At 40.1% G+C, this 288,358-nt stretch overlaps 4 protein-coding genes and 1 long non-coding RNA gene across 23 annotated transcripts; 2 read left to right on the top strand and 3 right to left on the bottom strand.

Moving 5' to 3' along the window:
* The first annotated feature begins 57,739 nt into the window (after window positions 1-57,739).
* On the top strand, window positions 57,740-58,177 carry LOC148779805 (uncharacterized). The gene has a single exon (XM_088850606.1). It carries the CDS (start codon window positions 57,740-57,742, stop codon window positions 58,175-58,177), a length of 438 nt encoding a protein of 145 aa, XP_088706732.1.
* A 61,402-nt stretch (window positions 58,178-119,579) lies between these two features.
* On the top strand, window positions 119,580-122,609 carry LOC148779804 (uncharacterized). The gene is made up of 2 exons (XR_016044246.1): window positions 119,580-121,134; window positions 122,330-122,609. It is a non-coding gene; the product is annotated as an uncharacterized LOC148779804 (long non-coding RNA).
* A 3,489-nt stretch (window positions 122,610-126,098) lies between these two features.
* On the bottom strand, window positions 126,099-238,141 carry LOC18446539 (inositol hexakisphosphate and diphosphoinositol-pentakisphosphate kinase VIP2). Of its 15 annotated transcripts, none has more exons than XR_016044244.1 (31): window positions 237,995-238,141; window positions 237,608-237,876; window positions 236,974-237,033; window positions 229,572-229,618; window positions 228,260-228,343; window positions 215,192-215,255; window positions 207,353-207,506; window positions 205,889-205,959; window positions 203,700-203,804; window positions 199,815-199,907; window positions 199,063-199,137; window positions 198,174-198,259; window positions 197,859-198,065; window positions 197,673-197,772; window positions 197,486-197,556; window positions 187,964-188,045; window positions 185,565-185,723; window positions 176,753-176,795; window positions 167,317-167,399; window positions 161,262-161,324; window positions 161,094-161,168; window positions 156,614-156,739; window positions 155,324-155,565; window positions 155,101-155,145; window positions 154,574-154,640; window positions 153,721-153,792; window positions 143,111-143,267; window positions 142,977-143,034; window positions 134,156-134,323; window positions 126,759-126,833; window positions 126,099-126,654 (listed from the first exon to the last, which is right to left on the bottom strand). XR_016044244.1 is itself a non-coding variant. In XM_020675005.2 (31 exons), exons 2-31 carry the CDS (start codon window positions 237,698-237,700, stop codon window positions 126,388-126,390), a joined length of 3,189 nt encoding a protein of 1,062 aa, XP_020530664.1. In that variant the 5' UTR covers window positions 237,701-237,876; window positions 237,995-238,141; the 3' UTR covers window positions 126,099-126,387. The 15 variants fall into 15 exon arrangements, 11 of the variants coding, with proteins under 11 accessions (XP_020530664.1, XP_011627923.1, XP_088707808.1 ...); XR_016044242.1 differs by having other exon boundaries at window positions 237,590-237,876; window positions 237,995-238,132; XM_020675005.2 differs by having other exon boundaries at window positions 143,111-143,364.
* A 6,827-nt stretch (window positions 238,142-244,968) lies between these two features.
* On the bottom strand, window positions 244,969-245,831 carry LOC148779803 (alcohol dehydrogenase 1-like). Its single transcript, XM_088850605.1, has 4 exons — window positions 245,807-245,831; window positions 245,607-245,768; window positions 245,424-245,485; window positions 244,969-245,223 (listed from the first exon to the last, which is right to left on the bottom strand). The coding sequence occupies exons 1-4, from the start codon at window positions 245,829-245,831 to the stop codon at window positions 244,996-244,998; spliced, it is 477 nt and encodes a 158-aa protein (XP_088706731.1). The 3' UTR covers window positions 244,969-244,995.
* On the bottom strand, window positions 244,969-248,013 carry LOC18446540 (alcohol dehydrogenase 1). 5 transcript variants are annotated; one of them, XM_020675021.2, is made up of 5 exons: window positions 247,678-248,013; window positions 247,349-247,565; window positions 247,130-247,176; window positions 245,893-246,217; window positions 244,969-245,768 (listed from the first exon to the last, which is right to left on the bottom strand). In XM_020675021.2, exons 2-4 carry the CDS (start codon window positions 247,415-247,417, stop codon window positions 245,896-245,898), a joined length of 438 nt encoding a protein of 145 aa, XP_020530680.1. In that variant the 5' UTR covers window positions 247,418-247,565; window positions 247,678-248,013; the 3' UTR covers window positions 244,969-245,768; window positions 245,893-245,895. The 5 variants fall into 5 exon arrangements, with proteins under 5 accessions (XP_020530680.1, XP_020530681.1, XP_020530682.1 ...); XM_020675022.2 differs by having other exon boundaries at window positions 247,349-247,558; XM_020675023.2 differs by having other exon boundaries at window positions 247,349-247,497.
* Window positions 248,014-288,358: the final 40,345 nt, after the last annotated feature.

The raw sequence follows: 288,358 nt of genomic DNA, 5'->3' as shown, positions 1-288,358 counted from the left end.
ATGCCAAGCCCTACAATAAAACAATCATCTTTCGATCAAAAGGGCCTCAAAGCAACCCCAGATCAGTCATAGAAGATCACGCAAGTTCTCAGGCAGCGATAGGGATTATTTTGGAATTCCATCTATTGTTAGGTAGGGCCAAAACAGTCTTTTTGCACCCATTTTTAGAATTTATTTTAATACAATTAAATTCTAATTATCATCAATTTAGGTAGTTTTTTGGCATACACTCATGTTTAGGCCCAATTCTACATAAACATGCTAAACCTAATTGTAAAAAAAATTTTGTTCATTCAATAAAGATTTGAATTCTTGCTTAAGTTCATGGGTGCGTCTTGGAGAGAGAGAGGAGAGAGAAGAAAAGGGTCGATACCCCTCGATAAGATAACTTTCTCTCTCCTCCTCTTTTCCCTCTCATCTCTATCTCTTTCTCTCTCTTCCTCCTCTGGTTTATCACTTTCCTCTTTCCCTGCACTTCTCTCTTTTCTCCATTCACACATGGCGGACTCATTGCTTGGTGCGACGTCTTCCTGCTTTTGAGACATGAACATTGAGTCGGGCCACAGCCTGAGTGGCTGGCCGGACCTCTGTTGAAATTCCCTCTTCTCTCTTTTGTCACAGATGGCGTTAACCTATCGTCGCCTGTGTTTTATCTCTTTCCTCTCTTCTGTCACAGCCGGTGGAAGCACATCGTCCCCTATGCTTTCCCTCTCTTTCCTCTCTTCTGCCACAGCCAAAGGAAGCACATCATCCCTTAGGCCTTCTCCATGCTATCACGACCGGTGGAAGCACATCACCGCCTGTGTCTTCTCTCACCTCATTTCTATCATAGCTGGCGAAAACCTATCGTTGCCTGCGTTCTCTCTCTCTTTTCTTCTGTCATAAATGGCGGAAGCCTATCACTGCCTGTGTTCTTTCTTTCTTCTGTCACAGACGGTGGAAGCCTATCGTCGCCTATGTTCTTTCAACTTCCTCTCTCTTCTATTACAGCTGGTGGAAGCTTATCGTCATCTGTGCTTTCTCTCCTGTCACAGACAGCAGAAGCTTATCACCGTCTGAGTTTCTCTCTCCCCATCTCATTATCATTTGTGTCTTCCTTCCTCTTCCTTCTCTCTCTTACTTCTTTTCCTTGGTTTTCCCTCTCTTCTTCCTCGTCGTCTTTCTTTTCCCTCTATCCTCTCTCATGATCTTCTTCTTCTTTCTTTCTCTTTTCCCCTTTCCTTCTATTCTTCTCTTCTTGTTCTCTCTCTGTTTGCTCTATCACCTCACTCTCTCCTTTCTTTTCCTTTGTTTTTTCTCTTCTCCATCTTCTCTTCTCTCTCTCTTTCTGTTCTCTTTTCTTTCTTTTACTCTTTCGTTTGATCAAGAGGAGTTGAGACTATCATTCCATGGTAATTTTGTCTTCTAGTAGTAACGTTGTTGTGCAGGTCAGAGTTACTGTGCCCGCTTTACTGTGACGATAGACTAGCTATTGTGTCAAGCTGGTCGGTATTGGTATTGTCGTCTAGTAGTAATTCTGTTGAGCTGGTTTGAGTTACTGAGCTTGTTTTACTACCACGCCGGGTCAATTACCTACTAGTCAAGTTACTGTGTCAGTCTTACTGCCTGGTAAAATTATTCTGATCCCAATCTTAATTCTCTCATTCTTCTCTTCTTCTTTTTGAAAGTGCACGCCTATGTACGTTCACTCAAAGGCAAGGTAGGGTCCCTTGACCCACTTGTCTTGTAACAATTTCCCTGTGTGTGTGATTGCAGAAACAAGAGAATACAAGCCAAGGGAGGTGATTTTGAACTAATTTTAGGATTGGGGGGCTATTTTCGTGATCTAAGAGGGCGCCCACGCAAGCCAGCTCGAGTAAGTCCCGAACCCACCTTAAATTCCCCTCTCATTAGTTGGTCTACCTGCCCTTGTTCTTGAGCAAGGTTTTCGAGAGAGCGATCTCAAGTCCTGGGTTCCCTTGAAACCCAAGATACATGCGACGGATCATCTTGATCAGGAGGATCAGATCGAGGCACCTAACCAGCTTGTCAACTCCACTGGGGACTTACTACCTCTTAGTCAGACCGTACTTGTTTGGCTAGTTTCTCCTTTTATTTTCTGTATTGCAAACTTATGGCTTCCAGGTTCTGTAACGTATTCATCCGGATCGGGGATTTTCTTATCCCCGCATTCGTGAGTGTCCCTAGGGAACAAGTTCCTCGGGCTTCTTTGCCAACCTTCCTTCGGGATCTAGCTCCCAAGTCTTAACTTGGATTGGCATGAGGAGGGACTTAAAAGTCCCTAACTCCCCATCTCCCCATCTCCTAGCTCTAGTGGAACTCCTGCCAAGGCCCTCTGCATTGGCAGCACATCTGTTGCTACACACAGCATGCACTCTACCACCGGTAACTCACTCGTTGGTCTTATTATCGAGGTATGCCGAAAGGCTGCCCAGTCCCTCTCTGCAAAAGGCAAGCAAGTTGTCGTTGCTTCAGTGGGTCGCCACAAGGCTACCCCCCACATTCTTGCACAACCACCAGTCTCTATCCATAGCGGCTCGACACATCGAGGTGGAGAACCTGGGGCATCCACCTCTCACACACACCATAAGGCTCATGGGTCATCCACTCGAGCCACACCTCGGGGCAACCCTTCTATTACATCGAGTCAGTGTCCAGGATCAAATCTCCTCTTGTCCTCCTACTCAACACACACTAGCGCACCCTGTAAGGGGCAGGCTTCTAATTGTTCTCTCACAGACACTTGCTCACAATTCTCGGCCTCCAAAGGTCAGACCACTTGCTCGAGCCCTGGCTGATCCCCAAGTCACCTGTGATCCTTCTTCAAGGGGTGCATACAAATCGCCATCATATACATCCCCACGCCCTGAACTCAGGTGTCCTCATGAGTCAACCCTGCTCTTGCCTGCTCCTCCTTCTTCAAGCAAGCACCTCCAGCCTTAGTACTTGAAGACCTTTCACAAGAGTACCATCTTGAACCAGCCCCGTCATCTCGATCATGTCTCTAGAGCTCATAAGAGAGCTTGAGGCAAAGACCTCATTGGAGATCAAGTCCTTCATCCTCCCCGGCCTAGGATGAGTCAAGTTCTTGGTCCACACCCATTGCTTCACTTAATGGAGATAGCTCTATCTTATGTAAGAAGATCTGATCAGCCGCAGTCCCTATCACAGTATGGGCATTAGGTTCACCAAAATCTCAAGGCCAAACGTGATAGAGGTCTGCAAATTCTGACCAACCAGCTCTGATGACCCTCTTCGCTTGAACCACTTTTACCCTCTTCAGATGACGAAGCTTGAAGAAGAAGTCCATGAGCCCTGCACTATGGTTAGTGTTGTAGAAGATGACGTAGTCACTTAGTAGCCACGGTCCCAAGACCGTTGTGAACCAGTCTTCACGCAATCAGCATACAAGACTCGAGTTCAGTCAAGGCATGTTGACCCCTTACCGATCGACTCGAGTCCAGTCAAGCTCGGAAGCCATCGGTTGCAACTGACGCTGACCTTCTTGGAGAAACAGTTAGCATAATGGTTGTGAGTGAGCTTGGTGACTCGTTGGTAGAGCACATGAATAAGTTCGAAGACACGGTGCTCCCAATGATGAATATTAATCGTATAGATGTCGCACGACAATTAGCTAACCTTGAGGTTGATTCCCATCACTTAGATGATGTACCTCCAAGGCAGCCCCTTCCCTCTTCCTCATAGGACAATTCCATCCCTAACCCCATCTCACAGGAAGACATTGATGTTATGGTGACCCATAGCTTAAAGAACAGACAAATTCTAGGGATACAGGGTGCAACACGTTATCAAAATCCGTACTCTTCATGCATTGACCAGTTATCGTTTCCCTCATATTACAAGAAAGGGAAGTTTCCCCTATTCAATGGAACCACATCCCCAAATCAGCATATGACCCACTTCCCAGCAACATATCAAGAAACAGCGGCTGATGGGAGACTCCTTCTTCATCAGTTTGTTAAAACCCTTGATGGCCCAGCTTTTCAGCGGTATGCTCGGCTTCCCCCAAATTCAGTACATAATTGGAAGGAAATGGAGAAATTGTTCCACCAGCGTTTCTATGACGTCAAGAGAGAGGTTCAAACTATCGTTCTCCTTACCCTGACCCAAGACCCTGATTAGCCTGTGGATCAATTCATATCAAGGTGGCGAAATTTGGCCGCTCGTTACACCAATCCTATGCCCGAGAGGGAAGCAGTTCAAACTTGTGTGCAAACATGTGAACCAATATTTCTCTACATGTTGAGGCCTCCAATCCGACTTCCATGTCAGAGCTGATCTCTAAATCAGTCTGTATAGAAAGCCTCTCATGCCACCATGACGGGTCATGACAATAATCTGCAAGCTCTGGGAACAATCGGAGCAATGGTAATGCTCGGATTAATGCCCGGGGCAGCCAATAAAAAGGAGTGATTAGTGCGGCCGTCACCGTAAGTGAGCCAAAGAAAGCTCCCTCCCAAAATTTGGACCTCTGCAAAGGCGTAAGCAGAGCAAAGACAGTGCTTCAGGCAAGCAAGCAACAACAGTCGTACAATCGAGTACCCCCACCGGCAAACCTTAATCAGGATGATTATTAGACCAGACATAGGAATAAAGTCTACCCCTTTGAGAAGGAATGGGTCTCAGCACTAGTCCGATTATTATTGAAAAAGAACATGATCCAGCTTCCAGAGGCCAAGTTCCCTGAGCAAGCTGGGCTCGATACTCAAGTGAATTACTATGCTTACCATCGAAGGATCAATCACCCCGCAGATGAATGCTACACGCTAAAAGACATTATTAAGGCTCTGATTCAGAAGGATCAACTAAAGCTTGAAGTGCTAAAGAAGGCATTCGTGGCAACAGAAGCCTCCCATGAAGTAACAGTCCAAGAGGAAGATGAAGTGCTTGGTCTCCTTCACGCCTTTTTTGTTATAATGCTTCAAGAAGGCCTAGTCACATCGAAACCGACAAGGCAGCCCCGACGCCTTGCTCAGAGGACTAAGGACCATTGGTGCCAATATCATGGGATATGGGGTCACGGCCTGTGTGAAGGCTCCAGTTTTCATGATAAAATCGCAAAGAAAATACAAGGATACCAAGACTCTCACAACGTTACAGTAAGTGATCCCCAAGCCACTGCTCCATTGGTACGAGAGGGCCATCCAACTCAAGACTCGGGTAATGATGGCTAAGACCCGGGTAATGATGCCTTCCCAATCATCGATAGTCCACCATGGGTGAAGCAGACTCAAGTCCTTAAGGCGAGAAGCAGTTTGCCAAGCTAGGGCAGTTCACAAGCCTAGCAACACAAATCAAGCACCACCACAAAAAACCAGAAGGAGACGAGCAACAAGGGCTACGCGTTAGAGAAACAAGACGACTCAACCGTCAGTCGAGCAGGGATTTCTCAGGACTCTTCCCCCACTACCAACCTTACTGGACTTCATCCTTGACACAATCCTCCTTCCTTCCTCATCCTATCAAGAGGATGTCCCCGAGCCATCTTCTTCTCAGAACACCTCTAATGAGGGTGACAACATTAAAAGCACCCCCCAACGATCTAAGTAAGGGAAAGACAAAAAAAAATCCCTGCACACGTCCAACCCTGGTGATGACATAAAAAGCTGCCCAGATCGGTCCTATGAGGGGAACGACCTTAAAAGTCCCTCACTTTCTGACCCTTCTCCTTCTTCTTCTTTTGCTTCTCATCCTTCTTCTCCTTTGTCTCCTGTAGGTACAACCTTGAAATGTCCTGACTTCGAGGCTCTTAACAGAGAATTCGAAATAACTAATATAAGCAGGTCACAACGGAGGCGTTTGAAAAAGATGTGGGCCCAAGCAGCAGGATTTCTAATAGTTGCTGACACCCTGGCGCCTCGAGCCAAATCAGAGCCATATTCTTCAAAGAAGCACAAGAAGTCAAAACCAAAGAAACCCCAGTGGCTCCCTGAGCCAAACTTTGAACAGAGACTAAGAGAATCAAGGGGCCAGAGATTTTATTCTCAAGAGACTTGTCATGTGGCACAAATCTCAGGAGCATCACCCAGCACGGCGTAAATAACCTTAAGATCGGGGAAAATGATGTAGCCTCCACCTCAGAAATCAAGCATCTTGAAGTTTGTTGGCTCACCACGTCTCCCTCACTCAAATACTTCAAGCAATCCACCCATCCTATGGCTCCCTGAGCTTCTTCCTCCCCCAAGGACCCTAGACAATCCACTTGTCCTCCAATTACCTGCGAGGCCACTAGCCCCATATACCCGGCTACCTCCTAAGCCTCAACCTCAAACCTCCATCACCCAAACCAAGCCTGTTGTGCAATCAAGTCAGCCAACAGGTCAAAGCAAACCACCTCCACCTAAACCTGCCCCTCAACCCAAACCAACGACAGGGCCAGGAACACAAAAGGTTGACGAGGAAATGGTGAAATATGGTGTGATGGGGCACTTAAGGAAACATTTGGGCCTTCTCAGCATCTACGATGATCACATGTTCTCAAGGGACAATCGTATGGCTCTGATCCAGAGGTATATGAGTCTGAAGTAGAACCCATTGAGGTGGATCCATCGATCTTGAGTGGATGTAGAAAAATTTCACAATCGCCCTCTCTCTGTGACTGACAAATTACATGCATACCCCATCAACCGAATTATATTGGATGGAGGGTTAGCGGTCAACCTTATTCCAAGGAGAATCTTCACTCAATTGGGGTTAGGCTTTGAGGATCTCAGCCCGGCACATATCATAGTCTAGGGATTCAACCAGTCATGAGAGAAGTAGGCTAACACTGTCCGCCTTTCTCAACATTAGTTAATTAAATGACTACGCTCAGTTTCATGTGATCGACATAGACACCTCCTACAACATCCTTCTCAGCCGTCGGTGGCTCCATGACCACGGGGTGGTTCCGTCCATGTTGCACCAATGCTTCAAGTATAGTTGAGATGGGAGACAACGTACGATCTATGCAGACAAAAGACTTTCCTGTAGCCAAAGCTCACTATGTTGATGCTAAATATTAATTCACAGATTTGGTGTCATCCCAAAAGTCAAATGATGGTGATTACAAGTCTGTAAGAAAGACAAAACCTTCGTCCCATGAAGATGTTGAGGACATCGGGCGAACACTAGTGGACATGTTCAACGAAGAGGAAAGACAAGGCAAAGTTCTCCCTTTGACTCCCCTTCATCCTAACATGCTATTTACTATCCCTGAAGAAGCTCCATCTTCGCTTAAGGGTGTTATTTACTATCCCTGAAGAAGTGGTGCGCTAACCACCGCAGAAGATTTTTCAAAATCCAGTTGCTATAAGTATAGAGGATGCTTCTCATCCCACAACAGGGCAAGTGCAGACCAGTGACAAGCCACGAGTTCTGCACTTCCCTGTTTGGCAGGAGGAGAGAAATTTACGAAAGGACAGTCTTCTTCCCCTCAAGAACAGGATCCCCTAGCAAAGTTAAGAAGTGAAGTTTGCGGTCTTTAAAGCCAATTGGAGGTTATGCGTATCGCTTCAAAACATCTCAAGGAGTTCATGCCTGAGATCAAAAGCTATGACGGGCTTGAAGCAAATGCACCACTAATGGAGGCCAAAGCCAGTTCTGATTGGACTATTTATAGTGAAAAGGCTCACCGAATGATGAGGAAAATGAATTATGAGCCCTTGGTCAATCAAACGTTTAGGGAGAAAAAGTAATTGCTCCCCATTTCGAAGTCATGGAGGCCACATCAGCTCGTCACGAGACTAAACAAGGCTTAGGGTATTAACCCCTTGAGACAATAAATATGTCGAGAGGTGGTCAAGCCCAAAAAGAGGATATGAGATCTGGCAAAAAAAAAAATGAAGAATGAAATCATGCAGCAAAGTTAGCCAAAAAAAAGAGAAGAAGCATTTTATTCATGAATTCAAACTTTTTACAAGTGCTGGCAAAGGAAGGACACTCTAAAAAACAATCAACGATCTTATTGAGCTCTGCTCTAGATGTGACAAAGGAAGCCTCAGCATGCTGGATACGCTCCTTCATCTCAACTACCATTTGAGTTTCCTGCTCCATGGAGGCGGTTTTTTATTCAATGGTGCGAGTGAGTTCTGATAGATCCTTAGCTAGAGAAGTATCCAAAGCCCTTCTCTGAATCATCTCCTTCTGAAAATCACTGAATTCTTCTCTTAACTTTCGCATCTCCTCCCTTATTTCAAGCATCCTGTTGAAACAAGTTCTCCCCTCTATCTTGAGGTCGAGCTGGCGAACAACCATAGTGGCCTTCTTTTGAGAGCAGACATTTATACCCTCGCGACGATGTGAAATTGACATCTCCAAGGAAGCCAGCATATTGTCTCAGCCTCAAGATGCAATCTCCAACTCTCCAACTCATCTAGCGTAGCATGAAAATGAGAGAGGACTTCTGATGCGTCCCCCAAAATGTCGGTTGCAACGGTAAATTCCCTGAGTTTGGTCAAAGCCTTTCCCAGCTCATTGAAAGGCAGTTCCTTAAAACCTTGAAGGTTTGCAGGAAGCATGCCTGCAGTTAGACCCAAAACATCGCTAAAAATGAGCTTAGATGAAGCTGTTGATTGCCACTACTGAAGAGAGCTTCAAGGACCAGACTTGTAGAAGTGATAGCCATAGCCACTGACTCTTCTAAAATGATGGCGAAGTCCAGAGCTTCATACACCTCTGACCCAGAGGCAGCCCCAGGCTCAACCTGCCTGGATTTTTCAATACCAACCTCGTCGCCTTGACCCTCGCCTATGAGGGCCACATTTCTGTCCCAGTATGCTCCAAAGAAGCCTACTCCCCTTGTTTCTCACCTTCCTGAACTGTCATGTCAGTATTGACAAGTTCAGGAGCTGCCTCTTCTCTTTGCCCTTCATTGATTACCGATTCAGCCTCAGCCATCGCCCCTTCTACCTGGTCTGCATCTTCAACAGCTAGAACCTCCACCACAAAAAGCTCACCCTTTCATCTTGACAATCGGTGCACTCTGGGGCAGCAGCCTCTAGATGTTCAGGAGCCTCATTAACCATAAGCCCTTCCTCTTGAATGATGCTTAGGCCTTCATCATCCATGATCATGGCACCTGCCTCCTTTGGGGCACTAACCTCTTGAAGGACATAGGCCACATTAGTATCAGATTCCCTTGCTAGATCCATAGCTGCAGTGCCTTCAGCCTCATTAGTCTCCATGGGAATTGTATCTAACCCAAGAACTACCCTTGGACTTAGGGGCGCCTTCCCATGTTTCGGAGTCATTTCCCAGTCAGAAGCAATAACAATGAGCTCAGAAGGGCCAGAGTCGTTTACCTCAATATCTGAAGAAGAAGAAAACAATTCAGGAGAGATAAAAGATGGTGGAGAAAGCATAAAAGGTGGGGGAGCTGCTAAAGAATCAGAGGAGGAAGAGCTACCTCCTGATTCCAAAATCACATGAAATTAGGCACCCCTACCTCTTTTAATACACCCACGAGCCTCAGCCCATCCACGAGTGTCGGTAGGGGTAAAGCTTTTCCTTTTATTTCCCCTTGCCGCAGGAGGAGCAATCGCTTTAGAACTCCCTCCTTGAGAAGGGCTTGCAGCAAGTCTACTGTGACGACCACTCCCGATCAGTGTGTTCAAGTCTTGAATGGGATGCCCCTCATGACCTGGGACCTTTCAGCCCTCACTCTGTTTAAAGACAGATCTGAGTTTATCAAAGAAGCTCCCAGTTCTCTTCTTCATGGCAAGAAATTACGGTGAGGTGTCATCGGCCACTATTGGTTAAGTGCCTCGATCTCACCCTTTGAATCCTTTGGGGATCGAGTAGCGCACGTCTCGTGTTTTAAGGGAAGACCCGAGAATTTTTTGAGATCACTCTCTCAGGAACCTCGTTCGAGAATGGGGGCAGGTGTTGCGAATCAATGAGAAAGGAATTGAAAGGTGGGTTCGGGACTTGCTCGGGCTGACTAGCGTGGGTGCCCTCTTAGATCACGAAGAAAGCCCCCGAGTAATAAAACTAGTTCAGAATCGCCTCCCTTGGCTTGTGTTCTTCTTATTTTTTTGCAATCACACACATATATGGTAAAGGTTATAAGACAGATGGGTCAGACCTCACCCTTTTCCTCTTTGATGAACATACACAAGCATGCGCATTCAAAACAAAGAAGAGAAGAAATATGGGGGAGAGAAGAATTCGACAAAGTGAGAGGATCAGAGCGGTGACTAGGCTGGTAGGTAATTGGCCTGACGTGGTAGCAAAAAAGGCTCGGTAATTAAGACAGGCTCACAGGATTACTACTAGACGTCTTTACTAATACCAAATAGCTGGGCACGATGATCAGTCTGCCGTGGCAATAAAGCGGGCCAAGTAATCGTGGAATGACAACATTATGGCTAGATGACAGGGCTATCATGAGAGGCTAACCTCAATCCCTCTTGGTCGAACGAAGGAGTGGCAGAATTAAGGCTATGAGGAAAGAACAAGAAGAGAAGAAGGGAAAGAAAGAAGAAGGGAGAAGAAAGGAAGAGAAGAGTATGAAAGACAAGAGGATGAAGGAGAGAGAGGGAAGGAAGGCACAGTCATGGCCATGGGACTTGAATCTTGGATGAATCTTGAAGACTTCGGATCGATTATGTGCTTGTTCATTGATGTTTCTTTATCATTTCTTCATTGAATCACATTGTGCATGTCGTCATGACCATGTTGTAGTGAATGTAGCTTGATTTCGTGTTCAGATGAAGGTTTTCTCGTCTTGAGTTTTTTGCCGAAATCTTGAAATCCGGCAGCCAAAATTTACAGTAGCTTTGACACCTTCATGGTTGAAATCCAACCGTTCATCATACGTGAGGTTCAAATCAAAAATAGCCTCAGATCTCACGCACCTAATGTAATTTCTTTCGCGTCGATCGGGTATACAAGCGTCGTGATCTCGCTGCTCGAATGAGAGGTGTTGAGCGACTTTCATTTAGTTTTTCTCGCTGCTCAGGAGTCATCACGGGACGTACCACATATCGAATTCTTCATCTTGATGAAATGAACACGCTTACCAAATTTGGGAGCAATCTATCTTGGAACGAGTGAGATATAGGCCTCGAAAGTGACTGCCTGTGATTATGAAAGCAACCACCTTTAATGGTGTCTTAGTGCAGGGTGGCCACATGGGAATAGTATGCGGCCTACCTCTTTTCGATATTTTACCTATGAATTTATCTTGGAGTGTCCGATTAAGTAAAAACTTGACCCATGCAGGTTTTTGACCATGCTAGATCTAATGGTGGTGGTCCCATAGCTGTTTGACTCACCAAATATATGGCTCTAGTAACAGGGTCCATTTCAGGGCGCTAAAGACCAATTTTGTAGAAATTGTTTCTTTATGTTCACTATCGACATGTCTGATTGTGATGAAACTCAGCAGGTGGTCTTTTGAATTGCTGATGGCAGTCTTGACCAATTATGGGGCCATTTTAAGACTGTTGGGAATTTCCACTATTTTGTAAACTTTATTGACCTGCTGCTACTAGGGACTAAGGTGCTAAAAAATACGTTCAAAAAGCTTGCCCCGTCGAAAGTTGTGCTTCAAGAGAAGAGAGAAGGATAATCATTCAGAAAATTTCTTTCGGCTTTTAAGTTTCTCTTCCTAGCCACAGGACCACATGAACGCTGAGGAGATTCACGTAATGGTGTCACTAGGCTACTCAGGCGTAGGGATGCATTGTCCGCGGGTCCATCCGTTGAGACTTTAGGGGGAGAAGAGACATTTGTGAGGTATCTTATAGAAGTCCTCACCTCGTGCGGACTGTTGGTGATTCCGAAGCTGAGAATTGTGTACGGACCTCGCCAGTCAGAATCAGGTCTATTCAGCAATTGAGTGCCATGTAGAAAGGCATCGTTCCCATTTGGTCTGGGTTCGTTGGTTTTCTTTGGTAGGCGTTGTTTGCTGCTATACCAGGTTTGATTTTGATGTTCAGAGTACCACTATGGGTCTCATCTATCGAGTCCAATTGGGGGCAGGTTCTATTAACTGATCCCGAAGATCAGGTTGTGCTGGCTTGACGAGATGACGTCTCTAGAAGGTTCTCCCCTGACTTTGTCAATTTCTTGTCTTTGAAGTATTTATTTTTAGAGTATGTTGGTGACCTTGTGGGAATAATGTTCTTTCTCATGAGACTTGTCTTGCCATCGTGGTGACTCTTCTGTCTTTCGAGCCCTTTTGCAGCTGGACTCAAGCGGTTGGAATCTTTTCCCAGAAGCTCATACTTTTTGAGTCCTGGCATTTATGACACTAGGGATTTTCTTCTTTTGAGTGAGGGCTGAAGTCACTTGTTAAGATGAGTGCAGCATCGACTTGTTTATTGGTCCAAGCGTCCTCTACATATTTTTTTTTGAACTTGGGAAGCGGCGTCGTAGAGACGGTTTTCACCAACTTCTTTTTATTTTGGTGTTGTTTTACCCATAACCTTTCGACTATGTCCATCCTTTTCATCCACTTTTACTCACGATGCCCTTTCGAGTTTTCATTGTGCCCAATTTTTATTCATGGAACTCTTTTACTCATGGTTTCATGACCAAGCGTGTCCGTCATTTTTACTCATAGTGTTCCCTTGTTAAGGTATATACCATGCCCGTTATTTTTAATTTTTTCTTTTTGCGAAGCCTTGTTTAAGGTCATGCTTTCGGGACCTTTGCGAAACAGTTTAACATCATGCGGCCTAGACGTGCACTATGGTTTAAGGTCATACAGCTGGATCGCGGTGGTGATGGATGACAGTTTATGGAGGCCATGGAGTGAGTATGGTGGTTGTTTGACTCACTTGGGGAAATGACATTCGGCTACCTATGAGAGATGGATGATATATGAAATGTGAGTGGATAATGGGGACCCAACGAGTATGGATGGTGAGATGGTTCGCCTTTTTATGAGCGCAAGTGAGACTCACTGGGGAATGAGGTATGGTGATGAAGTGAATGAACTCACTGAGGACGTAATGAAAGTGGCGCGTGCACACTAACGTGTAGGTTAGGGAAGGCGTGCGTGAAAAGTAGACATAAAAGGCGAGTGCGCATATGTGGGGGGGAGTTTATGGTCATGTTTCCTAGACTTATGCAAAGAAATTTATCGTCATGCGGCCAGGATGTGCACTATGGTTTAAGATCATACAGCTGGACCATGGTTATGCAGTTTAAAGTCATACCACTAGGACCGTGCAGTTTAAGGTTGTACAACTAGACGTCCGCTACAGTTTAGGGTCACATAGTTTTGACCATGGTGCTGAGCCTTTTAACATCATACGTCTAGGACTATAAATTAAAGTCATGTAGCTTGGATAGTGGTTTTGCTGTTTTAAGTCATACAACTAGGACCGTACAGTTTAAGGTCATGCAACTAGATCTCCTCTACAGTTTAGGGTCATATACTTTGGACCATGGTTGTGCAGTTTAGGATCGTGCAACAAGGACCGAGGCTGTGCAGTTTAGGGTCATACAGAACGGACCGAGGCTATGCAGTTTAGGGTCATGCAGCATGGACCGCCACTCCAATTTAAGGTCATATAGTTTAGACCAAAGCCAGTTAGTTTAGGGCCTTGCATCACGGATTGAGGCTATGCAGTTTAGGGTCATGAAGCACGGATCGAGACTGTGCATTTTAGGGTCATACAACACGGACCGAGGCTGTGCAGTTTAAGATCATACAATATAGACCGAGGCTGTGCAATTTAGGGTCATACAACATGGACCGAGGCTGTGCCACCAAGTAGGTGAAGCTCCATGAGGAATGGATTTGTGGATGACAATCCAACTCCATGGGTATAAAATGGTTCGCACCATTCATAAACTGAGGGCTCAGATGGAAATGGTGTCCTGATGAAAGATGGCTAAGAAAAGCAGACTTCACTAAGGCTTGGTGGGGGGTAAGCATAGTCTCTAGGGAAAGATGGCTTGGTGTGAAACAGACCCACCTAAAATTGAAGAGGTAAGAATGACTCTTACCCTAACTTCACTGGGGACAATGAGCTGCAGCATGGGTGTGACTCCTATGGGGATGAGGGACATCTTCTGACTCCATTAGGGATAATAGGTCACAGTTTTGGTGCAACAGACTTGGTGCAACTTCACTGGGGATGACAGGTCACAGCTTAGTTGCAACCCCACTAAGGACAAGTGGTAGGACGCATAAGACTTCAACCTGGAGTAGGTAACAATAGGCTGCATGAAGTACAACCGGTGCCATGTGTAGCGCTAGTGGTTCCTTGCGAGTAATAAACCGACGTTGAGTTCTAAAAAACACAACCGGTGCTGGGTTGTTAAAGACTCAGTTGATGCAGTAAAACTACCCGTGATATTGTTTGAAGACAACTGACGCTAAGTTAACCAGTGCTAGGGTCATTTAGAAACACACCAAGCTCAAAATCAACCAGTGCTAGGGTTGTTTTCAAACACACCCAGTGCCAAGTCAACTGACGTTAGGGTTGTTTTGAAAACACACCCAGCGTTAGGGTTGTTTTGAAAACCGACCCGACACTACGTCAATTGATGCTAGGGTTTTTTGAAGTTCACCCAGCACTGGGGATGGATCGATGAGAGTTACCTCAGACCTCTATTCAAAGCTCGACCCGGCTCATCATTGCTTGGCTTCCCTTGGACGCAGCTAGAATTCCCAATTTGTGAGGGACATTTGAGGGTACTGAGGTCTATATAAATGGGTAAAATCTCGTTTTCCCTCACTTTTTCACAAAGGATAAAAACACTTAAGTGAAAATTTTTCTAACGGTGAGGTGAGCGTGGTCAGGTGAAGTTCCAGCAAGCAGTGGGACTCCAACAAAGCTTTTGCAGGGAAGGTTCTCGGCCAACAGTGGGATTTCAGGCAGTTTTGCAAGGATGACCTTCAGTGTGCAGATTTTGCTAAGATTTTAGCGAAGTTGTAGGGAAAGGAGAGTTCTTTGGGAAACATAAGAGGTTCCGTCTCCAGCAGTATTTAATAGAAGAGGCTGGAAGTGAAACTGTGAGCATTTATGTGCATCTTAGGAGTTTTTTGGCGATTTTTAAGAAGTTTCCCCAGGATTGTGGTAACTTTCCAACATTGTTGGTGGTTTTTGTAGAGGTTCCCGGGGACTTAAGGGAGGTTTGCAGAAGTTTGCGATGAAGTTCTGGTGCTGTCCAGGTAAAAAACACGGACAGGAAGGTTTTTCAGTGGGTTTTTTAGCCATGTAGGAGAAGTTTCAACGGGAGACGAACGGTCATGGGAGGTGGACCATCATGGAAGGCATACATTTGCAGGAGGTCAACTATCATGGAGGTGAACCGTCGCAGGTCAGGTGTACGGTTACCTCTTCTGTATGTCAATTAAGGAGGTTCAAAAACTTAGGCTTTGAAAAAGAGGACTCTCGAGAAGCGAACAGTGGCGACAGGGCCGGCGCTAACAGAAGTGCAGCCGGCGCTGGGGCAACCGACGCTGATGGTTTGGAGTGCTGACATAACCAGTGTTAAGGGTTAGGAGCACAACCGGCGCTGGCCTTTGGAGGACACAGCCGTCGTTAGCTTTTCATGGTGCAGAGAGTGATGCTCGCTTATGACAGTAAGTTACATGTGGGACTTGCGGCGCTCGGCGACAAGCTACATACGGTGATGTTCATGTGCTGGAAAACAGTGGTGAATGATGATGGGGCGTGGCTTATGGTACTTGTTGGAAGCCAAATCCTCCATGTTGTTCTGTGGAAGGGCATATGTGAACAGCATATGCTTTCTGTCATAGGGCAGTTCCTTGCCAGGGCAGCCCACTTTGTATGTTTGATGCACACGTCAAATGAATCCTTCGTTGTATATTTGATATACACGTCAGATGAGATATCTGGCTTGTATGTTTAACATACACGTCGGATGGACTGAGGTCAACTTCTTGGAGTGGCTCTACTTTGTCTTCTTGCCGGTAACCATACTCTTACTCGTTAGATGAATTAAAGTTAATTTTCCAAGTGGTTTCACTTCTTCTTCATGACGAAGGCATTTCTTTGACCAGTAACCGTCCTCTTATCCTCAAATGCACGAGCGAACGTACAAGTTTTGCTTTGTAACTGTCCTCTGATCCTCAAATGCAAGAGACTTGTAACCTCCTTAGTAATGGGCTTCTTATAACTTGTAACTCATTTGTATTATAATAAAAGAGTTAGAATTTTGTGGCTATCTTGCCTATTTTCGAGTTGAGTCCCTTTCTTTTGAATACGCATTATGGGTAGTACTTCTTAAAGTATCATCCATTGATAAGGGGCATTTCTTACCCTTCTTCAGGATGTGTCAGTATATAGGCTTCGTTGGGCGAGACCTTTTTGACCATGAAGGGACCTTCCCACTTAGGCTCAAACTTCCCTTTACGCCGGTCGTGCATAACAATAGGCCTTTTGACAACTAAGACTAGATCACCGCGGGTGAATGAGCAGACTTTGACAGACTTGTCGAAAGCCCACTTCATTCTCCCTTGGTTGAGTTCAAGGCTCTGCTGAGCCTCTAACCTCTTTCTATCGAGTGCATCAAATTCTTGATACTGGAGCTTGATTCTCTCATCTACGGTTATTCCTTGGTGAATAGCGACTTACAGTGAAGGGATTTGTATTTTGAGAGGTAAAACTACTTCACCCCCATAAACTAAAGAATAAGGAGTGGAATCAGTAGCATTTCGCGTAATAGTGCGTTAAGCCCATAGGGCTTTAGGAAGCTTCTCATGCCAGTTCTTCCTTGTTTTTTATACTGACTTTCTTAAAACGTTGGACAGAGTTTATTGAAAGCCCCAGCTAATCCATTCGCCCAAGGGTGGTACATAGTCGACTACCTCCATTAGAAATCGAATTGGTTAACTAAGCGATCGATGTGATGACTCCTATATTGAGGACCATTGTCAGATATAATCCGGTCGGGCACCTCAATGTGATATGTGATATGATGTCGAACAAGGTAGGCCACCGCTGTCCCAAGAACCTGCTTAAGGGGGACCGCTTCATCCAACTTGGAGAAATAATATGTTGTAGCTAGGATAAAAACAAGGCCCATTGTGGAAGGAGGGTCAATAGCCCTACGATGTCCATACCCCATTGTGAGAAGGGCCATGATGCAACTATAGGGTGTAATGACTCTAGAGGCTAGTGAACCAGGCTGGAGTGTATTTGGCATACTTGGCACTTTTTAACATAGCTTAAAGAATCAACAATCATGGAAGGTCAATAGCGTCCCAACCTACGTATTCGTTCATAGAGCTTAGGATCAGACTGGTGTAGTCCACAAATGTCAAAGTGGACTTCTTCTAACACCTTATTTGCTTCTTGGATAGCGACGCATCTAAGAAGAATGTCGTCAAACGACCGTTTGAAGAGAGCATCTCCATCAAGGAGGGTATACTTGATAGATATTCAACATATGTTATTGCATTTGGTAGGATCTTCCAAGAGCCTGCCATGTTTTAGGAAACTGGTGATGGGCTCTCTCCAATCTTCTACCGGCTCAATTTCTGCACAAATTGGGTCAAAGAATTCTGGTTCTTGATTTCAACCCTTAGCTGCTTTACTCTGTTCTATTGCGTGATTACTTCTTTGGCTGACAAAAGTGCTCCAAATGGATAAGGAGCACACTCGGGGAAGATATTTCTCTCGTCATCTGCATCGACCTCAGTTCTTAGTTCGATGTTTCTCCATTGTGCCACCCAAACAAGCGTGGACCCTGATGAGGATAATTGAATTGTAGCACTGAGTTTCGCAAGTGCGTTAGCCTGCGAGTTTAGCCTCCTGGGATGTGACTCAAGGATAAGTCCACAAACTGAGCCATGTACGATTTTGCAGTATCGTGGTAAGGCTTGAGAGTGTCTTTTCTCACATCATAAATCCCTTTGAGCTGTCGGATAACCAACTCAGAGGCATCATAGATCTTGAGCTGCTCCAAATAGACTTTAAAGACTATCTCCAGTCTGATTATAAGGGCCAGATATTATGCCTCATTATGAGAACCAGCTTGAGCAAGAGAGAAATAAAGTGGCAATATTCCTCCTCTCGACTGTTTGAACGTATTTTTCAGCACCTTGGTCCCTAGTATGAATCAGGTCAATAAAGCCTACAAAACAGTGAAAATTCCCTATAGTCTCAAAATGATGAAAGAATTAGTCACGATCATCAACAAAACTCCAAAAGACCACCTGCCAAGTTTTGTCGCATTCTGACATGTCTAAGGCAATGAACACAATGGAACAGTTTTCGAAAAAATGGCCTCTAAGCACCCTGAAAAGGACCCTACAACTGAAACTACATTTTATGTTTCTCAAATCATTGTAGGACCACTTCCATTAGATCCGACATTGTCAAAAACCTTTATGGGCTAAATTTCGGCTTAATCGGACACTCTAAAACAAAGATATGAGTAAAGTATTGAAACAGGAGGGGTCGCACACTATTCCCGTGTGGCCTCACTGCACCGAAACACCATTAAAGGTGGTTGCTTTTACAGTCATGGGCAGTCATTTTCAGGATCCGTAACTCACTTGTTTTAGTAGGATCGCTTCGAAATTTGGTGAGCGTATTCGTCTCATCAAAATGAACAATTCAACATGTGGCACATCCCGAGACGATGTCCGAGCCGGGAGAAAAGCTATAGAGAAGTTGTGGATCCGTGAAGAACTTACATAAAATTCAATAGCGACATGCCTCCCTCGATAGACCAAATCACGATGCTCGTGCAACGGATCAATGCGAAACCAATTCCATTATGTGCATAAGGTCCAGGGCTATGTTGGGACTGAATCACGTATATGATGGACAGTCAGATTTCATGCACAAAGCCGACGAAGTAACCGCAATTCCGGTCGCCAGATTCTAGATTCTGGGAAAAGCTCAAAAGTTGTCAATTCTTCGTTCAGGCTTCAAATCACGTCGCACTTGTTGCCACGCAATGGTGACATCATTCTTAGTGCCCTATGACTAAAAAATTATAGAAAAACATCAAGGAATGAGCGCAATATCTATCCGAAGTTTCCAAGATTCAAACAAATTTCAAGTCTCGTGATCATGGCTCAAAAACATGATTCATGGCTCGAAGTTGATATCAAAATGATCGCCATGTCGAGCCCTACAAGAAAACAATAATCTTTCGATTAAATGGGCATCACAGCAACCCCAGATCAGCCACAGAAGATCACGCAAATTCTCGAGCAACAGCAAGGACTGTCCTGGAATTCCACACATTGCTAGGCAGGGGCAAAACAGTCCTTTTGCACCCATTTTGAGAATTTCTTTTAATTCAATTAAATCTTAAGTTTTAGCAATTAAGTCTAATTTTGATCAATCCACCCATGTTTGGGCAAAATTTCTATATAAATAGGCACTACCTCATTTTAAGAAAAAAGGGGAGGACCTCTCAGCCTTCAATTGATGTTTTGAAGATTGAATAAAAATTTTGATTCCTTGCTTGAGCCTATGAGTACATCTGGGAGAGAGAAGAAAAGGGCCGGTACCCTTCGATCAGATAACTTTCTCTATTCTTCCTCTCTCTCCTTCTTTTCTCTCTTTCTCTCTCTTCGTTCGTTTGTCTCTTCTCTCTCTTCTTTCTCTCTTTCTCTCTTCTCTCTTTCTATCTCTTCTCTCTTTCTCTCTCTCTTCTCTCTCTTCCTCTATCAGTCGGTGAGACCTAGCATTAATTAGGTTTCTCTCTCTTCCTCTCTCAGTCAGTGAAACCTAATACCGACCGATTTTCTCTCTCTTCTCTCTCTTCTCTCTCTTTCCCACTTTTCTCAGTCTCTTTCTCATCTTCTCTTCTCATCTCTTTCTCCATTTGTCCCCTTCTGATGCAACCGACGAGGCTTAGCATTAGTTGGTCTCTTCTCTCTCTATCAGTTGGCGAGACCTAACACAGACTGAGCCTTCTCTCTCTTCCTCTATCAGTCGGTGTTACCTAACGTCGATTGGGTTTCTCTCTCTTCCTCTGTCAATCAGTGAGACCTAGCACCGACTAGTTTTCTCTCTCTTTCTCTGTCAATCGGTGAGACCTAGCACCGACTGGTTTTCTCTCTCTCCTTCTTTCAATTGGTGAGACCTTACACCGACTGGTTTTCTCTCTCTTCTTCTATCAATCAGTGAGGCCTCACGCCAAATGGTTTTCTCTCTCCTCTTCTATCAGTTGGCAAAACGTAGCACCGATTGGGTTTCTCTCGTCCTCTATTAGTCGGTGAGACCTCCTGCTGACTTATTTTCTCTCTCTTCCTCTATTAGTCGGTGAGACCTAACATCGACTGGTTTTCTCTCTCTTCCTCTGTCAGTTGGTGAGACCTAACGTTGATTAGTTTTCTCTCTCTTCTTCTGTCAATAGGCGAGACCTAGCATTGATTAGTTTTCTCTCTCTTCCTCTATCAGTCGGCAAGACCTAGCACCTACTGGTTTCCTCTCTCTCTTTTTTTATCACTTGACGAGACTTAGCAGTGACAGCTTCCTCTCTACCTCATCTCCTGAAATAGTTGACAACCTCTAGCACTAACTGCATCTTCTCTCCCTTCTTCTCCCTCCTCTCTTCCTTTTTCTCTCTCCTTCTATCTATTCCCTTCTTCTCTTCAACCATTCCTCTGCTACTCTTGCGTTAAACCAAGAGGGCTTGAGGTTAGCATCTCATGGCAGGCTTGTCATCTACCCATAATGTTGTTGCGCCAAGATCACTTGGCTAGCTTTACTACCACGACAAACCAACCATCGTGCTTAGCTGGTTGACATTAGTAATAATGTCTAGTGGTGATGCCGTGAGATGGTCATCATTACCAAGCCCGTTTTGCTGCCACGTTAGGCCAATTATCAACCAGCCTAGTCATTGCTCTGATCCTCTCGCTTTGAAGAATTCTTCTCTCCCCCCATCTTTCTTTCTTCTTTTTGAATGTGCATGCTTGTGTACATTCATCAGAGAGGAAAAGGGAGAGGTATGACCCACCTGTCCCATAACCTTTGCTATATACGTGTGTGATTGCAAAAATGTTGAAAATAAGAAGAATACGAGCCAAGGGAGGCGATTCCAAACCAGTTTTATTACTGAGGGGCTTTCTTCATGATCTAAGAGGGCGCCCACGTGAGTCAGCCCGAGTAAGTCCTGAACCCACCTTCAAAATTCCTCTCTCACCGGTTGGTAACACTTGCCCTCGTTTTTTAACGAGATTCTCGAGAGCGATCTCATAAACGTCTCGAGTCTCCATCGAAACCTGAGACGCACGTCTCCCGATCCTCCAGGATCTGGAGGGCGAGATCAAGGCACCCAACCAGCTTGGCGACTCCCCTGGGGACTTACTAACCCTTAGTCGGATAGTTCTGGTTTAGCTAGTCTCTTCTTTTATTAACTGATTTTATTCTTTTTTCATATTCACTTATAGCTTCTAGGTTTTGTAACCTATTAATCTGGATCTGGGATTTTCTTATTCCCTTATTCGAGAGTGTCCCCAGGGAACCAGGTCCTTCGACTTCATTCCCGACCATCCTCTTGAGCAAAGACCTCTTGTCTAGCTCACAGGTCTTAACTTGGACCGGTGTGAGGAGGGACTTGAAGGTCCCTCACTCTCCATCACTTCGCTCGAGCGGAAACTCCACTAAAGCACCTTGCATGGGAAACACTTATGTTGCCCCACACAGCATACACCCAGCCACTGACGAGTCATTTGCCGATCAAGTTCCTGAGGTACGTCAGAAGGCTACCCATTCCCTTTCTGAAAAAGGCAAGCAAGTGGTGATTGTTCTTGTGGATCGCCATAAGGCTACCCCCCACATTTTTGCACCATTGGTCTCTATCCCTAGAGGCTCAACCCTTCGAGGCAGAAACGCCACGGTCTCCATCCCTCACACACACCACAAGGCTTGTGGGTCACCCACTCGAGCCACAACTCGTGGCAACCCTTCTGTTACCTTGAGTCCGTGTCCAAGATCGAACCTTCTAACGCCAAGTCCTATGTGTGCTATTCATATGCATCTCACTGCTCGGGGCAACGCCGTTATTACGCCAACCCAAGTACATAGGAGACGACCTCTTTGTCCTCTTATTATACACACACAAGCGCACCCTGTAAGGGGCAGGCCTGCGCCCGTTCTCTTACAGACACCTACTCGTAGTTCTCATCCTTCTAATGCTAGATCACCTGCACGAGCTCGGGTGGACCCCCAGGTCCCCCAAGATCCTTCTTCAAAGGGCGTACACGAGTCGACATCTCAAGAGTCCCCTCGCCCTCAACTCAAGTCTCCTCATGAGTCAACCTTGCTCCTGCCTACTCCTTCTTCATCAAGCAAGCACGTTCAGCCTTGGTACTTGAAGGTTTTCCCCAAGAGTACCTTCTTAAACCAGTCCTATCACTCAGGTAATGTCTCTAGAGCTCATAAGAGAGCTTAGGGCATAGACCTCATGGAAGATCAAGTCCTTCATCCTCCCCGGCCTAAGATGACTCCAGTTCCTGGCCCCCATCCATTGCCGCATCTGATGAAGACAACTCTCTCCTGTGTGAGAAGAGTTGACCTGCCGTGACCTAGATTGTAGTTTTGGTGCGAGGTCCATCAAAACCTCAAGGTTGAACGCGATGGAGGTATGCAATTTTCTACTAGGGAGGTGCTCAAGGTAGTCAAAACAGCCAATTTTGATGACCCTCGTCACGTGAATCCCTTCTATCCCCTTCAGACAATGAAGCCTGAAGAAGAGCTCCATGAGCCCTGTGCTATGGTTACTGTCGTAGACTAAGACCCAACCACGCAGCAGCCACGGTCCCAAGACCATCGAGAACCGGTCCAAACGCGATCCACGTACAAGAGCCGAGTTCAGTTGGGGCATGCTGACCCCTTATTAACTGACCTACCATGTATGATCCATCAAGCTCGCAAGCCTTCAGCTGCCATTAACGTTGACCTCCCTAGAGAAATGATTAGCGTAATGGTCGTAAGCGAGCCCGGTGATGCACAAGAGGATCATACGAACAAGTTTGATGACATGGTACATGCAATGATGGAGAAGATCAATCGTATTGACATGGCACGCCAGTCGGCTAACCATGAGGTCAATTCCCATCACTCTGATGGTGCACCTCCACGGCAGCCCCCTCCAATTACCTCCCAGGACATTTTTATTCCGCATCCGGTGTCTCAGTTAGATATTGATGTTATGGTCACCCATAGCCTAAAGAATATAAAATTTTGGGGATACAGGGTGCAACACCTTAAGTTAAGACCTTACCCATCCTATATTGATTAGTTTCCGTTCCCCTCAAACTATAAGAAGGGAAATTTTCCCTTATTTAGTGGAACCACCTCCCCGAACAAGCATATTGCCCACTTCAAGGCAACATGTCGAGAAACAGCGACTGATGGGAGACTTCTTCTCCGATAATTCGTTGAGACCTCGATGGACCGGCATTCCAATGGTATGCCCTACTTCCTCCAAACTAGGTGCATACATGGGAGGAGATGGAAAAACTATTCTATCAACGCTTCAATGAGGTCGAGAGAGAGGTTCAAACTATCGAACTTCTCACCCTGACTCAAGAACTAGATGAACCTGTGGATCAGTTCATATCAAGATGGAGAAACTTGGCTTCTCTCCATCCTAATTCTATGCTTGAGAAGGAAGCAGTCCAGACTTGCGTGCAGAACATGCGACCAGAAATCGCTCTACATGTCGAGGCCTCCAATCCGCACTCCATTTCAGAGTTGATCTCTAAATCAGTTTGCAAAGAAAGTTTGTCATGCCATCATGGTGGGACACGACAACCATCTACAAGTTCAGCAAACAACCGAGGAAATGGTAGCTCTCGGAATAACACACGGGGCAGCCAAAAACAGGGGGTAATCAGTGCAGCCGTCATGGTCACTGATTCAAAGAAGGCACCCTCCCAAACGACAACAATAACACCTCAGGTTGGCAAGCAACAACTGTCGTACAACTGGGTACCTCCACCCGCCAATCTTAATCAAGGTGATTATTTTGCCAGACATAAGAACAAGGTCTATCCCTTCAAGAGGGAATGGGTCCCTATGCTGTTTCGATTACTATTGGAGCAAAATATGATCCAACTTCCAGAAACCAAGTTCCCTGAGCAGTTTGGCCTTGACACTCAGGCAAATTATTGTGCCTACAATCGGAGGATCAATCATCCCACAGATGACTTCTACACGCTGAAGGATATCCTTGAGGCCCTCATTCTAAAAGGTCAGATTAAGCTTGAAGATTTGAAGAAGGCCTTCGAGGCAGCTGAGGCCTCCCATGCCGTAACCATTCAAGACGAAGATGAAATGCTTGATATCCTCCATGCTTTCTTCATTCTAATGCACCATGCCCGTTAATTCATCTTTTTTTTTTTTTATGAAGGCGTGTTTAAGGTCAAGCCTTCGAGACCTGTGCGAAATAGTTTAACGCCATGCGGCCAGGACAAAACTATGGTTTAAGGCCATACAAATGGACCGTGGTTATGCAGTTTAGAGTCATACAACTATGACCGTGCAGTTTAAGGTCGTGCAACTAGACCTCTATTACAGCTTAAGGTCATATAGTTTGGACCATAATGGAGATGAATGGAAGTCTGTAGAGGTCATGGAGTGATTATGATAGTGGTTCTAGCTCACTTTTGAGAAGATGGCATGAGGCTACCTACAAAAGATGGATGATGCATGAAAGGTGGTTGAAAAATGGTGACGCACTAGCTTACGATGAGTATAGGTGGCATGATAGGTCATCATTTTGTGAGCACGGGTGAGACTCACTGGGGAATGGGGTATGGTGATAAAATGAATGAACTCACAAAGGAGGAAGGAAAGGTGGCACACACACACTAACAGGTAGGTTAGGGAAGGCATGCGTGAAAGTGCACGTAAAGGCGTGAGCGAGTATGTACGGGCAAGTTTTAAAGGTCATACCTCCGGGACCTGTGCAAAAGAGTTTATCATCATGAGGTCAGGATGTGCACTATAGTTTTAAGGTCTTACAGCTGGACCACGGTTATGAAGTTTAAAGTCACAACTAGGACCGTGCAATTTAAGTCGTTCAACTAGACCCCCGCTATAATTTTAGGTCATATAGGTTGGACCATGATTATGTAGTTTAAAGTCATACAACTAGGACAGTGCAGTATTAGGGTCGTGCAACTAGACTAGGGATGTGCAATTTTAAGGTCATGCTGCACGGGCCGAAGGTGTGCTGTTTAGATTCATGCAGCTCTGACCAAGGTTGTGCAGTTTTAGGGTCGTTAAGCGCGAACCCAAGCTATGCAGTTTTAGGATCTTACAGTATGGACTAGTTTAGGGTCATTTAGCTTGGACCGAGGCTGTGCAGTTTAGGGTCATGTAGCTCAGACTGAGGCTGTGCAGTTTAGGGTCTTACAACACGGACCAAGGCAATGTAATTTTCGGTCGTGTAGCTCGGACAAAGACTGTGTAGTTTAGAGTCGTGCAGCTCGGATCGAACCATTGTAGTTTTAGGGTCATGTAGCTTGGACCGAGGCTGTGCAGTTAGGGTCGTGCAACTCGAACTGAGGCTATGCAATTTAGGGTCGTACAGCTTGGACCGAGGCTGTGCAGTGTACGGTCTTGTAGCATGGATCGAGGTTGTGCAGTTAAGGGTTACGTAGCACGGACCGAGGCTGTGCAGTTTATGGGCATGCAAAACGGACCAAGGTTGTGCAGTTTAGGAAATTGCAGCACAGACCGAGGTTGTGCAGTTTAGGGTCATGCAGCATGGACTGAGGCTTTAGAGTTTAGGGTCGTGCAACTCGGACCGAGGCTGTGCAGTTTAGGATCGTGCAGCTTGGACTGAGGCTGCGCAGTTTAGGGTCTTGCAACTCGGACCAAGGCTGTGCAGTTTAGCATCATGCAGCTTGGACCGAGGCTATTCAGTTTAGGATCGTACAACTTGGACCGAGGCTATGTAGTTTACGTGCAACTCAGATCGAGGCTGTATAGTTAGGGTAGTGCAACTCGGACCGAGGCTGTGCAGTTTAGGGTTGTGCTGCTTGGACTGAGGATGTGTAGTTTAGGGTCTTTCAGCACGGACTGAGGCTGTGCAGTTTAGGGCCGTGTAGCACGGACCGAGGCTATGCAGGTTAGGGTCCTACCGCACGGACTGAGATTGTGCAGTTTAGGGTCTTGTAGTGCGGACCGAGGTTGTGCAGTTTAGGGTCATGTAGCACGAACCGAGGCTATGCAGTTTAGGGTCATGCAGCACGGACCGAGGTTGTGCAGTTTAGGGTCTTGCAGCTTGGATTGAGGCTATGCAGTTTAGGGTCGCGCAGCACGGACCGAGGTTGGGTGGCCATGTAGGTGGAGCTCTATGGGGACTACGTCTGTGGATGGCAATCCAACTCTTTGGGGATAAAATGATTAAGACCATTCACAAATTGAGGGCTCGAATGGTAATGGTGACCTGATCTGTGATGGCCAACAGAAGGGGACTTCAATAGGGCTTAGGGGGGCAAGTTTGGCTCCTTGGGGTGAAAGATGAGACTCTACAGAGAATTGGCTTATGACAAGTAACCCAACTCCCTGAGGATAAGCTCGGTTGGTGTGAAACAGTCCCACCGAGAATTGAAGGGGTAAGAATAACCCTAACTCTATTGGGGATAATGAGCTATAGTATGGGTGTATTTCCTTCTGAGGGATGAGGGATAGTGGCCCGCTACAAACTCCAATGGGAATCATAGGTCACGACTTGAGTGCAACGTCCTGGGTACAATTCCACTGAGGATGACAGGACACACAAGGATGCAGCTAGAAATAAGCGACAATAGATGGCTTGAAATACAGCTAATGCAAGGTGTAGCAATAATTGCTTCTTACGAGTGTTCAATCGACGCTAAATTCTCAAAAATGCAACCGGCGCCAGGTTGATAAAACTTAGATGGCGTTGTGAACGACCCGTGACATTGTTTGAACACAACCAACGCTAAGCACTAAGTATGTCGGCACTAAGGTCATTTAAAATTCACCAGCTCCAGGGTCAGTTGAAACTCACCCGGCACCAAGTCAACTGGTGCTAGGGTTGTTTGGAATTCACTCGACACCAAGTCACTTCAACCGAGTAGCCAGGGACTGTAGTGATTTTTCAAAGATTTTGGTGACTTCTCAGCCATAAATGCAGGCGTGGGAAGTCTTTCAGTGGGGTTTTTCGGCCGTGTAGAGGAAGTTTTGGCAGGAAACCGAAGGGACAAAATGGTTGCAGGGAAGGTGAACAGTCATGGGAGGTGAATCGTCACAGGGAAAGTGTACGGTTACCTCTTTTGTGTGTCAGGCGGAGCAGTGAGACATGGTGACGGTTGGCATTCGCTCTTGTGTCAGGCGGCGCCAAAGGACGTGGAGACGGTTGCCAGTCGACACAGCTAAGTTTGAGGTGTCATGACTAGATTTCGTGACACATATGAGAGATCCAATCACAGCCGACGCTGGTATTTGGAGGACACAACCGGTGTTGGGTATTGGAAATCTCAACCGATGCTGAGTGTTGATAGACTCAACCGACGCTAGACAATGGTACGCAATCAGTGCTGGCCATCGATAGGCTCAACCGACATTGAGGGTTGGCAGACGCAGCCGATGCAAAGTATTAGGAAACATAACAGGCGCGAAGTGTTGTCAAACTCAACCAGCACTGGTCCAGTGTTTTAGCAACTTTTGGGAGTAAACCACTAAGCCATTTATAATGGCTAGTTCTTCTTGTCAATTCCTGATGTGAAGAGGCATCCAAGAGAGGGAGAAATCGGCACCTGTGACTTCATAGGGGAGGTTTTATCAAGGGGTGAGCCCATTTGGCTGACCCACCTACTATGTGGACCAGAGTGGCCCTTTAGTGCCACTTTCATTACTGACCCTAATTGTTTTGAAGCATGCGAGGGCCAGTAATGCCTCTTTGAACATGCGGAGGACCTATTTGGGAATGCCTCTTTGAACATGAGATGGGTCCACTTCTCGGTCGAGAGCTTCACCGACCGTGCTTTCATTGATGAGTTATGGAAAGAGCCAAACGGCGCTCCAACAACCATTAAGGAGCTCATGTTCATCCTAAGAATCAGAGGGGGAGTTCTACCTTATCGAACTCTACACAGTGCCAGGTTAGGGGGGTATTTCCCCCACCGCTTCGCCCGTCAGCACTGGATTGATCATGGTTGCCCCTTCTCTGTGTTTTTCGAAAAGCACAGGAGTAAAGTGGAAAAGGGGAAGACGGAAGAGTGGAACTTTCCATGAGTGTTGGCTGCCAGAGAATATACGGACCGCTTGGTCTATGTGTTTAGAGATGACAGAAACCAGCAAATATGTATTACATCATTTTGGGAGGACGGTTCGAACGGCCAAGGCCTATGTGAATTGGTCAGCAAGGGATATTGGGATAAAGATCACCCTTGGAAATGGGTGAACGGTAACTGATGCCAAGATACCAAGAAAAGGAGACTGGCGGATGCTCCTGCTCCTGATGAGGTAGTTGTCTTAGATTATCCCTCTAACTGATGAGCTTTAAGGATTCCACGCGAGATAGCAGCTGAAGAGGCCTCGACAGAATTTCTTGTAATGAAGATGAGGACTGGGAGTGTCTTTGATAATCTTAGTTCCATCTTCTTGTGGGATGAGGGGCGACAAGTCCGTGGTTGTGAAAAGCGTCACCCACAGGACTTGAGCCCCCTAATCTGGAGTGGTCCCCATAGTAAATTGGCTGTAGGGCCTTCTCAGGGAGGTGAATCTAAAGCGACCACTCCTACTCCGGCCGGGGGGAAGAAAAGAAAGCGCTCGACCTTTGCCAATACTTGCACACCGTCTTCAGTTAGTGGATGTACTCAAAGGCACAAGAGTGCTAACCTTCGTATGATGTCAAAACCAGGAGGTAGCTCTTCCTCTTCTGATCTTTTAGGAACTCCCTCAATATCACCCTTTGTGCTCTTTGGACCACCTTTTTCTTCTCTTGAATTCTCTTCTTTTTCTTCAGAAACTAAGGCAGAGGACTCTAGCCGTTCTGAGCCTATTTTCATTGCTTTGGATTGAGAGGTGACTTCGGATCTTGTGGCGGTAAATACAGGGGCAGTCCCTAAGTCGGAGGTAGCTAGGACAAGTACTGATGAGGCTGCAGGTACCGAAGAAACTGCTCCAAGAAGGGAATATGATGTTGACATGGTCTCTATGCATCAATAGCTCAATGCCCCAACCGAGGCAAGGACTATGACTCAAGAAGCAGAGCCCGTAGTTGATGATGCACCCGGGCACCAAGAGGTTGTTGCCTCCATGGTCTCAGGTCATGAAGATGACGGGACTGAGCTCTTCGTGGCCAAGGTTCTAGCCGTTGAAGGTGCAGGCCAAACGGAAGAAGTCGTGGCTAGAGCGGAATTGGCTAGACAGGAGGTGATTCTTGAACTTGCTAATGCTGAAGTGGTTGTTCAGGAAGATGAATAGCAAGGGGAACATCATTCTTCAGAACCTGCTGCGGCAAAAGTAGAGGTCCCTATGGGAGGAGCTCAAGGTAGGGAGGCTGGCATTGAAGAACCTGAGCAGGTTGAGGCTTCTTCAAAAGTAATAACCTCAGGAACACCATCTAGGCCCATTTTTAGCGGGGTTTCTAACATGATTGCAGGCATGCTTCGAGCAACCCTTCAGGGCTTAAGGGAGTTGCCTTTCAACTAGCTAGGCAAAGCTTTAGCAAGACTGAAGGAGTTTGCTGCTACCACTGCAATTGGGAGTGCACCAGAAGTGCTTTCCCATTTTAATGCAACTCTAAACGCGTTGGAGAGCTTACTATTGGGGGTGCTACATCATGAGGAAGAAACTAGCATGCTAGCCTTCTTAGAAGAGTCGATCTTGCACCGTCGTAAGGAGATAGATGCTTGCATCGAGAAGAAGGCCACGATAACTGATCGTCAGCAGGATCTCAAGAGGGAGGCTCAAGGAAGCTTCAAGCGAATGATCAAAATAAAAGAAGAGATATGAATATTGAGACAAGAATTCCTGGGCCTTAAGACGGAGATGGTTCAGAGGAGGGCCATGGAGGCCTCATTGGTTGAAGATTTTTTTGAACTCAATAGCACAATTGAGTCAAAAACTATGGCGATGGCAGAGGAGACTCAAACGGTTGCAGAATTGAAGGAGCGTGTCCAGGGCACCAAGACCTTTCCTACAGTGTGTAGCGCAAAGATCAATAAGATGATCGATAGTTTATGAACATGTCATTTCCTCTTGCCAGTACTTTGTAAATCTTTTGAACTGATGAATAAAGTGCTTCTCTATTTTGATTGACTTAACTGCATGATTTCATTCTCTTCTTACTTTTGATGCATCTCATGTGATTTCTTTTTTTTTGAATGCCCCTCGACAATTTTATTGCCCCAAGAGGCTAATACCCTAAGCCTTGTTTAGACCCATTGTGGGCTGTCGCGGCTTGGATAGCTTCAAAATGGGGAGTCGTTGCTTTTTCTCCTCTCAATACCAGATTGCCCAAGGGCTCATAGTTCATTTTCCTCATGATTTGTTGAGCCTGGTTGCTATAGATTGTCCAGTTAGGAGGGGCTTCGGCCTCCATTAGTGGCGCATTTACTTCAAGTTTATCATAGCTTTTAGTCTCTGACACAAACTCCTTGAGATATTTTGAAGTGATATGCATTACCTCAAACTGACTCTGGAGACTGCGAACTTCGATTCTCAAGTTTGCTAGGGGATCCTATCCTTGAGGGGAAGAAAGTTGCTCTATAGAACTACTCTCCTCTTGAGAGGTTGGGGAAGAGTAGAACTTTCAGCTGGTTATCAGTCCGAGGAGCATCCTTTATACTTATAGCCACTGGATTTTGAAAAATATTTCGCGGTGGTTGTCGTGCCACTTCAGCTTTCAAGAGCGCAATGGGAATATGCAGGACCTTCTGCTGGTCTGGTGTATAGGCGATTCTTGGAGCCAGGAATTGTATCCCCATGGCTTGCTCAACCTCAGGAATGAGCTCTGGTTCATCTTCCGGCCAAGGTGGCTCAGAGCTAAAGGCAGAGAGCGAAGACTCCTTTTCAAGAGAAGGAGTTTCTTGAGGGATGATGGGTGGGATGTTAGAATGAAGGGTGGTTAGGGGTAAAACTCTGCCCTGCCTTTCTTTGTCTTTAAAAATGTTCTCCCAACATCCTCAACATCTTCATGAGACAAAGGCGTTGTCTTGACTGTAGACTTGTGACCATCATCGTTTGGCTTCTAGGGTGACGCCACATCTGTGAAGTAATATCTAGCATTGGCATAGTGAGTTTCGGTCACAGGGAATGCTCTTTCGTCAGCATAGACCGTATGTTGTCTCCCATCTCAGTTATACTTGAAACATTGGTGTAATGTTGATGGAACCACCTGCTAGTCATGGAGCCATGGCTGATCGAGGAGGACTTTGTAGGAAGTGTCGGTATCGATTACATGAAACTGGGTGTAATCATTTAACTCACTGATCTTAAAACGAAGGTGTATCGTACCAAATGGTTGCTCTCTTGATTAGTTGAGCCCTTGAATTGTGACGTGGGTCGGGGTAAGATGTTCGGACCCCAACCCTAATCGAGTAAGGATCCTCCTTGGAATATGGTTGACTGCCTACCCTCCATCTAACATAATTTAGTTGATGGGGCATGTATGTAATTCATCAGAAACAAAGAGAGGGCGATTATGAAATTTTTCCGCTAACTACAGATCGTCCTCTGAAATGGTGATTGACATACATCCTTCTAAAATTACTGGGTTGACCTCAATAGGTTAAAGAGAGCTTGAACCAGAGCCATTCGGTACTTTTTCGAGAGCATGAGGGCGTCGTAGATATTGATAAGAGTCGGGAGTTTTCGTAGATGCCCTATCACATCATATTTCACCTTTTCTTTATCAAGGCCTTGTGCTCCTAGTCCTACCACTGATTTGGGTGGTATGTTGGGTTGAGGAGAAGGTTTGGGTAGAAAAGGTTTGTTTTCGCCGACTGCCTGACTTGATTGCACAACGGGCTTGGGTTGAGTGACGAAAGTTTGAGGTTTTGGAAGAGACTAAGTATATGGGGTCAAAGTTGTCCCAGGGAAGTGGAGAATAGGTGGATTGATTGAAGTATTGGGATTAGGAAGGAGCCCAGGGAGCTATAAGATAGGCAGACTAGTCTCTGGATTAGGGGGCAGTGGCGGGCTGGGGAACTTTAAGGTGCCCGACTTCTACGGTGGCGGTTGCAGCGTCCTCCCTGATCTGAGATTTATCTACCCCGTGGTGGGTATTGCTCTTGAAATTTGCACCATGTGGCAAGCTTCCTGAGAATAGGAGCTCTGCCCATTCTATTCTCTCGGTCTCTGCTCAAAGTCAGGCTCAGGGGGGCATTGGGGATTCTTTGGCTTCGACTTGTTGTGTTTCTTTGAAGAAGGTGGTCTACCTTGGCTTTAGCTGCCAGGGCATCAGCAACTGTTAAGAATCCTGCCACCTGTGCCAGGGTCTTTCTCAATCGTTTTTACTGCGTCCTTTTTATATTGATTCCTTCGAATTCTCAATCGAGAGCCTCAAAGTCCGGGCATATCAAGGTTGTACCTATAGAGGACGTAGAAGAGGGAGAATGAGAATCAGGAGATGAAGAAGGAGAAGGGTTAGAAGGTGGGGGACATTTAAGATCAATCCCCTCATCAAATCGATCTGCGCAACTTTTTACGTCTTCACCAGGGTTGGACGAGTGCAGGGGGTCTTTTAGGTCTTTCCCTTGCTTAGACCGTTGGGGAGTGCTTTTGACGTCGTCATGCTCATTGGGCGTGTGCTGAGTAGACGATGACACAAGAACGTCTTCTAGACAGGATGAAGAAGGAAGAGGGATCTTGCCAAGGATAAAGTCTAGTAAAATTGATAGTGGAGGAAGGGGCTCTAGAAATTCCTGCTCGATTGTGGGTTGAGTGGTCTTGTTTATTCTGCAAGTAGCCCTTGGTGCCCGTCTCTTTCAGGTTTTCTGAGGTGATATTTGATTCATCTCGCTGGGCTTTTGTACAGCTCTAGCTTGGCGAACTGCTTCTCACCTTATGGATTTGAGTCTGCTTCAACCATGGTAGACTATCCATGGCTAGGAAGTCAAGGATTCGATGGAGTCCAAGTCATTGATAGGAAGGTCCTACTTTGGGAGGTCTTCTTGCCCCGATAAAGGCATGATCACGTACGGGGAGACTGTAAAACTCCTGACACTCCCGCATTTTCTTTGCGAATATATCAAGGAAGCTTGTGCATTCCGTCAGGTAATGGCCTCTTATCTGATGGTACGGGCAACAACGATCTTCAGTCCCCTTAGCACGACGACGGGGTTGCCTTGCCTGCTTTAGTGAGATTATGCCTTCCTGAAGCATTATAATGAAGAATGCATAAAGGATATCAGGCATTTCATCTTCCTCTTGGATGGTTACGACATGGGAGGCCTAGGCTGCCCCAAAGGCCTTTTTTTAATCTTCAAGCTTTATATAACCCTTCTGAATCGGGGCCTCGAGAACATCTTTTAGCGTGTAGATGATTGATCCTCCAATGGTGGGCACAATAATTCGCCTCAGGGTCAAGACTAGGTTGCTCAGGGAACTTGGCTTTTGGAAGATGGATCACATTTTATTCCAATAATAACCACAACAGCATGGGTACCCATTCCTTCTCGAAGGGATAGACCTTGATCCTTTGCTTGGGGAAATAATCACCCCGATCAAGGTTGGCTGGTGGGGGTACCCGATTATATGACTGTTGTTGCTTGCCAGCCTGGGGTGTTACCTTTGCCGTACTTACCCCTTTAGCGAGGTCCAAAGTTTGGGAGGGAGCCTTTTGCGAATCAGTGACCATGACAGCTGCACTGATTACCCCTTTCTATTGGCTGCCCCGTGTGTTATTTCTAGAGCTACCATTGCCCCAATTCTTTGCTGAGCTTGTAGATGGTTGTCGTGTCCCACCATGGTGGCGTGATAAACCTTATATGCGAACTGATTTAGATATTAACTCTGACATGGAGGTCGGATTAGGGGCCTCGGCATGTCGAGCGATCTCGGGTTGCATGTTTCGCACGCAAGTTTGGACTGCTTCCTTCTCGGGCATAGGATTATGATGAAGGGCGGCCAAATTTCTCCATCTTGATATGAACTGATCCACGGGCTTTTCGGGGTCTTAAGTCAGGGTGAGAAGTTTGATGGTTTGAACCTCTCTCTCAACCTCATAGAAGTGCTGATAGAACAATTTCTCCATCTCCACCCATGTATGCACTGAGTTTGGAGGAAGTTGGGCATACCATTGAAATGCTGGGCCATCGAGGGTCTCAACGAACTGCTGGAGAAGAAGTCTCCCGTCAGCCATTGTTTCTCGACGTGCTGCCTAGAAATGGATAATATGCTGGTTTGGGGACGTGGTTCCTTTGAATAAAGGAAACTTCCCTTTCTTATAATCTGATGGAAACGGGACCTCATCAATATATGAGGGGTATGGCCTTTGATAAGGCGTCACAGCCTATATCCCCGAGATTTATCTGTTCTTTAGGCTATGGGTGACCATGGCGTCAATGTCTGTCTGAGAGACGGAATGATGGACAGAATTGTCCTGTGCGGGTAGAACGAGGGGGCTTCTGTGGAGCTGCACCATCAAAGTGATGGGAATTTACCTCATGAATATCCAACTGGTATGCGGCATTGATACGATCGATCTTTTCCATTATCGCGTGCACCATATCCTCAAATGTGTTCATGCGCTCTTCCTACGCATCACTGTGCTTGCTTATAACCATTAGACTGACCATTTCTCTATGGAGGTCAATGTTTGTGGCAACTGAGGGCTTGCGAACTTGATGGGTCGTACATGGTAGGTCAGTCAGCAAGGGGCCAGCATGCCTTGACTGAACTCAACTCTTGTATGCAGATCGCGTTTGGATCGATTCTCAATGGTCTTGGGACTGTGGCTGCTGAGTGACTGGGTCTTCTTCTACGACAGTAACTACATCACAGAGCTCATGAAGCTCTTCTTCAGGCTTCATCGTCTGAAGGGGGTAGAAGCGATTCTGGTGAAGAGGGTTGTCAGAATTGGTTGTTTTGACTGCCTCGGCCACCTCCCTAGTCAAAATTTGAAGACCTCTATCACGTTTAGCCTTGCGGTTTGATGGACCTCGTGCTAAGACTGTGATTTAGGTCGCGGTTGGTCAGCTCTTCTTGCACAAGAGAGAGTTGTCTCCATCAAGTGAGACAATGGATGAGGGCCCGGAACTAGAGTCATCTTGGGCCGGGCGAGATGAGGGACTCGATCTTCCATCAGGTCAATACCCTGAGCTCTCTTATGAGCTCCAGAGACACAACCAAAGTGATAGGGCTGGTTCAGGATGGTACTCTTGGGGAAAACCTTCTAGTGCCATGGCTGAAGGTGCTTGCTCGATGAAGGAGGAGTGGGCCGGAGCAGGATTGAGTCATGAGAAGGCTCAAGTCTAGAGTGAGGGGATGTCTATGATGGCGACGCGTGTGCGACCCTTGAAGAAGGATCACGGGAGACTTGGGGGTCAGCATGGGCTTCTGCAAGTGATTTGAACTTAAGAGGCTAAGAACTATGAGCAGGTTTCTGTAAGAGAACAGATGTAGGCCTGCCCCTTACAGAGTGCACTTGTGTGAGCTGAATAAGAAGAAGAGGAGGTCGTCTCTTGTGTAATCGGGTTGGGGTAACGACAGGGTTACCCCGAGCAGTGAGCTGCATTTGATCAGCATGTGTAGGACTTGACCTTAGAAAATCTGATCCTGGATCCTGACTGGGGGTAGCACAAGGATTGCCCCAAAATGTGGCCCAAGTGGGTGACCCACAAGCCTTGTGGTGTGTGTGAGGGGTGGAGACCGTGGGGTTTTCGCCTCGCTATGTTGAGCCTCTAGGGAAAGAGACCAATGGTGCGTAAATGTGGGGGGTAGCCTTATGGGCGACCCATAGAAGCAATGGCTACTTGTTTGCCTTACGCAAAAAGGGACTGGGCTGCCTTCCGACATACCTCAGGAACATGATAGGCAAGTGACTTACCGGTGGCTCCGCGCATACTTTGTGGGGCCACAAAAGTGTCGTCGATGCAGAGCACCTTGGTGGAGTTTCCACCAGAGCGAGGAAATGGGGAGTGAGGGACCTTTAAGTCCCACCTCACACCAGTCCAAGTTAAGACCTGGAAGCTAGACAAGGGTCTTTGCTCCAAAGGATGGATGGGAACGAAGTCGAAGGAACTTGTTCCCTAGGGTCACTCTCGAATGCGGGGATAGATAAATGGGTTACAGAACCTGCAAGGCATAAATAAAATGTGAAAAGATAATGAAAGTAGATAATAAAAGAAGAAACTACCAAACAAGAATGATCCGACTAAGGGGTAGTAAGTCCCCAATGGATTGGCCAAACTGGTTAGCTGCCTCGATCTCGCCCTCCAGATCCTTTGAGGATCGGGCGGCACACGTCTAGAGTTTCGAGGGAAGACCCGAGATGTTTTTGAGATGGCTCTCTCGAGAACCTTATTCGAAAACGAGGGCAGGTGTTACCAACCTGTGAAAGAGGAATTTAAGGTGGGTTCGGGACTTACTCGGGCTGGCTCGCGTGGGTGCCCTCTTAGGTGTAGTCGGTGCTAGGCTTTACCGACTGTGACAAAAGAGAGGAAAATCGAGCCGGCACTAGGCTTTGCCAACTGTTATAGAAGAGAGAGAGAAAAATTGAGTTAGCATTAAGATTCACCGACTGTGACAGAAAAGGAGTGAGAGAAATCCCACTGGCACTAGGCTTCGGCGACTACAACAGAAGAGAAGGACAGAGAGAAATCCAGCAGGCACTAGGCTTTGTTGACTGCAATAGGAGAGAAGGAGAGTGACAAATCTAGTCGGCGCTAGGCTTCATCGACTGTATTAGAAGAGAAGGAGATTGACAAATTTAGTCGGGGCTAAGCGTCGCCGACTACAACAGAAGAGAAGGGGAGAGAAATCCAATCGATGCTAGGCTTCACCGATTACAACAATCGAAGAACGGACGAAGATATAGATAAGAAGAAGAGAGAGAAAGAGATAGAGACGAGAAAGAAGAGAGAGAAAGAGATAGAGAGGAGAAAGAGGAGTGAAAAAGTGATAAAGATGAGAAGAAGAGAGAGAAAGAGATAGAGAGGAGATGAAGAGAGAAAAAGATAGATGAGAAAGAAGAGAGAGAAAGAGATAGAGATGAGAAGAAGAGAAAGAAAGAGATAGAGACGAGAAAGAGGGAAGGAGAGAGAAATTTACCTGCTTGAAGGGTATGGGCCCTTTTTCTTCTCTCTCCTCTCTCTCTCTCCAAGACGTACCCAAGAACTTAAGCAGGAACAAAAATTTTATTGATTAATCCAAGAATGAATCCCTCCTTTGTATAGTGAGGCATTACATGTTTATATAGAATTGAGCTAAAACGTGGGTGTATGCCTAAAAACTATCTAGAATTGAACATAATTACAAATTAATTGAATTAAAATAAATTCTAAAAATGGGTGCAAAATGACGATTTTACCCCTGCATAACAACGTCTAGTATTCCAGAACAATCCCTGCTGCTGTTCGAGAACTTGCGTGATCTTCCATGGCTGACCTAAGGTCATTCTAATGCCTGTTTGATCGAAATATTATTGTTTTCTTGTAGGGCTCGGCATGGCGCTCATTTTGATACCAACTTCTAACCACGAATCATGTTTTTGAACCATGATCATACGACTTGAATTTTGGATGAATCTTGAAAACTTCAAATCGATTGTGTTCGCCTTCCAAGATGTTTCTACATGACTTCTTCATTGAATCACACTTTACATGCCACCATGATCACGTTGCAACAAATGTAGCTTGATTTCGTGTCCGGATGAAGATTTTGTCGTCATGAGTTTTTAACCAGAATCTTGAAATCCGATGACCAAAATTTACAGTAGATTTGATACCTTTGTGGATGAAACCCAATCGTTCATCGTACGTGAGGTTCGAACCAGAGATAGCCTCGAATCTCACACACATAATGCAATTGGTTTCATGTCAATCGAGAATGCGAGCATCATGATCTGGCTGCTCGAACAAGGTGTGCTGCTACTGATTGTTTTGCAACTTCCTTCACGGATCGGCTACTTTCATTTAGTTTTTCTCTTTGCTTGGCGTCGTCACGGGGTGTACCACATATCGAATTGCTCGTCTTTTTGGGAGCGATATAGGCCACGAAAGTAACTTCCCGTGAGCAGTGAAGCCACACGGGAATAGTGTGCAGCCTACCCCTTTTTGGTATTTCACCCATAACTTTGTCTTGAAGTGCCCGATTAATTCGAAACATGACCCATAGGGATTTTCGACCATGCCAAATCCTATGAAGGTGGTCCCACAGCTGTTTGACACACAAAAAGTATGGCTCTAGTTACAGGGTCCATTTCAGGGTGTTAGAGACCGACTTCACTGAAATTGCTTCTTTGTGTTCACTATCTTAGACATGTCTAATCGTGATGAAACTTGGCAGGTGGTTTTTTGAAGTGCTGATGAAGATCTTGACCAAATCTGGGGCCATTTTGAGACAGTCGAGAATTTCCATTGTTTTGTAGGCTTTATTCACCTACTTCCTATCAAGGACCAAGGTGCTGAAAAATACGTTCAAACACACCTCTCTCCTGAATTAACCACCAGATCGTCAACATAACATTCTACCTCCTTATGCAAAATTTCATTGACGATGGTAGTTATGACTCACTAGTATATGGCACCCGCGTTCTTCTACCCGAATGACATCATCGTGTAATAGAAACTCCCTTAAGCATCAAGAAAGCAGTAGCCTCCTCATCTTCAAGTGCCATTCTTATATGGTTGTATCTTGAATACCCATCCATGAGGGAGAAGGCCTGACAATGAGATGTGGAATCAATGAGCATCTCAGTGAAGGGATGTGGAAAGTCATCTTTCGAACATGCAGCATTCAAATCACGATAGTCGATGCAAACCCTGATTTTCCCATTCTTCTTGTTGACCATTACAACATTGGCCAACCACTTCGGTTATTTGACCTCTCGAAAGAAACCTGCTCCCCTGAGCCTACTTACTTCTGCATCAATCTGAATTTATATGTCAGATCGAAACCTCCTTGATTTCTGCTTCACGGGTTTGAAGGATGAGTTAATATCAAGCTAATGGACTGCGACGTGAGGGTTAAGACCGGGCATCTCATGATAGTTCCATGCGAAGATGCCTCGATTTTCTCACAGAAAGATGGAATACTCCTCTTTTTCTTCTGGTGACATGATGGCTGAACTGACAGTCGTCCTTGGGTTAACCTCATCAGCTGTGGCTGTGGCCCGTCCACCATCTTCCAACACTTCAAGGGCTTCCTCAACCTCTGCTTCATTGGTAGTCAGACAGCTAGAGGATTCCTCTTCAACCTCAAATGCCTTCACTTCCAGGCTAAGAGTTACTAATTCTCTTGCCATCTCTACTTCAACTGGGATTTCAATGACAGGAGACATAGAAGCTACCTCAGTTTTTTGCACAACCTGGGAAGGGTTGATATCAAGGAGAGAGGGGTTAGAAGCCAGGAAGGGTGAATTTTGGGGATTTTGGATGGGTTGATGAGAATCAGGCTCAGAGGGAGGAAGTTTAGAAGAAAAAAGGGAAGAGTTTTGAGGATCTCAAGTCACTTGAGGAGGCTTAGTTTGAGAAAGGGGAGGTTCATAAGGTGAGGAGGATGGCTCATAGTCGAGAGTAACAAGTCAAAAGAGATTTTCATGCTAACTGCATGTCAAATCTCAAATTGTTGGGGAGGCAGGTGGTGGACCTTAGCATACCCAATCCCTTCTCTTGTGTCATGCCGAACAACAGCCACTTCAATAGCTTCAAATGGAGAAATCATTCCCTTACCATCTTTCAAACCTTTATTAGTCGTGGGCTCATAATCCATCTTCCTTATGATTTGATGGGCTTGATGGCTATAGAGATCCCATTCTTGAAGTACCTTGACATCTTTGTAAGGTGGACTTTTGGTGGCTGCAAGTCTGTCAAGACTTATGGTATCAAAGACAAACCCCAATAATGGTTTCAAAGTTGCAAACCTCGAGGAAGTCTCTTCTATCTTAGCCTTTTTTTTTCTAATGACCTCCAGTTGATCGATGGTAATATGGAATTTGAAGAAGGTGGGTTCTCGGGGTATCAAATCTTTTTTAAAGGAGATGGATGAACTTGTTGTCCTTGCTAAGAAGATCATGGATTTAAAAGACTTGGTCAAACCACAGGATCCATCAATATTGCTTGAAGAATTAGCGAAGAGATGATAGGTTCTAGCGAGGAATGGCTTTTGAAGGCTTCTCTTGCTTTCGCATTTGGACTGTTTCTCTTGATTATGTCTTTGTAATGATTGCTTGAAGGGTTTATTTTATCTATACAAAAGAGTTATTTCTTCAATTTGATCTCTAGAGCATCTGAATTTGTGTATGCACTTGCATTTTCTTGCTTTGATCAATCGATAGGAGTGCCCTTAGGAATACATGTGTAGTTGTCTCTGAGGATTTGCCCATCTTTTTGGAATGCTTTTTGCTCGTTGTGTAGGTGACATTTGCCTGAACTAGGTTTGGCGATATTGGGAATGCGTTTGGTGTTATTCCCTATGGCACCCCTATGTGGCTAAGGGTATTTTGATCATTTGACCTTTGTTGCGCTCGAGGGGAATCATACTTTTGTCAGATTGAATGGCCTCCTCTACAGACCCTTGGGGCTTGTGATGATGGGACTTATGATTGCTCTTTGCGCCATTAGTAATGGCATGCCGGTGCCATTTAGTCACGACATATATTAGGGTCCCTATATAAGGCGACCCTTGAGATTTGAGAGGTTATTTGCAAGTTATAATACTGCCCCATGCGATTTTACCATCTCCTTTTTTTTTTTTAATGTCTGGCCGTTGTGTTACCAGGTCCTAAACAAGGAGGTCTGTGGTTCGTCATAATCCTGGTGAGATCATAACCATAGTTGATGATGTGGAGGAGCGCACTCCTCTTGTTCCATACCTGGGGCAATGATGTTATGATCATGTTCTCCTTCCCTTTCCTGTTCAAATCTAGGGGTTGTCCTTCTTGACCTCAAACATTCGAAGTATGGAGACTGGGGAGGACCTTTTGAAGGCTATCTACCGATTTGTGGGTCAGGCCTCCCTCCACGAGCTAAGCACGCTTTCTCTTCCTTTAGGGAATGTCATGGAAGAACTTGTTTCTTTTGGCATTCCTAGTGCCAAATTTCTTCAAGAAGATGTGTCCTGGTTGTCTTGTAAGGCCTGAAAGATCGTGGCATTGAGGGAGTGGTCATTGAAAGAGAAGACCCCATCGATAGGCCCATTACTTCAATCCTTTTTTTATTAACCTTCCATTGTTTCTTTTGTAGTGATGGCATTATAGATGTTTGGTTCTGCTCTCGCATTGTGCAATCAGGCGGCTTTTCAAAGGTTTGATAGCAGGGTTGCCTCTCTCTCGCCGATCATTGGAGGGACAAGTATCTTGCAAGATCAAGCTCGAGAGGAAATGAAGAATCCCTCCTCCCCTTCATTGGAACTTGGCGAGTATCCTCCGTTGGTCAGGCACGCTGGCATGTTAAAGGTCATTGAACTTCATGAGGACATGATGGGGCGGCAACAATCATGCATTGAGATTGGCGCCTAAGAGCGTCCCTTAGTTTTGTTTGAAAAATTGAGCAACTTGTCTCGATTTTCTTCACTTTGTGATCTTTTTGCTTCTTAGCATGAGTCATCATGATCTTTAGTTATGGAATGGAACTTTGTTACGGAAAAACGGGTTAGCCCATCTCTTGTTTTCCTTTTCTTTGCTTCGAGGCTCATTTCGGAGATTTGTAGTTGGGAAGGGTGATGGCGCCATTTTCAATGGCACTAGACCTCTGTCGCATGATTCTGGCGTCGTTCTGAGACTCCGACAGTGGATGGGTAATATGCGGTTCTCTTGACTGACTTTCCCCTCCCTCTCTCTTGTTTTTTTTGGACTATTAATAATCATCATGTCTTTGAATTTTCTTGTTTAAATGATCCTCAAATTTTGCTAGTCATATGATATGCCCATTGATTGGTTATGTATTTGCATGTTTTGTATGTAGATGGATTGATTAAGACCAACCAGGTGCACACACTGACAAATGGATATCTTCCTTTTCGGCTTGTGTAAGTCATTTATTTCATATGGTGAATACACATAAGATGGAAAACGAGTCGACCCTTTAATTGCCTTAGAAACAAGGGCGAGAGAGAGGCCTCCTTTTGCACTGGTTAGACTCGTCATAGGCGGGAAACACCATTACCATCAAATGGTCGTGCAACTATGGACTATACATCCTATTTTGAAAGATTTTTTAAAATAATTTAGAGTGAGTGAAAGCGGGTTTTCATAAAATCATTTTAAAATAGAAGTGGGTCTTATAGTTTAGACACTTATTGCCCCTTGGTGTGAATGAAATTAAGCATATTTTTAGGGGTTTAATTAATCTAGAAACTAATTTAAGACTCTAACTTTGCAAATGAATTTTTGCCCCAAGAGTGGATTCTTATGAATCAAAAGGATCCATCTTCTAAAAGTGATCTATTTTTGAAAAGGGAGTTTAAATTTTTAGAAGGCCTGGTCAGAGCTAGGTCAGTTACGTCTTAGACCAAAAGGACATGGAAATCTCAAGTATTTTTTGTGTCGAGCACCTGCCTCTTATCTTGCACATCAAAAGATCTTCTTTGGTTTCTCTTCAAGTTATCATCTTAGAGGCCAAAAGAGTGCCTCCCTTGGTTCCTCGGACTTATCATCTTAGAGGCCAAAGGAGTGCCTCCCTTGGTTCCTCGGACTTCGCTAGAATATCTTGAGAATTATGGAAGGTTTGTGACCCTTGAATTTACTATAGGCCTCCCTTGATAAATCTGAGCCATGAATGCCCATTTTAGGGTTTTCATTCATGTCATGGGGTAGCGTCCTTTTCGGATTTTCACTATTCTTGGATTTTTTTTTTCGAATTTTTTCCTAGAGTATTTCTACTGTCTGTGTCGTTTCGTTTTTACCCATGGCGTCCTTTTGGGTTTTCATCACATCTAATTATTTCAGCATTTTTACCCATGGGCCAGGTTTTGGGTTTTCACAATGTCCACCCACCTCTTTTTTTTTCTTCTCTTTTTTATTTTTATTTTATATATATATATATATATATATATATATATATATATATATATATATATATATATATATATATATATATATATATATATATATATATATATATATATATATATTCTGTTTCCCCCATTTTTTTGTGTCTATGCCCACTATGGGTAATATTTCTTAAGGAATAATATGTTGATAAGATCAGGTATTTCTAACCCATCGTTGTTTCTTAACTAGTACGAGTTGCCAGGATGTAGCTAGTTACTACGAATGGTCCTTCCCAATTAGGTTTGAATTTTCCCAATGGGTGTGGGTTGGTGGATGAGGGGAATATCCGTTTCAGTACCATGTTGCCAACTTGGAATTTTCTTGGAATGACCTTCCTTAGGTAGGCTTGTTCGATCACTTGTGATAACTTTGCATAGTATTGTAAGCTCAGAGTCGCCTCATCTGGAGTGAGACTCACCGTGCTTCATGTATTCCATCGTCATCTAAAGAATGATGAACAAGTATCCTGAGGGAGGGGATATTAACTGCCTCCATACTGTAGACTAGCAAATATGGGGTCATACCAGTTTTGATCTTTGTGTTGGTCCAGTATGCCCACAAGGCATCTTGTAGTTTTTCATGACAGTCTTTCCCATTCTCTATGGTTCTATCAATGACTTATAGAAGGGCTTTGTTGGTGGCCTCAGCTTGGCCATTTCCTTGAGGGTAATAGGAGGTTGGAAATTTCTGGGTTATGCCAAATATCTTGGATACCCTTGTGACTGTATCAATTTTGAAGTTCGTCCCATTGTCAGTGATGGTTGCTTCTGGGACCTCGAATTGATGAATGATGTTTTTTTTTAGGAATCGTGCCACATGACGTCCTTGGATTTTTGAGAAGCAAGTAGCTTCGACCTACTTGGTGAAGTATTCAGTGGCTGTTAGGATGAACATGTGCCCATTTGATGCTTTAGGTGATATCATTCCTATTATATCAGGGGCCCACCATCCAAAGGGCCATACTGGTGCTGTTGAATTCAAAAGCATGGATGGCACATGAATAAGGTCCCCATATATTTGACATTTAGGACAACTCTTCGCATGCTTCCAACAGTCCTTGGCCTGGTAGTCCAATCATATTCTTGACGCCTAATTTTTTGGGCGAGGGCAGCAGCCCCAGGATGTCCTCCTTCATTGTGTGCTTCAGTGAGGATTTTATTGATTTCTCGATGATCGATGCATCTTAGAAGAACTCCATCAATGGATTTCTTGTAAACTTGGTTGCCCCAGACAACAAAGTTGACGAAAGGTCTTATTAGGGCTTCCTTGCTTTTTGCACTTGCCCCTTTTGGATATTGATTGCTTTTTAGAAGGGTATGTGACTGTACCATGGTCTATCATCTACTTGTCCTTGTCCATTTATGACGAAGGTGCCTCCCATTTCTTCTTCATTTTCATCAATCTCTTCAATTTTACTTGTTTTTGGGAGAGAGGAACTATGTTTGTTCCTGACGTAGAAGGGTTTAACATCTACCCCTGAAGGGGACACTAACCATGGAGGTTAGGGTGACAAGGGTATCTGCAAATTGGTTGTTGACCTTGCCACATGTTGGAAGCTAATTTCTTTGAAATTTCTAATTAAGTTCCTTATAGTTTCATGATAAGGAACCAATCTTTCTTCTCGTACCTTCCACGCCCCTTGGATTTGACTTATCACAAGGGGTGAGTAGCTCTAACCCATAATCTTTCGATTCGGAGCTCAACAACACTTTCAAGCCCCATTATTAAGGACTCTTTCCGATGAGCATATAATGATGCCCCCTCTTGCCCCATATTCATTTTTGCACCATCAAAGTGTAGCTCCCAAGTCTAATCCTCTATGTTAAAGACGTTTACATTGGGTAAATCTGTGTTGATTGATGTATCACCAGAGAGCGCATGTTCCATTAATTGGTTAGCTTTCGCTTGTCCCTTGATTGACTTTTGAGTAACATAGTCAATTTCAAACTCACTTAGGAGCATACACCATTTCATCTGATGTCTGTTAAGAATTGGCGTTTGAATGAGGCACTTTAGAGGGTCCATCTTTGAGATGAATTTTACAGTATGTGATAAAACATAATGTCACCCAAACTAAAGTGAGACAAGCTTTCCAAGATCTGTGTACCTAGTTTTTTAGTCAACCAAAGTCTTACTTAGAAAATTAATGGTTTGTTCCTTCCCTAGGTCGTCATATTGCCTCATCATAGCCTCCATGGTCTTATTCTTCACAAAAAGGTATAAGAACCCCGGGTTTGTTGGGAACAGGATGGCTTAACAGCAATGGATTGGTTAATGTTTTATTTGTTCAAAATCTTCTTGACACTTTTCATCCCATTCCAACGTCGTCTGCTAAATTGTGATATGAAATGCCTTATGGCTTGTATTATTCCTTGCAGGCCTCGTATTTCCCTTAGTTGACGGGTACACTTTGATGCCCCTTTGATTGATTATGAAGCCTAGAAATTTTCCAAAAGCGACTCCGAAAGTACATTTTTGAGGGTTGAGTTTGAGTTGATATTTGCGGAGTCGCTGGAATATCGATTTTAAGTCAGCTTGGTGATCACCCCTAGTCTTAGATTTTACTAGGATCGCATCCACAAAGTTTTCCATGTTTATAGGCATCATATCATGGAATATAGCGGTCATTTCCCTTTGGTAGGTTGCTCCAACGTTCTTTATACCGATGGGCAAGACTTGATAGTAGTAAGTTCCCCATGGCGTAATGTAGTATGTTTTTATTTGGTATTCCTTAGCCATACAGATTTTATTGTATCCCCAGAGACCATCCATAAATGACACTAACTAGAGTTCAACAATATTGTCTATTAGGGCATCTATGTTTGGCAAAGGAAAATCATATTTTCGACATGCCTTGTTTAGATCCCTAAAGTTGACACACATTTGGATTCAATTGTCCTTCTTGGGAGTGATGACGATATTGGCCAACCAATCGGGATAATCGACGGGCATGATGAAGTTTACTGTTAAGAATTTTTGTATTTCCTCCTTGGTTTTAAGTTCCTGGTGGGTCTTTATTTCCCAGGCCTTTTTTTTATAGGATTCACCTCATCCCATACATTGAGATGGTGCTCAACTAGGGCGGGACCCAATCCAGGCATGTCACTGTATGACTAGGCAAAGACATCCCAATATTCTTTGAGGAAGGTTACCATTTTATCTCACTTTTTGAGTGACAAGGAACTCTCAACCTTGGTTATTTTCAGGTCATCCTCGGAACCTAGATTGACTTCCAATGTCTCCTCGACGATGGCCGTCAGATTACCATCGAATTTCTGCTTGAATTGTTTGATGTGGAATCTGAGCTCTTTTGGCTCAGAATCACTGTTGGTTTCCACATTTGTTTGATCGAAGATAGAGGGGTCTGGTTCATCATCAGGAATTGTTTTTTTCATTATAGAATTCTCGGATTGGTTTTAGATTTTCATATTTTTAAAAGCATTTTCTTTAAGAAAATTTGGACTTTCATTAGATTTGTTAAGATCTTCATCATTTTTAGAATTAACGTCCCGTATGGAATTGGATGAGGTAACAGGAAAAGACGAGGGCGCGAGGAATTCCTGGGAATACCCCACGCTTACCTGGTTTTTGGCACTCGTATTTGTTGGTGACATCGAAAGCTTTCCAACATATTAGCGGCATTCTACTATCATTGGGTATTTTTGGACATTTATATCGCTGATGCGAATAAAGAGGAAGCCGATTGCGACCTAAGCTTGCGGGTACCCAAATTCCTACAGACTACGAAAGCATTATTCAAATAAGCCCTAATCTGGAGCGAATTTTTTAGGGGAATTAGATTGGTCCCAAAAATCATGTGAGGGTAGAATTTGACTCCCTCAGAACACCTGCCAAGTTTCGTTGTGATCCGAGGAAGTTAAGGTAGATCAAACGCAAAACCAGTTTTTAAATTTCGCCCCTAACATGCTAAAAAAGCATCTAATAACTCTACATCTTATCATCGGAGCCTCAAATGAACACCAGACCACTTCCTTTGGATTCAAAAATTTTGAAAACCCCCAGATATCAAATTTTAGCTTATTCAGACGCTTTTGGACCATTCTGCGACCAACTTACCCAAAAGGGGTAATTACACACTATTATGGTGCACCCTCGGTGAATAGAAACTATCTTACGATTTCAGGATCACCTTCAAAAGGCCATAAATTCTTCATCTTAAGTCAAATGGAGCCCAAATTTTAGGATGTTCTTTGTCTCGTCGATGCGCTTGTTTTCATATATGGCACAGCCCGAGACGAAAGAAATCCTAGAGAGAATTTGTTCATGAAAAGTCATGTATTGCAGATTTTGTAAGAAGGAGATGCCTTCAATCAAACAGTCATATCATGAAGGCCTGACGTCGGATCAACTTGAAATTGGATATGTTGTGAACGTGACATCGAGGGCTTCCCTCCAAAGTGAACATCACATGTGATAAACGACCTTAAAGGCTATTTTTTAAGGTTGTAAAAATAGGTATGTTCCGGCGATCGAAATCCATATTTCGGCAACTTCCCCAATTCAGAAAAAGGTGGTCTAGTCACTAAATCGAGCCATTCTTGTCACAAAACGATCATGACAGCTTTCTTGTCGTTCTACGATAGAAAGATCGAACCAAAACGTCAAGGAATAGACAAGATCTATGATCTCAAGCTTCCCATCTTTTGCCGAATTTTGTCAAGAGCTCAACACTTTGATTGATTTTGTCAAGAGCTCAACACTTTGATTCGAGGATCAAGTAAATTGGCAAGATGATCCCCTCGCCAAAACTATCACTTTTGCAGCATTCTTTTCTCTGAAAGGTTGTTGAAAGGGCTCGAAACGAGCTCCGAATGACCACCATAGCCCATGGCTCCTTTTTGGGGACCAACTTGCCATTTCTATGCTTTTAAATAGGGGTAAAATGGTCATTTTTCCTAAAAAACGGATTTATATATAAATTAAGAAAAATGTAATTTTTAACAATTAGGGTTAGTTTTGAGCATCCACCCTTGTTCCAAGGGGGTGCTATATAAGAATTGCATGATCATTTGTAAAAGTTCTTCCCCATAAGTTCAAAACTTAATGAAATTGGCTTGAGTTTTCCCTTGGTTTTCATTATTTTTGTCGCTACCCCTTCCCTAAAAGAGAGCAGAGAGAAAACTTTTCCCCACCAGTCACTACCCCAAGAACTCCACACTTCTTACTTGCAACTTCCCCTCTCAACCTAGTCTCCTGGTCTGGGTCAAGGGCCACACTAGGTAACCCTTCATTCTTTCTCTCTCCTCCCCCTCTTTTCTTTCTCTCTTCCTCTCCCTTTCTCTCTTTTTCCCTCTCTCTCACCCAATCGAGTCGATAGCTTACATCCTCCTCTCTCTTCCCTCTTTCTATGTATCTTCTCCTTCCCTTCTCTCCCCCTCTCCCTATCTCTCTCTCCGTTCTCCCTCTCCATCTCTCTCTCTGTCTCGCTCGGGCTAGTGGCAAAGTCATCGACCCCCCTCTCTCCGTCTCTCTCCTTTTTCCTTATTCTCTCTCTCTCCCTCTCCTTCTTTCTCTTGCCCAACCGGGCTGATGACCTGCCTCCCTTTCCCTCTCTATTTATCTCCTTTTTTATTCTCCTTCTCTCTCCCCCTCTCTCCTTCTCTCTCTCCTCCTCTCTCCTTCTCTTTCTCGCCCAATCGGGCTGGTTGATCCCTCTCTTTCTCTCTCCCTTTTCCTTCTCCTTCTCTTTGTCTCTCTCCCTGTGCTTTCTCTCTTCCTTTCTCTCTTCCTCTCCCTCTCTCTCTGTCTCTCTGTCTCTCTCTCTCGCCCAATCGAGCCAACGTTTAAGCTATAGGCCCGCGTCCCTCTCCCTCTCTTTCTCGATCCCTTTTCTTCTCTCTCTCCCTCTCCCTCTCTCTCTCTCACCCAACCGAGCCGGCGGCTTCCCTCTGTCTCTCTCTCGACCGAGCCACCGGCTAAGCTGTTGGCCCCTCCGCTTTTCTTCTTTCTTCCCTCTCCTCTTTCTCTCACTTTTCTCCCTCTCTCTCTCTCTCTCCCTCTAGACCGGGCCAACAGCTAAGCCATCGACCCCTCCCCTTATCTTCTTTCTTCCCTCTCTTTCCCTTGATTGAGCTGACAGCTACTCCCTCTTTGCCTTTCTCCTCTCACTCCCTCTCTCTCTCTCGCACACGAGTTTTCTCTCATGCGTGTGTGCCCCCCTCTCTCCTTCTCTTCTACCTCACTCTTTCTTCTCTCTCCCTCTCTCTTCTCTCTCTCTCACTTGCTCTCTCTTTATCTCTCTGTTTCTCTCTCTCACTTGCTCTCTCTTCTCTCTCCCTTACGTTTTCTCCCCCTCTTTCCTCCCCCACTTCCACGCTCCCCTCTCTTCCTCACTCTCTCTCTCTCTCTCTTTTCGTCTCTCTTTCTCTTCTCTTTCTTCCTCTATATTCTCTCTTCCTCAATCTCTCTCTTGCTCTCTCCCTTTCTCTCTCTCACTCACTCTCTTTTCTCTGTCATTCATTCACTCTTTTCCGTCTCATACATACTCTCTCTCCCTCTCCTCCTCGTTCTCTCTCCCTCCCTCTCTTTCTCTCACCTTGTCTCTCTTCCTCACTCTCTGACGTTCCTCCTCTCGTTCTCTCTCTTTCTTCCTCACTTTCTCTCTCTCCCTCCTCTCTTATTCTCTCCTTCTCTCTCCTCTCTCTCTCATTCTCTTTTCTCTCTCTCTTTCTTCTTATACTCTTTCTTTCATTTATTCTAAAGTCCTTTCTCCTTCTCCCTCGACTCTCTACTTCCATGACTTTTTATCTACCATTATGTTACTCTCCTCTTGACCACATGAATCGTCTTCTAGAACTTTTTCATTTATTTAGTTTTATATTTATTTATATGCAACTATTTGTCAAAATGGCACCGAAACGTTGTCAAATTAACAAATAGTCGCTTGTCATCCCCACACTTCCTACTTTCTTATTATTACCCATCTAACAACAACTCAGGGTCTTCTGACCCACTTGTCTGGTCTTCTTTTGCATGTGTGTTCGTGAAGCGTAGAGTGTGAGCAAGCTCCCCAGCCTCAGTCTAGGGGGCTTTCTGTCACGATCTAAGAGGGTGTCTCCTCATGCTTGAGTATGTCACGAACCCATCGTGAGGTAGGTCCCACTTTACACCCCACAATTCTATCTCATTAATCGATACTTTCCTCAATGTGCACCTTACACAATGCGGTTTTTGAGAGAGCGATCTATAGCCGAACTTTCATATCTAGGTCGCCGCATGGTCTTACGACCCAACGAGATTAAGGCCTAACCCGCTTGCCGACTCTACTGAAGGTTTTCGAGTACCAAGGCTGGAGGTGCTTGCTAGCAGAAGGAAGAGCAGGGTTGACTCGTAAGGATGCCTGAGTAGAGGACGATGGGATGTCTGTGACGGCAGCACGTGTGCACCCCTTGAAGAAGGATCACGGGATACGTGGGGGTCAGCACAGGCTCGAGCAAATGGTCTGGCCTTAGGAGGTCGAGAACTAGGAGAAAGTGTCTATAAGAGAACAGGTGGAGGCCTGCCCCTTATAGTGTGCGCTTGTGTGTATTGAGTAGGAGGACGAGAAGATCATCTCCTGTGTACTTGAGTTGGCGCAATGACGGCGTTACCCGAGCAGTGGGATGCATATGAGCAGCGTGTGTAGGATCTAGCCTTAGGAGGTCTGATCTTGGACGCTGACTTGAGGTAACATAAGGGTTCCCCCAAGGTGTGGCTCGAGTGGATGACCCACGAGCCTTGTGGTGTGTGAGAGAGGTGGAGGCCGCAGGGTCTCCAACTTGATGTGTCGAGCCTCTAAGGATAGAGACTCGTGGTGGTGCAAGAAAGTGGGGAGTAGTCGTGGGACAACCCACAAAAGCAATGACAACTTGCTTGCCTTTTCCAGAAAGGGGTTGGGTTGCCCCCAGTGTACCTCAGCAATACAATCAACAAGTGACTTGCCGGTGGCTGGGAACATGATGTGTGTAGCAACAGATGTGCGGCCAATGCAGGGTGCCTTGGTGGACGTTCCACTAGAGGGAGGAGATGGGGAGTGAGGGACCATTAAGTCCCACCTCACACCGATCCAGGTTAAGACCTTGGAGCTAGACACGGGGTCTTTGCTCAATAAGAAGGTTGGGAACGAAGTTGGAGGAACATGTTCCCTGGGGACACTTGCGAATGCGGGGATGAGAAAGTCCCCGATCCGAATAAATGAGTTACAGAACCCGCAAGTCATAAATGATGTGTGAAAACAGAAAAATAGAAAGCAAAAATTGGTCAAACAAGTACGATCCGACTAAGGGGTACTAAATCCCCAGTGGAGTCGCCAAGCTGGTTAGGTGCCTCGATCTTGCCTCCTGATCAGGATGATTGGGCAACACGTGTCTCGGGTTTCAGGGAGACCAGGGACTTTGAGTTCGCTCTCTCGAGAACCTTGCTCAAGAACAAGGGCAGGTAGACCAATCGATGAGAGAGGAATTTAAGGTGGGTTCGGGACTTACTCAAGCTGGCTCATGTGGGTGCCCTCTTAGATCATGAAGAAAGCCCCCTAGTTGTAAAACTGGTTCTGAATCGCCTCCCTTGACCTGTATTATCCTGTTTTCTACAATCACACACATGTGGCAAATGTTATAAGACAGGTGGGTCAACAGACCTCACCTTTCCTATGGGTAAACATACACAAGGGTGCACATTCAAAAAGAAGAAGAGAAGAATCATAGAAAAAAGATGGAGGAGAGAAGATTTTGACCAAGCGGGGAGATCAACACAGTGACTAAGCTGGTAGGTGATTGGCCTGATGTGGTAGTAAAACAAGCTCAGTAACTCAGATTGGCTCAACATAATTACTATTAGACGCGAATACCGATACTGACTAGCTAGACACGATGCTTAGTTTGTCATAGTAATAAAGCAGGCACAGTAATTCTGGCACAACAACATTACAGCTAAAAGACAGGACTACCATGGAAGGCTAATCTCGACCCCTCTTAATCAAATGAAAGAATAACAGAAAGAATAGAGATCATAGAGAAAGAATAAGAAGTAAGATAAGAGAAGAAGAAGAGAATAGAGAGAAGGAGACGAAGAGAAAGAAAGGAGGAGAAGAGTGTGAGAGAAGAGAGAATGAAGGGGCTAAGACAAACACAAACGATAATAGGAGGAGAAGAAAGAAAACTTAATCGACGATGTATCCCCACCGGCTTTGACAAGTAGGGAGAAGAAGGAAAAGGCGCCGACGGTAATGTGCTTCCGTCGACAGTGGCGGAAGGAAGGAGAGAAGAGACACAGGCAGTGCTAAGCCTTCACCAACTGTTGTGGGAGAAGAGGCATGAGAAGACACAGGTGACGCTAAGACTTCGCCGACTGCGTTAGACAAAGAAGAGAGAGAGGACACAGGCTGCATTAAGCATCGCCGACTGTGTTAGAAGGAGAGATAGGACACAGGCGACTCTAAGCATCGTCCGTTGTGTTATAAGAAGAGGAGGGATAGGACACAGGCGACACTCAGCATTCTCGACAGTGTTAGAAGAAGAGGATAGGATAGGACACAAGCGGCGCTCAGCATCAACGACCATGTTAAGAAAAGAGGAGAGAGAAAGAAAGATAGAGACAAAAAGAAAATAAAGAAATAGAAAGATAGAGATGAGAAAAAAGGGAGAAAGAGAGATAGAGATAAGAAGAAGAGAGAGAAAGAGAGATAGAGATGAGAAGAAGAGAGAGAAAGAGAGATAGAGATGAGAAGAAGAGAGAAAAGAGAGATAGAGATGAAGAGAGAGAAAGGGAGATAAAGATGAGAAGAAGAGAGAGAAAGAGAGATAGAGATGAGAAGAAGAGAGAAAAAGAGAGATAAAGATGAGAAGAAGAGAGACATAGAGATGAGAAAGAGAGGAGGAGAGAAAGTCACTTTACAGAGGGGCACCGACCCTTTTCTTCTCTCTCCTCTCTCTCTCTCCTAGATGCACCCAAGAACTTAAGCAAGAATTGAAATTTTATTCAATCGTCGAAGGTTGAACCAAAGGTCCTTTACAATTTGGATTTGCATGTTTATATAGAATTGAGCCTAAACATGGATGGACTGTGACGACCCAAACACTTCCCGGCCAGTTAAAATGCATGGCGGGTCAAGGAGAAAGAGGCCAACACTGGTTGCCCAATGTCGGTTGGGTTGTCTAGCACTAGCTGTGAAGGAGAAGGAGGCCAACGCCGGTTGGGTTGTCTAGCGCCGGCTATGAAGGAGAAAGAGGGTAGTGTCGGCTGGGTTGTCTAGCGTCAGCTGTGAAGGAGAAAGAGGTCAGCACCGGTTGGGTTGTCTAGAGCCGGCTATGAAGGAGAAGGAGGTCAGTGCCAGTTGAGTTGCCCAACGCCGATTGGATGTGAGCAGCGCCGGCTATGAAGAGGAAGAGCTCAGTGCCAATTGGGAAGGGCCAATGTTAGATGTGTCTCTGACATGCATGAGTTAGAGGTGACATTTATTTGATGCATGCTGATGTTAGTGCCACTTGTCCAGATTTTTTAGCCTCCATGGTGACACTTGGCCAGCCACCCCAAACCCATGAGAATTTAAGCCTCTTCTCTCACCCATGCCCCTCATTTTTCTCTCTCTCTAAGACACAAAGTGGAAGAAGTGACTTTGTGAGCAGCCATTGTTGGGCGGATGAGAGCTGTGAGCAAAGGTTGGAGAAGGCCCCATTGTTAATTAGGTAAGTGGATCCATTACCCTTATATTGTAGTCATCGCAATTCATGGAAAATTAAGCATATTAATGAGCAATAGAAGTGTATGCAATATATAAATATGATGAGCATTAGAAGTGTATGCAATGTAGAAAAACCTTACGCCTTTTTCAATAGAAAGTTGGGGTCTTTGTTCTATGATGATGATGAGTGTAAGAATGGAATTGTGATTCTTAGATTATGCATGTTATATGTATTCACATTGTGAGAGAATGAATGTTATCGTGTCCTTCAATATAAAATGATGGTTATGGAAGGCATTCTTCACACCTGTTAAATGAAACCATGAAGTTCTAAGAATATGTGCATTCCTGAATAAGACTATTGAATGGATAAATGGAGTCCGATTGACCTAAAAATACCGTAGTTTGAAAGATACACGAGCCTAGTAAAATGTTTTTATTTACCCACTGTTGGAATTCTTTACAAAAATGAAGTTATGTTTCGAAATGAAATGGTATGTCATTGTGGACAGTTTTCCTGGATTTGTCATCAGTAACCACTATGTTTATCAATTTTAACCAAACAAAAGAAGTCCATTTTTGGCCAAACCATAGCTATTTCAAATATCTTTGATTGGGTTAAAAGTTTCATGAAGAAAATATTTCGATATTCTCTTTAGATTGAAAGTTATGCTTCGTTTTATGAAGGTATGTCGCTGTGGACAGTTTTAGCAAAAGCGCATATTTAATGCCTCTGATGTCACTAAATTTGACTGACTAAAAGTATCCATTTTATCCCAAACCATGGCCTTTGGAACAGGCTATGAGTCTTCTTTAATTCACAAGCTGAGCACTTTTTGAGTTTCCTTCTTGATTTTGAAACATGGGCGGAATTTCAAAGACATGTCACTGTCTTCACTACACATCAGATTTCAGACTAAGTGTCTTTGTTCTTGGGTTCTTTTGAGGGGACAAATAAAGTCCAATTGCACTCAAACCACCCCTAAAATTTATTTTAGAACCATCTTCAAATTCCAAATGAGCTGAAAGCTATAGCCTTGTTATGAATCGGATGTCACTGTCTGAATTTTTAGAAAGCGCGACATCAATACTCTGATTCTGTTATATGAACACTGATTCTGGTGTAGGAACTCTGATTATATTATAAGAGCTCTGATTCTGTTATAAGAACTCTGATTATGATATAAGAACTATGATTATGTTATATGAACTCAGATTCTGTTATAAGTACCCAGATTATGTTATAAGAATTCTGATTTTTTTATAAGAACTCTGATTCTGATATAAGAACTCTGATTTTGTTATAAGAACTTTGATTTTATTATTAGAACTCATATTCTGTTATAAGAACTCTGATTCTAATATAAGAACTCTGATTCTGATATAAGGACTTTGATTCTGTTATATGAACTATGATTCTATTATATGAGCTCTAACTTTGTTATATGGACTCTGTTTTGTCCGCTATACAATGGATCCCCTATTGGTACTGAGCCCTTTGATTTTGTATGTGTGAGCATGGACTTGCTGCATAATGATATATATGTGATATTCTGTCCGACTCTGTAAGTGTGAGCACGGACTTGCCACATGATCGATCCCTGGCTAGGAAGGAAGCTAGGCTCTGAGTATACTTGGGAGGGTCGCACCCGCAAGATTTCTAAGCACTATCCATTGGGACCCCTTTGGTAGCGTAATGTCCTCTAGTGTGGAGAAAGTAAGAGGCCAGTGTGTTGCAAGGCCTCAGCCTATAGAAAACCCCAAAGCACATTGGGGATGTGTGCGTGAGTGAGGACACTACGAAGTAGGGCTCCTTCTTTTCATTGTCGTCCCTCCTGAATGAGGTTAGAAGTCCCATGCTCAGGATTGGCTTAGCCTGATCACTATGGCTTCTACTTCGGGAGTTAACTACTCTGTTATGCTTGTCTGAATTCTGTATTCTATAAGATTACCTGACTATAACTGTGATATGCAAGTGATGCTCCATTAATTGATTTTAATTCTTTTATATGGCCTTCATGTGCTCTATGATATGTGACCTTACTCTGTAAGACAAAATACGATTTCTGATGAATTATGAACATGTTAACATGTATATACTGATAGTCACGAATGCAAGGGTAGTGATCTACTTACTGTGATTTTAGCTCATTCCATCTTAATTTCATAACTGTAGAGTGAAGGATGGTGTCAGTTGTGCTTAAGGTGGGTGGTTGCAGTTTTTGAGGGCCTGAAATCAAGAAGTTTGAAAAGCCGTCTTTCGAAGACCTCTGCAATATGTTTTGGTGATTTCAGTAATATGATGTCTCCCTCATTTTGTGTATCTTTTGGGCCAATAGTGCCTTAACAATCTTGTAAAGACTTTGATTTGGGAAGAAATGAATTGGTTGTACTTTTTGGATTGATAATTGTTGGATTTATTTTAGTTTTCTTTCGTGGTTTGCTCTCGATTTCGTGTTTCATGCGTTGTGCCACTCCCACTTGAGTTACATTGGCGACCTCCAGTCGTGATCCCGTGCTCTATCGCCCTCCGGCAAGGGTCAGGGAGCAGGGTCGTGACAGTTATGGTATCAGAGTAGCCAGGATAAGATTCTTGGCCTAGGGAGCTTAAAAGTGTCTTTAGAATAGTTTAGGTAGAATAACAACTGAATATTTGTGTCTTAGGTTGAAGATGCCAAGGATGAGGGCCAACAATGTCAGCTCCTGTAATAGAAATACTGATGCCCTCGGAGAGTTGGTCAAGGCCTTGGGGGCCATGACACATATGATGACAGAAGCTGTGCCAGCCCCATCAACCCTTGCCCCCGACTTGAATGATAGTGGTTAATTAGAAAAAATTAGGAAGTTGGCTCCTCCGACCTTCTTGGGGCTTGGGGGAGTAGAAAAGGATGAGAGATGGAGGAGACAGATAGCGAAGATATTCAAATATTTAAATTGCACAGATGAATAGAAAGTAAGACTAGGTACTTCCATGCTTAAAGGGGATGCTTAACACTGGTGGGGCTCAATAGAACAATCTTGGGAAAGATCAGGGATTGAGATGACCTGGGAGAATTTCTTAGGAGACTTCAATGAAAAGTACTTTCCTGATTCTGTGAGGGAAAGGAAAGAAGTGGAGTTTATTGAGCTGCAACAAGGGAATATAACTGTGAAGCAGTACGTAGCTAAATTTGTTGAGTTTTCAAAGTATGCGCTACACATCATTAATACTGAGGCATGGAAGGTTAGAAACTTCGAAAGAGGCCTCAGGCCAAAAATAAGGAAGGGGGTGGTATCAGCCAATTTAAAGACCTTTTCCCCTCTAGTGGATCTGGCTATGAGGATAGAAAGGGAAGATGAAGAATTCTGGGTTGGAGGAAACTGAAAGATGAGACCAGCCCAGTATGGAACTTGAGGAGGAAAGCTCAACCACAGCTGAAGAGGAACTTTTGGCGAAGAGAAAATCAGAGAGGCATGAAGATTCTGAGAACGTTGCCTAGCGATGTAAGAGAAAATCAGCGCCCGATATGCCCACACTGTGGGAAGGACAACCACTCGACGGCTGATTGATGAAGGAAGATGGGGGTGTGCTTCAGATTTGGCAAGCCGAGCCACCAGATTAGAGATTGCCCAGTAAGGGGGCCTGAGGACCAACCAAAGACTCAAGGTCGGGTGTTTGCTCTTATCGAGTACAAAGCTAAGGCATCAACTTCCATCATCTGAGGTATTCTTTCCGTTTGTGGCATTGAAGAAAAAATCTTGATTGATCCTGGATCTACACGCTCTTTTGTTGCACCTCACTTTGCATGCCACATAAATGTTGGACCTTCTTTGCTTGACTGGATATTGGTAGTATGCACACCTATGGGAGGATCTATAGGAACTAATATTGTTTATAAACATTGTGGGATTTTACTTGAAGGGTGTGAGCTGCATATAAATTTGATATTGTTAGATATCCAAGACTTTGATGTTATTTTAGGCATGGACTGGCTATCCACACATCATGCTACTGTAAATTGTCGTGACAAGACTGTAACCCTTAGACGCCCAAACCAACCTGAGTTGAACTTTATTGGCATCATGGATGTTTCTCCTCTGCATTTTATTTCAGCTATTCGGGCTTTCCGTTTGTTGACTAAAAATTGTGTTGGGTACCTGGCTTACATAGTGGAAAATCGAGATGACCAGTCTAAGTTAAAAGAGCTACCGGTGGTGAGAGAATATCCGGAGGACTTTCTCAAGGAGTTAACCTCTATGCCCCCAATCAGAGAAATAGAATCTGAGATAACTGTGATTCTTGATACTATCCCTATCTCTAAATCCCCTTATAGAATGGCCCCAGCAGAATTAAAGGAGTTAAAAGAAGAATTACAAGAGTTACTGGAGAAGGGTTTTATTCGACCTAGTGTGTCACCTTGAGGTACGCCTATCTTATTTGTTAGAAAGAAGGATGGGTCTTTGAGGCGATGTATAGATTATCGGCAGTTAAACCAAATCACTATGAAAAACAAGTACCCCTTGCCTAAAATTGATGAGCTTTTCAATCAACTCCAAGGGGCCCAAGTATTCTCCAAGATCGACCTTCGGTCGGGTTACCATCAGCTGCGAGTCAAGGAAGAAGATGTGTCTAAGACTGCATTCAGGACTCATTATGGTCACTACGAGTTCTTAGCAATTCCCTTTGGGCTGACTAATGCCCTAGCCATTTTTATGGATTTGATGAATAGAGTGTTTAGACCCTTTTTGGATGAGTTTGTGGTGGTTTTTATAGATGACATTCTAGTGTATTCCAGGAATCCGGAAGAGCATGAACAACATTTGAGGATTGTCGTCCAAACTCTAAAAACGGAGAAGTTATATGTTAAACTGGGGAAAAGCGAGTCTTGGCTCTCAAGTGTGGCCTTCCTTGGGAATGTTATTTTTAAGGATGGGTCACAGTTGACCCTTGTAAGGTTGAAGCCGTGCTTAAATGGGGAAGGTCGACAAATGTGACAAAAGTCTGCAGTTTTCTGGGTCTAGCAGGATGTTACAGACGTTTTGTAGAAGGTTTTCAAAGATAGCACTTCCCCTGACTCGCTTGACCCAAAAAGGGGTAAAATTTATATGAACAGATGATTATGAGAAGAGTTTCAAAGAATTTAAGAAGTGACTAACTACGGCCCCGATACTAACTCTGCCCGAGGGAAATGAAGGTTTTGTAATCTACACTGATGCTTCCCATAAGGGTTTGGGGTGTATATTAATGCAGCACGAGAATGTTATAGCTGATGCCTCCAGACAATTAAAGTCGCACGAGCAAAATTACCCAATTCATGACTTAGAGCTCGCGGCTGTGGTTTTTGCCTTGAAATTTTGGGACATTATCTCTATGGAGCCCATTTCAAGATATTTATAGATCATAAGAGCCTCAAGTATCTATTTTCTCAGAAGGAATTGAATATGATACAAAGGAGATGGATGGATCTACCGGATGATTATGATTGCACCATCAATTACCAACCAGGAAAGACAAATGTAGTCACTGATGCTTTGAGTCCGAAACCCTCAATATCAATGGCACACTTGATGGTCCGAGAAATGAAACTGATAGAGGATGCAGTGGAGTGGCACTCGACTTTACCCTCTAGTTCCAAGGAAGGAATAACTGCATGTTTAAGGGTGGACCCTCAACTCTTTCAACAGATCAAGGTAACCCAAACGGCAGACCCTCAGCTGAGTAAAATTCTGGGAGACGTAAGACAAGAAGGAGAAGGAGATTTTTTTGTCGGTAGTGATGATTTGTTAAGATTTAGAGAACGGGTGTGCATCCCAAGTGATGAGAATATAACAAGAGTTATTCCAGAGGAAGCGCACCACTCCCTTTATATTGTGCACCAGGAAGCACAAAAATGTACCAAGATTTAATGAAGACCTAGTGAAATAACATGAAGAAAAATGGGGCACAATTTGTTTCTAAATTTGTGACCTATCAACAAGTGAAGGCTGAGCACCAAAGATCAGCTAGATTGTTGCAACCCTTACCTGTGCCTGAATGGAAGTGGGAACACATCACCATGGGCTTTGTGTCCAGTTTACAAAGATCAGGATTGGGTCATGACAGTGTTTGGGTTATTGCTGACCGATTGACTAAGGCTGCACATTTCTTACCAGTCTGCACTACTTATACCCTTGATAAATTGGCTCTGCTGTATGTCAAGGAGATAGTAAGGCTGCATGGAGTACTAATCAGCATTGTGTCCAACAGAGACTCTAGATTTACTTCAAGGTTTTGGGGTAGTCTATAATCAGGTTTGGGGACAAGATTTACTTTCAGTACTGCTTTTCACCCCCAGACCGATGGATAGTCAAAGAGGACCGTTCAGATCTTAGAAGATATGTTGAGAGCCTATGTTATTGACTTCAAAGGAAATTGGGACGATCACCTACCCTTAGTAGAATTTGCATACAACAACAGTTTCCAGGCCAGTATCCAGATGGCACATTTTGAAGTTTTATATGGAATAAAGGGCAAATCACCAGTGTGTTGGAATGAAGTCAGCGAAAGGAGACTCTTAGGGCCGGAAATTGTTCAAGTAACATTAGAGAAAATCGCCCTAAGTCGAGAAAGGCTTAAAACTTATCAGAGTCGGTAGAAGAGTTATGCTGATAATCACCGAAGGGTCCTTAAATTTGAAGTAGGGGATCGGGTATTCTTGAAAGTGTCACCAACGAAGGGAATTATGATATTTGGTAAGAAAGGGAAGCTAAGTTCGTGATTCATTAGAAAATTTGAAATATTAGAAAGAATCGGAGTCGCGACATACCAACTAGCCTCACCGCCTGAGTTGGCCAACATTCAGCCTGATCCATCCCACATCTTGAAGTATGAGCCAATCCCTTTCAAGAAAGATTTAACTTATGTGGAGAGGCCAATTGAGATTCTGGACATAAGGTTTCAGTTTTACACAATAAAGATATTCCTCTAGTCTAGGTTTTATGGCAGTATCATTCAAGAGAAGAATCAACATGGGAGCGAGTTGATGAAATTAGGGCACTGTACCCCCATTTATTCGATTAACGATTTTGAGGATAGAATAGTTTTAAGGGGGTGATGATGTGATGACCCAAACTCTTCCCGGCCAGTTACAATGTATGATGGGTCAAGGAGAAAGAGGCTAGCACCGATTGCCCAGCATCGGTTGGGTTGTCTAGCATCGGTTCTAAAGAAGAAGGAGGCCAGTGTTGGTTGGGTTGTCTAACGCCACACCGGTTGCCCAGCTCCGGTTGGGTTGTCTAGCACCTGCTGTGAAGGAGAAAGAGGACAACGTCGGTAGCCCAGCGCCGGCTGTCCAGCACTGGTTGGGTTGTCTAGTACCAGCTGTGAAGGAGGAGGCCAGCGTCGGTTGAGTTGCCCAGTGCCAGTTGGATGTGATCAGTGCCGGATGTGAAGAGGAAGAGCCCAGAGCCGGTTTTCCAGTGCCAATTGGGAAGGGCCAGTGCCAGTTGTGTCTCTGACATTCATGGGTTGGAGGTGACACTAGTTTGATGCATGCTGATCTGAGTGCCACTTGTCCAGATTTTTGAGCCTCCATGGTGACACTTGGCCGGCCACCCCAAACCCATGAGTATTTAAGCCTCTTCTCTCTCCCACGCCCCTCATTACCCTTGTATTGTAGTCATCGGAATCCATGGAAACTTAGGCATATGAATGAGCAATAAAGTGTACACCTTTTTCAATAAAAATTTGGGGTTTTTGTTCTATGATGATGATGAGTGAACGAATGGAGTTTTGATTCTTAGATTATGTAATAAATGTATGTTATGTGTATTCACATTGTGAGGGAATGAATGTTATCGTGTTCATTCTTGACACCAGTTAAATGAAACCATGAAATTCCAGGAATATGTGCATTTTTTAATGAGGCTTTTGAACGACCAAATGGCGTTTGACCTCAAACTGCCACTGTTGGAAAGAAACACGAGCCTAGTAAAATATTTATTTTTACCCACTATTGGAATTATTTACAAAAATGCAGTTATCTTTCGAAATGAGTGGGTATGTCTCTGTGGACTGTTTTCCTGGATTTTTCATCAGTAACCACTGTGTTCATCGATTTAACTAACCAAATGAAGTCCATTTTCGGCCAAAACATAGCCATTTGAAATATCTTTGAATGGGTTAAATGTTGAGTGATTCTTTATAGATTGAAAGTTACGCTTAGTTTTATGAAGGTATGTACATCTGGACAGTTTTAGCAAAAGCACAGATTTAATCCCTCTGATGTCAATGAATTTGACTGAATAAAAATTGTCCATTTTAGCCCAAACCATAGACATTGGAACAAGTTATGCGTCATATTTAATTCACATGTTGAGCACTTTTCGAGGTTCCTTCTTGATTTTGAAACATGGGCAGAATTTCAAAGACATGTCACTGTCTTCACTGTACAACAGATTTCAGACTAAGTGTCTTTGTTCTTTGGGGTCTTTTGAGGGGTCAAATAACGTCCAATTGCACTCAAACCACCTTTAATTGAAATATAGTTGTGTCTAACATAAAATTGATTTTGGAACTATCTTCAAAATCCAAATGAACTGAAAGCAATAGCCTTGTTTTGACTCGGATGTCACTGCCAGAATTTTTAGAAAGCTTGACATCGATACCTTGATTTTGTTATATGAACTATGATTCTGTTATAAGAACTCTAATTCTGATATAAGAACCCCGATTCTATTATATGAACTCTGATTCTGTTATAAGCACTCTGATTCAGTTATAAGAACTCTGATTCTATTATACGAACTCTGATTCTGTTATACGAACTCTGATTCTATTATAAGAACTCTAATACTGTTATAGGAACTCTGATTCTATTATAGAAACTCTGATTCTGTTATAAGAACTCTGATTCTGTCATATGAACTCTAATTCTGATATAAGAAATCTGATTCTCATATAAGAACTATGATTCTGTTATATGAAATCTAATTCTGTTATATGACTTCTGACTCTGTTATATGGACTCTGATTCTGACCACTACACAATGGATCCTCCATTGGTAGTGAGCCCTCTGATTTTGTACGTGTGAGCATGGACTTGCCTCACAATGATATAGATATTATATTCTGTCAGACTGTAAGTGTGAGCATGGACTTGCCACATGATCCTTCCCTAACTCCTGATGATAGGAAGGGAGCTAGGCTTTGATTATACTTGGGATGGTCGCACCACCCAAGATTTCTAGGCACTATCCATCGGAACCCCTTTGGTTGTGTAATGTCCTTTAGTGGTGAGAAAGTTAGAGCACAGTGTCTTGCAAGGCCTTAGCCTATCGAAAACCTCAAAGCATGATGGGGATGTGTGCGTGAGTGAGGACATTACGAAGTAGGGCTCTTACTTGTCATTGTCCTCCCTCTTGAATGAGGGTAGAAGTCCTAAGCTCAGGATTGGATTAGCCTAATCACCATAGCTTCTACTTCGGGAGTTAACTACTCTATTATGCTCGTCTGAATTCTGTATTCTATAAGATTACATTACTGTAACTGCGATATGCAAGTGATGCTCCGTTAACTGATTTTAATTCTTTTATATGGCCTCATGTGCACTCTGATATGTGACCTTACTCTGTAAGACAAAATACAATTTTTGATGAATTATGAGCATGTTAACATGTATATACTGATAGTCAGGAATGCAAGGATAGTGATCTACTTATTGGGCTTTTAGCTCATTCCATCTTAATTTCATAAATGTAGAGTTAAGGGTGCTGGCAGCTGTGCTTAAGTTGGGTGGCAGTTTTTTAGGGTCTGGAGCCTGAAATCAAGAAGTTTGAGAAGCCGTCTTTTGAAGACCTCCGTAGTATGTTTTTGTGATTTCAGTAATATGATGCATTCCTCATTTTGCATATCTTTTGGGCCAATAGTGCCTTAACGATCTTGTGCGATTTGGGAAGAAATGAATTGGCTGTACTTTTGGGATTCATAATTGTTGGATTTATATTAGTTTTCTTTCGTGGTTTGCTCTCGATTTCGTGTTTCATACGTTGAGCCACTCCCACTTGAGTGACATTCGCGACCTCCAGTCGTAATCCCGCGCTTTGTCGCCCTCCGACAGGGGTCAGGGAGCGGGGTCATGATATGGGCCCCAAAAACTACCTAAAATTAAAGATAATTACAATTTAATTGAATTAAAAGAAATTCTAAAAATGGGTGCACAAGGGTAGTTTTGCCCCTGCCTATGGGGAATTCCAGAACAGTCCCTACAGCTGCCCGAGAATTTGTACTAATCTGACGTTTCTCTGATGCCGGTTTGATCAAAAGATGAGTTGTTTTCTTGTATGGCTCATCATGACGATCGATTTGATACAAAATTCGAGCCATGAATAACGCGTTTAAGCCATGATCATGAGACTTGAATTTTGGATGAATCTTGAAAAATTCGGATCGATAGTGTGCTCATTCCTTGATGATTCTCTTCATTTTTTTCACTAAATCACACTGAGCATGCCATCACGATCACGTTGCAACAAAACGCGGAACTTTGGTCGGAATCTTGAAATTCGGCAACCAGAATTTACAAACGCTTTGACGTCTTCATGTGTGAAATCAAACCGTTCATCATATGTGTGCTTCATATCAAGAATGGCCTCAGACCTTACGCACATAATGCAATTGGTTTCGTGTCGATCGGGTGTGCGAGCGTCATGATTTGGCCACCGGAGTGAGGCGTGCTGCTGCTGAATTTTCTATAACTTTCTTCACAGATCAGCAACTTCTCTCTTATTTTTCTCCCTGCTTGGGCATCGTCACGAGACATACCACATATCAAAGCGCTCGTCTTGATGAGACGAACATGCTCACAAAATTTGGGTAAGATTCGACTCGGATCGAGTGAGATATAAGCCCTAAAATTCACTACCCATGACTGTTAAAGCAGTCACCTTTATTGGTGTTCTGGTGCAAGGTGGCCACACGGGAATAGTGTCCAGCCTATCCCTTTTCAGTATTTTACCCATAAATTTGTTCTGGAGTGCTCGATTAAGTCGAAACATGACCTATAGGGGTTTTCGACTGTGCTGGATCTAATGGAGGTGGTCCCACAGTAGTTTGACCTACCAAAAATATAGTTCTAGTTATGGGGGTCCATTTCAGGGTGCAAGAGGCTAATTTTTTTGAAATTGTTTCTTTATTTTCACTGCCTTAGACCTTTCTGATCGTGATAAAACTTGGCAAGTGGGCGTTTTGAGTGATTATGAAGATGCTGACCATTTCAAGGGCAATTATGAGACTGTCGAAATATCCACTTTTTTTATTGACTTGCTTCCTCTTTATTCTGCATCGGGGATCAAGGTGCTGAAAAATGCATTCAAACAGAAAGTCCTTGAAAAGGTATTCCAGTGACTACGTCTTCATCAACTTAAAATGAACCCGCTGAAATGTGCTTTTGACCTGCATTCGGGAAAATTCCTGGGGTTCATTGTTAGACATCGAGGGCTTGAAGTTGAGCCAGTCAAGATTAAGGCGATCCCAGAAATGTCGTCACCAACTGCACTACAAGAACTGCGCTCTCTTTAAGGGCAGTTAGTGTACATCTGCAGGTTCATCCCAAACCTGTCAGGTCGCTGTAAACCCTTTACGCACCTATTAAAAAAGGATACTCCATTCATCAGAGATGAAGCATGTCAAGCTGCCCTTGATGACTTCAAACAATATTTACTCAACCGTCCAGTGCTCTCTACACCAGTGTTGGGAAAACCTCCCATTCTATACGTGACCACTCTAGACGAGTCACTTGGGGCATTATTGGCACAAAACAATGACGAAGGAAAAGAGATTGCACTATATTATCTCAGCCGCAGGATGCAAGAGGCCGAGAAGAATTATTGCCCTATAGAGAAGATGTGCTTGTCCCTGATCTTTGCAGTACAAAAGCTCCGCCACTACTTACTTGGTCCTGAAGTGAGACTTCTATCAAAATTAGATCCTGTAAGGTTTCTCATGACATGCCCATGCTTGTCAGGACGCCTTGCTAAGTGGGCATTATTACTGATGGAATTTGACATCACGTATGTCCCACAAAAGACCATCAAGGGTCAAGCCTTGGCTGATTTTCTCGTAGCACACCCTGTACTGGCGGAATCTCTGTTATCAAGCGACCTCCTTGATGAAGAAGTATTACGTGCAGAGCTTACTCATGCGTGGGAAATGTACTTCGATAAAGCATTTCAATCTAACTGAGGAGGAGCCTAAGTGGTATTCCTGACCCCGAAAGGAGGAATATTGCCACTTTCTTTCTCTCTCGCCAAGTCTGGTTGTCCTAATGAGGTAGAATATGAGGCCCTTATAATCGGGTTAGAGATATCTTTCGATCTAGACTTGGAGCAGCTCAAGATCGATGATGACTCTAAGTTGGTTATCCGGCAGCTCAAAGGGACCTATGACGTGAGAAAAGATTCTTTGAAGCCCTGTCACGATACTGCAAAATCGTATATGGCCCAGTTTCAGGACGTATCCTTGAGTCACATCCCCAAGAGGCTAAATTCGTAAGCTGATGCACTTGAAAAACTCGGGGCTACAATTCAATTGTCCTCATCAGGACCCACGGAGATACATTGAACAAAGAACCCAGGTCGATGCAGATGATGAGAGAAATATCTTCCTTGAGTTCCCTCCTTATCCATTCAGAGTGCTTCTATCAGCTAAAGAAGTAATTAAGATTAAACAAGAAATGGCACGGATTCAAGGAGCTCAGGTTCGAAACCAAGAACCAGAATTCTTTGACCCAATGTGCACGAAAATTGAGCAGGTAGAAGATTGGAGAGAGCCCAACACTAGTTTCCTAAAACATGGCAAGCTCCCGGAATATCATGTCAAATGCATCAGCATACGTCGAATGCCTAACAAGTATACCCTCCTAGAAGGAGATGCTCTCTTTAGACGGTCATTTGATAGTATTCTTCTTAAATGTGTGGATGTGCAAGAGGAAAATAAGGTATTAGAAGAAGTACACTTAGGCATTTGTGGACTCCACCAATCCGGTCCTAAGCTCTATGAACGGATACAAAGATTGGGGTATTATTGGCCTTCCATGACTGCTAATTCCTTAAACTATGCTAAAAAGTGCCAGGTATGCTAAATACATTCAAGCCTTGTTCATCAACCTCTAGAGCCCTTACACCCTATAGTGGCGTCATGGCCCTTCTCACAACGGGGTATGCACATTGTAAGGCCTATTGACCCTCCTTCGACAATGGTTCATGTCTTTATTCTAGCTGCAACAGAGTACTTCTCCAAGTGGGTTGAAGCAATCCCCCTTAAGCAAGTCCCTAGGACAACAGTGGCTAACTTCATGTGACATCACATTATAGACCGATTTGGGGTGCCTAACTGGATTATCTTGGATAATGGCCCTAAATTTTGAAGTCATCATATTGATCGTCTGGTCAACCAGTTTGGTTTTGAGCAGAAGTACTTGACTATATACCGCCCTCGAGTGAACGGATTAGTTGAGGCCTTCAATAAGACTCTGTGCAATTTTTTAATGAAATTAGTATCGAAGACGAAGAAGAACTGACATGAGAAGCTTCTTGAAGAACTACGAGCTTACCATACTACTACACCAAATGCTACCAATTCCACTCCTTATTCTTTGGTCTATAGGAGTGAAGCAGTTTTACCACTCGAAATTCAAATCCCTTCACTGCGAGTCGCTATACATCAAGGACTAACAAAAGATGAGAGAGTCAAAATTTGATATCAAGAATTGGATGCACTCGACAAAAAGAGGCTAGAGGCTCAACAGAACCTCAAACTCAACCAAGGGAGAATGAAAAGGGCTTTTGATAAGTCCGTCAAGGTCCGCTCATTCACTGGTGGCGATATAGTTCTAGCCGTCAAGAGGCTTATTGTTATGCATGGCCAACAAAAAGGGAAATTTGAACCCAAATGGGAGGGTCCCTTTATAGTCCAAAAGGTCTCACAAAATGGAGTATGGCACATCCTGATGGAGAGGAGGCAATGACCCTTATCAATGGGCGATACCTAAAGAAATACTACCCATGATGCATACTCAAAAATACTTGATGTGTGACGAAAAAAGAGTTAAAAAGGAGGGTAAAAAAAAAAAGAACATGACAGTCCAAACAAAGTTTAACTCTTTTATTGCAGTAAATATGAGTTAAAAGTTACTAAGCCCATTGTTAGGGAGGTTACAATTCTCTTATATCAAAGGAAAAGAAAACAGTTGACACCAAAAATGCTGCTCTTGCATTTGAGGATAAGAGGACGGTTACAAACTAAAACTTGCGGTGTTGCTCTTGCATCTGAGGATAAGAGGACGGTTACAGGCCAAAAGAAGTCCTCTCCTCTTAAAGAAGAAGCAAACCCACAAAAGAAATTCTCTCCTCATGAATAAGAAGCAAAACCACTTGAATAGTCAGCTTCAATTCATCTGACGAGTGCCACCAAATAGGATGGTTACATGCCAAAGGAAGAAGCCAACCATTTCTGAGTCAGCTTTAATTCATCTGACGTGTATATCAAACATACAAGGCAGACTTCTCTGGCAAGGAAATGGCCTATGATGGAGAGAATACCATGTTCACAGTGGATGGCCTTCCACAAAACAACATGGACTTCACTTTTGTGCTAGAGGACTTGGCTTCCAATGGGTATCACAAGCTAGGTCTTATCACCAGCCACCACCCTTTGCCAACCCCAGTTAGTGTCATACATGAACATCGCCGTACATGGCTCATCGCCGCGCGCGACAATTTTGTCGCATGCAAGCCACACCATGCATGTCATGACGCCGACCATGCAAGCGTCATCTAAAGGTAGCACGGGCTGTGACTTCCAAGGGCTACCGCCGGCTATGTTACTGAATCGCAGAGCCGGCTATGTCTTTCGAAGGCTAAGTGCTAGTTGTGCTTTTAATCCCCAACACCGACTGCCTTTTTTGTTAAAGGTCAGCACCGACAGTGTATTCTAAGTCAACGTCGGTTGTGCTGCGATTGCCCACCTCCCAATGACTCTTCGTTTCCATGCGTCTCCTCGATTCCCAAGACCCCTCATTTTTAGGGCCAAAGAAGCTTTGTCTCCCTGACGGTTGCACAATTTCCAAACACAGCCGTCCACCTACAGCGACGGTTCGCCTCCCCCTGACCCTTCAGATTCCTGCCGAAAACTCCTTTCGTTGCTGAAAAATCCTCTCCAAACCTTCCCCAAAGTTACAGGGAAACCACGTGCACCTATCAGAAAACTGCTAAAGTTAGCGGAAAGCCCTGCATAGCCCACTGCTGCGACTCCCGCTTCCTCCTCCCTTCGCCGTAACCCTTAAAAGCCACGGCCAGAGTTCCTCGCTGAACTCCCTTTACCTTGCAACTCTGGCAAATCCTGGCCTTCCTTGGGGGCTTGTTCTTTCCCTTAGCTGCAACTTTCCCTTCGCACCGGCGAACTCCTGTTAACTCTTCTGGAATCTCCTATGTGCTCAACGAGGCCCTCACCGAAAAAACCTCCCTCTCACTATTTAAACTTTTTACTTAAAATTTTTTACCTTTGGTGAGAAGCAGTGAAATGGAGTTTTACCTCCTTTATATAGCCAATGCTTTCCCCAAATGCCCCTCACAAATTGAGAATCCTAGCCACATTCAGGAAGACCAAGCATCAATGGGCCAGACCGGGTCGGGCTCAAACCCAAAGCTTGAGCAAATTTTACTGCCACCCATGAAAACCCATGCGACAAAGGCAAGGACAGGGTCAAACTCGAGTTGGAGCCCAAATACTGACCCCAACCCAACGCCGCTATGTTATCAAAAAGACTCAGCGCCACTTGTGTTGTTGGTGACTTCAGCACCGTCTGTGTTGTTGGTGACCTCAGCATCGCCTGTGTTGTTAGTGACTTGAACACTGATTGTGTGCTCAAAGACTTAGCATCCTCAGTGTTGTTGGTGACCTCAGCATCGTCTGTGTTGTTAGTGACTTCACCGCCGATTGTGGGCTCAAAGACTTAGCACTGTCTGTGTTGTTGGTGACTTCAACGCCAGCTCAGTGTCGACTGTGTTTAAGAGATAGCATAGGTTATCCTCAGCGTCGGCTACATTGTCAAGAACCCAGCGCCGGCTGATTGTTCAAAAAATAATGGTCGTTGCACCTGGCGCCGGTTGTGTTTCAAAAAGTTCATTGTCGCATACTCCATGCCGAAGCCATGTGTGTCCTATTACTGTTATACCCAATGAACTTACACCTTGACTGTGACCTTTTATCTCCAGCAAAGTGGAACCCAAGTCGTTCAAACTTAGGTCATGACTTCTCATCCCCAGTAGGAGAGTCATACTCATACTACAGCTTATTATCTCCAGTGGAGTTAGGGTCATTTTTACTGCTGTAAACCCAGTGGCCTGCCTCACACCTAGTTATTATGTCCTCAAGAATATAAAAGACCCACATATGTCCCCTTTTCCCCAATGAAGTCGGATTTCCTATCTAAACCCCTTTCCGGTCTTACTTATTTTATCCCCAAGGAGTCAGATTGTTGTCCACAGACATATCCCCCATGGAGTCTCACCTACATGGCAACCCAAGCCTCGATCCGCGCTGCATGACCTTAAACTGCACAGCTTCAGTCCACGCTGCATGACCTTAAACTGCTTAACTTCGATCCGCGCTACATGACCTTCAACTGTACAGCTTCGGTTCGCTCTCATTACCTTAAAATGCACAGCCTCTGTCCGCATTGCATGATCATAAACTACACAGCCTTGGTTCGCGCTGCATGACCATAAACTGCACAACCTTGGTCCGTGCTGCATGACCTTAAACTGCACAGCTTTAGTCTAGGTGCACGACCCTAAAACTGCACAGTCCAAATAATACGATGATAAACTGTAAGCAAGGTCTAGCTGCACGACCCTAAACAGCATGGTCCAAACTAAATGACTTTAAACTATAGTGCACATCCTGGCTGCATGACGATAAAAGGCTTAGCACCACGGTCCAAACTATATGACCTTAAACTGTGGTGGAGGTCTAGTTGCACAACCTTAAAATGCATGGTCCAAGTTGCATGACTTTAAACTGCATAATCATGGTCTAGTGTTGTACGACCTTAAACCATAGTGCACGTCCTAGCTGCATGATGATAAACTGCTCTGCACAGGTCCCAGAGGTATGACCATAAACTTGCCCCCACATACGTGCAGATGCCTTTTACATGCCTCTTCACTCACATCATCCCTAACCGAACCATTCATGTGTGAACAGTACCTTCACTACCTCCCCAGTGAGTCCATTCATTTCATCATCCTCCATCATTCCTTAGTGAATCTCACCCGCGCTCACAAAACGGTGAACCATCCAACCACCTATACTTGTCGTAAGCTAGTGGGTCACCATTTTTCACCCACCTTTCATACATCATCCATCTTTCATAAGTAGCCTCGTTTCCTCTATAGACTGCCATCCATCTCAACCACGGTCCAAGTATATGACCTTAAATTGTAGTTCACATCCTTGCCGCATGATGTTAAAAGGCTTCACATAGGTCCTGAAGGCATGACCCTAAACACGCCTCCACAAAAAATAACGGGCATAGTGTATACCTTAATGAGGGAACGCCATGAGTAAAAATGACGGACGAGAATGGTCATGAAACCATGAGTAAAAGAATTTCGTGAATAAAAACCGGGCATGGTAAAAACCTAAAGGGCCATCATGACTGAAAACGGAACAATAAAGGTAGACATGGCAAAAAGGTCATGGGTAAAGGAGCCCCAAATAAAAGGAAGTTGGTGAAAGCCGTCTCTACGATGCCACTTCCCAAGATCAAGTGAAAATCCGTAAAAGACGCTTGGACCAATAAACAGGTTGATGCAGCACTCGCCGCAACAAGTGGCTTTAGCCCTCACTCAAAAAGAAAAATCCCTAGTGTCACAATATCAGGGCCCCAAAAATGTGAGCTTCAACGAAAAGATTCTGACAGCCTGAGCCCAGTTGTAAAAAGGACTTGAAGGACAGAAGATTTGCTAAGAAAGCGAGACAAATCTCATGAAGAAGAGCATCATTCCCAAGAGGTCACGAAACGCACTCCAAGATGCTGGAGACGTCTTGAGAAGGCTAAGTCAGCCATGACTTTGGATCTGCTATGTAACGACCTGCTAGCAGTGAGTAGGGGTTATACTCAAAGCTGGTCACCTCGATAAATTGAGATAGCCTACTCGCCAAGGAATAACTGGTGCACGACCCAGATGAGCATCGACAAAAGGCTCTTCAGCAAATGATCCAGATCAAATAAACAAGGAAAACATTTCGACAAACCAAAAGATGCCTCAAGAAGGCTAAGTCAGCCATGACTTTGGACCTGCTATGTAACGACCTGCTAGCAGTGGATAGGGGTTGTTTCCAAAGCTAATCACCTCGAAAAACTGAGGTACCCTACTCGTCAAGGAACAACTGATGCACAACACAGACGAGCACCGACTAAAGGATATTTTATTGTCTATGCAAGACAAATAAACCCAGACCAAATGGGAACAATGCCCTTCAACACGGTGCACAATTTCCAGGCGTGTCTGATTCTACTTGACGAGGTCTGTACAAAATCCTCAACTTCAAAAGCACAAACGGTCCATACGAGGGTGAGGACTTCAATAGATCTGTCAAAAAGTCTCTTCTCCCTCTAAAGTCTCCACAGACAGACTTGCGAGCAATGCATCCCTATGTCTAAGCATCCTAGTTGCACCATTGCGTGAATCTGCTCGGCGTTCACGTGGTCCTCTAGCTAGAAAGAAAAAAAGTAATAAAGTTAAAGGAAACTGTGCAAATGTTGTCCTTCTCGCTTCTATCGAAGCACAACATTCGGCGAGGCAAGCTATTTGAATGTATTTTTCATCACCTTGGTCCCTGATGCGGAAAAAAGACGACGCAGGTCAATAAAGCCTACAAAACAGTGGAAATTTTGGCAGTCTCAAAATAGCCCTAGAATTGATCAAGATCTTCATCAGCACTCCATAAGGCCACTTGCCAACTTTCATCACAATCAGCCATGTTTAAGGCAGTGAATACAAAGAAATAATTTCAGAAAATTGGTCTCTAGCACCCTAAAATAGACCCTGAAACTATAACTATATTTTTGGTGAGTTAAATGGTTGTGGGACCACCCCCATTGGATTCAACATGATTGAAAATCCTTATGATTCAAGTTTCAGCTTAATCGAGCACTTCAAAATAAAGTTATGGGTAAAATACTAAAAAGGGGTAGGTCACACACTATTCCTGTGTGGCCACCTTTGCACCAAAACACTAAAGGTGGTTGTTTTCACAGTCATGGGCAGTGAATTTTGGGGCCCATATCTCACTCATTCCAAGTTGTATCGCACTCAAATTTTGTGAGAATGTTCGTCTCTTCAAGACGAGCATTTCGATATGTGGTATGCCTCGTGATGAAGCCCGAGCAGGGAAAAAAACTAGAGAGAAATTGCCAATCCGTGAAGAAAGTTGCAGAAAATTTAACAGCAGCACACCTCACTCCAGCGGCTAAAACACAACGCTCGTATACTCGATCGACAAGAAAACAACTGCACTATGTGCGTAAGATCCAAGGCTATCTCTGGTACGAACCCCGAGTATGATGAATCGTTGGATTTCACACACGAAGGTGTTGAAGCTGCTATAAATTCTGACCGTCGGATTTCAAGATTCTGGCAAAAAACTTAAGATGACGAAATCTTCATCCGGACATGAAATCGAGCTGTGTTTGTTGCAACATGATCGTGACGTCATGCTTAGTGTGATTCAGCGAAGAAACTGAAGAAAAATTTCAATGAACGAGTACACTATTGATCCAAAGTTTTTAAGATTTAAGCAAATTTCAAGTTTCATTATCATGGCTTAAAAACATGATTCATGGCTCGAAGTTGGTATCAAATTGATCACCATGCCGAGCCTTAAAAGAAAACAATTATCTTTTAAATCAAACAGGCATCAGAACAACCACGGATCAGTCATGGAAGATCACGCAAGGTCTCAGACAACAGGAAGGACTGTTCTTCAATTCCACACATTGTTAAGCAGGGGCAAAAGAGTCATTTTGCACCCACTTTTAGAATTTCTTTTAATTCAATTAAATTGTAATTATCTTCAATTTTAGGTAATTTTTGAGCATCTACCCATATTTGGGCCCAATTTTATATAAACGTGCAAAGCCAAATTATAAAGGACCCTCGGTTCAACCTTCGACCATTGAATAAAATGTCAATTTCCTTCTTGAGTTAGTGGGTATCTTGGAAAGAGAGAGGAGAGAGAAGAAAAGGCTCGTTATCCCTCGATAAGGTAACTTTGTCTCTCCTCCCCTCTTTCTCTCCACTCTTTCTCTCTTCTCCATTTTTCTCTCTCATCTCCCTCTTTCTCTCTCCTGTCTCTCTTTCTCTCTTCTTCTCTATCTCTCTTTCTCTCTCTTCTTCTCATCTATTTCTCTCTCTTCTTCTCATCTCTATCTCTCTTTATCTCTTCTTGTCATAGTTTTCTCTCTTCTTCTCATCTCTATCTCTCTTCTTCTCATCTCTATCTCTCTTTCTCTCTCTCTTCTTGTCTCTATCTCTCTTTGTCTTTCCTCATTTCCTAACATAGCTGACGATGCTTAGTGCCACCTGTGTCTTATCTCTCCTCTCCTTATAACACAGCCAGTGATGTGGAGCGTCGCCTATGTCCTATCCCTCCGTTTCTTCTAAAACAATCGACGATGCTCAACGCCTTCCAGATTTAGGTGATCTGGTGTCACGTATCTCAGGTTTTGGTGAACCTAGGATTTGAGATCACTCTCTCAGAACCTTACTCGAGGGCAAGGACAAGTATATCAACCGATGAGAGAGTAATTTTAGGTGGGTTCAGGACTTACTTAAGCTGGCTCGCGTGGGCACCCTCTTAGATCACGAAGAAAGCCCCCCAGCTGCTTTAACTGGTTCATAATCGCCTCCCTTGACCTGCAATCCTCTTATTTTTCTGCACAACACTTTTATGGTTAATTTGTAAGAGACGTGGGTCAAAAGGACCCACCCTTGGTCTTAGGATAATGCACGATCATATGAGAGGGCAATGAAGTGCAAGGTTCAATGAAAGATAGAAAAAGAAGAGAACTCAACAAAGGGGAGAGACTAGTATGACGACGGGAAGTTATCGACTCGGAGTGGTAACAAGAAGGGCATGGCTCACAAGACCAACACGGCAGCAATACTACTCGAAACTGAAGTCGATATGGCGGTGCTAGGCTAAGCCTACCCTCAGTCAAGTGAGAAGAGAAAGGGAGGAAGAGAAAAGAGCAAGATAGTAGAGAGCAGAGAAATTCAGACATCAATAGTCATCGTCGTTGGCAACACGATAGGCGTGGGATGCAGGGAGAATGGCGATGAGCACCGGACATGCGGAGGAATCTCGTGGATGACGATGGGTGTTGTCGGGGCCTCTTACGGACGGTGATACGTTTTGCCTTCTACACTAAACACACAACAGGGGAAGACCCTGTAGGCAGTATTGAGTTTTGCTGCCTGGGTTCTTCGTTAAGAGGTCGAAGCTATGTCTGTGGGTGGCGATGAACAGTGTCGTCTACAGGGCTCACTGGAAGAAAGACACAAATGAACAGAAGAGGAAGGAGACTTGCACATGGCGCTGCCATCACCATGCGCGACCTATGAGACCAAGGGAGAGGCATGCACGACAATGCCACTGCCATGCATGACCTCTGCGAGGAACTCAGATGAAGAAGAGGGAGAAGAGAGGAGAGAAGAAGAAAAGAAAAAGAAGAGAGAGAAGGTTTACCTCGAACCTAGGGGTACCGGTCAGAAGTTTCTCTCAACTCACCCTCTCTCAAGTGTGACACAACAGTGGGAAGAAAGAGAAATTGTATTCGTAAAAATGCTTTCTTTTACAAGGATATGGATCCTTTGTGTGCGTTTTTGTGTTTACAAAATTAGTACATATATATATAATTTGCCTCAAACATGGGTGGATGATCAAAAGTAACCCTAATTGCTTGAAAGTAATAGTAACTTGAATTAAAAGAAATTAGAAAATAGGGTACAAAATGATAGATTTGCCCCTTCCTAACAAATTATGGAATTCCATAATAGTCCTTGTGTTGCCCTAGAACTTATGTGATCTTTCATGGATGATCCGAGGTCGTTCTGATGCCCAGTTTATCGTAAGATGATTATTTTCTTGTAGCGATCAGTATGGTGATCGATTTGATACCAACTTCAAGCCATGGATCATGCTTTTTGTGCACGATCATGTGACTTGAAATTTGAATGGATCTTAAAACTTCGGATCAATAGTGCACTCATTCATCAATGTTTTTCTGTGTTTTCTTAACTAAATTACACTGAGAATGCTGCTACGATCATGGGGCAACAAATGTAGCTCGATCTTGTGCCTGAACGAAGATTTTGTAAATTTGCAATTTTAGCCGGAATTTGGAATTTTGGCGTCCGAGTTTACAGTTTGTTCGTCGCCTTGGTGTGTAGAATCTGACCATTCATCATTTATGCGGTTTGGGTCAGTGGACGCCCGAGAGCTTACGCCCGCAATAAAATTTGTCTCGCATCGATCGGGCTCACGAGGGACATGATTTGGCTGCCAGAGCAAGGCATGACGTTACTGAATTTCCTGCAATTTCTTCACGGATCAGCAAATTTTCTCTAGCTTTTCTTCGCGCTTAGGTGTCACCAAGGAACGTGGCACATATCGAATCACTCGTCATGACTAGACGAGCATGACCACCAAATATGAGTGCGATTCGACTTGGGACGACTAAGTTATGAGCATCGCAAATCATTGTTTGTGACTATCCCTTCAATGGTGTGGAGTTGCAGCATGGCTGCACGGGAATAGCGTTCGGCTCCTCCTATTTCCCTCCTTCACCTATAACATCTTCCTAGTGTGTCCATTTGAGCTGAAATTTGACCCCTAGAGGTTTTCATCTGTGCCGACATCAATGGTGTTAGTCCCACAGCAAATTGGGACACCAAAAATATACTTCGAGTATGGTCAGTTACGGGGTGTTAGAGGCCGATTTTTCCAAAACTGGTTCTCCGTCTGCACTACCTTAGACATGTCGGAATGCAAAAAAACATGGCAAGATACTTTTGAAATACCTCATGACAATCTTGGTCAGTTCTGGGGCTATTTTGAGATTGTCAGAATTTTCACTGTTTGCTAGGCTTTTCTTGAGCGAGCACCCCATGTTGATGAAAAATATCTTCCAACACCAAGCCTCGCCGAATAATGCTCTTCGAGAGAATCGAGAAGTGAAATCATTCGAGAAGTTTGAGGATCTTGTTTAAGTCCTCACCCTCAATGGACTATTTGTGATTCTGAAGCGTGAGGCTTTGTAGGGACCTCCTCAGACAAAACCATGATTCTGAAGTGTGAAGCCTTTGTAGGTACCTCCTCAGACAGAACCAAGCCTTTTCTAAAGGCCAAATTCTACGAACCTTTGATCGGCATTGTTCACTGCTACACCAAGTTTAGTTTTGATGCTCCAGGTATCTCCTGTAGGTCCCGTCTACAGTCGGGGGCTTCAGACCCAACCTGAAAGTCTGGTCCCATGTAGGCTAGGGGGTTTGGCGAAGACTACCCTGAAGCTTGTGGCAAGTTAGACCCTAGCTTCGTCATTTTCTTGCCTTCGTAATGGCTCTTAGCATTTTCGAAGGGATCTTTTGGTCATCGTCCTCACCCTCAAGGGACTATTTGTGATTCTGAAGTGTGAGGCTTTTGTAGGGACCTCCTCTAACAGAACCGTGATTCTGAAGTGTAAGGCCTTTGTAGGGACCTCCTCAGACAGAGTCAGGAATTTTTTGAAGGTTAAATTCTATGAACCTTCGATCGGCATTGTTCGCTGCTACACCAGGTTTGCTTTAGATGCTCAAGGTATCTCCTGTAGGTCCCGTCTAGCGGGGTCCAGTCAGGGGCTTCTGACCGAACCCGAAAGTTTGGTCTCATGTAGGCTAGGGAGTTTGGTGAAGACTACCCTAAGCCTGTGGCAGGTTAGACCCTGGCTTCGTCAATTTCGTTCCTTCGTGATGGCTCTTAGCATTTATGAAGGGATCTTTTGGTCATTGTCCTCACCCTCAAGGACTCTTGTTGTTGTTGAACTGGGGAGATCATATGCGGCTCTCACTCCCTGATGAGCCATGTTGTTGAAACTGGGGAGATCTTATGCGGTTCTTACCCCCTAATGAGCCATCTGGTATGATGATTGAGTGTCGGTTGTTGAGGGTTTTAGGCAGACCTCATTAGCATTATGACTGTTTGGAAATTGAATGTCGGCTGAGGCGATGGTCGTGCGTCAGCCTGTCTTGTCAGTCCAAGAGCCCTTGTGCGGGTTTTCATTTGAGTAAGGGAAGTGGCACCATGAAGACGGTTTTCACCAACTTATATTATTCCTCGGATTTTTTTTTTTTACCCACAACCTTACGGTCATGTCCACCCTTTTCATCTGTTTTTGCTCATGGTGCCCTTTTGGGATCTTCACCGTGCCTGGATTTTTTTTTTCCATGGAACTCTCTTACTCATGGTTTCGTGACCATGTCAGTTCGTCATTTTTACTCATGATGGTCCCTTGTCCAGGTATACACCATGCCCATTTTTTTTGTTTTTGTGAGAAGTCGTGTTTAGGGTCATGCCTTCAAGACCTGTGGGAAGCCTTTTATCGTCATGCGGTCAGAACGTGCACTATATTTTAAGGTCATACAACTGGACCGTAGTAGTAATGAATGGTAATCGGTAGAGGCCATGGAGTGAGCTTGGTGATGACTTTAACTCACTTGGAAAGATGGCACTAGGTTTCCTGTGATGAGTTGATGGTGTATTAACAGTGGGTGAACAATGGTGACCCATTAGCTGACTGCGAGTATGGGTGACGAGACAGTTTGTCGTTTTGTGAATATGGGTGAAACTTATTGGGAAATGGTGAAAAATGGTAATGATGAAAGGACTCACTAAGGAGGTAATGAAGGTGGTGGGCGCACACGAATGGGCCGACTAAGAAAAGTGTGCACGAAGATGCATGTAAAGAGTGTGTGCACGTATGTGGGGGTGTCTTTAAGGTCATGCCTTCCGAACCTGAGCAAAGCAGTTTAGTGTCATGCAGTCAAGATGTACACCATGGTTTAAGGTCATATAGCTTGGACCCTAGTTATGCAGTTTAAAGTCATGCAACTAGGATCGTGCAGTTTAAGGTCGTGCAATGAGACCTCCACTATAGTTTAAGGTCATATAGTTTGGACCATGGCTAGGAAGTTTAGGGTCATGTAGTTAGGACCATGGTTGTGCAGTTTAGGGTTATGCAGTTTAAGGTCGTGAAACTAGACCTCCGCTACAGTTTAAGGTCATATAGCTTGGATCACAGTTCTAAGCCTTTAACATCATGCGGCTAGGACGTGTACTATGGTTTAAGGTCGCACAGCTGGGCCATGGTTGTACAATTTTGAGTCATGAGACAAGGACTATGCAATTTAAGGTCGTGCAACTAGACCAGTGCTGCAGTTTAAGGTCATATAGTTGGACCATGGCTATGCAGTTTAAGGTCATGCAGCACGGACCGTGTTCATATAGTTTTGAGTCGTGAGACAAGGACTATGCAGTTTAAGGTCGTGCAATTAAACCAGCGCAACAATTTAAGGTCATATAGTCTGGACGACGCAGTTTAGAGTTATGCATCTGGACCATGGCGTGGTGAGGGAATGCGACTCCTTGGGGAACTAGGCCATCACCGGAGGCTGGACTCCTTGAGGAGTGAGGCTATGATATCAGGAATGAACTTCTTGAGAGTACATGAAGATGGCCCAAGATGGGAGTGTCATAACACTTCAACGAGGTGTGCGACGACAGCCGCCTGACGAAGCACTCGGTGATAGTCTTGACGAGGTGTGTGGCGATAGTCCCTAAAATGAAGCGAGTGGCGATAACCCCTTTGGGTCTAGGGCTTGGCCCACCCTGGCCTGGTCTTCTTATCATCAAGGACTGGGGATTGGAGTATCATTTCATGCTTGCTGGGGGCAGTTTTCAGCACTGCTGGATATAATTAGGGGAGAAACCCCATTTACTGTTTTACCGGAGGGTAAACCAATGGAGGAGTTTTAGAGAGAGAGAGTGAGAGCCTTTGACAAGGGATTTTTTGACGAGAACTTTCTGGCCAAAAATTGCAGAGACGGGCCCTTAGGCTTTTTTCTGACGAGCTTCAGGAGGTGCAAAGCTTCGCATGGTGATTGCGAACACTTTTCGACAAGTGCCGAAGCTTTCTAAGCAATGAAGAGGGTTTCTCAAGGCCTTAATAGGATTTGCAAAAGGTACCCTGCCGAGGTTTTAGTTCTCCTTCGATCGTTCTGCTGCTGAAGGGGAAGTCGCAGAGAATTCAGAGAACTCTTGTCGATCCTCTGATTATTGGAGTCCTCCAGTAGTTATTGTTTTTCTACAGAAATCTCTTACTCATGGTTTCACGACCATGCCCGTCCGTCACTTTAACTCATGACGTTCCCTTGTCCAGGTGTACACCATGCCCTTTTCTTTTCTTTTTTTGTGAGAAGGCGTGTTTAAGGTCGTGCTTTCGAGACTTGTACGAAGCCTTTTATCATCATGCGGACAGGACATGCATTATAGTTTAAGGTCATACAGCTGGACCATTGTAGTAATGAATTGCAATCTGTAAAGGACATGGAGTGAACTGGGTGATGACTTTGACTCACTTGGCCTGTGATGAGTTGATGGTGTATGAACGGTGAGTGAACAATGGTGACCCATTAGCTGACGACAAGTATGGGTGATGAAATGGTTTGCCGTTTTGTAAGCATGGGTGAAACTTACTTGGGAATGGTGAAAAATGGTAATGGTGAAAGGACTCACTAAGGAGGTAATGAAGGTGGTGTGCGCACACGAATGGGTCTGCTAGGGAAAGCATGCTCGAAGATACACGTATAGGGCATGTGAGCGTATGTGGTGGCATCTTTAAGGTCATGCCTCCTGGACCTGAGCAAAGCAGTTTAATGTTATGCGGCCAAGATGTGCACTATGGGTTAAGGTCATATAGCTTGGACCCTGGTTATGTAGTTGAAATTTATGCAATTAGGACCATGCAGTTTAAGGTCGTGCAATGAGACCTCCGCTACAGTTTAAGGTCATATAGTTTGGACCATTGCTGGGCAATTTAAGGTTATGCAGTTAGAACCATGCAGTTTAAGGTTGTGCAACTAGACCTTCACTACAGTTGAAGGTTGTATAGTTTGGACCACAGTGCTAAGCCTTTTAATGTCATGCAGCCAGGATGTGTACTATGGTTTAAGGTCACACAGTTAGACCACATTCATATAGTTATGAGTCATGAAACAAGGTCTATGCAATTTAAGGCCGTGCAACTTGACCAGCGCTACAGTTTAAGGTCATATAGTTTAGACCATGGCCATGCAGTTTAAGATCATGCAGAACAGACCGTGGCCATATAGTTTTGAGTCGTGAGACAAGGACAATGCATTTTAAGGTCGTGCAACTAGACCCGCGCTACAGTTTAAGGTCATATAGTTTGGACCATGCAGTTTAGGGTCGTGTATCTGGACCATGGCATGGTGATAGAATGCGACCCCTTGAGGCACAAAGCCGTCACCAGAGGCTGAACTCCCTAAGGAGTGAGGTTGTAATACTGGGAATGAACTTCCTGAGAGTATAGGAAGATGGCCCAAGATGGGAGTGCCATGACACGCACGTAACACCAAGTGTTGGATGGCGCACACAGCATTAGGCCTGGATGACGTGCATGGCATTAGGTCCCTTGATGAAGCGTGTGACAGTAGCCCTTAGCAAAATGCACGGTGATAACTCTTTGACAAGGTGCGCGGCGATAGCCTCCTGACAAAGCACTCGACGATAGTCTTGATGAGGTGCATGGCGATAGTCCCTAGAATGAAACGAGCAGAGACAGCCCCTTTAGGTCTCGAGCTTGGCCCGTCCCAGCCTGGTCTTCTTGTTGTCAAGGACTGGGGACTGGAGTGTCATTTCGTGCTTGCTGGGGCTAGCTTTCGGCATTGATGGATATAAATAGGGGAGAAACGCCATTTATTGTTTTATCGAAGAGTAAAACGGTGGAGGAGTTTTAGAGAGAGAGTCAAAGACTTTGGCAAGGGATTTTTTGGTGAGAACTTTCCGGCCAAAACTTGTAGAGATGGGCCCTTAGGCGTTTTTCTGGTAAGATTCAGGGGGTGCGAAGCTTTGCAGGGTGATTGCAAACACTTTTCGATAAGTGTCGAAGCTTTCTGAGCAAGGAAGAGGGTTTCTCAGGGCCTTAGCATGATTTGCAAAGGTGGCCTACAGGGGTTCGAGTGCTCCTCTGGCCATTCTACTACTGAAGGGGAAGTTGTAGAGAGTTCAGAGTACTCTTGTCGTTCCTCTGGTTATTGGAGGAGAAGGAGAAGGCGCTGCATTGAGCTCACGAGAAACATAGTGAAATTCCAATGAGCTTTGGTGAACTGCTGAAGTGGAAAAACCAGAGCGGAGGGAAGACCTGTAAGGATGCAGGGAAGTCTTCTGGGAACTTCCGGTGGTTTTCGCTAACTCAGGTAACCAGTAGAAGGTGGGGAAGGGTTTCGGTGGTTTCCGTGATATTTTCAGCAGTCGAAGAAAGGGGGAAAAAAGGGTTAAATGGGGATTCCTGCCGAACTAAGAAGTGCTTCTGAAGGGGAGAAACCATGCCATTAGGGGAAAGAACAGGGCCAGGTGAAGATTCCCAGCAGCCGGAGGTGTGTTTTTGGCGAAACTCGAAGGTTTGCGAGGGAGGCGAAGGGTCGTGAGAAGGTGGACCGTCGACGAGGGGCGACAGTTGGGGGAATCGAAGAGGCATGGGAGTCAATGCCCCCTAAAAATTGGGAACAGTGGGAACCAAGGCACTTCAATGTCATGCATGCCATTAAATCACATGTGGTGCCATCTTCACATGTCTAGGCCACACATGGTGATAGCCATGCTTGAGGGCATGAGGCTCGCGATGGTAGCCCCGTGCAGCGTTAGCCTGCACATGGTGATGATAGGACGTGGCAATGTGTTGCACACGACAATAGTTGTGCATGGTGTTGGGTTGTGTGCAGTGATGACCATGGACGTCGATGTCTTGCGGGGGTCAAGAGTGATGGCAAAGGAGGTCTTGCCGTTGCGGTTTATTGAAAGCCAAGTCCTCCAACGCAACCGTGAAGTCCGTGTTGTTTTGTGGAAGGGCATCCATTGTCAACAGGGTATGCTCTCCATCATTGGCCAGTTCCTTGTCAAAGATGTCTGCCTTGCATGTTTAATATACACGTCAAATGAATTGAAGCTGACTTGGAAATGGTTAGCTTCTCTTTTGACCTGTAACCATCCTCCTTTGTGGGGGACCGAGGCTAACTTCTCAAAGTGGCTTCTCTTCCTCTTCATGAGGCAAGCATTTCTTTTGGCCTTTAACCGTCCTCTTACCCTCATATGCAAGAGCAATGCCATAGGTTTTGGTTTGTAACCGTCCTCTTATCCTCAGATGCACTAGCTTTGTAACTTCCCTGATAATGGGCTTTTGATTGTAACTTGTAACTTTTTCTAGTGCAATAAAAGAGATGACCTTCCTTTGAGTTGGCATAATGTTTCTCATCTTCATTTCTTTCTCTTTACTGCACGCACTGCATTTTAGGGATATATCAGGGATAGTACTTCTTTAAATACCATCCATTTATAGGGGGCATCGCCTCTTCTCCATCTGAGTTTGCCAATAGGTAGGCCCCATTCGGCGTAGCCTTCTTGACTATGAATGGGCCTTCTCACTTAGGTTCGAACTTTCCTTTGCGACGCTCATACATGACATCGGTCTCTTGACTGCTAAGACGAGATCCCCACGAGCGAATGAGCGAACCTTGATAGACTTGTCAAAGGCTCTCTTCATTCTTCCTTGATTGAGCTCGAGGTTCTGCTGGGCCTCTAGTCTCTTTTCATCAAGGGCATCCAACTCTTGATAACAGAGTTTGACCCTCTCATCTTCAGTTAGTCCCTGATGTATAGCGACACGGAGTGAGGGTATTTGAACTTCGAGGGGTAAGACCACCTCACCTCCATAGACCAGGGAGTAAGGAGTATAGTTCGTAGCGTTAGGAGTGGTGGTGTTATAGGCCCACAGAGCCTCAGGCAGCCTCTCGTGCAAATTTTTCTTTGACTTTGAAACTGACTTTCGGAGTACCCTGCATAGCATTTTATTGAACGCCTCGGCTAACTCGTTGGCTTGAGGGTAGTACACAGTCGAGTACTTCCACTCGAAACTGAACTGGTTGACTAGGCGATCAACATGATGGCTTCTAAACTGGGGGCCATTATCAGAGATTATTCGGTCTGGAACCCCGAATCGATATATGATGTGGTGCCGCACAAAGTTAGCCATGGCAGTCCCTGGAATCTGTTTGAGCGGGATTGCCTCAGCCCACTTGAAGAAGTAGTATGTCACCGCCATAATGAAGGCATGACCCAAGGCAGAAGGAGGGTCGATAGGCCCTACAATGTCCATGCCCCACTGACAAAAGGCATGATGTCACTGTAGGACGGAGAGGCTCTGGGAGCTGATGAATTTGTCACACCTGGCATCTTTTAGCATAGTTTTGAGCATCAGCAACCATGGAAGGCCAGTAATAGTCGAGCCTGCATATGCACTCGTAGAGCTTAGGGCCAAACTGATGCAGCCCACAGATGCCCGAGTGCACCTCTTTGAGTACTTTTCTTGCCTCTTTTGTATCAACACATCTAAGGAGAATTCCATCAAATGACCGAAGAAAGAGAACATCTCCATCGAGAAGGGTGTATTTGGTGGACTATCGTTGTATGCTATTGCATTCCGCCCTATCTTGAGGTCTTCTACTTGTTCAACCTCTGCACACATCGGGTCAAAGAATTCAGGTTCCTGCTCTTTAGCCTTGGATTCTTTTCCTTGGGACATTTCCTGATATGCCTTGATGATGTCTCTATCCACGAGGAGTGACCCTAATGGGTAAGGCAGGCATTCAGGGAAGACATCCCTCTCATCATCTGCGTCAACTTCGGCTCTCAAGTCGAAATATTTCCATTCGGTTACCCAGACTGAAGTGGGCCCCGATGAAGACAATTGGATGGTGGCATCGAGCTTTGAGAGAGCATCAGCCTGTGAATTTAGGTTTCCAGGGATATGACTCAGGAAGAAGTCAACGAACAGGGCCATGTAAGTTTTGTCCATGTCATGATAAGGCTTGAGAGTATCCTTCCTTACGTCATAAATCCCCTTAAGCTGCCGGATGACTAGCTCAAAATTGCCAAAGATGTTTAGCTACTCTAGGTCTAGCTCTTGGGCGATCTTCAGTCCGATTATGAGGACTTGATACTCCGCCTCATTATGAGAAAACCCTCTGCAAGTGAGAAGGATAGGGGAATCATACCACTATTGGGAGTCAGAAACACAACTCCGGCTCCCCCTCTATCAGACTGGAATGCTCCGTCGAAGTACATCTCCCATGGCTGAATTAGCACCGCGCAGAAAACTTCTACGTCCTAGAGATCACTTCAGAGGGGAGATTCTGAAGGAACTGGGTGAGCCGCGAGGAAATCTGCTAGGGCTTGACCTTTGACTGCTTTCTATGGTACATACATGATGTCGAACTCCATCAACAATAATGCCCACTCGGCCAAATGTCCTGACAAGCATGGCCAGTTCATAATGAACATGACCGGGTCCGCCTTGGAGATTAACTTGACCTCATGGCCGAGCAAGTAATGGTGGAGCTTCTATACTGCAAAGATCAAGGCTAGACACATCATTTCTATGGGAGGGTAGTTCTTCTCGGCCCCTTGCATTCTGTGGTTGAGATAATAGAGTGTTATCTCTTTCCCTGCATCATTGTTATGCGTCAGGACTGCCCCGAGTGACTCATCCAGGGGGGTCACATACAGGATAAGAGGCCTTCCTAACACTGGAGTGGAGAGTACCGATGGATTCAACAAGTATTAGTTGATGTCCTCGAGTGCAGCTTGGCATGCCTCATCTCATATGAAAGGAGTATCCCTCTTCAGGTGGTGTGAAAAGGGTCTGCATTTCCCTGAAAGGTTTGAGATGAACCTTCGAATGTAGGCGAGCTATCCTTGGAGAGACTGCAGTTCATGGAGGGTTGGGCGGCGGCATGTCCTGAATTGCACTGATTTTGACTGGCTCGATATCCAGTCCACGGTACCTCACGATGAACCCTAAGAATTTTTCCGAGCGTACGTTGAAGGCCCATTTTAAGGGGCTCATCTTGAGTTGGTGGCACCGGAACCGCTTAGACACATTTTTAAGGTCTTGTACGTGAGTGGCTTTTATTTCAGAATTTACCACCAAGTCATCCACATAGCACTCAGCCTCCTTGTGAATCATGTCCTTAAGATGATCGTCATGGCTCACTGGTACATGGCACCAGCATTCTTTAACCCGAAAGGCATCACAGTGTAGCAAAAGACGCCTTTTGGGGTCAGAAATGCAGCGACCTCTTCATCTTCTGACGCCATCCTGATTTGATTGTAACCAAAATACCCACCATAAAGGAAAAGATCTGGCAATGGGCCGTGGAGTCAACAAGCATCTCAATGAATAGCAAGGGGAAATCGTCTTTAGGGCAAGTAGTGTTCAGACCATGAAAGTCGATACAGACCCTGATTTGGCCATTCTTCTTCTTAACTAGGACAACATTTACTAGCCACTTTGGGTATTTAACTGCGCGTATGAATCCAGCTTGTCTGAGCTTGTTCACCTCAACATCGATCTGCATCTTGAGGTCAAGTCTAAACCTTCTTGATTTTTGCTCCATGGATTTGATGGTTGGATCAATACCAAGGCGATAGACAGCAATCTGAGGGTCTAGGCCGGGCATCTCATGATAATGTCAGATGAAGACGTCCCGATTGACTTGGAGGAGGGAGATATAGCTTTCTTTCTCTTTTGGGGACATCTTAGCTGAGATGAAGGTTGGCCTTAGGTCAGTCTCATCCCCTAACATGACCTCTTCAAGCTCGTCAGCCATGGCTTGGCCACCTTCTTCTCACTCTTTTAGAGCTTCCTGAAGTTCCTCCTCAGGGGACTCACAAGGATTTTCTTTGATCGCGAGTGTAGAAAGCCACGATCCTGACATCTCGGGTTCTAGAAGGGGCACAGTGTGAGAGAGGACTGGTCTCTAGCTGATCCAAGTGACAGACCTCGTGGTTGGGATCACTTGGTGCTTGCCCCAGGCTAGGTGACGCCTCATGGACTTGGATCATGTGGCAGGCTTCGTGGGAGTAGGAGCCCGGAGATGGCTCGATTTTAGCTTGTGTTGATAGGGCATCGACGGCTGTCGAGAATCTTGTCGCTTGGGCCAGCATTCCTCTGAGGTGCTCTTGCTGCGACTTGGTGAGGCTGGTTTCTCTGAACTCTTTGTTTAAAGTGTCGAAGTCTGAGCACTGTCGAGTTGCACCTGTAAAGAGAATAGAGGAGGAGGTAGGAGAAGAAAAGTTAGACGGTTACGGGCAGCTTGTTACGTCGTCGCTGGAATTAGACGTTTGCAGGAGGGGGTATTTAAGGTCTTGCCCTGAATTTGACTTTCATGGGGTGCTTTTAGCATCGTCACCGATATTGGAGGAATCCCGAGCCACTGGTGACTCGGGGATGTCCGCCTAATTGGACAAAAAGGCAAGGCGAGTTGCGCTTGGGATGAAGTAGTGCAAAGTCGGCAATGGGGGTAGAGGCCTGAGGAATTCTTCCTTGACTTGTGGCTAAGGAGGTTGATTCCTTCAGCGGGCTGACCTGGGTGCTTGCTGCCTCCTTCAGGATCCCTGAGGGCGTATTTGGACTACCCTATTGGGCTAGTGAGAAGCCCTAGCTTGGTAGACTGCCTCATGTTTCAGGGATTTGAGCCTACTCCGCCCATGGTAGACTTCCCAGGGCTGAGAAGTCGAGCGCTCTAAAGAGTCCAGCGCATGCTCATGAGGAGCTTGTAGTGTGGCTTCCTCTTGAACAGGAGCGAGGGCTTATACATGTTCTGAGAGAACTGCACAAACAATGCGGCGTTGCTTGACTTTCTCTGCAACTTCAGCCTCGAACCAAGAGCACTTGTTGAGTTCATGGCCCCATACTTGGTGATATGGGCACCAAAGTTTTCCCGTGCCTTGGGAAAGACGCCTCGGCTACTTGGCGGGCTTGAGAGTGCCAAGACCTTGTTGGAGCATTACCTCGAAGAGGGCCTGCAGAGGGTCTTGCTCAATATTTTGCTGGGCTTGAGTCGAGAGGCCTTCTTGCACAGGTGGAAGTGAGACTTGAGGGTATCTTCCTGGGTTGCCTTGAACTTCCTGACACTGCTGCATCTTCTCAGTTAAGAGTTTATGGAAGTCGGTGCACTCGCTAACGTCGTGGCCTCGTATCTGGTGATACGTGCACCAAAGGTTCTCAGCCCCTGGAGGTAGGAACTTAGGCTGCCTTATCAGCCTAGGAGTGATGAGTTCTTCTTTGAGCATTATGGAGAAGAATGCTTGAATCATAGCAGGTGCCCCGTCATCCTCTTGGATGCTTATTATGTTAGAAGCCCCCGTTGCCCCGAATGCCTTCTTCAACTCTTCGAGCTTATATCTTACCCTTGTTAATAAGGGCTTCGATAGTGTCGTTGCGTTTATAGTAATCAAAAGTGGGGTGGCCTACTCTCCTGTGGTAGGCGCAATACTTCTCATTCGTCTCCTACCTCGACGGCTCTATAGTGGTGACCTCTTGCAGTTGGATCATGTTCTGTTCTAACAACAGTTGGAGCAGTCCAGGAGTCCACTCCTTGTTGAAGGGGTAAACCTTATTCTGGTGCTGAATCCAGAAGTCGTTTCGCCTATTATTTTTAGGAAGTGGGACCCAATTGTAGAATTGCTGCTTGCCCCCGGCCTAAGGGGTCTATGCCTTAAAGAGGTCTAGAGTTTGGGGAGTTGCGCTCTTAGTGTCAGCCATGGTGATGGTCACACTGATAACCGCTTTTTGGTTGCCCCGACTGTTGGAGACAGTGTTTGAGCTGACAGGTTGCTGATGAGGGCTGCCATGGTGCTTGAACAATCCCTCAATACGAACTACCTTAGAGATGAGCTCTGACATGGAGGGTAGATTGGATGCCTTGACATGTAGGCGATCTCGAGAAGCATGCTCCTTATACAAGTTCGGACCGCTTCCTTTTCAGTCATGGGAGTGGCATGAAAGATTATCAGCTCTCTCCATTGGGTGATGAACTTGTCAATCGGCTCACCAAGGTCCTGCATTAGAGTAAGGAGCTCAATGGTTTCCATGTTCCTTTGGACCTTGTAGAAGCATTGGTAGAACAACTGCTCCATTTCTTGTCACATGTGCACCAAGTTTGGAGGAAACTGAGCATACCATTGCAAGGCTGCCCCATCAAGAGTCTCGACGAACTGACGGAAGAGGAGTCATCCATCAGTCACCATCTCCCAGCAGGCTGCTTGGAAGTGGGCAGTATGCTGGTGAGGGGACGTAGTACCGTTGAATAGGGAGAGTTTCCCTTTTTTGTAGTTCGAGGGAAATGACACCTGGTCAATGTATAAAGGGTACGGCTTCTGGTAGAGCGGCTCCCCCGGCATGCCTGGGACCTTATTCTTGACGCTATGGACCACCATAGCATCTATGTCTTTTTGGGACACCCCAGCAGTAGGCAAAACAATCTTAGGAGGCCGGCGGGGGAGTTTTCTTGGGAACTGTGTCCTCATGAGCTAGGGAATCGATCCAAGGATGGCTTGCATCATTTCCTCAAACTTGTTCATCCGCTTCTCCCGGGCGTTGTCCGGGACATTGATTACCATGACACTGACCATCTCTTCTAGAGGGTCAGAGCCTGGTGGCACAGTGGACTGTCATGGTTGACGAGTCATGAGTGGCAAGTTAGTCTAGAGGGGTTCAGCCTGCCCCAACTAAACTCGAGCCTTGTATGCTGATCTTGTGAGGACCGGTTCTCGACGGTCTTGAGACCATGGTTTCTGGGCAATGATGACTGAGCAATACTCTTGGACCTGCACAGGGTCTGGAGTTCGGAGAGGGAAAAAGGGATTACGAGGCAAAAGGTCGCCAAGAGTGGTGACCTCAGCTGCCTTACAAGCTTCCATGATCAAGATCTGCAAACCACTTTTCTGCTTAATTCTGAGACGGTTATGGACCTCACTCTAGAACCGAGCCTGGGACCCGGATTGTCCCATTTTCTTTGAAAAGGCGAGGGCCACATCTATGAGCTGAAGTAGGGAGTGGGGCCCAAGGATGGAGGGAAGCTTTGGTTCTTGCCTTGGAGGCTGGAGGCCTCTATCTGACATTAGGCCATTACCCCGTATTCATTTGTGGGGGCCAAGTGCACGGCTGACCCGAGGCTGGCTCAAGATGGTACTCTTAGGGAAGGCCTTTGCGTACCAGGGCTCGAGGTGCTTGCCTGACGTCGGAAGAGCGGCAGGGAAAGGAGCTGGTTCATGACCCCGTCTGTGTCTGGATCCAAGAGGGACTTGTACAGATGGTGCGTTTGCACCTTTGAGGTTAGCTGTCCGGATGACTTGGGGGTCGACCCGGGCTCGATAAGTGGGTTCGACCTGAAGAGGCCGAGACCCATGAGCTTGTGTATGTGAGGGACGAGGCAGAAGCCCATCTCTCACGGGGTGAAGCTGTGTGTGCTAGGAGGGAAAACGGAACGGTCGACCCTCCTGTGCTCGAGGTGGCATAGTGCTAGTGCTGCCTGGAGCTGTGGAAAGTGAATGCATGGTACATGTAGGGTTCGGCCCACGAAAGCCTAGCCCTGGGTGTGAGCTCAAGGCAACGTGAGGGTTGCCTCGAGGTGTGGCTCGAGTGGATGGGTCACGAGCCCTTGGATGTGTGCGAGGGGTGAAAACCTTAAGACCTCCGCCCCTGTGTACCGTCCCTCTAGGTGTTGAGGCTCGGAGTGGTGGAGGACCATAATGGGTTGCCTCACATCAAACCTCAAGAGTGACGACAATTCGCTTGCCTTTCGCGGGAATGGACGGGGCATCCTTTCGGAGTACCTCAATAACATGACTGACAGGAGATTTACCAGTAGCAGGGTGCGTGGCAGCAGAAGTGCTACCCATGCAAGGCACCTTGGTGGAGTGTCCACCACGGCGAGCAAGAGGGGACACAGGGACCTTTAAGTCCCCTCTCACACCGATCCAGGTGAGAGCTTGGGAGCCGGATCATGAGTCCTAACTCAAAAGGAAGGTAGGGAAGGAAGCTTGAGCGCTCGCTTCCCTGGAACAGCCACGACTGTAGGGATAAGGAAGTCCCCGACCCAAATGAATGGGTTGAATAACCCAAATGCCATAGCAATTGATGTAGAAAGTAAAATAGGATACTGATCAAACAAGAGTGAACCGACTAAGGGGTAGTAAGTCCCTAATGGAGTCGCCAAGCTGGTTAGCTGCCTTGATCTCGCCTTTCGAGTACATGTGATCTGGTGGAACGTATCTCGGGTTTTGGTGAACCCAGGATTTGAGATCGCTCTCTCAACCTTACTCGAGGGCAAGGGCAGTATACCAACCGATGAGAGAGGATTTTTAGAGGCGTTCGGGACTTACTCGAGCTGGCTCGCATGGGTGACCTCTTAGATCACGAAGAGAGCTGGTTCGGAATTGCCTCCTTTGAACTGCAATCCTCTAGTTTTTCTATAAAACACTTTTATGGTTAATTTGTAAGACAAGTGAGTCGAAAGGACCCACCTTGGCTTAGGGCAATGCAAATTCATATGAGAGGGAAATGAAGTGCAAGGTTCAATGAAAGATAGAAAAAGAAGAGAACTCAATGGAGGGCCGAGACTAGCATGACAATCGGAAGTTATCGACTCGGAGTGGGTGGTAGCAAGACGAGCATGGTTCATAGGATTAGCACGACAGCAATACTACTCGAAACTGATGTTGATATGGCAGTGCGAGGCTAAGTCTACCCTCAGTCAAGTGAGAAGAGAAAGGGATGAAGAGAAAAGAGGGAGACGGCAGAGGGGAGAAATCCGGACGTCAATAGGAATCATCGTTGCCAACGAGAGGAGACAACACATGCCTTGCGAACAGCGCTAATTCCTGACGGGGTGCACCGCGATAGTTTCTCCTAGGTTGCACGACAATAAGCATGGGACACAGGGAGAATGACGATGAGCACCGGACATGCGAAGGAAGCTCACGGACGGTGATGAGTGTTGTCGGGGCCTCTAGCGGCAGCGATAGGTATGCGCAATAGGGGAAGACCCCTGCAGGCGGCAACGAGTTTCGCCGCCTAGGTTCTTCACTGAGACAGGGAAGCTATGCCTGTTGGCGACGATGGGCAGCTGTCTACAGGCCTCACTGGAAGAAAGAGACAGACGAGCAAAAGTGGAAGGAGACTCGTGCATGACACTGCCATCACCTTGCACGACTTGTGAGACCAAGGGAGAGGCATGCACGGCACTACCACTGCCATGCATGACCTTTGCGAGGAACTCAGACGAAGAAGAGGGAGAAGAGAGGAGAGAAGAGAGAGAGAAGAAGAAAACAAAAAGAAGAGAGAGAATGTTTACCTCGAACCTCAAGGTACCGATCAGAAGTTTCTCTCACCTCACCCTCTCTCTCAATCATGAAACAACAGTGGGAAGAAAGAGAAACTATATTCAGTAAAAAGTCTCTCTTTTGCAAGGAGATGGATCATGTGTGTGTGTTTTTGTGCGTACAATGCTGGTACGTATATATAGAATTTTCCCCAAACATGGGCGGATGGTTAAAAGTAACCCTAATTGCTGAAAAATAAGATTAAATTGAATTAAAAGAAATTATAAAATAGGGTGTAAACTGATAGATTTGGCCCTTCCTAACAAATTGTGAAATTCTAGAACAGTCCCTGTGTTGCCCTAGAACTTGCATGATCTTGCATGGATGATCCGGGGTCGTTCTGATGCCCGGTTGATTGTAAGATGATTATTTTCTTGTGAGGATCGGCATGGCGATCGATTTGATACCAACTTTGAGCCATGGATCATGTTTATGGTGCATGATCATGTGACTCTAAATTTGAATGGATCCTGAAACTTCGGATCGATAGTATACTTGTTCCTTGATGTTTCTCTGTGTTTTCTTCGTTGAATTACACTGAGCATGCTGCTACAATTGTGGGGCAACAAATGGAGCTTGATTCTGTGCCCGAACAAAGATTTGGCAACTTTGGAATTTTGACCGAAACTAGAATTTCGGCAATCGAGTCTGTTCGTCGGCTTCGTGTGCAGAATCCGCCCGTTCATCATGTATGGGGTTCGCGTCAGTGATTGCCCGAGACCTTATGCTCATAATGGAGTTAGTCCTGCATCAATCAGGTGGTGAGTGACATGATTTGCCGCTCGAGCGAGGCATGGTGCAGCTGAATTTCCTATACTTTCTTCACGGATCAGCAACTTCTCTCTAGTTTTTCTTCACGCTCGGGTTTCGTCACAGGGCGTGCCACAAATCAAATCGCTCGTCTTGACCAAAAGAACATGCTCGCCAAATTTGAGCACGATCCGACTTGGGATAGCCGAGATATGAGTGACGCAAGTCACTGTTCATGATTGTCCCTTCAATGGCGCGGAGTTGCAAGGTGGCCTCTTTCATCTATAACTTCTTCTTGGAGTGTCCGTTCGAGCTGAAATTTGATCCGTAGAGGTTTTCAATAGTGTCAGATCCAATGGTGGTAGTCCCACAGCAAATTGAGACACCAAAAATATAGCTCTAGTTATAGGGACCACTTCAGGGTTCTAGAGGCTGATTTTGTCGAAACTGTTTCGCAGTCTACACTGCCTTAGACATGTCAAAATGTGACAAAACTTGGCAGGAGCCTTTTGAGAGACCTCATGAAGATCTTGGCAAGTTCTGGGGCTATTCTGAGACTATCGAAATTTCCACTATTTGCTAGGTCTTTATTGAGCGGGGGGCCCATGTTGATGAAAACTATTTTTCAACAGCCGCCTGTGTCCTTTCCCTTCTCTCCTTCTAACACAGCCAGTGATGCTTAGCGCCGCCTCTGTCCTCTCTTTCTTCTTTGTTTAACACAGTCAGCGAAGCACCGCCTGTGTCTTCTCGTGTCTCTTCTCCTGCCACAGTCGATGCAGGCCTAGCGCCACCTGTGTCTCCTCTCTCCTTCCTTCCACCACAGTTGGTGGAAACACATCGCCGCCTGTGCATTTTCCTTCTTCTCCCTACTTGTCATAGCCGGCGGGGATACATCACAGATTAAGTTTTCTTTCTCCTCCTCTTATTGTCATCTGTGTCTGTCTTTGCCCCTTCCTTCTCTCTTCTCTCACACTCTTCTCCTCCTTTCTTTCTCTTCCTCTCCTTCTTTCTATTATCTTCTTCTTCTCTTATCTTACTTCTTATTCTTTCTCTATGATTTCTATTCTTTATGTCATTCTTTCGTCTGATTAAGAGGGGTCGAGATTAGCCTTCCATGGTAGTCCTGTCGTATAGTCGCAATGTTGTTGTGCCAGAATTACTGTACGAGCTTTATTGCCACGATAAACTAATCATCATGTCTAGCTAGTCAGTATCAGTATTGACGTCTAGTAGTAATACTGTTGAGCCGTCTAAGTTACCGAGCCCGTTTTACTGCCACGTCAAGCCAATTACCTATCAGCTGTGTCACTATGTTGATCTCCCTGCCTGGTCAAATTTTTCTCTACCCGATCTTACTTCTCTCAATCTTCTCTTCTTTTTAAATGTGTACGCTTGTGTAAGTTCACCCAAAGGCAAGGTGAGGTCTGTTGACCCACCTGTCTTATAACATTTGTCGTATGTGTGTGATTGCAAAAAAAATGAGAATGCAAGTCAAGGGAGGCGATTCCGAACCAGTTTTACTACTGAGGGGCTTTCTTCGTAATCTAAGATGGTGCCTACGTGAGCCAGCCTGAGTAAGTCCTAAACCCACCTTAAATTCCTCTCTCATCGGTTGGTCCACCTGCCCTTGTTCTTGAGCAAGGTTTTCGAGAGAGCGATCTCAAGTCCCGGGTCTCCCTGAAACCCGAGACGAGTGCGGCCCGATCATTCTGATCAAGAAAGCGAGATCGAGGCACCTAACCAGTGACTTCATACCATTTTGCCTGATAGGGCCTTTCTCCATCTGGCTCCCATTTCCCCCAGCTGAAATACACCATTCGTAGCTCTTTTAAGCCTCCATCACGCATCTTAACTGCCCATGACCCCACTTCTTATCATGCACGCCCCTACCTCTACAACAGTCTAAAGTGAGTGAAGACCTTAATTTCCCCCAACACGTCCAACAAAGGTGAGGAATTTTTAAAGGCACCCCTTGACAGTCTGTTCAGGGCAAAAGACCTTAACAAGCATTTCCCCATGAGGCGGGGTTGGTTGGGGCAGTAGCTCCTAAGCCTGAGCTCGAGGTCCTTTGCAAGTCGCCTCTCGCACTTGCTCTCGCACGCACATCCACTAAACCGCCGTGCGTGTTCCACTAAACCGTTGTGCGTGTTCCACTCAATCGCCGCGAGTGTCAACCGTCGTAGATGTCTTCACCACCATGAGTTTCCACAATTGCGAGTGCAAACCGTCGACCGTCGTGCGTGTTCTTCACCGTCGCGCTGGTCCTCCACGCTTTGCTCGTGCTCTTCTGCTTAGCTCCCACGCATGTTGCCCTACTTTGACCGTCACGAGTTAACCAGTGAAGCCTCATCCTTCACCCAAGGAGTCACACACACCCCCTAATCCTCAGTGAAGTCCACTTTCGTTTGCCATCCCTTGTCGGGCCACCATCTCCATTTGAGGCATCTGCTTGTGTATGGCCTTAACCATTTTATCCCCAGGGAGTTGAATTGTTATCCACAGACCTATTCTCCATGGAGCTTCACCTACATGGCGACCCACGCAGTGGTCTAGTTGCATGACCTTAAACTGCATGGTCCAAACTATACGACCTTAAACTGTAGTGGTGGTCTAGTTGCACGACCTTAAACTACATGGTCCAAACTATATGACCTTAAATTGTAGCGGTGGTTTAGTTGCACGACCTTAAATTGCATGGTCTAAACTATATGACCATAAACTGTAGCGAAGGTCTAGTTGCACGACCTTAAACTGCACGGTCCAAACTATATGACCTTAAACTGTGGTGGAGGTCTAATTGCATGACCTTAAACTGTATAGTCCTAGCCGCATGACTTTAAACTGCATAGTCATGGTCCAAGCTATATGACCTTAAACTATCGTGAACGTCTTGGCCACATGACGTTAAACTGCTTTGCCCGCCCCTACACATGTGCACATGCCCTTTACATGCCTTCATGCACGCCTTCCCTAACCGACCCATCCGTATGTGCGCGCCTCCTACATTACCTCCCCAATGAGTCCATTTCCATCATCGTCGTCCACAATCCCCCAATGAGTCTTGCCCACGCTCACAAACGGGAAGCCATCCCGTCATCCATTCTCATCCTCAGTTAGTATACCACACTATCCACCTTCTATACCAGCACCATCCATCCTTTGTAGGCAGCCTCGTGCCATCTCCCCAAATTGAGTCAAACCACCATCATACTCACTCCATGGCCTCCACAGACTGTCATCCATCTTTACCACGGTCCAGCTGTATGACCTTAAACTATAGTACACGTCTTGGTTGCATGACGTTAAAAGGCTTCGTATAGGTCCTAGAGGCATGACTATAAACGTGCCTTCACCAAAAAATAATAATAATAATAATAAGAGAGAATAACGAGCATGGTGTAAACCTAAACGCCATGAGTAAAAATGACAAACGGACATGGTCACGAAACCATGAGTAAGAGAGTTCCATGAAAATCAAAACCCGGACACGGTGAAAACCCAAAAAGACACCGTGAGTTAAAATGGAACGAAAAGGGTGGACATGACCGTAAGGTTATGAGTAAAAGAGCCCCGAATAAAAAGACGATGAAAACCGTCTCTACGGTGCCACTTCCCCAATCCAAGTGAAAATGCGCAAAGGGTGTAAGCAGGTTGATGCAGCACCTACCTCATAGGCGACTTCAGCTGGCATTCAAAAAAAAAATCGTTGGTGTCCGAATGCTCTGATATTAGGACCCAAAAATACAAGCTTCAAGGAAGAATTCCACAGTCTAAGTCTATTCATAAAAAGGACCCAGAGGTCAGAAGAATCGCAAAGAAGACAGACAAATTCAATGCAGAGAGTACCATTCTCAGGAAGTCACTACGGTGAACCAGATGACAGAAAAACTAGCCTTCATGAAAACAAGAAAGCCACGACGACATGCCAAAGACGCTCTCAAAGGCAAGAAACTGTCAAACCATGTCAACACCTGGCCACAACAAACAAGGTAGAGCCCTTTCAAGGCCGCCTCGCAAAAATCCCTCCGTGACCGGACCAGACATTCGGGACAGGACAACAAAAAGGCCCCGACTGAACTCTGCAGGATGGGGCCCACAGAGGTACCCGGTTTGTCCAAAGCAAACCTGGTGTAGCAGCAAACAATGCCCACCAAGGGCTCCTTGGCCATCTATCCAAAGAAAAGCTTCTGAAGTGGATGATGGGCATTCTATGAGATGTCCCCCACCAGCAACCACCCACCAGCAGCCAAGCAAGCTCCCGACTTGGATGATGGGCATTCCATGAGATGTCCCCCATCGGCAACAAAAACAAAAGCCCCTGACGTGGATGATGGGCATTCCATGAGATGTCCCCCACCAGCAGACACAAGAACCCTGACTGATTGGGAAGAAAGCCCTTAAAGCAAGGCACCCGATTGCCAGACAAGCTTGGATTCTGACCAACTAGGTCTGTGAGCTCTTAAGCAAGGGCCCCTGCTGTTATAACCCAAGAAGAGCTCCTGATGTGGATGATGGGCATTCCATGAGATGTCCCCCACCAGTAGCAATTCATCCGACATGGTGAGGACTTAAGATACTAATCCCTCCAAATCACAAATAGTCCATTGAGGGTGAGGACTTCGACAGGATCCCTAAAAGGTCTCTTCTTCCCCAAAGTATCCATGAATGGACCTATGACAAATGCATCCAAACGTATATGCATCCTAGTTACAGCATTGTGTGGATATCTCCTCGGCATTCACGTGGTCTTGTGGCTAGGAAGAGAAAAGTAATACAGCCGAAAGAAATTTTCTGAATGTTGTCATTCTCACTTCTCTAGAAGCACAATATTCGGTGGGGCAAGTTGTTGAAGAAATTTTTCAACACCTTGGGTCCCCGATGCAGAATAAAAGAAAAGTCGGTCAATAAAGCCCTGACTTACAGTGAAATTCTCAGCATCCTCATAATTCCCCCAGAACGAATGAAAATGTTTCTAAGGACTTCAAAAGGCCATCGGCCAAGTTTCGTCTCAATCCAACATGTCTAAGGCAGTGCAAACAAATAAACAGTTTCGAAAAAATCAGTCTCTAACACCTTAAAAAAGAACTTATAACTGGAACCCAATTAACGGAGTGTCAAATGGCTATGGGACCACTGCCATTGGATCCGGCACGGTCAAAACCCTTGGGGGTCTAATTTCGACTTAAACATACGTTCCAAGACAAAGTTATGGACAAAAGATTGAAAAAAGATTGGCCACATGCTATTCCAGTGCGCCCTCCCTACACCAGTCTCCATTAAAAGGGACTGGTTTTCACAATCATGAGCAGCAACTTTGAAGACTTATATCTCCCTCGTTATGAGTGAGGTTGCACCCAAATTTTACGAGTGTGTTCGTTTTGATATGTAGCACGTCTCTTGACGATGTCCGAGCCTGGAGAAAAGCTAGAGAGAAGATGAAGATTCGAGAACAAGAGTTTCAGAAAATCAGCAGTAGCGTGTCTCACTCAAGCGGCCATATCACGGCGCTCACGTACCCTATCAATGCGAAACAAGTTGCATTGTGTGCTTAAGGTCCAGGGCTATGTTTGATTCCGAACGCCGCGTGTGATGAACGGTTAGATTTGACATACAAAGGCATTAAAGTTGCTACAAAATTCTGGCCGCTGAAATCCAAATTTCGATAAAAAATCTAATATGGTAAAATCTTCGTTCGGGTACGAAATCGAGTTGAGTTTGTTGCAACGCGATCGTGACAGCATATTAAGTGCAATGCAATAAAGAAATTAAGGAAATACATCAAGCAGCAAGCGCACTATCGATCGAAAGTTTTCAAGTTTTTTCAAAATTCGAGTTGCATGATTGTAGCTTAAAAACACGGTTTGTGGTTCTAAGTTGGTACCAAATTGATCGTCATACCGAGCCCAACGAGCAAACGATCATCTTTTGGTCAAATCAATGCTGGAGCAACCTCGAATCGGCCTCAAAAAATCGCACACGTTCTATGGGTGCAGTAAATACTGTTTTGGAATTTTATATATTGTTGGATTTTTCTTTAATTCAAATAAATTATATTTTTTAACAATTAGGGTTAATTTTGATCAATCGACCCATATTTGAGCAAAAATCTATATATACCAGGTGATATCATTGTACAAAGGACCCACTTTGCTTAATAAAATTTTCATCTTTTTTTATTGTTGGGTCACGTTTTTAGAGAGAGAAGAATAAGAGAGAATTTTTTTGGCGGTACCCCTAGGCTTAATGTAACTCTCTTTCTCTCTCTTCTCTCTCATTTTTCTTTCCTACCTTGTAATCCCTCATGACCACCCTTCCCTTCTCTCTCCTTATGCTCTTTGCACGTCGACCTTTTCGCTGTGGACTCCACCTTCTCCTTTTCTTGTTAATAGTCCCTCATGTCCACCCATCTACCCTTTTTCTTTGCTGTGTTTCCTCACATCACCCCCGTTTTGCACGCTTGTGTTTTTTTTTTTTTCATGATCCCTAGGGACCACCATTCTCCAAACCTTTTTTCCCAGTATCGTGTGTGCACCCAACCGCTAACCCGTGCGTGACTTCCATCCCAACTCCGTGTGTGACTCCCATCTCACCATCGTTCATGACCACCAACCCACCGCCGTGCGCTCCTCCCCCACCTTGCCAGGAACCCCCTTTTCCTTCGCAGCCGAGCACCCCTAACTTCGCTGCCGAGTGCCACCACTCACGACCCTCTCTTAACCTCACGCAGCAACCTCTTACTCTTACCCTTCATCCATTCCAACCAGCAGCCGCACTTTTCTTGGCCACTTCTTTCATGGCAGCCACCACTTACAAACTCCCTGCTACTACCACTCACCAACCACCTCACCTTCTTCTTCCCGTCACCCTGCCCTTCACCATATCTCCCCATCTCCACCTCTCTTTTCTGCCCCCAACCATCTCGTCTCAGCCCCCTCCCTTTGCTGCTTCACCCTCCGACGCCATCTTCTTTTCCACCACCTATCCATACCTACCTGCTCTTCACGCAGCCCCTTTCCCTGCTCTAAGCCATCCTTACCATCTCTATTCTCTCTCTGCTACTGTTTCCCTCTCTCTTTAACTCTTCGCAGCCAAGCAGCAGCCTCTGTTGCCGACCTCTTTCTTCACCCCATCTTTCTCCACCTACAATCGCAGCAAACCAACCAACTTCCACCTCCTGAGAACAACATACCTCCTTGCCCTCTGCTTTCTGCTGCAATCCACCTTGCTGCCCTCTCACTCAACCTGTCTCGCTCACCTCTCCTTGCCCTTAACCTGCAACCAACCGTCTCCGCTTCTTTGTCCACCTCCGCTGCCCTCGTCTCAGTCGTCTCTGTTTCTCCGCTATCTCTGCTGCTGTCCATTACGCAGCCACCTTCGCCACCAATTTCCGCCCCTCTCAATCACATCCCGTTCCCTGCTCTCAGCTTCTCTTCCTCGCCATCATCTCCCTCTTCACGATCCTCTGCAACTCCACCATTCCCTCGCTGCACTTTCTCTCACTAGAACCAACAAACGAGCAACCTCTTTCCCCTGTTTCTTTTCTTTTGTTTCGTCCTCCTTTCAATGCTTCGTTTTCTTTCAATGTTTCGTTTCGTTTGCACCCTTCACCACCATTGCGTTCAAACCCCCTCTCTCTTAACCAAGTTGTTTTTTTTATGATACTTCACCTTCTTACATAACCCAATACTCAACCCTCTCTCCTTAGCTAAAACGTTACTTTTCTTTGAACTTTACTTCCGTCAACCCAAATAAACGAACTCTCTCTCTACATTAAATTAAAAAAAAGAGACATTAATTGACGTTCTCTCCCAACTAAAGTTTTCTTTTCCTTTATTTTATTAAATCATCCTATTTTACTTTTTTCATCGGATCCCTTTTTATTCTATTCCATTTTATTCCTACCTTTTCATTTCTTTTCATTTACTTCAATTTAGTTTCCTTTATTCCATTTATTTTTCTTCACTCATTTTATCCCACCATACTTTACTCTATTCCATCCATTTATTTTATTTTAATCATGTCATCTTATTTTATATTCTTCCATCCCTTTATTTTATTTTACTCCATCCATTTTATCTATGTTACTTCACTTCATTCCATTTTAATCTTGATTCTATTTTCTAAATTTATTTTAATTCATCTTTTTCATTTTCATTTCACTTCATTTTCCATCATTCTTATTTCTTCATCACTATTTCACCTTCGTCTCTTTGGAAGACCTAACGAGAGTCAAGCTAGTCTTCACCTCCCTTCTTTCTCTTCTTTGCATGTTTGAACAGAGGGCAGGCTGAGCCTTGTGCTTCTGTGCCAGTCTTGTCGTTCAGCAGTTTAGCCGTTGTGCCGGATTGAGTAATTGTGCCCGTCTAGCTGCCATGTCAGACTAGTTGTTGCGCCAGGCTGGTTGGTGTTGGTTTTTTTCGTTGAGAGGTTAAGCTGTCGCGCCGGTCTGAGGTACCGTATCTGTCTTGCTACCACATCAAATCAATCGCCGTACTGGTTTAGCCTCTATGCCATCCTAGCCGCTTGTTCTCTCACTTTAACTTCTCTTATCTCTTTTCTTCTCTTCTCTTCTCTCATTCCTTTTCGTCTCTTTTGGAAGACCTAGCGAGAGTCGAGCTAGTCTTCACTTCCTCTCTTTCTCTCCATCGCTTCTTTGACTAGAAGGCAGGCTGAGCCTTGTGCTCGTGCAAGTCTTGACGTCGAGCAGTATTAACGTCGCCCTGGTCAGAGTTACCGTGCACATCTTGCTTCCACGTCAGAATTGGTCGGTGTTGATTTTGACGTCGAGTAGTTAAGCCGTTGTATTGGTCTAAGTTACTGTGCCCGTCTTGCTACCACGTTAAGTTAATTACTGAACCACCCTCATTTCTCTTATCTCTTTGCTTCTCTCATTCTTTATTGTAAAATATGTACTAAGAGTCCCTTGATAAGAAAACGTCGTGAGGCTGTCAAATTGACACAGATCCTCCTGTGTTATTTTTCCATTTCTTCTTTGAGTACAGATACATGTGTGCACTCACCCTATGACAATGTGGGGACCTATGCCCCACTTATCTGTACTTTTAACGTGTGTGTATTTACAGGAAAAGAGAACCAGGTCAAGGGAGGCGATTCCAAACAGCCACAGGCCAGGGGAGCATTCTAACGTGATCTAACAGGGCGCCCACGCGAACCAGCCCGAGCATGTCACGGACCTACATGAGGTAAGTCCCACCTCACGACCCTAATTCCTCTCACACCGGTTAGTACTCCTGTCCACTTCTTCTTTACGTGTTTCCGAGTGAGTGATCTTAGGTCTTGGGTCCATCTCGAACCTGGAACCATGTCACCAGGTCAACCTAACCCGGAGGACGAGATCGAGGCATCTAACCACTCGCCACGGGCGACGTCTGCGGCTGTCGACACGAAGAGGCTAGTGATGATCCTTATCTCCAAGTCTATTTGCTTCAGGCGCCGAGAGTTGCCGGCTAGAGCCCCCTGAAGATGTTGTCAATGCCCCTTTAGGGTGTCGGCACAGGTTTGCAACCTTGCGATCTTGTCTTCAATCCTCTTAATGCACTCAAGGCCAGGGGATACAAAACCTTTAAGCTGCTTCATATAGATCTATTCCATCTAGTCACCATTTAGAAAAACAGTCTTTACATCCATTTGGAAGAGTTTCAGGTCCAGATGTGTAACGATTGCTAGGATTAGGCGAATTGAGGTCATTCTCACCACAGGGGAGAATGTCTCATCGTAGTCCACTCGCTCAACTTGAGTGGACCCTTTCACCACTAAACGGGCTTTATACTTATCCATAGTTTCATCTGCCTTCCTCTTGATTTTCAAGACCCACTTGTTTCCAATTGATCTTCTATTAAGCGGCAGATCCACAAGTTCTCATACTTGATTCTACTCCATAAAACTAAGCTCATCTTTCATAGCAAACATCCACTGGTCTACAGCAGGAGAATTCAAGGCCTCTTGGAATGAGCTAGGCTCATCAGCATCAAGTGAAATGCACGTGAGACCGTTTACTTTGAAGTGTTTATGAGGAACTTTCGCACGTTGACTTTTTCGAAGTTCAACCTGCGATCCACTCTCAATAGGTGTCTCTAGCATGGTCGGTGACTCAATATGAGTCATATGCTAAATCTCAACCAGTGGCTCACTCCCACTATCATTGACAATCCCACTATTACCCTCCAGTGAGTGAACTGTCTCAACGTCTGTTTGAGATTTAGGCCCTTCAAAGAGCTCTTTAGACATACGAGACTGCTTCATGTTAGGGAATTTAGTCTCTATAAAATCTACATCGAGAGATTTTATTACATTCATCCCACCACCATCATGTTCTTGACATAACTTATATCCCTTCGAGTGCTCAAAATATCTGATAAAAATGCATTCGAGAGACCGTCTGTCTAGTTTCCTTATTAATTGAAAAGGGAAGTGAATATGTGCAGCTCACCCCTAAGGATGTAAATGAGAAAAATCTGGCTTTCTACCTGTCCATAACTCATAAGGGGTATTGGGAACGAATTTTAATGACACTCTGTTTAAGATATATATCGCAGTGAGGACATATGTTCAACAGAGTACGATTCCTTCTTTCTGTAACACCATTTTGTTGTGGAGTATAGGACATCGTCTCTTGTCTTCAGATTCTCTTATCCTCACCAAGCATCTTAAATTGATCCGATAAGTATTCTCGCCCTCGATCAGTATGAATAACCCCAATTATTCTGTTCAACTAATTTTCAACCTCTAGCATAAAACAGTGAAAGCAATCTATTTCTTATGATTTATGCGAGATTAGGTATACATATCCATATCGAGAGTAATTCAATAAATGTGATAAAATAATGAGAACCGTCACAGGCCATCTCATTAAATGGACCACAAATGTCAGAATGTATTATATCTAGAAGACTGATTGCTCTTATTGCTTTAGGAAATGACTTTCTAATTGATTTTCCAGCTATACATGAGTCACAGATAGGTAGGTCTATTTTAGATAAAGGCAACAATCCTTCTTTAGCTAACCGGATCATCCTATCATTTCCTATATGAGCAAGCCTAGCATGCCACATTATGGATTTGTATGTAATAGAAGAGGTGGAAAATGATGACGATGTCATAGAAGTAGAAGGAAGGGAAAAATTACTATCATTATTATCCAAAATAAATAAGTCATTAAAAATCTAGCCATAATAGTGAAAACCATCTGAAAATGTAAAGGTAACATAATTAAGCATGAAACTGATTAAGCAACCGTCTCTAACTAGACATAGAACTAAAAACAAACTTTTTCTCATTCCGAGAGCATAGAGGATGTCATGGAGAAGATGGGTCCGTCCACTTTGGAATCGGAGTTGGTAAGTTCCAACCCCTAGCACATCCTCTGATGCGCAATTCCCCATGAAGATCTTCTGACTTCCAACCAACAAAGTTTGGAGCTCAACGAACCCTTCTCGATCCCTTATTATATGCCTTATCGCTCTTGAATCCACAATCCACCTAGTAAATTGTGAATGAGCAACAAGCACCTGAGTGCAAACATTTGTATAACCAAGGAAATTAGTTTGTACTTTTCTAGGTTCGGGACATTCACGTTCACAGTAGCCCTTCTTCTCACAATCGTAGCAAGTTATTTTGGATTTGTCCTTTATGCGTTTCCCCCATCTATGCCTGGCCTTTTTCTTTTTCTCAGCTTATTTCTTAGGTTGCTCCTTCCTTTGAGGTGCCCCATTTATAAACTTACTTCGAGGTTTATGGCCTCAAGGCCTGCTGGATTGGGCAATTAGAACGGTTTTAGCTCCAGAATATGAGCGGAACTCAACCTCTATCTCAAGGTGATGAGAAAGTTGGAAAAAAGTTGTTACAGCTTCATTATGCAGCATCAATGATTTTGTATTTTCTAAAGATTCTGGAAGAGACCTAAGCAATCCAAGCATCTGTTGCTCGTGACTGAGTTTGTTTCCAACTGCCTCTAGGTCATGTATCATTCTGACATGGTTTGCCATCGAAACATTTGGAGGCATTTTGTATGTCTCAAAAGCTATAGATAAGGCTCGTAACCGAGCAGTGGAAGTGCCAGCATACTTTTGCTGAAGCGCATCCCACATGGCTTTTGCCACGGTGAATCCCTCGAATTCATGAATGATGTCATCAACCATAACACTTAGCAAGGTAAAGAGAGTGCTACAGTCACCATTGTCCCATGCCTCATATTCACGGACAAGTTCTTCAGCAGCACCTTGTTCAAGTTTTTGCTTAATGGTAGTTAGGTATTCAAGTGTACATTGTTCATTTAGAAAGTATTGCATTTTCATATGCCACATAGGAAAATTGCTACCATGCAACTTTTCACCTTTAGTGAGATCCGTAATCACATTTTTAGAAGTCATTCTAAGTCAAAACAACAAAATTGCACTAATTAATACGGATGTCATATAGTTTATTTCATACATGATGGCACCTAGATTATCATTTTTATGCTTGCTAATTGTCTAGCTATTTGAAAGAACTTGACCTTTAAAAGTCTTGATAAGAAAATTTCTCGTGGCCACATTGAACTCTTGCTTGTAATCAATACCAAGTTTCTTTCTTCGATCTAGTATCTCAAATATCTCACAATTTGCAAGCGGTACACGTTTCTAGATGCACTCCCACAAAAAAAAAAGCCCTTTTCATGCAGCCTTGACATACCAAAAAAAGAGTAAAGCCCACCATGCATGGCTTAGGATATGAGGCGTATCAAGATTAGTTAGCCATGATCCTCATGGTCTAGGATGTCTCAACTTGCATAACTCATGCATAAGGCCAATACTACTATGAAGATTATATAATGCACATGCTTATGGTTTTAATATAACCATTATATGCACTTTGCAGCATCATAGGTCAACCACAACCATGCCTTCACAAATAAGGCAGGAATGATTATGCGAGCACAATCGGGAACCTGGCTTCACGATGGCTCTGATACCAATGCTGGAAAAAATACGGTCCAACGGCCGAAGTGGAAGAAATATAAAATAACTGAAATCAAGTATCATACCTGAGTGCTCGCACAACAATTTTGGTGAACAAATGTGGAGAGGAATGATCAACTCATGTAGGCACGTTCGACAACTACTAGAGTTGTCGAGATCAATTCCACACCGTAAATCTCGAGCGAAGTGGAAACTTACGAACACACCAACAGATGCGATAGGAGCAGTCCAAACTCGACTCTCACACACAACTCTTTATCACTTAAGGCCGGATCTCTACTTAGATATCAAATAGGAGGGAGATTGTACTCTCTCACACACTTTTTCTCTATTTTTCAAGAGGTGCTCTCACACCTTTCTTGTGTGTATTTATAGACCTCCACCCCTCCCCTTTTTATAATGAGAGAAAGTGCCCTCTCATAAAGAGGTGTAACCTCATGAAGAGGTATAAGCCCCTCATGAAGAGGTGTAACATGATGAAGAGATGTAACCTTATAAAGATGTGTAACCCCCTCATGAAGAGGTGTAACCTTTTTCCACCTCCTTTTATGTTGTAAGTCAAACATGAAGGGAGTGTGGTCCACTTGGGTGTTTCCTCACACTAGGGATGCACCCTCATGTGTACATGAAGAAAACAATTACGAGAGGAAATGCATTTTAGGACAAAAAATGCGATCCAAATGCTAGAAATGTGCCATTTCCACTGAAACACATTTTCGAAAATGTATTTCTTGGTATCCAAATGGCCCCTTAGTGTTTTGGTGAAATCAGGGAGTCTCATTTGAGAGCCAAAGGCTGCAAAACTACCATCAACCACAAACTATTAACTGTATTTCCTAGTATCCAAATGGCCCTTTAGAGTTTTGGTGAAATCAGTGAGTCCAAGGCAATATCATTGTCCTAATGACAACATGATTAATAAAGGAGGGAGGGAACCAAAAACGTAGGGAATATCTTAATAAAGGTAGGAGCTCTAGCCCTTTAGATTGAGTTAGGGCAAGCGACCCTCTATCGCCTCCTCGTAACGAGCCAGAGAGATGACCACCTCCACAAAGGCCTTGAGGTTTTTATCAGAGGACCCTCCACCCTCCACAACATCTCTAGCTACCTCCTTCAATTTCATGGCATTCTATCAAATCCTAGACGCACTTGGCTGCCCTGTTATCTCTTCTATTCACATGCAAACCTCCTCTCTTTGAACAAAGCCTTCACTACCGTGCTTGAGCTGAACCCTGATGCTATAGACGATGATAGAAATTTGTTGTGACAAGAATTCTAAAATATAGAATAAAAATAAACAAAATTTCAACTATTGCATTTAACATAGTAATCAAAACAGAAGTACAATCAAATAATATGGTCTTTAGGACCATACACTCATTTTTGAGGTTCTGCGTACCTCTTTTGCCTATCACTTCAGTGATTCCTTATTTTTCTCTTTGTGGGCTGGTCTTACATATGCTTATTTATAGGCCTCGTTTTTTTAACCGCCAATGCATCGTCACATAACAACCACCTTTCATTGCCGCCTTCTACATGCTACCTGTCATTGTCCCTTTCTACACACCATCTTAATATTCTAGTGAGAGGTAGAGAAGAGAGAGTGGTAGAACAATGTGGAAGTGTTTTAGGCGGTGGAGAGAATTTTCTCTCTTGAAGAGAGAGAATGATGTGAAAGAGGACAAATTAATTAATATTTTAACATCCCCCCATAATTTGTCAATCTTATTCCAAATAGCATGCTTAGGTGACCAAATATTTCAGTCTTTAGTGGCTCTACAACTTGTTCTTCTGATATGCAAAATACCGCTCAACTTCATTATTCTTCACATGCTCTCGAATAGAATGAAATCTTATATATATGTGCTTTCTCCTTCCATAAAATACTGAATGCTTGGCCAATGCTATTATTGATTTGTTGTCGCCCTTGATCGTTGTAGGGCCTTCTTGCGGTACCTGCAACTTCTTTAACACATTTCGCAGTCAGGTACCTGCAAATTCTTTAGCACATTTTGCAGTTAGGTAGCATGATAGACACATGATGATGCTGTCACATATTCGCCTTCACATGTGGATAATGTAACAATTTGTTGCTTCTTTGAGTTTTATTAGGAGGTTCCATATACTGACTTATTAAGCCCATTACATACAATATATCGGGTCGAGTACATATTAAGTAACGTAAAATTCCAACTTGGCTTTTAAAATAAGTGGCTGGTAAGTGATTAGGGTGGCTAGCTCGTCGGGGCTAGCAAGATTGAGGCGGGCCATGAATGAGTCGAGGTCTCGTTCCTCATCGACAGCAAGGCCATCAGAGAAGGTCAGGAAGTGGTGTCGGCGTCTTGCATCTGCTTGCCACTGGCCTCATTGGTGAAGAAGCTCACACAAAGACGGTTCTCGAAGGTGAGATGATGGGCGAAGGGGATGGCTGGCTCAATGTGGTGTTGTCTTATAGTGAGGAAAGCAATTGATATGAACAATTACATTTCATCCACGTCCATGTAGGGTCGGCAATGGACCTAGATCCAATCCACACCCACCGAGTATACCCGGCATGGGTCCAGGTATTTGTTCAATTTTTGGACCCATGGGTAGGGTCCGAGTCTAATAAATGATACCCAGATTGTCTCGGGTTTGGATACGGGTCATGCTATACCTAACCTGACGGGTACCCAAACCTGAATTTTTAGTTTACCCAAAGGCCAAAGCCCCAACCTTAAAATCGTTTCAATACTTTTCTTCCCCTAGTTCCCCAAATGGCCAAACCCTGTCCCCATCTCCCCTCTTTGCAATTCTCCCTCTCTTAGTTTCTCAAAGGCATAGCTCTCTCTATGGATCACAGATGTCTCTCTCTTTCTAATCGCCCACCCCTCAAACATTAGTTCTTTGCTGTTCACCATAGTAGGCTACAAAAGAAGAAGCTCATAAATGAGGGTGACAATGTACCCGACCAGACTCGAGACCGACAAGTACAGTTATGGGTCCAACTTTTGGACTCAACAGGTCGCGTCCGGGTCCAAAACTTAGACCCGAATACATTCGGGTCTGGGTCTGGGTCCAGCCGGACCTAACCCATTGCAACCCCTACATCCGTGCTAATGCTTGTGTAGGGACCGAGGCGGGATTAAATGCCAGCGAACACCACCGCGAGGGCATCCTCCCACAAGAACATAATCTTTGTTGCATAAAGCATGACTTCTTTTGTGCATATGCAAATATAGAATTATTCCACTATTACTCAAACAATATATTAGTAAAAGAATATGTTTTTTTCAGATTAGGGTTGGGGTCATGGTAGTAGCACCACTTGTGCTCCAGCTAAGGTCGAGGTTTCCATTTTCACTTAAAGCATTAAAAAACCACTAAAGAATTCCAAAAAAAAAAGGAGTAGGGAATCGTCATCCCCACTGAATTATCAAAAAGTAAAAAGTAACAAAACATGGAAAAAATAAAAAACAACATGGTCCATGTGGATTTAATAGAACACCCTTATACGATGGTTGGTTTTTGGAAGAGGTGCCATGCGTCGTAATAATTAGTTTTAAAAGGGTACCATAATTTATACCTTTTCAAAGGGGCTACTTTGACATTTACTATTGAAAACTACTATTGAAAAGGCAGGGGTATTTTGATAGTTTCTATTGAACCGTTTATTTAAGGGGAATGCTTTCTATGCTTCCCCTATAGTGTAGAAGTTCTATCCTCCCCCATGTTTTTAACCGTTGATTTAAAATGAAGGGTTGAGATTAATTCACTTAAGTTATCACAAAAGGGGCCACGGGCTCAACCGGTAGCCCTATCTAAATAGCTCGTAAAAGAGAGAGATAAGGAGTAACCCATTTCCCATGTTAGAGAGAGAGAGAGAGCGTTGGAGAAAAGGGGAAGCCGAGAGAGAGAGAGAGAGAGAGAGAGAGAGAGAGAGAGAGAGCACTGGAGAAAAGGGGAAGCCGAGAGAGAGAGAGAAAGCGTGGGAGAAGAAGGGGAAACCATTGACCAAGAAAAAAAGTGCTAACCAGCAAACTAGAGAAGAAGGTGGAGTCTATAAGAGATAGATTCTAAGCTCTCCTCAAATTGTATACCCATTCAAGGCCTCTGAGGAAAGGGGATTTTGTTGACAAATATCAGGTAGGTTTTGGGATTGTATTCTTTTCATAGAAAGTTGTATTGAGTTTCTTTTTTTTTTTTTTTTTTCAATGCATAAAAAATATATTTTTGAGAATATTTTTGCATTGGGCCTAAAGACCTCATGATCATTACCCAAGCTTCTCTCTTAGGTCAGCTCCTTTCTGGTTTTTGTTAGCGATTGGACCCTAAAATTTTTATGTTTGTATTGTAGATTGCTCGTTGTTCAATGCTGGTTCTCTTTATTGTTGTCTGTTATTCCTTTATTCTACTTAAAATTTGGTAATGGTATTTTGGTTTCTACAGTTTGAGCAGAAGAACTCTCATCCTGATAACATGAAATGGGTGTCTTCTAAATTTGATTGATTTGGTGTGGTAGTTTAAATTATTTTCTTCTTGTTACAATCAGTTTTTTTTTTTTTTTCTTGAGTACCCAGTTTTGGTTTGATTTTGTGATATTTGTAGTAAGAGTTTTTATTTAGCTTAAGATAGATGATGAGTGGTTAGTTTAGTTTTTATGATATGTGGTCTAGTATTGTAGTTTTGATATTGTGATATCTATTATAGGTTAAGTTTTGATTTTGGTACATCTTTTCAAGTAATTGGTTATTACTTATTTTGATTGATGCACTCTAAGTTTAAAATGTGCTCGTCATGCTATGAAAATTATAATTTAATATTGTAATAGCCACACTTGTCCAACTTTTAGAACTCAAGAGTAAAATTATAATTATGCTTACAATTATATTTTAATATTGTTATAGTTTAATATTTTCTTGTGAATTTGAAATAATGCATCATCTAATCACTATTTTGCAACTTATTTCCGACATGGGAATTCCCACAATGGAGCTTGAAGCTGAGCAAAATAATATGTAGACTTCTCCTTGAGTTCTAAAAGTTGGACAAGTACGCTTATAAGAATATTGAATTATAATTTTCACAGCATGAGGGGCACATTTTAAACTTAGAAAAAACTCCAACCTCAGTTCCTTCAAAAACCTTTTGACCCCAGTGCCACCTTCCTTTTTATCCCGGGCCTTAGTGTCGCCTTCCTATTTTCGACACCGAAGGCTTAGTGCTCTGATGTCACCCTTTTATCCCGGGCCTCAGTGCCATGTCCTTATTTTCGGCACCAGAGCCTTAGTGCTCTGGTGCAACCCTTTTATCCCAGACCTTAGTGCCGCCTTCTTATTTTCGGCACCAGAGCCTTAGTGCTCCGGTGCAACCCTTTTATCTCGAGCCTTAGTGACGTCACAAAAAAATAATAAAAATCCTCTCCTCCTTTTTTCTTCCATCAAGCTCTTGCAGCCAGGGTGAAGTCCCCTGAAATGGGACCGCCTCAGAGGCCATCCTCCTATCAAGCCTGAACAATCGGGACGCACCGAGAAACCCCCAACCAGGGCAGTAGGGCGTAAGCCGGAGAGGTACCTTGCCTGCCGTTCTTCTCATCAAACTCCGTCCAAGGTGAAGTCCCCTAAAATGGGACCGCCTCAGAGGCCATCCTCCTAACAAGCCTAGACAATCGAGACGCGTCGAGAAACCTTCAGCCAGCCCAGTAGGGCATAAGCCAAAGAGGTACCTTGCCTGCCTTTTCTTCCTCCACCAACCTTCAAGCATCCAGGGTGAAGTCCCCTAAAATGGGACCGCCTCAAAGGCCATCCTCCTTTCATGTATGGGTAATTCGGGAGACCCCCAATTAGACCTATAGGACTCAAGCCAAGAGCTACCTTGTTTGCTCCTGGCTTTTCTGTTTGGATAGGGATAAAGCTCACAAGAAGGGCCCCAGACAACTAGAACGTCAAGACCTCCCTGGCTAGAATGGGATAAATCTCACAAGAAGGGCCCCCACTTGCTGGAAAACTAGGAGTTTGTGCTGAGAAGTCGTAAGCCCGCCGACGGCAAAATATCAGCGTGATCTCCCGAAAAGAAAATTGGATTCTAGCAGGACCCGGAGAAAGCCCCTCAACAAGGCACCGGACCACTGAAAACTACTTTGGTCGCCCCTTGGTCAAGGGAAAAGCTCAGCAAGGTCTACCCCTCGAGGATTGCGTTGTTCCAGTAATCAAGAAAAAAATTATGAACGAGAGACAATAAACACATCTTGGTAACTTTTTCTAAATGTTGAACTTCTCTCTTCTCTCGAAGAGCAACATCTGGTGGGGTAAGTTGTTGTATGTCATTTTTTATGTACCTCCATGAACCCATGCGAATAAAGAGAGAGCCGACAAACAAAGTTCACAAAACTGGCCGAACTTTCACCTCACAGAAGAAGGCCACCACAACACGATTAAAGGGCATGAAAATGCTCGCAATCGAAAGAAGAATGAAGATATGTTTCTGAAAAAGTCGAACAGTTGCCACAAGTTATAGGACCAGCTTTCAAGGTCTTCCCATAGTGGAGCAGCCTGCATGCAGGGATGGCCTCGTCATTCGGGCAAAAGATCGCAGGGACATTTTGGTCATTTATGTCTTATTTTGGATTTGTTTTCAATTTATTTGATTGTAATTAAGCTTGGCTTTTGATCGTTCACCCCTGAGACTGGGAAGAATCGAGGCTAGTTTATTCTTGTCTTGTCTCATTTTGTGAGCCCCTAGTCCATTCGACAGAGAAGAGAGGAAGAGAGAGAAAACCTTGAGAAGGAGGGTACCTCTGAGTGCGCAGTCCCACAGACATCCCAGTCGTGCGGGTCATCCCATTTCTCTCGAGCCAAGTCATTCCTTCTCTCTCTCTCTCTCTCTCTCTCTCTCTCTCTCTCTCTCTCTCTCTCTCTCTCCTTTCACTTCAACACACGTGAACCTGTTCATGTGGAAGATCACGCCCGTCCATGAGCCCGCTGACGTGCACTAACTTGCGGGCCTCTGCCCTCAACTTCTACCCACACCCCCTTTAGCGGCCAGCAAATCCTTTCGAAAGGGCATCCAGGGAGGAGGGACATCAGGATCTTATCCCGATAGCATGGAGAGAGTGAAAGGAGAAGAGAGATTGAGAACTTGAGGAGGGCTCCCGCCCAAACCATGCTGACGAGCAACCGGAGGAGTCCGTAATTGCTCTAAGAGGGCCATCCACTCGGGCACGTCCCCGAACCCCTAAGTGGCGTAGGAGCGATTCGCACTCAAGTCTCAAAAATCTATTTCATCGTCGGCTTCCTATCCGCAAGCAAGAGGACTAGCGCATCCACCGTGCATATCGGACCTCCGCTGTTGTTCCAGAGAGGGTTTCCTCACACTCGTGCAGAAGGAAACCAGGAGCTCACCGACATCACAGAAGTTTGCAAAGTTTGAGGAACAGGGTCGTTGGTCTCTAGGCATATGGTGGCGCAATTAGCTTGCTCGAAGGAAACAAGTGAGATTTCTCCATACTCGATTCCCACGGTTAGCTTTTTGTTATCTATACTAGAGTTTGGAAGAGAAGAAAGTTCAGCGCATACCTTAGCAATGTCGTTCTTGGTTGGAAATTTAGGGCAACCTTCCATGTTGAATGAGGGTTTTATGTCCAAGACATAAACTTTTATCACTTGGACCACAGGGCAAATCTTGAAAGTGAGAGGCAATATGCCTTCAGTTTATCTTTTGGTCCCATCGTATGCAGTGATATTGAGCTGACACGGCTCGAAGTCGTCCAAGCTGCTTCACCATTTTCATAGGACATATGTTTAAGGATGCCCCATTATCAATGAGTACCCTCCGTATCTCATACCCTTGCATGAAAATGGTGATATGCAATGGTTGGGTGTGAAAGCGGTTGAAGCTGGTCGAGACGTCGTCGTTCGTGAACACGATTAGCATTGGTGCCACCAGTTGGTTGATCATTCTGCATAACTCATCCGGTTGTGTGTTGCTCGGGATGTGCATCTTGGCAAGGACTTTCTCAATCTGGGCCCTATGCGTCGGTGAGTTATTAAGCAGCTCTAAGATGGAGATCTGAGCTTGGATCTTCTCGAGGTGAGCTAATAGATTGTAGGTGGTTACGGATCTTTGGGATTCTTTGTGGGGTTCATGATTCATGGTATTCGTTGGCTGCTTAGGCTCAGAGGTTCCTCCTATTCTCTCCTTGAGGGTATCGGTCATCAATCGGATGAGGTTGAAAACTTGACCTCTTCGGTCAAGGAGTCTACTTCACCTGTTAGAATTTCGATAGGGTCCACCCTTGCGAGAGTAATGGGGAACTTTGGGACGTTGGCCCCTTGAATGGAAGATAATCCCTTCTCATTGATATGACCACATCAATTTTTAATATATCATCCTCATCATATTGGTTCCAATTAGGTGGGTTGTCGAAGCTTTGAGGTGAAGGGGTTCCTTTTAGAAGATCCAATAGGTCCTCTTGGGGTTCTTGGAGGTGGTGACCACAAGGGAATAAGAATTGAGCCGAGTCTTCTTCTTCATCTCCATTTTCGATCATGGGAATGACAACGCCCCCTTTCGGGTTGTCGTGTGCTACCATCCTTATGGTCGTTGTGACCGTATTTTTAGGAAAAGGATTTGTGAAGATACCCATCTTTCGATTAGGCTCTTCAACAGGCTGATTTTTCGATGGGACAATGATGTCCCCACTATCGATCAACCCTTTAATAACCCATTTCAAATGATAGTAATTTTAGGTGTCGTGTGCATGATTTTGATGCAATTTGCACCATTTGCTCTTATCCGTGACTTGGAATGGTGGATCGGATGGTGCTGGGAGGTAAACCATATATTTGGATAGGAGTAATTTAAGCATTTTTTCTAATGGGTCTTTGAGGGGACTGAAATTATCATCCCCCCTTTGGTTGTTATTTTGAGCGTTGGCTTTAGGCCAACCCCTCTGGATTTGGTTCTGATAGTTTTGCTGAATAGCTGAACCTCGAGCCAGCCCATTAATGACAATTTCATTAACATGATTAGAAGTATTCCCCTTGTTGTTGTTATTATTCTTGTTTGTCTTGTTTAGGGGAATGGTTATAGATTTGTTCTCAGGTCCAGTGCTGAGAGGTGTTTCTCTGGCCCTTTCGTGGTGTGTCACTTGCTCAATCATGGAGTGGAAAGAGTAGGGGATAAAACCTTGGCTGAAGAAGGTCTTGTATTAGGAAGCGGCATTTTCTAAGGCCATAGAGATCTTGGCCGGGTCTGTGAGTGGACATTCAATGACCCGTATCGCCACCTCGCGGAATCGATTGATGAAGTCTTCGAAGGATTCTCCTGGATTTTGCTTTGTTGCACTTAGTTGCCGAGGGAGAGAGGTCTTGGTGTCGATCCACGGTAGTGAGAGACGAATAGATTGAACATTTTATCTGGAGTGATGTGCGGTTGTGTACACATCATTCTTCAATGCCAGTTTAGAGCCTTGTCGGACAATGTTTGAGAAAATATGGCCTTTCTTGCAAAGTTTGATCGAAGAGGAGGTATGTGTTAACATGGGTATCTAGATCGCTCTTCCCATTGAACTTGTTTCGAAATTCTGGGATGATGAATTCGAAGGGAGGTCCTCCATGCCTTCGAGGGTCTCATGAATATAAGCCTTTGGGTCGTGAATGCCTATTCTTACAAGCATGTCTTACATTGCTTTCATGGTACCTTCATATTGGGCATTCGGAGTGACGGTAGGCCTGCCAGTTGGTGGGTTCCCAAGTGTAAACTGATAAGTCAAGGCTTGGGGTATGTATTGGCCTTTATGGACCTGAAGTTGATGAGCTTCAGTCACCGGGGTGGTTTGGTATACTTGGGTCTGAGGGACGTATTGTCCCATAGGTGTTACCACAGGCTGCAAAAATTGCACGGTCTGTTGGACCCGATGGATTACTGGGACCGATTGAGGAATCGATTGACTCAGTTGTCCTATGGGTTGTTCTATATTACTGAGTTGGTTTGGTACTGACATATGTGCTAGGGCATGAACAGTGGAGCCTTGGTCAACTAAACTGAAGAGCAACTTAGACAACTACATCACCTAGGGGTCGATTCAAATCAATATCTTTGTTTCGCATGACATTTAAGTTATCATGAGCTATGTTATAGACCCTTGAGGACAGGTCAAATCCCCTAGACCTAGGTGGGTCTTGGTTTCGAGACCGTCGTGCCTCGGGGTTATCATGGTTCGAGTTATGGAAATGAGGATTTGACACTACGTAAACTTCTTCCCTCACTCGACTCCTACTTTAGTTACCTAAGAGCCCTTGCAGGATAACCTCAGGTCGAACCCCTTAACTATTCAAAGTCTTTCGGGCGGAGCTAGCTTTTCGAGCCACATAGATCTCAGGATTAGGAGCTAATCCTTGAGACTCTAACTCTAATTGAAGACTTATGCGCCAAAAAATGGACAGACCTGGGTTCTGGCTATAATCCCATGGGATTGTCGCATATTGGTCTCTAGGTTTCGGAAGATTAGGTTTGGAGTCGGCAGTGGAATAATCATCATGGTCACCTTGGGTAACCGACATGGTGACTCTCTTTGACGCAGTTCTTGAATCTAGACTTAGGGTGAGATCTAAACTCGATGACTGAGGATAGAACCTCGTCTGGTTCTAGAGGTGAAACCCTAAACTAAGACCTAGGCTAGGATTAGATTAGGCACAGATATCTAAAAACATTATCACATGAGTGTGGGAAGGTCTCATAGGATCATTACTTATATATATATATATATATATATATATATATATATATATATATATATATATATATATATATATATATATATATATTTATTTTTAATGAAACAGGGTTAAACTAAGCATGATAAAGCAGGGAAATCATGATTTCTAACAAAATTAATTAAAATAAAATGCAATTCAGAAAGCATAGATTATAAAGACCTACCTCAAGAAAAATATTTTTTTTGTATTTTTAAAAATTTTATTTTAACCTCAAAATTGGTGAGCAGTAAGAGAACAGGTTCTGACACAGGGTTGTGGGGTCTCAGGATTTTTACGGGACCTCTAATTCTGGGCGACACAGGGAGCGTTGCCCAAGACAGATAGGGTTTTGCAGCCACAGAAACCCTAGGTTCTAGTTACAGCTGAACCTGGGATTATTTTGGACAAAAAAGAGTGAAAAACAGTAAACAAAAACACATATTTTGAGCTTTGGATTAAGCTCGAACTACCCCATGGTGGGCGCCAAACTGTTTACGGTGCAATTCGGAGATATTTTCAGAGGAAGACCCCTCAGATCTGAACACCACAAATTGATTTAAAAATATGTGATAGAGAGTGGGACAATCAAATTCTGATCTAAGGTCAGATCAACTCAGAAATAAGCAGATCTGCTCTCAGATTAGTGGCAGAGCTGGTATCGATCTGAAATACGAAATACTATGTAAAAAGCAATGAAACTAATTTAATTATATTAAAATAAATAAAATAAGAAGAAAAATAAGAAAGAGTAAAAATGTACCAGACCGCGCCAACTGGCGCGGGACTTCCGAGGCTTCAAGGCCTCGCCCGTATCAGGATCGATTGTTTACGTCGTATGTTCTCTTTGTTTTTCTTCAGGTTTTGACCAAGACTTGGCTTGGTTTGATGGATTTCTTTGATCTAAGGCTTGAAAGTGGTCTAAAACTAGGGTTTTCTTAAGTTTAGGTTCTTCTCAGGTTTTCTCTCTGGTTTCTTGGCCTATGGGTTGACAAAGTCTAAAGGGTCTTAGAGTCTAAGAGGCTCAATAGTCTTCAGAGTCTAAAGGGTCTCTCTAGGGTCTAAAAGTTTTGAAATGACATTTTATAAGGTAAAAATTGTCTGGAATGGGTAACATACCCTAATCAAAAGATTTCCCAGCCTAGACTGCCATTTTAGTGGTCTAAGGCTTGGGCGATACTGGGAGCGTCGCCACACCAAAATGGTCCAGGTCCATTGAACCTGCCCAAAAATGATCAGGGAGGTGTTGGCATGTGGAAACTGCCAATTTGGGCAGTCGGGTCTGGGCGACACTCCCAAATCTGCTCAAAATCGACAGATTCCAGTATGTGGTGATTTTGGGATCATCGAGATGATGCCTACCAAAAATCAACTCATTTGGATCAATCTGACCTAGGCAACACTGGTATTGTCGCCCAGACCAAAACTGCCCAAAATGACAAATTTTCAATTCTAGGGGTATCTGCAGGCTCGTATGATGCTGCCTGCCAAAATTTGGATCAAAACGAAGTCTTTTACTATTTTTAATGATGTTTTTACTAAAACAAGGCATTTTGCAAGATTCTGGCTTACAGGGTAGGCAATATGGACTATGGTGGTCTATGATCTAAGGGTTTACCAGGATAGTGTGGTCCTAGGGTTAAAGAATATCACAGAATTTGTCAGTTTTAAAATGGGGTGTCTACACTTGTCCCATAGTAAAACCACCATAAAGAGCAAATAGTGTAAAACGAAATCCCCACCCCACAAGGTGGGGAGTATGTTATGGGGGATCTATTACTCATGTGGACCTGAAAAAATATTTCATTTGAGTTTACAGCAAAGGGGCTAAAACCACATAAATAAAAATTTCTCTCTTCCATCTACCATCTGTCTCTCTCTCTCTTCCATCCATTATCCCTCTTTATTCCGGAGTTGGTTTCTTAAGAGAGCGGGTTTTTAGATAGACAATAAAAGATTGGAATTCTAGAGAAAATGAGTTTTTAGAGAGAGAAAGAGATATTGGGTTTTTAGAGAGCATGGGACTGTAGAAATAGAAAAAGAGATTGGTTTCTAAAGAGAGAATGAATTTTAGAGAGACAAAGAGATATGGGTTTCTAGAGAGAATGTGTTTTTGGAGAGGGAAAGAGAGATTGAGTTTTTAGAGAGATAATGGATTTTAGAGGGAGAAAGAAAGATTTAATTTTAGAGAGAGAAAGAGAGATTGAGTTTCTAGAGAGATGATGGACTTTTAAAAGGAGAGAGAGAGATTAGTTTATAAAATGATTTTTTAGAGAGAGAAAGAGAGATTTGGTTTCTATGGAGAGAAAATGAGATTTCAGAGAGAAAGAGAAATTGAATTTCTAGAGAGAGAAAATAGGTTTTAGAAAGAGAAAAAGAGATTAGAATTCTAGAGAGAGAAAATGGGTCTCTAGATAGAGACAAAGAGATTGGGTTTCTATAAAGAGAATAGGTTTTAGAGAGAGATTAGATACTTAGAGAGAGGAAATATGTTTTTATTTTAAAGAGAATGGGTTTTAGGGGGAGAGAGAGATTGAGTTTTTAGAGAGAGAAAATAGGTTTCTAGAGACAAAAAAAGAGTTTGGGTTTCTAGAAAGAGAAAGTATTTTTAGAGAGAGAAAGAGGGATTGGTTTTTAGAGAGAAAGAGAGATTGGATTTCTAGAGAGAAAAAAATAATGGGTTTCTACAGAGAGAAACGGAGATTGGAAGATAGTTTACCAATGAGTTACAAACATAAAAAGCTAGATACACATGAATTCCAAGTGTGTTGAACAAAACATGGGAAAAAAATAGGATTGAAAAACTATTGCACAAGAACTGTTTACTTATGAAAATTGTTTTACATATGCAAACTGATACACATGAACCAAACAAACCCTTAAAAAATAGCTTTATGGGTAAATGAAAGCTATTATTTAAGAATGCTTTACAACATAAAACAACCCTCTGAAACATGTGCTTTTACGTTGCTACCACTGGCTTTGCCCAGTGCATCAACCCCAACTATAGATAAGGATGCCCATTGCTACCCATTATGTCATTGCAACTCCTGGAAAGCACCAATGAGACCTTAAAGGAGATACTGCAACTCTTGTAGTCGCTCTCGGATCAGAATATTACGTGTTTCTCCAGGGACACAAGTTCAACTTGCTCTTCAAAAGGGCTGGAGTATCCAAATTAGTTTGGATATAATGGATGTAGCCATCTGGTTGCTCTTCCGCGAGTGGCAATAGCCTCGCACATGTGCTATGCTCTAGAGAAGCATACTGTACACTTACTCTCACTGGTGAATGAGCTACTTGGAAGGATATTTTATTGTTTGCAATTTTGGGATCTGCTTAATAATCATCGGAGGATTATCTTAAAACAACATTGGATTTTGAGTTTTTCAACACTCAAATCTAACTCTCTCAAAATTGGACAGTTTTTGTTCTATCTTTTTTCTTGCTTTTATTTTTTTTGACAAGAGTGCTTTATATTATTAGATCAAAAGCGGGATTACATTTGCCATTACATAGTTAGATCAAAGAGGGATTACATTTGCCATTACATAGTTAAAGCGGAGACGAAGAACCAATGAATCTAACAGAACTCCTTTCATTGCTGTGTCACCCACAATGGAGTTGGCCTCTCTGAACCATGGCTGAAACTAACAATGCCAACCGATGATAGGTCCAAAACTTACAGCCAAAAAGACCTAAGGAATCCTGGAAATCTGGCAAATCCATTACACTAATTGATAATATTGGATGGATCTTCTTCTATAATCAAAGAACTTCCCAGACTTTTATCCTTCCAAATGCTTAACCCTAGAAGTAGTACTGCCAATTTAGCATGATTAGCAGTAACCTGACCACAAAGGACAAAATAACAGAATACAACATTCCCCTATCATCATGACAAACACCTCCCACTGCTGCCGTACCAGGATTCCCATAAGATGGTCCATCAAAATTGATTTTGAAACATCCCCTAACTGCCGCTACCCATACAATCCTTGGTCTTGCTTTAATAAATCATGAAGCCCCATGTGAACCCTAAGTTGTCTTTACAAAACCCACTCTCACAATGCTGCCCTCTGCAAGCTCTATAGAGAAGAATACCTCATGCGGCCAGAGAAGAAAACCACTTTCATAACTGCTGCCCTCTGCAAACCCTAGAGAAGAATACCTCAGAGAAAAATACCTCAAAGAAGAATACCCTCGTAGAAGAATACCTCACAAAAAAATACCCTCACAAAATAATTACCACACAGAAGAATACCCTCATAGAAGAATACCCTCACAGAAGAATACCTCAGAGAAGAATACCCCAAATCAGTGAGTTTTTATATTTATTTTATGATATTTTATGATGCTAAACCTCAAATGATTGTAGTAATGTCATTTTTTTTCCTGCTATTTTTAATAATAAACCCCAAATCAGTGATGTATTTTTTTTTTTTGCTACAATTTTCCGACTTCTAAATATCTATTTATCAAATAAATGATATATGTTTGTTCTTGAGAATAAATGATAAATATCCTTTAGAATTTCAATCGTGCTTGGTGTGGTTTTGCTCATGATCAAATTGCAGCAAAATTGATTCAAGTTTCTTCATTAAAATGTGGGTCAAATATATTCAAAGATCACATATCTATTCTTAGTTTTCCTTTATTGCTATTGTCATTTTCATTTGATATTTGAAGCTTCATTTTTTATGTGAATAGAAAAACGTCTTTGCATGAGAATTTTATAGATTTTTGACATGCATGGGTGGTCAAAATAAATCGCACTTAGAAAGTTGTTATTTTTAGGTCGCATATTGTAGTCTACGAGGAACAGCTCGAAGTAAATTTGATTTGGCCATAATTCTGATATAAAAAATGCTAATATTTTTTATTTAGGTATGAATTGTGTTAATATGTTTCTATAAAAAATTCATGAATTTTGGAGACATATAAAATAGTCCAGATAAATCCCCGTCCCACTTTATGCTATTTGTGGTAGATTTGTTTTACACCCATGTTAGAGACCACCAATGAAGCTCAAATTTTGTGTATAGACCTTAGGTATTGGGAGATTAAAATAACAATTGCATGAATTTTGGACAATTTTAAACTATAAAACAAAATGTTCTTCATTCTCATGTAGTTTTATGCTGCAGAAAATAACTAGGAAAATAGGCTCCGGCTTGAGGAATTATTCAAGGAAAAAATGGTTCTATCTTGAAGTAAAAATTTATGAAAGTCGAGGATTGTGTTAATAATCTTTGATTTAAATTTCATAGTTTCTGGACAATGGGAAGCATGACATTAGATTAATATTCACTCTCTGGTAGACTGCAGTATCCTCTATAGCATACTTGTGTCAGCCTCACGGCATATTCTTAGCATAACTGTCTTTTGATGATTTTTTGTGATCATAAGCTTCAAGTTACTAATAGCATCTTCTAGAATAATCTTATTGGTGTATGATTTTAAAAGGATTTTGACTAAAATATGGCCATACAATCCCTAAACTTGAATGCAAAAGGTAGATTACCCTTAGTTGCCACATATGGCCCTCTCTTGGCATCTTGAAGGTGGACGGGCGAAGGACTTTTATACATTGGATATGTGTAAATTGCCTCATGCGTTTCATATGAAATATCGCTGATGCATGTGTTTTCTCATGAGAGGGAAGCATTGTTTACCTCATTAAGTGGACGGTGAAGTTATCAAATGAAATATTTTTATGTAATATGTGGGCGTTGAGAGAGAGAACATTAGATGGGGATAGACTTGATGAGAATATTCTTCAATATTTATATAAATATTGGTATTTATTGAATCTATTTACATTTTTGGTAGTATGTTGGATGAATAGAAGAAACATATTTAATTACAAAATATTTTTTAGAACTGCATTTTGCACATCGTATCAATGAAATACATAATAAATAGTATTACAAGCAGTTCTAGCTTTCCTAATGCCAAACAGGTGAAATTACCAGCACCACAGGTTATCAAATAGGGTTTCCACCCTACCAATTTTCACTTGCATTCCAAAATTTAAGAAAGTCGGCAGCAATGGTCATTCTCAGGGACACTGCAGTGAAAGTTATCAAATGCTACCTAAGTAATAACTTCTTTTAGCGTTTTAGTGTATTCAATAGACTAGAAGCTAAGGATGCGGATGGGCATGCCACCTCCATTCGTGTCCTCCAAAAGTGAGAAAAGTTTCTTCCTGTTTTCATTTCGCTTGCATATTTCTGACGTATACTTTTCAAACGACAGGGGTCTTCTGAAGGGGTTTCTTGGGGAAATTTACTCAGTTTGTTATCCGCTTGTTAATATCTACCTAACTAATGTGAAAAGATTTAACTCTCCAAGAATTTATTTTTTTCCCTTGATCAAAACTCAAGCTCAGAATATTTTTCGGATCCAACTCAAAATTCAAATTTTTTTCTTAAAAATAGTAATCTACTAAAATTTCTGATGTTGTACAAGATGCTCCTACATGATCATGCTATACTCGCTTATTACTAATTGATATATGTTTTGCACTTGTTTAGAAGGTGAACCCTAAAACAAAAACTGCTCAACAGGAATCTGGGGTATGTTGTCAAAGAAAATTTTCAAATTTCATTAGAAAATTCGAAAAGATTCGAGGAGAGGAACAAAACACTCCAACTATCATGTTCTTCTAACGGTGATGCTCGTAAGGCTGGAGGCATAATGAATGCACACCCTTAAGTTCCGTTTGACTCACAGTAAATGGGTAGCCAAGGGAGAGGCCTCTCCTAGAGTTGGTGTCTCCTGGAATTGACATCTCCTGGAGTATAGTGCTACATTCTGGATAGCATCTGATAAGAGACTTAAGAGATGCTTGTCAACTATTTGGATAATAATATTATTATTATATTATAGTAATATTATACGTATATAGTATAATGCTATAATATTATAATATATAATATTATATTATAAATAATATATAATTAATATATTTTAATATTATTTAACTATTACAATATGTATTAGTTATTGGGATTGTCCACAAAGAGTCCATTTATCTTTATATCAAAGAAGGATGTCAGTAAGATTTTGTAGTACGTATTATTCAGTCAGGTAAGGATCCAATCATTACGGTCATGGTTTGAATCTCTAAAATGGCACCTTCATACTGTGTAAGAAGTTCATGGATACAACAACTTATGTAGCCCTCTTGTTATTGCATGGGTCACCCATAGCTATTACATCCGATCAAGATGCGAAGTTTGGTAGCTCATTTTGGAGAACCTTATGGAAGAGATTGCTAACAAAATTAACCCAAAACGATGGCTAAATTAGCATGTAAAAGCATAGGAAACTTGCTGCATTGTATAGATGGGATATCTCGGTGGGACTTAGCATTACCAAAAGCTGAATTTGTGTACAATTTTAAAAAGTTCACCCGTAAATTTCCTTTTGAGATTGCACATGGTCGTGCTCTAATATACAATAACAAAACAAATGGTGATCTCATTGCTTTCGCTATGCAACTTCGCCACATTAAAGGGCAAGTGAGGAAGGAGATTCAAGAAAACAATATAAATTATTAGGCGACTGGTCAATGAACTCTGAAAATATAAAGCCCTGTTGTTGTGGTTTTCCTTCGAAAGGAAATGGTTCCCATAGGACATGCAATGAACTAATGAAGTTTGGTCCTTGTCACATCATGGGGAAGATCAAGCATGATGCATATGAGATAGAACTGCCTAGTGACTTCAATATTTCCTCAATATTCAATATTTCTGATTTGTTCGAGTTTTATGGAGATCAGCCCTAGGATCTAATAGAAGAGCTCACTGCTTTTCCGGGAAAAGGTTGAAGGAAGGAAGACACAGCAAATTTTGAAGATGGACATTAGATCTCATAGGGGTTCACATCACCAAACTTTAGACAACATGGATTTCCTAAGAAGATATCAACAAGCCAGATGCTTGGGTGACATTGTGATTGGGGTCATAAACCATCCATTTAGAATGGACGGTTGTAGAGGAAGCATAAAATGTTTGCCGGGTCAAATTAATGCTTTTTTTATGAGTCGAGTAACCCAATCTCTTTATCGTGCAATCCAATCTCTTTATCATGCAATCCAATCTCTTTATTGTTACATTTTGATCGTGTATAGTATCGTATTTTTATTTTTTTTCTGGTTTGCTAACTCAATGGTAAGAATACTCGGCTTTTAAATGCAACTATGATCATTTACACATTGAGATAAAGCAAGGGATTCATCCATACCAATGGTAGCATTTGTTAGACCAAGATCCTAAAAGGGAATGAATGGAAAAAAGAGCATGTCGTATCTATGGATAACTATGAATCTTCATTCTTATTTATTCATACCGAATCTGAACAAAATCTTCTTTTTGTTATTGGAACAAAACCAAATCAATTTACTCGAGTGAAGAAATGGATAGAGCTATATGGTTTCAATTAATAATTAATTATATTATAGGGAAACAAAAAGGAATGAACTTAGGTTTTTAATTTGAACACGTACCTGATCTAATTAAACGTTAAAAATGCACAATTCTGACCTCATTTTACCAAAGTTATGATCTCATAGTATACATTTTCATAAAAATCTGTTTTCTCACTTGTTTTGGGCAGCTTAGAAGAAAAACGGGAGATTTCACTTTGGGAAGCCAAGATGTTGGGGAACACACTTGGGAGAGACGAAATTATAATTAGAAAAAAGATGGGCAAAAGAGTCAGTTTGTATAATTCTTTTTCAATTCAATTGGAAAGTAGAGGGATCTTTGGAGAACAAAAAGGTAGATTGGAGCCGTACAGTGCTTACAATGGTCATAAGGCACGATTTGGCCCCTTGTGTGAGGAGCTAGACCATGTAATTTATTCTATGGAATCATCCGCCCTGCCAGCACCTTGTTCTTTTTCATGAGTTTTTTTTATTTAGGTAAGTAAAAAGTTTTTTTGGAAATTAAAAAAATTATGTCAGTGGGGATTTGAGCCCCTTTAGTGAGCTCCTTGCCAGCACCTTGTTCTTTTTCATGAGTTTTTTTTATTTGGGCAAGTAAAAAGTTTTTTTGGAAAGTAAAAAAATTATGTCAGTGGGGATTTGAGCCCCTTTAGTGAGAATGGTGTCGGATACCACCATGAGGCTCGCCAATATGACTGCCAAGTCCCCAAACCATTCTCATTAAAATACGTTTTTGTCTTCTGAAGTTATGTTGGTTAATCCTATCTTCTACGTAAGAACATTTATGGTCATTCTCTAGAAAGGATAGCAACCTAGGACAAGACAAAGCATATTAGGTACAAACAACAAACTGCTATTAAGTAGACATTGCCTGCGAATGGATCCTTATAGTTTCCATTTCCATGTTATGTACAAACTAGAAAAGCTATTGAACTTGAGCATCTCTTCTAAAGAGATGGGCGCATGAGAGAATCATGCTGAAAGCCTGCAGGAGCCATTCGATCCACAATGATACGAGGCAAAAGTCCATGCCGATCATCACCACTGCTTCTTGGAGTAAACTGCCTGCCCCAGATGATTGAAACACAGAGAGGCAGAGAGATAATCAAGAGGGTGGCATCTCATTTGGTGTTGGCATTTGAGTGCTTGTGGAAGGGCCACCAGAGGCTGGCAAGGCGTTCAAGAACACTACCACTTTTCGAAAAGTAACCGGGGAATCCCTGAGGCGTTGTTGGTGGTGGGAAGTCTTCGGCAGGCATTGCAAATGGTCGGATCATCTTTTCGAGCCTGTCCAATGTAAGATATGACCCTACTTCTTGAAGCCTCTCTGGCCCCATGATTGGCAGGGTATGTTCTTGATGAAGAGATGCCGCCTCACCATCATTGTACTGCATGTTACCCAATAAAAAAGTCCACGCAAACCCATTGAAGATAAGTAGATATAAGATTGAAGAAAGAACTATCATGACTTGGATAGGAATGGTATGAATACCTCCAACGGACTAAGATCAGCACCACGGCTGAATGTCATTTCAATACGAAACTTCTTGGGATCCTCAAGAGGAACCTGCATCACAGTATTTTTGTAGCATGATTTTATGGCTCTCTTATTTTTAAAAGTGAAATACAATGGAAGTTTTGTGCAACATTCAAGGACTAGGTCACCAATGGAGAAAAGCAGTGAGAGATATATTTCTCCAAGCATAACCATGTAACTGAATGCTCTTAGAGTTTTTTCTACTAGTACCATTCACAATCGTGGAAGCTACATGCTCATGCAAATATCATGGTGTCCATCTCACATTTCAGATAAATAACGAATCCAGTCGGCCAATCATCAGATGTTATCCTTTCAAAAGTCCTATTGTAAAGGATTTGCACTATTTCCCCAAATTTCATATAATCTTATTTCAGCTCAATGAATTAAGCCATGACTCCAGCCAATATCCACAACAACAAGAACGTAACACCAAAGTCAGGCAACGATATATAGACCTATGAAAGATTGCTAGCGAAGTACTTTCGGGTTCGGTAAAATATTTGAAGTTTAAATAGGATCAAGAATTGAGGAAACTTATGAGCCACACTATAAACCATGAGCAACGTAAGACAGGAAATGAGTGTCTCAAAAAATCAATTCGGATTTATGCCAGGGAGGTCAACTATTGAGGCTATTTTTCCTACTTAAAGAGAGGTTGATAAAGAGAAAAGAAACCTTCACATGGTCTTTATTGATTTAGATGAAGCATACTAAAAGGTACCCAACCCAGATGAGAAAGGAGAGTTGTATTAGGTTGACAGCCAGTGGAAAACTTTTGCGACATTTCTATTATAAACCCTAATCCAACATTACATGCTTATGCTAGGGCATTCACTCTAAATGACATGTGCTACCATCCCAGTGCAATGCGAAATGAACAAGGGTTAGCTAAACTGCTCCTTAGAAGTGACACATCACAATGATGCCTGGCTGCAGCGATAAGTAGGCAAGGAATCATGTGCCAGTTTGGATGAGTGCGAATAAATAAACTAGCCCAAGAGAATAAGATTCGTCTGGGCACATCGAATGTAGAAAGTCTATCAGGTAAGGTGTGGAAATAGTAGATGCAATGCGATGAAGAATTAACACAAGTTATTTACACAAAATCAAGTGGAAAGGGGCAAAAGCTAAGGAAATTGATGAATAGAAACTTTGATATACAGAAAAGGATAATAATAGAAATGGCATAGGTATAATGGTAGACAAAGATTTAAAGCATGAATATATTTGGAAGAATTTAAGTGTGGCACCAAGAGGCAATAAGATGAGAGAAAGTACACCTAAGTAGGCTGGCTATTTGTGGCACAAACCCAGTACAACACCTACTAGGAGGTCCGAGTTAGTTCAGTGAGAGAAAGTACACCTAGGTGGGCTGTCCATGTGTGGCGCAAACCCAATACAACACCTACTAGGAGGTGCTAGTTAGTTTAAGTGGAAGGTTAAAAAATGGCAAGGGGTACGCCCAAAAGGATATAGTTAGAAGCAATGGGACAAGATATATAGCCTCACTAAGGTCTTAATACAACAAAACGACATATCAAGATTCGTGTAGCCAACCCCAATTAGTTGAGAAAAGGCTCTGACGATGATGACATTGAAAGGATCAAGTAATAGATGTTAAGATTATAGGTGATGGGCTCTTATAAATTAAAATTGTATTTGAATGAGATATAATTAATGTAACTAGTATCTATGCACCACAGTTAGTATTAGAGGATATAATTAAAGCACAATTCTAGGAGGACATGGATGGACTAGTCCAGAAATGCCAAATAGGGAGAGGACATTTGTAGGACAGGACTTAAATTGTTATATAGGAAAAGATATAAAGGATAAGAAAAGGTACATGAAGGAAATGGATTTAGGGAAAGAAATGAGATGGGTGGTTTTATTCTTGATTTAACTGTGACATACGATCTAACAATAACAAATACCTACTTCAAAAAGGGAAATGATCGTTTAATAACTTACAAAAGTAGATCATGTCAAAGCCAAATAGATTTTTTTTTCTAGTTAAGAAGACCAAGAATGATCCTCATGTAAGCTATAAAGTTATACCAAGAGAGAGTTTGACCATGCAACATAGGCTTTACATTAGGAAGTGGAAGAGGCTTGACATTAACAGGTGCCGAAGATATATGTGGTGGAACCAGCGTTTTAAAAAAAGCCGCGGAAATCGTGAAAAAGGACCGGATCGCCCAAAAAATCGAAAATCGTCCGGTTCTCTCTAGAACCGGACGATTCTGTACAGTGAATCGCCGATTCACTGTACGGAATCGGCGAGTCCGAAAAGTGAATCGGCGATTCAGTACGGTTTTTTTTTTTTTTTTTTTTTTTTTGTAATCCATGATAGATTTTTTTGTAATACTTGATCGATTTTTTTGTAATCCATGATCGAATTGTTTTTGTTTTTTTATAATCCATGATCGAATTTTTTGGTTTTTTGTAACCCATAATAGAATTTTTTGTAATCCATGATCGAAATGTTTGTTTTCTTTTCTTGTAATCCATGATCGATTTTTTTGTTTTTTTTTTTTGTTTTTGTAACCCATGATAGAATTTTTTGTAATCCATGATCGAATGTTTTGTAATACATGATCGAAATGTTTGTTTTTTTTTGTAATCCATGATCGAAATGATTGTTTTTTTTTTTGTAATCCATGATTGAATTTTTTGTTTTTTGCTTTTTTTGTAACCCATGATAGAGTTTTTTGTAATTCATGATTGAATTTTTTGTAATCCATGATCGAACTATTTTTTTCTTTTTTTGTAATCCACGATTGAATTTTTTGTTTTTTTTTGTTTGTTTTTTTTGTTTGTTTTTTTTTGTAATCCATGATCAAATTTTATGTAATCCATGATCGAATTTTATGTAATCCATGATCGAATTTTATGTAATCCATGATTGAATTTTTTGAAAATTTGTGATTTTTTTTGTTTAATCCATGATCGAATTTTTTTTTGTAATCCATGATAAAATTTTTTGAAAATTTGTGATTTTTTTTTAAATCCATGATCGATTTTTTTGAAAATTTGTTTTTTTTTTTTTTTAATCCATATTAGTCAAAGAGAAAACGAGAGAGATGATGATTCTGAGGCCACCCTATCCCAGCCATATTATTCACATATCGAGTCCCAAGAGCAACAGTGTAGGGATGAACATGAAATACTGTAAATTAAATGCTGAATGGCGGTTCATGCAGGGAAAGAACATATCAATATTCGCATATTCATTTAAAAACATGAAAATTCTTAATGGAATACCCTCATTTTTTATTGAATTCCTAAAAAACAATATTTATAATGAATTTTAATAATTTTTTCGAATTTTTTTTAAGCTTTATTCTGACTGATTCACCCGATTCCCGATCCGGATCGCCGATTCGCCGATCCGGATCGGTTTTTTGGAAGCCCGATCCGGGTCACGGATCCGTTTTTTAAACCATTGGGTGAAACTCAATAAGGGACAAATGGTTGAAAGTAGAATTAGGTTATTTGGTCACACGCAGCATCGATCTAGAATAACACCAATTAGGAGGGGCGATTTGGTTCAAGTGGAAGGTTTTAAAAAGGAAAGGAGAAGGCCCCAAAGGACATTGATTGAAAAAGTGAGAAAAGATATGGTAACCTATGATATGATAGAAGATATGGTTGTTCATAAAGCAGAACAACTAAACAGGACTAGTGTGGCGGACCCCAAATAGCTAGGGAGGCTCGTATGTTGATGACGATGAACTAGAATCTTGAGTTGACTTGTGTTCGAATCATTCAAATCAATGTTTTAGATCTCAAACTCACTAGGCGTCTCAGCAACTGCTTAGGGCATTGGCTCGGCAAGTCCAGAGTTGACTTGCTAAGTTTAGCCTTAATCTAAGAAAAAAAGGGTGTAAAAATCCCAAAAAATAGGCAAATGAGGAAAAATAAATCATATAAAAATTTGGAATATACAGAATGAAAAATGAAGAAAAGTTAACATTTATAGTTAATTTGATCCAATGCACTCCAAGTTTTTGGCCAAAATCCTATTTTGATATTCCAAATCACGCAAATCCAAGAATTTAACTGTTTTTTTGTGTTGAATCTAAGCTTTGACTCGATAGAAAACACAAAAAAGCCCTTGGGGCAAATGTTAAGGGTGAAAAAGAGCAAGGTTTCGAAAAAACAAGCAAAAGAGGGGTGGATGTCTACCAAACCCTATTTCGAAACCCCTCACAAATCCAAGATTTTCAAAGTCTTTGTTTTTCTTTACTGAATCTTTGTGTTGGAAATCATTAGAGAATACATAAACATGGTTAGGGATGAAAGATCAGAGTGATTTGAACTCCAAGCTTTGTATTCAATGAACAAGAACGAAAGGGGGAACATATTTTGATGCAACCCTATTACTGCTCTCAAGTGTCAAGATAAGAGAGGCAAGCTTAAAGTTTAAATGAGAAACCATAGAAGGGGAAAATAGTCATTGAACATGCCCTTTTATGTTTTTTATTTATTTTTTAGCACATTTCATTCACTTAGGATCATGAGTAGCAATTTTTAGAGTCTTTTATGTCTTTCTATTCACTTTAAGTCTTTTATAATGAATGACCATGATTAGATTAGACACAGGTTGAAGATCAAGTCTTATTTAGGGTTTTCTTATATAAGGGATGTACTCAAATATAATGAAGCATCTTGTTGTGGACTTTATCAAATCCTAAAGCAGCTGGTACTCCTTTTATCTATGGTTTTTGCATCTTTCTCTAATTTTGGAACTTCCCTATATTCTTTTAGCTAAACTCTAGCTCCAAGCTACTAGGTCTGTGCCATATTTCCATACCCCTTCCCCCTTCCATATATGAAAGACTTTTGAACTTGGTGAGCCCTTTGGGATACGCCCATTTACAACAAAAGATCGAGCAAGTCATTGTTAAGACTCTGGCAGTTTAGTCTACAATAAGGCTGGCGATGAGTTGAGTACCCTCCAGAATTAGCACACTTCTGGTTCCCAATAACTCACTTGTGTCCATGTTGGACTCAGCAGTCTCAAACCATTGATTCAAATGCCTATGATAATAACTAAAACTATTTCCATTTATTCTTAAACCAGAAGAAATCTTACTGGTAGTGGAAATGTTGTAATTCTTTTGCAAGAGAAATCTAAAGTAATTGTTCCCCTAATGGCCAACCAAATTAAATGATTGAGATAGGTCACATAAATAGCAACAAACTATTGGTCATTTTTGGTGGCTTTTCTTAAATATTAAGAGAACAAGGAATTCATAAGCAAATTTGCCGGGGTACCAACTTAAAGAAATAGACCCAATTGATCAGGGGAAGTATGATTTGATAATATAGATGCATTGCTATTCTGCTTGACTTCCACATGATGAGTTAGTTCTCATGACATAGGACATTTTAGGAGGCCCCCAAAAAAAGTTGTTATGGGTTCCAGCACTAAGTTTTTCCAGACATTTAGGCACACCAGTCACGGGTAAGGAAAATTTTGGTTCCAAAAGTTATGGGAGTTAGGGGCTATGTAGACACCCCTCAGACATAAGGGAATTCCTAAAAACCTCAAATTCTGAGTCTTAAGGAGCATACTAAGCCTAGTGAATCATAATGAACTTAGACCCCTTAGTTTTTGTCTCAAAGACACAAAACCTAGCCTAAGCTGTACTAGATCTCGAGAGCTTTACAAGGGTTCAAGAATCATCAAAATCCAACTTACCATTGAGAAGATAAGGCTAGAGGAAGAGTGTTCAGGAAAATACCAAAAAGGTCCCCGGCTCGCAAGCCACGGCAGGTCGCATGTGGGCCACACGATATGCAGCCTGTTCCACAATCCACACGACGGCTCGTGCAGGGTTATGGGTCCAGAGGCGGTTGCACAGCCTTTGAGAAGCCTCTCGATGAGTCCTTTTGAGGCAATACTTGGATAGAATAACTCCAAAGATTGACGATTTTGCTGTTATCCTAGTTCGATTGTGACTCAAACTTTAATTCCTAAACATCAACCTTGGCCCCGGCAAAACCTATATAAACCCGTCTAGAAAATCCATAAAACTTACACAAAAAATATATAGAAAATCTTAGGAAATACCCAAAAAAGCCCAGAAAATCCAGGAAATTAGGACAAATCCCTAGAAAATTAGGGAAAATTCCAAAAAAATCCAAAAAAATCCCAAAAAATCTAGGAATCCTAAAGCTTTTAGAAGCCTTAAAACTGAAAATTAAGGTATTCTAACAAATTTTCAGAAACAAAAAGCATTCAAGCAAAGAAGATGGTGGCGAACGAAGGCCTGATCCAAGCTAGAAACTTCAGGTTTCGGGTCCCTTGAGGTAGGTACTCTATTTCTTTCTATTTTTTAATTCATTATTATCTTAGTTCTAGCTTATTTTGATAATTTAGGAATTTAGTTTAGAATTTAGATTCTTAACGATCTAGTAGAGGTGGATTTATAGCTGGTGCTGCTAGTAGACCAAGGAAGGATTAGATTTGTCAGATTTGCATCGGTTGACTCAAATTCTCTATCGATTCATAAAATTTTAATTAGTTTTGTAGGAATTTGAGTTGATCTCACATCAGAGATTGACACATTCGAGCATAAACAAGATATGTTTTGGGGGGTTTTATTTTGGGACGCTTTATAGGTTTCCAAGAATCTTCTCGTATTGAGGTTTTGGACTTCTATTTTGAATATAATTGGGTGCTTAAGTTTTAAGACATGACTAGTAGGGCATTGGAAATAATTATTTTGTAGAATTGGAAGGGGGGCTTTGATTTCACTTATTATTTCTCTCTTATGTGGAGAAATTTGAAGCTTGCGATGCTTCTTTTAGAATTCAAATTCCTTCTCTACTATTTGTATCGAAGGAATTAAAGATGCAGTGTATCTCCATGGAGGCATTTCAGTTTTAACTAATCTACTTCATGCCTAATACTTTCGCAGCATTTATTTATTATTGATTCAAAATATATACAATGCAAAAGCACCCTCTACCTAAATGAGTGGATTACATATGATGCACAAAAGAATGGTATGTGATTAAGATACCCACCAAATACAAACATCTTCATAACTAATAGAATCTAGCATCATCAAAATGGTCCAATATATCTAAAGAACTAAATCCATCATTTCAGGGAATAGACCGATGTGTTGGTTAAATCCCAACATATGTGCATCTTTTTGACTCAATAAAACAATCTGGCAGAAGTTACCACAATTATAAGTTTGTTCTGAGAAAAAAGATGACAGTCAACCACAATGATAAGGTTATCACAACATAGATTAAGCCTGCAAGAGGAACATTAACAAAAATAAATAAATAATCAAAATAACATAGCATGAGACAGATGGGGTAGTTACCTCTATATTTTCAAACATTCGCAAGACAATGTAACTCATATAATCAAGCTCTCTGGTTTTGAATAGACGGTCTAGAGCACTTCTGCACACAAGGCTCTCCTCCCCTTGTAGAGACTCATCCAAGTTACAATAGCGAAGAACATTCATCAGAGAATGTATATGTGACTCCTGTCACTCAAACATTAAAAAAAAAAACTCAAAGCACACAAACAGAAATAAATATTGTAAGGAAAATAATAATTGTTTTACAATATATTTGATATTTGAGTATACATAATCATTCTATGGATTGCAATAGCGCAAATAATACAGTTAAAAAATAACATAAAAATGAAAAAACCATCTCAGATTTCTTACAACAGGTTATACACATCTAACAGATTACACTCACGACCGAAGGAAAACAGATTACGCTCACTACTGAAGAAAAACACAGACCATAACGGTAAATGATGAAGAGATAACAAGAGCCATTTTACTCAAGGAGAATAGAAAGATTGAGGAAGATATCGTGCACATAATAATATCTTGGGTCGATAATCCAGGAGAATAGAGAGATTGAGGAAGATATCGCAAATAAATTACAGCTGGGTGGGTGAAGTGGAGATGTGCAACCGGAGTTTTATGATCATCGTATACCAATAAAGCCAAAGGGCATGTTCTATAGGACAACTGTGAGACTAGCTTTTGCTTTATAGGGCGGAATGTTGGACGATCAAGAAATGATACACCCATGAATGAGTGTAGCTAAGATGAGGATGTTGAGATGGATGAGTGGCAACACAAGAAGCGATAGAATTTAGAATGAATGCATTCAAGAGAATTTAGGTGTGCTACCAATAGGTGATAAGATGAGAGAAAGTAAACTTAGGTGGGCTAGCCATGTGCTGCACATACCTAGTATATCACTTGTTAGGATGTGCGAATTAGTTCAAGCCGAAGGCTAAAAAAGTACAAGGGGTAGGGTCAAGAGGGCATGGTTAGTAGTAGTGAGAAAAGATATGGGAACTTATGGCCTAACTAAGGGTATGACCTTTAATAGAGCAGAATGGTAGACCACAAGTCATGTAGCCAACCCCAAATAGTTGGGAAAAGGCTCTGACGATGATGATGATGACGATGAAAACAGTCCTTAGGTCACAAACTGGTGGAGAGGACAATCCAAGCTGCCAGATAAATAATACACATCATAGTCATCATTTTCATATTACACGACTATATTTACCCCTTAACAACCACTACACTTTTACTTCTTTATAACTCCATCAAGTGTTCAATATAGCCTTGTAGAGAAATATACATCAGATAATCATCAATCCCTTCAATAGCTTAATCAAGGCCAATCTATTTTGAGAGCTTAGAAATCTTCCACATTGCCTATTGCAGACATGATAAAAGAGATGCCTTGCAGTAGGACGAATGTTACTTGATTGAGAGGACAAGGAATTGTTACATCTATGAAACCATAAGCAAGAGACAAATCTAACACTTGAAAGTGTAACTCATAGTACGAGACAAGAGGTAACCAGTTGAAAAACTTGTCAATTCTATCCAAATGGTCTGCCTTTAGCTACTAACAAGATTTCAACAGCTAAACTATTTCACAAAAAACGAATCGCCACACAATCTTAGATGGAGACTGCAATTGACCAAAGAAAATAGAAAAATCAAATTAAATCAGACTTTACTCTCCAGATGCAGCCAAGCCATAAGTCTAGTGGTGGTATTCAACCTTCAAAATAAAAGAGCCAGTTTATTCAGATTGATTTGGCAAAATAGGACTACATGACGACCTTCATGAGAAGCAAACACACAACGAGCAGAAATCTTTACCATAGCACGAAAGATACTATAGCATATGCTGATGCCCAACTGGGTGATGCAGACAGATGATAGAACACCAAATACAACTAGCTAGAATGGAGAAACTTAATAATCTAAAATGACAATAACAAAACAATAACTTAAAGTCAAGGGTGTGGCCCTTTTAGATGCTAAAAAGTACATAGTATGCCTCTTATTGAAATGTATTGTGATGTCAGGAATAACTTGGATCAGATTTTTCTTCATTCAAGCTCTGTTGTTCATGTCAAATGAAAGAGATTAAGGATGCCTAGTCGATGTAGGAAAATTGATAGAAAAAAAAATCAGCAATAATTCAGGCCCACACACACACAACTAGCAAACTAAACCTAGGGATTCTTCCTGAAACCCTACCTAGGGTTTGAATGACTTGGAGTTTTTCATTCTTTTTCTTTGAAACAAATCACGTAAATCTCCATACAGAGATTCATGCACCTCTTTTTCATTAAATACTTTAATTACAAAGTCAATAATTGCCCTAACCAAACTAAAGTATTAAAATAGTCCTAACTTAAAATAAATTTTGTAATGATAATTTTACACCTGATGAAGCAAAATATTTTGTAAACACTATAACTATTTTTCTAGTCAAATCATACAAAACCTAAAAATAAAGAAAACACCCTAGAATTCCTAAAAAGCTTAAAAACCCTAAAACTAAATCGTAAAATTTATTCAAATATGCATCCTTTGAAATTGACTAAAATTTCAAATAAGAATAACTTTGTCCTGCATCAATCTCCTCTGGTGAAGAAAACTCGTCCTCATAGAGGCTAAGATGAGCCCACCATCAAAGCCAACTTCTTCTTCTTTGTTTTCTCAAAGATTATTCGTGGTACAAGGAAGAGATCCTCAAAAGACAGATCTAGTATTTATAGTACAAAATTGACACAAACTTACCAAAGTTGGCTATTCTAGCAATTGCTTTGAAAATTGAGTAGGAAACTTCAAACCCAATTTTTTGGCCTTTAGAGGATTTCTTGACATCCATTTCATTACTCTTTGAATCCAGATTACGACTTACGAGTCGACCACCGTCCCCTGCACTACTCTAATTCTAATTCCCTAAATCTCTTGAATGCTCTACCTCTTTGATATTTTTAAATCTTCAAAGGTCATGATTTTTAGCAATCTCCCTGTTGCCTTCGCTCCATATTCTTCATGAGCAACATCCTCTTCCAAAGCATCTTTGTCGTTATCTTGATCCTTGTCATAGAATAACTCCCCTAAGAGATCGTATTGCTCATCTGAGCATGTATCAAAGATTGGTGGCAAAACCCAATCTACAGCCGACTGATTTTCAATACAAGTTGCCCCAAAAATAAAAATGTCCTCTTTCAAATCAAAAACCCAGAGTGATGTCCCTCATATCTAGGTCTCCTGTCACTTTATTTTTCACTCAATTCTTCATGCAGAGCACGATAATAAAAAAGATTAAATTTGACATCTGTGTGAGAGGAAAGATCACCCTCTTTCCCAAGAGTAAAGTCTGCGAGCTGCTGTGTAAGTTGCTGAATTGTCTTCTGATGTCTTCAGTCGTCTCATCTCTTGGATTAAAGTGGGTCTACAAAAGTCGTTCCACAACTCTTCACTACTATGGGTTCACAACAATTCACCAAAATCACAAACTCTAGGTAGAGAATCAACAAAACGTCGTTGAAATCAACAAGATCTAGGCTGAATTAGGTAAACCATAGCGAAGAAGCAAATCATATGAATCTCCCCATAGGGATCCACAAACCTCTCTTTATTCAATACTTATAATTGCAAAGTCAATAATTCTCCTAACCAAAAGTGAAATTACTAAAATAGTCCTAACTTAAAATAAAATTCATAATAACAATCTTACCCTAATAAAATAAAATACTCCATAAACACTCTAACTATTTCTCTAACTATAAAAATCCTAAAAATTAAACCTAAAGTTAACATTAAAATATACATTCTTTGTAATTGAATAAAACTTTAAAATAAGAATAATTTTGTTCTGCATCATTAGTATTTCATTTTATCAGAGAATGAAAACTATTAAATCAATTAGCCAATAACTATGATTCAAAAGGATATAATTAAGGAGTCATGGGCCACAAAAATCAGTAGTTTTGTATACGGATAGTATCCTATGAGACAATCACTTTTAGCCATTGGATATGTAATCCAAAAGATGAAAGTTTCAAAACATTCGAGAAATCTTAATGAGGAATTTGCGCCCAAACAATGACACTTCCTCAACCACCTGATTTAATGTCCAACAGTCAATGATGAATGTGACCTTATATAAAAAGTAAATGGTATTATCGTTATACATTTTCTTATGTATAACAATGTTGACCAAGTAAATGTATTTTTCTCATATTTGTTGAAAGTAGGAGTGAGACCAGGGATTGTCGGTAGGAAGAATCTCTTACACAAATATATAAAAACTATATAAATTACGAAATAAATGAGCCACAAAAATCGTATAAATATATTTTGATACAAGATAAATACTCAACGTTTATTCAATGTACTTACTAATAACTTTTTTCAACTAAATTTTTAACTCATATTTATTTATATCCAGTCTTATCATATAGAGTCATGCATAGTAACATACAAAAGTTTATGTTAACAGGTGCAGATCCAAATAGGTTTTACCCTTTCTTCCCCAACCCCTTAGCTAACAAACATAGAGAGATATAAAGAGAGAAAAATCATCAAAAGTTCTAAACTTGAACACACCATCCCTCTTTTAATGTGATTATCAAACACTTACATCTAAAACTACTTTTTTTTAATTGATTTGGATATAAGCATCTTTTCCTGATAAAATAATTTATTATACAAGAATTTGCATCAACATTTCTTTCTTTTTGGTTGAGATGCATTAAAGACTTTCTTTCTAATATAGATATGGATTAAAACATCTCTTTTCCCTTTGAAAAGTGTATAAAACATGATTTTGCAGTATAATTACTTTTTATTTTTCATTGATATGCATTTGAGACTTTTTTCATCACAAAAGATCTGTCTAACAAGGGTTTTCGGATTGTGTTCCCCCATATGGGAGCGGGATCGACCTAAGATCCCACTCCAGGAGTGTGGAATTGCCTAGATCGCCATCAAGTTGAGAGATCTTGATGACTAAGATTTTTCTTGCATAAATTAAGAATCTCAAACTAAGCTCATCAAGGATGGCATCCATTTGATAAGAAAGTTGGCTCCTGAGAATCAGAGGTGATGGGCAGTCTAGGAGAACAAGGATCCCACCTTGGAGAAAGCTACATCAAACTTATGGATCGGCAATTGTTAAACAAGCTTTCACTAAACAGCACAGCTAGTTAGAATGGCAATCATAGACCCATGTCTGATGGAGGCTAAAGCTATTCTGCTTTTAATATTTGTTCAATTTCAAAAAATGTATCTTTTTATTTTACTCTAAGGTTTTTTTTAGGATTTTTAAGTTCTTTTAAGGGAGTCTAAGATATTTTATATTTTTTAGGATTTTAGGAGATGTTTAGAAAAGTGCTATGAAATTTTGTTTTATCAAGGGTAAAAGTGTCACTACGAATTTTCTTTTAAGTGAAGGGACTTATGGGGTATTTTTATTATGTTTTAACTCAAGTTGAGTAGTTTTGGTGTTTTTCTATTATAATATAATAAAAGGGCCTAGAGTGTTAGGATTTCTAACACTTTTGAAGCTTGAGCAGTAAAAACAGACTATGAATAGTACTAACAAGCCCTATCTAGGTTTTGGGGCCACTTGTTTGTGCAAGGAAAGCCAGATCTTTAATGGTTATTGAACTGTTCTTGCCTCTTTTATATATTTCTGCATCAAATTGGTATCAAAACTTAGGTATTCTTCAATAACCAAGCTGGGAATCTACAACCAAGTCTAGGGTTGGCTGATTTTAAGCTAAGTTTTGCCAAATCAGTCAAGGATTTGCTGCTTTCGCCTAAGTTTTGTTGGTTCTCTTCCTAGGGTTTATGATTTCGATGAACCTATAGCAACAAGAAGAGGTCAAGGAAGGGATATTCATATGGATCTTCCCCATAATGAGCAGGATCAAGAGATAGAATATTTGAGCCAACAAGTTCAATAACTTACATGGCCGCATGCAGGCATCAATCGTGGGCGAGATGAAGTTTTGTTTGTCCAATATGATGTTGAGTACAATCCTTTTCACTATCATACTCCATGGGATGAGTCGAGTGACGAGGAATATGATCGGAGGTATGGGCGGCACTCAAAATCCACAGATCTAAAAGTAGACATTCCTTATTTTGAAAGAAAATCATAGCCCAATGATTTTACAGACTAATTAAACATGGTAGAGAGGGTCTTTTATTACAAATATGTGCCAGAGAATAAAACGGTTAAATAAATTTCCCTTAGAATGAAGAAAGGTGCTTCGGTATAGACAGAACAGTTGAACGGAAAGCGAGAGAATTGGAAAGCCCAAAATTAATACTTAGGAGGAGAAAAGAGTGTAGAGGGGTATAATGATGTGGTCAAAAAGTTGGAATAGCCTTTTGTTCGCTATGTTGGTGGGTTGAGAACATCTATATAAGATGTGGTGGTTTTGTGTGTTACTACACATTAGACAAGGCTTACGAACTAGCAAAGGCATCCATCATTAATAGAGGGTCCATCCCAAGGCAATAAAAGTGCCCATGGAAGCAAATTTAAGGGGAAAGGTGGGAATTCGGAAAGGTGGGAATTCGGTGGCTGGACAGTCCTCACGACCTACTAGACGTCCAAACAACCGGATATAGTGGGTGTTGGGATCAGTTCTAGTATCCCAAATTGCCCAAACAGCAGCATCATTATGTTCTTTAAGTGTTTAGGAGTCAAACATGTGTCCTCTCAATGCCTAAATGGAAAATTTATGAACTTTGTAGAGAAGTTCCTTGAAGAGGACAACAAAATGAAGACCCTGTTTGGGATGAGGAACCTAAACTAGAAGAGCCAGAAGTTACATTTAGCAACCACAGGGAGGCTTTGGTGATCCAGCAGAACATGATTATAACCCGAGTAGTAGACGAGGATGATTGGCTAAACCCAAAGGATTATTTATCAAATTGCTTCCAAAATCAACAACTCATTGATTGGAACTTTCCACGGGTCTTTGATGAGTGTTCAGATAAAGAAGATACGGATCCAATTTTTAACCAAGAACTGGGTGAAAACAAGGAAGGGAACAATAGTCAAGATAAAGATGAAGAAGTTGTGGATGAGTAAGTTGCTAATTTGGTTAGTGAACAACGGGTTGGAGATGATCATCTCAAAGATGCTCCTTGGTTGATTCTAAGGCTGAATTCAGGCAATTTCAGCAGGGTCTAATGGCTGTACCAGTGTAATTTCAGTTGAACCGAGGGTACATATCAAGGCTATTCCATCGATATAAAATGACCTTTTTCTCGAGGGTTCTCAAAAGTGTTTATGAATATATCAATGATTGCAAAGACTCAATTTCAATGCATAGCCATTGGGTTTTGACTAGTGGAATAACCCACAAGTCACAAGATTGCATTTACAACATTCGGGATGAAGAAGGTTGTAAGACTAATGCATAATCCATTTTAACACACTTCAAAGATCAAGGACAAGTTTTCTCCAACCAAGAAATAATGGTGGAGGGAAAAGTTATTCTTAGTTTTAATATTTGTTTAATTTCAGAGGATGTATCTTTTTATTTTAGTCTTAGGTTTTATTTTTTAGGGCTTTTAGTTCTTTTTAGGGAGTCTAAGATTTTTATATTTTTTAGGATTTTAGGAGATGTTTAGAGAAGTGGTTAGGATACTTATGGAATTACTTGTTTTTATTAGGGGTCAAAGTGCCATTACAAAAACAAATTTACTCGAAGGGACTTATGAGGTATTTGTATGATGTTTTAACTTAACTGGGGGTAGTTTTGGTCTTTTTCTATTATAATGTAATATAAGGGCCTGAAGTATTAGAGTCTCTAAAACTTTTGAGGCCTGAACAATAAAAACGGATTGTGAATTGTGCCCGCAAGCCCTATCTAGGATTTTGGGGTCACCTTTTTGTGCAAGGAAAACCATATCCACTCAAATCTGACCTATCTAGATGGCTATTAAATAGTTATTAAGCAAAACGTGTATTTGTCTGCTCCAAGTGTGCCACCTACAAAAGCATGTTGAGATTAAAGTATAAACAGTATTATTAGGCTACAAGAGTGAGAGGCAGGCAATTAATAAATGTGTGTTAATCCAAACCATACTGCAAACAAAAGATAATACCAGCAAAATCAATGTCGTATGTGAAAAAACAGGTATCTACCATAGCGAGATACGTTCTAGCAAGAGTTATTATTGTGCATCAATGTTGCTTAATTAAACAAATTTTTTTGCATATGAACGTGATGGATGAGAAAAAAAAATGTGTCTCTTGTTTTATGTATTATACAAGTATAACAACTTGTATAACAAAGATTCCATGCAAGTAAATTGTCGAAGTGGTTTTGTAAATTCCTAGGAAATGAATTACCTATGAAAGGATTTCTTACTTCACATCAGAAAAAGTTAAGATTAATGCGTGTCTTGTTTTATGTATTATACAAGTACAACAACTTGTACAACAAAGCTTCCATGCAAGTAAATTGTCAAAGTGATTTTGTAAATTCCTAGGAAATGAATTACCTATGAAAGGATTTCTTACTTCACATCAGAAAAAGCTAGGATTCAAGTAAAATCATGTTTAAGTACGACGAGTCTTTCTTCTTCTTTTTTTCCTCCTGACAAAATAAATTTGACATGTGCAAAATAAGTTTTTTCAAATGTTTATAGCAAATAATACTGACGCAGGTAAATTCCAACATGAATATAATGTTGCATTAGCATGAATAGCATGGCACCCAAAACATTCCCATTAACAATAATAATGCATACTAAAAACCTAAAGGATGAGAATCGGCAACTCAGTGAAAATAAAGTAAAGAGAGAGGAAACTTCATACCGATGTAAAATAAAGACGTGTACGAACATGACGCTCTGGTGTCTTGACGTTGGCATATCTGACAAAAGCCAATAACGAGCTCAATGTTTCAACCTTATTTGCACATGGAGAAAATAAAACTATATAAATCATACTTAGGATCCAGGCGGTATTTAGTCTCTTTATCATCGTCATCATCTTGATCCAAAGACTTTTCACTTGTGGAACTAGATCGCCTCGCATCATCAGTCTTATTCTGAATTTTGGTTAGGAAATCATTGTCTTCCTGTCTAGCCTTGCAACTTGTCAACCCTTGAACATGATCATTTTTTGGTTCAGCAACACTAATAGCCTCTTCACGAGTATTACGTAGATCAATCAAAATTTTTCCTAATAGACGACGAGCAATCTAAAACAAAAGTAGAAGAAGTCAAATAAGCTAATATGTAGGGCACACAACAGCTATCTGAAACAAGCTCAGATGATGAGAACTGCAACGTACCATGAGTACGACAAACGTTCAACTCAAACATCATAAAGAAAGCCATGAATAATAAAACAATTACCATGGCTCAACAATAGTATACTTCACGATTTTGTTATACAAGAAACTAGAATAGATAGAAGAGCTTGAGAACAATGACAATTTCCTCTAAGATTCATGATAATGCAAGATACTAAGAAAAGATAAATATTACATAAGTAAAAGGAACATATACCATTCAGTGTAGTTTGTTATCCTTGATAACAGGTTACTCAAAGCAGCCATGAATGTAAGGCATGGGTTTCTTTATGATCATATTAGAAATCCAAATACGAATTGATTTGCTGAAATTCTACAAAATGGTTTTACAGTATATGTATTGATATCACAAATTTTCTGCTGCATCAAAGACTGTGTCCACTGATTTTCCTAAGAGATATAGTTGTGGAAATCGTGTGTCACATGTGCTTGAAGAAAGAGTGCGCATTTCCTACGCTTCAAAAATCATGTAGATGCAATATATGATAAACATTGTGATGCAATAATTTATGAAATGACATCGTTTTTTATGATAATTAGAGAAAAACGAGTAGCCACGAGTATCTTCTTTGGGAGAAACAGATTCCTCCTATTCTCGCTCGTATTGAGGATGAAAACCCTAGGTGCCTTCGAGGAAGAACAAGAAGAGCAAGACATACTTCGAATTGTTTTTTTTTGTTATTTTTTCAGATGTTTTTTATATTTATTTCACTACTGGACCAGTTAAAGACTTTTTAGACATTTTATTTAAATTTAGGGAGTTTAATTTCCAGTCATGCTTAAATTAGGACGTTATGGTCAATAGTTGTATAGACAAATATTCTCCAAAACAAGAAATTTTTTATACAAAGAAGGCGTGCGGATGGGCTTGAGGAGGCATTCACGTCTTCGTTTTTTTTAGAAAAATGATTGTCTTGAAAAAAAGAAGCCCAAGGCTTGAGCCCTAGGTGGGAGGAAACTTAGGGTTTCTCCAAAATTGCATGTATTTGGCTGCCTCAAGTACTTTGCATCAGTTTTTAATGCCTTTTTTTCAGAAAAAGACTGTCTTGGAAAAAGAAGCCCAAGGCTTGAGCCCTAGGTGGGAGGAAACCATAGGGTTTCTCCAAAATTGCATGTGTAGCTGCCTCGAGTTCTCTGCATTAGTTGTGAACCCAAATAACCTTGTGAGAAAGAATGTATCAATATTTTGTGTAATATGCCATATCACTGCAATAGGTAGACATCAATTTTCCATATATGTAAATGTGGTGGCATGAGACAGCAGGCATATGGAACATAAATTCAACAAAAGCTATAGGATTTTTTATGTAGAGCAGAAAAGAGAGAGAGAGAGAGAAATAACTCACAAACAAGTAAAAGTTGGCTGAAGCAAACAAAACCTAGCTTCAATGGGTTGTTTAAATTGCTGATGTGAAATTCCAAATAAAGACATTCACATGTGTGGTGTGTGGCACGCAAATGTCCAACGTGTGCCACATGTGGGACTCACTGGACTGCCACATTGTTTCCATGCAACGATGACATGGACAATACAGGGTTTTGGGTGCATATGCCTTGTTTGGTTTTGGACATAACTTTGTTTAGTGTAAGTTCGTGGCACATGTGTGGTAGCATGTTTGTGTATACACATGCGAGTGTAGGATTTTAAATTTTCAAAATATTTAATATAGAGTGTTTGTGATTTGTGGGCCAATGGATTCTTATGAATAAAAGCATGTGATTGTTGGTGAAAGGATAAGGAGACACCTCATGACATATGATGATGTAATGTCCCTTTTTGAAAGTGCCACTACATTAGATGAAGTGGAGTACAAGTATATGCCTTAAAGAGAGAGAGAGACAGAAGGTGGCATGCCCCCCTTATGTGAAGGATGCATTTTGAAACTCGAAATTGATGGTGGTGATCAAGTGATTTCAAAATCAATGGCTGAGATATGCTTAAATTCAAAATTAGGTTTGAAGGACAGTTGTGTAACTATGGGAAATTTGGAGGTGACAGATAGGCATACGGATAAAGATGTATTTGATCATCATCATTTATATGATAGCAACCAATGTTGATTAATAAGGCTAGGGTTTTAGCCTTTCTCAACCCTTGGATCACTCATTGGATGACCAAGATCTAATCTAGTTTCATAGTTTCAAAAAGCGTTAGGTGGCACTCAGGCGACCATGGTGTTCCAGACAGCAAGACTCCTAGACAGCTGCCTAGGCGGATGCCTAGAACCTGGGCGGCCCAATTGGAAAGAAAAAAAACAGATAGTCTGATTCTGATAATCCATAAGAATTTTGATAATCCATAAGTATTAATTCATAAGAAATTTGATAATCCATAAGACCATATTCCCAGTTAAAAGAAAAAAAAGATACGAGAAGAGAATTTTGATAATCCATAAGACCATAATTCATATTTTCATACAATGCTAAAACAGTAAAACCATACAAGCATGCACTAATAGTTTGATACACTGTAGATTGTACACACAAAAGTTAGATAGTAGAACTAGTAGAACTAAAAATAAGAAAAAAATATATACAGAAATTCAAAAAATATACAGTCTAGGACACAATAGTCAACACTCAACACTCAACACCAAGAGTCTACAGTCATCATCATCATCATTATCTTCAAAAGGAATAAGGTAAGCCTCATCATATGCATCAGATTCGAGGTCATCATCATCAGAGTCATCTCCCTCTTCAATATAACGCTCATGTTCCTTTGTTTCTTCTGAATCTGTATCTTCCTCCTCCTCTTCTTCTACCTCCCTCTTATTAGTATGTCCAGGTGAGGCCCTAAGAGTCTTGGCTGCTCTACCCTTTTCTATCTTTTTGTGCTTCCCTGAACTCAAATATTGTATAATCTCCTCCCTGGTAGCCTCAGGAACATTTTTACAAGGGGCAACATTCCCCTTAATACCAGCAAGGTATTTTTTAAATCGGTAAATGACCTCATTTGTATCTTTTCCACAATAATTACATTTAATATGATTTTTGTCATTCGCATTCGAGTTATAACCATACTTCCAACTCGGATCACCACTTTTAGAAGAACCTGGAGAAGATATTTCTATAGAACAAGGCTCATTTTCATCATTTGCTGGTTCTTTTAAATTCAGAAATTGTCTATTCTCATCTTGAATAGCTTCAGGAACCATTTTACAAGAAACAACATTCGCTTTAATACCAGCAAGGTGTTTCTTGAATCGGTTAATACCCCCATTGGTATCTTTTTCACAAAAATTACACCTTATACAATTTTTATCGTTTGGTTTTGGATCATAACCATACTTCCAACTCGAATCACTTCTTTTAAAAGAAGCATAAATAGATTTATTCAAATGACAAGGATTTTGTTCATGTTTTTGTTTCCAATAACTATATATTGCTTAATCTTCTCTCTGATAGCTTCAGGAACATTTTTACAAGGGGCAACATCCCCTTAATACCGGCAAGATGTTTTTTAAACCGGTTTATGCTCCCCTTTTGTATATTTTTCAAAATAATTATATCTAATACAATTTATGTCATTTGGATTCGGATTATATCCATATTCCCAACCCAAATCTCCACTTTGACTAGATCCTGAAGAAGACATCACAAAATAAAGCAAGCAAGCAATCTAAAAAATAACGTTTTGCACTCACTTTGATTGCTCAAACACCAAACTCCTACCTCTGATATGTTTTTAGGTGCTAAAATAATAAAAAACACCCTGTAATATGATTACAAAACTTCAAAACTAAATCTAATCTACCTAGATGTTGTTTTGATCCATTTTTCGTAACTTTGAGAAACACTTTGATCCAATGAAAATAACAAAATTTAGTGTGTTTGACATTTCTTTATCTCTAAAATGGGTTCTTAAAAGCCTTTATGTTTCACAAAAAAGCAATAGAACAAAACAAAGAAAACAATTTTGCCCCAAGGCTGGGCGCAGGACCTTGGCAGCCACTCAGGGCTGGGCGTTGGGCGGGCGGCCAGGGACTGCCGCCCAATTTGACCACCTAGGCTTGGACGTTGCGCCCAAGCCTTCTAGACCGCCTAGGCGACTGCTTAGGCACTAGGCAGTCCACTTTTTTTAACACTGTCTAGGTTAAAGCCGACACTCAGAACCTCTATAAATAGGATCTATCCCACCTCATTATTCACTTTTTTATCTCTCAACTTCTTCACTTGTGAGCCTCCGTTAGATGGGCTACACCCCACTCCATCCTTCTCTCCATTTGTTCCATGAGCCTTAAAGTTCTCCTTGAACTTTAGTGTGTATAGTCTTCACTTGTTGATGGAGGGATAGCTCCAAGATTGGCCACACACCTAGCCATGCACTCACTTTGTCAATTGAATTTGAAGGAGCTGCTGTAAATAACGATAACAGTAACTCACTTACTTTATCCTTTCTCCTTTGAAGCTCATTGATTGTTGCATTTAAAAAGGTCTCCATGGTATGCATCTAGGGGTGTAGTTTTGAGCATAATTCCTCCAAACTGTTAGGGACTTTATGTTGCTGGAAATTTGAGCACTTTCATCCGTAACAGTGAACTCTAGCTGTGATTTTGAATTTTCGTCTGTGCCCCCTTGATCCCATCTTGTGTTACGATGTCCCTTGCATTGGTGGTTGATATGGCATGCATTTTGGTGTAGTTTTGGAACGTGTTTTTTGAGATTTGTTGAGAGCCTATCCCTTGCTGTAAAATTGATTGTCTCAAGCCATAACAGTGAGTTATAGATGTTGTTTTAGGCCTTAAGTTGCACTCACTCATGCCCCTCTGCAGGTCGAAGGCCATAGCACACCCTTGTGAGGGAAACTACACCATTTGTGTCTGATTTTTAGCTGGTTTTCTCCCACCTTATACTCTCATTGTCTTGTATCCCACGTGAGGTTCATTTGGCCCATATTTGATGTGTGAGTACATGTTAGTGTGGTATTTTGTTTATGCTTCCCATGATTAGATCTAAGACATTCGTCTTGCACTATCGGTTAAGAGTGATAACAAAGGTTGTACTGAAATCGTTGCATTAGTTGCGCGGTGATTGAGAATTAAATCAGCTTTCCAAGGCCATGTCAAACGCGTGCACATTTGGTTCTATTTGTCTTTTATTTTTCTAAGTATATTATAAGATGAATAGTGTTGTAATAGAGCAAGGCTCATCATTGTGAAATTATTTTTGAAAGTTATTAGTGGAAGACAAGTGTACTCGCAATTTTCTTACTTTTGTATTAATTGTGGGGATTCTCCCAAGGTTTTGTAAGCAATTTGGTAAGTGAATTAAAGATATTTTTATTTTGTAGAACTTGAGTGGAGTCCCTGGTACCATTTCAGAAGAGACCCACTGGCACCTCTTTCTACTACTTCCTTTCTCTAGGATTGACCCTCAAAGACTGGGATGACCCCTGAATGGGTCGACCAACTCTTTACCTCCTCCCTGCCATATCCCAAGATTGGGATCTTCATTTGGAGAGCTTCAATTGTGGCAATTCTTTGAACCATTTGGATTATGGCTATCTTAGAAGCCACACGCAACTTCAGTATTTTATGGGTGTCCAACTTCAAATCTTAAAAAGCATATTAGCATAGCAGACTTCTTCTCACCTTGAGAAAAATAATCAAGTATAAATATCCCTAGCCCACTCACACCTCCTGGTGGGCCCCATCATGCCAAGGCTCTATAAAGGTAAACTGCAATCGTTAATCTCTCATAAACCTGGGACATTGTAGTTTTGGCTACACTTTAGAGAACGTGACAACAAAACCAGTTTTTCCTTTTCTGGATTCCTTGGTTAAAGTAATCCCACCCAAGAAGAGGCTAGTGCGTTACACGAAGGCCTCACAAGGTTGACCCTGGTTGGGGAGATAACCTTATAGTGAAAAGAGACAATGCCAACATAGCGAAGAGAGGAGTCACGTGTCCTTGGCATCTCAATTGTGTTTTTTACCATATGTTTTAACTATGCAAGAAACTTTGAGTAGGGTTTTGTCATATTGGTACGAGGCTCATGAAGAGGCCGACGCTTTAGCCACGGCAAGCACTGCCATCTTGGGGCCATCTCCAACCATACGATTTTATTTTTTCTTTTGGTTTTCTCCTCAATCTTTCATCATTACTCTCTCTCTTCACTCCCCACCTCTTTTTCTCTATATCTTACCCCTCTATTCTTATGTCTCTTCCTTTTTCTCTATTTCTTCTTTTCTTTTCACTATTGTGCCCTCGCAATTTCCTCCCCCCTACCAAGGCTTTTTCTCGGTCACTTTTATTCTCTTTAAGCACCCAACATGTAGTTGCCCCTCTCACCCCCACTAAGCTTCACTTCTTTCTCTCCCTCTCTCTAGCTCTGCACCTCAGTTATTTTTCTGCGTATTATAAGTTATTTCAGGTTTTGGACCATCTCTAGCTTACCCTTGCCTCAAATGACTAAGCACTTGACTTATGGGTGGCCTACACTTGATTTTGTGGTCACTGCTCTCCAAATACTCAATGGCTGAGCACTCTACTTGTTGCTCACCTCTACTTATTTTTCGGTATCTTGCACTCCTTTGGCAAGTGCTTTCCTTTCTTCTCTGTTAGCTTTATTTTCTTGTACATTTGTTATAGCCCACCTGTGCAAGTGGCCCATCCGTCTTTATTTTAACTACTCCCTTACCCCTTTCTTAGTCGATCATCTGCTTCTCTTTCTGTGCTTTATTATGCATCTTCTCATCTTCTTTTTTCTCCTTCTCTTTACTATTTTGGTGGAATCCCTATCTATATTGAAGTTTTCTATCCACTCTGAAAACTTCCCCATTTCCTTCTGTACAGCCCCTACTCTCCCTCTTACTATTCCGCCCTCCCCCCTCTTTTCCTTTCGCCCTTTTTTGCCTCACCCTTGACATATAACTATACAAGCGTGTAACCACTTATTCCTTCAATATTTTTCTTTCTATTTATTCCTTACTCTTTTGTATTCGAGCAGCTAGCTTGTGGGCTGCCATATCCTCACCTCTTGTAAGTACTCTAGAATTATTAGCAACTTTAATAATTACACACAGATGCGCACACACCGACACACATATATATATATAACACACATATGGGATCGTACAATGTAAGACCATTTATCTTTGTTACAAGGTCACAAATATTCCTACACATAAGATGTCAAATTCGATGGCTTGGGGTGTGTCACAAAAATTGAGAAGTTTCTTTTTTTGGGAACTTTGAGTCAAGTCAATGGTACTCTTACAATGACCTGATTTGAAATCTGATAGACATGAGTAATTGTAACCTCTTTGTCACCATTTTCAAAATAATCTATGCATTGAGGTGAATCAGGAATAATTGTTCAATTTTTGATAAATTTGAACAAGTAATTAGATAATCCCAACATTGCAGAAACAGGAAATGACTAAAAGGTAAATGCCAGTGGCTTAAGAACCATATGACATGGAATTTGGATTTGATGTAGGAGAACATGAAGAAACATCGTAAAATCAGCAAGAAGCACCTTGACATAAGTAATTGTGGAGAAACCCTAAAGTTTTCTCCCACCAAGAGCTCAAGCCTTAGGCTTTTTTTACAAGACATAGTCTTTCTTTTCTCAAAAAAAAATACATGAATGATTCTCCAGCCCGTTTATACTCTTATATATAATCGAAAATTATTGTTTTGGACAATATTTGTCCATACAATTAACTTTTGACTAAAAGGTCCTAACACAAATATAACTTGAAACTAAACTCCCAAACTTTAATTAAAATATCAAAAAAATCCCTAAAATTCCTAGAAACCCTAGAATTAAACCCTCAAACTAAAATCAAAATATGCATCCTTTAAAATTGAACAGATACTAAAAATATAATTTTTCCCTCCATCATTCTCCCCTTGTTGGAGAAAACTCATCGTCAAGTTTTGAAGTGTTCTACGATGAATTCAGCATCAAAACCACCTTCTTTAACCTTCTTTTTCTTTGCCGGCTCAAATATTACTTGAGGTAAAAAAATTCCTCAAAAAATGGGTCCTGATATGCATTCCATGCAAATTTCTCAAATTTAGTTATTCGTGAACGCCCATTGGAAATCATGTAAGATACTCCAAACTCAATCTTCTGAAAGTCCTAACTTAAGTATAACTTAAAACTAAACTCCCTAACTTTAATTAAAATATCTAAGAAGTCCCTAGAATTCCTACAAACAAAAAAACCCTAGAATTAAACCCTAAAACTAAAATCAAAATATACATCCTTTACAGTTGAGTAGAAATTAAAAATATGTATAATTTTTCCCTCCATCAGGATTCCAAGATAAAGTGGCACTGAAGGAGAGTAAGGAGGAGGAAATCCATCTAAAAAGCTTGCTCATATAACATTAAAGGCTGCTTGAATAGCATGTCCATTATTTCCTTAGCCACCACAAAACAAAAGTAAGCTTTTGCTAATAAGATAATCGCAGGAAACAAGCTTATGCTAATAAGATAAATGCAGGAGCCTGTGATTTGAAAATACCAAAAGTTTGAATAACTCTATAACCACGCAACCTGTGCCTTTGTGAAATGTTTAGGCTTCCCATCCATAATAAATGTGTTATGGTTTATGGCGTCAAAATATATGAGCTTTGTAATAGTGTTCCAAATATGACATGAGGTAAATGGGTCAGTTCGTATCAAAGATAGGACATAAATGCCACATTCACAAGCTAGTACATGCCAATAAGGGAGATTGAGAAAGTTTATTTATTCTATCTAAATAATGTGCTCCTAGTTGGATAAGAAGGATATCAAATCTACTCATTCAGTCTTGTTTTAGTTTTTAAAAAATTAATTCAATTTAATGATGTAACCAATAATGTTGTGTTGGTTCATGCCACAAAACAAAAACAATAATAAGGTAGAAAAATATGCAGGATTCTCTTACTTCAAATTTGACGAACATGAGTAACAACACCCGCATGCATCTACTTATAAATTTGGTTATGCTTTCATATCTATTTCTCAAACTGTAGTAACTTGTTCAACAAATGCAATCAATCAAATGAAAAATAAAAAGAACTCTTTTTATAGGATCGTACATTGAGGAAGATAATTGTACATAATTCGTGCAAACCCAAAGGGCACATTTAGTAATTGGAACTTCCAGCTCCCAAAGCTGAGAGTTTTAGTTTACTTTAACAATTCCTTCTTTGTTAATAAGACGTGCTATAGGAAAAGCTTAAGGAATTCCAGGTTCTCAAAAAATGAGAACATGCAGCGTCAATCTCCCAATGGCAGTTTGTTTATCCAGTTTTGTACGAAGTTTGCCTCTGGCCTTTTTGTGTTTCCAGTGACCTCTCTCTTTTTCTCTCTCTCTCTCTCTCTCTCTCTAAACATGTCCTTTCTCTTTTTAAATCACCTCTAACTATGTCATTTCTCTCCCTAACTCCTCTCTCTAATTGTCTTGTCACTCTCTAATCCTTTCCCTCTCTAAATATATCCTATCTCTCTACCACATTTCTCTCTCTAATTTTCTCTCTATAAAACCACGTTTCTCTCTAACTCTCTCCAACCCTATCCATTGTCTCTCCAGCAATGCCCTTTCTCCCTCTAAACGCTCTCTCTTACCATGCCTTTTCTCTAACTCTTTGAATCCTCTCTCTCTAACCATTCCCTTTCTTTCTCTAACCATTCCCTTTCTTTCTCTAACTCCTCTCCCTAAAGGTGCCCTTCCTCTCTCTAGTGTCCCTTTAACTCCTTTCTCTAACATGGCCTTTCGCTCTCTCACTAAGTTCTTGCTCCCTTCTCTCTCTAAGTAACCCCTTAGTCTCTCTAAATGTGCCCTTTCTTTGGCTGTCCTTTTTCACTCTTGTCCTTTCTTTCTCTCTCTAAGCCCTCTCCCCAACCTCTACCCCCACCTCTCTCTCTCTCTCTCTCTCTCTCTCTCTCTCTCTCTTTTCGTGAAGTAGTGAAGGCAAGAGCCAATCCCTGTGAAGCTTTGATAGATCACTCTGAAGCCTAATCTCAATATACAAGAACTTCCAGATAGATTACAAAACAAATACTCTAAAACTTATAGAATCAACAGTTTCAGCTTCTAGAAAACTAGAATTTCTAAGTTCCAACGAACCGGGCTATATTACTAAAAAAGCCCAAAAAGATAAAATCCAAACTGACGAACTGAAATATTATTTTCAATAGTAAGATGTCATCAGACTAAAAGCAGAATAGAACATTTCATTTGTTTCCATATGCAATATGATACGAAGTTTCTGCAATATAATGTGATGCAATATGTACCTTCGAACCGATTTTTAGCTTATGCTTTGGGTTAATTCCATACTCATTGGGAATGACACCATCTGCAAGCATCTGAAAAATGAATATGAAAATAGCCCTTGATTAGCAATTGGAAATGTTAAATTTCACATTATCGCCTTTTTGTGCAAGGCAATCACATCAGAGATATCATAGGCCCCTGAGTTCTTGGTTGTATAGGGTTAGGGTTTCAACCAAATTAAAAAAAAAAAAAAACAAAAAATGGAATCAACAAAAATAATAACTAAAGGAATTACATGCAATGAGACCATTTACCTTTGATACAAGGAGATCACAATTAGTTATAACCATCCGACGTGAAATCTGATAGCTTGAAAGTGCTACAAACTTCAAAAAAAATTCTTTTGAACTTTGAGCTTTCATTAATAAAATAAATGCAGCCACCCAATTTCACATCCAATGGTCAAGATTACTTGTGACCACCTTGTACTACAAATAAACGATGTGAAAAATAAAATGGAAAAAAAAGAGAGAGAGAGAGAGAGAGAGACAGGGACAGGGTGACTTAGATGGCCCCATAAAAGAGTGGAGACCCGAAGCCAGCAGTAACATTGGAAAGCAACTTAAGACCTCATGGTTCTACCAGAATTCTGACAGGCCTATGACCTGGTGTGAACAGTTCCCAAAGATTTCCTATCCAACCATTGGTTAACATTGACATGGACTTCTTAATATTCGAATACATAAGAATATCTAAAACATCAACCCGATATTTGTAATCACAACTTTGGGCACGACAAGATTTAATACATAGAAGCCTTCATAACATTTCGTTATCGTAACCACAGAACTAAGATGCATAGAGGATAAACACCTGTGCAACTTTGAAGAGTTCATCCAATCCCTCAAGATTTAGATGTGCGTTGTGTAGTAGGTCATATCTGCATAACAAAGAACAAGTTATCTAGATCAACCAGATACCCAAATGATTTCAATGGAGTATAATCAAGAATCAAATAGGGATAAAAAATCCAGATTCCAATGAATATAAATAAGATAATTTGACAAGCTATAATGGAACATTAGCCCCAAGCACTCCTTCATGCTAGTGAATAAATACAATAATTAACAGTTTGCTATTATGTCACACATGCTTTGAAGTCATTAAGTCAACAGCATTGTTGGGGAGAGTTTTCGGCGGCAGATGATTCAATGTGAAACAAAATCCAGATGGGAAGATCAGAAGAAACAAGCAAATCGGTATATATGATTAAAAGATATTATCGACTTATACAGACATCTATGGAACATTGTCTACAGGACAACTTTGGTATTAGGCTTAGTATGCTCGTAAGTATGTTATTACAATAATCAACAAGGAACAATGAAAGGACAACTTACTTGCAGGAATCATAGACATCCGGAATTTGCGTTATATCAAACCGACTGGAAAACCACAACTCATTAAGTCATAGTGGATTCTCATGAAAGTAAGAGATAGTGAAATTCTACTCTTACAGTTGATGTTCTAAATAATGACAAGAAAATCACTGGATGTGCTTCCACATAGTGCCAAAAGACAACAATTTAATTTGCAAACTACGTTCCAGAGGTTGACACATACTCTTTTCGCTCATTATACAAATCTTTCTCAAGCTTCTTCCAGCGAGCAAACATCAAGAGAAAACCTTCACTTCCGCATGGCAATCCAGCAGCAATACGTGCAACATCAATGTTTGTCTTACCAAGGGCTTTGGCTTGGTCATAAGGCGGAAGAACAGAAAAAGAGTTCGTCATGGCAAGTTTCTCATCTTCATCTTGTGCAAGAAGTTTAACTTGAGCGGTGATTTTCTTTATCAGCTTGACCTACACATTAAAATTCGCACATCAAGAATCCACACAATAGAAAATATTATACATGCAAGCCTTTCCGGCTATAATAAGGTTGGAATTTCGAAAACACATCTGAAGCAGCAAAATTAGACCAGAGGTAATTAAAAGAACTACCCTTCTTTATCATTCAACCCAGAGCACTCGTTTTCATTTCTACAAACAAACAATCCAAATCATGAATTTTATCAGTCTTCAAATGCCTTTCATATTTTTTAACAAATGTACAGGAAACAGCAAATATTGTGCAGTGTTCTGCTACCTTCTGATGTACATATAAATATGGAAAATTGTATCAATTGGGTATTTCTTAAGTGTTAGATAACACAGCTTCTTCTTTAGGAATTCTGCTAAAAGCCTAAAAGTTGCTCAAATATAGCTACATTTGATAAATGCAATAAAATCTCTCCACAAATATTTGTCATGTTCTGGTTCCTGCAGAGCAAATGCCTGGGAGCAACGGTAACCACAGAAAACCATATGGGTCCCCACTTTTCTGACCACACTGAATTAGATTTTCAGAACTGACTCAGAGAGGATTAGTGTCTTAGTAAGAAGGATATTCCAGATTGAATATAATTTTTGGATTAATGGTAGTGGCAGCTGCCCATTAAAAGATATGCAACAGATACAAGCATGCGCGGTGATAGAGCAGAAAGATATCAGCAAGCCGTACAGCTGATCAACCTTTGTAGTTCTCATTTCTTGATGCTGACCTCTAGGAAACAACATATTTTTAAAATCAACTTCCCTTCGTAGAAAGTATCACAAGCAACCCAATGAACAACATTACTTTTCCTATAGCTTTTGTTTATTGTTTGGTATATTTTCTATAGGGAAAACTTACTACAATAAAATATTTCGAACATTTTAGGAATTGGGAACCCTTATTGGGTGTGTACATGTTAATCTCAATGAACATTTGTCTGTGGGTGTTTATGCTCATGTGCATGTAACTGTAACAATAACATAAATGAAAAGACGAGTTCATAACTACTATGGTTTGAAAAGGAAGCAAGCCAACCATTCTTGGTAGAAGCTCTAAGGCATTTGGAGGAAGTCCAGCACCATCAATCATCCAAGGACATTCACTATACCCGTTTTGATTAACAGCTCTTGCTTCTGAGGTTACGATCTCATGCAATCGAGCCTTCAAACACAAATATCAACCGTCAATTTGTGGATTCAATAGGAATTTTAAGGAAAAGCCATGAGAAAGAAATACTACAACTAAGAGTATAGTGCAATAAAAAATTTCCATGAACATGAACAATGTAATAAGAGGACATTAATGGGATAAGAATATGTATGGACTCTTTGAGAAAGGTAGTAAGGGGAATTCACTCTATGTCATCATAGGGAGGATTATCACTTGAAAAGGGCACAGTTACAAAAGCTACATAATGAAAATACTGAAAGAGAAATACTTAAAACATTTAAGTAGTTATGAAAGTAGCTATGGAAATGATCAATAGGTTCAATAAATCAAATTTAGAGTTGGGGTTTGTCGCCTTTAAAGTCCTAGAGAGGATATAAATAAAATTATTCATAGTGGATTGTGCACTTCAGTGGGAGTGTATTTATGGCTGACTGACCTAGGTTGGGAAATCTATGGCCTGGGTCATGTCCAAATCCTTGCCTTTGGGCATATGGCACTACCGTTGAGGGTTTATTGAGGGACATCTCTTTATTGAGGTCAGAGAGATTTCCAAGGACGTTGTTTGTAGACCATGAGAGTTGTGTAATCTCCTAGATATGAAAGAAAGGGTTAATGAGAGCAAGGGTCATATCCTCAAAAAAACTTTCGCATAGTACGTACATATGACAGCCGCATTTTTTGGAAGCAACCCTATATAAAGGGACACGTGTACATGTGCATAGAGAGAGTGCCCCCCTTTTCAATTACGTGTGCATTTTGACTTGCTCTTAGGGGACAGATTTTGTAATTTACTTAGTGGGATTGTGGTTCGACTATTTATTGGCTAACTTTGATGGGCCAATCATTAGCCCCGTCACTTGACTATGAGTCATGGGTCCCTATTGTGGTAGTTTCAAACGACAATAGTGGATCGCGAATCTTGGCACGGGTTGAGTGCCTTATTATTCACATTTTCTTACACATAAGGTACCGATCCACTGCTAAGTTGTATTTCTATATATTTTGGATTTTTATGGAACTTCAGAAATAATGTTTTCAACTAAAAATTTGTTATCGTGTTTTTGGAGAATTTTTCAAAATTTTAAAAACGAAAATTTTAATGTGTAAAACCCTAAAAAAGTGTTTCTTGAATATTAAAATTACAACGACATTTTTGAAATTTTGTATTTTCTTTGTGGGACCTATGTGGGAGGGGCTACGGGCCCAACCCCACATGTGCGGCCAACATAAGGGCACCATGTGGAGCCCATTTTGGCCCACACATCCCATTAAGTGGGACAGTCACTTTTATGTGCCACTTTTTTTAAATAAAGAAAAGATTTATTTTTAGTTATAAAATATTTTCTTAGTTGAAATATTTTGGTTTGTTTTAAGACTTAGTGATTTTCTTAGTTACTGCAATATTTGACCAAGTCATATTTTTTATTAGAAGTACTAATTATCTCTAAGGGCCTATTTAATAACTGGAAGCAAGTTCATGAACTGTAACTTGGAAGTTCCTGAAGAACTGTAAATTAGAAGTTACTTAAGAAGTTCATGGTTTCTGTGTTTGATAACCTTCATAGTTTCTGTGTTTGATAACTCCTGAGATATATGGTAAATATCTTATATTTATATTTATATTGATAATAATTTAAATATAAATATATAATATTTATAACATACTATAATATATGATATACTGTATTTTATATTTATTTTTAATATATATATATGAAAATATCATATATTACATAAACATATAATATATAAATGTATATTATATAATAAAATATATTAGATTACATAAATTTATAAAATATATATTATAATAATGTACTTTTTATTTATTTTATTATTATATATTTACATAAAATAATATAATATATAATATTATAAATATTTATTATATTTTATAATATTTATAACATACTATAATATATAATATACTGTATTTTATATTTATTATATAATATATATTTATATAAAATTATATAGTATATTATACATTGTATTTTATATTTATTCTATTAATATATTTTTTATTATATAATATTACAATAAAATATATACATATATTATGTATAACGTCATGTAAAATATAATATAGTGTATTTTATATTTATTTTATTGATATATATTTGTATTATATAAGATATATTATATAATGAATTATTTTATTAATGTTTATTTTTATTATATAATATACATAAAATAATGTTATGTAATACATAAATATATATATATGTATAACATAATATTGTAATTTTTATTTATTTTATTATAAAATATATATATATATATATTTATATAAAATAATATAATATATAATACATTGTATATATTTTTATTATATAATATTATAAATATCTATTATATAAATAAAATAATATACTAAAATATATTATATATTATACAATAAATTATATTGTATATTATACAATAAAATATATACATTTTATATATGGTGGGGTGTTCATAAAAAAAAGTTCAAAGTTTAAGTTCCAACCCTTGGGTTGGAACGTTTTTTTTAAACCAAGATTGGAACTTGAACAGTTCCTTGAAGTTTTGTTTGAAGTTCAATTTTTTTATCAAACACGAAACTTGAACAGTATTAAGAAGTTCTAAGCTTCCAGGAAGACACTTCCTGTTATCAAACACGCCCTTTGTGAGAGAATAGGACTCCTAGTTATCTTGGATTGTTCAAAGATAAAATTTGACTAGTCAAAGTTCTAGATGAATTAAAAGTCGATATGCATCAACTCAAGGGATATGGTTTTTAAATATCCTCTCTAAATCATGATGGCTGATCTCAGAGATGGACAGCTCAGATTATTTTTCTCTCATCTCACAGATCACCTAAATAATACTAGATCAAGTTAAACTCCTAATTTGACTGGGACATCCTACGCCCTAGTGGTCTACAATTAAGAAGGTTCTCCCCTTCATTCTAACACATGTAATCTCTTTCCCATCTCTATTTCTCTTCACGCCTCTCTCTCTCTCTCTCTCTCTCTCTCTCTCTCTCTCTCTCCTCTCTCTCTCTAAGATAGGCTTAGCATCATCGCTAAGTGTCTAGGGTGGCACACCTAGCAAAAGAGGGAGAAAAATAGAGGGGCAAGCCCAATGCTAGGCTTAAGTTTTTGTGCCTCAGTTTCCTGCCCAAGTTTTTTAGATGGCCTTCTTAGTAAACCGTAATTGTGCTTGTTACTCTCTTCCACCTCCAAAATTCAGCAAGGGTGTCCCAAAGAAGTTTCTCAGTTCAGACTAGTGAGTTTAGTAGGATCCGCAATTGGTCAAGTGATTGGGTGAGGGGTGTTGTAAGCCCTAGAGGGGTAACTCTAGGCAAAAGCCAGCAAGTTTTCCCTTATTTAGTTTTTATTTTCTGTTGTTTTTGTCTTTATTTTTTCTATCTTATAGTCCCAATATTGTATTTAGTTAAATAAAGTTTATTTTGGAACTAAGTGTATAAAGATCCTAGATTGTAGTAGGCCAAATTTATTGTATTTGTGGCACCTATAAGTAGAATTTCTAACAATTAATAAACGATAAAGGAAGAAATTTTTGAATTTATAGCCTGAAATTCCATATAACCACTTTTCATTTAGGACGTTATTCTTTCAGTTACATATAGCATGGATATGAAATATTCCTTTTTGAGGTTTGTCACTCAGTTGAGGAGGTTACATCCCCAAAATATGGGTACCTACAAATGCTCCTAGATAGGGTTTCATGCGAGGGAATGAAGGTACAATAAGCTCCTTTAACATAAGATTTTTCAAAATAAAATATTTTCAGGGCAACCCTGGAAGCTGTTCATAAATTTGAGTTCCAATATTAAAGTTCAACTGAATCTCTATTTTCAGTATTTCACCAAAACGAGAGGAGGATTTTGACTTAAGAATTTTTCAAAGGTTCAACCTCTAGAATAGATGATTATATCCCCCTTAAGTTTTCTCCTTCAGATAATCTTTGAACTATTTTACCAAATCTTTTGAAATAGATTAATTATGAGAAGATTATTTTGTTTCTCTTATACTTGCTGAGATTTTATTTATTGACTTGTACGTTCATGACATCACAATCATCCTAATCTCAAGTTGAACTAAGTCAATCCTGCAAGATTTTGATGTTGTACGCAACCCATACAAGGATTTCCCTTTCCCACACAACACACCTCAGCACTACCAACCTAACAAGATCTCAATGCTTAAATATTGTGAGCATGTATGCACAAACATACATGCAGACAAATAAGTATATGCATATATGTGACTTCTAGAACACATGAGTAACTAGAACAAGAGACCTCCCAAAGATTCACATATGGAAGCATAACTCAGTAAGATTCAAGATCCATACCAACCTTTGCTTCGTCCATCTCGATACTAGCATTATCAAGGCCATCTAACATAGAAGAATCTTTACTAACAAGTGAAACCTGCAACAGCCGGTGAAAATCTTTTAAATACTAACCAAACACACATTGCCGAAACAATATCGAGTTGGAAGGGAAATGAATGTCAAAGCAGACCAGAATCGGGGTTAATTGTCCTTCCAAATCAAGGAGACCTTTAGCAAAAGCGGCAGCAGACATCTGTCAGAATCCACCAATGCACATGATATTCCTTAAAACTAGCATATTTTAGGATGTAATAATGCTTGAAATATAGACCGTCACCAGAGATTGATTCATGAAAACGAGAGGCAAAATTAGAACAACATCAAAGATAATGTACTTACATCATTATACATAACAAACATTCTCATGCATGCACACATATGGACAAAGGACGTAAGGACATGTATTTACACACATTTATGTTTCTGTATCGATGAAGGAGAAATGGTGAAAGCTCAATGTTTCGTTATAACTGCACTCGACATCAAAGCACTAACTTTTTCCAAAATCCCCATATTATAATTTCCCTTAAGAAGACGAGTAACACTTTTACTTTTGGTAATTCACACTATTTATTATAAAATATGACAGCCACCAAAATTCCATTGCAGCTGCATAGTTAGAACGCAAATGCTTAGTTGCAACAACATAAAATATAAAAACTAATGTTGAGAGCTAACCTCCATTTCATCCATAGCAAAGCGATAGCAGGCAATAAATCGTCTTGGAGAGAATTTAACAGAACCCCTTCTTAATGTTACGCGTGCAGATTAAGTGAGACATGCAGAACGTCCATTGGTGCAGGACAAAGTAGAGAAGGCTATAATTATTGTAACGGACTTGTGAAAATTGGAGGATTCAACTCTCACTCTTGGCAGGCCAGCTCTTTTAACTGATGAACCAACATAAGCGAGTACCTCAAGCCTAGAATGAACTTCAGTGGGAGGAGAGGCTCGAGTAACGTGGGTGCGTGAGGATTTGCATCCAAGCACAAGTGAGCTAGAGGCATGGACCCATGGTGCTAGACCATGGGCAAGCTGGTGAGGAAGGATGGCTAAGATCACGAGCCTTGGTGGACCACCAAAACCAATATGCAGAGCCATAGTTGTTGACCATGGTCAGCACAAATGCGACATAGGCATGATGCATAGGCAGGAGGCGTGGCTAAGAATAAACCTAGGATTGGTATGTGTGTTGACCAATAACAGTCAAGTGTCCTATTCAAATTGTCCAAGACAAGGACTTATGTAATGATCAAGTCATGTAAGAGAGGGTGAGTGCACCTGTAATGGGCCTGTGGGGAAAGAATTGCATGCATGTTTGAGTTAGTATGTGTGGGATAGTATTGACACATGGAATGGGTTGACCAAACTATTAACCTCCTTTAACGAGCTATGATAAGCAGGCCATTACTGCTGGGGCCATGGGGTTGTAACTACTAAACCAGGTGATGAGCATATGGTGGTATAAGTCTTAATGACCATGCAACCGATGGGTGACTGTTTCGATGCATACCAGAGGCTAAACATACCCCATGCCAGACCCTTGAGGGACATCTACGAATTTACAAAAGAGTGGAATGAAGGTGGACATGATCCATACCTCTTATGTATGCTTGTGGAAGGCTAGGGCTAGTTGTGCCTTAGTTGGCACACAACTTGAGGAGCACTTGGAGCAAGTCATGAAAGAGGAACCCAAGACAGTGGGCAGGGATAGTGCATTGATGGCTAAAGGGGTAGGATTAGTGTCTTGGAGACAAACATGCAGGGAAGATGTGATACCTATTATTCATTTAAGGGAAGGCTTATGGGCAACCTCAAAACCTTCATGGAGTCCATGGTACATGTACAACATCATGGAAGGCTAGAACACTGGGAGCATTTAAGTGCCAAAACATAGTTAAAGGACAATAGCAAATAATGAAAGGAGGAGAAAAACAATAGATGAAGATATAAAGTGCTTAGTGAGAGAAAAATGAGGAATAGGATGTTAACAGTTTGGCCATACTAACCTCCAACACCTTTCATATATTTATTTTTTTTTGGGTAATCCAGTGGGGAAGACAGGCCCCTACCCCCTACCCGTTTTCTTCGATAGATTAGGGAGTTACATTTTGAAAGTGTTAATTGGGGGTATCTGCAGTAGGAATGGATACCACGATGTGGTAACTGGGTGTGGCGAAGCTACCACTTCTACCCCAGCCCCTTTCCTAAAAAGTAGTATGTCAATGGGGATTTGGGTCCCTACCCTTTGATGAGAATGAAGTCAGAGACCTCACCACAACAATGTCCTTTGTGGAAAAAAGGAAAAAAAAAAAAGTACTTAGAGACTTAAATACAATATATTGCGGAATAAGTCTTCAGTAATCACTCTCATAACATTGCCCCTAGAGATGGTGCATAGATATTAAGCATGCTTAAGATAATCATTGTTTATGATGAAAGTGAATAACGTGAACTAGCACAGCTTATGTAGTTTAAAATTTTTCGTTTTCCAAACCGACTAGGACACTAACATAAATTCAAAGATTAAAAAATAAACTCAAATAAACAAATAAGAACACAAATTTGGATTCTCACTTGCTGCCACTTTAAAACTTTTATTGCTTCAAAATTACAATATTACATATACCCATTAACTTGGGAACAAGAAACATAGACTGCAGTAAAGAAAAAGAAGATGCCAAAAGATTACCTCAATTGGACTTGATGCACCCCTCTCCGGGTCTCCTCCACTGTTGGCGCACAGGATCAAAGTCTTTTCTTAGATCTCACAAACTTTAGGAAGCTAAGGCTAAAACCCTACAATGGATAAGAGCATGTGGAACAATGGGCTGCACATTTCTCTTCTTTCCTCTATGTAGGGCGTGTTCCCCTCTAGGTATTCTAACAAAGCGAGGGGTGTGCCCCTTTGGGTACCTTAGAGATCGAGAGAGCTTCAAAGACAGAGAAAGAAAGATAAAGGGAGATGAGAGAGAGGGTAGCATACCACCTTGAGGAGAGATAGAGAGAGAGAGAGAGGTGTCATGTGGTGTAAAGAAAAGAAACCCCCAAAGAGATTTTTTATAGACTTGCGGTTAGAGTTAGGATTTCTAGGGTTTATCCATCTTTATAGAGATTTGATCAAGACTATTCATCCCGAAAGACCTATGGGGTGAGAGATCTTAGTCATACAATCTATAAATCAGCCATCATGATCTGTTAGAAGGTGCTAAAACCTTATCCCTCAGCTTCCTTAACCTAATCCCACAGTGTTTTAAAATACGACCGCATCGCCGCATATGCGGTCGCATCATGTAGGATGCGCTCACATCCGCATAAGAAACAAGCGCATATGCGCTTTTGACAGATGCGGCGGCATATGCGCCGCATCGTAGCTGCATCCCGCAAAGGCTGCATCGCACCGCATCCCACTGCTACAGTGTCCGCCCAATTTTTTTTATGTTTTGCTCCTCGGGGAGGGGCAAAATGATCTTTTTGACCATCCAAATGTTAAGGAAACTGTTTGGGGGAGTATTAGAGGCCCTAAACGAAGATTTTCAGCCACTTTTGTGGCTCTTTTTTTGCATCAAATCGAGGTAAAAAAAATTTAGGCGGAATTGTTTTTTCATCGAAATCTTCGATTTGGCAGTTGTTTGATACTTGGATGTTCATTGGATGCCTTTGATTGTTGATTTGGAGATGTTAGGGTGAATTGTGTGAAAACAAATTGGGGGTTTCAGAGGTCGTGAAGAAATCGAGCAGTACTTCACAGAGTCGGTAAATTTTTTGTCCTTCTTGTACAATATTACTATTATACATATTTTTGGGGCAATGTCTTCTTCCCAATCTTCTAGCTATAAGGATCCGGCTTGCAAATATGCTAAACTAAAAAATCCAAAAGATAGAAATTGTGTGATATACTTGCTCTGTGGAAATACTTATATGGGTGAATAACTGGATACCGAATCTCCGACAGCCAATAGTTTTGAAGTTAATCATTAAACAAAAATATCTACTATCACATATATCACCTTCATATTTTTTTCTATGCATTAACTTATTTTTAAAAAAAATTTAGAACTTTTTTACATTTATTGACCGCATCATGGCGATGTACCCGCATCCGGGCCGCATCGGCCCCCCACCGTATCAGAGCCGCATCCCCCATTTTAAAACACTGTAATCCCATCAAATATGTGTAATGTAGAGAAAACATAATACACATGCCTTTTATTTTTAATTAAATCTCTACACATGCTTTTTATGAAAAGTCAATTAGCCTTATTACAAAACCATCCTATTTTATTTCAATCAAATATGTGGCCGTTCATGCAAGCCAATTAAAATATAAGGATAATGAAGGAGGTGGGGCATGCCACCCATGGGGCACTTGTGGGCCCCACGCACTCCCCAAAATTGCTAGATAGGTGGGGCCCATAAAGTATAATGGGCCCCCATATGTTTTAATAATTTTAAAAACAATAAATGATTTTTAGAAAACAACAAGTAATTTTACTCTCTCTGAATATTTAACTACTGGAAAATGCAGTTTAAGCCTATTTAAAATATATATTTTGATAAAATAAAATATCCAGAGACTTGTAAAATTTATTTTAATAATCTAAATATTATATATAACCAAGTTAATTATTTTTAAATTAATTTGATGGAATCGGGTCCAACTTTGTTAAGGAAATTGGGAAAATACTGAGGCACTCCATCTCTACTAAAGACTATGTCCCGCACTCACTTTCTCAAACTGACCTACTAGTTTTCATAACCATAGTCCATCACAAATAATCATGACTAAGCTACCAAACTCAGCCAATAGATGATGAAAATACAATCCTAGTCTATGAACTACAGGTTCTCCCAAGGGACAAGCCTAGGTCACACAGAGCTGTGCACACACATCGTAATTGGGGCATGGGGGCTATCTCTCACATATGTACATGCAACACCCTCAATGGTGTTCTCTTCCCCGTACAGCTACTATATGTACATGTCGTGGTATGGTCTATGATAAGGGTTTGGCCCTTGTCCCTTCAAGACTACCAATCACACACAAGGGTCACACAGTCCTTTGGCTAACTACCCTAGGCATCTCAGACTTCATCAAGAGTTAACCCTGCTAAGCATCCACAGTTGTGTTATATACCCAGGTATCATAGGGTGTTTAGAACTCAACAGGGCCTAGCTCGTCAAGTCTAGTGAGTCTTGGCATCAGTATTGCTAACTTTGGCCCCTCTGAACTATAACCTTCTGGTCCCTCTAGACCATACTCCCATTGGAGTTATCACATCACTACAGTCATAGTTTTACATACTCTCATAAGGATTTTAAATGGCCACATACCCCAACAAGGTTAGATTTAAAATTAGCACAAGTCAAAACTTAATATAGTAATACAGTAGGTCCATGTGACTGTACTCTTATTTAACTTATTTATCTTCTCAATTTCCGTATAGAAGACCAAAGAAACATAGCGGTGACACCCCTCACAAAGGATCATATACAAGTAATGGGCATGTCTGATTGTTATATAAGCCCCTCTTCTTCTTTCTTAGAAAGGGGCTTAGGTGGCGGATTATGTAAGATCCATACTCTATAAGAGAGGGGGGCACATGTAATGGGCCTGTGTGACCAAGAATGGATGTATAATAATGCCCATGCATGTTTGAATTGGAATGCATGGGGCAGTAATGGCCTGTGAGTGAGTTGACCAAACCGTTAGGCCCCCTTGATGAGCCATGATGGGTAGGCCATGGACGGTGGGGTGTGAGGTTTTAACTACTACATAAAGATGGGGGGTATTAAGGATCGTGTAGACCTAAATGGGCATGCAACCGAAAAGTGAGTACATGGGCGCGTACCAGGGCTATATGAACCCCTCCTATGTGAGGATTGTGCAACTGTCTTAGACCAATTCCACTTGTGCATGCCTATGGAAGATTCGTCATGCCTTAGTCCATGGTCAACTTTGGCTAGGTGTGGCGCCGAATGGTTTGGATATACTAGAAATATCCCCATGACAAAAGCCATGACAAGAAATGATCAAAGGGAACTATGGATCAGTTCCTTACCCTTAGATTAGACAGGATACATGCTGCAAACCATGAAATGAAAAAAATAGAAAAAGGAAGATACAAAGCACACGACCCTCATCTGAACTATATATATGTAGAGATAAATAAGCAGTTACATACCTGAACGCGACCCTCATCCGAACTATATATCTTCAAATCATGACGATAAGTACTATGGAGTCGGAGAAGACCAGTGCCTTCACCTATAGAGTGAATATGATAAGAAAAATATCACATGTTCTTAACTAAAGAATATATTATAAATTACATGGACAAATATAAGTAATAACTGAAACTAAGTGATGTATATTCATCCTCGGTCCCAACACAATAATTATTCCTGAAAGAAAGGGCAGTACAAGAAAATTTCGACGTATTGTGGTTGTTCTTTTGTTGTTATGTGCTGGTGTAAACATACATATAAATGTGCACTTATATTTTTGGATATACAAATATGGAATTGCAGACAATGATGCAGATTACCATACTGTCCAGAATGGTACCTGTGACATCAACCATCCGTTGTCAACAGCGGACAGCAGATGCAGCTGTTCCTCTGCAGAAGCAGACATGACCAGACTTTCACGCAGGGAAAATGTATATCAGCTATGGCTGCTGTCACTGCTATCATAGTGAACATCATCATGCATTTTCAGGCATGTACGCAAAGGCACGCATGCTTGTTGGCATGCATAGACAACATACATACATACATACATACATACGCAAATACAAACATACCTACATACATATCAATTGGCATGTTAAGATCTGCTCTTAGACAATTGGATACATTTTTGTTCAAAGTCATATTTTGCTCCAATCATATAAGAATTATAGGTCACAAACCCACACAATATGCAAGTTCCGGGCTTTCAGCCATTGCAGAGAATAGTGAGAGGAATTGGATAACAATGTGAAGAAGATTTCTAGCAAGTGTTTGTAGTAGGATGCTCAATGCAATCCAAAAAGACCAGATCAGCCCTCCTGGAACCACCAATTCCTTCTTTCTTATGTTCATGGAAAAAAAAGCGTGGATTCAAGAGACATACATTTTACATAGTCCCCCTCCAAGGCAATACACAGGGGTACAACTTCTGCTTGAAGGTGAGTGATCTTAATGGTCCAAAGCACTTGCACAATTTAATAAATAATAAATAAAGGATATAGGGCATGGCCCTAAGTTTTTATTTTGAGTTTATAAATCCTATATGGCATGGACATACAAGGCATTGAAGCTAGGCTTTGTTGGCTTCAGCTCATTGTCTTTGAATCACAATTAGTTTCTCTTATTTTCTACCTGATTTTGAGCTATTTCTCTCTCTTTTCTCCCTCTCTCTCTCCTACGTCAAGTGATATTCGAGTAGGAATTCTCTTGTTTGGACCTTCAATTATGGCCAAGAGAGGAAGACGTGGAGACCGAGGAGGAGGAAGCGGCTCCAAGGGAAAAATATGAGGACTTGTTGAGGAGATTCAATGAAATGGAGCAATTGGTGGGTCGAGGTCCCCACCTCGATCGAGAGTCGGTCACTCACTGATATAGGAAAATTTGAGGCAACGGTAAAATAGCAAGAAACAAAGCCAAACACAAGCACAATTCAAAGAAACCTAAGGGTTTCTGCTCCACACCCCAAGCTTGGGAACCAAAAGCCTAAGCTTTTCTCTCTTTCAATTTCTAAAAATCATGTGTAACTAACCCTCTCAAGGCCCTACACACCTCTTATATATTAAAATTTAATGTTCCAAGCACAAAAAGTGTTCAAGCAAATAATACATTGACGTATATATCCTAACTTAATTTAAATATCGTAATGATAGTTTTACCCTTATGGATAGTACTCGTAAATAGGACTTATGAATAGTACTTATGAAATAAATAAATAAAAAATAAAAACCCTAGAAGTCTTAAAAAAAAAAACTCATAAATAAACCATAATACTAAAACTATAATATACATCCTTTGAGATTGAATACGAATAAAAAATTAGGATATTTTTCCCTCCCTTATTCTCCTCTGGCTGAAGAAAACTCATCCTTGAGCTTTGAAGTGTGCTAAGACAAATTCAGCATCAAAAACACCTTCTTGAACTTTATTTTTCATTGTTGGCTCAAATACTATTCGTGGTAAGCATAATTCCTCAAAAAATGGATCTTCATATATATATTGAGGAACCAATACAAATTTATCGAATACAGCTATCCTTGAACTGCCATTGAAAATAGTGTAGGAAACTTCAAACTCAATTTTCTAATCTTTAGAGGATTTCTCCTCATCTAATTCATTACTTTCTGAAACTAGGGCCACAATTCATGACTTATCAGTCAACCATACTTCCACTGGCTACTCTAATTCCAATGCACTAAATCTCTGGAATTCTCTACCTCTTCAATATTAATGAGATTTTCAAAGCCCATTGATTTGGATCAGTCCCCCTGCTGCCTTTTCTCCTTATTCTTCACCCTCTTCCAAAATATTTTTATCATCATCTTGATTCTTATCATAGATCAGATCTCCTAGAAAATCTCGTTGTTCATCTGAGCATATATTGAAGACTGGTGATCAATTCCAATCTACAACTTGACGATTTTCAATGTAATCTGTATTATAATCAATAATCTCATCCTTCAAATCGAAAACCCCAGAGTGATGTTCGCCACATCTAGGTCTTCAAACGCTATCTTCATCACCTGACTCCACAAGCAGAACGGGGAAGTAAAAAAGCTTGTACTCGATATCCTCTTGGGCTGCAAGATCATCGTCTTACTCATTATTGAGGCTTGCCAACTGCTGTACTTGCCTTTCAAGTTCCCGAAATCTGTCATCTACGAGATCACGGAGTGGAACTACGAAAATCCTCCTTCTACAACCCCTTCTTGTTGTCATGAGTTCACCGAAATCACAACCTTTGACAAATAATCAACAAAAAAACTGCTGAAACCAGCAAGATCTAGGTAATTTTGACAAAACTTAGGCCAAAATAAGCAAACCCTAGACCCCCAGTGTAACTTCCCCAGTTTGTTGTTTACCTAGGGAACCAAAAAATAGATGCTACAGTAACATCCCCGTACAGTGCTATAGTATTTCCATACATTGCTAAAGTACTTTCTATGTCGATAGCGGCCTCTGATACCAATTTGATCCAAGAAAATTTGATGGAACAATAAAATAGCAAGAAATAAAGCCATACACAAGCACAATTCAAAGGAACTTTTCTCCAAACTACAAGCTAGGGTTCCAAAAGCCTAAGTTTTTCTCTCTTTTAATTTCTAAAAATCATGTGCAACTAACTCCTCAAGGCCATATATTATAATTTAGTGTTTCAAGTGCAAAAAGTGTCCTAACAAATAATATATTGACCAATACATCCTAACTTAACTTAAAATTCGTAATGATAGTTTTACCACTAAAAATAGTACTCATAAATAGTACTTGTGAATAGTACTCATGAAATAAATAAAAAATATATGAAAACCCTAGAATTCCTAAAAAACTAAAAACCCTAAGAAATAAACCCTAAAAGTAAAACTATAATTACATCTTTCGAAATTGAACAAAAATAAAATCTAAGGATAATTGCCCTCCATCACACACGAAAGTGAGGAATCGAGTGAAGAAAGAATAAATTATTTCCACTACGAAAGGGGGAACCCTTCATTGGAGGGTAGGTTGGTTCGTGCCCTAGCTGGGTCAAATCAAGGAGTGAGAGTGGATGTCCCTGAATTTTCGGGAAAATTTTAGCCTGATGATTTCTTGGACTGGTTAGACAATGTGGAGGCATTCTTCAAGTGGAAACATTTCCTGGAAGAAAGGAAAGTCAAAATTGGGGCTATCCGACTCGAGGAGCATGCCCAAATATGGTGCAACAGGTGCAAACCAGTCGAGTGCAAAAGGGGAAAGAAAAGATAGCAACTTGGAGGAAAATAAAATTGCATATGAAAGATAAGTTTCTACCCTCTGGTTATGGGCAAGAATTATACCAATGATTCCATCATTTGTGACAAAAAGAGGGTGTCCAAGTGCATACTGATGAATTCTTCCTCATTATGAGCCGGAAAGAAGTCAATGAAAGCGATGACCAGCTCGTTGCAAGGTATGTGAGTGGATTGAAATCTCAAATACAAAACAAACCACTTCTGCTCTGGAAACGACAAGCTGGAACTAATCTTCAAGATGGGAATATTACGAGGTTGGCCACCGGTCGTACAATAGTCGCAGACATGGTATTATGGTGTCTAAAGAGGTTGTCGTCAACAAGTTGAAGTTGACATGAGAGAAAAACCCACATTCCTACAAAATAGCATGGTTTTGGAAAGGTAATGAGACGCTGGTAACTTCTCATTGCTCAATTAATTTTCTATTAGTAAACATTTTAGTGATTCAGTTTGGTGTGATGTGCCTCCAATGGACGCATGCCAGATCCTTTTGGGTTGTCCTTGGCAATATGGTCGAGCTGCCATACACCATGCGCAGCACAAGATATACGCTTTTTGGAAAGATGAGGTCAAATTTGTTTAGAAACTGTTCAATGAAGATTACAAGCCTGCACTCAAAAGTGGGAAAGGAGATATTGACCTTACTTTGAACAGGTTTGTTCAAGAAACCAAAGAACAAGGGGTAATGTATGCTTCGGTAGCCAAAGAAGGTTCTTGCCTAAATGAAATCACCACAAAGGCTAAGCCAATAGTCAAAAGGTTCAAGGATGTGATGCCTAATGAACTACCTAATGAGTTGCCACCAATGAGAACCATTCAACATTGCATTAATTTGGTTCCAAGCGCCAATCTCCCTAACTTGCCACATTATCGAATGAGTCTCAAGGAACACGAGGAGCTACATAGGAAAGTAACAGAGTTGTTGGAGAAAGGCTTGATACAAGAGAGCATGAGCCCATGTGCAGTTCCCGCCTTGTTAACTCCAAAGAAAAATGGATCATGGAGAATGTGTGTTGATAGTAGAGCAATTAATAAAATCACAATCAAATACTGTTTTACACTCCCTCGACTTTATTGCATGCATGATATGTTATCAGGATCTAGGGTATTTTCCAAATTTGAGTTGCAAAGTGGCCATCGCCAGATTCATATAAGGCCTGGAGAGAAGTGGAAGACTGTGCTTAAGACGCGAGAAGGCTTATATGAATGGCTGGTCATGCCCTTTGTGCTCTCTAATGCCCCAAGCACTATCATGAGAATAATGAACCAAGTGCTCCGCCCATTCATTGGCAAGTTGTAGTGGTGCATTTTGATGACATCCTCAGTTATAGTGCAAGCATTGATGAACATTTGTTACATCTACAGCAGGTGTTGGAGGTCCTTCAAAAAGAAAATTTATTTGAAAACCTCAAAAAATGTTCATTTTTTACTTAGTATTTTTTGGTTTCATGGTGTCATGTGAAGGGGTCAAGATGGATCCAACCAAAGTACAAGCCATTGTAGATTGGCAGAAACCCAAAACAGTGACTAAGGTAGAGAAGTTTTAATGGTTTAGCAACATTTTACAGGAGGTTTATCAAAAACTTCAGCAGCATAATAGCACCTATAACTTAATGCATGAAGAAAGGGGTGTTTGAGTGGACTTTATCTCCTGAAAACAGCTTCAAATTGATAAAAGAAAGGATCACATGTGCTCCTGACCTTGCACTTCCAGACTCTTAAAAGGTCTTCCAAGTGAAGTGTGATGCCTCGAAGTTGGGAATTGGAGGTGTCCAATGTCAAGAGGGTAGACCCATGGCCTTCTTTAGCGAGAAACTGAGTGGGGAAAAGATTAATTATTTTACTTCTAATGTGGAGTTCTATGCTGTGGCTCAAGCCTTAAGACATGGGAGGCACTACCTCATGCAAAGAGAATTATCTTATTCTCAGGTAATGAAGTTTTGAAGTACCTGAGTGCTCAAAAGAAACTGAATCATAGGCATGCTAAGTAGGTCTCTTAGTTACAACAGTTCACTTTCGTAATCCGCCACAAATCAGATAGTCAAAACAAAGTGGTTAATGCCCTCAGCCGGAGATGTCACCTCCTTAGTACTTTTGCCACCTCAGTTGTGGGTTTTGAGTCCCTACCTCAAACTTATACTAACGACCCTTACTGCTCTGAGATCCTTGAGAAACTTGCACAAGGAGAAAGGGAAACATGTGTTGTTTTTGTTTTACATGATGGCTTTCTCTTCAAAAGGAATCAGCTTTGCATTCCCGAGGGGTCACTTCGCATCCAAATCTTGGGTGAGATGCATGGTGACAACCTTGGTGGTCACTTTGGGAGGGATAAGAGTCAAAAGACCACAGCCTCGTGCAAGAAAAGTACTTTTGGCCCAAACTAAAGAGAGATGTCAACCGGTTCGTCGAGCGTTGCTAAGTATGCCAGTTGGCGAAGGGTCGATCTAAACACCTTTTTTTATACTTCCTTACAAATCCCCCGTTGACTATGAACAGATGTGAGTATGGACTTTGCGATAGGACTAGGCCACACCTTGAGAGGGTGTGACTATCTTTGTAATGGTAGATAGGTTCTCTAAAATAGTCCACTTCATCCCTTGCCAAAATACTTTAGATGTGACTCAAGCGGCTGATCTCTTCTTTAAGGAGGTGGTATGCCGTCATGGTATGCCAAAGACCATCACTTTCGACCAAGACCATCACTTTAGACCGAGACACAAGATTTGCGAATCATTTTTGGAAAACCTTGTGGAAAAGGTTAGACACTAAACTGCAGTATAGCAATGCATATCACCCTCAAACTAACGGCCAAACAAAGGTCGTCAACTGCAGCCTTGGAGATTTCTTCAGAAGCCTTGCCGAGAACAAGCCTTCCAATGGGATCGAATTTTACCTCAGGCCAGAGTTTTCCTACAACAGTTCCCCTAATCAGTTCACAGGGAAAGCTCCATTTGAGGTGGTGTGGTCATTCACCAAGCAAGGTGCTTGACCTAGTCCCTTTGCCCGAAGGAGTGCGAGCTAGAAATGATGTGAAAACTTTAGTTGAGCACATTCAAAACCTCCATGGACAAGTTTGAGAAAGACTACAAAAGAGATATTACAAGTATAAAGCTGATGCCAAATTACACCGACGTGAAAAGACCTTTGAAGTAGATACTTGGCAATGGTGTACCTTAGGCATGAACGCTTCCCAAGAGGCACTTACCATAAGCTTAAATATACCAAGATTGGTCATTGTCGAGTGCTTCAAAAGATGGGGCACAATGCCTACAAGGTCAGGCTTCCCGAAGGATATGAAATTTTTCCTATTTTCAACATTTCCAACCACTATGAGTATCAAGAGGACATTGATGTGGAAGGTGATGCTAGTTGAAAAGCACATCTGCCTAAGCGAAAGGGGGACAACGTAGAAAGGATCTTGGACAGCCGCATCATCTATATCCACCAAGGGAATTACAGTCAATATTTAGTGCAGTGGAAGGGCAAGCCCGATGTGGGGAATTCGTGGATTTCTAAAGAAGAATTGACGAAGATTAATCCAAAAGCCCTTGAGGAGTCCATTGCATGTACAACCTTGAGGACAAATTCTTTTGAACCCGGGGAGATTGATAAAGAAAATAAAAGAAAGTCTTAATTTTGTTTTGGACTGCATTCCCTTCTTGCTTTGCAAGTTATTTTGGGGATTTTTCAAGAAATAATTTTCTTGGGATCAAGAAGGAATTCAAAAGTTTAAGAATTATTTGCAACCGTATGTTCAAACAAAAGAATTGGGGCAACTGAAGTATTTTCTTGAGATTGAAGTAGCTCGGTCACAATATGGTATTAGTCTAGCCCAAAGAAAATATGTAACTGATTTACTAACAGAAATAGGGATGTTAGGTGCTAAACTGGTTTATACACCCATAGATCCAAGTTCCAAACTTTCAGTGGGTCAGGTAAACTCACTAGAAGATCTTGGCAGATATAAAAGCATTGTAGGTAGACTTATGTAACTGACAAGCACCATACTAGATATAACCTTTGTTGTGAGTGTAGTAAGTCAATTTATGACTCCCAGAGCACCAAATTAGGAAGTAGAATGAAGAATTTTGAGATACCTGAAGGAAGCCCCAGGCCGAGGATTCATCTACAAAAAGAATGGCCACTTTGACAATGAGAGTTATTTTGATGCCAATTGGGCAGGATCAACTTCAGATAGAAGATCTACTATGGGCTACTGCACCTTTATTGGAGGAAACTTGGTAACTTGGAAAAGGAGGAAACACAATGTGGTGGCCAGATCTAATATAGAGGCTACGTGTAGAGCTATGGCTCATACTACGTGTGAGTTAATATGGCTGAAACCAAGATGCAAAAAATGGGTTTTTATTGAACCAATGAAGATTTTATGTGACAACCAGGCAGCCATTCATATTGCAAGCAAACCAGTTTTTCATGAAAGAACAAAACATATTGAAGTGGATTGCCACTTGATGCATGAGAAAGTGACCAGCAGGTAAATAACAAACTCATATGTGATGAAGTCATTAGATCAAATGGCTGACATTAACCAAGGAACTTAGTCATAACCAAACTCAGCAGATTTGTTCCAAGTGGTTTATGGGTGATATCTATGATCAATCTTAAGGGTGAGTGTTAAAGAACAACTTGTTTTAAGTATTGAGGCCAATCTTTCATTTTTCTATATTTTAAGATACTTATTTTCATTGAGGGTATTTTTATGTTTTATAAACCCTAAACATGCAACATAAATAAAGATATTAGTGGGGCATAGGGTGACTGAATCCCATATCACTCTCTCCTCTCTTTTTGTTCATTTCTTCTATCTTCTTTCTTTATTTTCCTCCTCTTTATCTTTTCTCTCTAGTTTGACACTTTTTACTATTCATGGTATTGTTTAAAGCACGGTTAAAAGTACTATTCATGGCACTATTCACAATAGTGTCCACAATATAAAAATTTCACAACTTATAAAGAAATACTATCATGTCTCTTGGAAGCATATCTGGAGGACGCCCAACAAGCTCGCAGATCTCATGGCGAAAGAGGGAGCTAGAATTTAGAAGAACACGCCCGGTCCTACTCCTTTTTTGTTCTGGACCACAGGCACACAACATAGATGTTTTCGTATTGGAGCAAATCTATCTGGCCTGGTTTATTTTTTGAAAACTTCTTGTAAATCTTTGTAATCGGGCAGAACCTATAAAGCCATTTTTTGTACATAGCTGGTTGACGCATTTTTTACCGAGAGACATGCCATGAGGGTGCTCTTGGATGATCTTATCTCTGTAATCTATCACTTCTCAATAATACAAAATTAACTTTCCCAAAAAAAAACTATTATCATGTTTGCGACCCCAAGGCACTTGAAGAATGCATAGAAACTCAATGGAGAAGTCCTTGAAGGGCCAGAGTCAAACAGTTCCAAGCAGCAGCAATGGTAGGTCCAAAAATGAGTGACTGCTACTCAAAATTATATCAGTAACTCAATATTTTTCTCCATTTTCTTTTTAGTTTTGCAGTCAAAATTACAAGGTTTGGTAGGGCAGTTAACAAATACCTTAATCTAACAGGTTTAAACAGAAAAAGGACGAATGATAGAGCAAGATGTTAAAATTCAAACCTGGATACATATTGTTTCTAAAATATCTTCCCAGTTCTTCCGCCTGAAAAAGAACAACCATGAGAGCAATTACGTTATAGTTCAATACTAAAGAATCAATAAAGTTGTACAATGCAATAGATGTAACATAACACTTTCATGAACAAGAAAAGACCACAAGGCATTGTTTAAAAAACCGAATTGGGTGGCCAAACAATCACCTACTGTTTCCCAGTCAACTGAAGATGATATAAAGTGTAGGAACTGCTTTATAAAACACTTAAACTTGAACTTACAAGAAACACTTTCACATACATTATTCCACAACTCTTACTCACTATTACAACCACAAATTTTGACTTACAAAAACTCAAATATAATAAAAACGAAAGAATTACAACTCTTTAGAGTCCCTAAGTCATAGAAACACCACATTGCTCATACAGAAGCCAACCACCGTTTCCCAGTCAACTGAAGATGATATAGAGTCTAGCAACTGCTTTATAAAGCACTTAAACTTGGCACTCAACTTAAGATTTTGTAAGCAACATTTTCAAATACAAGATTCCACAACTCTTACTCATTGTTACAGTCACAAATTTGAACTTACAAAGATTCAAATATCACTAAAAAATGAAAGAATTACAACTATATGGAGTCCCGAAGTCATAGAAACAACACATTGCTCATGTAGAAGAAGTAAACCACACCACTTAACACATTCATACCTACATAGACTACACATACACTTTTCTCATCAACATAAACTTACTCCAAACATTACATAATCAACTCTTGATGACATAAATTATTAATAAAATCAAAGTTACAGCAAATAAGTGCAAAAGTATTGAAGAGAGGCCAATAGTCGAACCATTTGTGGCCAGATCACATAACCAGACCATTTAGGGTCTTAATTTTGTCCTATGGATGGTAGCACGAATGGCTATACAACACATGGACTTATCACACATATGAAGCAGGAAGCTTATGCAAACCACACGATTAACTTGAAAATGAGAGAGAGAGAGAGAGAGAGAGATGAACTTTTGATGATGAAAACAATGAACAAAATTCAGGTATAAACAATTTATACTATGTGAGAGTATAGCCAAAAACTTAAGAAAACAAATAAGAGAAATACTCTAGGATCAAGCACCAATTATATAGTACTGAAATGGATATCAAATGCTTGCTGATATATCCAAAATATCTCAGAGAAATCAGGTTATCAAAATGATGAAGAAAATTGTGTCTAGGAGTAAAGTAATAAACTAGATTATGCCCATATCATGGTATCCCAGTTTCACAAGGGACTTAGAAATCATGAATAGTCAAGCATAACAGCATAGAAGAGCTACTCTAATCAGAGATTTACAACAAAGAAAAGATGAAGAAAATAATCTACAAATGAAAAGATTAAAGGTTATGGAAGTTTCCTTAATTGTGGAGCACCAAATAACTTAAACACCATGGGAGAATGCTTTAATGGCCACATATATTTTGCTCAGAAATGGGAAGAAGAAGGAAGGAAGAAGAGAGTGGAGCGTGGAGGCTCTCTCTAATCTCTCTATTTCTCTCACGAAGTATGCTATGAGGTGTTTTGAAATGAGACCAAGGGGGGCTATCTATAGGCAAATTCAGGTGAGACATTTTAAGTGAATTGATCAAAGCCCTTAAGGCTCATCATCCATAGCACGTGTGAGGACTTTGATCCTAACAACTCATCCTTATCTAGCCATACAGACTGAGGGATTAGATATCACACCCTTATCACTCATTAAAAACCCTAGATTAGGCGATTTTACCACATTGTCTCAAGTTTTCAACAAATTTCACATACACCATTTAAGCATACCAAAAATGCCCATTCTTAACTATTAAAAATCATTAAAAAACAAACGGGAGGCGAGTGTTCCTCTTGTAATTGTCAAAATATCTTTCTTCCAAATAATAGAATTTAGCCATTTCAAAAGTTTCATGTGGGTTGTGGCGAAACACAAAAAGGAACTTTAAAATATCATTTCCAACCATAGATCAGGGTTGAAATCATAATTTCATGGCATTTCCAAAACCCTAGACGCATGTGAAGGAGGCTACGTGCGTGCCAAATTAAACATGGGACAAAATAAATCACTTAAGTTATAGAACTATTTTCTCATTAAAAACATTATAAAAGGAGGCTACATGAGTGTCAAAGTAAACATGTGACTAAATAATTCACTTAAGTTATAGAACTATTTTCTCATTTAAAAAATTATAAAACACATCTAGACAAATACACAAATACCCAAGAACAACACTCTTATGAGGTCTGATGTCATGCTGATGTCAACTGCTTACGGGTCCCATGGGGTGCCTGTGTCACCCTATGACCACTTGGGTGGCATGTGGGGCCCCCAGTAGTTGTCCTCAAATGGAATTTTCCTTAAATAAATTCAAAAATCCCTTTTCCTTGCTCCGAAAAAACTTTCAAAAAACGTCTAAAAATTTCTCAAAAATTATATAAATCATTTTCCATCAAAAATATTCATTATGGCATCAAAATAAAATTAGATAACACGTAAACAAGATCTCTAAAATCTACTTATCAGAGTACTCCACTGGAATAGTCCAGAATGATGGTCAATTCTCTTAGAATGACCCAACAAACCTATGCTTCACAATCTATGGCAGGGGCACATAATATGTCTTATCAAAGTCATCTCAATCACATCATTCTAGGGTGTCAGTGGATTACAGATGCACCTCAGGGGACATATATACCGGGGTCCTCTCTTAGCCTTAGCCAAAATGTAACCTATGAGGCATATAATTTAAGTATATCCTTGACCTAAAGGTGAATCTCACACCTCTAAAAGCAATTTGTCCCTCTCACCTGTATTCTCATTGTGTCATGGACTTAAAGTAAATAATTCTAGGCCTCAGTGCGCTAAGTACCTCGAATCATCTTGTCTCTCACTCCCATTGAGTGAGGGATATTGCATTTAAAGCCTTGAAAGGCCATAATTCCAACATGAACAAGGTATCTCCGACTGGTTTGGCAACACTGAGCTCTTAAAAAAATTTGAAAAAAATTTCAAAAGATTTTAAAAATCAAAATGAATTGATTTGTGAAATAAAAGATTGACAAATACGTTATTTACTTTGATGAAATTGTCGAAAGAGTATGAATACCAAGAGCATGGTTCCCACCTAACTGAAACAAAGTCATTTCACAATTTGAAATGTGCAAATGCACAATGCTCATGAGTAAAGACTAATAAAGAGAACACAATATTTAATTGTTGATTATCCAAGAAAAAGGAAATTAAAAAAATTGAATTGAAAAAAATTAAAACAAGCTTTTTCTCAAGAACATAACAAAGCCAAGCAAAAAATCCGATTTATTAAAAATACAGAAAAACTAATTGAAAATAATCCAACGCAATCTAGAATAAAAAGGAAATTAAATATAATACTTACAAAAAAAATATCAAAAATCCAAAGCATCAACATCCAAGCCTTATCGTAAGTATTTGGGGTGAACTACATGAATCTTGTTCTACTATTCCGCTATATCAAGGCCCTACCCTAAGTCAAACTATAAGTCATCATATCTTTTCTCACTACTTCCAGCCCTTTTACAACCTTCCACTTGAACCAAATCACTCCTCCTAACTACTGTTGCTCTAGGTTAACGTTGTAAACGACCATCCAAGTTTACTTTCCATCATTTTATCACCTATTGGAGACACATTTATTTCAAATTCTATCGTTGTCTTGCCACTTATCCATCTCAACATCCTCATTTCAGCTACACTCATTATATGGAAATGTTGTTCATTAACCCAAGATGTCAAGGTGTCAAGAAACCGAGTCTAAGGCAACACAATATAAAAATTTTTCGACCGAATCTCATTAAATACATTCATTAATTCAAATTACAGCAACATGTGGTGACATTCAACACGAAATTCATGTATATAAACACTCCAAATAATACAACATAAACTCATCAATTGGTCCACTACTTGTTTCACTCAATTCAACAACACACGGAAATTGGCTAAATACAAACATTACATAGCCCATAACACAAGAAATCCCCATACACATAAGGACTTTCAAATACATCATTTTAACATACACATAAACCCATTGAAGTGCCAATCTCCATATAGAATAACAACAACCAAATTGTGCACAAAGTCTCAAGACTATGGGAAGCCAATCGTAGATCATAAATTTGCCAGTGAGGGTCTTAGTTACAATCCATATATGATCACCCAACTCCAATAGCGAAAGAAATATAGTCCAATCTAATCTAGAGATTTATGTGCAGCAATACAATAGGATTGCAAGCTCCAAAACAAGATGAAATACATAAAATATGATAAAGACGTTTTCATGAATCAAAGATTCAAAATTGAGATAGATGAAGTATGGTGCATAGTAAAGGCCAAGGCAGTGGGACAATGCTCACTAGTATGGGAGAACGAATTTCGCCATAGCAACCCCTTAATATTCAAAGTTATGGGAATAAAGAGAGAACTCAAAAACAAGCTAGTTTCCAAGTGGAGAATGCAGAAAATTCAGCCAGCATGAAATGGGACAAGCAAGATCAAAATGGTGCCAAAATGACCGTATGTGCTAGGCATGTAGGCTATTCAATCTAGAGCAATAGCCACGAAACATTAATCAAATAGATCAAAGAATGACATTACCTTGCTGTAAATTGGAATAGGCAGCAAGAGTTGAGGGGCTCATGAGGTTTTTCTTATCAATAGTATACACCAAGGTGATCCCATATCATAGCACCAAGAATGGCGCTCATGATCTCCGTGAGAGAGGGGCAGCATGCTAGCATTGTTAATTTCTCTGTCTCTCTCTCTCAAAGAACATCCCTTAGATTTTTCAGAAATGAAGCTCACGATGACCTTCTTTAAGCATCCATATACGTGATGTTGGGGGTTTATAGGCATAGTATGCATCTCAATGGGGTTCCATCGGCATACCTTATACTTCATGTTAGGGTTTCTTCAGCCCTCAAATGGTCTCACATTGGGGTCTCTTAGTGTCTTGGAGAGAGAACAATGTGAGTCAGGTTTCATGAGGTATAAATAGGACATACCTAAGAGATGCCTTGCATCCTAATCCTAGATTAGATGTGGACCATTTATATTTAGATCTCAGGGTGTCTATGGATTTGAAAGAGGCGTGAACCTAGCAATTTAATCACATCACTGGCTATCATAGATGTGTCGTTGAGATTCACCACCTTTATGCCCACATGTGTGAGAACAACTCCAAATTTCCTAGTTTATTTAATTCCATAAATTCATGAATTCCAATTTCATAATTGCCCATGCTTTTATATAAATATATGAGGTAAAAATCAAGTGAAGAGTATGTCCGTCAATTTCTACACATTTCTTCTCTCTCTAGAAACCAAAATTTGAAATTCAAAACCAAGGTGCTTTCTCTTTCAGCACCTCTTGGCCTTCACACACGTATGTCATAAGACACACATAGTGTTATATGACACACTTCATGTCATACCTTCACACATGTCAGCAATGAGAGATAAACACAAAATAAAGACCTTTTAGATCTAGGATTTGATTGGCTTAGGCTCTCCATTTCATGGAAAATATCAAGATATAAAAACCAAAGCAAACACATGTGAAATTCCTACACATGTGCATAATTTTATAAACAATTCACAAAATGCCATAAATGCCCACAAAGGGGGATGTCCCACCTACTAGCTAATGTCCTCAGCCATGTGGACAACCCAATGGGGCCCATTGGCCATTTGGGCCATGGAGGACTGTCCTCAAGTGGAACTTCTTGAAACAATTTATTTTCAAGAGAAATTTACCCCAAAACAAAATTCCAAGAAATATATAAAAATCCTCAAAAATTATATTCAATATTTTTCATCATTTCTTAGTAATTCTTGGCCATAAAAAAATACTCCTTTGGGAAATTAGGATCCTTTCGAAATTTCTCTAAACTGTTTGGGCACTCCACTCGGCTAGATTGGAACCAACGATCACTTTCTCGAAATTAACTCAACAAGGCCCATGTCCCACAATCTCTGGCTAGGGCTCATGCTTGGCTCATTAAAGTTAACCCAATAGATGACTAGCTCCAAGATTTTTATAGTGGATTGCAGGTAGACCCTTGAGGACACACTCGAGATGTGGGGGTATTGTCTCTGGCACAGGTTCCAACCTGAGTTAGAGCTGCTTCCCATTTTGCTACTGTCAAATGCACAAGTTGTGAGTAAGGTCAATATCAAGGATTTGGCTCATGTCCTCGGAGCCGATCCTTATCATACAAGGTTCGACACAAAAATCACAGTGTCTCATACCAATATCTTGATCCACATTTTAACAATTCTCACAGAAACATATCAATTAGGAATATCATGCACTAGCTCCAACCAATCACGAGGTGATCTCACTAACCATAACCAAGATAACCGTCAAACCCTATTCGGTATAACCCCCCCTAAACTGAGCCTCATGATCCGAGGTTTTAGTGACTCTATGGACACCAACTCAATTCAAGTTCACACAGATCCAGCAAATCACATGTTCTCGATCACTCCCACTTAAACTAAGAACCATAAAAAACATCAGTGTCAGGCCTTGAAAGGCTACAACCCCAACACAACATTTCATTCCATAAAGCATAGCTGGTCTTACAACCGTCCTATAACTTCCCCTTTGGTTTATTGGTATGCAATGATCATATAAGGCTCTAGCAGCACATCTTCATTTCGTCTAACCAGCTCCAAATCTATGAGTAACATCTTCATCAATTGCTCCTTTCTCATGATTATCAACCCAAGATATTGAAAATGAACTTTTTTAATCACTTCTTGGTCATCAATCTCAACTAATTGTATTAATCCGGCTAATGTTAAAACCTTGATTCTGATGCATCCTCCACAGTTCCAACTTTGTGTTTATGCCATCTCTAGTCTCATCCATCAAAACTATGTCATTCGTACACAACATCCACCACAAACCTTATCTTATAGATGCCTAATTAACTCGTCCAAAACCAAAGCAAAGATATTTGAGCTCAAGCTAACCCCCGATGTAGGCCTACTATGACTGAAAACTCACTTGTCTCGCCACTAGTTTTCGTCACACTAGTTACTGCTGCCTCATCCATATCCCTAACCATGTCAATATTTCCTTTTGAGACTCTTTTCTTTTCTAACACCCACCAAATTATCTCTCAAGGTACCCTATCATATGTTTTATCTAAATCAAGTGGACGGCTCTAAAAGGGCTAGGGAAAGGCCCTAGAGGACACAAATGTTCAATCACTCTCTCCCATAGTTTCATAGTGTGGATCATGAGTATTGTCGCACCTATTTTCACTAAGAAATCAGAATGGATTTTCTAATATACTTGTTTCATGTTTTAGTCATTGGTTAATCACTCTCTCCAGTTTCAGTGTGGGGCAAAAGTTTGATCCATCGGAAATTTGCACAACTTTGTATGTCTCCTTTGTTCTCGTAAATAGATACCATAGTACTTTTCCTCCATTCGTTTGATATTTTCTTTGTTCTCACTTTAGAGAACCGAGCAAAATAATATTTAATTTCATTAGAAATAAGAGGGAAAATTAAAAAAAAAAAATTAAATCAATTCTAACAAAGTCTAGAGCAGAAAAATAACAAAATTGAACATAATATTAATTCTTTACATCGAAAGAAAATTTAATCATATATTTGAGGCATTTTGTCAAAAAAACTGAGCGTAGATCTCTTCAAATTTTGTAAAAAATCCAAAAAATTTACAAAGCTTTGCTACTCAGGACAATTACAAACAATTTGAAGCAAATGTCAAGCTGCTTGAGATAAGAGAGAGAACAAAGAATGGCAGATTAGGGTTTCGAGTCTCAGAAAACCTAAAATTCGAATACAGAAACATACCGAATTCAATATGTTTCGAACTAATTTATCTAAATCTTTGCTATTGGGATCTTAACGTCGCGCATCCGTTTTCTTACTTGCATTCGTTGCTTTGCTTTTTTACCCAGCAAGAAAACATATGCGCTACTGCGCAACGGCTTTTACGCTAGGGCGCTCTCCGTTGCTTGGTTCTCGCACTCGCATCGTCTCGTTTTCTTCGCTTGACTTGCGACAAGTCTCAATTATCAACAATTTGAAACAAATTTTGAATTTTTTGGTTTGATAGTTGAGCGACAACAACAAGGAATGATGGATTATGGTTTTAGGGGTCAAAAAACCTAAAATTTGGCCCTGAAAACCTTAAATCAAAAATTTTCAACTGATTACTCTTGGGATTTGCTAGTAGGCTCAATTACCAATATTTTTAAACAAATTTCAATTTTTTGGTAGAGATTTGAGGGAGAACAAGAAGGAATGGCAGATTTCAAGAAACATGAAATTTTGATCCTAAAACCCCACTAAAATCAAAAACCTAATATTGTTTCTATCAAAAAATTGATGGACTAATGATCAAATGAGTGATTTGGAGGATTTTTTGTAGAGAACATTTGATCCAAAAAGGTCCCCAAAAAAACGATCAAATTTTGTTTTTCATTCATTTTATCAACTTATCTCCCGAAAAACGTGATCGGGCCGACTAGGAGAATTTCATATTCGAACCGGCTTACAAACCTGCCAGATCTTAGATGACTCAAGCGGTTCCAAGTCAACTCGCCGGGTATAGAAAACCCTATTACGATTCACATGAAATGTATCAAATCCAAGATGACCACTTCATGTGTCTGATAAACACCAAAATATCAAGAGAACTTCTAATGCTATGAAATAAATACAATTTAGCGACGACTAAATCACCTGCTTCCTGCCTGCATGGGTGAGAACACCCCCGTATTTAAGAACCATCAACGCTTCAACAGGGCGTTCTTCCTCACCATCACCATTGTCCTTCGGGACCTTGATCCACTTCAATGGCTTTAGCTGTACTTTCCTATAAATACCAGAAAAATGCCCACCCTGGCAACCACCAAGAATTATATAAATCATCCCTTGAATGAAATTTCTTGAGCAATGAAAAAATGTTGCTGCTGCTACTTTCAAAGTGTTCCCAAAATAAGTATGTCAAATCTGACAGGAATATCAAACAATCAAAAACATCATATACGAACCAAATATTAAATCCCACCAGGATTGGGCAATAACAGTGGTAGGAACAAGTATTTCATGAAGTTAATACCTCTCTAACTTAACTATAAGTTTCACCCGACTGCATCAATTCATGGAATCTCAGCAGAAGCCACTTTCCTTTATCAATATAATACCAGTGCATTATTGTTCTGAGCTTATTGATCAGTATAAATTGCTACATTAACAGGAATTGTTTGATCAATGTAGAATACTATATTAAAAGGAATGGCAACCAATGTTCAACAGATTAAACAAAGGCATACGAGACACCCAATAAAACTTGATTATAGCTGTGAGAATTCAGAAGCACCTCAAAAGATATATAGCAGAACAACATAAGAGAAGGAAATATCTTCGAAGTCAAAAGAAACTAGGAGCAAGAACAAGTACTTGACTTCTAATATTTACAAAGCTCAAACAGTGGCTAATGGGAACAAATTTCACGATAACATCAGATTCAAGTAATTGAGAATGACAAAACTTGTAAAGGAATCACACAAGCATGTGTTGTATCTCTAATGTTTACAAACTAGAACTTGCACAGTTATTGGGAAGTAGCATCTCAAGTTTACACTGAAAACTTTCCAGCAAGCGAGGTATCCACCAAGTTGTTGGTCAAAAATGATTTCCTAAAAATTAATCTAGAAGAAGTATAAATGATTCTCTTGAGCCCTAAGTAGCTAGATTTTATCAGTTTTACGTCTCATCTCAATAAAGTCATATATTGACTAAAACAAGGTACTGCATTCGTAGGCATCAAGAAAAGCTCTTGTGATTCATCACATTCCTCAGGCAACCCAACAAACGTATGATTTAAGCATGTGTCTGACATGGTGATGAATATGATCAGGTTAATAAATAAGCTAATGCAAAAGACCAAACCCTTAAGACATAAATGAAATAGGACATTGAGACACATTCATGACATTGCAGACACTCTATCCAAAGAAAGCCTCTTGGTCCAAGTGATTGATCAATGTAATTGCTACAAAACTGAGACTCGTAACATTTGAGTTCTTTCTTTAAGGAACAAATCAATTTAACTCATAAAGAATGATGGAAACCCATCAAAAGAATCCATGCATCATAAGGTTGAAAGCCTCTATTTAAACAATACTCATCCTACCACCAACAATTATGTTTGCTAGATTAGCCAATGCACGCATGACCAAAGCAAGCTACACAAAGATGTAGTACCCGATGACTAACCTAGCCATAGCTGATAAGCCATCCATGTTAATCCAAGTGCAATACATGCAAACATGAACCATGCGCTTCACGACCCACCAAACACGTAAAAATAGAAAATGTGAGTACATGAAGAGAAATACCAAAACTCAAGCTCCCATGTCTGAGGTCAACCAAATTAACATCTCATGACAGACAAAGAAGAGAACTTGCTTCTCCCATTTTTCGATGTCAAACATCATATTTGGTTAATGCTTCAGAATCCAGAGGTGCTTGTTTCAGCCTCAACAAGACTTCTTAAAATTGACATACCTTACCACCTAGCTTTTTTAATATTGTAACCTTTAGCTTGTTTTAGATGAAGTTCTCCTTCAAAATCACCATTCAAAAAATCATCAGCACATAAATTTGTTTGCTAACAGACAAAAATTTGCAGCCAAGGAAATAAAACACACAAATTGATTTGATACTTGCAATTGTGTCAAATGAATGAAATGACTGCTTAGAAAACAAAGAAATAAGTTTTTGGAGTTTTTCTTGATCACATTTGATTCCGAGTGTACTAAAACTAAAAGAAATGTTACTTCCAAGTCCAATAAATCAAGTCTCATCAAAAGATAACGAGAAGACCTTGAGAACAGCAAGTGTCACATGATCATACAACAACAACAACAACAATAATAATAATAATGATGATGATGATAGAAGTATTTTTATATTAGACAAACTTCACGCCAATAATTTCATATGCTCAATGTGTCAAGCAGAAACTAGAGCAACAAACGATAACAAGGAGATAAATATCAGGATTTATCATAAAAAATTCATCTTCACAATTATAAATACATCAAAAGTTATCCAAAGCATGAACTAAACAGAACCTCCTCAAGTACTGCTTTGACTTGACGAAGCTTTTCAGCGTGTTCAAGGTCTTCAGCATCACTGTCACTTTCTCGACCAGATCTAAAAGGAAATAAATTTATTATATAACATTTATAAAGCCAATTTATAGAATCAAAAGTGTATGTCAAAAAAGCATAAATGTGTAAGCATGCTTGCAAACGCATATAGAAACTACAAAATGCTATTCGAAAAAATATATAAAATTGAGAATTAAACTTTTTGCGTACACAACGGTCCAATCCAACAACAAAAAAACTGCAAAGATGATCGTGACTTGACAAAACAAAATAGATCAACAATTAAGCAATGAAAGCGTGCAATAGTTTTGACAAAACACATTAATAACATAATAACATAAAGCACGATTGTCAATTTCGCTAACTTCTTTTTAATGTTCTATAAGATAATTCCTAGATGTAATAGGTATGCATATATGTTGTATATATTATGATATGCAAGAAACTTGTATCTCCTTAAAACTTTATTCATATATAAAAGATACAGGTAAAAAACAATATTATGATATAAACATTAACGTAGTCATATAAATATTGCAACATCTATAACTACAACTATCAAAGAAATGTATCTAGGATATTAAGTGTTATAAGGTGTCAAACGTGCCAAAATGTTAGTGATGTGTCACATGATAAAATATCAAACCAGATGAAGAATTTCTTATTCCCTAGCAATTCATGGAAACGATTTGCATACAATGATTGGATAACTGAAGAAAGAAAGGATGACTTGATTCTAAGAATGTAACAAAATAAAATAAACCATTGATGATAAGCACATCAAGTTTAGGCACTAGGATCGCATGATGAAAAGTCGGCCCACCTAGGTCTAGCCTAGGCGGTGGGTCTAGGCGAGCATGCCTAAGGTGCCCGCCTAAGCAGGTGCCTAAGCAAATCTGAGGGCCCACCTAGTGCCACCCCTAAAAAAGTTCAAGATGCCTGGGCTCTCTCTCTCTCTCTCTCTCTCTATCTCTAGCCCATGTGTGATTTCTACATATGAGAAGAAGAAAGAGAAGATGGTCTCCAAGTTGTTTGATGCACAGCCTCTCCCTCTCTCACACATGCATAGATCCACATAGACACAAATGCTCCTTTACATGTAAGAAGAAGAAAACAAAGACGATGACCTCCAAGTGTTCGATGCGAGGCCCCTGTCTCTCTCAGACTCTCTACCTCCTAGTATTGAATGTGAGGCCTCTCTCTCTCTCTCTCTCTCTCTCTCTCTCTCTCTAGACATATTAGAAGAAGCAAAAGAAGAACATCCTCCAAGTGTTCTAAACCGCTCTCTCACAAATACGGATTCAAAAGAAAAACGAGGATGATCTTTAAGGATTTCATGAGAGGCCTTACAAACACACACATATGCGCACGCAAGCACACTACCATACACACACTACACACATATACATACATGCACGTTCAAAAAACATGCGCACAAAATTACATATGCCCGCCCCCAACCCCCTGCACATGGGGCTGCCCACATATCTGGAGTCCCACCTAGGTGATGAGAGTGTATAGAAGCCAATTCTCATATACGTGGAGTACACCTATGTCAAAACTCAAGACAATACAACTTGAATTATGCACAATACACTTGAAATTCAACTTACAAAATGAAATTACAGCAAGGTAAATGAAATTACAATAAACAAATGACTTCAAAATAAACTAAAAAATAGAGGATACAAGTTAACTAGGGTCCCTTGTCCATCAACAAAACAAATTACAAGGAGATCATCAAACTACACATGTATGAGGTGCTTTTCAAAATTCGACACCACTCAAAATTACAACGCAAAATTATACATCAATAAACTCCATAAAACTCAACATGACATGATCTCCAACATAACAACACACATATGCTCAAGTGTATAGTGCATCATGGTCATGGGAAGCCGATTAGAGAACTCGCGTGCCTGGTTTACAGCCTCAAATCTTAACTATGCGCCATTGGGTGACATATGATAGCATAGCTCAGAATTCGACCAAATTATCATCTCAAGAGTGGGAAACCAAGCATCTACAAATATCCACTTATAACATGGTAGGATTTACAGAGACCAAATGATCTAAGCAAGTGGAAAAATCGTGGGAGAAAACGATGCTCTTTAACACAAAACCAATTCAATTAAGTTCACATATCAAGCTACATAAATTTGGTATAATCTTTGTTGGCTATATGGTCTTCTAAGGCCTTAATGCCAAGAGTCTTTTGCTCAGTGGGAGTATGAGAGAGACTGAATTTGGGTGCTTTCCAAACTGAGACCTAGATTCATATACCCCAAGTACATGAGGCAACGAGTGTTTGCACTTTGAAAGAGTAATCTCTCACGAAGGTGTGAGGGTCACCTCCGAGTCAGGGCTATATAGATTAGGATGCCTCATGATTAATGTGATTGGCCAGGACTAGGAGAACCAAACGAGTACAATAGAACTCGAGTATTTTCAAGTATTCGCCCTGTGTAATAGAACTCGAGTATTTTCAAGTATTCGCCCTGTGTGGAGTGGTCATGACTCAAGGCACATGAGTTCGAACCTTAACACAAGACCACACCACGGCATGTGCATTAACAATCGCATGGGAAGCCACTCTTCTACAGTATAATTAAACTTAGAAGAGTTAGTACACATTTGCTATGAGAAGACCTCTGTTTTAGAGAACTTATATGTCTCATAGAGGTGCACCTGTAATAAATTGAGAACCCAATGATGGAAAGCTTTGTTAGAGTGACTATAATGTGGCCAATTATGTATCCCTGCCATAGGCTGTGTAACATAAGTCTGTTGGGTCAACTTGATACTACGGTGGACCATCATTTGGGACTAGCCCAATAGAGTACTCCAATACCTAGTGTTTAACCTAGAGATTCATTATCAAAAAAAAAAAAAAAGATTTCTTTACCTTTCGTCCATTTAATTTAATCTTGATGAAAAATGATGTAGTAATGGTGAAATATTATTTAGAGAACTTTTGAAAAAACTTTTAATATTTTAAAGCACATAAAATACCATTTTTAAAATTATTTGGGCTTAATTCCACTTGAGGACATCCCATGGGGAGGCCACATGAACCCCATGTGACCATAGGGAGTCCACGTGGCAGCCACACATGCCACCTTATGGCTAGCGTCAGGCTAACGTCATGGCCTTGTCATGGGGGCCCTTTTGGAATTGCGCATTTTGTTTTATTATGACATGTTTCTGTTAAGTGATTTTAACATAATGTTTTTAATTAATTTGTCACATTATTTACTACACGTGACATATTTTGGCATGTGTGATGCCATATTATTTGCAAAATAATTTGAATTAAAAACCTTATCCATATGAGATATTTTAGCATGTGTGAGTTTCTCACGTAGCTTTACCTTATAGATTTGAGCCATGTGAAGAATATGTTGGTGAGATCCTATCAAATGTGTCATAAAATATTTTCTTCACACATGTGGGTTTGTACTATTACTAAAAAGGACATGATCTTGTACATAAAATGTTTTATGATTTTATCAAAACCCATGAGCTTTTCTGGAATCTCTATTATGGACTAAAGTAGAAAGTTTGTATGGGGCAAGGACCAAGGTGTAAAAGGTTTAAAGTAGGGTTTAAGGGGTGATAAAGGAGACTAAATCTCATCCCTTGACCTAGATAGCTGGAGGGGGATGCGTGTCTAGGATTATGCCCTCTCATGTGTCAAAGATGAGGAGCACCAAGGGCTAAGATCACTTCACAACAAACCACTTAATATAAATATTATATAAAGTTCAACTAAACCTAACAGGAAAGATCACTTTTATGAATCTAGAGAGAGAAAGGGAGAGATCCAAGGAGCTCCATGCCCCACTCCATAGGTCATTACAGTTTCTATCCAAGCTTGATGCCCCACACACCCATGGTATGCTAGTTTCTGCTTGATGATCAATTGGATCCTTCTCACATTAAGGTAACCATTTATTGAGTTATGGTTATCATTAAAGCTTGATTTCTTCTTCCATTGCTTGCTGTAAATGTTATATTATAGTATTTTTTCATTGAATCATCCTTTTGTTTCAATGCTCTTTCATGTTCTATTAAAACTATATACACCACACCTTGAGTATGTGTAGTTTTGCTTGAAACTACATCACCTTGTCATCCATTTCCATAGTTTTTGATTGCCTGAATTTCCAGAGCATTCTAATGAGTTTTAAACACCATATTAGGGGGATTTCATTCATATTAATGGTTGAATAAGATATGAGATTGTGGTGGCCATGTTGCTTGAGAAAATACCTTGTGTTTCCATGCTCCACAATGTGTAGTGCAGATTGAATTTCCTACGTCTACATCTCGATTTCTATAGACTTTCTTTGCCCGATTTTTCTGAGCATATTACTAAGTTTTATACATCAGATCAGTGACTTAATTACCATATTTGAGAATCTAAAGTGATGGTATGTGATTGCCATTGTTCTTGAGAGAAAGTGTTGCATCCCCATGCTCCATAAAGTGAAGGCTACATATTATTCAAGCTTTGTGAGTTTGAACTCTCTCAACTCTTTATGAAACTTGATCCCGAACATATTTCTCTCTAATTGAACCTTTATAAGTGGTTCACAAATGATCATAAGCTTCCCATGGTGAAGTGATCCCTAGAGTAATAAAACCATCCATGCTCTCATCGATGGGACAGCATTAACTCCCTAAAAGATCCATTTTGTGATCCGGGCACAGAGGGTTCGACCTTTAGCTTCTCAATGATTGCTTGCATGCTTATTTATTATAATTTACAGTTATTTAATGGTTTATGCTTTTCAAGGAATTGAGCATATCAAATGTGGAACATATTTGTTCTTACGTCTATGAAGTCTATGATTTAATGCCATAATAAATTATTGGCTTATGACATGCAAGTTGCATTCATATTTGGCTCATCATGATCAAGTCTATCGCACATATGTAATCTTGTGATTTTGATGAAGATTGGACATGAAGTAATGATGTAATTCCTAAGTGATGAGAAATGTTTTAGTAGCATATTGTGTTGTGTTGTAAACACAAGTGTTTGAGTATTTGAGCAATGTCTTGTATTTGGTTGTATTTCAAGTTTGGGATTTGTAAAAGGACCAATTAGAGCTGTAATTTTATTTTAAAATTTGAATAAGTCAAGCTAAGTGGCTGGAATTTGTGCATTATTATCGTCTTTTGTGAAGGATTTATGTATTTAAAAGTTCATGGTTTCACAATAATGAAAAAATGTTAAATTGAGTCATTAGAACCCTGGTCTTATACCACCATCAATCTCCTCCTGTGAAAACAACAATTTGAGGCATCAAAATGAAGATCTAATTAACTGATTTGGAGAAGAACATCCTAAAAAAATATTAATAAAAAATGCTCAAAACATCACAAGGTAAAGCTCATGGAAACTAGATCAATTTATGGATGGATGATGCCTTCAACTATATGGATCAAGAGTGATCCAGGTAGATTCAAGAGATCAATGATCTAACATGAAAATGATGAAGATAGCTTGCTGTAATTGAGAATTTACAGCAAGAGGAATAAACTATAATCAAAGAAAATGCAAGCAATCTTACTCAATTGATGAAATCCTTAAGACTAGATCATCCATGGTTTGAATTTGAGCTTTGTATCACCATTAATAGAGTCATGAAGGAGCTTCAATAGAGTTTTCTCTTACATCATCTTGAAAGCAATTTTCCAGAGAGAGAAAGGAAGAGGAGAAAACTCTTGGGCGTGCCACTCTAGGATAGATGTGATAGAGAGTGGTGTGCCAGTTAGAGAGAGAGAGGTTGTGAACTCATGTTAAGAATGAAGGCTCAAGGAGGTATTTATAGGCTTCTAACCCTTTGGTGCTGGCCAATCGTAACATTTTCTCTTTTGGGGCTAAGATCTAAGTGGGAGGGAAACCGAAATGGGAAAGAAAGCATGGGCTGGGATAGAAGGCAAGCAAGCAAATAGTTAGATGCCACAGGTGGGAGAGGTTAGATAGGCTCAGTAGGGAGACATGGCTCAGTAATGGGAATAATATAATAATAATATCTAGAATAGGAGGTGTACGGGGTGGATGGGAGTACTCACTAATATGCACTGGAAAAATGATTATATGCATTAGGCCCTCAACGAAGATCAGCACTCACAACTGAAGCATAAAAGCTATCTGAGGGCAAGAATAGTTGAGCTGGATGTGGGAGATAAAAGCTAGAGCGGCAAGAGAATAATCGTGAGATTCAACAGTATAGTAAGCGAATACTACTTGATTGGATTGAATGGGCCAAAGTTGCGAAGAGAAGCTTCAAATGATGTTGAATAAAAGGTGCTTATTCTCGCTTGGGTACAACAGTCACTATACATGTGATTTTCTCATACCCCCATCAAACCATATTCTAACGTCATTATACACTATGAATTCTCTTTATCTATTGACCCCTCACCCTGGCTCACTCCATTCAAGGCATGGTTACTTCAAGTCCCTTCCCTAGCACCTCCGCCTCATTAGTGGCATTCTCACTGTCAATCTATAGCTTGCTTTCTCACAGTTCTATTTAAAAGTCAAAGTACCTTTTGGCTTGCTTGATACATTCATCTCTCTTTGCCCAGGCGAGCCCTCATAATCGGAACTCCTTCAATTGGTTCAAAACCATAACTGAGACAGAGCTCACACCTTCCTCGCATAGATGCTTCTAGATTGATGAATCTTAGCCCTCCATGTCATCATCCAATGGCTACAAAGAGAGTCTTTATCCTAGCCCACCATCCACCATCATGTCATCAACATGTAGTATGAATTTAAGCACATTTATCTTCATTTAATTCACTCCAATTCCCCATGTTATTAAAATACCCATGCTCTTATAATAATTTGATAAAACTAAAAAGTAAATCTCAAGAGTTGGAGGGCATACCCTTATGGTAATTTGATAAAATTCCAGCAAAAAATAAATCTCAAAAGTTCCCTCTATTTTATAAGAGCATGTGGGACTAATGACATCATGCCACACAAGCTAAGTGGTTAATTGCACATTTACCATATACCATTAGAGTTAGACTTGTAATTACAAACCCTATGCCCCTTCTAGAAACCTCCACACATGCGCACAAATCCCTTGCTTTTTGTTGCATTAAACATGTGCTAAAAAGATTTTTTTAAAATCACAATATTTCATAAAATACCAAAATTCAATGCCCCTTACTAAATACAACAATATACAAAAGGACAAGGGGGTCCCTTACGGGGTTGAAGCCACCCTGTCATCCTCCATGTGGGGTGACGTACCCTAGGCCTCCATGTGGACACCCATTGGCTATTTTGGGTGTCCCGTGTCGGTCCCAGAGGACTGCCCTTTAACGTCATTCCTGTAAACAATTCCATAAAGTGCATTTTCTTGTTCAGAAAAATAAAAAATAATCACAAAAATCATTTAATTGAATTTTCATCAAGATATATTATTTTAACCAGTGATTTAAAAAGCGGACCGCCCAACGCTTAGGTGGTCTGAAAGGCTTAGGCGCATCGCCCAGGCCTAGGCGGCTAATCTGAACGGTTCATCCCTGGTCGGCCGCCCAGAGCCTGTGCCCCGCCCAAGGGCAGAAATCCATTTTGATGGGGGCAAATTTGGTCATTTTTTATCGTTTTTAAGCCCCAAAATTTAGGGTTTTAGGTTCATTTGAAACCTAAACCTTGTTTGAGCCAAATTTAGAGAGACAAAACCATGTAAAATTAGATTATGGTGAATATTTCAAGATCGAAGGGTTACTCAAAGTTATCCAAAATTGATCAAAACATCACCCATTGGTACTATATTTACTTTTTGATGTTTCGCAAAGTTATTAAGGGGTGTTTTGGAAGATTTTGAGCATTTAGAAACATCTTTAAGGTGAAAGTTTGCAGATTGAGCAATCAAACTCAGTTACTCAAAGCAAGTGAATTTTTTTATTACTTTTGCGGTTTAGCCTTTAGTAATTTGCATTATTTTTAAGATGTCTTTTTCGAGATCTAATAGGAGTGGTGATCCCGGTTGGAAATACGGTTATAACCCAGATCCTAATGATAAAATTGTATAAGATACATTTTTTGTGAAAAGGATGCAATTTAAATCATATAGATCAACTAAATCCGATGATTTATTCTCCTGAACATGAGGCTCCTAATGCAAAGCACATGCATAAAACAGGTGATCGAAGGCAGCTTCATCATTCCGCTCCAACTCTAAGGCGAACTTTGATCCATGCTATTCTACATATAAACCCTCACGAATTGGATCTATCACCGTAGATTCCTCTTCGTCTACGGCACGTTGTTGCTAACCTCGCTTGCGCAGCAATGGATTTCTAACCCTCCCTGTCAAGATGTTGATTTCCTTGTGCAGTTAGATCATATCAGCATCCCTACGGCTAAGAACTCTACAACCAACCATTGCAATCTCGAGCCGACCATGCTCTGATACCGCTTAATGCAGAAAGAAAGGTGGGAAGTTAAATCTACCCTTTTCCTGAACCTTAAATAACTAAAATCACCAATAATAGAGAAAGAACGTGGTCATGAATCAAGTTAAGAGAATGAGAACTTTCTTTTTTCGTAAAATAAAACTCATTCCACTAACATCAATCTTGCAAAATGCAAAATCCAACCTTTTATAAGCCTATGAAACCTTAACTTAACTTGAAAATCAAATAAACAATTAAGACTCTAAAATACCCCTTAACAATATTAAAATTTCAAAAATACCCCTATGAACAGTAATGTGTGAACTGTACACATAAACAATAACGAGTGAACAGTATCCATGAACACTACCATGAATAGTTCTTGTGAATAGTAAATAACGAAAATATAAAAAACCTTAGAATCCCAAAAAACTAAAAAACTCTAAAATAAACCCCAAAACTAAAATCAAAATATACATCCTTTAAAATTGAATAAAAATAAAAAATAAGAATAATTTTGCCCTCCATTAACTATCTTCCGTAGATAACTAACATAAATAATACCAGAACTAGATAGATACTTTATCCCCATAAGAAAAGCATACAGTTCACATGGTGCTAGAGAATCCCATACCACCCATCAAATGCATACCAGGGAATCACAATCAATGATCATATCATCAAGAAAAATGATAGCATTACACTTGCTTACACCATAGTAGCATGACCAACTCCATACTTGCTCACTGTGGGAGCAAGAAAATCTCCATTTGGGCTCCCTATAACAATAACCTTGTAGGAGGGGATCTCTTGGAAAATATTCTTTATCTATCTTAATATACCACTTTTTATTCTGTAAATTTCTTTTCTTAATACTAAACTCATATATTCATTCTTCACATGACAACTCTTACACGAAACAAAGCTCAAAAACAAATTTAGTGAGGCTTGGACTTGTGTGGTTAAGGTGTCGATGGTGACAACATTTTGTTTCAAGTGCAAATCCTACAACCGAACTACCAATATGAAAGCTTGAAATTGAAGTCTAACCTGGCACGTGGCACCAACATTCGGGTGGCATCCAAGAGATCTTGCAACTGAACAGCACTTTTAAGTTTAGTCTGCAATAATACACCAAGCAGCAGAAATAGAAAGAAAAGAAAAGTTTCAATAAAACTCCATATCAACTATGCAATACAAAAAAGACCCAACAAATGGACGAGGTAGGCATAAGCACCTCTGATCTAGGCCTCCCACCATTATATTTCAGCATAAGGTTCAAAAGTTTTTCCTCTGAAACTTTAAGCTTCACCTTTTGCTTAGGCGTACGATCGCCGCTAAGAAGAAAAAAAGTGAATTAGTTCATCAAATACTAAACATGCAGGAAAAATATCTTGTTGACATAGCAAGAAACAAATCTTACTGGCGAACTACAGCGATAACACAGCGTAATTCCTCAGACTGCCCAAATGTTCCAATAATTCCACTTCCTTGCTTTGTTAATCCTTCAGAAGGTGGAACAGGTTCATTCACCTTCCATGGGAGAGTTGGTGGAATGGTGGAAGAAAGATGAGGTGCTTTCGCATCAAGAAACATTTTCCTCAAAACGCAAGCAGCATCATCGTAATACCTACACCATATATTAACAACTGACAAGAGAGTCGCAAAAGTAACAAACAGACTTCTATGATGCATACTGGAATGCTATGAAAGCAGCAGCAACAGTTTCAATGCTTACTTGTGAGAGTTCTTCACAAAACTCCATCCATTCACATCACAGACATAAGATCTTCCTTCACATCTCAAGAGATCGAAACCACAAACCTTTAAGCAAGCAAAGAATAAGCAAGATAACTTTTGTTTTCCATGATGCAGAGATCTAATTGTTCATGCAACAAGATATGGTTAACCATAAACATCATGAAATTCATCTCCCAAAACACAAAGATTTTACGGATAACATTATTTATTGATATCCAATTACTATGTATGTCTAGTACATAATTCATATCATATCAGTATGCATAAACTTCAACAACTATTGGGACCACTACATTAATGGACAGCTCCAACTATCGGGCAGTATTATAACAGATGGAAGCCCATTAAGAACAAGAATTAAGATAAATTATGTATCATTTCATAAAGGAAACAGTTTATATAGAGCTGAGGCTCTAAACAATCAAATTGGAGCCCACCTCAAAAATTTCACTAGAAGAGGTTGTTTTGATGCCCAAATACCCTCAAACTAGTCATCTCGACATCAAGATGCATGGACATGAGAAAAAAAAACAATTTCAAGTTTTGGAAATAGTGCATCTTGACCGTCAATTTTCAAGATTTTCAAGTTTTCATAGATCTGCTTGATCTACACTATTTTTGAAGCTTTAAATTTTCTAATTAAAGATGAAAATATACTTTAAGACTATCACAAAGATTTCCAGCATTCAAACATTATTTCTTGACACTATTTGAAGGTGGGCTCTAATTTGATTGTTTAGAGTCATGGCTCTATATAAACCGCACCATCTCGTAAATTATGCATTATTTCATATGGTTAGTACAAAATCACAAACATATTGGAAATCTACAAATCCAAAGCACAACGAAAATGAAGGCAACTATACCGCTTGTCTGAATGCTATGCACACATCCCTTGCCATTTGTTTCTCAGCTGGAGTTAACAATACAGGATATCTCACCTTCATAAAAAAAGGCAAGAAAATCCAAGAAACAAGTTAACATTATGTGCTAAATGAATCCTAGATGTGTATTGTGCCACTCTCGAGAAGAAAACCACATAAACATAACTGCAGCTAGGAAAAAAAGCAATAAAATAAATTCAAGCATGCATGCAATATAAGAGAGGAGAATCAATAAACACCCTGTCTCCAAGTATTATTTGTGAAAAATGGTAACAAAGCACAGATAAGTATAAAGAGCCTATTATATTTGAATCGATAATATAGTTCACTTGGTCATGCAATACTTGAAAAAATGTGTTTCTAGAGCAACACATAAGAAATAATTGAATATTTTTAATTCTGCCAACATTTTTTGTTAGGCTTTTTGAATCGCCTTAAAATCCTTGCCAAAGTCAAACAGAATGACAACATTAGTAAAACATACAATAGCACACCACATTCATGAGCTACTCTAGGGTAACCTACTTGCCAAAGGAAGTCCATTCAGGACTACAGGCGCCCATGCAAGATGGGGCATACCCTCCTCAACAAACACTGCTCGAATATCAATATTTCAAAGTACATTGAACAAGGGAAGAATATCAAATTCATGAAAGGCATCCTAAAATCAAGTGATGCTGACTTGAAATTGAATAACAAAGTTTGCAAACCTAAAGAACTCAATAACCTATTACCTCTTTGCCATCAGGATTTCGCATAACAACTCCGTCGACAACTGGGGACTTTCTTGCCTCAGCATGTGCATATTCTGGACCAACAGTGTAAACCTAGAAAAATAAAACGAGAGAGAGAGAGAGAGAGAGAGGGGTCTTGTGATCAGATGAGAAAACCAGTCTTAATATAAGGATCCATATGCATGAGCACCTGATCATATATACTTGTATGTCTGTAATATAGGGTTTACAAAAACCTCAAAAAAATAATAAGTACTTCCCACTCCAATCTCTAAAATCAATTATTCATACATGTCAAACAACTAGAAATAAGCAAGTTGTTCACGCTGTAAATCCAATGCAATAATAGAATGTTGAAAAAGAATTTGAACCCGAGAAGGTACCTTCCCTCACAAATCTAAAACTCCCGCTAATCCCACAAATATCCCAAAACAAGTCATCCCTTACAATCATATAATATCTCAAACAACAACCACCTACCATTAACCCAATCATCACAAGGATTTACATGCTTAACTGATAAATCAACTTTGCATTTCAACTTGATCAGAATAGTAAGAAATGCACTATCGGGACATTTAGATTAGAAAGAAAAAAAAATACAATTATCAGATTAGATAGAGGAAGAAAGAATACGATTATCAAACTAAAACAAAGAGGACGATAAAAGAAAGCACTCATTGTAATCTTGAAGAAAATCAAACAGTTAGAAACACAATGGTTGCATGAAATGTTGAGGACATGTAAATACATATATACTTCATAACATAAAAGCCACCATCTATGGGAAATCCAATATTATCCGGTGTTAAAATATATTTAACTGGAAGGATAAAAAAAAATTAATTCAATTTCATCACTTTGGGGACAATTTCAGTTCACCTATTTGATCTTATTACAAGACCAAACCAGTCCCAGGTGAATCTTTCAAGCATCTACTATGGGAAGGCATCAAAAGTCATATCAAGGTTAAAATTCTTTCAAAAAGCAACCATTTAGATCATTGTTTTATATTTTTAAGATATTCATAACCTCTAAAATAGACTAATAAAGAAACTCCTACATATCATAGACAATTCAGATATTTGATCTAATTACAAGACCAAACCAGTCCCGGGTGAATCTTTCAAGCATCTATTATGGGAAGGCACCAAAAGTCATACCAAGGTTAAAAATCTTTCAAAACGCAACCATTTAGATCATTGTTTTATATTTCTATGACCTTCATAACCTCCAAAATATACTAATAACCCCTACATATCATAAACAATCTTAAACCCCCCATAGAAACTCATAAACAGACTTAAATTGAATGCTTAGTCCGCTATTGATTCCATAAGGATGATATATTTTTTTGGATTTTATAACTTCCCTACGCACTCCATATGCATTTGAAATTGGTTATAGATATGACAAATACCTTAATGACACTGACACCTCCAATCACACCTTGACAATCATGAAACTATAGCAAACACATCACTCCACCCCTAGATGCAGTCAAACATATCCCAAATCAGAAAACAAAGTTGTGCACTGATTTCTAACCAATTTGACAATGCTGAAAAACATAGTACCTTGCAACAACATGTGTACACCCAAAACTAAAAACGATTTGGCCTACGTGTTGCAGAAATGCAAATTTGGAACTATTAACATCTATCTACTTTAGTCAGTGTAACTTATTAATTAGTTTGAGGGTAGTTTTGTAACATTACTGTACAATGCTATCCACATACTTTGAACAAGCCAGCCATCTCAGGATTAATCCCTAATCTCAACAATGAGAAATTTGCCCAAGTTTCACTGATTTTAAACTTAACATGTTGAAATCTGTAGCAAAAGCACAAAACAAAGTCAATGTTGTGGCCTTTAAAGGCCATGAGAGCATGTAAAAGACATTATAGTGGATTATACATTTCAATGGAAGTGTGTATTATTTGACTGACAGAGAGTTAAGAGGTCTATGGCCCTAGTCATGTCCAAAACCCTTACCCCTAGGCATGTGGCACTACCAAAAAGGGTACAGAAGGTCATCCCTTGTTGAGGTCAGAGAGATGTCCACAAGTAGTTGGTCAGCTAGGAGAGTTGTGTAGTCTCCTATGTTTGGATGTAGGCCTTTGAGGGCTAAATCTTTAAAGAACCTCCACACAGCATGTACATGTGCATAGGGAAGCAACCCTAAAAAGAGATATGTGTAAATGTGCATAGAGAGAGTCCCCCTTTGCACTGTATTGACATGTGTATAGGTTGCTCTTAAATATGGGAACCCCAATCCACATTTCAGGGTCGTGGTTCCTCTATTTATTGGTCAGCTTTAACAAGCCAACCATGAGCCCCTGCATGAGACTGTGGGTCATGGGTTTTGTTGAGTCGATTGAGAAGACAATTGTTGATCACTGTTAATAGGTCGGGTAGAGTATTCTTATAGTCACTTATTCTGATCCATTGGTACCAGTCCACTTCTGGATGTTTTATTTTTAAATATTTATGTGAATTTAAAAAAAAAAATCAGAATTCTTAAAAATTATTTCTGCTGTAAATTACTTTAAAAAGGGCAATTCTAAAGATATGGAAAAGTGTAGGGGCACATGTGGGGCCTTGGATCCACCCCCATATATGTGCCACACCCCATGGGTAGGGCTAGGGCCCATGAAGCCCAACATGTCAACCATAGGGGTGTCATGCCCCTCCCCTCCTTTAATTAAATGTTTTAATTTAATATGTGTTTTTAAGATTATTTAGTTCGATAATCTTTTAAAACAAAAGATTAGGTGTGCATATTTTTGTGGGAGTTAGTTTTGACCAAAAATATATTATTTTGACTTCCTATAATTTTAAAGAACAAGTGTTACAACATTCCCATATAATCATTTAAAACCCTAAAGCTTTTGCAATTCCATTGAGACAACTAATGGTGGTTTTTGGAGCTGAATCAAAGAAGTTTCAAGTGTGCCTAGGGTTCTAATAGATGCTTTGATTTCTCTCAAATCTGCTATTACAGATTTTTTTTTCAAGTGTGATAGTATATCATAGGTGTTGACTTTCAATTAGTGGAGTTTATAAAAATGGTTATAGTCATTACACAATGCATCATATATAATGCCATCTGATGTAAAATGGGACACCTTGTGTGCTGCATTATTTTCACTATTTTCGTCGATTTTCCCCTTAATTTCTTAACATATGTTAAGAATTTAGGAGAATTGTGGAGAAATTGCCCCACTTTTTCCATATAAGATACGTTCCCTTGTTTATCTCATAGACAAGCTCACACTCAATCTAGGACTTACCAAATGATCAACCTCAATGCATTTAGCACCACGTACATGCTACAACTTGAATAGTAGCTCGATTGAAATTAAAGTTCAAAGACATTATGGATTATGCCATCCTTGCCTACCATCTTAATGATAATTATCAGTGTGTAGAAAAAGGACACCTTATGTTTCACACATCTTAAATCATCATTCTAACTTCTTATACCAATTTCTAAACTATGAAGAAAACCATCAATCCAAAACATTGAGGCTCTTTTCTTACTCCCGCTTTCCCTATCTTATCCAACAGGCTATCCTATGACACAAGTAAAAAATAAAACATATGTTAATATGACGTTTATATGATCTAATCCATCAATCAATATTTTAAACATGCTACTTTATACAAACAACGACTACCACAAAACATTACTCTCATGAAGCGTAAGTGTACTTTAAAAGCACAATGTGACTATCGTCCAAACTCAGCTTTCAGAAATAGGACTTCCTGCTTAATAATAACAGCTTAGGATGTATCGTTATGAGAAATGCATAAAACACTAGAATGTTGACAAATATAAAAGCAACAGGATGACTAGTTTATGAAGTCCACTAGTTGAACAACCTTTACATCGGTCCCCCCAGTAGGCAAAAATTCTTCGTATATATAAGAACCTTCACGTCTCACTCTTCTAACTTCTGGATGAAACTCGCTTGACCGGTTACCCACCTGTAATGCCACAATGCAAACAGAAATTGATACATGATGATGCAATTTCCTTGACATTTATGAAAGAAATCACTAACTAACGTGGATAAAATTACACAATAACAAATATTAGTCTGCTTATGGTAGAGAGATCGAAATGATAGAAAATTATTTCTAGAACCAATGTCACCAATAAACAACATCTTGCCAACCTTGCAATATTTCCCAAGAAGTCTTACAACTCCCTAAAAGCTCTGTAGACCACTGTAAACCCGACGTTTTGTCATACTCAAATGTTGCATGCCATGCCTTAGCAATCACAATGACTTACAGGGGTTGAAAATTTGCATCCAAAGTAACAAAAACATCAGGTTATTGATCAAGAAGATCAAGCATCTAGAAATATTTCCCAGAACCATTCCTTGTGCTCTGAGGACACAAATTTATCATCAATGTCACATCTAGACTTCACTTGGCTTGTGTGTGGTTGTCAGACACTTAAGAAACTTGCGGATAATCTATCTAATTTTCATGCAATCATCTACAATACTACAGCAATTTATACAACTACTTTAAAATTTGACGTATCAAAGAATATGTTTAATTTTCATTCAATCATCTACAATACTACAGCAAATTTATACAACTACTTTAAAATTTGACATATCAAAGAATTTATACCTTGATTAGGAGGTCCGAGTTAGTTCAAGTGGAAGGACTTAAAGGGGCAAGGGGTAGGCCCAAAAAGACGTGGTTAGAAATAGTTCGAAAAGATATGGGGGCCTATGGCCTCACTGAGGGTATGGCCTTTAATAGAGTAGAATGGTGGACCAGGATTCGTGTAGCCAACTCCAATTAATTGGGAAAAAGGCTATGATGATGATGATATTTAAAAATATGTTCCGTAAAATAAAGAGATATTATGCATCGGGATAAACTGCATATAAGCATATATACAATACTTTATGAAACAATAAAACATAAATTTATACGAAAAGACTTTGCAAAATTAATACTTTTACAATCAATTAATATGCTTAGTATAGTTTCAATAATGATATTGCAAAGACATTAGGAAAGGACCAGGCGTGGGTGATCAAAGTAGTGGAAGCCACAACTTGATGTCAAGGGTTCCATTCCTACCTCTACTATATGCATTAACATGTCAAAAGAAATTGCATAGATATATATCTTTTTATATTGCTGCTTGAATGGAGATGTCACCATGTCAGCAAGTTTTTTGGCTGCGATGTTAGACACCCAAGAAACATGTCAGAAATTGGCACAAGCAATTTGTCCAAGTGACCGCTGTTATCATACTACTAACAAGGCAGTAGGGCTGGTACTGGGCAGTCGATCTGCCCTGGCCCAATCGGCCCGGACCTAAAAACTAAGTACCGGGCCACAAAATGCGGCCCAAGAGATGGAACAGTCCAGGCCTAGCTTGGGCCAAGGGCCGCAAAGGGCCCAGTCCATGCCAACCACCCCATATATTCCTATTTCTTTCATTTTTTTGATTCTTTGAGTCTATTAGCCCCACTCTGGTCTGGCCCAGTAGTCTATTAGGCCCGGCCCAGCCTGGCCTGGCTCAGACTGGACAAGGGCCAAGCCAAGACTGGGCCAAGGCCCCCACAGCCTATTCTGAACCAGGCCCAGGAACGGCCAGGCCTAAGGGGCCGGGCAGGGCCAAACTCAGGCTTGCCGGCCCGTTGCCAGCCCTAAAGGCAGTGAATAGCTGCCTAACAAACAGTCATAATATGAGTGCAGAGTCAACATATATTTTTCTGTTACAATTGATAACTTCATTTTATCCATTAAATGAGAGAAAAATAGCATTTCTTAAATAACATGACCCTAGCTTAGTCTGGTAGCTGCAAACATTAACAGATCTGGGTTTTGAGTCATGACTAGGACAAAGCAGGCTTCATTGAGAGGCCTGTTATGTCATTCAGTTCCCAAGTTTCACATTAACAGTAATGATATATTAACCAACAGTTCTTTCAACATGCACAGATACGTGCCCAAATAGCATGCGATTTTATATTGCTAACCATTTCAAAGATAAATTTTACATGATTGTAAGAATAAGGTGTTGTGGCCCTTACCTTGCGAAACAACTCTTTCATTCCCCCACCTGCCGAGTTTGGATAGTATATCATTATACTGTGATCATCCCCTTTAAGAAGGAAAAAAAGAAGTCAAGTTACAAATCAAAAATACTGATAACATAAATGCATATTATTTTCTAGCTTTCTACATGCAGAGACAGAAAAGAAATTTTTTTTCAAACACTGATAATCCAATTCAGCATTTACCAACATCAGTCACTGCCTGAAAATGTCTTAAAATGTGTGTTTGCCTACATAAGAATATCTAAACCCTTACATAAGAATATCTTGCTTGCATAAGAATATATATATCCCTCTCACTCTGTGTACGCATGTATAAGTATGTTGAACAAATGCGACAACGTTGGATAGAATCAGCTGGCCAAAACACCAAAATACAACAGGAATCAGACCCACTCAGACTAACATAGTAAAGCAATGAACTTAAACTATAGCAGACCAAATGCAGGGTCAGCCAAAGAACTCAAATGAACATCAATCGCCAAATAGCAAGCGATGCAGCAACCACTTCTGTCTTAGACATGACAACTGGGAAACTCACAACCTTTATCTTCGAACCTCTTCTGCTCAAATTCATGGAGAATGTTAACACCAGTAACACTCCATTAACAATGCCACTGCACGATCTGCCTAATCATATCAATGTGTCACCCCTCCCTGAATGTTGATAAATGAGAAGCTAGTTTTGGCTGAAATTCCCAATGGTTCACACTAAATTAGCCAAGAACACATGTAGAATGCAGGTGACAAATTCACCATGTGCAACTTAGATTACGAATTCAGGTATCCCAAACAAATTCTCCATATAATCATCTAGAATACGATATTGGGATAAGTCTTTTCTCTCGTCTTGAGAGTGTGTCTGTGTGTGTTTGCGTGCATCCCATTGGTCCTAAGAATATCAAGCCCATATTTACATGCATCTACAGATTGAGACTATAAATTCAGCTACAGTACAACAGCAACGAACTAAAGTACAACAGCAACCCCCATCCAATATGTCGATAACCTCCACGCAAATGAATTCACAACAATGACCAAAGTATCTAGCCCTGCTGCCCTTGACTCTAAATCAGTATCCAGTAACACCAAGAATCATAGACAGCTAATCAAAATGTATGCCAACCTTCCACTTCATCAATCAAGGTTTTATGGCTATATGCAATCAAAAGAGAAGATCATCAAGTAGTACTCCTGTATGAGCTATACACAACAGACAGAGACTTAGCAAACCAGAAAACACATTGCCTAAGAAAGTAAAATGGTTTGGGATATTGATAATCATCAAATTAAAATAAATAAACCATATTTAATACAACAAATCTGAGCTAATAGAAAAGCGCTACAGCATTACAATCAATAAAAAGTTAATCTCAGTGAACTACAATATCACCAAAATGATAATGGAAGCACAGTACATACAGGTTGCCAGATACTCACCATCAATAGGTTTCTCCACAAAAGGTTTCCAGAAACGCTTCCCATGGACCTCAACAAAATCTTCTTGCTCAGTAAAATAATGAAGCTCTTGATAAGGGACTTCCCTGTTCACTAAAGCATAATTTGGAACAGGAATTCCATACATTTCCAGGCGCTAATTTCAAGGAAAAATATATCAGGATGCAGCAGTGTTATCTAAATTTCTCACAAAAGCAACTATATCCAAAGAGAATATACTTCACATGAATGAGCTATCACAGTAGAAGTGTTTATCATAAAGAAAATGAATCCAAAGTCCTTAGGCAAACAGAATATTTGTAGTAATGGCTGAGTGTGTGTCACTTTGCAAACATTTTGCTAGTAAAAATAAAACAGAGAAAGCAGTTAGTAATTTCTTTATAAATGATAAGTTAGCAAACATAAAATCAGGAGAGAGAGAGAGAGAGAGAGAGAGAGAAGAAAAAGCACAAGTACCTATTACACAAGGTAAAGATCTCAGAACAGCATAAAATCCCCCAACCCAGCGAATTAAACCCAATTAGATAGACTGCCCCCGAGGAAATCAGTTTAAAAGGTATGAGACAAAGATAATAACACCTTTGTCTCTACAAAATCCCCCTTAAGCCGAAGCCATTTTCAATGACTCAAGACCAATGGCAACTCAAGCATAACAAACACAGGTTTGGTGTAACTCCCTGCAAAAATATATATTCCAAAACAGCAATGCTGATCTTCAGCTAAATCAAGAAATCCAGACCAAAAGGGTGAGTGTTAACATTTGATGATCTCACCATCTCCACAAAAAGCCTTTTTTTTTTTGGGTAAGTCAGTGGGGAAGAAGGCCCCCTACCCGTTTTCCATTAATAAAAAACCAAAGGAAAAACAATTAAGGTACAACCCTATGAACGGGCACTTGCGCCAGATCATGTAATAAAAGAGAAGAAAGAAATCATGGTGGTCTATGGCACCACACACTGGCACTGAGGCTAGCAGCTGCCCTCTTAGCAAGGCCATCAGCAACCATATTAGCCTTACGAAAGACATGTGTGATGGACGATCGATGAGAAGACAGTCTGGTGCAACAATTATCAACAATCGTCTTTAGCCTCAATGGAGCATTACATCAATTCTGAATGACATTCACAAGCAAAGCCGAGTCACTTTCAATCTGAATTGGAAAGCAATTACTTTGAATAACCAATTGAACTCCTACCTCAAAAGCCAAAAATTCTACATGGTTATTGGAAGCAAGACCAAAGTGCTTTGCAAAAGCAGCAATAAAACCACCCTCACTGTTCCTGATAACTCCACCACCACCTGCTAAGCCTGGATTTCTCAAGATAGCACCATCAATATTCAGTTTGTAATTGTGAATCTCAAGAAAAGACCACGCTACCGAGGTAAAGGTCGCAGCTTTATGCTGCTGCCAAGTTATCCGACAGTTACCAATGATTGCCTTTTCTGATAAATGAAAAGACCATTTCTTAACTTCTGCTAGTGCCTAAACATGCATGGTAATCCTTTTAACAATAAGCTCTCTCCTGGTGGGTCTTAACCAAAAACTCTTCTATTGCGCTCTTCCCATAGAAACCAAATAGTAGTAAAAAAGATGGAAGACCAAATATTACGAAGTCCATGTGATTTAAATCTGAAGAGTAACCACCACCTGAGTAGATCAGGGACTGAGGTACCAAGGACAAACCATTTTCTACATCTCCAAGCGAGTGATCTCCACACATCCTGTGCAAAGGCACATTGAAATAACAGATGAAAAAATTGTCATCATGGCTACTACAAAAGGGACATAAAGAGTCCAATTGCATGCCTCGCTGTTGTAATAAGAATGAAGTGGGTAATCGATTATGCAAGGTCAGCCATGAAAACTACAGAAAATAGGTGTGAAGAAAATAGGCTGTGAAGAACCAAAGTGCACAGAAAATAGGCTGTGAAGAACCTTGATGCCTAATAAAATCCCATGCCCTTTTAACAGAAAAAGATCCATCAGCAAAATGAATCCAAACCAGTGAATCCTTCTTGGGATGTAGAGGGAGAGTATAATTTTAAACCTCTCTCCAAATATTCCTCAAAGAATTAGATGTGGGATGCGGCAGAACCCAACATTGAGGAGCTCCACTAATAAAATCTGAAACCCTCCTTCCTACTGTCGCCCCCAAAGCTTCATGAATGTCTGCTTTGTGGATAAGAGGCTAACCTGCTAACCATGGGTTCATCCAGAAATCCACCAACTGACCATTACCGATATTCCACAGCACATTGCCTCTCAAATGAAATCCCTTACCACAAGACCTCCTTCAGCCATAGGGAGGCACACTGTTTTCCATTTTATCAAATGAACACCTTTTTTTCTGCTTCACCGGCCCATAAGAAGTTTTTATGTAGTCTCTCTATCATATTACATGTTTTTTTCGGAAGAATGAAGGATAAAAGCCAGAAAACCGATGAAGCCCCTAGAACAAACTTAAGCAGCTGAAGTCAACCGGCATATGAGAGGCATAAAGGCTGCCAAGACCCGATCTTACCAAACACCTTACCCACCAAATTATGGCAATAACTGTGCTTCAGATGCCACGAAATAATGGTAGGCCCAAATAGCGGACCAAAAGAAACCCTTCAACAAACTTTAACTCCCTTAGAATTCTCCCCCGTCCTCCCCGTGGTGCCGCGAAGAAAAAGACCTTGCTTTTAAAAGACTTCAAAATCTGACCAATACTCCTTTCAAAGTTTTGAATAAGTACACACATAGCTGTGGCAGTAGAGATGGAAGCCTCACAGAAAACAAGCACATCATCAGCATAAAAGAGATATGAAACCCCATAGTCACACCCTGAAGGGAACGCCCTATGAACCATTCCTTGCAAAAAAGTATAATTCAGCTGACGGCTAAAAAGATCCATGACCAGCAAAAAAAGATAAGGAGATAGAGGATCCCCTTGCCTCAAACCTCGCTTACCTTTAAAAAAACCTTTGGGTGAGCCATTCCTTAGAAAAGAGAAAGAAGTAGTGGGAATACATAAGTGAACCCAGGAAATAAATAGCTCAAGAAACCCAAAGCATGCATCCTACCCTCTGTTAAATCCCAAGAAACGTTATCATAGGCACTGCTCAAATCGATTTGCAGACACATTTTAGGACGATCTGGGGAAAGAGACATAAGTTCGTTTGCCATGAGAATATTATCAATAATAAGCCTACCTTTCAAAAAAGCAGCCTGCCTAGGGTCAATAAAATCAGCAAGAACAACTCGTATGCAATTAGAGATTATTTTACTGCTGATTTTGTATAAAACATTACACAACCCTATAGGTCGGAAATCTTTCATCACCCTAGGAGCATCTACTTTAGGAATCAGACAAATAAAGGTGGAATTGATATGCTTGAGCAGCTTACCCTTAGTGAAAAAATCTTTAAGCGCCAGAAAAAGATCATTTTTAATGACTGCCCATCCAAACTTGTAGAATTCAACTTAAAAGTCATCTGGCCCTGGCGGACTTTCATTTTTCATATCCCAAATACATGCTTTAATTTCCTCCATAGATACTGCGTCCACTAATTTGTCCTTCTGAGAAGAATTGAGATGGAAAGGCGGCAAGACCTGGTCAACCATGTGAATGTCAACATTGCTTTCCTGAGCCAGTAAGTCTTTGAAATAGCCAATCATATGATTTTCAATATCATCCTCAGTAGAGAAGAGATTTCCATTCTGATCTTTCAAAGAGATAATTCTATCAGACCTCCTTCTGACCACGGTATTGGAGTCCCCCTCTCTTAACCAATTTTGTCTTGATTTTTGCCTCCAGAAGCTTTCTTCATTGGCCAGAAGAGTTTCCAATTTCTGTGTATACTCCTTTTCTTGAGACAAGAGAGTCTCATTAGAAGGATCCATGTGTAGACTATCATGCAAAGATGATAGTTGGCGACGAAGTATAGCAATGGATTCACCAACAAAGCCAAACACCTCCTTATTCCATAGCTGTAAGTCAGCCTTGAGTGAGCCTCTTAAGTTTAGCCACAAAAAGGTACATGGGAGTACCCCCCACTTGGCCTCACCACGAATTACAGATAACATCTAAAAACCTTGATGCTGCTCCCACATAGAAAATTACTTAAAAGGTTTGGCCCCAACTGGACCAGATCAGAAGTAGAAATGAGTAAGGGACAGTGATCTAAGGTACCTTTAAGGAGTACCTGGACTTTGGAGTCAGAGAAGGCCAAAATCCAATCAGTAGTAGCTAAAGCTCGGTCCAACCTTCTTTGAATGCATCTTCTGCTCAACTGGTTATTAGACCAGGAGAATCATCCTCTGACTAAACCAAGATCAACAAGAGCATAATCCGTCATTACTTGGGCAAAATCGCCTGAGTCTGAAGGTAGAGAACTGCTCCCCCCCAACTGATTCCGAGGGATCCAATAGCATATTAAAATCCCCCAGTACCAGCCAGGGAAGAGCAATAGTTGCTCCTAAGGCCCTCATATGATCCCATAGCAAGGCCCTTTGGGATACATAATTAGAGGCATACCCTCCTGAAATCACTAAAATATTACCATTACACATACGGGTCGCCTCCACAGTAACCATTTGATCATTGACATCAATCAGTTTGATTGAGTAAATTAGAGGGATCCAAAGGACTAAAATTCTGGATCACTACTCAATCTCATTAGCAATAAAGTTATTATAGAAACCCAACTTTTTAGACCAAATATGGCTCAGTTCCACTGGAAGTTTAGTTTTCAATAAGAAAATAAGACCAAGATTATGTTGACCTTTTAAAACCCCAATATCCGATATTCTGCCCGGGCCCTGAAGGCCCCTAACATTCCAAGCAGCAATAGACATAAATAAAATCAAAGGTTTGGATGTTTGGTAAGTGGACCCTTACTTTCAGGAGCTGTATGAGAACGCTGAGCCTTATGGGGTAACCCCATCTTGTCACCAATAGAAGTTGGAATAAGTCCTTTTATATTACCTGTACCTGATGAAGAATGACCCCTCTTATCACCAGAAGCTACCAAAGAAGCTTTTACTTGCGACCTAGTTCGAGCTTGAGGAAGCTTCTCACTATTCGCATGATTCTGCACTCGCTTACTAGAAACATCCACCTTATCGGCTATGAACATGGGGTTATGACTATCAACAATATTCCCCATGCAACAATATTCCCCATGCCATCCTCTCGTGTGCCCCCCTGTGGCCCAATCACATGAGCAGGGGTTTTCGGATCCTTAACAAGTGATCCAACAGGCCGTCTACATCATACTCCTCCCCATCATTCACGACGATGGCAGTGACGTTAACCTGCTTAGGACTGTGCTCACATATCTTCTTAGAGGCCTGTTGGTCTAGAGACAATATCGAGGAGTCGCCATCCTCAACAGGTATCGCTCCAATCACTGGCGATAAAGCTGCGACCTCTTCTGACACACCACCAGTATTAACAACATGAGTCATAGTTGTCATCTCATACTCCTATTGCGTATCCGAATCACCCAACAGAATGCAAATGTCAACTGAATTTGGCTCAGAAGAGCTAACTGCCTGCTAAATAAGAGACATTGGCTAGAATTTCATGGACATTGGCTAGAATTTCAAAGCATTAGAAATGATATCCTTCGAATCCACTCTATTGTTAACACGAAAGACAACAGCATTATTCTTCTCTGACAAAAAGGGAAGGGTTGAAGCAGCCACAGTGCTTTCCTTCCCCTTCTGTTTGTAAACCAGCTGCTATCTCCCTTTGACTACCTTCCAACCTTCTTCCCTTGAGGGTAATTTAACAGAAGAATCACCACTGGGAAGCCTTTGCACTTAAGCCTGCTCGACATAATTCGGGCTTGTGGTCCCCCCCTTCGACAGGTGGAACAATCGAGGGTATGAACTCATAGACTATCTCTTGCCTATACTCCTTCCCAAAAAAATCCAGCCAAACCTCAGTCGAACAAATGGTATCTAGATCAAATGCAACACACACCCTTGGCTCAGCCCTTGATCTATGTTTTGTCGGTTTGTCCATGAAGATGGGTTTTCCATACACACATAACCCTTTTCTAGTCTCAGCAAACTGTCAAGAAATGGAAAATTATAAGTTGTTCAAGGAACACATCTTTCAGCATATCCAAGGATAATGTCTCATGTTAACCTAAGATTGAGAAAAAAAAAAACAGCAAGAGACAAAAAAAATAAATCTATTTCAACATCTTAAGTAATTTAATGGGAAAATGTACATGATCCAATAGGACCAACAAATAACTTGTGCCCCTTGTTCAAAAAAGTGGACCGACCAGCACCTAGGCGGTCCAAAAGGCCTAGCGCATCGCCCAGGCCTATGCAGCCAACCTAGGCAGCAGTCCCTGGCAGTACGGAGCCCGCCTAGGGGCGAAAATGTATTTCAACATCTTATGTAATTTAATGGGAAAATGTACATGATCTAATAGGACCAACAAATAACTTGTGCCCATTGTTCAAAATAGTGGAACGCTCAGTGCCTAGGTGGTCCAAAAGGCCAGGCACATCGCCCAAGCCTAGGCGGCCAAACTAGGCAGCAGTCCCTGGGCGGGCACCCAACACCCAGCCTAGGGCTGCTGCCCAAGGCCAGCGCCCCTCCTAGGGGCGAAATGAGTTTTTTTTTTTTTTTGTTCTATTGAGTTTTTTTGAATCATAAAGGCTTTTAAGGATGGGTTTTAGGTTCATTTAAAACCTAAACCCACAAGAACCCATTTTAGAAAGAAACAAACCTCACAAGAACCCATTTTAGAGAGAAACAAATCTCAAAAAAACTAAATTTTGTGATTTTCATTGAATCGAAGTGTTTCTCAAAGTTATGGAAAATGGATACAAGCATCACTCAAGTAGATTAGATTTAGTTTTGGAGTTTTTTAATCCTATTAGAGGGTGTTTTTTATTATTTTAGCACCAAAAAACATCTCAGAGGTGGAAGTTCGGAGTTCGAGCAATCAAAGTGCAAAACTTTATTTTTTAGATTGCTTGTTTTATTTTGAGATGTCTTCTTAAGGATGTAGTCGAAGTGGAGATCCGGGTTGAAAATATGAATATAACCCAAATCCAAATGACAAAAATTGATTTATAGATGCAATTATTGCGAAAAAATTCAAAATGGGGCAAAAACCGATTTAAGAAACATCTTGCCAGTATTGAGGGTAGAGCTGCCAAGACTCCTAGGGCCTTATTTGCACATACTAATAAGAAGGAGGTAGAAAAAGAGGAGGAGAAAGATGCAGATTCAAAAGAAACAGAGGAGGATGAGCATTATATTGAAGAGGGAGATGACTCTGATGATGATGGTCTCGAATCTAATGCATATGATGAGACTTAACCTATTCCTTCTGATGATGATGATGACTAAAGAATGAAGAGTTGAAGATGCTCGAGTGCTTGACTCTTGGTGTTGAGTGTTGATTATTGATTGTTCACTGTTGAGTGTTGACTATTGTGTCCTAGACTGTATATTTTCTGAATTTCTGTAGATTTTTTTTTATTATTTTTAGTTTCTACTATCTAACTTTTGTACGTACAGTCTACAGTGTATCAGACTATCAATGTATGCTTGAATGGTTTTACTGTTTTAGCATTGTATAAAAATATGGATTATGGTCTTATGGATTATCAAAATTCTCTTCTCGAATTTTATCTTTCTTTTTTCTTCAACTGGGCCACCCAGGTTCTGGGTGCCTGGTAGGCGCTGGGCGGCCTGGATCCCCACAGCCGCCTAAGTGCCGCCTAGCGCTTTTTGAAACACTGCTTGTGCCTGATCTAGAAGTAAGCAACGTAAGGAAAGGCATTAAAATCAGGAAGAATGATACCTCATATACCTTCCTTCTGTCATGCAGAAGGTACTGCTGCTCCAATTCATTTACTAGAAAGGGCCTAAATGAAACAAAGTGAGAGAAGAAAACAGAAATGAAGATCAGTGGCTTAGCACCAAACATATTCATAGAGAAGCTATTAAGACAGTACTATTAAAAAGTACATTTAAAAGAAAAAAAAGAACCTGGAAAATAAACCATGATCTCAACATATTTTCCCTACAAACAAAATAATATTGTTTAACGACCATATGATGGCAAATGGCAACCTACCAATCAACAACCAAAGCAGTTCCTCCTAAAAGTAATGGAATATACTAAAACAGACTCGCAAGTTTTTGTTTTTCATTGGTTCTTCGTCAAGGATTTAGTTAAAGAAATGTAAGTTGTGTGTACTGATATATGAGCATGTCTAAGTGATATGGCCTTCTCTTAAGCATCACAGACAAATCATCTCAAGTTTAAGCCCATTCAACCACAAAATCATATCATTTAAGAGCTGCAAGTGAAAAATAGGAAACATGCTATGCTAATAAAGTAATCCATGTTTCCTATGCTAATAAAGTAATCCACTCCTATCCAGCAAACTCAAACATTTGAAAGCTATACAACCATCCTAGAGGGGCTAATGCCCTACATACAATAATGACCTGTTCCAACTGGATTAAAGCTTACCACGTAATTGTCCTCCAGGTGTAAGAGATGTTGATTGAGTCTCATATGTGTAAAAATGTCTTCCAAGGTTTGCAAGTGTGCCAAGTGCAAGTGGTACTATAGGCAGCACGAGTGCTGTGAATCTAAATGAGGCCAAAGAGAATATTTTTGGAAAAAAGCAATATTACAGAAGCTGGAAAGTCCTTTGGGCTTATGATCAAAAGTATAGGGTCCCTAAGGATCAGATGAAAGATTTACTGAAAGGCATGGACTGTGGGATGCCGACTTTAATGTCTTATGCTATTCACACCAAAACAGTAGAGGGAGTAGCAAAACTGCTAGACTCCGTTGTTTTCTAAAGTATGTTGAATTATTCAACCAACCTCCCAATACATGGCTGTCAAACAATGACAAGGATGAGATCCTTACCAAAAAATAAAGGAAAACTAATTAGTGAGGTGGGGACCTCAGCCAAAATAGTGTGGTATTACCTCATTTCTGCATATTTTGGACGATCGAGGTCCCAAAAATTCTGAAAATCCACACTCTAGACCCCTAAGTAGGGGGCTTCTGGTGTTTTCTAAAACCTTGTTAAATACATTATCAAAAGAAAGTATCTATAAATATGGTCATAATAAAAGGATGGAACGCAAGGCTTCTCTGATCAAGCAGCACATCACTTCTTATCTATGGTATAAAAAATAAGCCAACATAATTGTTAGCAATATATTCCTGCATTTACTTCGTGCAAGTGTAATGTACCAGAACAACTTCTAAATCCCCACAAAAGCATATTAATTGGGTATCACGGAACCAGGCAGAGTTTCAAACTATAGATGTGGCTCAAGGCTCTTGCATAGTCCTAATTGAAGCCGACTCGGTGATGCTTGGGCCGAGCCTCAAAACACAAACATGTCACATATAAACTACAATACAAATTATAAGACCGATGTAGGGAAACCTGATGAACAACAAAAATTACAAGATTCTCAAGCCTAACACTAGCAATAACTAGGAGAAACCTAGGGTTTCCTCCTCACCCCAAGCTAGAGTTCCAAAAGTGTAAGCTTTCCTTTTCTTTTTCCATTCTAAAAATCATGTGAAATGACCCCCTCAACGCCCTACTACCTCTTATATATTACAATTTAATATTCATATATTACAATTTAATTTTTTTTTTCATAAAGATTATAATTTAATACTCAAAGACATTAAATGTTCATACATTAAATGACCCCAAAAAATCTAACTTAAGCCCACATTTTTACCCCTATGAATAGTAACTCGTGAGCAGTAACTGTGAATAGTACTTGTGAACGGTAAACAAAAAATTATAAAAAAGCCCTAGAATCCTTAAAAACCCTAAAGCGAAATTAAAATATACATCTTTTAAAATTGAATAAAAATTAAAAATAAGAATAATTTCCCTTCATCATTCTCCCTTGGTTGGAGAAAAACTTATCCTCAAGTTTTGAAGTGTGCTAAGATGAAATTTGCATTAGTCTTGTAATCTTCTTCACCGGAATACTAAAATCATGATCCTAGGATTTGGGAGTTATTGAACTAATCAAAACACGATGGTTCTGCATTGAAAATTAGTCTTTGCAATCAGTTGATATATTCATAAACACTTTTGAGAAACCCTAGAGAAAATCATTATATGTCGATGGAATAGCCATGATATGTACACTTGGTTCATTTACATTAACTAGCTGAAATTGCCTCAACACAACCATTAAACCCTACTGAATCGCGATGATGAGCAAGCACATCGAGTAACTATGAGTACCATCTTTGGGAGCAACAGATTCCTAATTCTCGCTCATATTTGGATGATGAAAAACCTTGGAGAGCTTCCAAGAAAAGCAAAAAATAGTTTGAATAGTATTTTTACTTGTTTGAGCGTTATTTCAGTTCTTTTTTTTTTTTTGTATTTCATTGTTGAATCAGTTAGGTACTTTTTAGACAGTTTAATTAACGTGAGGGAATTTAATTTCAAGATATAAGTAAGTTTGGGCCTTTTGGTCAAAAGTTTAATTATAAGGACAAAGATTGTCCAGAACATAAAATATTTCATATAAAAGAGGGGAGTGGATGGGCTGGAGAATGATCACTTACTCCTCTTTTCAGAAGGAAAAAAAAAACTTGCCTTGAAAAAAAGAAGCCTAAGTCTTGAGCCCTAGGTGGGAGGAAACCTTACGTTTCTCCAAAATTGCATGTGCCTAGCTGATTTCTTGCAGATTTTTAGAAGGCACTTAATTAGTTTTACTTCATTAATGCATTTTGATGCATTGATCTTATTTTCTAAATATTAAAGAAGTATAAAACGTGTCTTACTCTTTACATCCATTACTCTTATCAAGTTAGGGAATACACCACTTGGTGAATGTCAAAAATGTGGGAGTAAACTTGTAGTCAGGATTTTCAGGAAAGCCAATTGCAATCCATGGTGTTCTCATTGTGAAATTCCAAATATAACAAGTACTAAAATGTAATTAAAAATGGCAATAACAAATATGCCGCCCTGTGTACCCATGTGTGAGAATCTCTCTCTCTCTCTCTCCCCATTTCTGCCCTAAGGGTGAGGAGAGAGAAAGAGATGGATTGGTTGCTCAGAGGGAACGGCCCATTGGGCTTCTCATATTCTTCAATAGCAAAGTGAGTAAGCAATGGCATCGATGCTACTGGTCTTCCAGCCATTGTTGCAGATGTGTCTTTTACTTCTTTTTTCTCACTTAGATTCTTATCTTTTGAAAATTTGGGGCCAGGGGAGAGAGACCAAGAAGGGCAAGAGAGAAAGGTGAGATGCCTGCAAAAAAAGATGAAGATAGAGAGAGAAAAATGTTGTGGATGGGGGAGAGAGAGAGAGAGAGAGAAATGGCGGAAGGGGGAGACAGAGAGAGAGGCGGTGGGTGGGAGAGAGAGAGAGACACATGTCCCATGCATTCCCTTCGTTGGCCACATGCGCTCTCTTTACCTCCTTTCCCAGCCACATGCCCCCAACTCTCCGCCCAATCTCTCACTCCCCAATGTTCTTTTTCTAGGATTAAAAAAAAATTGAGCTGGCCTGGCTTAGGTCAAGCTGCAACAAAGATTTTTAGTCAGCCCAGGTCAAGCCCAAAAATACACTTTCAGGCCATGTCGAGCGGGCCTGTCCTGAAACCATTCCAGCTTTTCTCGGGCTGGGAAGCCCTATCTATGAACTAGAGGCTTTTGTATATATGCCCATCTACTTAAAATGGGATGGCTCGACACGCATTCGCTTTCTCCATCCAATGTTTCTTATCCATTTTATAAGCTAGGAGCATTCCCATGTCATATATATTTTTATTGTACAAAAATCCAGTGAATAAAAAAGACATAACGAATGACGGCTATATTGGGATAAAAGCACATGGTATTATCATAAGCAAGTAAAAATTGTCCTTCAATTGCAGTACTTTTCACATTGCCCATTTACCAAATCTTGGACTTGCGGTTCAGGATCAAACATTATTGTAGCATCCTTTAGACCAATATGACTTCCCTCTGTCTAAAAGGTTGAGCAGTCAAAAAGAATGTGAGGTTTGACAATAATAAGAAAAGTAAGCAGACTTCCTATTTTCCAGTCTTGCCTCAATTGCCTCTTCCGCCGCTCCATGGCCTTATACGTAATCCATTGTGGACCTTTTGTCACCATCCACCCAGAGCAAGACTTCTAACTAATAGGTTAGTAAGACTCAATTCATATTCTCAAGCCTTCCAAAATAAAAATCTAAAACTCTCCCCATAAAAAAAGAACCAAAAATTATTTCCACATACTCACCCCTTTCCACTGACACCAATGTCAACCATGCATAAGACGTAAACATCTACATGAAATGTTTGACTGCCTAAGCAAATCGAAATAACTTAGTTGTGTTGTGACAGCGATTCTTGAAGGCTTAGTTCCTATTATATTGTATTTAAGTCTCCAGGGACTAAATTGTTCTTTCTTCCACAAAAGGATGTTCTTGTACAGTAGATAGTTATTTTTTAAAACTAATATAAATATAAGAGACACTAGAAGTCCGTAGGACCTAACATTACCCTCTCTCTTTCTACCTCTCTCAACATCCTCTTCTTTCCTTATTTTCCCTTTCATCAAGCACTTGATCTCTTCATCTATTTTCTTCCTTCTTCTCCTCCTTTAATTATTTACCGTTGTATTTTAAATTGGAATTAGAGAGGGAAAATTCCTGAGGTTTTTGTTTTTTGAACTCTAAAGATGTGATTTGGAACAGAAACCCTAGATCTAGATGTCATGGTTCTATGATGTCAAAATTTTGTTGGCAGACGACTTATATAGATCAAATCAATGTTTATGAGTTGTGAAACTCAGCTTTTCTCAAGATTTCTCATATGGATGATGATCTCAGGTCCCTCTTAAAAGTATTTTTGAGTGGCTAGTTGTGTTGATCAATGCATATCCTCCATGTTTTGTAGGCTGTTTTGTGGCCAATATGTCTAGTTTGAGTGATTCGGGCAACTCTTCCACCTTCACTAGTACTCCCAGTGTTACCTCCCATATGGGCTTTTGTGGGATGGCCCTGGACTGCTAATTACAATTGTCAAACGCGATGGAAAAAAATTATTTAGGGTGGTCAGTCTGTTTAAATGTTCATCGGTGGAAGGGGAAAGGTAGGATATATTAATGGTAAGATTATTGAACCCGAAGAAAGAGATCCAATACATGAGAAGTGAGAAAATGAAAATCTTACTATTATGTATCGGTTGTTACAAACCACGCAGCCATCGATAAGTAGGGTTTTTTATTTCTTCGAACTACAAAAGAGATTTGGGACTCCATATTAGACTTACTCCCAAAGCAAGAATGTGGCTCGAGTGTATCAACTAAGGAAATTTGCCATCGACAAAGGAAGAAATCTCTCGCTAAATACATTTTGTTACTTCATAGTAAGTGGAAGGAGTTAGACCACTATTAGATGTTTAAATTAACCTATAAGGTAAATGGTGAGAAATACAAAGAATTTGTGGAACAAAATCGCAGTTTTGACCTGGTGGGTTTGAACCTGGAGTTTGAATTAACCAGGTTCAAATACTCAGTAGGATACCCTTTTGTTGCTTAACCAAATGTATTCCTTTATTCAAAGTGAAGAGAGTCGAAATAATGTCATGCTGCCTAGCCAAGCAGTTGATCAATCTGGTCTTACTTCAGCCTCCTTTCATCCTAGACCCGAGACACAATTAGGGGGTGGGACTCAAAAATTTGTAAAAAGAGGGCCTAATCTAGGTCACAAAAGTAAGCTAAAGTGTGACCATTTTGGTAGAACTGATCATCTCAAAGAAACTTGTTGCAATTTGGTTAGGCATCTAGTTAAATTCAACTGCCAAGGTCAGTTTAATGCTTACAATGCTTCATCCACTGGGGACTCAGCTTCTGTTAGTACAAATCAGCCATGACATTCCTCATTGTCTACTTAAAAAGAGATGATACAAGTCCCTAAAGAGGAGATTGAAAGCCTTCGCAAAGTCTCGCATTGATAGAAGCCCATCAACTACCTCTACTTATTCATGCTTCTGCCAATCATCTTTCCCTTAATCCATCTAGAATATTAATTCAGGAGCATCAGACGACATAACTGGTATGTCTTCCTTATATTCTTCTTATTCCCATTGTTCTGGTAGACACAAAGTCAAGATTGACGATGGGTCTCTTATATCTATTATTGGAAAAGGAATTGTGAATGTTTCTCCTAAAATGTCATGGTCATCAGTTCTTATGTTCCTAGCATTGCTACAAATTTAATGTTTGTCAGTAATATTACCAATAATCTGAATTGTAAGGTGACTTTCATTCCTTCTCACAGTGTCTTTCACTATCAGGATTCAAGGCATACAATTGCAATGATCATGAAGTTGGTGGCCTCTACATTCTCCCCTCAAGCCCTACAGTCCAATTCTAGTGTAAATAAAAATTAGATTTGACAGTGGTATATCCAACTTGGTCATGGTTGAAGAAGGGTGAGGACCTTAAACTTTCCCTTAATTCATTCCAAGTCTAGGTAAAGGAGGTGGGTTGTAAAACTTTGCCAAAACTTTCCATGAATCTGGAATATACGTATATTGGTTATGCTAAGGTGTTACTCATAACTGCCACGTTGTACCAGCTGACCCCAATTAGTTGAAAAAAGGCTTTGATGATGATGAGGATGATCTCCGACTTGGTCATTTGTCTTTCAGTCTTTAAAAGTTTTGATTCCTGAGTCGTTTATTTATACTAGTGTGTATGAGTTTCCATGTGAAATTTGTGAACTATCAAAAGTTTCATAGAAACTCCTACTTACCTAGTAATAATAAAAGCAAGTTTCCTTTTGCTATTGGTCATTCAGATTTTTGGGGTCTTTCTCCTGCTACATCTCGTTTTGGTCATCGATATTTTGTTTCTTTGTGGATGACTACTCTCAACGTACCTAGATCTACCTTAAGATGAAGTTCCACATACCTTCAAGGTCTTTCAGAAGACGATTCTCACTCAATTTGATACTAAAATTAAGGTACTTTGATCAGACCGAGGTGGGGAGTATGTAGTAGCGAGTTACAGTCCTACTTGGAAGAGCATTGGATAGAACATCAAAATTCTAACACTTATATACTACAAAAAATGGTATAGTGGAAAGAGAGAATAGGCATCTTTTACAAGTGGGTTGTCCTCTTCTCTTGAGTATGAATCTACTCAAGAAATTCTGGTTTGATGTTGTGCTTACTGCATTGTATCTTATTAATTGGATGTCATCCCATGTTTTAGAATAGAAGTCTCCATACAAACTTCTCTTTCTTGATCGTCCACTATTTAATATTCCTCCTGAAGTCCTTGGTTGTGTTTGCTTTGTGTATACCGTTGTTGGTGGTATAAGACCAATGGGCTAGAAATGCAATCTTAAAAAATTTCCATTGTATAAAAACTCAAGGGTTAAATGCATGAATATCTCAATACAAAACCATAATACATATATTCCATCCTACAAACATGGTTTATATACATTTGAATAATAAAATTCAACCCTAATAGGTCCCTTACAAATCCCTTACTCAAAAATTCAATTAAACTGAATACAATATTCAAATATTCACATTGTACATCTCTACAACATATTGCATGACTTGCACGCACAATTCCTCATTATATCAAAATTATATGATAATTTCATTTTCATTCTTCATCCTCATCATATATCATAATATCTCATACACTTGATCATAATAATTCAATACGATTTCAATTCACATAAACAATAATGCATAGCATTAAAGCTCATCCCGCAAGATTAAAAAACAATCTCAATATTCACACAACATACTCAATTTAACCAATCATGAATCCATTTAATAATTGTAAATACATCAAATTAACATGCAAACATACATGGGGAAACCATGGTTTGAACCCTTTGTCCCCGGGCCACAAAAGGGCCTTTTGAGGACTTAATTTTGTCCCATTGTCTAAGGCACGGTTGATAATAATAACTCAAGGAGATCAATCCAATGGGACACAAATGATCACATTTATTTCACTTAATAGGTATCAAATCATGAAAGACACATGTATCAAAATAGCCCTTCAAAGTTTGAGAGAGATATGGTGAAACTACACCACGTAATCCATATGGGACCACACGAATATTTCAACATTAAAAAGGGAACTCAATGGACTATTTTTTATGCTCAAATATGATGAAATAAACCTCTCATCAGTGGTATATTCTCAGTAAAAATTTCAGAAAAATAAGATCAAAAAATCAAGTTGAAACTACTCAAGATCATGAAGTAAGCAAGCTAGTCTACACATATATGTGTATGGACTACACTATTGCTTTGGGACTCTTCAAATATCAAGTTTTCATGACCAAAAATGAAGAAAGCTACTGCAAATTAAGAATTATAGCAAGCTTTGATAATGGACATGAGGTAGGAATTAAAAATATGAGAAGAAAAATCAATACCTTAAAGAAGCAATAGTATGGGCTTGATCACATAAATGATGGACTACTCCATGGAAAGGTTTCAAATGAAAGCTCAAAGAAGAAGATAGTCTCATGGGTGACCACATTTTTTGTCAAAGGGCTCTCTCTCTCTCTCTTTGAAGTGAATACTCAAGTTAGGGTTATAATTGATCCCATAAGTTACTTTTATACTTAGATCATAAAGATTGATTTGATCTTGATCATGCCTTAGATCAAGGCACATGAGAGGCTTTTATCCAAGCCACTCATCATATCTTATCACCAAGATCAATGGATGAGCTTTTGACACCTTTCACTCCTTAAAACCTAAGTTTATAGTCATTTTACCTTGAAGCCCTTAGCTCCATGTTTTATTTCCCATTAAGTCCAAATTCATGTTTACACTTATGCCCATGGCATCCCCATAGAATGTCCTTTTTTGGTATTTATGTCAAACAAATTTGGAAATCATATTTTATTGCTTAAAAAAAAACTGAAAAAATCTACAAAAATCCCAAAAATTCTCTAAATAATTTCTCAATATTATTATACAATTTTTCATCAACATAAAATACTTTCTCATCAATTTTAGATTAATATGGGCCAAACGTAAATGAGATCTCTAGACTTATAACACTAGTCAGAGTCTTCTATTGGTCTAACCTGGATAAAATTCCACCGATGTCTCAAGCCGACCAAATGGACCTATGCTCCACAGTCTATGGCAGGGACATATAATTGGTCACATCAAAGTCGCTGAGCTAGAGCTTCCCGTTACCAGGGGTTCAATGGATTACTAGTGCACCCCTATGAGACATGTTCTTACTCAAATAATGGGGTCCTCTCAAAGCACATGCTCACTAGCTCTTCTAAGTCGGATAATACTATAGAAGAGTGACTTTCCCGTACGACTATGGGTGCATAAGCCATGGAACGGTCTCGTGTTAGGATCCGAACTCATGTCCCATGAGCCAACCATTCCATACAGGGCGAATACTCTTTTAAAACTCGGGTTCTATTATTCTTGATTGGATTCCAAGCCCTGGCTTATCACATCAACTATGAGGCATTCTAATCAATATAGTCCTGACTGGGAGGTGACCCTCACACCTCTCTGAGAGTTCACACTCTCAAAACGTATACTCTCAATGCCTCAAATACTCGGACTATATGAATCTGGGCCCCAGTGGGCCAAGCACCCAGATTCAGTCTCTCTCTAACTCCTACTGAGCATAAGACTATTGGCTTTAAAGCCTTGATAGGCCACATAGCCAACACCCGTATCGTACAAAATTGGATCCCAAATTAATAAAATGTATTTTCCTTAATTATCCATCTTTGTAAAAAGAATGAGTGTAGCTGACATGAGGATGTTGAGATGGATGAGTGGCGAGACAAGATGGGATAAAATTCGAAATGAATACATTTAGGAGAATTTAGGTGTGGCACCAATAGATGATAAGATGAGACAAAGTAGACTTAAGTGGGCTGGCCATGTGTGGCGCAGACCCAATGCGGCACCTGTTAAGAGGTGCGAGTTAGTTCAAGTAGAAGGCTCAAAAAGAGCAAAGGGTAGGCCTAAAAATACATGGTTGGAAGCAGTGAGAAAACATATGGGGACTTATGACCTCACTGAGGATATGGCCCGTTATATAGCAGAATGGCTCAGGATTCACGTAGTCAACCCTAATTAGTTGGGCAAAGGCTTTGACGATGATGATGATCTATCTCTGCAAAAGGGTTATAAAACTATGATCCAGTTTCTCGGACGAAATTTGTTTTGATGGATGTAACCTTCTTTGATTCCACTCCTTTCTTTTCCACCTCTCTTCAAGGGGACATAATATGGAAGAGAGGTCCTTTGTTCCTCTTCCTATCCTATTGTTTTTTAAACTGAAACCCAGATGACAATGGGGGGGCATTTTCCTAGTGCTGAGTAGAAAGAACTGAAAGCCGATACTCGATAGAAACAGAAGGAAGTGGAGACGACTATAGCTGACAGGCCTTCACGCCAATTATATACCTCCAATCCAGGTAATAACCCCAAACCCCTATATGATGATTTTGATCTGCCATTGCTGTTTGAAAAAGTACACTGAAGTTCCACAACATGCCCAATTAGCAATTTTTCTTCCTATGAGTCCTTGCTTCCTTCCAATTAAGCCTTCATGTCTTCTATATCTTCTGTTTCTGTTCCTTCCATTGTTACAGAAGGTCAAAAACCTTAGCTTCATCCCAAGTGGAAAGAGGCTATATGCGACAAGATGAGGGCACAAATGAAGAATGGTAACTGGGACCTAATAGATCCTCTTAAAGAGAAGATGGTTGATTCGGTTTACACTGTAAAGTACAAGGCTGATGATACAATTGACAGATACAAGGCACGGTTAGTTGCTAAGGGGTCTACTCGAACTTATGGAATCGACTATCAAGAGACCTTTGCTCTTATGGCTAAAATGAATTATATTTGGGTCCTTTTATCTCAGACAGCTAAAATGGAGTGGCCATTGCACCAATGAGACATCAAGAATGCGTTCCTTCATGGGGACTAATAGGAAGAAATGTACAAGTTACCTCCATTTAGGGCTCTAGGAAATGAGGGAAAAGCATGTCGATTAAAAAATGCCATATATGACTAAAGTACTCTTTGAATGGTTTAGTGGTGGTGTTCAAAGAGTTGGATATACTCGGAATCATGCTGATCATACTCTATTTGTCAAACATACTAATATCAGTACCACTGCCATGATTGTTTGTGAGGATGATATTGTTGTATTGGGGAATTGCCTTAAAGAAATTCAATGACTCAAGAGCTTTCTAGCGAGGGAATTTGGGATTAAAGATCTAGGCTCATTGAAGTATTTTATTGGGATAGAAGTTACCACGTCTAAAAAAGGAATCTTTTTTCTCCTAAAGGAAGTATGTATTGGATGTCCTCAAGGAAACAGGGAAGCTAGGGTCAAAACCTGTTGATATTACTATGCAACAAAATCACAAGCTCAATGACAAAAAGGGTGAAGCACTTAAAGATGCAGGAATGTTCCAAAGGTAGATTGATATATCTTTCAGTTATGTGCCCAAATATTTGCACATGATGTTAGCGTGATCAGTCAATTCATGCATGTGTTTAGAACTACTCATCTCAAATCCGCTTACAGAGTTCTTAGATATTTAAAATATCACCAAGTAGAGGATTGTAATTTGAGAATCATGGACACTTATATTGAAGCTTATATAGACGCAGATTGGGCTGGATGTATTAGAGAACAAAAATCTACATCAGGTTATTGTACTGTAGTTGGGGTTAACCTTGTGACTTGGAGGATGAAAAAAACAATTAATTGTAGCCTGGTCAAGCGCAAAAGCAGAGTATCATGGCTCATGGTGCACGTGAGTTGTATACAGGAACTTGGTTTTCCTGTGAAGGGATCAATGTCCTTATACTGTGATAACAAGGCAGCGATTAATGTAGTTCATAAACCTGTTCAGCATGATCGGACCAAGCATATCGAAGTAGGCTGACATGTTATTAGAGACAGAGTTGCCACCAGAGAAAATTGTCTTCCTTATGCGAAGACAGAAGATCAGCTGGCAAATATTCTAACAAAGGTTATTGGTAAACATCAACTACAAGTTAACTTAAGCAAGCTGGGCATAATTTATACCTATGCAGCATTTTGATGGGAAGTGTTCTGAGATTAATGAAGGGTTAGCTCTCATTATATTGTATTTAAATCTCTAAGGACTTATTTTTCCTTTACTCCACAAAGTGACATTCTTGTATAGTAAGTAATATTTATTATTCACCCAAAAAGTAAATACTTTATTACTAATATAAAATATGAGAGGTACTAAAGGTCAGTAGGACTAACATCACCTCTCTCTTTCTTCCTCTCTCAATGTCCTCTTTCTTCACCATTTTCTCTTCCACTCAGCACTCGATCACTTCATCTATTTTCTTCATTTTTCTCCTCCTTTCATCATTTACCACTAATTTTATCTACTTGCAAGCTTTGTGATGGAAACACAGATTGATTCCCTTCCACATAAGGGTTTGAAAATGTTAAATAGACAACTAAAACTACATTTTCTTCTACAACTTAAAAGTAGTTGCAACAGAGAGTAAAGTTTTGCCAACACAGAAAATCGATGTACACTTCCCTCAACTGAAGCTGACTCAAATAATAGGTGTAAAGCTAACAGAAAAATAATATACAAGTTACAATGGCATATGAAAAGAACAATCAAACGGCAGAATATTGTGTCACATGACATGAAAATGTAAAGCTGTGAAGGAAATAAAGAATGAAGGTACCATAGAAAGCAAAGGTAACCATACAATATTGTTAAAACAACAGTACAAATTGTCCAAACAATAGAAAATGCTAGGAGCATTCTGTGTGTTGGAACCCAAGGAAAGAATGCTTACTTTCGCAATGCAGCATATGCATCAGCTTTCTTGAGAGGATAACCAGTAGAATAAAAAGCAATCAAGCAATCACATATTGGCCAACTGCAGACAAGCACCATTACCAATCTATGAAAACTTTCTTATTAGAATGAACTATTCAAATACATGTCATGCAATGACAAAATTGGATAAATTAATAATACAGGCCGCATCACCTATCGCAGTTATAATTCGCATACCCACTGTTTGTTATGGGCCTTTCCTGACTGTTACCTATTATTACGAGCCAGACTTCTCCACCCCACCCAAGATAATAAAATAAGTGAAAAATGCATTCAAGGGCTAGAGAGGTCCTATAAGCACTGATCAATGGTCAAATAAAGATTTCAAAGGCCAAAGGAACCATTTACACTCACCCCTAATAACTGTAACATAAACTTTGGAGCCCATCCATAAATTTGATCAATCTTTTTGTCTCTGCAACTTATGGAAATCCTTGTAGGATCCCACAGTGAGTTCTGCTATGGAAGCGGGTAACATTTCATGGACTAACCCATAAGTCGTAATGGTGAAACCATTCATATATCCGTTAAAGTGCCATAATAACTTAAAAAAATCAAGGATTCTAAAATCACCAATTTGTGGTTAAAACGGCAAGACACCCTCAAATTCCAAAAGAATACAGAATTTCCATTCATATCCTCATCCACACTCTCATAGCTACTTATGATTGTAATGATTAATTCTCGCACAACACCACCTTGTAATAACACTTACGAACTCCAGTTGGCAAATTTAATCTAAAATATATTTGTATAACTTTATGATGAAATAGTTTGTTGGGATAGGATTTTGGGTCTCCCGATCACTGATATGTTGTTGTCTTAAAACTTTAGTGATTTGACTTTCTATATCTTCCATAAGATGTCATGGTCTAAGAATCGTGAGAACCTTGAACTTTCCCTTAACCCGTCTCAAGTCCAGGTAAAGGAGGTCGGCTGTATTAAGTAGGCAGCAAACATAAAACTTAGCCAAAACTTTCCATGAATCCTTAATCTACAATATTTGCTTATGCCTTTTATAGAGCAGAATGTCAAACCAGGATTCATATAGCCGACCCTAAATAGTTGGGAAAAGGTTAAGATGATTATGGTGATGATCTTTCATAAGATGTCAGTCTAGGACCAATCACACTGTGATCGAATTAAATGCATCTTGACTTTTTATGTATAAAAAGAATGCCAAGAAGCTGTTTGCATTTCTTACAAACCAAATGATTCATAACAGTTAATGAATTATTACATAACAGCAAGGAAAGTTACAGACATACTTCTCCATGGCTTCCTCAAGAATAACTTTATCTCCAAAGATAATTATCTGCAATAAACAGAACATCACATTGTCAGAAACATTGCAATGTTATATTAAGTAAAGCAAAAGTACAACATGGGTGACTGGCCACATCATTTAATTGTATATATGATCAGTTGAATCCATGCAAATCCACAAATCAGTACTCAAACAGGTTTGCATATTCATGGACAGGTTGTATTGAATACATTAAGTATATACCTGAATTTCATCCATTTGTCAACCACTAAAAAGACTTTGGGCTATCACTTCAGAATAAATAGGAACAGGGTGACAAGTACAATGAATTTGAATAACAAATAAATGAAAAAAAGAATCCATAAGCAACTAATCTATAGTCTATCACCAATCATCATCGCATTTGGACTTTGCAAATCCAGACTGTGGATTGTACAGAGTGTGTGTTTCAAAACACTTGGGGTAAGGGAAATGGCGGATTTCAATATTTCAGAAATGATGAAGTTAGCATGGAGGATTTTGGAAAATCCATCCTCATTGTTGGGACGGTTCTTCAAACATCGATATTTTAGAAATTCTTCTATATGGGAGGCTGAAGGAAGAAGAGGATGTTCTCATGTATGGAAGGGGATTTTACTTGGCTTATTGCACTTGAAAGGCAATGTACAGTGGAATATTGGTAATGGTCAAATGGTGGATTTCTTAGTGGATCCATGGTTAGCAAGTCAATGACTTTCGAATTTGCATGGTAATAACACTTGGGAGGATTTGGGGCCTGCTGCAAGGAGGGTTTCAGACTCTATAGGAGGTGCACCTCAGTCTTGGGTTCTGCCACCTCCCACATCTGATTTTTTGATAAATATATGAAGGGAGGTTGAGAATTATACTCTTCCTCTACAACCCAAAAAGGATTCACTGGTCTGGATTCACTCTACTGATGGCCTATTTTCTATTAAAGGAGCATAGATTTTATTAGGCATCAAGGTTCATCACAGCCTATTTTCCATGCACTTTGGTCTTCTAAATGCCACCCACAGGCGAAATGGTTCTCATGGCTGGCCTTGCATAATCAATTGCCCACCTCATTTTTATTGCAGCAGCGAGGCATGCAGCTGGACTCTTTATGTCCCTTTTGTAGCAACCATGATGACAGCCTTTTCCATCTATTATTTCAATGCGCTTTGCGCAGGGTGTATGGAGATTATTAGCTTGGAGATGTGGAAAATGGTTTGTCCTTGGTACTTTTGTCCGTGATTTACTTAGATGGTGGCTACTTTTCAGGTTTAAATCTCATGGACTTCATAATATTCAGTCTTCCATCGTTTTTACTGCTATTTGGTTTCTATGGGAAGAGCACAACAAAGAGTCTGAGTCAAGACCCACCAGGAGAAAGCTTATTGTGAACCAGATTACCTTACATGTTCAGGCACTAGCAGAAGTTAAAAAGTGCTCGTTCCATTTATCAAAAAGGCCATAATTGGTAATCTTCATATAACTTGGTGTCAGCAGAAGTTAGAATCCCTTATTCAAGTGACGTGGTCACTTTCTGAGGCTCAGAATTACAAGCTCAATATTGATGGTGCTTCCTTAAGAAATCCAGATTTAGCAGGTGGTGGTAGAGTCATCAAGAGCAGAGAGGGTGGTTTCATTGCTGCTTTTGCAAAGCATTTCGGTTTTGCTTCTAATAACCATGCAGAATTCTTGGCACTTGAAGAAGGAGTTCAGTTGGTTCATCAAAGAAATTGCTTTCCAATATAGATAGAAAGTGATTCGGCCCCGCTTGTGGATGTCATTCAAAATCGATGTCGTGCTCCATGACGGCTAAAGACGATTACAGATAACAGTCATACCAAACTTTCTTCTCATTGATGGTCCATTGCACATGTTTTTCGGGAGGCAAACATGGTTGTGGATGCCCTCCCTAAGAGGGCATCTGCTGGCCCCGGTGCTACTGTGTGGCGCCATAGACCACCAGATTTTCTTTTCTCTCTTTTATTACATGATATGACGCAACTGCCCTACTATAGGTTTGTACATTAATTGTTTTTCTCTGCTTATTTATTAATGAAAAAACGCGTAGAGGGCCTTCTCCCCAACTGACTTACCCAAAAAAATAACACTTGGAATTTTGAATTTTACTTTGGACACATAAAGGGTAAAAAGCATCCATAAGCAAGTAGGTTATAGCTTATCACCAAACCTCATCGCATTTGGACTTTGCAAATCCAGACTGTTAGTTTTCTAGAATAGTGTTTCAAAACAACTTAGAATTTTGAATTTGACTTTGATAATTGTAGGACTACCTTTTGAAGTGGTCATGAGATCATAAAGCTTATATGAACAAAAGACCACTATACTAGTTTAGACCCCAAGGTCCACCTAAGAGCTTAAACGCTTCACTTATCTTTTTCTTTAAGGGTGACATGGGGTTTATTACAAGTTGTATTTGTTTAGTTAGACACATCAATTTTGGGTGACACATGGAAACATTTAATAAATGGCAAACATCTTTATGGTTATCCTACACAATGTCATCTTATGTTTACTCAATGTTCAAAAAAAGGAGGCGGACGCCTTTTTTTTTTCTTTTTTTTTTTTGAGAGGGGGGACAGGAGCATATGTTATTATATAAATTTTTAAGTACAAATATGGGGGGCAACTGTTTATAACACACACACACACACACACACATATATATATATATATACATAATGTGGGCCAGTGTGTTTGACAGAGACGTTTCACTCAAATATTTGGAGGACATGTTCTTCTTTTTCTTCTTTTTATATGTAGAGAGATAGAATATGAGCCCGTGAAAGAGGGGGGGCCTCATATCGAACACTTGGAGAGTGAGAGCATATGGGTTCATGTGTGTGTTTATGTATGTGCATATGCATGTGTGAGAGAGAGGCTTCGCATCGAACATTTTGAGTGCATCTTTTACTCCCTCTTTTTCTTACACTTAAAGAGAGAGCACATGGACCTGTGAGCGAGAAAAAGGAACCTTGAGCCCTTAGCCATTTTTATAGATTTAGCTTTCTTTTATTTTTAGCTTTAGGTGGCACTAGGAGCATAAGGGTTTGGGGGGCTAGATTGCGCCCCCCCCCCCCCCCCCTCCACCCTTGAAAAAGGGGTCAAGTACTTTCTTACCCTTGACTGGGGGCCTTTTTTCGCCCTAGGCCAAGTTGCACCAAGGCACACGCCTTGATGCAGGCGGCTAAAAGCAAGCACACCTAGGACACTTGCCAAGGGTACACCTAGGCGTTTTGACAGTCAGGAGGCCTAGTTGACTGACTTTTTGAACAATGTATGTATTTGTTCCTTCATTTATAAAACCCCTTCATCCCCCTCTAAAATAAGTTTCTAGCTCTTCACACTCCCTCGCTACAAAAATATATATGTAACCTCTTATCCATCTACATGCTTTAAAGGCATTGTACACTCATCTTCATGATATTCTACACACATGAATAGTCAATTTCGATATGGACACATATTTTAATAGTATTATCATCTCAGCTGAAATAAAAGGATCTTCTGAAGTCAAAGTTAATATGAACTTTGTCGTATGAGATATATATACATGTGTCTTAAGGTCAGTGATAGATACAACAGTCTTTGTTTTCACGATGGTCATTTCTGCATTGATCTAAAAGCATATTAGTATGAAGAGCATGTATTTAGACAAATGTTTTGCACATGCAACTCAGAAACTCAACCATTTCACGGAATTGGTTGCATCCTAGGAGAGTTCTAGCCATTTTAGTTAATTCAACTCTTGATTTAACCCCAGTTTCTCAAACTGCATATAACTCTGAAACCAAACCTACACACTCAGGGTTTAAATGGACTAAAGAGTATTCAATTTCCCTATAACTCTGAAACCAGACCCAAACCCTCAAGGTCTAACTACACTAGAGTGTATTCATCCTACAAGACCTAAACCCTCTGCATTTAACAGGACTAAAAGAGCATTCTTGAAATGCATTTTGTAAATGAACTTCGGACAAAAGGAGATTCTATCGAAATTTCATTACAGAGGAATCAAAAAATCTAACAATAAAATTCAAGCACAAGATGGCTACCGGTACTTCTCTAAAGTTATAAGCCAAGATTTCATAACAATGGAAAGACAGAAGATGGCTACCAGTACTTCTCTAAAAGCTATAAGCCAAGATTTCATAACATTGGAAAGATTTGATGGAATAAATTTCAAAAGGTAGCAGTCCGAGGTCCTATTTTTATTAAATAACTTAATAGCGGACTATGTGCTGAAAAAATCACGTCCCCTTGGCAGTATAAATACTGCCAACTCAAGCCTAGCACCGACAGGCTAGAAACAGTCAATTTACTAATCAGTGAACCAATCAAACCTCTAGTGAAGTGTAACAGCGACAAGAAGATGATTACATATGTAAAGTTCACATTTTAAATGCTCTTACTGACCCACTTTTCAATCTTTACTAAAACATGGCCACAGTAAAGGACCTTTAGGATGCTCAAGGAGCAAAATATAAAGCTAAAGATGCCAAAATGAAGAATTATTTCGTTAATCACCATCCAGATTTCAAAATTACAAAGGGTAGACTAGTGTTGGCCCATGTCCATGAATTTCATATCATAGCGAATGAGGTAGTCTCTAATGGCATCAAAATTGATGAGCCCTTCCATGTAGTGGCCATCATAGCCAAACTATCACCGTCATGGAAGGGTTTCAGGAATAATTAAATGCATAAACTAAACGACATAATTTTGAAACAACTAATGACCCATCTGTGGATTGAAGAGCACACCAGACTCCGAGACATGACAGAGTACATGTCACAATGGTTGCTAAAGCTCATGTCCGGGAATGTCCAAAAAGCAAGAAGCCAAAGACTAAGAAGGGAGTCAAGGAGAGAAACGAAAGAAGAGAAGAACAATGACAACCAACGACAAAGGCTACTCAAGACTAAGGAAAGAAAAGAATGGTATGCTACTTTGCAGCAAAGCCAATCACGTGCAAAAATCCTTCAAGATTCAGTAGAAGCAACAAGCCCAAGCCTATGTGACTGAAGAAACATACATCATCATGATCTCCAAAATAAATTTTATAGGAGGGCACTACAGATTGGTGGGTGGACTCACGAACCACTAGACATGTCTCTAACAACAACAGCATGGTTAGGACATACAAAATGGTGGGCTGGTCAATATGTCCTTTATATGGGCAATTCTTCTTAACCATAAGTAGTTGAAAAAAGGGATGGCAAAATTGAAATTCTCATCCGGTAAAGTTCTCACTCTTTTATATGTGTATCATGCCCAAGATGTCAAGAGAAATCTAATTTTCACATACCTTCCGAATAAACAAGGTTTTGAGATTGTTTTTGAGTTCGACAAGTTCATCATGCCGAAGAACGGTGTCTTTGTAGGTCAGAGCTACACCTCTAAAGGCATGTTTCAGCTCAATGTCCATAATCAACAAGGTACCGCTTCTTCAGTGTATATGCTTGACTCATTTTCTTAGTGCCATTGTAAATAGGACAAGCCAATTTTCATGCATTGCAGAAACTGAGTATTCTACACCTAATTTACAAGTGTGAGAATGACAATAATACTTTGTGTGAAGCGTATGTAGGGTCCAAGACTACAAGGAAACATTTTCCTTAAGTGGAAAGATTCTCCTAGATACTAGAATCATTCACTAACTTTTGAGACACAGAGGTGATGAATATCATTCACTAACTTTATTAAATTGTTTGAAGAAAACATAATCATTCACCAAGTAACTCCCACATACACGTCACAAGAGAATGGTTTAGCCAAAAGGAGAAACCGCACACTTGTGGATTTTGTCAATGTCATGCTCACTAGTTCTAACCTTCCTACTAATTCATGGGCAAAAGCTTTGATATCTGGGTGCTAGACTTTCAACATAATAACATATTCTAAATTATATGCGCCACCATATGACCTACAAAAAGGAAAGAAACCTTATTTACGACTCCCCAAGGTTTGGGGTTGTTTAGTCATGGTAAGGCTCCCTGACCTTAAGAGGCCTAAATTAGTACCTAAAATTGTTAAGTATGTTTTCATAGAATATCCTAAACACAGCAAAGCTTACAGGTTCTTGGACCTTGACTCGAATGTGTCCATAGAGCCCAACTATGTATAACTTTTTAACACAAATTCATTTTTTAGCACAATAGATTATTATGATTAAATCAATTAACATGAGAACCCTAAAGATTTATATTATGATTAAATCAATTAACATGAGAACCCTAAAGATTTGAACAAGGAAGTAAGAGAGCCAGGAAATCAACTTATTAGGGCACTAACTTTCATGCATATCTTATAGAAGAAAATCATAAGAATTTCCAAGCAGCCATGTCTTCGCGTGATGTTCCATTTTGGAGAGAGGCAGTCAACAATGAGATGGATTATATTGGCAAACAATACTTGGCAGGTCATGAACTTAACTCCTAGAACTAAGCCCTTAGGATATAAATGGATCTTAAAAAGGAAAATAAAAAGCGGATGGTACTATTAAGAAATATAAAGCTAGACTAGTTGCAAAAACCTTTAGGCAAAAGCTTTAAAGGAATCACGTATCCATCTTCATGATATCCTTACACATATGAACATCCAATTTTGGCATCAAGCATGAATGTCCGATATATGGCCACATAGTTTAATGGTATCAATATTATCATCTCAGCTGAAGTTAGAGTTCGTATGAAATTTGTGGTATGAGATACATATACAAGTGTTTTAAGGTTAGTGTTAGATACGGAAGTCTATGCCTTCACGATGGGCATTTCTACGTCAAATTGAAAGCATACAATGTGTATAGTAACTATAGTTGTGTATTTAGATGAGTTTTTTGAGGTGCAACTCAGAAAGTCAGAACCATTTCACATAATTGGTTGTATCTTGGCAGTGTGGTCCCTGGGACCGATTGTATTTTGGAAATTTCTCCAAGTAGGAGGTGTTCAACAATTCGAAGAGAGCTAGACCATCTCATACTCCAGATTCCTGGTACTTTTTATTTGTTCAACTCTCAAGTTAACTTCAGTTTCTCTCATTACCTATAACTCTAAAACCAGACCTAAAACACACCCTCAAGGTTTAACTGGACTAAAGGGTATTCAATCTCTCCATAACATTGAAATAGGAACTAAAACCCTCGGGGTATAACTTGTGTAATATAATTTGTAAAATACATATGGAAAATTGACTCAATCGAGGAGAGATTCTGCCGAAATTTCATTACAAGGGAATCAAAAAATCTAAGACATAGTAATCTTGATTTACATCATGATCCATCGGATTGTAGAACAGCTTGAAGAAAACAAGAGTCAAACAATTTAACAATTAATAATCGATCAACAAAATGCCACAAGCTCAGAGCTACTCACCTCAAACTCGCCAAATGCCTGGAGGCGCTCCAATATTTGCTCCATAGGAGCAGAGAACACCTAAGAGACAAAGTTTATTAATATATGTGAACACGAATATAATTTCCAAAAAAAAGAAAGCAACACAAATAACACACAAAACTACAGATTAAACATTGCAAGTTCATGAGAACTGAATACAGCTCAAGCCATTCATTGAAATTTCAATCATAACCTTTATCCCGAATTAAAAACTATCATATCCGCATTTATAAAAACCAAAAGAAAAAAATAAGTATGTCCATTTTGCAGATTAACTGTCGTCAGAATCTAGTGAAGGCTCTAAAACTCTCTGAGAATTAAAGGCCTATTAAGTTTCAAAGTTTACAGTGAATCAACGAAATTATGATACTGCAGATAATCAGAAAAACCAGAGACTTTTGTCAAACAAATATATATATATATATATATATATATATATATATATATATATATATATATATATATATATATATATATATATATAATAAAACACATAAGGAAAGAAGGAAATGTGAATTTCAAAAGGGAAGGAAGAGACAGAGAGTGGAAAAGTGTTTGTGTTTGAAGAACTGAAAAGAGTGACAAAGAAAAGAACCTCACGACCGCAGTTCACCTTCTTTTCCATGACGCAAACGCCGATCTTAATTTTGCTGCGAAGAAGAAGGCCACCGACACCTTCCTCCTTCGCCATTTCTCTGTCTCTCATTCTCCCCTTTGTTCTTTCTCTCTCCTCTTCGGCTTTAAAGAAGCAGTGTTTTCCTCATTTTGAGTGCATAAAATGAATGATACACGTAGAGGTGTGGAAGAAATCGGAATCACGAGTCCTCCTCCTGCATTTCAGCGCCCGAAACCGACATTTTCGAGCCCCTCCTTTTACTTAACCTGCAACAACAAGAATCACGCGATACAGTGAACAAACGGCCTCTTCCACCCTTATATCCACCTTCTTTTATGTACTTTGGCGCCCAAATTTCATAATCAGTTAAAAGGAGTAATGCACCTCTCGGTTTTTCTTTTGAATGGTGAATAATGAACCCATCTCTTAACATGAATAATGAACCTGTGTCTTACATGAAATCTCTTAATTAATGCTCTCTCTCTAGACATATATATGGATAATAGCAAAGTCTTATCTCTTTGAATGGACAGAGGGGAGAAGCACATGCCGGGAAGGTCGACTATTTAATTTATTTTTATAGAAGGGTGAGGTTTTGTATAAGGTGTCAACCTTATACTGTTGAAGTATTGACGTAAGGTACATATCAAAACTAATGCGGTTTGAGTGCCACAAAGCCTTGTGATGATATTTAATTCTATTGTTGTCCTCAATTATGAAATTTAAAGTTACAGAAATAGTGATGATCAAGCAGATCTATAAACACTTGAAAATAGATGGTCCAAATAACGTGTTAGAAGATGAACTATTTTTTGGATTAAAAATCCCTTTTTTTTAATGTCTATGAATATCGAGATTGAGATTATCGATTTAAGGGTTTTCTAACATATGAGTAACCCTCTTTAGCGAGTTTTTTAGGTGCACCTTACTTGTACAGTATACAATTGCACTTTATATAGACATTTTTCCTTTATTATAGAAAGGTTGGGCTGCTGGATATACCTCGTATGGTCTGTGCAGCAGCACAAGAGAACGTGACCCTGACCTTTTCTTGTTTTTTTTTAGTTGGCCTTTATACTTTATACGTTATATTCACGAAAAGTCTTTGAAGTCACTTTCAAAAGGGGTTCGCTTTGGGAACCCAAAGGAATTGACGCGTTTTGTAGTCATTCGCTTTTCATGCCGTCCGATTCGATTCCGTCAGTCTCCCTCACTGAATATACCTGTGGTAGTCTTCAATAAAATAAGAAAAAAGTTTATATAGAGCCGAGGCTCTAAACAATCAAATTAGAACCTACTTCATAAGTTTTATTAGAAGATGTTATTTTGATACCCAAATGTTTTCAAATTTATTATCTCCACATCAAGATGCAATGACATGAGAAAAAAAAAATAGATTTGAAGTTTTGAAAATAGTCCATGTTGGAACGTATTTTTGGACTATCAATTTCAAGTTTTCATAGATCTGCTAGATCTACTGTATTTTTTAAGGTTTAAATTTTATAATTAAATATAAAAAATATTTTTTAACGCTATCACAAATATTTTTAGTAGTGAAACTACATTTGTTGACACTATTTGAAGCTAAGCTTTACTTTGATTGTTAAAAGCCTCGGCTCTATATGAACCGCACCCATAAAATAAAGAGGACCTATATTCATTGGGATAATTTTTGCTTATGCTCCCTCAGTCACATAGAGGAATTTTTTTATTTTGAAATTTTGGAAATGATTAAAGAATTGCTAGATGATTATTCTCAAATAAATTTAAAATTTGAATTTTTAAATTAGATCTTACCATCCAAAAATTGAATGGTTTCTATTCAATGTTGAGACATATTTTTTGGAAATAAATATGCGGTCCAAAAAGTGTAAAGCATCCATCTTAAAAATGGATACAAGTAGGTGTGCCATCTAAAGCAATAGAAACTACAGCCCAAATGTTTTTTTATTAGAATTATTATTCCGAATTTTAAAAATTTACTTATTTTTTCATATTCATGATCTCCATGTTAAACATTACATGTCTTTAAAAATTAAGTCCAAAAATCCATCTCAAAAATAAATTTATTAATAGGCCCGCATTTTTACATATACAGGCTTGGGTGCTAAAAAACCGAAAGTGTTTAGATGGTACAATTAAGATCTTCTTTTTTATTGAGGTTAACTGGAAGTTACGTCTGAAAGCTTGGTGTTTTAAAATTTTAGATGAGATTTTGCCCGAAGGAGTAAAATAGGCAATCTACTCCTGGAGGAGTAGAATATCTTTTTGCCAAAATAAATTAGGTACGTGAAATAAAGAGAGATACAAATCCATATTATATTATTTTATGTGGTTTTCAAAGTGCCATTTGGACCGTCTCATTGATGGACGGTCGAGATAGGCTTCTTTCACTTCAAACTCCATCATCTCCGTCCAGTGAGCAACGGCTTATCCACTAACTGCTTCAAATTGTGGCTTTTTTACTTTTTTTGTTATATACTATTATATATTAGATAATGCACAAGTTGTATATTCTCTAATAAATAAATAGCGGCCTGATTTGGCCACTCAAGAAAGGATTAAAGAAAAGATAAACGTTGGTATTGCTGTGGGCAGCAGAATCGACAGTATTGGGTTGATTACTTTAGTGTAGGGGCAAAACTAGCCCATAAAAACTATAAAAAATAAAAATATATACAATAAATTATGTATTTTTTATACAAAATATCATAAATATTATTGACCATCAAATGAGAAATTTATGATTAAGCACAAAATCTAAAATACAAATTTTTATTATGTCATAATTCAATCGTTAGATTCCACATCTAATGACTAATAGTAATCGTGCCAAATATAAATGGTCTTCTAGTATACGTCCCATAAAAAGTATACGCTTCTCTATAGGTAAGTGTCAATGATTAAAGCCTTGAAGTACGAAAAGGTATAAATGGAATGTTGGCCGCGGACTAGAAGCCCCATGTTAAATGTGTATTGTTTGTTATTGTTAGTTCTAGTGGCCCATAGTTTGATTATACCCTACTTCAGCCACATTTCAAAAGATTTTGTTTGGTTTTTTATTTCAGGGCAAAAGATGTTATGCTTCTATGGGAGAATATTCTACTCCTTCATGTAAGACCCTAGTAGGGAGCATTTTTACCACCTTAAATTTTGAAGTCGCAACCTCATCAACCTAGTGAACACCTTCGAAACAAAAATTCATAAACATAATATATGTGTTTCAAAAGTAACGTCGGATTTGATTAATTGGTTAGTGCTTGACAATTTGCAACGCAACATCCTAGACTCAATTCCTACCAAAGGTAGGGACCCTCTTCCCACTGACTCGTCCAAAAAGAAAAAAAATGTTCAATTTTTTGATAATCAAATTATTTATGAGATTAGATTTATTTATCTGATATCTTTATCTTTCTGCTTTATCTTTATCCTTTGGATCATTAGATTAGGTTCTTTATCATATTGTTGGCACCCACCACTTGTGTTATATTTTCACACCCTTATCACTCACAATTTGCACTTATCCAACAAAGAATTTCAAATGATTTTCTAAAACCCTCTATATTGACACTTAAGTCATGCGAGCACCCAGTTTTGCAGTGAGATAGTTGGGAGTGCACCACTACTTAAACGAGTAGCCCTCTGCAGAATTCCTAACCACAAAACAAACCTACAATAGTAAAGCTCAGCCTCCAATTTGACCTGTAGCTGAGTTTTACATGGGCACTAGTCAGACCTAGCTATGCTTTCAGCTTTTTCATTAGTTAGGTAACCTTGACCAGACCCAACGTACCTACAGTCTGTTAGGTCATAGTAAGCTTAAGCAACTCCCTATGGTCCGAGCTTTCCTAAAAGCCACATACTTAGGAGGTGCATCTGAGAATCCACATCAAGTCTTAGCCCAAAAACATGGTCAGGGTCCTCTCGAAGCCCGTGGTCAACTCAGTCAAGTGAGTCAGCCTAGGGAAGCCTTTAACCCACAAGTCAGCTGGGCCTTACTGAGAGGGACACTCGCCTAGTTTCCAGCCCAACCAGTTCGGGCCTAAACCTACCCATGTCAAGCTCAGTCAGTTCAACCAACCTAAGCCTATTTTCCAAGCCAATTTAAGCTACACCATTACTTCAAACCTACCTTGTGTGGGCTCAACCGACCCATGTTGCACCACTCGTGCGAATGTATTACCCACTGGTCGAGTCCCCTCTGATGGTGCCACAAGTCCAAGTTCAGCCAACCCAAGCTGTTTTGCATACCCAGGTATATGCCATCTAGGCCTATTACCTGTCGGCCCATCAGTCCTAACCCTATCACTAGTTCAAGCCAGTCCATCAATGTCAGGGAACAAGTAAGTTGAGGGCCTGATCAACTTAACTGACTTGAAGAGTATTCTTGAAAAATTTAAACATACCTTGGCGAAGATGGAAGCTCCAGAGATTCTCCCACCTAAGTCTTACGTCAGGGACACTCCAGAAGATGTTGAGCCTCTCCCACCGAGGTTCATATTCCCCCAATTTGAAAATGTGTTTAGGAGGAATGATGACCCAGGAAAAATGCCCGGGCTTAATTGGTTAGCGCTTGATGATTTGCAGTGCTACTTCCTACACTCAATTCCTACCAAGGGTAGAACCCCTCTCCCCACTGACTCACCCAAAAATAAGAAACGAAGGATGACCCAGAAAACCATGTCACTTCCAAACTATCCCCTCACTCAAGGCCTCGCAACTTAAGGCAATGTCCCAATACAGCCTCTTTGAAAACCACTGACCTAGTTCCGAGATCTTGTCACTAAATATCTTGCCCAAACTCCCGATGAATTGCTTCAATGTTTTGTCTTGTAATATCACGGGAACAAGCAGCGACCCATGACCCTCGATGAATTGGTCACTACCTGGCAAAATCCTCGTGAGTCATTTACAGACATCACCCATAGATTCAGAGATGCTGCATTGAAGGACTCAGATCAGTATGGCTATAGAAAATACTGTCTCTTGGATGCAAAATTTTCTTTAGCAAAAGCACTTGGTCTTTCTCTTTAGAATAAGTCCAGGAAAAAGTTTACTAACTCATTACAATCACGTCGTGGTGGAATACCACGTTTTCCAAAAACAAACCTCTTTTAAACAAATTTCACCAATAAGATGTGCAAACTTGTGGAAATTTCAGGCGTTCTTAGCCAAAATGAGGTGTAAAAGGGAGTGCCAATATCATTTAAGCCATTCGAATATCGTGACGCAAAAGTTCACGATTTTAAATATCGGCAGGTAACAGTCTGACTTCATTTGAAACAATTCTCACCATTTACGTGCAAAAGATCACATCAACAACCATCACTAAAGATGGAGTACATACATACATTATACAAGTAAAGCCTTGGTAAAACACCCCAATCAAACAAATCCAGCTTAAGGACTGAAAAAATTAGCTCTTTATTTATTTACTTCCTTCAATATGCACACTGTGCAAGCTTTCAGGGTCTTCTCCATGTTATCAACCGTCCATTCGAATGATGCAGCGAAGGCTGTCCCCTTGGAGCATATATTCAAAAGTCTTGTTGATTTCAGAGAATGGAACTGAATGTGTGATGAATTTCTTCGGTTCAAGTTCCTACACTTTTACAATCAACTTTAGCAATTCCCTTAGCAGTAAAGCTAGAAGAAGATGACAGAAACTGTAAATGAGAATAGGACGGGAAGCTGTGAATTCACCTCTCTCTCTCTCTCCATTGGATAGCTAATCTTAAGGTCACAGACAAACCTTTGTCATGTATTTCTCAACAACTGATGGAAGATCATAAGGGGGCTTGTAATTGCCAAAGAAGGTTCCTTTTAGGGCATGTTTGATAACAGGAAGTGTCTTCCTAGATATTTAGACTTCTTAATACTGTTCAAGTTTCGTGTTTGATAAAAAAATGGAACTTCAAGGAACTGTTCAAGTTCCAATCTTGCTTTAAAAGAAAAGTTCCAACCCAAGGGTTGGAACTTAAACTTGGAACTTTTTCTCATATATAATATGCATATATTTTATTGTATAATATACAATATAATTTATTGTATAATATATAATATAATATATTTTATTTTATTTATATAATAGATATTTATAATATTATATAATAAAATATATACAATGTGTAATATATTATAATAAAAAATAAATTTATTGTATAATATATAATATATTTTATTATATCTTATTTATATAATAGATATTTATAATATTATATAATAAAAATATATACAATGTACAATATATTATATTATTATGTATATATAATAAAATAAAATAAATAAAAAGTACAATATTATGTTATATATATATATATATAATAAAAATAACGATTAATAAAATAATTCACTATATATCAATAAAAAATAAATATAAATACACTATTTTATATTTTACATTACGTTATATATGATATATGTATATATTTTATTGTATAATATATAATATAATTTTTTGTATAATATATTTTATTATATATCATATTTTATTTATATAATAGATATTTATAATATTAAATAATAAATATATATATTAATAGAATAAATATAAAATACAATGTATATACTATATTATTTTATATAAATATATATTATATAATAAAATAAATAAAATATTCATTATTATGTTATATATATATATATTATATATTTATGTAATATAATATATTTTATTATATAATATATATAAAATATACTATATTATATATTATACTATGTTATATATATTTATATATTATTTATTTATGTAATATAAGATACTTTCATATATATATATATATTAAAAATAAATATAAAATACATTATATTATATATTATAGTATGTTATAAATATTATAAAATATAATAGATATTTATAATATTATATAATAAAAATATATATTAATAGAACAAATATAAAATACAATGTACAATATACTATATTATTTTACATAAATATATAATAATAAAATAAAAAAAAAGTATATTATTATATTATATATATATATATATTAAAAATAAATATAAAATACAGTATATCATATATTATAGTATGTTATAAATATTATATATTTATATTTAAATTATTATCAATGTAAATTATAAATATAAGATATTTACCATATATCCCAAGACTTATCCAACACATAAACTATGTACTTTTTAACTTCCTAGAGAGGTTATCAAACACAGAAACTATGAACTTCTTAAGGAACTTCTAATTTAGAGTTCTTCAAAAACTTCTAACTTACAGTTCATGAACTTGTTTCCAGTTATCAAACACGCCCTTAGTGTCCTTTGATTGAGAACTCACAGGATGTGTCTTAAAGATAACATCTTTGTGACGTACACCAAGAAGCACAGTGACACCCCATCCCCGATAACAAAGACAACAGTAATATGCATCAATCTTTATAGTTCAAGTGCCATCCATCGAAATTTGATGTATATGCTCGCCTCTCTCTCTCTCTCTCTCTGTCACAAATACACACAATAGATATCATGGGAGCCCAATTCATAGGAGATGGGCAACATATATCATGAATACATTTGAATGCAGCAATCATAGCATCAATATTCTCAGTGCATTCAACACTACGGTCCACTCCACCAGTAGTCGTCTCTGCAATTACCTATCGACATCCAAATAACAGTTCAACTCTTAATAGTTCCAACTGTAAGGAAAATTTAAAAAGATCCTCCGTGAGTGCCCAATACATGAGCCGACTGAATAATCTGAAAAACTTGAAGAAGATATAATCCTTAATCATAATTGTGTGAGGAGTTCAAATTAAACAAGGTATCAAGTAAACGATTGTGTTGAGGAGGGTACCTGTTGCACTGATCGATCATAGTCATTCGGATTCACAAACTCAGTAACGCCAAACTTCTTTGCTGTATAACAAAAGAGTAAGTGGTGATAGAGAAAACAGAAACATGGCCAAGAAAATCCATCACAGTCTTAATTTATACTGTTTATCTCCTTCATGAAATCTTCTAGGGTTCACATCAATACCAATTATTCTTGAGGCACCTGCAATTGTTGCCCCTTTAGCAGCATACAAGCAACAACAATTCAGACAAAAAATGAGAGACAGAGAGCATACAGCACCCAGTCCAAAAACAGCCACTGATGATCCTCTGGGAGGTTTTGCAACATTCAAAGTTGCACCTAGACCTGGCCATGGGAAAAGGAGCACAAACCCTCGAGATCACAAATCTCAGATGCATAAACATCCATCTAGCAAGAAATAGAAGACCCCAGTATGAAAACACCCAAGACAATAGAGAACTAAATTTACCAGTCAAATGCCACAGGTAGGAACACAGACTTTATCAAGAGGTGCACGGGGATTGATCTTTGCCACACATCCTACATGGACAACTGTGTACTCCCTGAAGGTTGAAGTTCCAACAAAGTGGTGAATTGGCCTCCCATTAATTGAAAATTGTGATTTTCCATCGTTAAGCATCACTCCTCGGTCAGTGTTGATTCGGAGAATGTCACACATGTTGCTTTCCTCGGATTTGCAGTGAGCACACTTTTTGCATTCACCAGTAAAGACAGGAAGGACATGGTCCCCTGGCTTTAGCTCTGTCACACCTTCACCAACACTCTCCACAACCCTGAAAGTCGCCGAACACACCAAAGTTCAAATATATTATAACCAAAACCACAGTGATATCAAACCATAAAAAATACTTTCTCCTCTCTGAACTTTACTGCCCTTGTGCCTGAGTCACTAAGTTTAGAGACCAGACCCAAAGAACATAATAACCGACAATTTTACTTGGACATGATACATTATAACTTATAAGAATTGAGTATGAAGCGGAAAAATGGCAAATCTGAATAGCATGAATTTTTTATTGATCAGCTAGGTGAAAAAACAGACTGGAATGAAATAACACCTGATTTCTTTGTATTTATTTTTTCGCTCTTTGAATGGGTATATAGGCTAAAATATGACTCGAACATACTAGAAACCATATAATATACAGTTGGGGAATGGGGCTACCTTGGTTGCTATGACAGAAGTGTTAAAAAGAATTGAATATCACAGTTGACTATGGTCAACAGAAACATAAATATATTATGGAAATGTACAAGATTTGAGGACATGTGGCTACAAATATACAACTACGCTCTATGACTTCAGTAACGTTTTTTTGGGAATCAGGTGAAATAGGCAGAAAAAAGCAGAGGACAATTGAATGTTTCAGAAACACAAAGCAGCAACAGTATGCAGGCAACTAATTGTGAATTTGAATTAATTTAAACTAATTTCCAAGAGATCTGCTGAGCAAATAAAGTTACTTTTCCATCAAAGTGAATAGAAAGGTGAAACACTGAATGAAGAGAAGATTATTTTAGGCACAGCGATTCATGGATTTTATCCCAACGATTCTCATCTTGAATTGGAAAACCAAGTCAACACGAAAGCTTTCCTTTGCTCCAACATTTTTCAAAAATCAAATGAAGTAAATAGGTCAAATGAAGGAAAAAAATGAAGGCAATGTGAGAAATTAAGAACATACCCGCCTGCTTCATGGCCGAATATGCGAGGGAACAATGGCTTTTGCCCCTGGAAACATACAAAAAAAAAAAAAAATCACCTTCAAACTTAAACGCAATTGAGTGATCAAATTCCTCACACCTCATTATAATCAAAGAATGTAAGATAAAATATAGAAAATGAAAGTTTTAAATGAAATGACAGAAGATGTAAAGAGTTTTGAATGGAGATATATGTATACCTTGGCCTCCCAGAAATCGACATCAGTGTGGCAAAGAGAAGTGAATAGGATCTTGAGCCTGACTTCCATGGCCTGAGGAGGAGCCACCTCCACCTCCTCTATCACCAATGGCTTCCCCGCTTCCCATGCAACAGCAGCTGCAACTCCCACTAATTACAAAACAATAATCCAGAAGACCAATATCCAGAACTCATTCACATATGTGCCATTCTGCAAACTTTCGATTTGGAAAACTCAGTGAACAAAATGGGAAACTCTATACAGAGCAAGAAGAAGAAACTCTGAAATGAAAAAAGCGGAGGCAGGGGAAAGTGAAGCTATCTTTGCACCTTATCACTTGACCAGCAGTGCCACCCATTTCTAAACTGATATGGAATTATGGATACACATATTGAAACCAAAACCAAACACAAACTCTCTCTCTCTCTCCCAGCTGAAATTTGCTGTAAAAACTCTGATGATTTGGGTCTGATTTTTTGTGGATGTATATATAGGTGACATGGAGAATAAACAAATAGAGACTTGAGAGAAATCTCTTGCACTGTGTGCTTGAGAGAGAGAGAGTTGACACCGCTCATCAGAATCCCTGGTTTTTTGATGCGGCGGAACTGGTTTTGTGAGCCGGTTTGTGAAACTCATGAGGTTTGGTTGTTAAAGAGTAAACCATTTGTACCATGAGAGTTGTTTTATGAAAACATAAATCATATGCCATTCCCATGGAGCATATTATTTATTTAATCTCTCAGGTAAAAACTTAGCTTAAGAGCGGCTTTTAAGATTCCAAATTTTAAGATATAACCTTTTACACTTAGCAACTAATCCCATTAAACAAAAAAAAAATCACATATTGAAAAGAATAATATATTAAAATTGAACAAGGAGGGTTCAGTTTTTGCGAGGCAAGAGTATTGACTAGCCCAAATTTAAAATTTTTATTGTTGAAAATAATCTTCTTGACATTTTTAGGTGATCCCTAAATTTTAAATTAGAAATATACTCCAAGTAGCGCATTTACCCGAGGGAGTTAATGTACAGTTCGGTCCTATAGATGCATGCATATAGGCGCTGGAAAATAGAGACGGTTCATTATCAACGAGTCTGCTCCAAAAGTTTATAATAAGAGAGAATGTTTTCTCCAGGTTTATCTCGGGAGATGCTTTTGGCACCGGTTCTTTTGGTAACGTTAACTGAAAAGAGAGCCACGGTACGAGCTTCTTTATCTGTAGTGCGGAAACATTGAAAATATCATTGGGAACAGTAGGCCCTTTCCACAGCCTATTCGCAAAACCATAGCCAATTCTTTCCCGTGGTTTTAGAAACAGGAAACTAAGTCGTTGTAAATAGAAGAATGTGCCTTGCGATAAGTAAGCATATCATTCTTAAGGAGTTTAGGAAAATTACATATCTATTCATTATAGTTTTTGTTATTGCGGTTCTACTAAATAGTTTATGTTATTATTACTATGTTTGGCTTTTTATGTCAAAATAAAAATTTAAAACAAAAAATTGACTTTACCTTTTTTCAATTGTTGAACAACCGAATTCAAAATATTTTGGGTTGTTCAACAATCGAAAATACACTAATTTTGGTTCTTCAAGAACCGAAAAATGTTTTCTCTCTCTTATGGTGTATTTTCTCTACCTCTCTCAAGTCATAGCTATTCGATAAAATCAAAAGGGAACCATTAGTTTGAGCCCCTAAATTTAGGATAAATCATAGAGATTATGAGATAGATTAGGAGAAATCTTGTAGTATATTATCTCTCTACCTCTTTGAAGTCATGGTTATCCGATAAAATCAAGGGGGAAGAGCTAGTTTGATCCCCTAAATTTAGGAAAAATCTTAGTGATTATGGACATACCCAAAAAAAAGACGCTACGTGAAGGGGAGAGAGAGTTTATAAAAAAAACAAAAATTTTACCCATGTAATATAGAGAGAGAGGTAGAGAGAGGATACGCAGATCAACAAGAGAGAAGAAATTTCGGTTCTAGAAGAACATATTTTTTTTAATTTTTGGTTATTCAATAACCGAAATTGGCTCCGTTTTCGGTTGTTGAACAACCAAAAATACTTCGAATTCGGTTGCTCAACAACAGAAAAAGAGTAAAGTCGTCTTTTTAAAAATTTTCGTTTTGACATGAAAAAAATGGATACAATGATAATAACGGAAACTATTCGTTAAAGCCGTAATAGCAAAAACTATAACAGATATGTATGTAATTTTTTTCAAGAGTTTAATTATCTTATAAAGGCATTAAAGAGCTGAGTGTATTTCATTTTTGGTTTTACATTTTACTTTTGGGAAAATTAGGTGATCCCTTCTAAATAAAATATGTAGCACTAGCAATGGGGCGGGCCAACGTTGGCCTTAGCCCAACACTAGGCCTTAAAGGGTTGGCCCAAGTTCAGCAAAGAAGAACTCGTGTAATCTAGTCGGGGCGTATAACTTTTTTTTTTCTTTTTTTCAATTCTTTTTCTTTTCTTTACGGCCTAGATCACTTACAAGTAGTTCTTTTACAATAAATAATTTCAAATAAAATAAAATAAAAGAATACCATAAGATTTCAAGAACTTGAAGCTATTTAAAACCTTACTTTTCATTAACAAAGAAAACACACAACCTATGCTTGGGAATGAAGAAAGCAATAAACAAATAAGCAAGAAACAGAAGAGGGTGTCGGAGATTACCTCAACCGGGCTTCTTACACCCCACACCGAGTCATCACCTTTTGATGGCACGAGATCTAATGGTCAACCTTCAATCTCAATCAGGAAAACAAGTTTTGGACAAGCCATATCAATGGAACATAAAACCCTTTGATCACAAAACTCAAATCCTTAGGTGAACCCCTTTGATAACCTAATTTGAGAGATAACACTTTCTATAGCTTAAAACCCCTTAAGTTCTTTCACAGTGTAGGATAGAGAGATATCCCAAAGATGAGAGAGTGGAGCATGCTCCTTTGGCTATCTTGAGGGGGAGAGAAACTTTATAAGATGGGAGAGAGAGAGATTTGGCTAGAGTGGGGCATGCCCCCTATGAGAATAATGAGATAGAAAGTTGTGGGTATAGAGATTTGGGTAAGGTACACCCCTTTTTATGATGCTTGAATAGATTTAGGGCTTCTTAGGGTTTTCTTTGACTTGCCACTCATGTGCGATTGAATATACACCATTGATCTTGAGTGACCTGGGGGGTAAGAGATATGAGCCGTCGATTCCATAGATGGGCCATCAATTGTCACTCATGTGTGATTGAATGTGACCTAAGTTGCAATGGTTGGGCATAAGTCCTATTGGGCCTCCCATGAAATATTTGAAATAAATTATTTTTAAAAATTCATAAATCATATTTGAATATTTGAATATTTAAATATTTAAATATATCTATGTTTTTATAAATCCAAATTTGATAAATAAAATATCTATAGATTTAAAAAAATGCAAATAACTATTCTAAAAATCATATATTATCAAAATAAGCAAAATTAAATACTTTGATGGGAAAATGATCTATATGGTAAAGGAATAAATGTGCATTGAGGTACTCCACCTTCATCTGTGAACCACGAATCACACATGCTTTCTCAAACTGATCGAGCGTTGCCCATGACCCACAGTTCATACAGGGGATTATTAATGGGTCACCAAAGTCTAGTCAATAGGCAAAGGGTCATAGTATCAGTCTATGTATTTCAGGTTCTCCCCTAGAGACAAACCAAAGTCGCAGACCTTGATGCAATCTATAATTCGATGATGCATAGGGGTTATCTCTCGCACACATATACGCTTCATCCTGAAAGGTGGTTTGCTTTCTCGAAAATGGCTATCAATGTGCATACTATGTGATAGCACATGGATGAGGCTTTGACCACATCTCTAAAGGCTTCCATCACATACAAGGGTCACACAATCCCTCGGCTCACTCATCCGGGTATATTCCGACATCATCAAATGATGACCCATCATAGTCCTCATTGGTTTAGTTCTCTATATCTAGGTAATATGTGATTTTCCTACGTAGATATACCTAGCATGTTAAACACAGTCCAGTATTAGTAAACTTAGTTTGTTTAGTAAAGTCTACACGAAACCACACTATCACTGAGTTCATGTTTCACTATAAATAATTCATTGACAAGTACTCTTAAGGCTTTTAATGGCTACACACATATAACATCTCCCACTTAGCCTTTGAAGGTCTTACATTATCTCTTTCTCACTATCTCTCATCCCCGTCTCTCTTACATGTTTCACAAAAACATTAGGGGCAACCCCTTTTGTCAAAGGGTCTGTAATCATTAGTTTTGAAGATATATAGCTAATCTCGATCTCTCTCAATCTCACCTCGTTCTGTAGGTGATAGAAGTATGGCTTTATATACTTGGAATTCTTATGGAAACGTGGCTCTTTTGACACACAAATCGACATCATGTTGTTGTAGAAAATCTTTACTGCCTCACAATACATGAGATTAAAGTCAAGTTAATTAAGAAATTTCTTAATCCATACATCTTGTTTTTAGACTTAGAATCTATACCTCCAAGCATAAACACATATCCAGATGCAGAAATCGCATCATCTGGATCCGAGATATAGCTTGCATCCGAATATCCCTCAATTACAATTTTAGTTCCTCCTCCATATGTAAGTGCGTAATCCACAAGCCCTTTCAAATATTTGAGGATTCTCTTAACCGCCTTCCAATGCTCAACATCAGGATTGCATTAGAATCAACTAACCATGCTTATAACGAAAGACAAGTCAGGCCTTGTTCCTATCATGGCGTACATAAGGGATCCCAACGCACTTCTATATGATACACACTCCATGGATTTTATATCTTTATCGTCAGTAGGACACATTTTATTACTTAAATTTGTTTTTTTATCTATTGGGATAGACACGGGCTTACATTTGTCCATCTCGAACTTTTCCAATATTCTCTTACAGGAGGTTGCCGGGGAAAGTTGGATGACTCTCTCTCTTCTGTTTCTTATTATCTTGATGCTCAAGACATATGAAACTTCTCCAAGATCTTTCATATCAAAGTATTGTACAAAAAATATTTTCATTTGTAATCAAGCTACTAACGATTAGCATATCGTCCACATACAAGGAAATAAACACCACATCACTCACAATGTACTTTTGGTAAATACAGTAGTCCTCATCATTTGTGGATAACCCTGCTAGATCTTGAAGTTTTGTGTACCACTGGCACGATGCATGTTTAAGGCTATAGATAGATTTATTAAGTTTGCACACTAGGTTTCCCTTCATATTTTCCTCAAATCCATCGGATTGTTTCATATAAATTTCAAGTTCGAGTTCTCGAAACACACCCTTATCTCTTGCCTCCTCAAAGAGGTCAGTTTGTTTGTGACTCAATATTGCTTCAAGGGACTCTTCTTCGAAGAAGAGAAGATCGCGGCTTTCAATAACAGCCCCGGTTTCAAGGTTATAGAATCGACAACTCTTACCATGGTCAGGGTAGCAAATGAATATGGATTTCACAATTTTAGGTTGAAGCTTAGTTCTATTTTGGTATAAGATTAAGACATAGACTGAGCATCCCCATACTCTAAGGTGGTCACGGGAAGACGTATGATCAGTGAATATTTCATGAGTAAGTGAGACAACTTTTGTGGGAGTATGTAGATACCCGACTTCCGAAGATAGGTGTTAAGGACATGAACCTCATCTACATCCGCATCGCTTCAAGCAACACATATATATACCTTATGGAGATAAGATGCTACAGTGCCTCTGATATAAAGCCTTATTTTACAGTGTTTCTGGCTTTAAAAAATCAGGGCGCTACTTGGAATAGTGCCCTAGGGCGCAATTTGAAATAGTGCCCCAGAGCGCTATTTGAAATAGCACCCCATTTCTTATGATTTTTAAAAGCACCATGTTTCAAGGTGTTACTTGGAATAGCGCCCCACGACGCGATTCAAAGTCGCGCCTTATTTGCCTCTTGCATGATTGTTGATGTAATCAACCAAGTAGCTTTTGCAACACGTGTCACACATATGGGGCCCACATTTTCTATGGAGGCCAACACACCCATTTCAGAGCACTACTTTGAATAACGCTCCAGGGCACAACTTTGAATCGCGCCCTAATCTTAATCAAACAGGGGTGCTACTTGAATTAGCGTCTCCCCTAGTTAACTAGCGGTTAGGACACATGTCTTCATTTCCACTACTCACATTACATGTGTCATACATTTAGGGCCCACATTTTACATGGAGACTAACACACCCATTTCAAGGCACTACTTCAAATAGCGCTTCAGGGGGCGACATCAATCACGCCTGAATCTTAACCGAATATGGGCGTGACTTGGATTAGCGCCTTGCCCAGTCAACTAGTCATTGGGACATGTGTCCTCATTTCCCTACTTATTGGACATATGTCAAAGCCCTTGGGGTTTTTCATGACACATCGTTAGGGTGCAATTTAGAATCACAACCCATTGAGCTATTTGAAGTCACACCATTTTTCCTTGGATTCAATTTTTACGCGAATTTTCAAAAGGTACCCCCAATATTCTATAAATGGCCCTTCCATGATTTTTTCAAGTTACTTTTGGAGTCTATGTGGTTATTATGCTAAATTATTTTGAGAAAAGAGAGAATGACTTCAACGAGTTGCTGATTTGGGGCTTGTAGAAAGTAACCCATACTTTGTTTAACAATTTATATTGCTTTGCATGATTTATCTTTATCTCTTTCTTCTCCCTCCAAAGGTTAATTATGCATCGCATATTACATTTCTCTAGTACTTTTGCAATCTCATTTTATGCCAAAGATCATTTTTTTGTAAAGGATACTTGAAGCTCTTTGTAGTGAGTAAGAATCACCATATAAGTGCTATAAGTATTAGGGCCCTTCATAATCCATCTTAAGGTTGGCATAAGATTTGTGGTTTTGAGTGAATTCCACAATTCCCACGTAATTTTAATCTGAATTATGAATATGCAAGTTTATTGACTTGCATAAGCATAGTTATAGGTCCCTTGGCCTCCTCCAAGGGTGGTGATCGCATACTTCCCTATTTTTATTTCATATAAGTTTGTAGAGTGTCCGATTTTTGGCACCTCTCGGCTCTCTTCCGAGGCGCGACAGATTTTTGGTGATCACGGTGGGACCCTATGAATTCTTACTTCTACTTTGACCTCCATATTCCCTAGTACTTTTTATTTTTGATCTTACTGTTTGAACGTATTTTTCAGCATCTTGGTCCCTGGTAGGAAGCAGGTCAATAAAAACCTAAACTAGTGGAAATTCTCGACAGTATTAGAATGGCCCCATAATTGGTCAGGATCATTATCAGTATTTCAAAAAGCCACCTGTCGAGATTCTTCGTAATCAAACATGTCTAAGACAGTGAACACAAATAATCAATTTAAGCAAAATTGATTTTTAGCACCCTGAAATGGACCTTGTAACTAGAGTCATACAAACAGCTGTGGGACGATTGCCATTAGATCTGGCATGGTTGAAAATCCCTATGGGCCATGTTTCGGCTTAATCGGGCACTTCAAGACAAAGTTATGGGTAAAATACCGAGAAAGGGTAAGTCGCACACAATTCCCATGTGGCCACCTTGCACTAAAACACCATTTAAGGTGGTTGTTTTCACAGTCACGGGCAGTCATCTTTGGGGCCTATATCTCACTCGTTCCAAGTTATATTGCTCTCAAATTTGGTAAGCATGTTCGTCTCATCAAGACAGACAATTTAATATATGGTACGCCGTGTGATGACGCTCGAGCAGAGAGAAAAACTAAATGAAAGTTACTAATCCGTGTAGGAAGTAGCAGAAAATTCTGCAGCAGCACGCCTCATTCGAACAGCCACATCACGAAGCTCGTATACCCGATCAGTACGAAACCAATTGCATTAGATGCATGAGGTCTGACGCTATCTCTGGTCCAAACGTCGCGTACGATGAACGGTTGGATTTCATACATGAAGGCATCAAAGTTGCTGTAAATTTTGGCCGTCGGATTTCAAGATTCTGACAAAAACCTCAAGACCACAAAATCTTCATCTGGACACAAAATCAAGCTACGCTCACTACAACACGATCATGATGGCATGCTCAATCTGATTCAATGAAGAAATCAAGAAGAAACATTAAGGAACGAGCACACAATCGATCCGAAGTTTTCAAGATTCATCAAAGATTCAACTCTCATGATCATAGTTAAAAAATGTAATTCATAGCTCGAAGTTGGTATCAAAATAATTGCCATGCAGAGCCCTACAAGAAAACAATAATATTTCGATCAAACGGGCAGTAGAACGACCTCGGATCAGCTACAGAACATCACACAAGTTCTCGGGCAGTAGCAGGGGCTGTTCTGAATTCCACCAATTGTTAGGCAAGGGCAAAACAATCCTTTTGCACCCATTTTTAGAATTTATTTAAATTCAATTAAATTGTAATTATCTTCAATTTTAGGTAGTTTTCGAGCGTACACCCACGTTTTAGCCCAATTCTATATAAACAGGCACTGCCTCATTGTACAAAGGACAAATTCATTCTTCATGGATCAATCAATAAAATTTTTGATTTTCACTTGAGTTCGTGGGTACGTCTTGGAGAGAGAGAGAGGAGAGAAAAGAAAAAGGTCGGTACCTTTCGATCAAGTTGCATTCTCTCTCCTCCCCTCTTTTTCTCTCTATCCCTTTCTATCTCTTCTTCTATCTTTATCTCCATCCGTCCCTTTCTAACACAACCGACGAAGCCTAGCGCCTGTTGCTTCTCTCTTTCTTCTGTTACAACCGGCGAAGCTTAGCACCGGTTAGTTTTCTCTTTTTCCTGTCATAACCGACGAAGCCTAGCGCTGGTTGGTTTTCTCTTTCTTTTGTATAACCGGTGAAGCTTAACGTCAGTTGGTTCTCTTTCTTCTGTCACAACCGGCGAAGCCTAGCGCCGGTTTCTTTTCTCTTTCCTCTTCTATCAGTCAATAAAGCCTAGCGCCGGTTGGTTTTCTCTTTCCTCTTCTATCAGTCGGCGAAGCTTAGTGCCGGTTGGTTTTTTCTTTCTTCTGTCATAACCGGCGAAGCCTAGCACTGGTTAGTTTTCTCCTCTTCTGTCAGTCAGTGAAGCCTAGCACCGACTGGATTTCTCTCGCCTCTTCTGTCAGTTGACAAAGCCTAACACTGGCTAGTTTTCTCTCTCATCAACTTTCAATCGATGATGCCTAACGCCAGCTGGTTTTCTCTCTCCTCTTCTGTCAGTCATGAATCCTAATGTCGATTGGTTTTCTCTCTCCTCTTTTATCAGTCAATGAAGCCCAACATCGATTGATTCTCTCTCTCTTCTTCTGTCAGTCGACGAAGCCTAGCTCTGACTGGATTTCTCTCTCCTCTTTTGTTACAATCGACGAAGCTTAGCGCCTACCGCATCTTCTCTCTCTTCTCCTCTGTACAACACAGTCGGAAAAGCCTAACATCGACTGCTTTTTCTCTCTCTTCCTTCTAACGCAATCGACAATGCTTAGCCTCGACTGCGTCTTCCTTCCCTCTCTCTCCTTTATCTTCTTGTCTTTCATACTCTTCTCTTCCTTTCTTCTCCCTCCTTCTTTCTTTCCTTTCTTTTCTTCTTATTCTTTCCTCATAGCCTTAATTCTGCCACTCCTTCGTTCGACTAAGAGGGATTGAGGTTAGCCTCTGATGGTAGTCCTGTCGTCTAGCCGTAATGTTGTTGTGCCAAGATTACTTGGCTTGCTTTATTGCCACGACAGACTGACCATCGTGCCTAGCTAGTCGATATGGTAATGATGTCTAGTAGTAATCCTGTTAGTCGGTCTTAGTTACCCAGCTCGTTTTGCTACCACGTCAGGCCAATTATCCACCAGCCTAGTCACCGCGCTGATCCTCTCGCTTAGTCGAATTCTTCTCTACCCCGTCTTTATTTTCTTTTTCTTTTTGAATGCGCATGCTTGTGTACGTTCATCAAAGAGGAAAAGGGTGAGGTTCGATCCACCTGTCTTATAACCTTTGCCATATATGTGTGTGATTGCAGAAAATAAGAAGAATACAAGCCAAGGGAGGCGATTACGAACTAGTTTTATTACTAAGGGGCTTTCTTCGTGATCTAAGATGACGCTCACACGAGTCAGCCCAATTAAGTCCCGAACACATTTAAATTCCTCTCTCACCGGTTGGTAACAATTGCCCCAGTTCTCGAACGAGGTTCCCCAGAGAGCGATCTCAAAATGTCTCTAGTCTCGAGTCTTCCCTCGAAACCCAAGACACATGCCGTCCGATCCCCAAAGGATTCGGAGGGCGAGATCGAGGAACCTAACTAGCTTGGCGACTCCACTGGGGACTTATTACCCCTTAGTCGGATTGTTCTTATTTGGGTAGTTTCTTCCTTTATTATCTGCTTTCATTGTCTTTTCACATTTTATTATGGCTTGTGGGTTATGTAACCCATTTATCCGGATCGGGGATTTTCTTATCCCCGTATTTGAGAGTGCCCCTAAGGAACAAGTTCCTTCAACTTCGTTCCCAACCATCCTCTTGAGCAAAGATCCCGTGTCTAACTCCCCGGTCTTAACTTGGATCGGTATGAGGTGCGACCTAAAAATTCCTCACTTCCCATCTCTTCGCTCTGGCGGAAACTCCACCAAGGCGCCCTGCCTTGGCAGCACTTCTGGTGGCCCACACAGCATGCACCCAGCCACCGGCAAGTCATTTTTCGGTCGTGTTTCTGAGGTACGCCAGAAGGCCGTCCAGTCACTTTCTGCAAAAGGCAAACAAGCTGTCATTACTTCTGTGGGTCGCCATAGGGCTAACCCCCACATTTTTGAACCATTGGTCTCTATCCCTAGAGGCTCAACACATTGAGGCGAAAACCCCACGATCTCCATCCCTCACACATGCCACACGGCTCGTGGGTTACCCACTCGAGCCACACCTTGGTGAAACCCCTCTGTTATCTCGAGTTCTTGTCCAAGATCGAACCTTCCAAGGCCAGGTCCTGCGCACGCTACTCAAATGCATCTCAATGCTCGGGGCAACATTATTGCCACGACAACTCGAGTACATAGGAAATGACCTTCTCGTCCTCCTACTCTGCACACACAAGCGAGCCCTGTAAGGGATAGGCCTACACTTGTTCTCTTGCAGACACTTGCCTGACCACTTGCTCAAGCCCGAGTTGATCCCCAGGTCACCCGTGACCCTTCTTCAAGGGGCATGTACGCGTCGCTATCGCTGACGTCCTCTCGCCCTCGACTCAGGCCTCCTTATGAGTCAGCCTTGCTCCAGTCCACTCCTTCTTCATTGAGCAAGCACCCTCAATGAAGGTTTCCCTAAGAGTACCATCCTGAACCAGCCCTGTCACTTTGATCGTGTCTCTCTAGCCCACAAGAGACCTCGAGGCATCGACCTGATGGAAGATCGAGTCTTTCATCCTCCCCGTCCCAAGATGACTCCAGTTCCTGGCCCTCATTCATTGTCGCACCCGATAGAAACAACTCTCTCCTATGCAAGAAGAGCTGACCAGTCGCGACCTAGATTGCAGTTTTGGCGCGAGGTCCATCAAAACCTCAAGGCTAAACATGATATAGGTCTGCAAATTTTGACTAGGGAGGTGACCAAGGCAGTCAAAACAACCAACTCTGACGATCCTCTTCACCTGAATCCCTTCTACCCCCTTCAGACAATGAAGCCTGAAGAAGAACTCCATGAGCCTTGTGTTGTGGTTATTGTTGTAGAAAAGGACCCAACCGCTCAGCAGCCACGATCTTAAGACCATCGAGAATCGATCCAAACGCGATCAACATACATGAGTCGAGTTCAATTAGGGCATGCTGCCCCCTTACTGACTGACCTACCACGTAAGACCCGTCAAGTTCGCAAGCCCTCTGTTGCCACTAATGTCGACCCCCATAGTGAAACGGTCAGCGTAATGGTCGTAAGCGAGCCCGGTGATACGCATGAAGAGCGCATGAACAAGTTTGAGGATATGGTGCACACGATGATGGAAAAGGTCGATTGTATCGATGCCACAAGCCAGTCGGCTAACCATGAGGTCAATTCCCATCATTCTGATGGTGCACCTCCACAGCAGCCCCCTCCTTCTACCTCACAAGATAATTCTATCCCTCATCCCGTCTCTCAGACAGACATTGACGCTATGGTCAACCATAGCCTAACAAACAAACAAATACCGAGGATACTGGGCGCAATGCCTTATTAAAGGCTCTACCCCTCGTATATTGACCAGGTCCTGTTTCCCTCAGATTATAAGAAAGGGAAGTTTCCTTTATTCAACGGAACCACATCCTCAAACTAGCATGTTGCCCACTTCCAAGCAGCATGTCGAGAAATAGTGGCTAATGGGAGACTTCTTCTCCGACAGTTCGTTGAGACCCTCATTGCCCAACATTTCAATGGTATGCCCGACTTCCTCCAAACTCAGTGCATACGTGGGAGGAGATGGAGAAACTATTCTATCAACGCTTCTATGAGGTCGAGAGAGGTTCAAAACATCGAACTTCTCACCCTGACTCAAGACCCCGATGAGCCCGTAGATCAGTTCATATCAAGATGGAGAAACTTGGCGTCCTGCCATCCTAATCCTATGCCTGAGATGGAAGCAGTTCAAACTTACGTGGGAAACATGCGACCTAAGATCGCTTTACATGTTGAGGCCTCTAATACGACCTCCATGTCAGAGCTGATCTTTAAATCAGTCCACATAGAAAGTCTATCACGCCATCATGGTGCGACTTGACAACCATTTACAAGTTCAGCAAACAACAGGGGCAATGGTAGCTCTCGGAATAACACATGGGGCAGCCAACATAAAGGGGTAATCAGTGCAGCCGTCGTAGTCGCTAATTCAAAGAAGTCTCCCTACCAAACTTTGGACCTCTCTAATGGGGTAAGCACAACAAGGTAACACCTCAGGCTGGCAAGCAACAACAATTGTACAATGGGGTACCCTCACCAGTCAATCTTGATCGGGGTGATTATTTCACCAAGCATAGGAATAAGGTCTACCCCTTCGAGAAGGAATGGGTCCCTGCGCTATTCCGGTTATTATTGGAACAAAATATGATCTAGCTTCCAGAAACCAAGTTTCCTGAGCAACCTGGCCTTGACACTCAGGTGAATTATTATGTCTACCATCGGAGGATTAATCATCCTACATATGACTACTACATGCTGAAGGATATAATCGAGGCCCTGATACTGAAAGGTCAGATAAAGTATGAAGACTTAAAGAAGGCCTTCGGGGTAGCCGAAGCCTCTCATGCTGTAACTATCCAAGAGGAAGACGAAACACCCGATATCCTATACGGCTTCTTCATTATAATGCTTTAGGGAGGCATAATCATACTGAAGCAAGCAAGGCAACCTTGACACCTTGCTAAGGGGACTGAATATCATTGGTGCCCATACCATCAAATAAGAGGCCATTAGCTATCAAAATGCACAAGTTTCCTTGATATATTTGCAAAGAAAATGGGGGAGTGTTAGGAGTTTTACAATCTCCCTGTAAGTGACCCCCAAGTCACTTCTCCATCGGGGTAAGGAGATCTCCCAAAGCATGACCTTCTTATCAATGATTTAGACTATGCGGAACCCTCGATTCCTCAGCCATGGATAATCTACCATGGTCAAAGCAGACTCAAGTCTTTAAGGTGAGAAGCAGTTTGCCAGCTCAGCAAGATGAATCAAACATCACCTTAGAAAACCAGAAAAGGACGGGTACCAAGGGCTACTCGCCGAAAAAACAAGACCGCTCAAACCACAGTTGAGTAGGAATTTCTCTGGCCCATTCCTCCACTGCAACCTTTATTGGACTTCATCCCTAGCACGATCCTTCTTCCTTCTTCATCCTGTCAAGAAGATGTCCCCGTGCCATCTCCTACTTAACATACGTCCAATGAGGGTGACGACGTTAAAATCACTCCCTAACGATCTAAGCAAGGGAAAGACCTAAAATATCCCCTGCACTCGTCCAACCTTGGTGATGATGTAAAAACCTGCCCATATCGGTCTGATGAGGGGAACGACCTTAAAAGTCCCCCACCTTCTATCCCTTCTCCTCCTTCTAGTCCTGCTTTTCATTCTCTCTCTTCTACATCCCCCGCAGGTACAACCTTGATATGTTCGGACTTCGAGGCTCTCGATCGAGAATTTCAAGGAATCAATATAAGCAGGATGCAGCGAAAACGATTGAGAAAGACCCTCGCACAGGTAGCAGGATTCCCAACAATTGCTGATGCCCTAACAACTAAAGCCAAGGCAAAGCCACCTTCTTCAAAGAAGCACAAGAAGTTGAAGCCAAAGAAATCCCAGTGGCCCCTTGAGCCTGACTTTGAGTAGAGACTGAGAGAGTCAAGAGGGCAAAGTTTCTACACTCAAGAGGCTTGCCACATGATACAAGTCTTTGAAGAACTAGCCAGCTCGGAGCAAACACTCCAGGCATCCGTACAAATACCGTGTGATTCATACGAAGACACTCTTCACATCATTATCACTGAACCTCAATTTTCCTCTAAATTTTGAGATAAGTCTCTCCAACCTGATGTGTTTTCCACTTTTGAGGTTGACCTTTCCGTCACTCGGTTCGAGAAATTGTAGAGATTATGATCCACCCTAGACCTCTATCAGAGGTAGACATGTCAGGATCATGGGTCTTTGCACTTGAGGTCGATCGAAAGATCTTTAAAAGCGACGATGAAGAGATGCAAGAACCTCCCGAAGAATGGGAAGAAGGTGGTCAGGCCACAGCTGACGAACTCAAATAAATCTTGGAGATGAAGAGGATTTTAGACCCACTTTCATTTCAACAAATATGTCTCCAGAAGAGAAAGAAGATTTCACTACTTTCTTGAAAACAAACCGAGATGTCTTTGCGTGGCACTATCATGAGATGCCTGGTTTAGACCCTAAAGTACCTGTTCACCATCTCGACATCGATCCGACTATCAAACCCGTCAAACAGAAATCGAGAAGGTTTAAGCCTAACCTCGAGATGTAGATAGACGCTGAGGTGACCAAACTCAAATGAGCAGGCTTTATTCATGAAGTCAAGTACCCGAAATGGCTAGCAAATGTTGTGTTAGTAAAGAAGAAGAATAGTCAAATTAGAGCGGATATTGACTTTCGCGATTTGAATACCGCCTGTCCCAAAGATGATTTCCTGTTGCCATTCACCGAGATGCTCATCGACTCTACAGCTCTATGTCAAATCTTTTCCTTTATGGACGGATACTCCGGGTATAATCAGATAAGGATGGTGCCCGAAGATGATGAGGCCATGCATTTCTAACTCCAAACGGGATCTTCTGTTACACAATGATGCCTTTTGGATTAAATAATGCTGGTGCCACATACCAGAGATTAATGATGACCATTTTCAAAGACATGATGCACAAAGAGGTGGAGTGTTATGTAGATGAATTGGTGGTAAAATCTGAAGAAAAGGATGCTTCCATGAGAGACCTTGAAAAGGTGTTCAAGCGGTTGCGCTTTCATCAACTAAAATGAACCAGCTAAAATGCGCTTTTGGCGTGTGCTCCAAAAAATTATTGGGGTTCATCGTCAAACATCGAGGCCTTGAAGTTGAGCCAGTCAAGATCAAGGCAATCCAAGAAATGCCATCACCGACTACACTTCGAGAACTGCGCTCTCTTCAAGGGCAGCTGACATACATTCGTAGGTTCATCTCGAGCCTCTCAGGTCGCTGTAAACCCTTTACACACCTGCTAAAGAAAAATACCCCATTCATCTGGGATGAAGCATGTCAAGCTGCCCTTGATGATATCAAGCATTATTTACTCAACCCTCTAATACCAGTATTGGGAAAATCCCTCATTCTATATGTTACTGCTTTGGACGAGTCACTCGGAGCGTTGTTGACATAAAACAATGAAGATGGAAATGAGATTGCGTTATATTACCTCTGTCGCAGGATACAAGGGGCCGAGAAGAATTATCCCCTTATTAAGAAGATGTGTCCGGCCCTGATCTTCGCAGTACAAAAACTCCGCCATTACTTCCTTGGTCATGAAGTGAAATTTATATCGAAAGCTGATCCTATAAAGTTTCTCTTGATACGACCATGCTTGTTGGGATGGCTTGCTAAGTGGGCATTATTGCTGATGGAAGTCGACATCACGTATGTCCCGCAAAAGGCCATCAAGGGCCAGGCCTTGGCTGACTTTCTTGCAGCACACCCCGTACCAACAGAATCTCCTCTATCAAGCAACCTCCCTGATGAAGAAGTATTTTATACTGACCTTACTCTTGTGTGGGAATTATACTTCGACGGAGCATTCCAATTGGATCGAGGAGGCGTCGGAGTAGTATTCTTGACGCCGAGAGGAGGACTATTGCCACTTTCTATCTCTCTTGCTCAAGCCAGTTCTCATAATGAGGCAGAATATCAGCCCCTTATAATCATATTGGTGATAGCCTTCTACCTCGACTTGGAGTAGCACAAGATCTATGGTGACTCTGAGTTGGTTACTTGACAGCTCAAAGGGATTTATGATGTGAGAAAAGACACACGATATTGCAAAATCGTATATGGCTCTGTTTGAGGACGTATCCCTGATTCATATCCCCAGGAGACTAAACTTGCAAGCCGACGCACTTTCGAAACTCGGTGCTACACTTCAATTGTCCTCATCAGGGCCCACACTTGTCTAGGTGGCAGAATGGAGACACATCGAACTAAAAACTGAAGTTGATGTGGACGACGAGAGAAATATCTTCCCCGAGTGCCCTCCTTATCCATTTGGGGCACTTCTGTTAGCCAAAAAAGTAATCAAGACTGACCAAGCAATAACATAGAGTCAAGGAGCAAAGGGTCGGAATCAAGAACCAGAATTCTTTGACCCAATGTGTGTAGAAATTGAGCAGGTAGAAGATTGGAGAGAGCCTATCACCAGTTTCCTAAAACATGGCAGGCTCCGGGAAGATCGTACCGAACACAACAACATACATCGAATGTATACGAAGTATACCCTCCTTGATGGAGATGCACTCTTCAGATCGTCGTTTGACGACATTCTTCTTAGATGCGTCGATATCCAAGAAGCAAATAAGGTGTTGGAAGAAGTCCACTCTGGCATTTGTGGACTACACTAGTCCGGTCCTAAGCTCTATGAACGAATACGTAGGTTGGGATAATATTGGCCTTCCATGATTGTCGATTCTTTAAGCTATGCTAAAAAGTGCCAAGTATGCTAAATATACTCCAGCCTCCAGAGCCATTACACCCTACGGTTGCATCATGGTCCTTCTCACAATGGGGTATGGATATCATAGGGTCTATTGACCCTCCTTCCACAATGGGCCATGTTTTTATCCTAGCTGCAATAGATTATTTCTCTAAGTGGGCTGAAGCGGTCCCCCTTAAGCAGGTTCCAGGGACAGCGGTGACCTACTTTGTTCGACATCATATCATATATCGCTTCGGAGTGCCCGACCGGATTATATTTGACAATGGTCCTCAATTTAGGAGTCATCACATCGATCGCTTAGTTAACTAATTCGGTTTCCAATGGAGGTACTCGACTATGTACCACCCTAGGGCGAATGGATTAGTTGAGGCTTTCAATAAGACTCTGAGCAACGTTTTAAGAAAGTCAGTATAAAAAACAAGGAATAACTGACATGAGAAGCTTCCTAAAGCCCTATGGGTTTATCGCATTACTACGCGAAATGCGATTGATTCCACTCCTTATTCTTTGGTTTATGGGGGGGAAGCAGTTTTACCTCTAGAAATACAAATCCCTTCACTGCGAGTCGCTATTCACCAAGGAATAACCGAAGATGAGAGAGTCAAGCTCCGGTATCAAGAATTGGATGAACTCGTTGGAAAGAAGTTAGAGGCTCAGCAGATCCTTGAACTCAACCAAGGGAGAATGAAGAGGGCTTTCGACAAGTCTGTTAAAGTCCGCTCATTCACTCGCGGTGATCTAGTCTTAGCTGTCAAAAGGCCTATTGTTATGCACGGCATACGTAAAGCGAAGTTTGAGCCTAAGTAGGAAGGTCCCTTTATGGTAAAAAAGGTTTCGCCCAACAGAGCCTATATACTGACACATCCTGAAGGAGGAGAAGTAATGCCCCCTATCAATGGACGACACTTAAAGAAATACTACCCATAATGTGTATTCAAAAGAAAGGGACTCAACGCGAAAATAGGCAAGATAGTCCAAACAAAATTCTAACTCTTTTTACTGCAGTAAAAATGAGTTACAAGTTACAAGAAGCTCATTACTAGGGAGGTTACAAGTCTCTTGCATTTGAGGATAAGAGGACAGTTACAAACCAAAACTTGTACTGTCGCTTGTGCATCTGACGATAAGAGGATAGTTATAGACCAAAGAAAGACCTTCCTCATGAAGAAGAAGCAAAACTACTTGGAGAGTTCGCTTTAATTCATCTGACGAGTAAGACGATGGTTACAGGCCAGAAGACAAAGCAGAGCCACCCTAAGAAGTTAGCCTCAGTCCATCTGACGTGTATGTCAAACATATAAGCTAGACATCTCATCTGACATGTATATCAAATATACAATGAAGGATTCATTCGACATGTGCATCAAACATACAAAGTGGGCTACCCTGGCAAGGAACTGGCCTATGATGGAAAGCATACATTGTTCACAGTGGTTGCCCTTCCACAGAACAACATGGAGGATTTGGCTTCCAACAATTACCACAAGCCATGCCCTACCATCATTCACCACTTTTTACCTGCCCATGAACATCGCTGTATGTAGCTCGTCGCCGAGCGCTGCAAATCCCACACGTAACTTACTGCCATAAGCGAGCATCACTCTCTACACCACGATAAGCCACACGTGCTGATGAGCACCGACTGAAGACAACATCGGCTGTGTCCTCCAAAGGTCAACGCCGGTTGTGCTCCTAACCCTTAACGCCGGTTGCCTTTCTTGAGGTTCAGCACCGGTTGAGTCAGCACTCCAAACCATCAGTGCCGGTTGCCCTAGTGCCAGCTGCTCTTTTGTTAACGTCGACCCTGTCGCGACTGTTCGCTTCCCGAGACTCCTCGTTGTCAAAGCCTAAGTTTTCGTACCTCCTTAATTGACATACGAAAGAGGTAACCGTACACCTTACCTGCGACGGTTCACCTCCACGACAGTTCACCTCCTGCAACCGTATGCCTTCCATGACAGTCCAGCTCCCATGACCGTTCGTCTCCCGTCCAAACTTCTTCTACATGGCCTGAAAAACCTTCTCGTCTGTGTTTTTCACCTGGACAGCACTAGACTTCACCGAAACTTCTGCAAACTTCCCCTAAGTCCCAGGGAAACTCTGTAAAAACCACAAACAATGTCGGAAAGTTACCACAATCCTCCGGAAATGTCTTAAAAATCCATAGAAAACTCCTAAGATGCGCATAAATGCTGATAGTTTCACTTCCCGCCACTTTTACCAAAAATTGCTGCAGTCGGAACCTCTTTTGTTTCCCAAAAAACTCCCAGGAGAACTGTCTTTTCCCCCTCCTTTCCCTGTAACTTCGCCAAATTATTGGCAAAGTCTGCACATCGAAGGTCTTCCTTGCAAAATCGCCTAGGATCCCATTGTTGGCCGAGAACCTGCCCTGCAAAACCTTTGCCGGAGTCTCACTGCTTGTCAGAACTTCAACCGACCACCCTCTCCTCACCGTTAAGAAAATTTTCGCTTAAGTTTTCTTTTACCCTTGGTTAAAAAGTGAGGAAAAATAAGATTTTACCCCATTATGTAGACCACACTACCCTCAAATGCCCCTCACAAACTGGGAATTCTAGTCGCATTCAGGAGAAGCCAAGCGACAATGAGTCGGATCGGGCTTTGACTCGAGGCCCGAGGTAACTCTCATCGATCCATCCCTAGTGCCGGGTGAATTTCAAACAACCCTAGCACCAGTTGACGTAGCGTCGGGTGGGTTTCAAAACAACCCTAGAGCAAGTTGACTTGGCACCGGGTGTGTTTTCAAAACAACCCTAGCGCTAGTTGACTTGGCACCGGGTGTGTTTCCAAACAACCCTAGCGGCGATTGATTTTACGCTGGGTGAGTTTCTAATTGACCCTAGCAACGGTTGTCTTCAAACAATAGCACGAGTTGTTCATAGGGTCAGTTGAGTCTTTAACCACCCAGCGCTGGTTGTGCTTTTGAGAACTCAGCACCGGTTGAATATTTGCAAGAAACCACTAGCGCTACACATAACACCGGCCGTATTTCAAGCAGCCTATTGTCACCTACTCCAGGTTGAAGTCTTGTGCATCCTACCACTTATCCTTAGTGCCCAAGCCGTGACCTGTCATCCCCAGTGATGTTGCACCTACTCTGTTGCACCTAAACTGTGACCTATCATCCCTAATGGAGTCAGGAGCCATCCCTCATCCCCATAGGAGTCACACCCATACTGCAGCTCATTTTCCCTAGTGAAGTTAACGTCAGCCTTACCTCTTCAATTTTCGGTGGGTTTGTTTCACACCAAGCCATATTTCACCCTAGAGAGTATGCTTACCCCCCACTAAGCCTTAGTGAAGTCCGCTTTTGTTGGCCATCTTTCATCAGTACATCATTTCCATCTGAGCCCTCAATTTGTGAATGGTCTTAACCATTTTATCCCCAGGGAGTCGGTTTGACATCCACAGATCTATTCCCCATGGATCTTCACCTACATGGCGGCACAACCTCGGTTCGTGCTACATGACCCTAAACTGCACAGCCTCTGTCCGTGTTGCATGACCCTAAACTGCACAGCCTCGGTCCGTGCTGCATGACCCTAAACTGCACAGCCTCGGTCCGTGTTGTATGACCCTAAACTGCACAACCTCGGTCCATGCTGTATGACCCTAAATTTTACACCCATGGTCCGAACTCTATGACCCTAAATTGTAGTGGCGGTTTAATTGCATGCACTTAAACTGCACAGTCCTAGTTGTACGACTTAAAACTGCATAACCACGGTCCAAGCTACATGGCTTTAAACTATAGTACACGTCCTAGCCACATAACGTTAAAAGACTCAGCACCATGGTTTATGTTGTATGACCCTAAACTACGTAACCTCTGTCGGTGCTATATGATCCTAAACTGCACAGCTATGGTCCGAACTATATGACCCTAAACTGTAGTGGAGGTTTAGTTGCACGACCTTAAACTGCACAGTCCTAGTGGTATGACTTAAAACTGCATAACCACGGTATAAGCTACATAACTTTAAACTATAGTACACGTCCTAGCCGCATGATGTTAAAAGGCTTAGCACCATGGTCCGAACTATATGACCCTAAACCGTAGCGGAGGTCTAGTTGCACGATCTCAAACTGTACGGTCCTAGCGGTATGACTTTAAAACTGCATAACCACGGTCTAGCTGTATGACTTTAAACCATAGTGCACATCCTGGCCGCATGACGATAAACAACTTTGCATAGGTCTGAGAGGCATGACCATAAACTCACCCCCACATACGCGCACACGCCTTTTACGTGTACTTTTCATGCATGCCCAGACCTACCTGTTAATGTGCACGCACCACCTTCATTACCTCCCCAGTGAGTTCATTCACTTCATCACCATTCCTCATTCCCCAGTGAATCTCACTTGCACTCAATAAATAGCGAACTATCCCGCCATCCATACTTGTTGTAAGTTAGTGGGTCACCATTGTCTACTCACATTTCATACGTCATCCATCTCTCATAGGTAGCCTAATGTCATGTCCCCAAGTGAGTCAAACTACTACCATACCCACTCCATGGCCTCCACAGACTGTCATTCATCACCACCACGATCCAGCTATATGACCTTAAACCATAGTGCACGTCCAGGCCACATGACATTAAACTGTTTTACACAGGTCCATGACCTTAAATAAGCCTTCACAAAAAAAAAAAGAAAAAAAAAAAAAGAAAGAAAGAAAGAAAGAAAAATAACGGGCATGGTGTATACCGTAATAAGGGAACACTATGAGTAAAAATGACGGACGTGCTTGATCATGAAACCATGAGTAAAAGAGTTCCGTGAATAAAAACCAGGCACGGTGAAAACCCAAAAGGGCATCGTGAGTAAAAATGGATGAAAATGGTGGACATAGCCGAAAGGTTAAGGGTAAAAGAACCCCAAAATAAAAAGAAGTTGGTGAAAACCGTCTCTACGGCACCGCTTCCCAAGTTCAAGTGAAAATCCGTAAAGGATGCCTGGACCAATAAATAGGTTGATGCCACACTCGTCTTAACAAGCGACTTCAGCCCTCACTCAAAAGAACAAAATCCCTGGTGTCATAAATGGCAGGGCTCCAAAACTATGAGCTTCAAGGAAAAGATTTTGACAGCCTGAGTCTAGTTGCAAAAGGACTCGAAAGACATAAGACTCACCAAGATGGCAAGACAAGTCCCATGAGGAAGAACATTATTCCCACGAGGTCACAAACATACTCTAGAAATAAATACTCAAAAGGCAAGAAACTGACAAAGCCAGGGGAGAACCTGCCAGAGACGTCAGCTCGTCTAGCCGGCACGACCAGACCTTTGGGATCGGCTAATAGAACCTGCCCCCAACTAGACTCGGTAGACAAAACCCATAGTGGTACTCTGAATGTCAAAACCAAATCTAGTGTAGCAGCAAACAGTGCCTACCAAAGAAAACCAACGAACCCAGACCAAATGGGAACAATGCCCTTCTACATGGCACTCAATTGCCAGAATGGCCTGATTCTGACTGATGAGGTCCGTACAAAATCCTCAGCTTCAGAATCACCAACAGTCCGCACGAGGGTGAGGACTTCAACAAGATCCCTCAAAAACATCTCTTCTTCCCCTAAAGTTTCAACAAACGGACCCGCAAATAATGCATCCCTACGTCTGAGCAGCTTAATGACACCATTACGTAAATCTCCCCAGCCTTCACGTGGTCCTGTGGCTAGGAAGAAAAAAAGTAAAATCTGAAGGAAATTTTTTGAATGATTGTCCTTCTTGCTTCTCTTGAAGCACAACAATCGGCGGGGCAAGCTGTTTGAACGTATTTTTTAGCATCTTGGTCCTCGATAGGAAGCAGGTCAACAAAAGGCTACAAACCAGTGGAAATTCTTGACAGTCTCAGAATGGTCACAATCAGACATGTCTAAGGCAGTGATCACAAAGAAACAATTTCAACAAAAATTAGTCTCTAACACTCTAAAATGGACCTTGTAATTAGAGCCATACTTTTGATATGTCAAACAGCTATGGGACCACAACCATTAGATTCGGCACGGTAGAAAATCTTTATGGGTCAAGTTTCAGCTTAATCGGGCACTCCAAGACAAAGTTATGGGTAAAATACCGAAAAGGGATAGGCCGCACACTATTCCCGTGTGGCCACCCTGCACTAAAACACCATTAAAGGTGGCTGTTTTCACAGTCACGTGTAGTCACTTTTGGGGCCTATATCTCACTCGTTCCAAGTCGGATCGCTCCCAAATTTGGTGAGTGTGTTTGTCTCATCAAGACGGACAATTCAATATGAGGTACGTCCCGTGATGACGCCCGAGCAGAGAGAAAAACTAAATGAAAGTCACTGATCCTGCCTGCATAATTATTTTATGGAAAATAAGCAAATGTTTCCAATGCTGTTCTATTGATTCAGAGAATACAAGTACATCATCAATAGAAACAATTGTAAAAGTAGTATATGGATTAAGATTTTGTTCATAATGTTATGAAATTCAAATGGGGCATTTTTTAGTCTAAATGGAATGACATTCCATTCATAATGCCCAAAAGGTACAGTAAAATTAGTTTTCTATTTATCCTTTTTAGCTATTTATATCTGCCAATATCCTGATTTTATATCAAATTTTGAGAATACAGTTGCCTTAAACTATCTATTCAGTAAATCCCTCTTATTAGGGATTGGATAGCGAATCCACCTCAAGGCTTTATTTAGTGGTTTATAATTGATTACTAATCTAAAAACTCCTCTTTTTATTTCAGCTGATTTTTCTACATAGAAGGCTGGACAACTTCATGGGAAGTATGATTTTCTGATAAGTTTATTTAATAAATCTTGTATATCTTTCTTACAAATTTTTAATAATCTACTATTCATATAAATAGGTTTGGACTTTGTTGGAATTAGTCTTACGTTAAATTCTAGTTCGTAAGGTAATTCTACCATGTGTTGTTCCTGTTCCAGAAGGCATTAGGGATTTCAGCACAAACTTCATTTTCTAGCTTTTCTTGATATATTTTTATTTCTTTTTGAATATGCTGGGATTGTAATCTTTTCTCAATTTTTTTATAGTTTATTTATTCTTTTAAAGAGAATGGAAATTTCACTTTAATTTTTAATTGATTTTGAATTTGATTGATTTCTTTTAATTTTGGTTTATCAATAAATTCAAATTTTACTTTATGACCATCAATTTCAGATTCTATACCCGTGTGATCCACTAATTTTATTGGATATAGGGGGTTCAAAAAGGGTGTTTCAAGGATAACAGCTTATGAGAATCTTTTTACCATTATGAATGGTAATATAAAACAAGCTTCATTATTGCAAACAGTTGCATCAGAAAGTTTATAATTATTCATCATTCGTTTACCATCAGCGGTATTCAAGATTTGTTTAGTTTTGTCAAAATATTTAGAAGGAACAAGGCCTTCATTAATACAATTTGAATCAGCACCTGAGTCTATTAGGGCGACAGTCTGAAAGTGGAATTCTTTATTAACTATGATTGTAACATAAGTGTGCCATTTTTGGGATATCACCTTGTCAACCAGGTTGACATAAGTTAAAGTCCCTAGATTTTTATCAGTAATATGATTATTTTCAGTTGAGGGAATGTTTAAATCTTCAAATTCATCCACAAGTGGGACATTAGACTCTCTTTCTTCTATAAAAGGAGTCTTTAATTGTTCAATTCTAGTTTTAAGCTGTTTTATTTCATGTTTAATGTTATTAACTTCATATTTCAATTCTTCCATACTAGTATCTCTGCAAATTCCTCTTGACTTTTCCTTTTGTTTCATCATACTAATGATATTTTTAAAATCATAAGTGGGTTTTGTATAAGAATCCTTTTGTTCTAGTTTTTCATCATTAGGTTTTAACTTAGACATATACGTGAGTAAAGCTTCTCTTTTAGCCGCAGGATCCTCTATTTTGTCAATAATGTCCAGAATCATATTTTCTTCTTGGGTTAAAGTGTTTATTTCTAACTCGTTCATAAAAACAAATTAATTTATAATAATCACAATCGCATTCAGTGTTATTATCTAATTCTTCCTCACTAGAGGAGTTAGAGTCATCTATAATATTTATAGATTCTTCAGAAAATGAGTCTGACTCTTCATCAGAAGTTAAAAGGAACTGACAAAGTTGCTTTTTGGGGCCTTCATCAATGTTTAGGTTGTTTATTTTCTTTTTAGCCAGGCATTATTAGCCAAATGGCCAAATTTGGCGCACTTTCTAAAAATAATAGGTTTTCTTTTAAACCTAAGGGATCTATCTCTTTCTTCTTCTGTGACATGTCTTTTCTTTTTGAGAAAATTTCTTTTAAACCTTTTAGATTTTTTCTTGTACATTTTGAAAGATCTTTTATTAGTTTAGGTTTCCTCAGGTTTTGATTTTATGGACTCAAACCCAAATTGTTCACAAAAATCTCCTAGCTCTTTTCTCTTAGGTAGATTTTGTTTTTCTAATTGTTTTCTAAGCTTAAGGTCAGTATAGATTTCAAAACCTGTAGCACATACTTCAACAGCTAATTCTCCAAGAGTATAAGGTCATAATTTAATTCTCCATTATTTTTAGCTTTCAACTTATTTTTTACCTTTTCAGCAAATAATCTTGGAAGCCCAGCAATAAATTGACCCTTCCAATACCCAGCTCTACAGTCTTCAACTGTAAGAAGCTTAGAAGTAAATGTATCCTTATACCATTTCTAATGGGAAAGGGTAGGATATCTAAGATTTTGCAAAAGGTCTGACTGTCTTTGAGTCAGAATACTGGTATTTCCTATAAAATGTAGAGCAATGGTATAGCACATTCATCTTCAGTATCTTGAACAGTTTGTAATTGATTTGGTTGTATTCCTGTATTCCTTTGGTTGTAGTATACTGCTTTTTACCAGTCAGGATGTAATTTTTTTCCGTCTCAATAAGATAATTATCCCATCAACCTCTTAATTGTCTTGTAAAACCTACTATGATTGCTTTAGCTACATCTGGATATTGATTTCCATTATTTATGCTAGCAGTAGCATACATCATCATGTGTCTAACCAGGGTAAGTATTTGATATTTACTTAGGGTATCAAGATTCCATTCTACTATTGCCTTTCCATCATACATTGCTGATCCCATTAAAATATCTTCTTCATGTTGAATGTCACCAGGAGACGACCTCGGGTAGCACATTTTTGTAGGGGCCGTTGGTCTGGTTTTAATTTCGATTGGAGAACAAGCCGATAGGATAGAAAATTTAATATCTAAACTTGGGTTGGTGTAGGTTTAGATAATGAGGGTTTGTCTTCAAAAATATATTTTTTAGATATTAAATTTTCTATCCTGTCGGCTTGTTCTCCTAGGGATTTAGTGCCATTATTTTGTTCTATAATAGATTTAAAACCTTTCATATTAGGGTTATCAAAAGTTCTTTTATAAGGGGCTGCTATGGACCCTTTGACGTCTAGAATAATGTCTTCCGGAGGATGTCTTGATTTTATCTCTCCTTTTGATGTTTTGTAAGTGTTATACAAAGTATTCAGTGTGTTAACATCAGGAGTTTTTTTAACGTATTATTTGTTTATATATTCAAATGGAAAAGTTAACTTATGTTTTTTGACAAACCTTTCTCCAAACCACCTGAAGAAAAACATATTTCCTTGAACTTCTTCCATGGCTTCAATATATTTTTCTTTAATGTATTTTCTTGATCTCTCAGTTCCTTTGTTTAGGAACCATTCTCAAATTTCTTTATTATGATCCAAGTTATAATCGGCTTCTAATTTTTCATAATTTATCTGAAATGTTTTAACCACAATAACATTAACGTTTTGGGGATCATATTCGACATCAGAAAATGTTGGTCCTTGTGATTGAGGTCTGAAGTTATTTGTTTTGGGGTTTCGAGATTATAGACATGTTGTTTAACTTCCCCAACTCTTCTTAACTCTTGTAGCATAGCATTAATATGCTGATTCTCGTATTTCGTATGAGGAATAGATGAGGTAGAACTCCTAGCCGGAATTCTAGGACTTAGGGAAGCAATATGAGTTCTAGCACTCCTTTGAGGATTAAATAGTATTTGGACTTCCCCACTAGGGAACTCTATTATAGAATTAATATTAGAATTCTGAACTGGTCTTAAAGAGGTTTCATTTTGTAGATTCCATTGAGCTAGTAAATTTACCTGATTCCATGTTATAGTATTGGAAACTATCAAATTTGATTTTTCTACGTTAGTTTGGAAGTATAAGGTTTGTCCCCTTTTATCCATCTTCTTCACATCTGGGCATATAGTATTCATAACCTTATAGCAAATTCTATATATGATTGCAACATTCTGGGAACCAGTTTCTATATCAAACCCATCAGTTTTGACGTTTTAAGTTAAAACCTTTAGACGATTAAGGTCGGTTAAAGAAACTGAAAAATTTGGATAACAATTAAAGTATATAGGGCCTTCACAGAGGCTGGATTCAACGATCCCTAAGGAATCAGAAAACTTTCTCTGTCTTACATCCCTTAAACAGAGAAGGACTGAATTATTGAGTCCAGTACGAATTAGAGGTTTAACTGCAATTTGGACTAACCCTATGTGTAAATGATTATATTCTTTTTTTATATGTCCTTCTATTTGTCTTTAGATAGAAGAGATATTGTATTTTGATATTCAAGAATAGATATAATCTTTTCAACAATTTTTATAGCATAATCGTTTTTAAAGAACCTTTTCTATAAATTTCACAAGTAGGAACTTTGGGAATATTCCGGTTTTGTGTGTTTTTTTCTATATTAGATATAATTATTTCTTCAGTAGTTTTTATATTGCCTATATGAGAGCTTGAAGTGCTAGCATTATTGCTTAAATTTTGAGATCTATAACTAAATAAGCTTGCCATTGAGTCAATAACTCAATTACCTATTTCCTGTTTCACAGTCAATGGGAAAATAGCACTGGCGACTTACTTCCTGTGCGTACGTGCTCAACCACGATTTAGGATTCCACAGGATAAGGCGTACTGTCACTTACGACCACTTACGACTTCAATATGTTACTTATTTTGGAAAGATCAAAATTTAAGTAATACAACTAGACAGTGAAACTTGGTTCTGATACCATTTTAGGGTTCGTTGAAATATGAAAATATTAAGGTGTACTATCACTTACGACTTTAATAGGTTACTTATTTTGGAAAGATCAAAATTTAAGTAATAAAACTAGTCAGTGAAACTTGGCTTTGATACCATTTTAGGGATCGTTGAAATATATATATATATATATATATATATATATATATATATATATATATATATATATATATATATATATATATATATATATATATTAAAAATTTTAAGGTCATTAGTTAAAATATAAAAATCAATTATGATTCATGATAAATTTTAAACTCCACACTATAAAATACAAATTTATTAAAAATTCATAAAAGATACTAAATTTAATTTCTACTTCGTGGTAAAGATAAAAATTTACTTTTTAACATTCTAAAGTTTATAATAATAGTAAAATTTGGTAATGATTAATTATGGATACATAATAATTCATAAATTATATTTAAATTTTTGAAATGATGATATGTAAATCTAAAAAAAAGTCAAAACATTTTTAAACTAAAGTTTATTAATTTAAAATATAAAATTTTAATAATAATTTTTAGGATGCATCAAAACTCCTAAATAAAATTATGGATAACATGTGTTGAACATAAGAATGAAATATAAAAATACATAAAACAAATCTCTTTATAATATAGAGGGTAATATTATTTTGCTGTACAACATGTGCAATGCATCGGTATGATGATCATAGTATATCAAGATGATTATAAGCATTTAAAAATGCCACGATACATATAAGAGTGCTCAAATCATATGTACTATAAATGCATAAAATCACAATTTTTTCACTCCAAAAAGTTTACTGATATTTAAAAGGAAAAAAATCAGAAAAATTCTAACCCGATAAGAAATTACTTGGTTTCAAAATAAGCAAGGTTTAGTGATGGGAGATACTTTCTCTCTAATGTTTTCACCTCTATTGATAATTTCATTTCATATATTTGTTAAAAAAGGAAAAAAATGTACTAATTTCTTCATACATTAAGGTATCAAAGATCTCGTAGATATTTTACTTAAGAGAAAAAGTTTGGAAGTGATGACGATATAGATATTATGCAATATGGATTTTGGTGGATTTATTTCCTTAGATAGATATTAAAAAAAAAGATGTATAATATCGCCTATTTAGATCCTCTCCTTAAAGGTCTGTTTGACAAAAAATGATTAGAATATTCAAATTTTTGAAAAAATAAATAAAGGCATTGTTTGCTTTTCATATATCTGAATTTTATATTTTTGTGCATGTTTGACTATTTACTTGCATTTTAGAATTTTCTAAGATTTAAGATATTTGACTATCTACCTAGCTCCTAGCTTGGCTAGGATTCCGGTGGAAATCAAAGTTCACCAAAGAGGGTAGCCTTATGTCCCATAACCATAGAATGCATTCAGGTTATTACTGTTCTTGCTTAACACTAAACAAAGTTTTAGCATTTTAATTGATGGTTAATACTTGTACAAATCAATTGAATTAGACTAAAACATAGTTTATCTTTCTTTCTTATTTCTCCTTCTCTAGATTAGTGTTTTGATGTGATAAGCCTTAGACAGAAGCCTTTGCAGTTGGTTTAATCCTCTGACTTCAATGACCGAAAAAAAAAAAAATCGACAAAACACTTTGAGACACTAGCATGGAATTTCTATTTTCATCAAATCATCACACAGTAACAAGCATCACATAGCCAAGCAACTTTATTTCTAGTTTTTTAAAAAATGGTACAGGCATTAGAAATTTACACTAACACTCCAAGAGGAGCAATATAATGGCAAAAAAAAAGAAGAAAGAACCACACATATAAATAGAGAACAAAAATTTGATCAATAACTTATTTCAATAAAAAGCATAAAACATCATAGCAATTGCCAGCATAAAACATCATAGTAATTGCCTTCGTAACCAATGATTGGGCACCTCTTAAAACCCAACATAAATCTCCTTAAATTATAACCAAGCTACCCAAGAATCAAAGATATGTAGAATAAAAAAAAAAATTTAAACGAACCCCACATTAAAATCAAGAGAAAGCATTTCAATATCACCCAAGAAAAGTTTTTACAACCATTAAAACCAATTTATTGATATTCAGTCAAATTTTTACAGCCATTATAACCAGTTTAACCGAACGAGATAGAGAAAGAGTATCTCACCGCGTTCTCCAATTCCAAAGTAGCAACCATTAACCATTAAACCCTACGCATCTTCACATCACCCACCAAACTTATACTCCAAGAAAATATGAGGAGAAAGAAAGGTTTTAGAGAGAAAAAGATTTGAACTAAGAAACCAGAGAAGAGAGAGAAGATAGAGATAGCTCGCATAATTTTAGAGAGAGAGTTTCACGATATAGAGAGAAGGTATAGATAGCATCCCACCTTCCATCATATATAACGAGGAGGGAGGCTAACTTATGACATGAGAGAGGAACCTTCTTGCGCCAATATTTTGACTGAAAAACGCTGACCTGCAAGTTAGCGTTTTTCCAAATTTTCTAAAATTCAAGTCAGACTTTTTTTTTTGGGAATTCTGTTTTTGGGGTAATATTCAAATCATATACAATCTATTTTCGTGTTATTAAACATCTCTTTGACCAAATCATATTAGGAAAGATCGAGATCTCTCCATTTATCTCATCTCCTTAACTATTTTTTAACCCTATCTTCATCATCTAAATTTTAGAAAAAAATTAGTCTATCTCTAAAATTGTGTGATTCGGTATAGAAATGCTCTCTCTCTCTAATTTGGTTTTCTAAAAACATATCACGTTCCTCAAAAATTGAGAAAAGATATGTAAGAGACAAAAACACTATTTACATCATATATAATTTCAAAAAATAGAAGACACTTAAAGTTCCCAAAAATCTGACAGAAAGCTCTTAGAATTTAGGATTTCTCTGGCTCTTTTATTAACTTAGGTAATGATCAATTTTATAGATCACTACCAAATATAATACTCTCTCTCTTTCTATACATTATCAAGATACAAAATATAGCTTTTTTTGGTAATTCAGTGGGAAAGACAGGCCCTACCCATTTTTTTAAGGAGATTAGTAATTAGCTTTTTGAAGGTATTAGTAGAGTGATGTTAGTAATGATAATGGAAACCACAACGTGGTAACTAAGGTGTGGGGTGCTACCACTACGACCCAAGCCATTTCTAAAAATACAAATATAATATATACTACCTTAAGTGCATGCTCTATCTCTATCTTCCCTTACATATGGGAATGTGTCTTGCAATATCTATAGAATTAGGGTACCTTCTTATTTTCTCAAGATGTACCCACCCTTTTACTTAATTTAACTTCTAGGAAATTTGTCTTGTGAAGTAGTGATACTATTTACCATCTCACAAAAGTTAAAACAATTTTAAGAGCATCAAAATATGCCATTAAAAATATAAAATTTCTTAAGCATTTTTAAAAATAACTCTCAAGTGCAAGGATTTATGATTAGAAATAAAGCGTATAAAATAATTAAAATAATCATAAAAAGTAATAAGAAAGGGATTGTCACAAAAAATATTCAATGTATTTAAGAAAAATAAACGATAAAAGATGGATACCTTTTTCATCTCGTAGTATCAATAGACTACTTTTTATGTCTACAAATTCAAAATAATAAATGTGAAAATTGATCATATAATCTAATTTTCAAGCATAGAACTTTCTAAAAATTGGTCATAATCTATTTTTCAGGCATAGAACTTTCGTCAAAAATTTCAATTTCAATTTCAATTTATTAACAAAGCAAGATGAACAGTAATGGGGAAAAAACTTAAAAGCACGAGAAGTTAATATAAAAAATAATAACTTCTTTGGGATTTATTCTCAACAAATTACATAATAATATGTATGCTGTTAAATTTATAAAAAATAAATATTAAATAAATAAATATAATTTTTTATGTACCTTTAAAGTCCTTTAGAGATGTATATAGCATCATTAAGCATAAAGAATTTAGTATCAATACCTACACAATAATAAACAAATAAGAATTATTATGAGAATAAACAAATTAATAAAATAAAAAAAATGAAAATAGTGGTTTTAATGGTGAACCAGGCTGGGAGCCATGCCATTCTAGAATTGGTTTGGTCTTCGATTCTGCATCCAGATTAGTGACCCGATTTGAAATCATCGGGTTTTAAGTTAAATAAATTTTAAAGCATAAAATTTTGCTGTTAAAAATATAAATTTTTTTAAAGATTTTAGAGAATAACCCCCTAAGAAAATAAATTCCTGGAAGGCAAATGGTTTTAAATTATTATGAAATAAGCAAATTAATTAAGGCAAAAAAATCTTACCATGAAAATGAGTATATTTATAGAGTATTGTTGGGTTTATGTGGCCTTTAAAGGCCTTGTGAGTATGTAATAAAAAGCATTTATTATAGTGGACCATAAACTCAGTGGGAGTGTGGTCCCTCGAGGATCATACTAAGCAAATGATGTTTGCTGATACCGGACTGTGCTTGATGATCTAGGCCTGTGCTTGATGATCTAGGCTAGTCGGTTGAAAAACCCAAGGTACCTGGGCATAAAGAATAAGCCGATACGGATTTTGGGTTAACCCTTGATGAGGTCGGAGCTTATGCTTGGATGAGTGAGCCGAGGGACTGTGTCACCCTTGTGTGTGATGGTAGGCCTACAGAGACGGTGGCCAAATCCTTATTCATATTCCATCACACAACATGCATATCGATAAATCGTTTGGAAAAGCCAATTATCCACATTTGGGTGAAGCGTATGCATGTGCGAGAGAGATACCCCTATGCACCATAGAGTTGTGGGCGCATCAGGTCATGGTGACCTTACCTCAGCTTTAAGGGAGGACTTGTAATCGTCAAACTGGGATTGCAACCCGTTAGGTTATCGGTCAAATTTTGGGGACTCGCTAATGATCCCCTGCTTGGACTGTGGGTCATGGGAAACACTTGGTCGGTTTGATAAGGCAAGTGTGGTCTATAGTCCACGGTTGAAGGTGGAGTACCCCGTGATTGTTTATAAAATTCTTGAACCATATGGATCTAGTGCCCATCATATTAATTTAATTGTGTTCATTAATTATTTTAGATTTATTATTTGAATTTTTATAAGTCATTAGATATTTTATTTATTATTTTTAGACTTATAAAAATAAAGTTATTAATTTATAAAGTCATAATATTTTAAAATTTGTTTTGTTCAATTTTAAAATATTTATAAAAAAAATACATGGGGGCCCATAGTGCTCATGGGCCCACCATGTGGGTATTGCGTGGGGCCTTACATGCCTCATATGGGTGGCACGCCCCACCCTTGGATGTCTCTTCTTGATTACTTTGAGTACAAGTTGATTGAATATGGTAACTCTATCTTGTAACATATGGTCAAATATTGATTAGGAAATATTGACCATATCTTATCTTGATTATTGAAGGATTATCTTGACTTGATATTATTGAAATATTCTTATGGAAAATATGAGATGGAAAATACAATTTTATGGTATGCACTATATCTTTGATAGAGTAATTAATTTAAATATATTGATGGGAAAATGGTTTAAGAAAAGGGCGATAATAGTTTATGCACATTCCATAATGTTGATGGCCCATTTATGGAATGGATGACTCAGATCTCTCACCCCACAAGTCACCTTGATCAGAGGTCTATATTCAATCTCAAAAAAGAGACAAACTATGGGAAATCCTAAAGAAACCCTAAACCTAAAATTCACTATAAATAGGGGTGCTCTCCCCCTATCTAGATACACATCTCTCTCTCCCATAAACTCTCTCTCTCCTCCTTAGGGGTCATGCCCCTCTCTCTCCTCTCATGTTTTCTCTCTCTAACTCTCTCTCTCTCTCTCTCCTAAAAACCTTAAGGGCACACCCCAACCCTAGAGACTCTCTCTTTCTCTCTCAGGACCTAATATAATCTCAGGGTTGGAAAAGTAAGGGTTTGAGCCTAATTATTTTGGAGTTAGGGTTTTGTAGAGATTTAAGGGTGGTTACCTAGTTTAGCCGAAATTAGCTTTTCGGGTTCGAGATTGAAGCTAGACTGTTGATCCCGTGCCATTGGATGTGGTGACTCAGTGTAGGGTGTAATAAGCCCGGTTGAGGTAATCTCCAGCGTCTTCTCTTTTACTTACTTTACTCTATTATTTTATATTCTCAAGCGTAGTATTAAGTTATAAAAATGGCATCAAGTGGTTGAGTTTTATTTTTATTGTTGTCCTATTTTATTTTGAAATATTTATTTATTGTAAAAGACCATCTGTAAGTGATATTTTTGCCAAAATAAAAAGGGGTGACTATTATCATTAAAAAAAGAAGAAGAAGTTGTATTCCCTTGGAAAAGATCACATGCATATTTCTTTCATTGGTATCAGAGCTGGTTTTACTTGATTGTCATTAGGAGTGTTTTTTTATTTTTCTTTGCTTGAGAATAGAAAGGTATGGCTGCTCGTACTTTCATCTTAAAGATTTTGAAAGCCAAAAAGTTTGCTGGGACAAACTTTACTTCATGGAAAAGAAAAATCAAATTCGTATTCTATGAGGAAAATTTGCATGAGGTACTCTTTGAGGATCGACCTCGTCGTCCAACTGACGACTCATCTCAAGAAATGAAAGATTTGTATGCCAATTGGAAGAGGAAGAATCTGATATGCAAATACATTCTTTTATTTGCCATGACTGACTCATACTTCTGAGTATGAGTCAATCTATACGACAAGTGAGATTTATGATAAACTTGAGAGAGAGTATGATGAACCCTCTCTTATGAAGCAAACCATGGCTATGAGGAGGTATAATGAGTTAAAGATAGCAGAATGTACCAAGTTTGCAAAAGTCGTCGTCCAACTGACGACTCATCTCAAGAAATGAAAGATTTGTATGCCAATTGGAAGAGGAAGAATCTGATATGCAAATACATTCTTTTATTTGCCATGACTGACTCATACTTCTGAGTATGAGTCAATCTATACGACAAGTGAGATTTATGATAAACTTGAGAGAGAGTATGATGAACCCTCTCTTATGAAGCAAACCATGGCTATGAGGAGGTATAATGAGTTAAAGATAGCAGAATGTACCAAGTTTGCAGGTCACGTGCACATCTTTCGCGTGCTAGTCAGAGAGCTAAAAGACACATGCATGAAACCCAATGAATCTATGCAAGTGATTCATCTTATGAATTCTCTTCCTAATTCATGTGAGACCTTCATATCTTCTATCTCAGCCAAAAGGAAAGCACCAAACCTGGAGGAGCTCATCACTACAATTAAAGCAGAAGAGGAGAGGAAAAATTCAAGGCAACTACTGACAACAACTCCAAGGGAAGCCGTGCATATGGTAAAATCTCTGCTTTCTTTTAAATTTAAGAAAGGAAAGGGAAGAAATAATTTTGGAAAGAAAAGATATTTTAAAAGGAGAGATTTTGGAAATAAGGGAGCAAGAAGAGAGACTTGAACTTGCTTTATTTGCAAGAAGGTGCATGTCAACAAATCTGGAGGGACCAACAAGGAATTGGCATGCGTGGTTTTTGAGTTTATATTGGCTGACCCCAAAGGAGCTTCTTGCCATTTTGACTCTGGGGCTACGACCAATGTCACAAACACCAAGGATGGTTTCCGCTCTTTCACTTCCATGGGGCAAGGACAGTAGCATATTTACATGAGAGGAAATCAGAAAACTGATGTACTTGGAGTTGGAGATTTCGAGCTGAAACTGAAGAATAGGAGCACCTTGATCCTAAAGAAAGCACTTTATGCTCTTGATATGAGGAAGTGCTTGGTTTCGGTTCCTAAGATGTCTATGGCTGGATTCATAACTACTTTTATTAGGGAGAAAGTGGTGGTCAATAAGGGAAATATGTGATCATGACTGGATGACTTGTAGATGGGCTATTTACTATTGAAATAAAAAATAATGTTGTTTACGTCTCGTCCCTTAATGAATTAGATACTACCCTATGACATATGAGGCTAGGATACATTAATATCAAACAAATGGAAAAATTAAAAGGGACAGGATTCTTCAAAATTATAAGGGATTATCGAAAGTGTGCGAGTCTTGTGTTTACCGAAAACTAATAAGGAAAAATACCACCAGGGTAAAAAGAACTATTAACGTATTGAAAATCATTCATAGTGACATATGTGGACCTATAAATGTGACTACCAAAAGTGAAAAAAGATATTTTATCTCCTTTATAGATGACCACTTACGATATGGCCATGTGTACCTTATTCATGCAAAATCAGAAGCCTTAGAAAAATTTAAAGAATATAGGGCTCAGGTACAGAATCAAACTAACCTAAAAATTAAAGTCCTTAAAACCGATAGAGGGGAGGAATATTCATCCAATATTTTCAAAGAATTGTGCATTGAAAATGGGATCATCCATCAATACACCATGCCTTATACTCTCGAACAAATGATGTAGCTGAGAGATGGAATATGATCTTAATTGAAATGGTAAGGAGTATGATGGGGCATGCAATTCTCTCCTTAGACTTTTGGGGAGAAGCCATATTGACGCATTCTACATACTTAATCGGACTCCCACAAAAGCTGCCTCACTTACTGCTCACAAAATTTTCACAGGTCGTACTCCCTCCCCTGAACACTTGAGGGTTTGGGGTTGCTCAACCCATGTCCTTATCCCACATCAAAATAGGACCAAATTGCAACCCAAAACTGTCAAAACCATTTTCATTGGTTACCCAGGTCATGGTAAGGGGTATCAATTCTACAACCTTGAAACATGAGCGGTTATTGAAAGCTGCGATGCTCACTTTTTCGAAGAAGAGTTCCTTGAAGCAAGGGTGAGTAGAAAACAAACCGACTTTTATGAGGAGGCCAAAAACAAGGATGTAATTCGAGACCCTGAACCTGAAACTTCTAAACCAACCCAATCTGATTCTGAACTCCCTAAAGAAAGTGAACATTTAACTGAACCAAGACGAAGTAACCGAGTCAGTAGACCACCTCTTTACCTATAACAATTTGTCTATCTTGGGAAATATTTTGATAGGGTTGCGGAAGATCCAGATTCAGCTCTTAATACTTACAGTGAAGCCTTCACCTGCACTAAAAGGGAATACTGAGTAGAAGCCATGAAAGATGAATATGCTTTCATTAACCAAAGCCATGTATGAGAATAAGTACCTCTACCTCAAAAGCGTAAGGCCATTGGTTGTAAGTGGATTTTCAAGAAAAAGTTGAACTCTAAAGGGAAAATAGAAAAATACAAAGCTAAGTTGGTTGTAAAGGATTTTACCCATAAAGAAGGGATAAATTATGAGAAAACCTTTTCCCTTATTGCCAAATTTCTATCCATTCGAATACTTATAACTATAGCAGCCCATTTTGACTTTGAGGTTCATTAAATAGATGCTAAAACAACCTTTCTAAATGGGGATTTAGATGCAAAAATTTACATGACTCAACTTGAGGGATTTGAGGAGAAAGGGAAACAGAACATAGTGTGCAAACTTAATAAATGTCTTTATGGCCTGAAACAAGCATCACAACAGTGGTACATAAAATTCTAAGAGACCCTTGCTCTTATAGGGTTCTATACAAATAATGAGGATTATTGCATATATCAAAAGGTCAGTGGGAGTGATGTGGTCTTTATATCGTTATATGTGGATGATAAGCTAATTGTTAGTAGTTCAATTGCCCTAGTAGTAGAGACGAAAAATTTTCTTGCACAACACTTCGATATGAAAGATCTTGGAGAAGCCTCATATGTATTGGGCATCAAGATAATAAGAAACTTGAGAGAAAAGACAATCCAACTTTCTCAGGCAACCTACTGTGAGAGGATATTGGAAAAGTTTGATATGAGTATGTGTAAGCTCATGTCTACCCCAATTGACAAAAAAACGAAGCTTAGTAATAAAATGTGTTCTATCAAAAACATGGATTAAGAGTCATGGAGAGAATGCCATACGGGAGCGCAGTTGGGTCTCTTATGTACGTCATAACGGGAACAAAGCCTGACTTGTCCTTCGTTATGAGTCTGATGAGCCGTTTCCAAAGCAATCCAAGAAATGAGCATTAGAAAGCAGTTAAAAGAATTCTCAGATATTTAAAAGGGGCCATGAATTATGCGCTCACGTACAAAGGGGGAACTGAAATAGCAATAGAGGGATATTCAGATACAAGCTATCTCGAGGATCCAGATGATGCGAAGTCTACATCTAGGTATGTGTTTATGCTTGGAGGAGATGCGGTTTATTGGAAGTCAAAGAAACAAGATATTGTGGCTTTGTCCACTATGAAATCCGAATAAGTGGCATACTGTCTAGCAGCCAAGGAGGCCGTTTGGATTAAAAAGTTTTTGATTCCACTTAATTTTCATCCTGTACAGTGCGAGGCAGTGCGAAATTTTTGCGACAACACAACAGCTATTTGTGTCTCTAAGGAGCCTTGGTTTCACAAGAATTTCAAGTATATCAAGCCATATTTCTATCACCTTAGAAATGAGGTGAGATTAAAACAGATCGAGATCAACTACATATCTACAAATTTGATGATTACAGACCCTTTAACTAAAGGAGTTGTCCCTAATGTTTTTGTAAGACATGTGAGAGAGATGTGGATGAGAGAAAGTGAGGAAGAGATAATGTAAGGCCTTCAAAGGCAAAGTGGGAGATGTTGGGTTTATGTGGCCTTTAAAGGCCTTATGAGTGTGAAATAAAAAACATTTATTATAGTGGAACATAAACTCAATGGGAGTGTGGTCCCTCGAGGATCATACTAAGCAAATGATGTTTGCTGATACCGGACTGTGCTTGATGATCTAAGCTAGTCGGTTGGAAAACCCAAGGTACCTGGGCATAAAGAATATATCGATAAGGGTTTTAAGTTAGCCCTTGATGAGGTCGGAGCTTACGCCTCAATGAGTGAGCCGAGGGATTGTGTGACCCTTGTGTGTGATGGTAAGCTTACAGAGACGGGGGCCAAATCCTCATCCATGTTCCATCACATGACATGCATATCGATAGATCATTCGGGAACACCGGTTATCCACTTTTGGGTGAAGCGTATGCATGTGCGAGAGTGATACCCCTATGCACCATAGAGCTGTGAGCGCATCAGGTCGTGGTGACCTTAACTCGTATCTAAGGGAGGACCTGTAATCCACAAACTGGGATTGCGACCCCTTGAGTTATCGGCCAGACTTTGGTGACCTGCTAATGAGCTCCTGCTTGGACTGTGGGTCATAGGAAACACTGGGTCGGTTTGATAAAGCAAGTGTAGTCTGTAGTCCACAGTTGAAGGTGGAGTACCCCGTGATTGTTGATAAAATTTCTGAACCATGTGGATCCACTTCCATCATATTAATTTAATTGTGTTTATTTTATTATTAAATTATTTTAGATTTATTATTTGAATTTTTATAAGTCATTTGATATTTTATTTATTATTTTTAAACTTATAAAAATGAAGTTATAACTTTACAAAGTTATAATATTTTAAAATTCGTTTTGTTCAATTTTAAAATATTTATAAAAAAATACATGAGGGCCCATAGTGCACATGGGCCCACCACGTGGGTATTGGGTGGGGCCCTAAATGCCTCATATGGGTGGCACGCCCCACCCTTGGATGCCTCTTCTTGATTACTTTGAGTACAAGTTTATTGAATATGGTAACTCTATCATATAACATATGGTCAAATATTGATTAGGAAATATTGACCATATCTTATCTTGATTATTGAAGGATTATCTTGACTTGATATTATTAAAATATTCTTATGGAAAATATGAGATGGAAAATACAATTTTATGGTATGCACTATATATTTGATAGATTTAATTAATTTAAATATATTGATGGGAATGGTTTAAGGAAAGGGGGATAATGGTTCATGCACCTTCCATAATGTTGATAGCTCATTTATGGAATGGATGGCTTAGATCTCTCACCCCACAAGTCATATTGATCAAAAGTCTATATTCAATCTCAAAAAAGATGCAAACTATGGGAAACCCTAAACCTAAAATTCACTATAAATAGGGGTGCTCTCCCCCGATCTAAACACCCCTATAAACTCTCTCTCTCCTCCTCCCTAGGTCACGTCCCTCCCTCTACTCTCTGGCTTTCTCTCTCTCATAAAAACCTTAGGGGCATGCCCACACCCTAGAGACTATCTCTGTCTCTCTCATGACCTAATATAATCTAAGGGTTGGAAAAGTTAGGGTTTGAGCCTAATTATTTTGAAGTTAGGGTTTTGTAGTGTAACAATCCTAAAATTTTTTTTTTAAAAAAAAAAAAAAGAGAAAATATGCTTTTAAATAGGTGATGTTCTGTTTGAGTATGATGGTCCTTGAGGACCATCACTATTTTCAAAAGATTTTGCCTTGGCCTTTACTTTTTCTTTTGCTTGCTTTTGCCTCCTGCTGCTTGCAGTTGGCAACGTCCTTTAGCGGACGTGGTTTTCGTACGATAAAAGCAGACTTTTAACGCGACACCTCAAGTATGAGGTAGAGCGTAATAAAATAATATAATAATACGTTATAAGAATTTAAATAGGGGATGTGAGCACTCCCACCCTAAAACAAAATTTTGAGATCTCTCTCTCTCTGGTCGAAACACAGTGAACTTCTCTCTCGAACCGATTTTTTCATCGGAAGCTCCCTCTCAAA

This window comes from Amborella trichopoda, chromosome 11 (assembly GCF_054954075.1).
Source record: "Amborella trichopoda isolate Santa Cruz 75 chromosome 11, AtrichopodaSantaCruz75HAP2 v2.0, whole genome shotgun sequence".
Lineage (NCBI taxonomy): Eukaryota > Viridiplantae > Streptophyta > Magnoliopsida > Amborellales > Amborellaceae > Amborella > Amborella trichopoda.
This window is presented reverse-complemented; position numbering and strand designations above follow the sequence as displayed.

What these genes read in the sequence shown, in the direction of transcription:
- LOC148779805 (XM_088850606.1), top strand. Translation starts at nt 57,740, where the DNA reads ATGGACTGGCTATCCACACATCATGCTACTGTAAATTGTCGTGACAAG.
- LOC18446539 (XM_011629621.3), bottom strand. Translation starts at nt 237,700, where the DNA reads ATGAGAGACAGAGAAATGGCGAAGGAGGAAGGTGTCGGTGGCCTTCTT. An exon ending in ACAGAAGGAAGGTATATGAG is followed by an intron (nt 207,507 to 215,191) that starts GTATCATTCTTC and finishes CCTTGAAATTAG; the next exon opens with CGCCTGGAAATGTATGGAAT. An exon ending in TGTGGAGAAACCTATTGATG is followed by an intron (nt 205,960 to 207,352) that starts GTGAGTATCTGG and finishes TCCTTCTTAAAG; the next exon opens with GGGATGATCACAGTATAATG.
- LOC148779803 (XM_088850605.1), bottom strand. Translation starts at nt 245,831, where the DNA reads ATGGATGTTTATGCATCTGAGATTT. An exon ending in AGGTGCCTCAAGAATAATTG is followed by an intron (nt 245,486 to 245,606) that starts GTATTGATGTGA and finishes TTTGTTATACAG; the next exon opens with CAAAGAAGTTTGGCGTTACT. An exon ending in ATGATCGATCAGTGCAACAG is followed by an intron (nt 245,224 to 245,423) that starts GTACCCTCCTCA and finishes GGATGTCGATAG; the next exon opens with GTAATTGCAGAGACGACTAC.
- LOC18446540 (XM_088851678.1), bottom strand. Translation starts at nt 247,417, where the DNA reads ATGGAAGTCAGGCTCAAGATCCTATTCACTTCTCTTTGCCACACTGAT. An exon ending in TCGATTTCTGGGAGGCCAAG is followed by an intron (nt 247,177 to 247,348) that starts GTATACATATAT and finishes GTATGTTTCCAG; the next exon opens with GGGCAAAAGCCATTGTTCCC. An exon ending in TTCGGCCATGAAGCAGGCGG is followed by an intron (nt 246,218 to 247,129) that starts GTATGTTCTTAA and finishes GGCGACTTTCAG; the next exon opens with GGTTGTGGAGAGTGTTGGTG.